Source organism: Prinia subflava, chromosome 2 (assembly GCF_021018805.1).
Source record: "Prinia subflava isolate CZ2003 ecotype Zambia chromosome 2, Cam_Psub_1.2, whole genome shotgun sequence".
Taxonomy (NCBI): Eukaryota; Metazoa; Chordata; class Aves; order Passeriformes; family Cisticolidae; genus Prinia; species Prinia subflava.
The window spans coordinates 87439627-87716490 of NC_086248.1; the positions used below are offsets into that span (position 1 = coordinate 87439627).

Sequence of the window (276864 nt, forward strand, 5' to 3'; positions counted from 1 at the left end):
TGCCTGAGGGATGATCGCCCTCCAGGAACAGCGCTGGTTTTATCTCAAATATATGAATATCACACAAAAAGAGCAACGCAGAAGGGCAAAGAGGGGGGGAAAGGTGGTATGAGTTTGAGTTTGCATTTAATAGCCCATGGTATCTTTTTCTCCAAGGAATTTGTCCATTCACTTTTGAATTTGTTTTGATTTTGGACTCGTAGATGCTTCACGGATTCTGTGGCAAGGAGTTTCGCAGCACACCCACAGACTCAAGGAGCCTCCTTTGATGTGCCCATTCTGGGCTTTTTATCCACTAGGACTAACCCTTGGGAAGCAGGCTGCTGCCACCCTTATGGAGCTACCCATAATTTATCTTCCACTGGTGGAGTCGGTGGCTACTGGTGAGCCAGAGGTAGTTTTTTGTGTCAGGTATCTTTGATACTGGTCTTGGCAGCATATCTTGGAGACAACATTGTCAAGCACATCACCAGCTGTGCTATTTTTGAGATGAGGTGGCACAAAAGAGGTTGTGTGCCCTGCTTTGTCTGAAGTGAAGTTGTGTAAGTTCTCAGCCACTTTCTGAGGAAAACAGGCACGTGGCAGATTTCGACCCTCAGGAAGGAACCCCAAGGCATAATGTGTAACAAAGGGCACAGGACTCCCAGGAATGGGAGAAATAAGACTATATGATGTTTTGGTCTTTCGGAAACTAAAGCAAGATGGACAGCATCCAAGATTGTGGTCTGTGTTATTATCAGAGGGAGAACCCAGAAGTTGTAATTATAACACACTGCCTGATCCAGTCAACCCTCCTTCTCTCGGGGACAAGAGACAAAAATATGTGAGATTTCCCTCCAGTTATTCCTGTAGGTTTCAGGGTGGTCTACTGAAAAATCATGGTGGAGAGCAGGACATTTCCAGGATGGAGGCCATTCTGGTGTGACAAAATGGTTAAAAGAAACAAGGAGGCTTTTAAGAAGACACAGCAACTGAAGTAGAGGTGGTGCCCTTACCATTAGGTTTGTTCTCCAGAAACCCTGTATCTGCCACCCTGCTGAGACATTCATATCTGTTCCAAGCAAGCATAAAGCATGACATCATATTAGCAGGATTCGTTCACTTTCCATAATGCATCAAACCGCAAAAGGTCTCACTCTTCTGTCTCCAGTAGTTACAGAAAATAGCCTTTTAGTTCCTGCTTAAATGTGTTATTAGCTCTTACCCATGCAGCAAATATGCGTTCAATTTCTAGAAAAAATTTTGACGGAGGCTGCATTTTCAACCAGATGGCCATAGATAACCTATCCTCGTGCTGTTATTTGCAGCCTAAATATAAAAATGGATTTTACAGCATCGTGTAGAAATACATATTATTGTGTTTGGCCTTATTTTTTTCCAATAGATCGAGTGTGATCAAAACTCAGTCTTTTGTTCCAAAGCAATCAATGATTCCTAGCGGTGTGCTGCTTTTTGTCACTTAGGAAGATGTGTGGCAGAGAATCCCCTCGTGTTAGGATGCAGGATTTTCTATGCTCAGAAATTAATGCCTATTCAATTTAGAAATTTCAAGGATACTTTGTGCTGGCTGCCTGAGCCTTCCAGGATGTGTCACTCCAATTAAATTGCTCCTTATTAATGCAACAAGGGGAATGTGGGTGAAAGAATGCACCTCTTGCTCCAGTTAAACAACATCCCTTTGCCACTGCTGGTCGGTGGTTTTGACTGTCTGAGTGCCATCTACCTCTGTAAGCTTTGTCCTCAAGGAAATATGTGCCATTAGTTATGTTTTCATCTGCTACGCTCAGACTTCATGTCTGCTGGGAGGAGATCCAGGTGTGCCTTTTTTATTGTGAGCAGGAAACCCCTGGGGGTCATTAACTTGTGACTGAGGAGCTCATTTCTGTTTAGCGTCACCAACAGGGGTACACGACTGCAGTCCCCAAACACTCAAAATCTTAAACCTCACGAAGTAGGTGGGTTTGTAGCTGCTGCTTTGGGGCACATTTCACTGAATAGAATTGCTGTCATTGAAAAGTCTTTGATCCCCGCTCTGATCCTTTCTTTTCCAACAGGCTGCCTGTATACAGTTTGTTTGTTTTCCATCCAGCCTCATGAGAGTCTATTTTGTCATCATCACAGCTTTTGTGAGGCTCCACAGAGGTTTCTGGGTCAGGTTAAATCACTTTCCTCTCTGCAGTAGCCCAGCAGGACACCCAGAGCCGTCCCTCACATGCCCCCTAGAAATGAAAAGCAGATTCAGCACTGCCCAGATGCTGTTTGACAGTCTTCAGGACATTTTGCCTAATATAACTCCAGAGCAGCGGCAACTACCCCAAATGCCTGCAAACTGAGCCAGATCCTCCCTTGCTAAATCCTTTGTTCTCACTTAAATTTTTGGCCCATCATCCCCAGAAAGGAATAAACCATGGAAACCAATGGCTCAAGAATTTAGTCTATCTCTAGGTATGGTCCCAGGAGTAACCTCCCTAAAAGCAGAAAATAAGTTTCGGTTGCAGTTTGCCTTCCCCACACTGAAGGGTTGGAGCTGACATACCCGGATCTGGAGAGGCATCCCTGCCCCACCAAGCTCTCCCCATGGACCTGGCAGGCAGGGAAGTCGCTGTTCTAGGGAAGGGGCCAAAATGCACTGCATGCTTAGGGGTCATTGTACAGGCCAGGTCTGTCAGTCTGGCCAAGGTGCTGGGGAATGGCTGCAATCCTACTTTCTGTGTGCCCCAGCACCTGGGCAACGCAGACTTGGTCATCACTTCTTCATGGTGTCAGAACTGCTCTGTCCAATGGGATGGCCACCTGCTGCTGCTCAGCACCTGAATATTTCAAACAGCTCGCTCACCCCCACCTCTTCTCCCTGCCACCCTGCTCATTCCTCTCTCCCAGCCCCTGCTTGGACTCCTCACTTGTTTTCAGTGGTGTGGCTCCACCAGGCCTGTTCCCAACTCACTCTGATGCAAGTGTGGAGAGACACAAGCCCTAATTCATTCTGGCAGCCGGGAGGTTTAACTCTCCTGAGAGCAGAGCTGAGCTTGCAGGAGTAATACCTAGCCACTTGGAGCACTGCTAGGAGACAAGGACTGGGCTAGTGGGGGTGCAAGGCTGCGGTGAGGGGCTGAGGTGACGCAGAAAGCAACTCGAGCAGAATCAACTCAAAAATGAAAGTTAACCCATCCTCCCTTCTACCAGCCATCAGGTCCAGCATGGCAATGCTGAAGCCCAGGAGCAGCACTGGCAGCATCTGTCCTGTGCTCTTGGGCAAGGTGAGCTGAGGGATGCTTGGGTGGGTTGAGCTTTTTGTTTTCTCTTGAGTAGTTTCTGCCAGATGAACTGTACTTAGAGAGTCATGAATAAATGATAGCCTGGCGATGGAGCACTGTCTTCCACAGCTATTCCATGGGGAGGGAGGAGCGTTCTTCATTATAGTGATGTGGCCAGACAGGGGTTATCAGAGCCACCCTCTGAAGTGAGTCTGTCTCATCACTAGCTATAAAGAGAGCCCCAGGTGACAACATTTCTCACCTAGGGCACAGTTTCACCATCTATTTAAGCACGGTTTTATTATCAGTGCTCCAAGACCATCTGCCACTCCCTCCCCATTCATCATCACATCTGCCATCTCCTTTGGGAGGGCTCCGAGCACACACACATAAATACATAGCAAGGCCTATCAGCCATGCATTTGCCCGGATGCAAGCAGAGAGCATTGCTGCTGCAGCCACCAGCCTGACAGGAATTATACAAGAGGGATATAATTTAGGATGAAGTTTTGTCAATATATCTAGGGCTTTTGTTCATTCACTTTGTAAGCTCGAGGATTTTTACTGCATCTTTATACCGATCACTTTCTGTTTGTGAAAGTGAATGCCGGCCGAGAGCAGAGTGAGTTAGGTGTGATCCCCATTCAAGGAATTAACTAATCCTCTTGTCCAACTTCCTACACATCATACACATACACATACACAGTGAATGATAGAAGGAGCTAGAAACTTCCCTGTTCACTGTGGGACTCTAAGCAACAGTGGGAATCTTCTCAGGAAGGGCGTTAGCTGGGCAACTTGCCGACCACCTACCACACATCGACAAACCTGATCTGCTCTGGGTTGTGTCACTACAATGGCACGATAGCTCCCATGCATTACAGGAGTGCACAATGGAAGTATGAGAGGCATCCAACACAGACTGCAAGGAGAAGAATTCTGGCTGGAAATAATCCTTTACTGAAAAAGCAAGCAGATGCCCAGAGCAGCATCCCTGGAGAGATTCAAAGTGACCCTGTGACTTCAGCCAGACTTACCAGGAGAGGGCAGCCAATGCTTTCTGGGCTGACTACCCCAGAAAATGGGTACCCGAGGAGGACCTGCTTTGCATTACTCTATTGGAAAGCTTGGCCTTGCTTCTGGGCATAGAATCTTGAAAAGTCATGTTCCTCCTTTCCTTTGTTGGGGCAGAAAGTGAAGTGACCCAGTTTGGTGCGCTACAGAGCTGATTTGCTGTCAGATATATGGGATCACAGTCAGAGCAGAGAGTTTGTTGTCTTTGCTGCAACTTTCATCAGACCTCCAGGGCTTCTGCTTCCCTTGAATGCTCAGCTCACAGGCTGAGCTCTTTTAGCTGGAGCTGAAGCTCCAGACAGAGGTCCAGGTTGTTGCTTGGGCGGCCAGCAACATCTCTGGTGGGTAGAATACAGAAGGAGCTTCCTCAAATGGGGATCTAGCACCTTTCTTATGGACTCAGCATTTCTGATTCTGGGAATGGGGGAAAAGGGGTGCATCTCCAGGGAATGGGGCAGCTCAGTGCTCATGTGGGATGAAAGCTGTGCAGTAGACAGTCTGTATGGTGGGAAGGTAGCACCAGTCACATTTCCTGGTGTGAATTATTGTGGCAATAACTGCTTATCACAATTTCAGGTAACCCATGTTGCTTATAAATGACAGGACCACAGCTGGTAATTAAAGGACCATTATTTTTTCTCAGATCAGACATAGACTGGGTATAATTTCCCTTTCTCCATCTCAGCTGCATTTCACTTATTTTACCCAGGTAACAGCTCAAGGAACAGAGAAGATGCTGGTGCCAGGCCAGGTCTTCGTTTCATTTAGTCAATCAGAGGGCTGTGCTTGGGGACAGGACATTATCAGGGACAATACGCGGCGTCTGGGTAACCCAGGGATTCCCTCCCATGTCCATGCTCTGACCTGATGCTCCTCGCAGCGCAGTGTGATGGGAGAGCGCTGGTGCCTTGAGCAGCGTGTGCTGACACTGACCTCTAGTGGGAATAGATCCCTTCCTCTTTAGATTTCCCCTGCAGTTTTAACCATTTTAAGTGACACATATTAAAGGGGACTGGAGAGAGCAAAAAATCAGAGCTCCGTTTTTAAAACCTTCAAAACTAAATCAGAACATCAAGATTTGCCTCATATTATACTTAGTTATTTTTAATCCCTCTACCATTGTCTTCAATACATTATATATAGATATTTATGCATATGTATATCTCTGTATTTAAAGCCTCTGAAAATATTGGAAGTCCAAAACTTGCACAGCCAGGCAGAAAAGTTCTCTTTTAGGAAGACAGCATAAAAGGGACCCCAAACCTTGCAGAATGAGTAACAGAAGGCAAATAATGGGGCAAAGTGGCCAAGTTCCTCTTTCAGACTTTCCAGTAAAATTGTTTGAAAGGCTAATAGAAGCACACCCAGTCAGAAGAAGGGTGGCAGGAGGTCGTGCCTGAGCTGGGTGTTAGTGGGTGTAGTTAAGAGCTCAGAGCAGAGAGTGGCTGGTCATGGATGCTGGGGGCCATAGCTGATGTTCATGGGCCGTGCCTGGTCTCCCCACTCAGCAGCAGCAGACCACGGCAACACAGCCCTGGCACAGCACTGGCCAGCTCAAAAGAGTTCAAGGCTCACCTTAAGGAAGCTGCAAGATCACACACTCCAGCTGAATTGGCATCAGCAGCAAAGGAAAGCCACTGCCAGGGGTGTAGACAGCTTGCAATGGACTGGACTATAGAGCTCCCGGTGGAGGGTCTTGAGTTGCCTCTTTGCTAGAGCTGGTCCAGGGCTTGCTACTCCAGGTTCTGTGCTTTGGCTGAACTGTTCCTGGACATGTGCTAGTCCTGGAATCAGGATCCACACCTATTACCCAACTGGAACAGCACATGGCAATATAATCAAGGTGTGACTGAGGCTTGATACAAAGATAAGCTGCAACCATTTCACAGAAAAATTAAATCTTTGTGTATCACCACACAAGTTTGTGTTGATTTGACCATTCTATCCGTAGGAAAGTGTACAAGAACCATTCCACGATGGAGATGCATCTAGGATGTTACTAGGGAAAATGGCAAAGGCATTTAGGAAGGCAATTGATGGATAACCTAGTAGTAGTTGAGTATGGAAAGCTGACAGAATAGAAATTCCGTGTGGGAATCAGGAATAACAGCTACAGGTGGAGCTAGGATGCAGCCACCACCAGGGTGAGAGGGGGAGTGACATGGATATATGGCCCAGATCCCCATACTGCACAGGACAGAGCTGAGAGATGTGGGAGAAGCTCCTTTCTCGTAGTAATTGTAATTTTCCAGTGTCACAGTGCCAGAGACAGAACTGGAGACACTGAAACGGATCCTGAGCATGGGAGGAAAACTGGTGACTGGAAGTCATGGATGCTGAAAGAGACTTATCTGTCTCCCTGCTGCTGCCCTCACACCCCCAAACCTTCCTTCCTACAAACCCAAAGCAACAGCTGCAGTGTGGGATAGGGAAATATTTGTCACTCTGCATGTGGTTCCTGTGAGTCCTTCCAGTATCCATGACCAAGCTCTTCCCAGGTAAGCTTCCTTGCAGGAGATTGTTCCCCTCCTGCTCAGATGAACTGGAAGAACGGGCACCCTGTGAAGACAGAAACTCGATCTCATGTAATAAAAGCAAAAAAGTGAAACTGATTTTAGTGTCAGCTGTGTTCAGAGCTATCTAGTTTGTCTTTTGAGGATAGCCACTGATTGGGACACTGGAAAGTAACTCCATGATGTCCATGCAGATCCACAGGAGTTTTGGCATTGGGAGGAGAGCACTGAAGTGCAGTCTGGTCAATCATTCACAGGCAGTGAGCTGGGCCTTTGTTCAATCTTCTATTTTCAGCTTTGATCTCTGTGCCTTGGCTGCTCTTGTGTGAGCCCTGGTAGCCGCTCTGGGCTTTGAAACGATTTCTATTTGCAACACAGCAAGGAAGCGGCTGGACCAAGGGGCCTGTGCAGCCAGCTACAGTGACCTCCTGGATTTTCCCGTGAAGCAGAAGGGACGAGAAGGTGTCTCAGTGGAGCAGTTTAATGTACGCACACGGGAAAAGCAAAGGCCTTGTTTGCATCTCTGCCACCAGCGACAGCCACCATATTGTTTCCCACAGCGCCTGTGTCTTCAGTCAGCACCTGCACACGCAACAGCATCCGCACCCACACACCGCCTGGTTGGGCAAGGTCCCGGTCCCTCTCCTGGCAGACCTGCCTGCTATTTAAAGAACCCAAACCAACCGGGCAGGGCGGGAGGCAGGCCCAGGCCAGACCGGCATTCGCCGCCCGGCCTAGGGAAGTGCAGCGCTGCCGCCTCCCTCCCCTGAGCACCCCCGGTGCCAGCCCTCGCCCACGCTGTCGTGGCCACCGTAACTTCCCTCCCTCCCCCTCGGTGCTTCCGCGCTACCCGGACGAGGAGGGCGGGCAGAGGCAGCCCCTGGCCGTGCCGGGGCGGGGCGGCTGCGGGGGAATCCCGGGCGGGCGGGCCGGGCGCGGCTGACTCAGTGCGGGCAGGGGCAGGAGGAGGAGGCGGCGGAGGCGGGGCCGTGGCGCTTAGACTGTGCGCCGGCCGCCGCTCGGTGGCTTTCCGGCCATGAGCCCCCCGGCAGCGGGGCCGGGAGCGGGACCCGGGCCCGGGCGGGCGGACGGCGGGCGCTGAGCCATGTCGCGGGCGGCGGGCGGCGAGTGCCGCAAGGAAGCGGCGGGCTGGGAGGGCGAGGACGGGCAGTGCGACTCGGGCATCGAGTCGCTGCGCTCGCTGCCGGGCGGCAGGGAGACCCCCGCCGCGGCCGAGGGCCCCCCTGCCGCCCCCGAGGCCCTCGGGGAGACCCTCGCCGAGGCCGCCGCCGCCGAGGAGCGCCTGGATTCCAGCTACGGCTCCGGCGCCCTGCCCGAGGCTCTGCCCGGGCTGCCGGGGGCTCCGGGGAACCGCACCGAGGAGCCGCGGCCCGGGCCCGAGCCCCAGGGGCTCAGCCAGCAGCAGCTGCAGGCCCTCACCTACCTTTCGGAGGACGGAGACACGTGAGTGACCCCCGGGGAGCTGCGAGCGATTCCCCCCAGCCCCGGGCCGCTCCCCTTGCAGCCGGGCCGCCGGTGCCTAGAGATAAGGCAGGCTGTGCTTGCCGTGCCCGCAGCGCTCTGCCGAGCGCATCCGTTCAGCCATGTTGTTAAGGGCTCCCCGGGCCCGGCCTGGGAGCCTGCCGCCTTGCCGCGGTGCGAGTGGGTGCCTGGCATCCAGGCTTGGGGGGTTCACCCGCATGAGGGAACCCGAGCCAGTCCAGCGGAGTGAGCAGCAGGAGATGCACCCCAGGCTACATGGCACAGAGTGGACCCTCTAGGAAGCCAGCGTCCGCTTGCCATGGGGCTGCTAGCAACTAGGAGAAAGGGGGAGCAAATCAAGCCCACCCTCCTGTCTATGCCCCAGAGAATGCAACGTTTCCTCCGCAATGGGAAAGGCCTGGCTGTGTGAGATGGCACATAAGCAAGTCCTGAAACAAGATTGGCCATGCAGGGCAAGACCTTGCAATGGTTGTGTTAGATGCTGCTCAGCCGAGCAACCCAAGAACTATTTGTGCTCAGGTGGCAATCGCCTTGCTTTGCCAACTTGCCCACAGAGCCGCGGCTTTTGGCAGAGTTGTGACGCGCACCCCGATGTGGGGCTGCCCTCCTGAGCTTCTGTGACGGAGATAAGTGTTTGTCTTTATGAAGGGGGCTTCCCACAACCCTAATGCCCTCTTAAGGGCAGAGGCATCACACTGGAGTTATTTGGTTTGGTTTCTGGTAATTACCTTCAGCTAATCACAGCATTTTTTCCTGTTGTACGTTCCCTCGGTGGAAGGTTTTCATCATGAGTGTACACACAGAGCATGAGCAAAGCGTTCTTGCAGCTGAGGGCAAAGCTTTGCCCCAAAACCAGGCTAGAGTTTAATACTGAGTAATGGTGCAAGAGGAAGAGAAACTTAGAGGCACTGACATGATCAAGCAAATGTCTTCAGTAGCAAGAGCAGCAACAAAGCTCTGTCCTTGCCTGGCAGAGCTCCTCTGGATTGAAGCTGAAGATGAGCTGGGAGACAGCCTGAGTGTTTACTTCCCTGTTAGGAAGGAGTCTGTACATCTGCTAATTAGTTCATTAATGCTGACTGTGGGATCTGTTCTGAGGGTTGGCTGGAAGTCTCATAGCAAGCAAAGTTAGAGTAAACCCAGCCTCCCACACTCCCTAGACAGGCTTTCTAGTCCTGTCCTATCAGGCTGATTCTGTGGCTCCTCAGAATGGAAGAGCTTTGCCAGTTTTCCCAGCTGTAATGCTAGAGCCAAGGTGCCCATGGAGAGAGACAGGCGTCTTTTAATCAGAGCTGTGGAACTAACTCTTCCCCGCCAGGTTTGTGTGTCATGGTGTGCCCAGGGCTCCTGGCTTACTGTTTTATTCGTGAACCCCATAGATGCAGCTGCTTGGAGATGCTTTTAGTGCTTGAGGCTGTCTTGTTTGGTGGTTAAAGCCCTTTGCTTGTCAGACTTGCTTGGAGAGACCTAACGCAAACATCTTATTAACTAGGAAAACATTAATCAGTGGTGCCTTGGTTACTGTAGGCAGGAGAGGCTCTCAGAGAGCTCCCCAAACAGTTGCCTTTGCTCTTCTGTTCTCTCTCACTCGGAACAGGAAATCTGTAAAGAGTGAGGGAGGGAGCAATAGGTCTGCTGGTTGTACAGCTCAGGGTTCACCACGTCCACGCAGGAGACAGGCTTTCCTGGGATCTACTCCCACTGCTGGGAAAAAAAACTATTCTTGTGGTTAGAGTGGTGAGGCTGTGGATTTGTGCCTCCGCTATTCTTGTCTCTCCTCCTGACCCTGCGGCAGAGGTAGGTGGCATTTATATTTAGAAGTGCTGAACATCCACCACGCAGATCGATGCAGATGGGGACTGTGAGCACCCAGCGACTCATTGAACTGCCACCGGTTTTGTGTGTGAAACAAGTCAGGGCTGATAGTAATGCTAAAGTCTACGGTGCAATTGCTCATCCAGTGACAGAAGGTCCCCAGAGAGAAGGGATCAGATGGCCACAGGCTACATCCCTTTCATCCGGCCAGACAAACCCTTCTTCTCATCTCTGTCAGCAGCACATTTCCTTGTGTGCCTTTTTTAAATGTCTGCCACAAAACAGCTCCAGGCAGAGAATTAAAATCATGCTATCATTATATTTCAGAAAACTTGGGCAACTACACTTTCCTGTAATTGTAATTTTGAAAATACAAAAAGTTCACGGATTTTGGCCAAGTAGTTCTTGTTTCCCCAGATGCCCTGGCTGGTACTGAGCTGAGAGGACCACTGGGCTTGCACAAAGGGAGCTGGCAAAAGTCTTGGCTCTACATCTGACAAAAATCTTCACTGTCCATAGCTCCCTCAGGCTCACTCACCTGTGGCATCTCGAGGTGTGCCTGTGTTTGTCAGCCTGGCAGTTGTGGTGTAAGAACAGGAGGTGGAGGCAGAGGTGAAGAGCACATGCTTGGGTGGTTGGAGTGTCAGCAGGATCCTGCTTGGATACCTCCCTGCCTGCCTCCGCAGGACAGGAGCGTCAGAGCAGGCAGGATGAAGCAATGGGACTAAAACTGTCTCTCCCCGTGCCCCAAGTTAGAAGGAGTCTCGCTTTGGCAGGAAGGAAATTGGCTAACAGGAAGGATGGGGGTATGATGGCCAGTGAAATGCGTGGGTGCTGTCTTCCAAGAATTATTTGCCCAGATGTCATCCTCTCCATGGATGCCACTGGCAGCCCCTCTGCCTCAGGGAAGTCAGAGTCACAGTAATCTGGCACATTAGTCCCCCAAGAGAGTGTGGCCTCTTTCCTGTGAGGGCGGGAGAAGTTAAGCATGAGGAGTGGAGTGGGGTGGCAAGCAGAAGATGGTGGGTGCACTTTGGGCAGCGATCTAAATCCGTCTTATTGTGTGGGCAGGTAGAGAACAAACTCTGCACTCAAGCTCAAACAGTCTCCTCCTCCAAGCATCCGTCTTTTCCTTGTGACCCAAGACTCCAAATATCTGCCTCTTCCATGTAAACAAGCTCCTTTGCTGCCTACTTGGGTCCTGATGGGGCTGCCTTGTTTGGAAGTGGAGAGAGGGGCTTTCAGCTGTAGGACTCCCTGCCTCTGAGCAGACTGCAGGCAGGTTTATTGTTGTGCCCCAGCCTCCAGACCACCTCAAGCTTTGTGAGGATTCACTGAGGAAACCCCATCCTTCCCAGCCTCACCTGGCAGATGCGCAATTCCAACATTCTGGAAAAGGATGGGTGTGGGACGAGCTCTTCCAAGTGAACTAGGGTGTGAAGGGATCACCTGTTTTTGTTCCAGCACAAGAGAAGGCCTCCCCATTTCCTTGGGGTGATGTCAGCCTCTGCCAACTCTGGAGAGGCACAGTTGATTCATCTGTGTGTGAAGTTAGGCAGAGTTTCCTCTCTCTAGGACTGTATAGTCTATCTTAGACTTATAAACATGTTTTCCTTTCTGCCCATGCTGGTCCTTGGGCCGCACACCACTTTCTGCCATTGCACCTGATGCCGTGGTGAGGGAAAGGCTGCGGGCAGCACCTCTGCAGGAGTGTGACTGTCTTCTGCACGGGGCTCTGTAGGCAAAGCAGTGCAGCACCTCTGCAGGGGTGAAGGTCGAGGGACCCCAGTGCAATCACAGAAGGAAGACCTAGGCCTCCTTCAGATGGAAAAGGGGACTGTGTGGCTTTGGTTGGGTGCATGTTTCAGGGAGGGAGGGGAGCAGAGGAAGCCTGACTTCCTCCTTCCACCAGAGACAAGTGGTGCCCTATCTGCTGATAAGAAATCACGTGCCAGTGACTCGTGGGCTGAAATGCCTTAACAGGGGCTTGGGGACAGTTAACCGAGTAAAATCAGGGCCCCATGGGAGCTGATGTTCTGAACTGTTCACATCATGGTAGGGAAGGGGCCTCCCTTGCCTGCATGGGTTGTCGCTGAGCATGAAGGCTCATCTTGAAGGGACCAAGAGCCACTTCCAACCATTCATTGGCATGTGCCAGTCATAGCCCTCTCTAGTCACGTAGTCCTGTGCTGGAGATCTTCCCTGAGCAGAGGAATAGAGGTCTCCCCATTCAGGCTGTCTGCTCCAGTGTGGCAGCTTTCTCCCTGCTTGCCCTGCTTACAAGGGTATTGCTGAACCCCCCTGCGCCCTGTGTACCTTGGGGAATGCTCAGAGTGTGACAGCAAAAAATAAAGGAAAAGAAGGAAAAAGAAGCAGAGGACTGGAGAGACGCAGTTGTAGGTGAAGGATTAAAGGAGTCTGATGCAGAGAGCACACCTTGTTGCTGGTCAGGTTGGGAGCCCCCCTGCTTTGCTGGGCTGGGCTGTTGCCAGCTGCCCAGCAGTGGGATGGCCATAGTTACTGGGAACAGGGGATGCTCTTGGTTTTACCAGTGGGCCTTCAGAAACCTTGCTTGATTACCAGGATTCAAGTCCATCCCAAGTTATTCCCTAGTGTGCTGCCTGCTGCCAATTGTGGGGCATTAGAGAGAATGAGTCTTAACATGGGTCTGCCAGGAGGGAGATTTTCCTGTGTCTAGCTCCCTGTCCCTGAACTCTCAGCTCTTCCTCTGTGTGTGCTCAGGAGTTTGGTAAACAGGAGAGCTTGGTGTCTCTATGCAAGGCCAGGCAGCTCTGCACAAGTTGTTTTGGAATGCCCCAGAAGCTGCTGGCTGCTGCAGGGGTCACACACACAGAGCCTTGGCGTAAAGTGGGTAAGTCCTGGCAGCCTCCTGAGATCGTGCATGCAAGAGGGTTTTTTTTCTTGTTTGGATGATTTCAGCCTGGCTTGGAAGAAGTTTCTTCAAACTTTCCGCCTGCCTAGGTTTGCCTTGGAGTTGGGGCCAAACACAGGGAACTTCAGCACAGAGGAAGGGAAAGAATGGCTGGAAATTTCCGTGTCCTGGGGTGGAGAAGCCTTGCTGTAACAGATCAGCCAAGGTGCAGAGGGCTTCAGGTCCTTGCACTCTGCAGGCAGGCTTGACTGCTGCTGGGAAATGGTTGAGCTCAGCTAACTTAACACAAAAATTTTTATTTTTTCTTGGCTTGGGTTTGGGTTTTTTTTAGTATAGTGCGAAAAAATGAGGAGTCAGACATGACTGTGTAGGAAGAAGTTGTGGGATCTTTGCTGTGAGAGTGGTTACTGCATGCCTCTCAGTGAGCTGCGTGGGATGCTCTCTGTGTCAGAGTTGGGAAGCCCCTCTGACTGGGGCAGACCTACAGCTGAAGGGGGGCCCTGCGGTATCTTAGACCCACGGCTTGTGCCTCATTAAAAGAAAATCCTGAGACAGTGAAGGTACCTGTGGGGTTGTAAATGATTGCTAGAGTGTGTTGTACAGGCTCTGGCAAAGTCCAGGCACTTTCCTCTTGTAAGAGTCTCTTCTGACGTCAAGATATCTCGTTATGTACAGAAACTGTAGAATGTATTTGCCTCTCAGGGAGTCAGATGTGAGTTTGCTCTGTTTGAAATGGACTGTCCACAGTCAATGGACTTTTTGGGATGTTTGCTGCTTTTATTGAAATTGTTCATCATGCTTTTCTGACAGTGACTGGCCCCTGCTTGGGTGGGCTGACCTGTGTTCTGGCTTGGCCCATCTGTGCATGGATAGTGGTATGGGACAGGCCTGTTGTTTTGCAGGGAACAGCCCACATGCATCTGACGTTTCATGCTTCTGCGATTGCAGCCCCACCATCTGCTCAGAAATGGAGAAAAATTCTCACATGTGTGGGTGCAGATTCTAGAGGCTGTGAGGTCAGGGTACCCTCTCGTCCCCACCTCACTGAAAAATGAGGCACCCACAGCTGTTCTGCAGTGCCTCTCCTGCCACTCAGCCTCTAGCTCCCCTCATCCTCAAGCACTCAGACCATACGCTCTGCAGAGCACCCCAGGAAAGGCGAGACTGTCTCCTCTGCTCACCTATCAGTTCCCACCCCTCCCTCTGGCCCCAGCAGCAGCAGGCTGGGAAGCAGCTGCTGCCCAGACTGGAGATCAGGAATACTGAACCCAACCTGGCTGAAAGGGCTTTGCATCCCTCTAGCCACAACCTCCCTCCACTCCCATCCCAACCCCCTCTCCACTCAAATTCAAACTATGCCCTTCCCAAGGAAGTGGTGACAAAACCTGCAGGGCAGGAACACAGAACGTGGGACAAGGCAGCTGAGATCCACTGCTCCCTTGGAGCTGCCAGAGGGCAGCTGGAATAGCTTTATGGAGCGGGGCAGCATTGCACTGGTATGTGGGGAGGAAGCAAGGGAGCCAGGCTGGGCTGGTTCGGGGCTGCAGGGCAGGATGGAGCTGTGCTTGCTGGGCCCCCTGGCAGAGGTTCATGCTGGTGGCTGAGGAAGCGGTTAGCAGTGCAGGTTACAGGGCTGGAACAGGAGAGCAGAGCAAGCGCGGAATTCCCCTGCTGTTTTCCTCCTCCTTTGCTTTCTCTTTTCTATTGCTGCTGGGGCCATTTCCTCCCCTGAACAAGCTTCTCTTGTGTGAATTGTTTGTGTGATTTCCTACTGCTCCACTCAACCAAAACAAGGAGCTTAGAATGAACTGTTCCTGCTGCAGATAGGGACCTTATCTAGAGAGGGAGAAAAGCTTGTCAAAGCAAATTCAATTGAATGCTGGATCCCCTGATTAAGGTGCTTCTGGGGTGAGATGGTGAATGGAGAGCTGCTTTGTGGACAAGGTGTCTTGCTCTACAGATGGGGGGATCTGCATGGTCAGCTCCTTTTCTAGGGAGATGGAAAAGGATAGCCAGAGAACTGGGGGGACTTCAGTTCTGCTTGTGTGTCAGAGCTGGGCGTCACCCCTTACCATGTTCTCTCCTGCTGCCTCCAGTCCTCATGTGTGGAAACTTTTCCTACAGGACACTTGAGGTCATTCAGACAGCACAGTGGAAATGGATGCTCTCCTGTGCCTAAACTAGGACCACTTTGGGCATGGCATGTTCATTCGCAGGGATATCCCCAGGGATAGCCCCAACCTCTCTTCTCCAGGGTTGTTATCACTCTGATGATGGGTAGATCACTTTGTGCCAGGGATGTCCTGTGCCTTTGTGATTCAGAGTGTTGAGTCCCCTTATGCCAGGACAGAGCTGGTGAGCAAGTGGAAAAGCTGAGAATGAACCCAACAGTCTGTACTCCTGCTGTGTTTCCCTTGCTCACAGCTCCTCCATCCCTTGCCCTTTCCAAAACTCCCTGTTGCCCTTTCTGACAGTTCCTGCTGGACACCCACCCCTGTGGCTGCAGCCAGGAGCACTGCAGGCAAGAGCATGGGGAGCGGGGGAGCAGGCAAGTAGAGGAAAGCAGAAGAGAGATGTGCAGGTGGCCCAGGATGGGCAAGGATCTGAGCACGGCAGGGCAGAGGGCTTGTTCTGGCAAGGGCACACTGCTATGGCTGGGCAAGGAGAGGTTCTGGCAGCAAGCAGGTGTCTCTCCATCGCCATGCCCTGGCTCTGGCACACGACGTGCCAGCACGCAGCAGCCCATCAGAGCTGGACCATGCGGCTGCTGTGACACAGAGAGATGTCTGCTTGTAGCCTCGGTGGAAAAAGGTGGAGACTGGCACCTCAGCTCTCCTGGGTGTAAGAGGTTTGAGTTAGGAGACAATCCCAGTTCCTGTTTGGCAGCACTGCCGGTGGCACAGAATGCCTGAGTGCACATGTGCTCATGGTGGGCTCCTCCCAGCCCACTGGCCTTGTGATGATTCCCCCAAGTAGCTCAGGTTCTTGCAGCCATTTCAGGAAGTTGAGGGCTGGTATTGAGGAAAGGCGAGAACGAATGCAGAAATGAAAGCCCAGGAGTAGGCTGCACCCGGCTGGAGAAGGAAGGGGGAGGGGGAAAGCAATCCTTCAAAGCAGGCACATCCCAGCTGCAAGGTGAAAGCCTGAGCTCTGGCCAGGGGGATGGTCGTTCCCATTGCCTCTGCAGCATGGATGCCCAAACTAGCTCAGTGTCAGCCCAGCCCTGAGCTGCTTCACTGCCCTGTTGAGCTGCAAAGGCAGCCAAGCCAGGAAGAGTGAGGTGCTGGCAGTGGCAGAGGGCTGCTTGGGGGTTTCCGTCTCCCCCGGACGACGGCCCCACTCGTCCCCACATGACAGTGCAGTGTGGTGTGGGTAGTGACAGAGGGGCCCGGGGGATTCCTGGGGCAAGAGGGCTGTCTGCTATGGGACACAACCCTGAGCACTGCTCTCTCCCCTGGGAGCCCAGCGTGGCTCTGGAAAGTGAAAGCACCAGCGGTTTAATGTTGAAGCTGAATTTCCGTGGAAAGTCCCTTATTTGAGCAGTCTTAACTCTGCTGTACCTGAAAAAGGCAGATCCTGCAGCCTCTTCCTGCACGTGGTGCCTGGGGGCAGGTTTGGAGAAACAGGGGCTGTCCCTGTGAGTGTGCAAAGGACACCTCAGCAGAGGTGCTACCACAGGGACTGGGGGCCTGATGCAAAACCCAGCAGGGAATCTCCCTGCTCAGATCGTACCTAGGCTAGGGTTAGCAAAAGCCTGATGAGGGGAGGGCTATTCTTACAGCTGGTTGCCTTGTTCCTGGGCTGGGCCCCTTGGCTGTGCCTCTGGCCCATGGTCCCCAGAGGGTGGCCAGACCCTGCCCATGGGACTGCATGGCCCCTGCTTGCAGACCCCTCCCCTGCCCTGGGAGTGCTGGCAGTGAGGGGGTATCTCATGGCTGTGCAGAGGCAAACAAATGAGGGTGACCTCCCCTTCCAGTGGGGAATTCCCTGCTGTAACAACGTGGGGCTTCCCCGGGGACAAAGCCTCTTCCGCTGGGCACAGCCTCTCCTCTGGCAGCAGGGTGGAGAGGAGCTGGCCTTGTTTTGCCTTCAAAATCGGGTTTCAACTGAAGATGCCTGTAGTCCCAGATGCTGGCTTGATCTTCAAGCAGGACTTGGGAGGAGGTCAATAAAGGACATTCTTGGGAACTGTCCTCTGAGCTTCTCAGCACATTCATGTCCCAGTGCAACTGGCAAAAAGGCAGCCCCAGCCTCACTTCTTGTCTGTAATGGATTAGGGCCAGGTGTTGTTCTCCTGCCTGTGGAGGGATGCTCTCTATCCCCCACATTGCAGGTGGCATCCCAAAGCTGGGCTGTCTGGAGAGTGGGGCGTCTTGCCAGGACTGGCACAGCTCTCCCCCTCCATCTCTTGGCCCTGTCCGTCTCCATTGAAGCAGTGTGGGTGGCAGAGCCCAGCCTTCAGTTTGGAGCTGGTTCCTTCCAGAGACAGAGGCCACCCAGGGCCTGTAGTGCAGTGGTGAGGGGTCAGGAGGCTGAGCTCGTGCCTGCGTTGCTGCGCTGCCTGTTCCTCGCTGCTGACCACAGTGGCCAGGTTTGGCTAAGGTGGCTGCTCTGTAGTGGGAGGATGGGCCCTGCAGTGCAGGGACCCTGGGAAACAGGAGGCTGCCAGGGGAGACTGGAAATTCCCTCTCGGCTCTGCCTCTGTTGTGCTCTCGCTTCTCTTCTGACTGTGCAGAGGCTGTCTGGAAATTAAACCTGTCCTCGGGCTGGGGCACTCTGGGGTGCCTGGCCACCCCGTGGCTGTGGGGACCACAGTCCTGAGGACCAGAGCTCTCTGCTTTCCACCAAACTCTGACAGCTGCATCTCTGGTGTCTCAGATATCTGTGTGCCAGCCCTGCCATGACAGTGCTAAAAGGGAAGGATGTGGGGTAAAAAGAGGAAATCGGTGTGGGTCGGCAGATCAGCGGGCAAAGTCCCTGTGCCATGCAGGTGATCTTGGACCAGCCTGGGCTCCTGCCCAGCTTTGACTGTTTGCCTTCGTGGAGGGGAAAGCAGAAGTACAGTGTGCAGCTGGCAGTAAGGAACTGGAATTCCCCGGACAGCTGCCAGAGCCCAGACCTCTTTCCACAGCCGCCAAACCCAGCTCTTGGACTCTGGGAAAGACATCTCAGGCACTTTGGACTTACACAAGTTCGAGGCCTGGCTGTGGGCAGTGCCAGATTGAAGCCCTATTGCACATGCTGTGAGGTCTGAGGGAGGACCCTGTGTTCCTTAGCAGGGACAGAAGGGTCTGTTCCCCGTGGGGATCAGAGTAAAGGACTGCCCTGTGGAGCCTCAGACCATGTTCCTGCCTTGGCCTTCTGCTGAGCTTCCCCAGGGTGAGGGCAAGATGGAGAACCTCTAAGCTGGAGGGAAGGAGATTGGAAGAGGCAGGGAGATTGTTCCTTCATGCAGCAGGGAAGGATCTCTGCTCCTGAGCATGGCACTCAGAACTTACTTTTCTTTTTTTTCTCTCCTCCTAACCCACTAACTCGCTGTAGGTTGGTTCATCTGGCCATTATCCACTGTGTCCCAGCTGTAGCACTCTGCTGCATCGCTCAACTACCCAGGGAGGTGCTGGAGATCCAAAATGATCTTTTCCAGGTATGCTGTTGTGATAGGCAGAAGATGGGAGGAAGAGAAATGCCCCAGGCTGTTCCTGGATAGCTGTTCAGTCCATCTGCCCTTTCCCCAGGACCCCACACCTGCTTCCCCTAGAGTGTGGCAAAGGTCCCCTGTGTGCAGCCTCTTTGTAGGGAGGGGAAGAGGGGAGATGGAGATACCCTGAGGGAGAAGCGTGACAGCTCCCAGCACTGTGGGGTGAAGGGTTTCTTTGCAAGGCCCCAGGACGCTGCAGACAGCCATGGAAGAGGCGTGGCTTGAATGTGGCGGGGTAGATAACTTGGGAGTATGAGATCTGTCTCCATGGGTGACCCATGAGCTGAGGTGCAGGGGAACAGCAAGCCGTGTGACCCCACTAGTGTCAGCCACATGTAACATCACAACAGAGGTGTCCTGAGTGCAGTCAGCCTGTGCTGCCAGGCCAGCTCCTGGAGACTGGTGGGGCTCATCACACCTGGTGCCCTGCGGGGCATCCTCCCCTTTCCTAATTTCTCTCCAGACCCCGCTCCACCTCGCTGTGTACCTGGAGCAGCCCAGCGTGGTCCAGGCACTGATCCACAAGGGAGTGAACCCTGGGCTGCAGGACCGCAATGGCAACACCCCACTGCACTTGGCCTGTGAGCAGCAGCACCTGCAGTGTGCCCAGCAGCTGCTGGAGGGCCCGGCCACACCAGATGGCACCACTCAGCCCTGTGGGCACCACCAGGACCTGCAGCTCCAGAACTGGCAAGGTGAGACCTGGGGGCAGTGCAGCGGCAGAGCTGGTGGCCAGATTTGGGCAGACTATGAGATGTGTATGCAGGGACCCAGGAGCACAGTAGAATGGGAATGTGGCTGGGATTGGTGTGTCCCAGGGTTGTCTGCGCTGACTGTGGCTCTCTCTTCTGCCTCCCCATCACAGGTTTGGCCTGTCTGCACATCAGTACGTTGAAAGGGAACATCCCAATGATGTCTCTGCTGCTGGAGAGCGGCGCCAACATTGATGTTCAGGTAAGAATGGGCACGGTGTGATGTTCTGTAAAGGCTGGGTCAGTGGGATTCTCCTTTGGGCATTCCCTTCAGCCCTGGGGAAGGCACTGCTGTGAGGCTTGGGAGCACTGAATTTTGAGGGAGCAGAGAGTAAAGGTCCTTGAGAGGTTGTTGGGTGCTGTGACAGCGATCAGGATGGGGACTGCCCTCTGCACCCAGTCAAAGGGGTGTGGGTGGGTGCTGCAGGGCCCAGCTGAGGGGACCCCCCACCCACACCCTTGTGATCTGTGGGTTGCAGGAGGGCACGAGTGGGAAGACCCCACTGCACCTGGCTGTGGAGTGCCACAACCGTAGGGCTGTCCAGTTCCTGCTGCGCAATGGGGCATACGTGGATGCCCAGATGTACAACGGGTGCACTCCGCTCCACCTGGCCGTGGGCCGCAAGGATGCTGCCATTGCTGCCATCCTCTCACACTCTGGGGCTGACACCCTGCTGAGGAACATGGAGAATGAGACAGCTCAGGACCTGGCTGATGGCAACGACGATGTGAGTCTCTGTGGGGGAAGCCTGTGGCTCTGCAAGTGTGTCAGGGGGTGCAGGAGCTGGATGATTGGAGGGACCTTCCTAGGAAGAGCTTGTAGCTGTTCCTGTCCTTCCCTGTGTGGTGTACGCATTGGCTCTGTGGGTGGGGAATAACAGCTTTTTGCCTTTTGCCCTAGGAAAAGCCCAGATAGGGTTTCTTGGCATTTCCCTGGGGGGAAGGAGGACTGGGTGTGCTGGGGCGGAAGATTCGGGCCCCTACCCCAGCTTGGTGAAGACACAACCCTGGATGCTTACATGTCCATACCTTTGGTCTTTGCAGCTCCTTGCCTTGCTGCCTTTCGATGACCTGAAGATCTCAGGGAAGCCTGTTGTGTGCTCTGAATGAGCGGATGGACTCCTTTGGCCTTCCTTCCTCTGTGCTGCTGCCCTGCTGCCCACTAGGATCTTGCCTGCCTGCGGTTCAGTGGGAGCAGAGACACTTTGGGAGACTTATCCCACTGCCCCTCCCCTCTTTTGAAGTTTTGTTAGCCTCAGGCTGCCTTCCCAGATAAAGAAGGTGGCATTATGAGCACTACACAGGGGAGGCTTTTCTTTTAGAATCTGTGCACTGCAGCAGGACTGAATTTCCCCTCCCTGCCGTGGGTCTGACTTGTGGGGATCTCCAGCATACACAGGGAAGGAGCAGGAGAGGACTCATTTTCACACTGTAGGCCGGACAGAACATCGTCTGGCACCCCCTCCGAAAAAGTGTGGGATGAGGAGAGTCAATACTCACCCTAATAAATGTTTGTTGTTGCTGTGGGCACCAGAGGTCTCATGTGATCTAACCCACCCCGCAGCGTCAGGAGGCTGTGCATCACTGCGGGGGCTTGGAGACGTGAAGGCTGCAGGGGTTTCCCCAGGCTGCCCGCTGCCCTCCTCCACACCGCAGAAGGTGAGTGGGAGCACAGGGCCTTCCCCACTTGCAGAGCCTTTCTACTGCTCAGGGCCAAGGCTGGGGGATCACAGCAAGGTGCTCTATTCCCATGCTGTCTTGCCAAGCATCTGGCTGCAGGGCTGGAGAAAGCGCATAGGAGATGCAGAAGACTAGGTTGTGGATCCCTGCTTCTGCCATTGTGCCTGACACCTTGCTGCTTTACTGTGCTTTGGTTTCCTCTTTCACAGAGGACAGGAAGATCCTGTCCTCTCTCCTGGCTTGGAAGTAGATTTAAAAACTTAGGGTATGGGTTGTCCTGGGTTTTAGATTCTCCCAGGCTGAAAGTGGAAGAAGTGGCAGCATTATCTTCCCATCCCTTCTGTTGTTCAACTCGCCACCCTTCCCTGCCACTTACTTCTCCAGCCAGAGGAGCACATGCAATGCATTAGGAAATCAGCCAAAGGTGCTATGGGAATGGAGGCACAGAGCTGACTTACCCCATCTCAGCCAGGAAAATTCCCCACTTGTTGCCTGGGAGCAGCTGCTGTTGTTTGGGACAAATACTGGATGGTGCAATCAACCAGGATGCTCTGGAGCAAGCTCTTTTCTTCCTCCCTTCTTCTATGGGAATGCTGCCAGCAGCATAAGGACCCCCCAGGCCTCTGGACCTTGCCTGGTTTCCTCAGCAGTTCTGGGCTGGATTGCTCTGTTTCTTTTGAATCTTTGCCTCTTACCTTCTGGCAGGGCCTCAACCCTGCTGCAAACCCACGGGCTGTTTCAAGGACATCTTTCACAAGGGACAGGAGGCACTTCCAGGCTGCCCAAAGAAGCAATGACAGCTGCTGCGGGACAGTGTAGGATGGTGTGGCCAGGGCTGTAGCTGGGAGCAAGGGGGAAAGGCAGAAACAAGGGATCTGCACTTTTTTGTTTGTTCTATTATTTTAAAATAAAACTATTTGTTTTAAAAATATGTCTTGTAAAACATTACTGAGTGGCCATGTGCTGGCTCCAGCTGGCTCTGCAGCCGTGCTGGGGGCTGGGATAGGGAATTTGGGGCTGGGGTAAGTGCCATACTGACCTGCACCTGTCCCGGGGACAGGCTGTGGCAGTGCCCAGAGCAGGGCTGGCAGTTCAGAGGGGGCTACTCTGAGACGGGGCAGGGATGGGGGAATGCCAGGGGTCAGCTTGGAGGGCTTTTAGCTTGAATCAAGAATAGTGTGGCCAGCAGGACTAGGGAAGTCATCGTCCCTCTGCACTTGTGAGGCCTCCCATCGTGTCCTGTGTCCAGTTCTGGATCCCTCACTTCAAGAGAGTGCAGGAGCATTTCTAGAGAAGGGCAACAGAGCTGGTAAAGGCTTTGGAGCAAAAGCCCTATGCTGAGCTGCTGAGGGAGCTGGGGCTGTTCAGCCTGGAGAAAAGGAGGCCCAGAGGATACTTCATCACTCTCTACACCTCCATCATAGGTGAGTGTACTCAGGTGGGGATCAGCTTCTTTTTTTAGGCAACCAGCAACGTGACAAGAGTACATGTAGCTCTGCCCAGGGAGATTTAGGCTGGATGGCAGGAGGACTTTCTCTACACAAAGAGCGATTAGACATTGGAATAGACAGGCCAAGGAGGGTGGTGGAGTCACCTTCCCTGGAGGTGTTTAAGGAAAGACTGGTTGTGGCACTCAGTGCCATGGTCCAGTTGAGACGGTGGTGTTCGGTCCCAGGTTGGGCTCGATGATCTCAGGTCTCTTCCAACCTGATCGCTGCTGCGATGGCGGCCCCGCCCCGCCCGCCGCGGTCCCTCCGGAGCGGCAGGGGCGCTGTGGGGCGCGGAGCGCGCCCGCCGGGCGGGGGTTCCGCCGCCGCCGCCGCCGCCGCCGGGAGCGGAGCCGAGGGGAGCCGGCCGGGAGCGGGCCGGGGCCGGGCCGCAGGTGGGTAACGAGGCCGGGGCGGGCGCGGAGGGCGGGCCGGGCCGCGGGCGGCAGCTGCCCTGCTGGGCGAGGGCTGCGGCCGCGCTGCCGGCCTGCTCGCTGCGAACGTGGCCGCCGGGCAGGGAGGCGGCGCCGGGGCCACGCTCGCCCCGCACCCGGCCGGGCGCTGCCGCTCCCGCGGGGCCACCGGCAGAGAAGCCCCGGAGCGGCAAGCGCAGGGCTCTCCCCTCCCTGGAGGCCCGCGGCGGAGGGAGCCCCGCGGCCGGCGGGGAGCCGCAGCCCGGTGCCTCTGCTCGTGGCCGCCGGGCAGAGGCGGCGCTGGGCCCTGGGGGAACCATGGCAGGGACCCCCTGCGACCCGGCTGCGTGCAGGGACAGGGACAGGCAGCAGCGACGAGAGCCCGAAATGTTAGTATGGACTTGTCGGCTCCAAGCTTGTGTTTGACCTCAGCCCTTCCCAGCGCTGGAGGCGCGCTCAGGAGTATCAGGGCAGGATCTTCTTCAGAGCCGGGACCCAAAAGGTGCATCCCAGGCAGAGGGCTGGGTGCCAGCCCGGCTCCGAAGCGGCGCGTTTGAGATCTGCCCTCGCAGTGCCCAGCGGAGCCGCGGCCGCTGTGCTGTCCTGGGCTGCTCCGCACACTGAGGATCCTTTCACGCCTCAGCATGCTGCCTGCTCAGCCCCCCCGCCTTCTACCTGTAACACTGGCGCCCCTGTTCCTTCCCAGCCTCGGCAGAGAGGGCAGGGCCTGCTGCACCGAGTCAGCTCTGGGGGCCTGGGAATTGCTAGCTCAGGCATAGAGAGCCATTGTCCCTCCATAGCCTCCTCCTCACGGTCGCTGTGGGAGAGCGGAGCTGATTCTCCTCCCATGGCAGCGCTGCAGGAGCTGGCGGGGTAACAGCAGGCGCAATCGTGCTGAACGGAGCTTGCAATCCCTGGCAAGCTGCAAATGTGGCAACAGACCCTGTTATTTGTATCTGACTTCTGCAAAAGTGAACGGCGTTTCTGCACCCCACCATCAGCCAGAGTTACTTAATATGGACAAACCCAGGAGCGCATGGGCAGCTTCGGCCCCAGGTGCGATCACCGAGCCCTGTTATTGCATCCCACAGCACCTGAAGAGCCTGTGATGATGCCCCTGCATCAGGAGAGATGGAGTGGAGGTGTCAGACTGTCTTTTCTAGGGGAGCGGGGAGACTGAGGAGTAGGAAGCAGGCAAAGAAATCTACTCCTAGCCATTTGTTCCTCTCTCTGGGTTGGGAATTTCTATGTCCTTTAAGTCACAGAAGGGAGATTTCTGGGTGAAACACAGCCTCAGCTTTGGTGACGTTATTGAACTCCAAGGGCCTGGCCACAGTAGCTGAGGACGAGAAAAGTCCCTGAGGTCTTTCCCAAGGGAACAAGAGATTGGTGGGAGTGCTTGCTCGTGAAATGGCAGGGGACTTTCTTGCCTTTAAAGCCCTTAAGTTTGTAAATCTCTGAGTTTCCTGTGGGGGCTACTAGAGGTCACAGCTATACAATATTTGGGCCAGGTACACCCCTAAATAGGGCCTAAATTCCTCTGACTCTCTTGTTTCTGGAGGAGGGCGAATTAACATCTCTATCCCTTTCAGTCACAGGAGCTTTTCAGGTGTGTGTTCATGTAGCCAGCCCACAGCACTCTCATCTGGCCCCCAAGGCAACTGGGAGGCTTTTCCCACTGAGGAGACTGGGGCAGGGATGTAGCATGGACCAGGGAAACCTTCTACCCTGATGCAGGAAGCTGCAGCTTACTTTTTGTGAGGGGAGGATGCAGGCGGCCTTGGGTGTAGGGAGTTCTCTGCCTGGTGGCTCATTCTGTTGAGTACCAGGTGCCCCTGAATATTGCAGGATTGCCTCTGTGAGAGAGAGGACGATGAAGGGAAGAACTCCTTCAAGGACTAGTAAAGCTGTTTTAAAGCTGGCTAGATCACTTCCTACAGCTATAGCTGAAGAATATCAGCTATACCTCATTGCATAGTCCTGGTAAAATCCCAAGCAGACAGCTGATAGGAAAGTTCCTTTCCAGCCTTGCTTTGTGGCTGTGTTTTGCCAAGCGGGTGAACCGTGGTAAATTCCTCTGAGCCGTAAGGAGTGCCTTGGCACACTCCCAGGGCTGCACGGGGAGGTGGGGGAGGCTGGCAGCCCCAAACCCTGCCTCTCCTCCACTCACCTGGTATAGCTGGAGGCGAAAGCTCTGAACTGTTTGCTTCCAAAGGAAAGTTGCTCATTGCCACAGGCTTGAAACATGAGCTTCTAGGTAGGAGTCAATTTTTCCATTCAGTTACCTTTTCCTTTTCCACCCAAAAGCTGTGCTAAAGTCTAAATTATAAAAGAAAGGTGTGAGGTGCTCCTTGCATTTGGAATAAGAGTATAGTCAAAACCAGATGGTTACAGCAGTGTTCTCTCTAATCCTGGGAATCCAAGCTTTTAAGTCCACATGTTCCAGAGCAACTCCCTTTAACACAAGCAAACATAGATGTCTGGCCTGTGCTTTTCAGCTCCAGGGGACTTTTCAGGTGATGAGGATCAGGTTGGCTGGTGGGTGTTACAGGCATGTGGAGTGGAGCTGCCCAGGTACCAGTAGCCCAGCACCTGGCTCTTTCTCTCTCCGCAGTTTTGCCTTCCCCTCGTGCTGGCTTCCCTCCCTGCGATGGCTACAGGTGAAGAGATCGTGCCTGCCCTGCAGGACTCATGGGGGGACTTCTGGCTCTTCCGTTTCTTTGTTAATGCTGCTGGCTATGCGAGTATTGTGGTACCGGGCTTCCTCCTCATCCAGTACTTCAAGAGAAGGAACTACTTGGAGACAGGTAGGAGCGGGACCTTCCCTTCCACATCCTGCATCCCTTGGAGCTCTCTGCCCTGCCTCTGTCTGCCCCACTCGGGTTGTTTCCTCAACCTGCATTGTCAGGCTTGAGCCACTCACAGAGCTGTGTCCCACTGCTGTCCAGCTGCTATCCTGAAACAAATTTCTCTGAGCCCCCCGTGCCAGCAGATCTGGAGGCTCGTGAGGAGGGAGGCTTTACCTCTCAAGCTGGTGCAGCATGAGGTGCCCAGGCTTTGGTTAATTGTGTCTCCATCTTCTCTTACCCTGTCCAGGCCGAGGCATTTGCTTCCCTGTCATCAAGTCCTGTGTGTTTGGCTCTGAGGTGAAGTCTGTACATCAGGACGATGGCTCACTGCCACTGCGAGCAGAGCCCACAGAGTCCTCCACAGCCCGACAGGTCTTCAAGCTGCTCTTCTGTGCTGCTGGTCTACAGGTAGGAGTCCTGTGCATGTGTGGCTGTCCCATTCTGGAAGGAGGAGGTGGCCAGTGGGTTAGTGGCTGTCAGTTCCATGAAGGCCTAGGATGCAGTGCTGTCCTTGATCAAGGCAGGGTTGGAGGCTGGGACAGGATAGTCTGTCCTTAAGAGCTGTGGAGGTCCATTTAGCTTTTGTCATTTGGGTTGGAGCATCCTGTCTGTCTGATCGCAGTACTCGAGAGCCTCTGAAAATTCTGTGATTCAGCAGATTGTTAAGGCTGCTTTTGTTCTAGTGTCAGATCAGCAGATAGTTTGAGCCCTCTTTTCTCCCAGGCTCTCCCATGGGTCACTGTCTGGGACTGATGGATTCTGCCTTGATGGATTGAATTTGAGTACTGGAGAGAAAATACTTAATTCAACTACAGATAAATAGGAATTTAAAATGTTAGATTCCCCAGCCTGAGCATTTAGGAAGGGCAACTTTTTGGTCTGTGAGGACAAAAAATAGCAATGTGGGCACTGAGACAGAAAAACACAGGTGTCCTGCAGCCAGGAAATGACTCACTCTCTGGCCTGCTCCCCCAACCCATTCAGACTTGCTGAGGGCCACCAAATTCTTCCATCTCTCTGTGTCTTAGTTTCTTGGGAGATGTGTGATGAGAGGTAGTCTGCGTTACTTTTGTGAGGGGCTTGGTGCTGTTGCACCAAAAGTAGTGGAGATGACAACCAGGACAGTGACTGTCCCTTGTGGACAATTTCGTCCGCTGGTTTTGAAACTAGAACTGATTTGGATGTAAAAACCAGGCCTAGGGAGCTGGAAGTGAAAACCAATGCAGAGGCCACTGGGAAAACTGCCAGGACTGCCGCAGGGAGCTGGCACCAAAGCTGCGGCTGTGTATCAGTAACGTTCCCTGATTCGGTCAGTCTGGTTCCACAGGCTTAAAGCAGTTCACAGCCTAAGTGCTCGCTCTCACCAGGATGTTTGCACTGTGGGCTTTTCTCCCCTGATCACTGGGCAGGTGTGCTTTGGAACAGGATGTTCCTGGTTGTACCCACACGGGACAGCGGGTTCCCTCAGACAGGGGGAGTGGGGCGTGGTCCTGTCTGGGGTAAGCATTGCCATGCAGAGGATGAGGCAACACTGGGGAAAGCAAGGATCTCCTGGGATCTCTTCTTCCTGTTGTTGCTGACAACTGCTGTTGTGGGTCCTGACTCTCCCTGTGCTCCTGCTGCTTTGCAGGCTTCCTACCTCACATGGGGTGTCCTCCAGGAGCGTGTGATGACGAGAACCTATGGTGCCACTGAAACAGACCCTGGTGAGAAATTCAAGGACTCCCAATTCCTCGTGTTCATGAACCGCATCCTGGCCTTCACAGTGGCTGGTCTGTACTGCGCCCTGACCAAGCAGCCACGCCACGGGGCTCCTATGTACAAATACTCCTTTGCCTCCCTCTCCAACATCCTCAGCAGCTGGTGTCAGTATGAGGCACTCAAATACATCAGCTTCCCCACCCAAGTGCTGGCCAAGGCCTCCAAGGTGATCCCGGTGATGATGATGGGCAAACTGGTGTCACGCAAGAGTTACGAGTACTGGGAGTACCTGACTGCTGCCCTCATCTCCGTGGGGGTCAGCATGTTCCTGCTCTCCAGTGCTCCTAACAGGACGGTGTCCACTGTCACCACGTTCTCTGGCATAGTGCTCCTGGCTGGCTACATCATCTTCGACAGCTTCACCTCCAACTGGCAGGACGCTCTCTTCACCTACAAGATGTCTCCCGTGCAGATGATGTTTGGCGTCAATGTCTTCTCCTGCCTTTTCACCGTGGGCTCGCTCTTGGAGCAGGGTGCCTTGCTGGAGTCGCTGCGCTTCATGGCCCGCCACTCGGAGTTCACCGCCCACGCCGTGCTGCTCTCCGTGTGCTCTGCCTGTGGCCAGCTCTTCATCTTCTACACCATCAACCAGTTTGGGGCAGCTGTCTTCACCATCATCATGACGCTGCGACAGGCCTTTGCCATCCTCCTCTCCTGCCTCATCTATGGGCACACCGTCACTGTTGTGGGTGGGCTGGGCATCGCCGTTGTCTTCATGGCCCTCTTTCTCCGTGTCTACGCCCGCAGCCGCATGAAGAAGCGCAGTAAGAAGCTCCCACCAGGCGAGAGCCCTGTACAAAAGGTCTAAGGAAGCTGAGGCCATGGCATTTAAGCCATGCCCGCTGTCCTGCCTCTGCTCGAGGGTATTTGCTTGATTTCTCAGAACCCACTGAGGAGAAGAGTGGGGTATGGATAGGCAGGACCAGTGACTCAGTTTTCCACATGCTTTTCCTGGGAAAGGGGCTGGAACAAGCCCAGGAAATGCACTGGGCTGACGCAGCTCCAAACCTTTCCATTTGCCTTAATAGGTTAAAGACTTACAGCCAAGGCACAGGGCTGGGGGCACACCAGCATGGGGCTGCTGGTATTCCTGCCTTCCTGTCCTCTGTCTTGTGGCTTCTCCCCCAAAGTCACTGATGAACAAGGGAACTCTTCCCTGGCACTGTCTTGCCTCTGGCTAATGCTCCTCCATTTCTGTTGGTACTACAGAGCTTGGCAGGAGGAAAGGGCAAGTGAAACACTAGGTTTCTTTTTGAAACACCTCTGAGTGAGGCATCTCAAGCTGAGCCCATCAAAGGGTGGGGAATGCTCTTCCTCCATTCCAGGAGGGGCTCTGGGTAGTACAGGCACAGCCAAGGGAAGGACTCCCAGCCTGTCCTACTCCCAGCCTGGGATCTGTTCTGGGAGGGCACTGCAGTGAAAGGCAGTACCTCCCAGTTTGGTTTTATCAATTCTTTGCCCCTGCTCCAAGACACTTTTCTTTGCTCCCCTCAGCCCAGGCTGATTTTTATGCAGCACCTGAGCTGGACAGTTCCAAGGCTTGCCGAGTCCTTCGAGGTTGCTTTTTAGCTACATCTGCTGCTGTAACGGGCCGAAGGCTGCACTGCCCAGAAGCCCCAGAACCACCTCGGGGTCCCTCCGTGCCGCGCTGTCTGGGTTTTGTGGTTGCCATTCAGACAAGCACAAACAACCCCACTGTTTCCTGCTGCCTGGAGGCACTGGCCCTGGTTCTCCCAGGGGCTGGCCACAATCCGTGCCTGGAGGGTTGGGACATGGGGCAGAGCCCGCTTGCGGTGCCTTGTTCCTGCTCCACGGTCAGCAGGGGATGGAGCAGTGAAAGCTGTTCTTCCCCAGGAGCCTGGGTTTTACTGGTCGGTCCTTTTCCCGTCAACACAACCTGACTGACAAACCAGCAGGTTTTGGTACTTTTGAAAAGCAACTTTTTTCTCTTTTTATTTTATTAAATTAAAAATATGCTGCATATAGTGCCATGGGCGTAAACGTGGGGGTTTTGTGGTTGTTTTTTTTTCCCATGTATCTGGAGGGAGGGAAGAGATTTCCAAGTCTTCCTGTGTCCCTAGTCTCTCTGGGACAGCAAAGTTGTCTTTCCAAATACAGGTGCCTCTCTGTCTTTGCCAAGGCTGGTATCAACCAGGGTTACACTCAAAGCTGCAAGGCCCGACAGGAGATCCTTGTACACACAGCTAGGGAGCACAGCCAGGTTTGGAATGCTGCCTATGCTGGTGGGCAGGGGAGGGAGCCTTAGCCTCAGTCTAGTTTGGCTCCTTGGTCCCTAAGGGTGCACCTTAAGGAATTCCCAGTGGGTGTAGCTACCAAGAGGTGATACAGAAGCCTTCTGAGCACCTGCCAGCCAGGGCCCTGGTGCTGTAGCCCTGTGTGGGGTGTGCTGCAGCAGCCAGAGCCAGGAGAGGACTGAGGTGTGGATGGTCCATCCTCCGATATGTGTGTGGGAGGAGTGGTGAAAAACTCTGTAGGTGAGGGGGAGTCTGGCATCAGAGACAGGACAGGGGCCTAACAGAGCTAGGGAAAGAAAGGGGACACTCAGGTGAGGGTTACAAGAGAAACACAGGAAGAGACTAGGGACAGTGGTGACTTAGCTGAGCCTGGAGGGATACCAGAGCAGGTTTCAGAGCACTTGGCTCTCCAGCAGTTTTACCTGTGCTCCTTGTCTAGCTCTGAGCTTTTGGAGTTGCTTGTGCAACCTCACAGCTTTTCATCCTGCGCTACAAATGTGCCCAAATGCACCCACCATCTGCTGACAGACTGAAAATGGAATTGATTTCCTTTGATTCGAAACAAACAAAACAACAAAAACTCACATTGCCAGGTTAGGAATGGGATTCAGTGGGATAACCTTTCTAATTTAAATGTAGATTTAAACAAAACATTAGTGGAGAAAGAAAATCCAGGACATTAACTTTAAAAATTTGCTTTTTATTGGTTCAGTGTTTGGCAACACCTTCCTATCCAGAGAGAAATCCTGCTGCTAAACAATTTGTTAGCTCAGCTCCACCACTGCCCTGGCAGGCTGCACCCACACAGCTGCCACACTGGCAGCACAGTCAGTGTCCTGGTGTGCAGCAAGGGATTGCAGCAGGCTCTGCCTCCCTGTTGAAGGCGGATACTGGCTAAAGCCCATTCTATTTTGTGCCTTTGGCAGCTGGCATGTGGGCAGCGAGAGATCTCAGTGCTGGTGTCACTTTTCTGTGACAAACCCCAAGGGCCACTGTGGCTCAGGGTGACAGACCTCACAGAGTGTGAGCTCAGTGCAAGGGGCAGCTCATTTAGAGGGGATGTCCCAGGCTTTTCACACAGGACACAGATGGAAAGAAGCCAGATACTGCCCAACCCCCAGTGGCTGCTGAAGGCCAGAAAGGGCGGGCTGGCAGTGGGAGGAAAGGAATTGGGTCTTTGGCCCAACAGCTGAGGAGAGGCAGCTTCACTACAGCCCAGAGCTGTCACTGCACACCCTGCTCCACACTGCAGTGGGACAGGCAGATGGCTCCTGCCACTGTCCTGCCCAGAGGCGTTCAGGTCAAACCAGCCGGCAGCAGCCCGGGCTCAGGCCCTGGCACAGCTCATCCAGCTGATGACACAGACTGGAAGTCTGCTCCCAAGCTGGGGCATGCAGTGCTCCAGATGGAGAACTACTGCTCAGTGGAGATGACCCCACCTGCATAGCAGGTCATGTATTCCATCCACTTCATCTTGCCAGGGCATGGAGAAATCAACATCACCTAAAGCAGGGCTAGAAAAGCAGTCAGGGCACAGGGGAGACCAACACAGGAGAGTGCAATGCCTGCAGGCACAGGGTGAGACATTTTCCTCAGTAGAGCAGGCATGAAACACAAGGGACCCCACCATGTGAATCATCAATTCTTTAATTCCAGTAGAACAAAAAACCAGAAAAATAAACAAAACCAGCCAAAATACATTATGCTATCCTGGGGCATCAGGGAGGCCGCAGTTTGGAGGAAGGGCTCTCCCATCCCAATGGAATAAGGACAAAGTTTGATGTCTACTGGTAACATGGGACACTCCATGAGGAGGAGAGAGGAAGCCCGATGCCTTCTCACACCTCCACTCCCCATCAGCTGTTTCTACACAAGCAGAAAGACACAGAACAGACAGGCCTCAGGCTACCTGAACCACTACTCACAAACAGGGAATCATGCCCTCCTGCACCCTGCCAAAAACAACCCCAGCCAAACAGAGCCAAAAGAACAGACACCACCAAGAAGTCAGTAGCAGCTGGTGGGAGCACACCATCTTCTAAGCAGACATCATAGAGCAGAGGTCTGGCAGGTGAAGGAAGAGCCTTCCTTCTCTAGTCTACCTCCTCCATGCGGGAGGTATCTTCATCTCCCTCCAGAGGGGGGATTTCCTCAGGGACAGCTGCACTGGGCTCCTCTGCAGTCACCTCATCTTCATCAATGCCTGGGATTGGGGAGGAAAAGGAAGAGGTAAGGCCTCCAAATGACACCTGATCCCAGATGTACAGCCTGTCCCAGAGTAAACCTGGCTCCTGCCCCCAGCCTGAGGAAGGGGGCTATTAGCATGCAATAGTTCACAAAATCATAGCATATTCTGATTTGGAAGAGACCCACAAGGATCATTGAAGTCCAGCTCCTGCCTCTACACAGGACAGCCCAAAGAATCACACCGCGTGCCTCAGAGTGTTGTCCAAACACTTCTTGAATGCTGGCAGGCTTGGTGCTGTGACCACATCCCTGGGGAGTCTGTTCCTTGGCCAACCACTCTCTGGGTAAGAAACCTTTCCCTAATATCCAACCTAAACCTCCCCTGACAAAGCTTCATGAGCTTCCCTCAGGTCCTGTCACTGGTCACCAGAGAAAAGATATCAATGCAGGCCCCTCTGCTTCCCCTGGTGAGGAATCTGCACATTGCAATGAGGTCGCCCCTCAGTCCCCTTTCCTCCAGGCTGGAAACTAATAAATGCAAGTCAGCAGTGTTACAAGTTATTCTCAACTCCAGCGCTAATCCTGAACAGTAAGTAGAATCTTCCCAGTAACATCTACACTAGTATGGATACTCCCTATGCTATTAGAGTGCATTCCTTTATCCAGTAGAGATTTGTCACCCAGCACCACCAAACCTGGAGTTTAAGCCAGGAGAATGTGGTTTAAGCCATGAACGTTTCTCTAGAGAAAAATGCAGTAAATCCAGTCAAGTAACAACTAAAGCAGTTGCAAGACTCCAGAGTTCATCAGTTTCCAACACTGCACGTTGCTGTTTCAGTACACTCTGAACAGAAAATTGTACTACCATACAGTCCCCTTACCTGCAACTTGACTAAGAGGAGACCTTACTCCTACTGAGACTAGGCAGCACAGAGTTACTAACTTAGTTGTGCCAAGCCACAGCACCTTCTGATTTACATTTTTAGCTAAGTAGTGAATTTGGAGGAAAAGGCTATGTGCGAGCACAAGCTGTATCACCAGATGGGTCACATCACCCATGATGGACTTTTCACATTTACTCTGAAGGAATAAAAAGCCTCAGCTTGTCATCTGAACATCCTGGTGTTGTGGAGGACAGGGCAGCACACCCAGAGCCCCACGCCCTCCTGAAGTACCTTGTTCCAGGTTTACACTTTCTCCTAGCCACTTTATGTACAGAGCCACTTCAGCACATCACAGCAGCATGGCTCCCTTACGGCCTCCCCCTGCCCCAAGACACTAGCCTGACCAGCTAACCTGCTTTCAGGCCTGCTGCAGGCTTGAGGAGTTGCATGGATACCCACCAAGCCCAAGTTTGATCATCCTGTAGATGCGGTTGGAGTGGGTCTGGGGATCTTCCAGTGAGAAGCCAGAGGACAGCAGGGCAGTCTCAAAGAGTAGCACCACCAGATCTTTAACAGCTTTGTCGTTCTTGTCAGCATCAGCCTTCCGGCGCAGCGTTTCCACAATTGGGTGGTCAGGGTTGATCTCCAGGTGCTTCTTGGCCATCATATAGCCCATGGTGGAGTTGTCCCGCAGCGCCTGAGCCTTCATGATGCGCTCCATGTTGGCTGTCCAGCCGTAGGTGCTGGTGACGATGCAGCAGGGAGACGAGACCAGCCGGTTTGAGACAGTGACCTGCCAACACAGCCAAGGGTTAGCTGAGCAAGGCCCCCATGAGCCCTGGACTGGGCCCAGCCACAGCACACTACAGCCCAAGTCTGCCCCTGGTTCACCTAGGACACCCCAAAGCAACCAGAGATGCTCCAAACAGCTCCAGGACTGCTGCACAGACTAATTTGGACAGCTCAGCCAGCACTTAGAGCACCCGCTGCGTGTTTCCCACACTTACCCTCTCCCATCAATGCACGTATTTGGGTCAGTGCCCCTCGCCTGCAGCCTGGCTGCTTAGAGCAAGATGGTGCATGCTGGGACTCCAGTCTCCTTTAGCGGCTCCTCTGCAGGAGATGAGAGGCATGCATTGAGCGGCGGCCCTCACCTGCAGCACGGAGGACCCAGCCCTCCTCCCTCCAGCCCAGGGCTAAGCTCCCTGCCCATCTCACCTTCTCCACCTTCTTGTCCAGGATTTCCTTCATAAGTTTGCAGAGGTTCTCAAACTTGGCTTTGCTCTCCTCCATCTTTTTTTTCTCCTCCTCATCCTCAGGCAGCTCCAGCCCCTCTTTGGTGACTGATACCAGGGTCTTGCCATCAAACTCCTTGAGCTGCTGCACACAATACTCATCGATGGGCTCTGTCATGTACACCACCTCAAAGCCACGCTTCCGCACACGCTCCACAAAGGCTGAGTTAGCAACCTGCTCCTTGCTCTCCCCTGTGTTTGTGGAGGGTAGAAATGAAACACAGGAAGTGTTTTAAATTACGGTTCGTATGCAGGTTACCTGCCTCTACCTTGCTAGGCTCAGAGGAGCTCTGGCTCACCTGTGATGTAGTAGATGCTCTTCTGGTTCTCCTTCATACGGGACACGTACTCAGAAAGCGAAGTCACCTCATCGCCTGACTGGGATGTGTGGTACCGCAGCAGCTCCGAAAGGCGCTTTCGGTTGGTGGAGTCCTCATGGATGCCCAGCTGGGGGCAGAAGAGATGCATGAAGTCTCCAGGACAGGACTTGGATGCACTTGGCCAGCCTTGAGGCACAGCCATCTGCCCAGCTCCTGATCATTTGAGGGTTTGGCCCAGGGCAGCCAGAGGGGACAGATGCCTACAAAGGCACTCTGAGGCATTCGCAAGACCCTCTCCCCTTATCCTAATGTGCATGCAGACAAGGCACAGCATAGGAACAAGACTGTTCTTCAGGCAGATGGGTCAGGGGCCCTTCCCTCCTCCAGGTGTTGGGTACCCAACTCACCTTCAGATTCTTGGAAAAAGCCTCGTAAAATTTCTTGTAGTTCTCTTTGTCTTCCGCCAGCTCGGAAAAGAGCTCCAAGCATTTCTTCACAATGTTTTTGCGGATCACTTTGAGGATCTTGCTCTGCTGGAGCATCTCACGAGAAATGTTCAGAGGAAGGTCCTCTGAGTCCACAACACCCCGGATGAAGTCTGCACAGGAGAAATGTAAACAGGTGTCAGGTTAAGGATTCTGAGCTTCAACACAGAAAAGAGCTGGAACACTGACTGCTCTGCACCCACACCAGCTAGCACCTCATCCAGTCCCTTTGTACTGGAAGTGGTACCACAGGCTGTGGGGCTCCCAGCTCTGCACTGGGAGGCTGAGGCAGGGGGCTCTTACTTAGGTATTCAGGGATGAGCTCGTCACAGCTGTCCATGATGAAGACCCGCCTCACGTACAGCTTAATGTTGTTCTTCTTCTTCTTGTTCTCAAAGAGGTCAAAAGGGGCACGGCGTGGGATGAAAAGCAGGGCCCTGAACTCCAGCTGCCCTTCCACAGAGAAGTGCTGTGGAACCAGGAAGAAAAAAAAAGTTGCTGGGATGCTTCACTTCTCCTTTCTCCAGCTCTCACAGTAGGGAGGCTCCACTGCCACTCCTCAGCACTGGGGCTGGCAAGGGGGCACAGCATCATCCCTAGCATCCAAGCAGCCTGTGTTTCCTCCTGCTCAGGCCCACTATCCCCTATGTGCCAAGGTTCTCTGGCATACAGCAGGCTTAGACAGAAAAGTCAGTGTTCCTCTGGGACCCCACATCCTCCTGTCTTGCTCACAGACTGGCACTGCCAATCCTTCACCCGCATGGGAATCACAGTGCAGGTTGTTCCATCACCAAGTGGCCTGAGTGCTAAGCCCCACAGAGGCACAACCTTGTGGTGACTCTGGATAAGGGCAGGAAAGGGGCCCTCTGCCTCTCCCTGGAAGGCAGGGTAGCCCAGCACCCACCTTGACAGCCAAGTGATCCTCCCAGTCATTGGTAAGGCTCTTGTAGAACTCGCCATACTCCTCCTGGGTGATGTCATCAGGGTTGCGGGTCCAAATTGGTTTGGTCTTGTTCAGCTCCTCCTGGTCAATATATTTCTCCTTGATTTTCTTGGTCTTTTTCTTCTTGCCTTTGTCTCCCTCCTCCTCCTCATCAGAGCCCACATCTTCGATTTTGGGTTTCTCTTCATCTTTGGACACTGACTCTTCCTCCTTCTCATCTTTCTCCTCCTCTGCTTCATCATCACTGATCTCTTTCTCACGTTCTTTCTCCAGCTGTGGAGAAAGAAACACACAACAGTCAGGCTTAGCCCCAAGTTACCAAAAATCCTTTTGCTCCAGATGAAAAAAATGGCATCCTCCAAGGCCAAACAAATACATCATCTGGAGTCAAAGCCCTTAGAACCAGTCCTCAAAAGCCCATTGTCATGCAACCAAAAGCTGTATCTGAGAAGAGACAAATAAGAGAAAACCCTCCTTTTTCCACAGCTGATTTAAGATGATTTTCAGCTGCAGAGATCAAAGGCCTTTAATGTGGCTAGATACCCACCTCCTTCACCTCCAGTAAGCCCCCAGTCTCAAATCACCTTTGGCCACAGCTGAGAGCACCACTGCTCAGTACCCAGCAGCCAAGAACTACAGAAGGGACAGTACCCTGGGCCTTTTCTGTGCTCCTCTTTCTAACACTGCCCACCCCCGCCTCCAGCTTTCCAGTTGGTCCCCACAGTCCTTCCTCACGTACATAGAGCGTGATGGGGTAGCCAATGAACTGGGAGTGCTTCTTCACCACCTCCTTCACACGACGCTCCTCCAGGTACTCAGTCTGGTCCTCCTTCAAGTGCAGGATCACTTTAGTGCCACGGCCAATGGGCTCACCTGCAGCGTGGGGAGAGAAACTTCAGTATTTCAGGGCAGAGAGCAAGCGTGATCACCTCGAGCTTCAACACGATGTGATGCCCAGCGTTAACCAGTGTGACTGACAGGGCTCTAGGGCTTCTGGCAGGAAAACGAGCTTGGTTTTTTGCACAATACGCACCGTGGTCAGTTCGGACAGTGAAGGAGCCCCCCGCTGATGACTCCCAAGCATACTGCTCGTCATCGTTGTGCTTGGTAATGACAACCACCTTCTCAGCCACCAGATAGGCGGAGTAGAAACCCACACCGAACTGCCCGATCATGGAGATGTCTGCGCCAGCCTGTGAGAGCAGAGAGAGACCCCTAAGATCAGTGGGGAGATAGGAAATGTCTGTGACTGATTCACAGCAGCAAAGAACTGGGTCAAACACACAGGGAAAAACATGCAAGTGCCAACAGGCAACCAGCTCTACTCTCAGCTCCTCCCTGATGTTGGAAAGGTGGGGGAAGCACACTTGGGTAGGCCAACAGTTCCCACGGCAAACAAGGCAGCAGGGCCTTTTTATTATTTATTATTATTTGTACATTCAGTGCCAGCCTGTGACCCCCAGGAACCCATGCAGCCAAAGGCAACCCACCTGCAGGGCTTCCATGAAGGCTTTAGTCCCAGATTTGGCAATGGTGCCCAGGTTGTTGATGAGGTCTGCTTTTGTCATCCCAATGCCAGTGTCCACCAGGGTCAGTGTGCGGTCCCGGGGGTTGGGGATGATGTCAATTTTCAGCTCTTTCCCACTGTCCAGCTTTGAGGGGTCGGTCAGGCTCTCATAGCGGATCTTATCCAGGGCCTAGGGAAGAGAGGGATGCTCGACAAGGCCTCCCTGCCCGACAGCCTCCCCCGTCCCTGCCCTGCACAAGCCTTCCCGGAGAGCCAGGAATCGGCACCCCCGGAAGGACCCCAGCCCGACCCCGAGCCCCCGGCACAGGAAGGAGCCCACTCCCGCCCGGGCTCACGTCGGAGGCGTTGGAGATGAGCTCCCGCAGGAAGATCTCCTTATTGGAATAGAAGGTGTTGATAATGAGCGACATGAGCTGGGCGATCTCCGCCTGGAAGGCGAAGGTCTCCGCATCTTCCTCATCGTGCTGCACTTTCTCGGGCATCTACAAGGCAAACACACGCCTATTTTCAGCACATTTTCAGGGCACGAGAACCAGGGAGGGGGCGGTGGGGGCATTAGGCCCAGCCCCATCCCCCGTCTTGCCCCTACCGTCTCAGACGTGAGGGACCGGCGAAAGAACCACGGCGCCCACCGGCCGGCTTTTATAGGCACGGAACGGGAAGGGTACCTCTCGGCACTTTGTATCCTTCCGCCTTAAAGGGGTCTCGGTCTGCGAACCACAGATCGATGGTGTATGGGCGGCATCGGCGTTGCCGTTTAGCGGCGGCCATGCCGGGGGCGGGCGTGCAATGAATGCTCGGCTCCACGCCGCTGCTGTGCGGCCGCCAGCCGCGGCTCCCCGCCGCCCTTGGCCGCGACGCTCGGAGCGCCGCAGCACCGGGACCTCCGAGCGCCGCGGCGAGCGGCGGTGGGGAGCCCCGCAGAGGAACTCTTTTCCGCGCCCCATCGCGGAGGAATACAGCCACGGGTAGAGAGGCACTTCCAGAGTATTCCACAGAGGTTACGGCGGCGCCCCCTCGGCTCCATGGCTGGGGCAGGGAACCGGGAATCCACTCGGCCCCGGCTCCATCCTGCAGCTCCCCCGGGGCCGGCAGCCGCAGAGTTTTGCCCGCCTGAGGCTGCGTGCGAGGCGGCGCAGCGGGAGGGGGCGGGGACAGAAGGTGTCAGGCCGCAGGGGATGGCAGGCCCGTGTCGCTTTTGCAAAACAGTGTTTGGAGAGGTTGTCTTTTCAGCGTCCGAGGGAAACAAGAATATAAATCAATCTTAAGCCTTACCATTCTAGTATCTGCAGTACTCTGTTCACTTGTGAGCTCCTCAGTTCAAGAGAGACCTGGAACCCCTGGAGCCGGTCCAGAGGAGGGTAGAAAGGATGGTTAAGGGACAGGGACATCTCTCGTAAGAGGAAAGGATGAGGGACATGGGCCTATTCCGCCTCGAGATGACAGAGAAGGGAGTCTACAGACATCAATGTCTGTAAGCATCACAAGGGAGGGTGTTGAGGATAGAGCCAGGCTCTGCACGGTGCTGCCAAGGGATAGGACAAGAGGCAGAGGCCAGAAACTGATGCACAACAAATTCTCCCCGAATATGAGGAAGAACTTCTTTACTGTTTGGGTGACCCAGCACTGGAACAGGTTGCCCACAGAGATTGTGGAGATTCCATCACGGAAGATGCTCAAGAACTGTCTGGACACAGTCTTGTGCCATGTGCTCTAGGGTGACCCTGCTTGAGCAGAGATGTTCGACCAGGTGATCTACTGTGTTCCCTTCCAGTCTGATCCATTCTGTGATTCTGTATTGAAGCTGTGGGTACAAAAGCTCCTTCCTGAGCCAAGGAAGCTGGAAGTGGGAATAAGGGACCCGAGCTCCCACATGGGATTTGGTGCCTGGTGGTGCAAAGAGGCGATGGCTGTGAATGATGTGGGACAGAGGGAGGGGAATTCCCTCTGGCAGGCTGGTGTAATTCACCCCAGGAGCAGGAGGTGGCACTCTGGCTGTTCCCAGGCACAAGGAAAGCTCCCAGGTGCTGTGCTGCAGCTCAGGGCACCTCAAAATGCGAAGGTGCATCTGCTCTTTGTCCGAGCTCTTGGTGGTCCCTTGGTGTACCTCGAGGGCAGCATCCCTGGGGTGGTGGTGGATGAGAGGCTGGCTATGAGTTCACCATGTGCACTCACAGCTCGGAAACACAGTGGTGTCCTGGGCTGCATCCAAGGGAGTTTTCTGCCCCTCTGCTCTGGTGAGAGTCACCTGCAGTGCTGCATCCAGCTCTGGGGTCCCCAGCACAGGAAGGACGTGGAGATAGTCCATAGGAGGAACACCAACTTGCTCAAAGGGAAGTAGCACCTCTCCCACAAGGGAAGTCTGAGAGAATGGGGATTGTTCAGCCTGGAAAAGGCTTTAATGTGGCCTAATTGTGGCCTTCCAGTACCTGAAGGGGACCTACAATAAAGGTGGACAGGGACAAAGAGTATGTACTTACAGGACAAGGGGCAGTGGTTTCAGATGGAAGGTTTAGATATTTGGCAAGAAATTTATTACTTTGAGGATGGTGAGGCACTGGAATGAGTTGCCCAGAGAAGCTGTGGATGACCCATCCTTCAAAGTCTTCAAGGCCAGGCTAGATGGGGCCACAAGTAATGTGGTGTAGTGGAAGTTGTTGCGGCCTATGGCAGTGGGGCTGGAACTGGATGATCTTCAAGGCCCCTTGCAACCTGAACCATTCTGATTTTATGGTTCTGCAATCCCCTTCCCACACTGGCTGTGTCCTCATAGCTGGGCCTGACTGTGCAGGGAATGCAGGCACCATTTCCACATCTGATGCTGGTTGCAGGGGACCACAGGATGCCAAGGAAATGCCAGTGCCTTCTCACTTCAACCCCTGACCCTCCACAGCCCCTCTCCCCTGTGGCGACAGAGACAAAAACACACCCACAGGAGCATTTTGTTCTTTTTATAGAAAACGGCAACTGTATAGACACATTTACACAACAAGAGACAGGAGACCCAAGGGAGAGCTGAGGCCTTCCCTTGTAGCACAGGTGGGTAAGGAAGGCAGCTCTGTTGGGAAGGGAGTTGCTGCCTATCCTCTTGTAACCCACAGTAGAACCTCCTGTCACACAGCCAGGAGGCTGAAAAAACTCAATGTCAGAATCACCAAAAACAAAAGGGAACAGAGGCAAGGAGAGGGGGAGAAGGTGGGGTGTGGAGACCTTCTCCTCCCTCAGCCTAGCCACGGTGTTGGCTCTTTCTGTGGCTGGGACACAGATATCTACACTCTCGGGATACCACTGGGGAGGAGGATGTGCGTCTAGCAGAGAGCAGGGATGGCGAGGCTGGCTGTGGCTCTCCTCCCCATTCACAAGTCTTACCAGCAGGAGGAGGGGTGTGGGATATTTCCAGGGCTCCTGGAAGGAGAGGAGAGAATCTCCTAGGTGCATTGGAGACAAGGGCAAGAGAAGGAGTAACACTGGTTACCAGCCTTTCACTCTGTCAGAGAGAAAGAGGCTGAAAATGGCTTTTGGCCTTGAGCCAGGGAAGTTACGCTGCATGGGAGGCAGCTGGACCTCTCTGGAGATCCCGGGGGTCTTACAACACACACAGCACGAGGAAGGAGAAGGCACATAGGCCTGAAGGCATCACACAGCCAAGCATGGCAAGAACCAGGCCAACCCTGCAGGAGTGGAACTGTCCCTGGGTGTAATGTCTGCTGTGGCAGTGTGATTTGGCAGGGACAGGTGAGCTGTGATTTCTCCACAGTGCTGAGGTGTCCAGGGCCTCAGTGGAGGATGCGGAGCCATTTCTTGATGTCCCTGCACCCTCTGTGTGCCTCTGCTAGATGAGAATTCGGACCAGAAAGGAGACAGCAGCTCCTAGGGCCAAACCCAGTGACAGGAAAAACGCCATGACAGCTCCAGCTGTTTCTGCTTCGTGCGCGAGCACTTTCCTAGGGGAGAGACAGGTGTCAGATGCATCCTCAGTATGCGTGTTCCAGTGCCCTGCTGTTCAGTGGAGCTGGGAGGCTTGTCTGCAGCACAGGAACGGCAACAAGAAATCCCCCTTGGCTTCCAGAACTACAAGAACTCCAGGTCTCCACAGTGTGGGCTCATAAAGTGCATCAGGCAGGCCACCTTGAAGTTCCTAGCACCAGGGATATCCCTCTCTGAGCCCTGCAGGGCTCCTTGTGCTGCCTGTGCTGGGCAAGGCTGCTCACCCTGCTGTGGGTGCTGTGCCTGCTTTGCTCCCCTCCAGATCCCTGTTGCATCCATCCCCTTCCCCTGTGTGGCAGGTGGGGAAAATGGAGAGCCCAAATAGCCTCCTCATCCCTAGGATATGGAGGCACAACCCTGGGAGATGGGACACTGTGGGTATTGACAATTCCCTTCTGTGCCTGTGGCTTCTTCTGCAGATGCCACAGGCAGAGCCAGACTCCAGGAGTCATGCCAGGGCTGGCATCTGGGGACATAACCAACCCTTCCCTTGTCCCCAGCTCGCACTCACTTTGGCCCGAAGCACATGCAAAGGCTGGCCAGGTAGCCATTGGAGATGGAGAAGAAGATCATGAAGACGATGTACCAGGCGTCATGAAAGAACACAACAGGCAGGTAGGAACGGGGTTTCACATTGCACAGCATGAAAAGAGGGACAAAGATGACACGGAGGACCACCATCACTGGCAGGAGGCAGCTGTCCTTCCCGGGCTGGGAGAAAAACATAAATCGCTGAGCAGCTGAGAACTGGACATTCCCCATCCCATGGCATGCTGGCAGGGGCTCTACAGAGGCTGTCCCTACTGCACCAGGGCTGTGGAGGAGCCACAGAGATGGCAAAGCTGCTGAGAGACTTTCTCAGGCACAACAAATCTCAGCATCACCACCTGCAGTCGTAAGTAGGTTCTAGGTCTGGAAGCCCTGTTACAGATGACTTGAAGCAGCACTAGAGCCAAAATACTGAGCCAGGCTTGTGGGCAACTGTTAAGCCCTTGCTGGCAACAGGCAGGCAGGCAGGAGAGCTTTGTGCACGCTCATGCAGTGAGCCAGCGTGCAGAACAAGGGTGGCTGAGGTAAATCCCTTGTGGTACCTCAGCGCCTGCAAACTGGGCTTTAGCCAGCTCTTCAGCGTCCCACGCCATCCCCCAGCCAAGCAGGGCAAGATCCAGCAATCTGGGAAAGGGATTATACTAGGGCTGTTTTGGAATGTGCTGGGAAAGGCATGGACCGAGTTACAGTCTCCATGGATTCTACCAGAGTTCCCGAGCAACTAAGGCTGGGACCAAGAAGGAGGTACCATCCCCTCTGTTGTCCCTGCAGCTGAGACCAAGGCAGCCCCTTGAACAAGATGGGCCTTGTCCCCTCTGTGAGGTGCCAGGTTCACAGATGACATGGCTCACAGGTCTGAGGTGAGGAGAGATCCACAGCTGCCTTGGGAGCTGCTGGGCTGGTGTGGCCACAGGAAATTCCATGAACGCAGGGGGAAACTGAGGTAAGGCCAGCTGCTGTGTCTGTGGGGCAAACTGGAGACAGCAGCTGCCTCTCCTGCTTGAGAACAAAAAGAGCAAGCAGGGCCCCAACCAGGGAAATGTGGCCCAAACCGCATGCAGTCAGACTTTCCACACAGCCTTGTTTTGGAAATGTCTCCTGCTGGGTCATCCCACCATGGAGGCTGTGGCCTGGACACCAGGCAAGGCGGCTCATGGCCAAGACCAAAGGCAGCAAGCAGTGATGGCCAGGGGAGAAGCAGCTCCAGGCCACAGGGAAGGCAGGCCCAGGCAGACCCCATGTGGCACGTGGTCCTGAGGAGCTTCTCTAAACAAACAGCCTGAACAATACAGGGGGAAACAGCGCTTGGGGGTGGGTGCAGGGGCAGGAAGAGACCCAGACAAGACAGTCCCTTTCCGTGCCCATCCTGGGGAGATGAGAGCACAGGGATGTAGCACGGAACAGTTGTGACCCCCATGGCATGGCCTTGCCCTGCTCTCAGGATGAGGGTCTTTGAAGCAGCTGCGTCCTGTGCCGAGGCCAGAGCTTTTATTTTGGGCTGCCCTGTCTTTCACCCTCTTCCCCTGTCACCATCCTGTCTCATCGTCTGCATAGCTGGAGTGAAGGTTTGTTTACAGACAGGCTGAAATGGAGGGGGCAGCTTCCTCCAAGCCATGTTGAAAGAGAGGTGGGAGGACAGAACAACACTGTGGTTCTCGGCTCTGACCCATAAATTTCCGCTTAGAACTTAAAGGAGGAGTTGGCTCTGCACCTCCTTCCTGCTCCAAGCCATGGAAGGCAGCCTCAGTGAGAGCCGTGGCTGAGGGACCTAGGGATGGACACTGCCTGGCATTTGCTCCCTGCCCCATACTCACCCATGTGAAGAGGGCAGTGAGACTCCGACCTGTCCAGTCAAAGACGTTAAAGAGCAGGAAGCAGGAGACAGGAATGAAGTAGTCACCTGAAGAAGGGGATGGTCAGTGACAAGCCCAGTGTGCCCCAGCCCCTCATACCCATTGCATGGAGACTGACTGTCTTTCACATCTAGGTCCTACCAGTTTCCCACTAAGGTCTGGAATGGTCTCCCAGCCAGGCTGGTGTCTGCATCCAAACCATCATGCACAGTGGTTCCATCTTCCCTTCCAGCATTCTGTATTGGGCTTGTGTGGCAAGGTTTTGGTAGCACGGTGGGCTACAGGGGCTTCTGAGAGAAGTTGCTAGAAACACCCCCAAGTCTGACAGAGCCAATGTCAGATGGCTCCAAGACAGACCCACCACTGGCCAAGGCCATCAGTGACAGTGGTAGGGACTACGGGATGAAATATTAAAAAGCGGGAAAAAAATCTTAATGTGTGCAATTGCACCCAGAGAGGGAAATGAAAGTATGTGACAGAAACAGCTCTGCAGACACCAAGGCCAGTGGAAAAGAAGGGGAAGAAGGCATTCCAGATGTCAGAGCAAAAATTCCCCTGCAGTCTGTGGTGAAGACCATGGTGAGGCAGGCTGTCCCCTTGCAGCCCAAGGAGGTCCACAATGAGTCAATATCCACCTGCTGCCTGTGGAAGACCACCCTACTCTGAAGCAGGTTTGCTGGCAGGACTTGTGGCCCTGCAGAGGACCCACGCTGGAACAGTCTGCTCCTGAAGGACTGTGTCCCATGGAAGGGACCCAGGCTGAAGCAGTTCATGAAGAACTGCAGCCCATGGGAAGCACTCAGATTGGACTTCAAGGAGGACTGCCTCCCAGGGGAGGGTTCTCATGCAGGAAGAGGGGAAGAGTGGAATGTGTCCTCCCGCTGAGAAGGAAGCAGTGGCAGAGGAAATGTGTGATGAGCTGACTGCAATCCTCAATCCCTGTCCCCCTGCACTGCTGCAGAGGAAGGAGATAAGGAAATTGTAAGTAAACTTAAGCCTGGGAAGAAGGGAGGGGTTAGCACAAGGCGTTTCAAGATTCAGTTTTTATTTCTCATTATACTACTCTGATTTGATTGGTAAATAAATTAAATTAATTTTCCCCAAGTTGAATCTGTTTTTCCTGTGACAGTAATTGGTGAGTGATCTCTCACTGTCCTTACCTCAACACAAAAGCCTTTTAATCATATTTTCCCTCCCCTGTCCAGCTGGAGTGGCATTGGTGCACACCTGGCATCCAGACAGGGCTACCCCACCACATATACCTTCAAGCCCCACCTTCTTTTCTCTCATTGACCTTGTTCTCAGTTTTTTCCTACCTCACTGCCAGTCCTGGCACACTTACCCCATTTGTTTCCCTTTCCGAGGACAGTGGACACTTGAGCTGTGATGGCAGGAAAGACGCCGATGGTGACAGTGAAGACGAAGCAGACAGACAGAGCCAAGACCCAGAGCTAGGCAGATGAAAGAAAAATGCTGGTGCCAAACACAGGACAAGAGACCAGTGCAGGGCTGGTCTCCTCTCCCCATGCCCTCCTACACCTGTGCCCATCCCGAAAGGAAGGGCAGGACAAGGCTCGCTGGCAACTCACAGACCTTCTTAAAAATAGCAATGACAGAGGGCTGATCACCAGGGTTGTGGATAGGGATGACCTTTGAGTTATTCTGCTCCATCCCATTCTCATCTGCAGGGAAAGACACAAGCAGGGCATAGCAGACCCCAGAAAGCTGAGATCTAATTCAGTCCTTCTATCTCGTTCTTTCTTTAAGCTCTTTTCCTTTTCCTTCTCTCAGCCCCTCACCTTTCTTAATCAGGTCTCTCTTGGTCTCCAGCTCTGCATTGTACACGTGGTACTCTGTCTTGTCCTTCATGGAGTAGTATCGGAAGAAATCCTGCAGAGAGACAGCAGGGAGGACTCATTCGTGTGTGCAGAAAGAAGGCTGCCAGGGGCGGTGTGACAGCATCAGATATGGGCAATATGGGCAAAGTATTCCTTCCAGTTATGTCCGATACTGATGCTTTCCTGCTTCCTCAAGGACTCAGACACCCCAGGTGTGCTGGGGTATCTGCAGTGGGAAGTATCCCAGAGTGCTCCCTTGGGACACAGGAGAGCCTGCCCTGACACAAGAGGTGGAGGGTGGTAGGGGCCAAGGCTGGGCCACAGTTCTTGTGCTGGGATGTGCAGAGGTCCCGTGTCCCCAAGCCCTTCCCTACCAGGACATCAGTCTCACCATGTGAGGCAGAACTACGTAGGAGACGACTGCCAGCACGATCGTCACACAGGCCGTGGTGAAGTAACCGATGTAGCTCTCGGGTTTCTCAGCACCGACTGAGAGCACAGGAAGGGAGAGGAAAGGAAGATGATGACAGCTGAGAGGAGCAAGGCCCTGCTGCCATCTCCCACACAGCATGACCTCGGCAGGTGCTGTGACAGCAGGGTCTGGGAAGGCCCTGTCATCTGCAAGGCAGGGATTACTCACTGGCAATACTGAAGATCATTGCCAAAGCAGCGAAGGTGCCTGCCAAACCCTGCCCGCTCATGATGGGGGCTGTGTAGCTGGCAGGCAGGAGCCCTGCCAGCCCAAACAGGCTGCTCTGCAGAATGGCACCGAAGGCTGCGAAGGGGAGACATGAGCAGAAATGAGAAAACCAAAGGCAAGGACGGACTGCACCTGCGAAGGAAGGCAAGGCCCCCTCCCCCTTGGCTCTCCCACAGTCAGGCTCGTGCTTTTCTTCCAGAGGGATCAGCCCTAGACATGGGGCTGTGTCCCTCTCCTTCCCCCACAGCTTCACTCACAGTTGATGAAGACAATGCTGATCATGGTAAAGACGAAGAAGGGAAGAGGCTCCATGGGGACTTTCACCATGATTGCTGTGACTAAAAACACCAGTCCAATGGCCACCAGGCTGCCTGAGATGCGGATTTGCTGGGGAATCCTACAAAAGAGGGCCTCAGTGAGGAAAACCCAACCCCCTGTAAACCTGAGACCGAGCTCTAACTGTGGGAATCCCAGCCAAACCCTGAGAGAGGAGGTTGATGGTTTGCCTGTGACTTGACTTAACGGGCTGTAGCTTGGCTTAGTGCTGGGACGGGAGAACAGGCCAGGGCTGGGCAGCCCTCTAGGGGCTGGCAGGGGCAAGGACAGAGCAAGGCTCACCGCTGGTGGATGAAGGAGTTGAGGCAGGTGAAGATAAGGAGGGGCACCATGGCGCAGAGAGTCATGAAGTTGTCAAACACGGACTGCAGGTAGGAGGTGGTCTCACTGGTCTGGTTCTTGACGTGGCTTGTCTCCTCTGGGTCCTTAAGGCGATTGATGAAATACTGCAGAGGAAGGAGCCTGGTGGGACTGAGATTCTGTGAGGCCTTCCAAGGCCACCCTTATTCTTTGTCCAGACCCATGTCCATCCGTCCTGCTGCCTCAGTGCCACTCATCACACCCAGGTTACACACACTTGTGGCCCTCTGCACGCTGTGCCATGCTGCCATGTCTACACCATGGTCCCTAGACACAACAGGGGACAGTTATGGTCATGAACAAAAGCAGGAGGGAAGCTCTCACCTGCCTGGCGGTCATGAAGAAATTCCATGGCAGCAGCGTTCCCAGGCCAAGGATGAAGAAGATCAGCCAGACAGCCTTGTACCTGTGAAAAGGACAGAGTAGTTTGGAGGGGAAGCTGGATATTACTTCTAACTGTTCCTGACCCTGTGGTGGGAGGCACCAGACAATATTTATTGCCCTGCCCACAGCCCTTGCCAGCCTGGGCTGCCAGAGATGTGGCACTGCAGAGGGGCTGTGGGAGGCCTTCCTTAGGAGGCTATGCAGGCGGAGAGAGGCTGGCTACTCTTCAGCATGTGGCACTGAGTTACACAGCATCCACCACCAGATCTGGGAGGGTGTTAGGCTCCCTAGGCGTGTTTACAGGGGTCTGTTTACAGTTTATAGCCCATTTGCTATGGAAAAGCTAAGAAGGGACAGCTTGGTAGCCCAGTTAGCATGCAGGAGAGAGGGTCCCCTGGATGCTGTGTCCCCCTGTCCTCCCTCACCTCCTGGTATCCTGGATGTGCCCCCACAGCTACATCAGAACCCATCATTACCTATCTTGGGGCCCGTCTCTTGCTGTCATCTTGTGTGGCAAGAGTCAGCACAGGTCCCAGCAAGTCTTACGGCTTCTCTCCGTCTGGAAAGCAAACAGAGGATTTTATGGGAAAGTGAGAGACGCAAGCCAGGCAGGAGCAGCACTGGTTTTAACCCTAACCCATGCTGCCAGTGAGCGTTCCACAGTACTGAGAGTCAAACACCAACCCAGAAAATGACGAGAGGACAGTGCAGCAGCTTTGGAAACCTGCAGCTCCAAGTCCTGAAGCCAAGGGGTTGAGACACACAGCCTTATTCTTCTGGCTGGGCACAGCAAGCCTTCCCTTCGAAACGAAACTGCTTTCCCGAGATACCCAGGCTGCTCATGCTGGCGGCTCAGCTGCTTGCAGCAGGCTTTAAGGGATTTGTGAGCCTGCAGCTCTCTGTCCCCAATCCTGGGGCTGTGAGTGAAGCATGTGCGCAGTGGGCTGCGTCTGCCCCGCCTGCCCGCCCCGGCTCCCTCCAGCGCCCGGGGCTCGCTGGCACAAAAGACACATTTAATTCAGCAGCCTGTCCGGCCAGAACCAGCAAATCCCCCGTTTTCAATTCCGCTTCCCTGGGGCTCTCACAGCCCTTTCCTGGGTCACCTTGAAAAGTCAAGGGCGTCCCTGGCACTGCTGTCCGCTCCCGGGCACCCACCGCTCCTTTTCTCCCGTCTCCACCTGCCCAGGCGCTGCACCGCTCAGGCATCGCTCCGAGAGCCCCGGAGATGCGGCCCCCAGAGCCCCGAGAAGGGACTTTCCCTCCCTCCCCGGTCTCCCCCTGTTCCCGGGGCAGAGCGGGATTAGCCGCCAGGAGGAACCGCAGGCCTGCCTTGTCCTTTTCCAGTCCGGGCGGCGCAGCATGGGGTGCTCCGGCACTTCTCCCAGGGCTTCACCTGCAGCGGGGCTGCCGGCGCCGTGTCCCCGGGCCCCCAGGGACATGCCCCGCCGATGCCTGCTCCAATGCCGCCTGCAGCATCCCTGCCTGCCCCTGCCAGGTAGGGCGGAGGAGGAGGAGGAGGAAGAGGCAGGCAGCAGCATGCTGGGATCTGTAGTCCCTGCCAGCCCCGGCACGCTCTGAAGGCAGCGCAGCCCGTCCCTGGCGCCTGTGGGGTTCTGGGCACAGCTCGCCTCCTCCTCCGGTAGGATCCTGCAGGCTGGGGAGCCTGAGCTGCGATGGAGCCGAAACATCGCCGGTAGGATGTGGGGAGGGATTTTGGAAACCCCTTGGGCCGCTTGGGAAAGACAGAGCAGGACAAACAGTATGCCTGCAGAGGATCGAGGGCTCTGCCAACCCGGCAGGTGCCACCCTGTTGATGTCGGAGCCATCTGCAGCACCGCTCCCCTGCCTTTCCTTGTGAGCCATCCGGGCTTCCAGAGAAAACATCCCAAAATCCCCTCCTGGCAGCCCGCCAGTGCCTCTGCGAGGAGGAGACATCCTGCCCCGGGATTAGCAGAGGGATCTGCAAACACAACTGCTATGCCCTCGGACACAGAAAACCCCACTGGGGCGCTGCTTGTCTCCAAGCACGATCTCAGCCCAAAATAGGTAAGAGAACCTCAGCTTCCCCCGTGGGTCCCCAGCAAGCCCTCAACAGGCTTCCCCTTGCCAGCCAAGTCGCCGAGCCCCTTCCAGCCCCCACCAGGTCATATCGCTGTCCCTAGAAATAGAGGCAGGGACTGACCCCAGAGACATACCTGGGAGAGAGGCCAGAGCCAGGGTGAGCCCTGTGTTCAGAGTATTTGAAGGCAGTGTCCCCTTGCTTCCACACCCCCGCCCTCGGGGGTGAGGGGCAGGCCCTGGCTGAAGTCACGGGGGCCGGAGCCCTGTGGGTCTAGCGGCACCCGCGGAGGACGAGAAGGGGTATCGGGTACCAGAGCTGGCACACAGCCCAGGTCCTGCTGCCCAACCATCCAGGGAAGGGAGGGACAGAAGAGTGCTGAGGAGGAGATGGCAGGAGCCAGGGGTGCTGGGGAGGAGGCAGAGGGGGTCGGGAGCAGGACTCTGGGGGTGCTGGGGCAGGGCGCTTTCCCACTGCCTCCTGCTTCCGTCCGGAGAGTGCCCACATCCCTGTGTCAGGAGCCCAGCCTCCTTGGCAGGCACTGACGGCCACAGTCTCCTGCTTGCTCTGTTTGTTTTCTGTCTCACTTCGCTAAATGCCTCCTAATTTTTTCCACAAAGAGATAGTGCCTGCCAAGGGCAGCAGTCATTACAGCAGGAAACACTTCCAGCTGCTGGCTGTTACAAAGAACCCTACAACAAACAGAAAAGGTTACACGAACCAACACCAGCAAAAGGTGGCAACCCTGCTCGCACTCGGGGAGAGCTGCCCTACCCGATGAACACGGGAACAGATGAGGCTTTTCCAGCTGGCACAGCACAGCTCCAGCCGCCCCCCGCAGGAGTCTGCTGGGGTTAGCCCAGACACCAGCTTGGCTGCACATCCTGAGGGGCACAGAAAAGGAGGAGCCATGTGGGGCCTTGGCCTAAGGACATCCCTTTTGTTCCTGGGCATAGAGCAGTCTGTGTTAACCCCATGGAAGTGACGTGTAAGCAGAAGCAGCAAGATCACAAAGAGCGGGCTCAACAAACCATAAACTAGAACATTTGAGCAGGTACAAACAAGAGATGGCACAATTTTAATTGCCCATTCATGACACACAAAGGCTGTGACAGCTGCTAAGTGACACCCTCGGCGGCCATGTGCTACCCGACTGCCAGCCAAGCCCTGGGAGCTGACAGCAGCGCCAGCTGTCAGCAAAACTGCCTAACCTCTGCAGAAAAACCTGCACTGCAGGACAGCCACACCTGGAGGCAGCCGTTTGTCACCTGGCTTTGGACACTTCCTTACCTCTCCCTTTCCCCACATCACCTTTTCCTCTGCTCCTGCTGCCTTTGCCAAGGATGAGCACAGCACATGCTTAGTTTCCCACTCAAGCCATTCCCTGGTGCCATGTAGGCATGCTATGGCACCAGGGAATTATACCCAGAAACACCAGTTTTTTAAAGTTGGTTTACACCATACCAGCTGTAGAAGTGTCCTGGGAGTCCATAGCCAAAGGGTTGCCAGCAGATTCACTGGCAAGCACCTTGTGTCCTCCTGACACCACTTGTCACGGGATCACTTTGCAGGGATAATGTCAGTAGTTCCTCCAAGCATGGCCGAGATGGGACAGGACCAATTGCCTCACCAACCTTTCACGCCATCCCCTATGTCTGCCTGCCCACTGGGTGACACCAGAGTTCTGTCAGGAAGGCTGACCCAGGGGCCCCTCAAGGTTTATCTGCAGGCACAGAACAAGCCCAGCACAGGTATGCAAGTCACATGAAACCTTGGTGGCCATGACTCAGCTGGAAGATAGGACACACTTACAAGACTGCCTGTTTCATGAGACTTCATATACGTGCCTGAACTCTGACCATGCTGCTTGGGGATCCTCCTACCTTGGGCCAGGGTGCAGGGAATTCCATCTCCTTCCATCATCAGCTTGGGGACGCACGCTTGCATTTCACAAGGCAGATGAGTGTGCACGGTTGGGCACCACTGCTGTGGTGCTGAGACAAAAACCAGCCCTCCCAAAACAAGGGTATGCAGGTGCCTCGAGTCAAAGCAGAGGCTGGTCCAGCTCAAAGGCTGGTCTCCATCAGAGGGCAAAAGCAGATGCTAGGAAAGAATAAATGTGGCACGGGTATGGGCTAACTGCCCGACTGTTTCCCCGGCCTCCAAGCTGGAAGGGACAAGATGTTTATGTGTTTTGTAGCCGTGGTGGGTTTTACTTCTGTGAAATCCCGCTTCCTCCTCCAACTCAGGAGCTCCTGAGAGGCGGTGGCAGCTCTCCCCACATGCAGGGCCTCACCAGGGCTCCCTTGCCTTCAAACATCAAAGGGTGGATGAACATTGGAGTGGCTGCTTTACAGACCTGGATTGTATCCACCCAACAGCACATTTTCTAAACAGAAATTCTAGCTCACTTAGTCATTCAGGCATGTCTCCATGTCTTCAGTCCTCCTTGTTGCTTTTCTCCAAACCTTCCCTGGCTCCTCTCAATCCTTCCAGAGATGCAGGTGCTGTGGGCACACAGGGACTGTGAGGGGGTGAGACACCAATTTGAAGAGTGACACAAGGCTTTCCTGCTTTGTTTCTGCTTTGTAACTCGGAAACATGATTTCACGAACACTGAGCTATCTGAAATAGCCCCAAGCCTTGCTGTGAGTGGCCGGCTCATGGCTGGCTCAGTACATAATCTTGTTTGTGGATCTGGGGCTTCTTCCCTTCCCCCCTTGTCTATCACTTGATATTTATCTAAACGGAATTTCAGTTGCCTGGTGTTGTAATGGTTGTCAGTACTCCTCCTAGCTGGCACTTGTCCCCATGAACCTGAGTAATCCAATCACCTCAGGAAAGCCCTGTCATCTCATTGCTCATTCTCTTTTCCAGGTCACTCATGAATGTGTTAAAAAAAATGTGACCAACGCAAGGATCTCTTTTCACTGCAAAAACTGACTGCTGACTCCTACACTCTCCTTCCTGTTTTTATACTAATTATGGAGCCAAGTAAGGACTTTCCCTCTTAGCCAGCAAGTTCCCTTAAAAACTGGGCTGAAAGCTGACTGGAATTTTTGGGGGGAAGCAGTGTGAGCACTCTGAACCCAGACTCCCTAGGGAAGTGCTGCTCCAGTCCTGGGGCCCCTCCACCGGGGCCTGCCCATAGGGCCTGTCCCTGCACAGACACCCAGGACGTGCAGCAGATTCAGCAGTCAGCTTTTCCCTGAAGTTCCTTCAGCCCTTCTTAGAAAAGGTCAGATCTTTCCCTCCTCCCAGTCCCTGGGGGCTGGAGCAGTTGCAAATGAATGACTAGAGGCCACACTCACAACCAGCTGCTTCTCACCCTCCCTTTCCTTCTGGGGAACATTGCCTGGCCCAAGACACTTGTTGCTGTTTACCTTTGCTTTCTAACCTTTCCTCTGCAGATGCTCTGAGGAGCCCCTCAAAGGAAGGTGGAAGAAGCCGCTCATGCTCTTGTAGAGCTAACAGAGAGGTAAAAAAAGCTTCATCTGTCTTTTCTGCTATGGTCTCTCTTCCTGATCCCTGTCCCCCCAACATCCTGCAGCAAGTTTCCTAGTCCTGGAGTGCTTTGTGAGTGATTTCCATCTGCTGATAGCACTTCCTATTCTTCTCTTCTCTGCCTCTCAGTAAACAGCCTTGTGACGCCATCTTCTCTTCCAGCCCTACTCCATGCCCGAGTCCTGAGGAGAGAGCTTAGCAGGGGAGCAGGAGGGAGCAGGTATTGCTGCCTTCTCCCTTGACTTGCTGTCTGCAAAGTGCTCTGCTTTACCAGGGCTTGGCCAGCAGAAAAAAAACCTCTTACAAGGTGCTCTGTGCAACACCCTAACCCCACGGAATGAGGGTCCCTGGGCAATGTTTCTGACCCATTTCACCTCACTCCCTCCACTCCTCCATGGACGAGAGGCATCTCTAAACCCCCCCTGCCTTTGGGCTTGCTGCACTGGCAGCCACCACAAACTCCTCACAGAGCAGCAGCTGTGGGTACTGACCCTGCTCCCAGCACTTGCTGTTATCTCAGATGCCGGGTGGTGCAGGGGGAGCGTTCAGCCCTGGAGTGTTTTGAACTGCGTAGACCAGCGCGGCTGCAAAGTCCCTTATCTGGAGAGTTCAAGGAGCCCTGAGAGGCTCCCTGGGGGCCCTTGCCCCAGGCAGGTAAATCGATCTGGCTGGGCAGCAAATTCCCCTGGCGGGGGCCAGCCCCAGTGCTGTCCCTGAAGGGCTTCCCACCAGGTAGGGGGCAGAGGACAGTGGCAGGGCACAGCCAGCCCTGAAACTACCCCGGTGGCACAGCTGGGACCATCCCACCCATGACAGAGTCCCAGGAAGCCCTGGACATCCACCTCTTCAGCAGGGCAGCTGCGTGGGTTGCCAGCCCTGACTGTTACGGGTCAAATACCATCGATGGCAGCCCCACTATGAACCCACACGCCTCTCTGCTCAGCACACGGCGAGTGCCCAAGCCCAGGTACAATCTGGTCCCTGGCCAGAGAAAACCCCCCCAGGAGCAGAGATGGGTGCTCCTGCCCAGCATCCCATCCAACCTGCAGAGGCACATTGGAATGTCACAGCAACAAGCTTACCAGAAGGGTAGGGTGGTCCCAGCCCCTTGCTCCAGGTCACTTCAGGCAGGACTGATGCAGGGACACTGCAGGACGATGCAGGGACAGTGCAGCCTTGGGAGAGGTAGGAAAAGCCCCACAAATATTGGAGCCGGTGCCTGCTCCAGGGCTGGCAGTTTGGGGATGCAGGAGGAGACACAAGTGCCTGGGGGAGGGCAGGAGTAGGGGGGAACGTCATTTATGAGCAGGCGTCAGAGGAGGAGAGATAAGCTGATCTCAGGAGACTGTTTGCAGAGACAGGATTCTTCCAAGAAGCTGGTTTCTCTGATGGCACCCACTTAGGCTGCTCTCCCCAGGGAAAGGACCGCCCCTCCAAGCCACAACCTCAACCTGCTTCTTTGGGAGGCTGTGGAAGGAGACACGTTTTTCCAGGGCTAGCTTCAGTCTCCATTTGTTGGAAATTTAGAAAAATAAAGACCTGTTCTCCCAAGGGCAGAGGGAGGCCATTTGCTCAGGGCTTCACTCAGTGCAGCTGCAGAAGCCTCCAAGCCCAGGCAGAATCCACCTCCAGGACATGGATGGTGCTTCCAGGCAGCTTTCAGCACCTCCAGGAGCTGCAAGGAGGTGGAGAGAGGCAGAGGGTGATCCACTATGGGCATGCACGGCTCACACCAAGCTCATGACACCTGACTGTGGCTTCTTGAGGGACAACCATGGGTTTAGGGAGAGCTGGGGATGCCTCAATGCCTCACCCCAGACATTCATCCTCGTCCAGCAATCCTCTGCCGCCGGCAGACCCTCACAGCCCACGTCTGCAGGGCTGGTCCAAGTCCCCAAGGGTGCCATAATGGCCAGTGGAGGAGCTGCCCAGGGGCCATGGGGAGGGGAAGGGCTGCGGGAAGGGGTACTTCCCTGGAATCGATCTGGGGGCTGCAGCAGGAAGAAGCACAATGGCAGGAAACCACATTTCCGCTTCCAAATGGAGAAAACCTTACAGGACACCTGGGGAGAACAACCAGACATCATTAATGTAAAAGTCAGCTGGGAGCACAAGGAGCAGCCAGAGGCAGCGCCGAGCTGGAAGCAGGTCCTCCTTGCATGGAGGAGCCTGGGTCTGGATGCAGTAGTGGCACATGCCAGGACAACCATGCACAGAGGACAAAGGCAAGCCCAACCATGTACAACACGAGGCACAGTTGTGGCTCTTGCCTGCCCACAGCCTGGCTATCCTACAGGCAGGTCCTTGTTTCCACACAGTCAGGAGGGAAGAGGAATGCTCCCTGGTGGGTGGGACAGCACTTAGGTATATCCCCTCAGGATGTGGCTGTCAGATGCACCTCTTTTGCAGCTTTCCCCCTCCCTGCATTCATGCTTGCTCAAGAGGAATCCCTGTCTCTGTCTGCACCATGGTATCTTGGTTGGCCACACCTTGGGCAGCAGCTAAAGCAGGTCAGAGGGATGGGCTAAGCCTACAAGACCATGACACACTTCCCCCTGCTGTCTGCAGCTGAGGGGAGCAAAGGTGAGACACAGAAAAAGGAGCCCACAGCAAAACAGGATGGGAACAAAACAGCTCTTAGCCAGACAAGTCTGAAGATAAGGACTCACTGAATGCGTGGGAGGAAACCCAGGGGATAGGATCCCAGAGCTGAGGAATGAAGAGGGGCAAGATGATTTTTTCCACAGCCTGCCATATCCTGGGCTCCGTAGGGCCATGTCTACCAACAACAGATGGCTACCCCAAGGTCACTGCTTGGGGAGCAGTACCAGAGGGGAAGAGCAGGACTGCAGGAGGCCACCTGCCACTGGCACCCCCAGGCTGCTGGGATGTGGAGTAGAGATGATTCCCCCTTCATTGCTTCATGATCCTGGCTCCAGAGCTGAGCTCAGAGCTGGCAGACCCAGGAAGGAGTCAGGCCAGGAACAGCATAAAGGAGCTGAGCATGGAGAAACCTGCAGTGAGGGTCTGGAGGAGAAGGATAGGGACAGTTTACATTCCATTTGAGAGGTCCTCAAAATGGAATGTGGTTCTCAGGTCCACAGTCCTGCTGTGAGGGGCAAGGCAAGAAGGGGCCTGGAGAGCCCAGCTTAATCACTCTCCCACTCCAAATGCCACACTGCACTTTACAGGAACTCCTCTCCCCAAGGAAAGTCTGAGCCCTCACTCACCTGTCCCCAAAACAGGGATGCTTCTAGAAGAGCAGGCAAAGCCAGCAGCCAACCAGCAGTGAGAGCACCTGCCTGCAGCAACCCCCTGCCCACTGCCACCTCCTGCATCCCACAGCACTCCACCTCCCAGGAGAGGGTCTGCCCTCCTTCCTCTATGAAGCCAGATTCAAAGGTGCAGAGCTGGCAGGATCCTCAGCATGCAAGAGCTGCCCAAACCCAGTGGGAGCTGCTGAACTGCTGTCCCTCAAGAAGGTGGGAGAGCATCCCCAGGGCTGGACAAAGTGAGCCTTGCTTTGCACCTGGACAGCTCAGCAGAAGGCTGCAAGTCCTGTTTCGGATACTTGCCCAGGAGCAGAGATCATTTTGCTCCCCCTCAGCAGATTTTTGGAGGCTGGTCTGGGCTGCACAGCTGTTTCTAATTTAGTGGAGGACAGAGAAATGAAACCAGAGCCAGAACAACACAATCTTCCCTTGGTGTCACCATCTCCCCAGCTTCCAAAATTCGGAGAGGAAATTCCTCCCCAGTGAGCAGCAGCCCCCTTGGCAGAGGATGGGACAGACATGCAGGAGCCAACCACCACTGGCCTGTGGTGAGTCGAGGTTTACTCTGTCCTCTGCATGTCCCAGTGGCCAGGACAGAAATACATGGGCTATTTTGGGTCCCCACAGACCAAAGGGGCCTTTCACTTGTAGGCCAGCTCAGAATAGGGACTTGGCTGACCACTGATTTGGCATTAAATGTCTCAGCCCTACTGAGAAAGGGGATGGTGAGCACAGAAGCAGGTTTTGGAATCCTGTCAGGGTCCTGTGCGGTCTGTTTGTCAGCCACCTGTCCTGCCAAGGTCCTGCTCACTGCCTGGACAGCCACAGCATCTTGCAAATCCCAAACCAGTTTGAGATGCTAAATACAGCACATTTCACAGTGGCTCTACTCCAAGAGACAGAGAGTGTCTATCACCCCCTCACCTCAAAACCCCACTTTGTCCCAGCCAACGGGCAGCCCACAATGCCCAGAAACAAAAGGAAGGAGAAGGGATGGATGCCCTGCCTGAGTCTGCTAGTGCCAAATCCATTCACTTCCAAAGCTGCAGCCATTTCCAAAGAGTGGGGTAAAGCCATCTCCATGAGACCCAGGAGCTGAAGGGACTCGAGGAGCCTGCACATTTCCCAGCAGGGTAGATGCTGCCTGCCGAGACCTGGGTTTGCCACATCCCTGCTCTGTGGCAGACACAGAAGAGCTGTGTGGGCAGCACACAATCTGTGGATGCAGAAGTGGAAAGCCAAGGAGGCAGCGTGCTGTCAGCGATGTGGTGCAAGCAACGGAGCTGGAGCAAACACCCAGGGCAGAAGCACCCTCTTCCCTGAATAACTCAGCTTCCCCAAACAGCCTGGCGGGATTGAGGTCTTACATGAAGAGCCAAAGCAAGACTTGAGGCAGACACCTCCTTCGGAACAAGTAAGTCAGAACCCAAACCTCCCACTCTTGGCAATGGCCTTGGCTCAACAGCGGCAAACAGGAAAATCTTTATGCAAGTAGGATCAGGCAGGGAGACCAAACAGGAGGTGGGACCGCTGTGTCTGCCCAAATGCCATCAAAACAGAATCTCACATGCAACCAACAATAGTAATCCCAGCCACAAGTTGGGAAAGAGCAAGTCACATCCCCTCCAAATCCCAGCCTGTGCCGCTACATCCGTGCAAACAGCCACCGCCCAGTGTGCCACAGCCACGGTATTGCATCCTCAGGGAAGCACAGAAAACTCTGGATGAGAGCCATCGAGTACTCTGCTCCTGTGGAAATGGCACTTTGCAGCCACTGGCAGCCAATGGCACTCCAGCAGCCTCTCAGCCTCCCCAGATTAATGTGGGGAGCAGAGGAGATGAAGACGCCTCTAAACACCCTGCTGGGAGACCCAAGGTGACAGCAGCCTCCACCGAGGTGAGCTGGCCATCTGGCCAGGTGTCTGTCAGGGCTTGCCTGGGTGGATGCTGATGTACTTCCACAGTGATGCCAGGTGACAGGGAGCCCAGGGCCTGAGCCTTGCTGAAGCAGTCCCTTCTGGCACACTGTGTGCTCTCCCTTCACAGCCACAGGGAAGGAAGGGAGGGACAGCAGACTTGTGTGTTGAGTATCAAATGCCAGGCTATTTACTGATGCTGGGTTTTATTTCTGGTCAAAGGCTTCACTTTTGGAGCAAGTCCAGCTGCAGAGCCCAGGCAGAAGGAGCACAGTGCTCCTCAGCACCTTCCTCATCCCCCTGCAAGGCACGGATTCTGACCCCCATCACATGGGCACCCCACAGCCGCTGCCTCCAGCCCTATTCAGGAACACGCTGGCAGATCAGTGTCCTGATGTGGTTCACCAGGCACGCAGACACACCAGCCTTGTGTTGCCACGAGGAGTGGGTGTGAAGATGGGAAGGAGAAGCTGCAGGGTAGGGTGGATCACTTCATAACAGCTCGGCTGTGTTGCCGTTGGTCTCTCTCCTCCTGTGGTTAATGGATAACACTCCTGCTTTGCCAGGACGACATGAAGACCCACCCAGCCCTGCCATCTTCAGCCACAGCCCAACGCCTACAAACCCTGATGGGATGAAAGCACCATGCACTGTGTGCATCCTGCAGCACTGGGCTCCCTGTGGGGGCTGAAGTCCAGTCCAGAGCAAATACCATAAGGGAGCTGAGGGTACAGCACTGAGAGAGGACAGAAAAATGGAATTGCCTCCAACTTGGTCCTGAGGCCAGGAAATGACAACGCCTGTCATGGACAGAGCAGGCAAGGCAGATGAAGCTGGCATCTCCTTCAACTCTGAGCACTGGGCAGAACTGAGAAGCCAGATCTGTCACCAGGCCCTCCTGCCTCCCTGGCTTTTCTCCAGAGGTTATGCCCAGGCTTAAAACAGGGGAGTTTCTCTCCCAAGAGTTTACCATGACCACGAACAAAAGCTATAACAAAACTCCAAAGCCCTTGCAGGCTCGAGCCAGGTGAACAGGCCCTCAGCTGCAGGTGTAAACTGTGTCTGTGGTTGGATGTGCTGGCCAAAATGAACCAGGCAGCGATAAGGACCATCTTTGGAGCCACACCTTGGGCAGCAGAGGAGACACCAAGCATGGCAACCCAGGCAGGACGCCCTTCTCCCCATCAGTTTTGCAGGAGACTGGAGCCAGTTCAATGTCTGGAGACACAGAGACACATTCAGGTTGATAGCTTGCCCTTGGCACAGCACGACTGATGACACAGTCCTGCTGCCGTGACTGAGCCTCGATACAGGGCCAGAGCAGGCTGCTTGGCGGGGGGAAAGCTAATGGCATAACCCTCCAGTCCCACTGCTGCTGCCCACCCAGTCACAGCCCTTCCAGCCCTGCTCTTCACCTCCAGCCCCTGCCTGCCTCCTCCCTCTGCAGCTTCCTGCTCTGGTCACTCGAATTTCCAGCTGGAAATTTCACAGCGAGGTGCCTTCCTATCCAACTAGTCCTAAAGGAAATGAACTAAAGCAAGCCTGAGTGGCAGTCCTGTGGTGGGAAGAAGCAAGAAGGCTCTGTGGAAATCTGCCTGACTTCCTGCTGACAGCTTCTGCACGAGCCACCAGGCAGGCAATAGGTCTCTGCTCCCTTTTGACCCCAAGGAAAGTCGGTTTCCTGGAGATGAAGCCTGACTGTGCTCACCCACGGCTTAACCAAGAGGCTGAAAGACAGCCTTGAGCACTGCACCCAGACTGCCAGGGTCACCAATTTGTGTCACAGTTAGTGCATGACAGACACACACGCGGAGCTTTGAGCCTCCCTTTTCTCACGGACTGGCGTGACCAGGAAAAAGCCTGCTCCAAGCCAGAGCAGGACCAAAAGGTCACAACAGTGATGTTTTTCACACCATTGCCATTAGCAATTATTACAATTATTAAATATTAGCCTTATTCCTACACAACAGCTTCCCTTGTCTCATAGGAACAGCTATCCTCAGACACATTCCTCATGCAGCATCGCAGCTCCTCTCCCACATGGGGACCCCAGAGCCCATGTACAGCCCTCCCCAGCTAGGTCCACGGAATCTGGAGGGAGATGGGGTTCAGTACTGTGCTGCAGCCTCAGCTGGGGCACTGAGACCCTCCAGACCACACATCCTGACGTAACCAAACCCACCCAGATACTGCCCCGACTCTGCACATTCCTTTCCCCCTCCCTCATCTTGCACACTCTTCACCTAAGAAGCACTTAGTCTTTATAGCACTGGTCAGCCAAATCAAAATAGCTGTGTGGCTGGTGAAACCCTGCCTCCTGACCAGCTGCAAATACGTGTAGCTCATTTTGCGTAGTGCTTTGGGCCTCAGCTTGTTGGCAGCTGAGTGCGAGTTAGCGTGGAGATGAGACTCTGAGAGCTGGCAGTCCTGCAGCCCCAAGCAGCGCAGTGCTGGGCTGGCAGGGGTCTCAGGACAGAGCTTGGTGTTGGGAAGGCTCAGGAAGGCACAGGGAGGTAAGCAAGGTTACACTGCTTACTACAAGGGAGCTGGCAAGGACCACAAGCAAACAGAATTCCGTGGATAAGTGCGGGCATTGCAGCTTCCGTGACACTTGCCAAGGGCCTGGACGTTACACGGAACAACAACAACCAAGATCTACATGTGTCCCATGGAAACCTCCAGAAGTTGTTTGCTGGCTTCCTAAAGCCAGTGGCTGGTGCCTTCCCATTCGGACAAGGCACACAGGGGGACCTGGGCTCTCTCTATCCCAGTGGGCTGGTCCCTAAGCCCTGCCTCTGCCAGGAGAACTGGGAATGAAGCTGTGCAGCACGGGAGTGGGTGAACGGGTGCCTTGTCCTCCACACCCTGGCTTACCCCCATTGCACAGCAAGGAATAAGACAGGTCAGGCCAGGGCAACAACAAAGCCCATGGCTCATCTTCAAAGAGGAGGAGGCTCATTAACACCTCCCAGCCCAAGATAATGAGAGCAGGGATGCCATGCTGGGGAATTGATGCCAGTAGTTAATTATGCAGCTTGGCAAGGAATGGAGAAGAGGGACAACTGCAGGATGGAAGTGCCGTACTGTCGTGACCTGGTGACACACCTGCTGATTTAAGCTGAAGTGAATTTCTTCAGCCTTGTCACTCCAGGTATCTGGTACAGCCTCCACCTCTTGTCTGCACTAGATGTGGAGGGACGAGTCATCCTGCAAAGCATCCTCTGGGGTTGATGTTACAGCCCTTATTGCCAAAAAAAAGTGCCTTTGCTCTATGAAAATCTTTTTAGTGAGCCAAGAGCAAACCTACCTGTCTTTTCCAGGAGCAGAAAACAATGGCAGGAGCGCTTTGAAGGGCATATGTGTGGTGTCCGCACTGGACTGACACTGTCAATGACCCATGAGCCGCATGAAGACAATCAGTGAACCCAAGGGAAAAGCATCCCTGCACAGTCACATCCTGAGATAGCTTTGTGGAGAAGGCAGGCTCAAGGGAGCCTGAGGCTGTCCAGCAGCTTGCAGGTGCTGGTGAATGGGAACAACGCCACTGAGCTGGGATGCAGTGCAGAAGGAGAGTGGGATTTCCCATGTCGGCACTCACAGAAGTCCCTCAACTGTGTCTGCTCACAACAGGCAACTGAGGGGCCTGCTTTCTGTTTCAGAGCAGCCGGGAAGTGCATCCAGCTGTGGCCAACAGCTGCACAAATTCCCCCTGCAGCCCCTAGCCCTGGGATCAAGGGCACAGGCTTTACTTGTCTGTGATCCCACAGCTCAAGGGCTTAGCCACTGTTGCCTTCCCACACAGTCTGCAATTCCGCAGCCCATTCCCGAGAGGGAGATGCGAGCGCTGGTGAGTACAGGCAGGGACTGTGTTGGTCTGGCAGTATTAGCATCTAGCAGGGCTGTGAGGCTCAGGTTTAACTACAGGGGTGAGGAGGACAGCACAAAAGGGCTCTACAGGAGCTCTTGGCACTTCTGCGTGAACCAGGCTCTCCATTAACGCTGACGGTTTAGTCAGGAATGGAAAGAAACGCTCACTGAAATCATCCACAACATCCCACAGCCAACTGGGAGCACTTCCTTGAGCAGGACCTGGAGCAACCCCGAGCCAGCAGTTGTTCTGCCAGCCGAGGGGGCTGTGCCCCGCTTGTCGCAGAGCAGCTCACGGCACCCTGCCCACGCACCTGCCAGCACTCCCGGGCCGAGGCGTGCTGGCAGACACCGCCGCGCACACGTGCAGCGCCGGCAGGGATGCGCACCTCTGCAGCCGGAGCGCGGCACACGCCCCTCGGGGAACTCCTGCATCTCAGGCATCGGATCAGCGCTGCGCTTTGCATCCCCAGAGCGGCTCCGCTTCGCATCCCCGAAACCACATCCTCTCACCCCGGCAGTAACTACGAAAGGGGATTCGTGGTTGCAGTGCAAGGTAGCAAGGAAGACCCTGCCCCGAAAAGCAGCATTTATGCATCGCACAACCCCCGCCCGGTCCCGCAAGCCGCGACTCGCCCGCCGCCGCTCCCCACGCTGCGGCGCCGAATCCTGAGCTTGGGGTATCCCCCGGCTCGCTGCGAGGGCTCCCCACGCACCCGGCAGCTTCGGAACGCCGCGCCGAGCCTCGGCGGGAGCCGGGGCGCCCCAAAGCTCGGCGACTTTGAGCCAGTACCTCGAAGGCGAGCGCCCAACGCTGCCTGCCGGCTCCGGCTCGTTCTCTCCCCGGCGCGGATGGGAGCCCGCCGCCTCCGTCCCGCTCTCTAAACTCCGCCTCTTGCCGCCTTCAGTGCCACGCGGTTCCCGCGTGGGAGAGGCGGCGGGTTTTCCCGCTTCCCGCCCGCTCCCCGCTCCCCGTTCCCCCCTCGCCCCCGGGAGAAAAGGAGCCAGAGGAGCCGCGACCCCTCCGCGGGAGCCGTGCGCGCCTCGGGCTGAACCCACCTGCGCCGCGCTCTCCGCGCCGCCTGCGCTCCGCCGCCTCCCAGCCCTGCCCCGGGCCCGCCCCTGGCTCCCCCAGGCCGCGCCTACCGCATCTCCACGCCCCGCATCTGGCGGGAAAACCCGCCACCCCCGGCCCGCCTGCCCCTGTGCGGGAAGGAAAGGAAAGGAAAGCAAAGGGAGCCTCCTCTAGCTCCGGAGCCGCACCCGGCGCCGGCTTTCCGTTAATGTCCACGCATTAGGAGATGTTATAGCTCTAGAGGGAGCGATGCATTAAACTGTGGCTCTGAGTGGAGCGTGAACTGGCCCCTAGTTCCTGCCTTCCTCACTTGTCCCCCGTGCTGCCTTCTAATTCAGACAAAAACACTCTGCTGGCACTCACCACATCAGGGTATAATATATATACATGTTTACATGTATGCGGATGTGTATATATACATACACACAAATATACATGTGCATGTGTATACACACATATATAAATATATATCAAATATACATACGTATATATATTAATAAGTTTCTTGAGTTAGTGATCTAGTGGGTGTCACCCCTGCCCATCATCCTTAATGATCCTTAAACTCCCTTTCAATTCAAAACATTTACGATTTTATAAGTTAGAGAGGGTTAAAGACAGCTTTTTGCACTGTGTATTCGTGGTGGTGCTACCCAGGATGGCAGGCAATGTACAGAGCCCTGTGAACCGTAGCAATCCCCTTCTGTTTGGAGGATATAAATACCGTGTGTAGTCAGTATCCAAAGGGCAGGCAAAACCTCTAAGATTATTTTTTTCTGGCTGCCGCCTCCAGATTCCTATCTCTCCAGAACTGATATCTGCTCCGCTGTGATAAAAGCCTGTTGCTCAGCTGAAGTGCAAACGTGGAGGATTTCTCAGGTACTTTGTCCCTTAGCAAAGGGGAGTGCACCTGAATTTAACCTTATATTCGTGCGGTTAAACAGTCACAGAAATATTTTTTTTTTTATGTTGCTGGGTGTTTAAAGGAAAACAGGGCCCTCCCAGCTCTCCCCAAACACTCTGCTGGGCAGGAACAGGCAGTGGCACCAGAAAGTCCCTGCAGCAGCTTTGACCATTAAAACATTTGTTCCATTAATAAACAGCCTCAGAAAATTCTCTGCAGATGGTGATCAGTTTAGGTTAGAAATTAAAACCAGAAGTTAAAACACCCCCGAAAGCTCTGGCAGATTCTCATTCTCACGCTCTCCCAGCAAGATGATCTCTAACACACATCTTCCTGCAGAATCCAAGCACCAAGCTTGTATTTTAAGACAGACCTACAAAACATTGCCGCATAAGCAAAAAGTCCTCAAAGCCCAAGAAAAAGGCAGTGGTAACAGGGCTGAGACAGCTACCGGGGCTTTCTGATCTGCAGCAGCAACACTGCGGAGTGTCCTTTTTCCCTGAGGAAAAGACCCCTCCACTGATCTGCTCAGTAGCAGCCTCCGCAGCTGCATCTCCCTCTGTGCTGGCCATAGATATTTGTCATGGTTATGGGCTTCTGGGGGCAGATAGTAGGGTGCACTAACAACATCAGCAGAGCGGCAGACAATGCTGCCAGATAGTAAGACAGGAGGCTCTTTTCTTAAATTTAAGATCCATATCAGATCAAATTAAATTTAAAAGCTCTCATCTCCAATTAAAGCTCCCAAGGCTGTATCTCCCAGGCAATGACAGATCCAAGCCTTGGGCCTGCCTTTTCTCAGCCCCCTTTCTGTAAGCCATTCTGATCTGGAAGGTCTTCTGGTTAAGCTGCGACACAGACAAGACCTCTCCTCTCCCCACCTTGCCTTGTCTTTTCTCTCCTCTATCTCCTCTCTTTTTTGCAAAAGCCAAACAAAACAGAAAAGCAAGGTCATCTCCTCTCCAGCTTTGAGACGTGCCATTTTGTCACCCACAGAGCCCCACAAGCCTCCTTGGCAGTCCCTGGAACATGGATGCCACTGCAGCTTGGACACTGTGTTTCTCCTTTTGATATCAACACTTGCTGCTCAGCAGCATCAGCTAAAATTTGAGCATCTCTAATTTTATTCTTCTATATAAGCTCCAACTTTAGCACCAACTAAAAGCTGTGAGAACCAATTCCCCCTGGAACCCGAGCACAGGGTCCAGCCTGGCGCTGCCCAGCCAAACTGACACTAGTGCTTCCAGAAGCCAGGACAAGGCTCTCAGCCTCAACCTTTATAACCTCAGACCTCATCGGGAGGAGAAACACCACAAAATTTACCTTTGAGTGGATATTCCAGGAAGTTTCTCCTTCACGACAGGCCGGGTGTAGCCGCTGCCTCACCCCAGGCTTTCAGCAGCAGGGCGCGTAGCACTTACCATCACCAAAGTACAGGATTAAATGTTCTCTAATTTGCAGCTCTGATCCTGTCTGCACAGCCACTCCCCCAATCACTGCAATCAAGCATCTCTCAGTAGAGACGCCTCTCACTGGAGATGGGGCATTTGAAATCCATTAGCGTTGAACGTGTCCCAGCCGCTGGTGACCGCAGGCAGACCCGCGGGGCAGCACAGAGAGAGGCAGCTCGCAGCTCCTAAGCACAGCGGCGGCTGCTGCCTGCTCCCCTGCACAGACCTCTGCACCCATCACCAGCCTGCAGGACAGGGTCTAACAGCGTCTCCTCTGGTGCAGGCAGAAGACCTGGAGTGAGCAAGACACCACGGGGTGAAGAAGGCTAAGTCTGGGAGAGAGTGAGTGTCCTTTAAAATCCAGCCCAGGCTGCTGCAGGGCAGGAGACATTTCGCTCAAAATTCTCTTCCCCGTAGAGGCCCTCAGCCCCTCGGGGAGCACGGCTGCTCCCAAGAGTGGTGCAAGTCCTCGGGTTGTGTAATATCAATGGCAGCATGCAGTTTCAGAGGGGTGACACCTCCTCTACAGAGCACGGGAAGGTAACTAATTGCACAGCCAATAACAACTCATTTATTGCCCCACAAAACATGAGCCCTTGCTGCAGGGCCAAGCAGCCTTGCTTCATCTTGGCAAAGGTGTTGTGTTTTAAGAACCCTCTGCTCCCAAGTGACTCTCATGTTATCATCTTCACCTCTGCGTGTACAATAACAAACCTCTTAGAAAAAGCAAACAGCTACAAGAAGTCTCTGCTCCAAACTGGAAACAGCTGTGCTATGCCCAGCACGGGTACTGGGCCCACCAGTGTATGACCACAGAGCTAGATGTCTCTCCCCTGTGTATCTCGGGCAAGGCAAAAAGCCTCCAGTGGGGCCCGGGGACTTGCTGTGTTCCCACCCTCTCCATCCCCAGAGCAGCAGCACAGTGCCAAAACACGCTGCTGCTGTTGGCAGATTGCTGTGCTCCTCAGAGCGAAGGGAGAAGGCAAGGGAGGAAGGCAGCCAGCAAAGCCTCTCCCTTACATAAGGCTGGGAGTCCCATGGACATGCGTCCCAAAACATGGTGGGGCTGAAGCTGCCCAGCCCTTTGAGTTTTCTTTCTCAAAACTCGAACATGCACCGCGGGCATTGCAATGCCATCACCTGGAGCCCAGTTTGTATGCTCTGCTCAAAGCTAGTTTGTAACAGGCAGAACAAACAACCAAAGTGCTCTCCCTTCAGTGATGCTTGCTGCCAAACCTTTCACAAAAGCTGCCTTTTTTTTCTTTTTTTCCCTCCTGCCTTGTAGCAATTGCCTGCTTTAACTACGAAATCCAAAAGGGGAAAATAAACAAACAGCTGGTTTGGAAAGCAAGAGCAAAAAGGGAGATTTATTCCAGGCAATTGGATAATGCATCATAGGAGCTAAAGGAATATTTTTGGTGCCTCTTGGGCAATATGAGTTTTAGGGCCTGAGGAGCTAGGCAGCATTTGCAGGCACTTAATGTTTCCAGAATCCTTTACACTTGGCACCCACGTCCACCGTTTTCCTTGGAGATTTGCAAGCACTTTGCAACCATACATTAATTAACCCACCAGCCCTCCTCTGCAATGAGGTTTTCCTTTCCCTGTAGTGTGCCTGTGCTAGGGACAGGGTAAACTGAGGCATGGCAAGGCCATCAGCCTGCAGCACAGCTGAAGGCAGGGCGCTGCATGCCATCCAGCTCTCCTTTCCATTGCAAAACCACCCTTCCCTTTGCAAGCATGACCCACATTGACTGCATTTCCCTCCACTGGATGCTGCCTGCCCCATTCCAGAGGAAGGCATGGGCAGGTCAGCTCAGAGCCTCTGTGCTGGCCCTCAGTGCCACAGAGCAGAGAAACAGAGCCAGTATGTCTGAAAGGCAGAGCAGGCAGACAGGAGTGGAATGGCAAGCAGATCAGCAGCTGTATCCAATTGCCTGCATGTGTGACAAGGCAGCCGCGTGGGGAAAGGGGGAAAAGGGACATTTTAATCAGTCATGTGGAGGGAAACACAAGATGCTGAACCTCTGCCAAGTGCCAGCAGGTTATTAATCTATTAGCTAATAGGGGCAAAAAAACCTACTACAGGCTCCTGGGAATTCGGTTATAACAAGACTACAGTGATCATGGATGCTTTGATAATCAACAAAGCATCTCAGCCTGTTGCTGAGGTCAGCAAATGGCTCAGGGATTGATCGTTTTAGTTTTGCTACTCCCTTGCTGATGCCGGCTGACCCTGGAGCAGGGTCCTGGCTGAAGAGCTGCTGGCAGACTGTTTTTGGGGTGCGAGATCTCCAGTCATTGCTTGCAGGATTCCTGATGGTGATCCCTGGGCTCTTGGTGCCCTGCCCTGTATTTTGGGATGAGGTGGTAGGGCAGAGGTCATGCTCACCTGATGGCCTGAGCCTTGCTGGGACAAGGTGGGGAAGGGGAGGGCTGCGATACCCTCCTGCACTCTGCCTGTGGCACAGAGATCCAGCTGGCACATCACCGCTTGCAGGGAGCCACACAGATCTCCGGCATCCTGTCGTCCCTCTGCTTCCTTGCACGACTTGACCTGCAGGGATAAAGTCAGGCAGCTGCCTGTGACTTTTTCACTAGTGGGCTGAGGGCAGCAGGAGCTCGCTGCCAGCAGCAGAGCAGCCCTGGGTGAAACCCTGAAAGGAAAGGCAGGGGAGAGGGAGGCCCCTGCTGCCAATCAGCCCCACCACCTCCGCATGCTAAGCATCCCCCTTCGCTGGTAGCACCGAGGTGCAATGTGGTGACACCACTACCCCCGAAGCACTCACAGCCCTGGTGAGCAAAGGGTCTGGAGACATGACAAGGAAGGGCCTCCACGTGCCTCCAGCCCAGTGGCAGGGCCATGGGTGTTTTCCAGCTGGGCAAGCAGAAACAAATCCCATTGTCCGCTGATTGGTCACAGCTCAGCAAGGGGCCCGTGGTGCCCAAGGGCTCCTGGGACCTGGCATGGACAGTGGGGTCCAGTGAAACTCCAGCTCCCTCTCAGGCTGCTGGAGGTGGGGGCAGCCTGCCCCAGTGGAACGGCAGCATCTTTGGGACACAGGACATCTCCTTGCTTTCAGGCTGGGCGACACAAGCCCCTCTGCCCAAGCCTCTTCTGAGGGTCTCCCATCCTCACCATACCCTGGGCAGCAATCCCTCCCTCCCTCCTCCATCCCCATCCCGCTGCCTCCCTCCCTGCACTGCTGTTGCCTTCTCCAGAGCTCCAGCTGCCCGTTTGCTTTCTCCTACAAGCATTAAGGGAGTAAATACTGACTAATGGCACCAATTAGCAGCCGAGCCGCTGGGTGCTGGTTACTGAGTGACAGCTGTGCCGCCACCGGCCAAGGGTGAAATGTTGCCTCACTGCAGACAGTCTCCACCTGCCAGGGCCCAGGCTGAGGCTTGGATAAACTCAAGACACGCAGTTCAGCTCCCCCTTGTAGCAGAGGAGACAGGGTTAACCCCTGGCTCAGCGGCAGGCAGGAACACCCTGTGGCATTCAGAAAAGGCAGCCCTGGGGCACAGACCACTCCGAGCACCCCGTCATGGTGTCACTCCAGGTCTCCTTGGCGGAGGATGGAGCTGGTGCTGGCAGAGGGAGCCACACTATAGCCAAGGTCATCTGGCCCATTGAAGCAGTGCCGGGGGCACATCCTCCTCCTTAGCTGGCAGCACCGGGCTCCCACGATGGAGCACAGCCATTAAGGAAGAAGTTGGCTGGCACTCAGCCACACTCGTAAAACGCTGCAGGGCAGCTGTGGGCTGCTGGGAACCAGGGAACCTGGCACGAGGAAGAACGGTGCCAGCTGCTCTGCAGTCCCATTCCCCCCTTGACAAGGTCCATCCACACCACAGTGGAGCAAGGTGCCCAGCGACTCCCGGGAACCATCTAAAAGGCAGAAGGTGGCTTTCTATAGGATGGGTGGATGCCAGCTCTGGAGGATAGCCTGAAGCAATGGCTCCCCATCAGCCTTCCCGAGGCACCTTGGTGGCAGCAGACAGAGCCATGCTCCAGCTCTCCGGGAGTGCTGCTGCAGCCAGAGTCTGCCCATCCTGCATGGCAGGGCAGGGCCAAGGTGCCGACCTGTTCTCCCAGCCAGCCTGCTCCCTGGGCAGTCTCTGTGGTCACTGGCACCAGGGGACCATGGCACACGGCCACCTGCAGAGACAAGGGCTCCAAACACAGGTCCAGGAGCTCTCACAGCCATGCCAGCCCCGGTCTGTGCCTGGCCCAACATTTGCTGGCTGGTGTGGAGGAATTCCGCTCTGTGCAAATGTCTGGCAAGGCTGACTAAATCCTGTCTAGGAGACTAAGTCCATCCAGTCATGCTTTCCCTTTTGGGCAAATCAGCAGCGGAGCTGTGGCTGAATGCTCCTAAACATCCCCCGGGGAGGTTTCCAGGAGGGCCCTTTCCCACAGCTTCCAACAGTACCAGCCGTTCATAATTTCTTCTCCTTGCCAGTCATGCTTCCGCGGGTTCCCAAGCTGAAACGAGGCCCCGAGGCCACCCAGCGGAGCACAACCATGGGACATCAAAAGAAGGGCAGGCCAAACCCATGACCCAGCAGCCCAGCTGCCGGGGTACCACTGGGACTGCCTGCCCCGCTTCCTCAGCCCCTCTGCAAAGCTGGGTGTCCACCTGCGGGCAGAGGATGCTCTAACGCGGACCAGGGAGGAGGGAGCCCTCGGGGGGCCCTGCACCCCTCACACGAGGGGCTGGGGTACGCGGCTGGGAGCCTACAGCGCCCCGCGGCCACGCTGCCGGGGGAGCGCGGCAGAGTTTCCCTGTCCCCGGGGGCCTCTGGCCCCTGCGCACCCCCTCTGCGGAGCTGCCCGGCCCCGAGGGGCTCCGGGCTCCCGCCGGGCCCGCACCCTCAGCAGCGGGCGCGGGGCGGCGCTGCCCCCTGGCGGCAGCCGCGGGCCCGCCCGGCCTGAGCGGAGCACGGGGAGCGCACGGGGAAGGGATGAGCCGGGCCAGGGCTTAAGGGGCTCCGCCGAGAGGTGCGGGAGCAGCGGGGGGGGAGCGCAGCCGTGGCGAGCTGCTGGCTGCTGGGAGAGGGTCTGGCATTCCAGGGTGGGGAGGCGTCCCAAGCCGGCCGGGTTTTGGGAAGGGTAGGCACGGCCCTGAGCGCTGGGGTCACGGTGAGGATGAGGAGGCAGTGAGTGGCAGCGGGGAGATGGGGGAATGAGCGGCACGGAGTGCACAAAGCGGGACAGGGCGCCCCAAAGCGTGGGCTTATTGTGGGTGCTGCGCTAACCCGGGGAGGGACTGGGGACGAGTGGGAGCCGGGAAATGCGGGAGTAAGCAGGGAAGCGCAAGGGCAGAAGCAGGAGCTTTTTGTTTGAAGGTGGTTTAAAGAAACTGAGTTTGCCTACCGGTAGCACACTGTGCAGAAGGACAGGGATAGTGCTAGGACAGTGTTAGTGTCAGGATGGATCACACGAGGACATAAGAATGTGACAGTCACCCTGAACACGGTAACTGTCCTGCAGGGCTGTGCTTGCTGCTCAGCTGCAGGCCACAGAGGATGGAGTCCTTGCTGGTCCCCTGAGAACCCCAAGTTCCACAGGGACGGGATGGGAAAAAGCTTGAAGTGCACCTCCTCAGCATAGGGTACTTCTCAAAAGGCAGTTTGCCTGCTTCTCTCCTTGCTCTTGGGCTGAGGCATCCAGCAGCACCCTTGTGCCATGGACCCAGTGCCTCAGGAACAAGAGGGGCTCCTGGCACTACCCTCCCAGGGCCTCAGGCTTATTCTGTACGTCCATACTCAGCTTATAGGGACTCAGTCTCCAGGGAAACAGGCTGCTCTTCTAACAGTGCTGCCCAGACCCAGTAAATCTCTTTTCTGGCAAGCCAGATGACAAGTCAGCCTGGACAACAGTGGTGGCTGGCTTTCCACAAAGATCCCTCTTCTGGGGAGGAGCTGCAGACATCACCAACCCCCTGTTTTCTCCACTCTCCACACAGGATCTGCCATCTCCAGAGGATGCAAGCAGGTGGGAAAGTCTCACCTGACTTTTGCTAGTGCTATGTCCTGGGATGGCAGAGTTGGGAAGCTTCACAGCAAAGCTGAGCTGCTATGAAATGCCCAGCAGTGCTGCTGGCCCTGCTTTACATCTGCAGTTATGGGGGTGCTGGGTTCCCTACAAAAAATCAAGCTTCTCAAGAAGGAAAAGCTCCACAAAAACCTAGCTTTCTGGAGAGCCCTGGCGGGTCTTGTTGCTGGCAGTAGCTCAGGGCAGGGCTGCCTGCTCAGATGGAGGACAGGTTTCTCTGCCACTGCTGCCCAGTATCTCCCATCCTGCTGGTCCCAGTGACATCTAGCTTGCCTTCAGGGATGCTCTGGGCATTCCTGGCAGGAAATGGCAGGACTTCTTACATGTGCAGAAAACAGGGAAGCACAGCTGATGCTCCTCCACCACATCCTCCATCACCTTCCCTGCACAAGCCAGAGGACTAGGACAGATAAATTTCACTGTCTCCTACCATCCAGCTGTGCCAGCTTCCCTCACTCCCTACGTTTTCTGATCCATTTCAGCCTCTACAGCACCCGCTTCCTTCCCAGGACAGCACCAGGGCGCTGGAGGGATAAGGACAAAAAGCAGCATGGGGGACCCTGTTTTCTCACCTCTTGCATCGAGACCTTTACTGGGGCAGTAGAGCAGTGCCCTGACCTTGAGAGGCACCAGTGATTTGGACTGATTTGGGTCAAGGGCCACACCAGGAATCCTGCTCTGCCGGTACCTTTACCTCTCTTCTGCCTGCACGCGAGGTCAGGCTCCTGCAAACAGGGCTTGGGGCCATGCCTTGCACTCAGAATGCAGCCAGGACCTCTGTGCTGGGCCAGATCACACCGAGGGCAGCCAGGGAATGGTGCCTAGGGAGAAAGGACCTGCGTGGGGAATGGTGCAAGGGGGGAGGGCAAGCTCCCAGCGGTCAGCCTACAAATAGAAAGGGTCATGGGAGAGTGCCCAGCTCCTGGGACAAAGGGCCTGCAAGAGGCCAATGGGGTTGTAGAAGGAGTTCTGGCAGGGAGACCAGCGGTGGCACAGTCCCAGGAACCCCAAGAACGTGGAGGGCTCCCTGGAGGTGTTCCCTGTAGTGCAGGCACCCCAGTGGCCATACAGGAGCATGTGACTGACGGGACAGGGAGGGAGCCAGCACTCAGGGAAAGCTGGGACTCGCACAGGAAGGTGACAGAGCCAGTAAGCGGTGGCCGTGCCAGTGGTCGGGTGACATCCCCGGGGGCAGAGTAACCAAACACCGTCCCCAGCTGCCTGTTTCGGGGGATGGCGGAAGGGGAAGCGTTTCTTGCCCCGTGGTACTGTGCTCCCGGGACATGCTCCCTGGCCGGCCCCGCGGCGGTCCTGTAGAGGGAGGGGAGGGAAAGGCAGCAGCACCCAGCAGCGGCAGGAGCGGGGCCGAGCGTGCCGGGGTCGGAGCCCCAGTCGGGCAGCCGGCAGCCCCCGCAGCCCCGGGCGCTCGGCACGGCTGCCAGGGCTTTCCTGAGCGCCGCGGGGCCGCTCCGCCCCAGCACCCACCCGCACCCGAGGCAGCCGGGGCACCGCCGCGTCGCTTACACGTTTCCCCGGGGGCTGCCGGCTCCTTCCCGCGGCGCCGCCGCCTGCAGGGCACGGTCCGGTCCCGCAGCGCCCGGTGCCAGCAGTGCCGGCCGCGGCAGGCCGGGTCCTAGCGCTTCCCGCCGCGCCAAGGGCACCGCTGGGACAGCCGCGGCTCCGGGGCCGCCGGACTGCAGCCCGGTGCCCCTCGCCCGCTCTGAGCCGGCCCTCCTCCCCCCACAGCTGCATCGGCCGCACCTGGGAGCGGCAGGCTGCTGGGGTCGCCACCGCCGCTCCGGCACAGGAGTGTCCAGAGCTCCGGCTTTGCCCCAGTGTCTCCTCTCCTCCTGGAACAGGCGGCTGGCTCTACTGCCCTGGGAGGGGGGCACAGCCGTGCTGTCCTTTTGCCTAGGCAAGGAGGGCAGGGTGCCGGCAGCCAGCCCCTCCACTGCTGCTCCCCGCTTTCATTGTCCCCTGCGCCGGGGTCTGGCTCTGAACTCTCCTTGCAGCCCTGGGACTAGAAAGCTCGGGACCCTGGTTGGGGTCCCCCAGTGTGTGACGGTCCCGGAGCTCAGCACAGGCTCCCGGCTGCAGGGTGACCTTGCAGCAGGACTGCCGAGTCGCCGAAATTGGGGACAAGACATTGGCTCACTGGAGGAGGCTGGAACCAGACCCTCTCCTTAGTGCCCAGCAGAACAAGGCACACCAGGGACAGTGCTTCCTCTGGTCACCACCCTGCCTGCACCCTGCCCTTACCTTGATAGCTCAGCTCTTCTGGTGCCAGATGATGCTGCCTGCAGACTCCTCACTGCCTGCTACCAAGCAGGGTTGGGATTTCCCACAGCAGCAGGACCAGGGTGCAAAGGCTTTGCCACCCTAGACGCTCTGCAGCCGGAGTGGGTTGTAGAGCCCTGGCGCTGGCTGGGGCTGGCTGAGCACGGCTTCCGCTGGCTCAGCAGGTGGAGGCTGTATGCACGGGCAGATTAGTGCTGGAGGGGGAGGAATTGGCTTCTGCCATAGGAACTACAGGCAGGATTCTTCAGCGGGGCCAAGTGCCAGCACGGGAGGAGAGAGGGGAGGCTGTGGGGGGGCAGCCGCCTCGGGGGGACAATGAAGCTTGTACAAAGGGGGTACTAAAAGCGGTGCTGCAGGTGCCAGCATCGTCCCTGGGATGGTGTTAGCTGTCTAGTGGCATGTCACCGCATGCTCCTGTGCTGGACTGGGGCCATGGGGGGACCCTTGTTGAGCTCCCATCTCACCATGGGTCAGTATCGACCCCTGGGGGCAGCAGGGGGGTCCTTAGTAAAGCACCCTGCACCCACTGATCCCTCTGCGGGGCCCCGCAGCTGCTCAGGAATGAGCTGGCACCAGCCCACCAGCTGCTCTCCTGGTATGTGCAGCCGGAGCTGGAATGCTGCGCCTTGGCCTCTTCACTGGCCTGGACAGGCCTGGCCCCTGCCCAGGGCATCTCCCCTCCCAGCCTTACCGTCCTGCTCGTCTTTTCCCATTAAGGAAGTGCAGGCAGCTGAGCTTTGGTGCCGGAGGAAAACAGGTGTCAGAGCCAAGAGTGATGGAGCCAAGTGGAGGGAGGTAAGACACAGGGGAAACTCAGAAAGCACACCCACACCTCACACCGGCATTCCCTGTGCACCTTGCTGGGAACGTGGAGAAAGTCCCTCTGCTGGTGACCCTGGTGTGCCCACCTCCACCCACTGCCTGTCTCACAGCCCCAGGAGCACTGCAGGAGGGAGATGGGGTGGCTCTCCAAGCCTTTACTGCAGAGCTGGGCTGCAGCCAGCACTTCTATTTTAAGCCCCACAAAGTGTTTGAGGAGGCGAGTGGTGTGCACAGCTGAGCCTCACAGCCCAACAGGGAGAGGCCCTGCTACCCACGTTCCTGGAAACTTCCCCTTCTCCCTCTAGGGCTGGTACAGGCTCAGGGCAGGTACAGGCTGGCTGGACCAGCTGCTTTTTCCCCTTCCCATTACAGGCAGCAATTGGCTAGTTGAAATTACTGCAAAAATATCTGGGCTGCAGGAATGGGGGTCTAGCCACACACCCCTGCCCCTGTCTGTGTCATGCAGCATTCACCTGCTGTGACCTGGGCTGGCAGCCATCCTGTGAGAGAGCAAGGCTGGGCAGGCTTGGCAGGGCTGTGCAGGCAGGAGTATTTACTCTGTAGGTAGTGACTTCCCTGCTAAGCTCCCAGGGCAGGGAAAAGGGGCCCAGATAGCCTGTGGGATTAGCTGGGCTGAGTGCAGGCAGAGACGAAGCACGGGACAAAGCATCCTTGTGAAAGGCCCCAAACAGCTGAGGCCTCCCCCTCAAGCAGGAGTGAGCCTCACTGCAGGGCCTTCCTCATCTGCTGCTCCCCTGACTCCTCAGCAAGGACCACCCTGCAGAGAGCTCCTTTCCTCCTCTGCCGACGGGTGCTGCAGGACAAGAAAGCTCCCACACTACGCATCTCTTTATCTTTTAATAAAAACCATCACTCGCCCCCCTCTGCTTGTGCTGTGTGTCATTAGGATGCCTGGGAGCCAGCAGCACCCAGGGAGAGCACTGGGCAGGAGGGGTGCTCAGCGCCAGGCTGAGGCTGGGGGCTGCAGTGGCGGGAGCACAGGGCAGCCCTGGGGCTGGCAGAGCCACTTGGCACAGCCTCTTGCTCCTGGAGAGGCAGCCAGCCATGAAATGGTGCTGGCTGAGAGACCATGCCAGAATGGCCCAAGAGGAGGATAAGGGCAGGTTAGGGAGTTTTCTGCCTTTGTCTGGGGCTCACTCTTTCTTCCCGAAGAACTTCTTGAAGACAGATTTGTTCTTGGTGCGAGGGGGGCTGGTGGTTTTGTCCCCTCGTGTGTCCCGGGGGCTCCCTGTTCGGGCCACAAAGGAGTGACAGCGCGCCCGGGGCACGGCTGACCCCTGCTCCCCGATGTACAGCGTGACGGAGTAACTGCTCCCGGCCTCCACCGCCTCCCTGGGCATGGCCAGGGGCGTGATCTTCTGGTAGGTGGCTGCAAGAAGGAGCAGTCAGTGCAAGGGGCAGGGTGCCAGCAGGCCCTGGCAGCCCTCTAGAGCCCTCCCCAAACGGGGGCTGCAGCCAAGGGCACAGGTATGCAGGGCCAGGTGCGTGCTGGAGCAGCATGGCATCTGTCCTCGGCTGTCCGTGGGGACAGAGGCAGTGGTGCCACCTCCTGGCAGTGACAGCGAAATCAGGACTGTACCTGAGGTGAAGGAGTAGGACCTCCTCTTGTTGGCCACCAGCCCATAGTCATCTTCTGGGCAGATGTTGTCCCACAGTCCGGGGGATGTCCTGGGTGACCACTGCTGCTCCCTGTGCCCAGTCCCCTGAGCATTCTCTGAAGCAGGATGGAGACATGTCACAAGGCAAGGCCATCACAGGACACCCCTGTGTCAGCCCCAAAGAGAAGAGGGAAATGTATGACAATCTCAGTATCCCAGGAAGTGAAGTAAATGTTCCTTTCCCCAGGACCCAAGCCCTGGGACTCCTGGCCCAGATACCACCAAGTTCAAGACTGACTGACAGCCTTCAGCCTCCCCCAGCTGTCTCCCATGTACCTCTCTGGACTGGGGAGAGAAGCTGGGGGACAGTGGCAACCCAGCCAGACAGGAAAGTCACCTGCTGCCGCCACAGTCCCATCGACTGGGCCATCCTGGCTGCCCAGAGGCCGCTGCAGTAGTGTGCTTGTGCAGGGTAACACCACAATCTCCTGGCTCGTGGTGGTCGTGACCTGATGATGTCCCTGGAGGTGGGAGGTCCCAGGGCTGGAGACCTTGCCGAAACTGAAAGTAGCAGAGACTTAGCAAACCAGACTGGCCCACCAATGTCCTGCTGGAGCAGCACTCACTGGCAAATGTGGGAGAGAGTCATAAGCACACCCAGCTGGCCAGCTGCTGGCTACTCACCTGCCGGTACTACCAGTGCCCTCGACACGCTGTGCTGCCGCCTGGAAGTAATCCACTTCGGGGAAACCTGGGGCACAGCAAACATCCTGCTGGATGCTGGCAGTGCCCAGCACTCTCACACAGATCCAGCCCCTGAGCCGAGTGCCCAAGCCGCATGGCTGGCTCCTCCAACCTCCTGCTGCTCTTGGTCCTGACAACCAGCCTAGGATTTCATAGCAGGGCTTGAACTCCTCAGGTATGGGTACAGCAACAGGACAGCCTTGGTATTACCAGTCTCCTTGCCTCAAGGGCAAGCAAGGCATTGCCAGGCCCAGAGGATATGGAGGAAGACCAAGGCACAATTATAATTTTCCTGACACGAGGTTTTTGCTGAAGCACCACTGACGTCAGTTGTGCTATTCCTGATTTATAGCTGTGTATGTGGTGTGAAAACAAAGCCTCCAAATCCTGCCTGGCAGAGAACTGCTGTTCCCAAGGCAGGCTAGGAGGATGCATAAATCAGTAAAATGTTGTGCTGCTACTCTTCTGACCCCTCATGTATCAAAGGGCTCAGCGGGGGCTGAACAAACATGGTAACCACATAGAGCTGGGCCCCTGCTCTGCCTGCAAGGGCTGCTTACCTGAGTTTTGCTGCAGTTTGGAGACCCATTCATTCATGAGTGGCTGGGTGGGGGCCCTCAGGAGGTATTCAGAGCCATCCTGCAGCCTGCAGGGAGAGCGGAACAACAATGATGTAGGGTGCAGATATGACAGCCCCCACCAGACCAGAAAAGAGAAGCAGGTGAGGAAGAAGGAAGGAAATCCTCATCTGAGGACTGAGCTGGTCTTGCTGGGGGTGTTGGTATGTTCCTGCCCCAGCAGGCACACACTGGGGAGGGCTGTGGTTACTGCCCTGGACTGGGGACTCACTGAAGCCTGAAGCAGTTGGTCTTCTTGGTGTACTCGGCATCTGGGGTGCAGACGGCCCCGGAGAGGTTCAGGGGAAGGGCCACCACGGAGCTCTGCAGCACAAGGGAAAGAAAGAGCAATAGTGGGGTTTGGATGGCTCTGCCTTCCCTGGCCACGGGGCCCAGAGCCATCACGCTGCTGCCAGCCCCCTCCCCCGTCACCCCAATCTCCCCCGCCGCACCTTGAGGCTGTCCCTGCGGTCCTGGTAGAAGCACAGCGTCTGCCTCATCAGCACGGCGTGGAAGAGGCCCCACGCCCGGCAGCTGGCCTGTGGAACACAAGCAGGGGACAGCTGTGATGCCAACAGCTGTGGAAGAAGACAGATGGTCTCATGCCACTCAAAATGCAGACCAGCCCCTCTGAGGCTCTGCCCTTCCAGAATGGCCAGCAGTACTGCCGTGGTAGTTCCAGGAACATCCCTGACTTCCCTCCATCCCCTGCCATGTCCCAGCACTCCTGTCCCAAAGAAGCCCCACAGCCATGTCTGTACCTTTCTCCCTCCTGTCTGCAATACATGCTTCCTTTCCAGCGTCCCCTCCATCATCTGAAACTCCATTTTACCAGGAAGGACCTGCAAGGACACAGAGGGTGAGCAAAAACTTCTCTGGGGCTGGTGGTGCCGCCTCAGCCTCCACACACGAGGTCTATATGACCTGTCCCTGGTGAGCTAAAGTGGGAGTGGGATGACAATGAGGAACAACCCTCTCCCCTGGGCAGGGGCTCAGTGTCAGCCTTAGGGGTGAAGTGCCACCTTGCTGAGGCTATGTGTTGTGCTGCAGGGACCCCAAATACCACACCTAGCCCTTCCCCACCAGCTGAAGAAAAGGGGCTACTCGAGTAAGGAAGTCCCCCAAAATACAGGTTATGTTTGCTGGAGTGGGTAACCCAGCTGCTGTCCTGGGTATTCCCCAATCCCCTACCTGACCCTGAGGGAGAGTCTCTGGCCTGTGGATCTCACCTTGCTACTCTCTCTCTCCTCTTGCCTGTGCCTCTGCTGATCCCAGGCACTGGAGGCATCCAAGGGGGCTGCAGACACCAGCTCCTCCACGTGGGGGGAAACCCTGAGCCCACTGGGGCTGCCACAGTGCACCACCCCAGGGCTCTTTTCTCCTGACGGGCTCTGGAGCTGCTGGGCAGTGGTGGGAAGGGTGAATTTGGCCACTAGCACGTTGTTGGCTGATGAGAGGATGAGGGGCCCGCCAGCAGTGGTGCTGGGGCTGGGCAAGCTGCCTGCCCTGCTGCCTGGCTGGTGGCTGGCACAGCTGCCTCTGGGTGGGCTCCGTGCCCATCGCTCCTGTGCCCCATCCCAGATGGCCTGCAGCTCCTCCTCCTCTTCCTCAAACTGCCTGTGGGCAGGGTGGCAAACTTCCTTAGTGCCCACTGCAGGGCTCTGAGGCTGTGGAGACCCCAGCGCCCACTCAAAGACAGAGAGCTGGGTGGGGGCGGCAGGGGAAGCTGGGGACCCTCCAGGCTGGCTGCTGCTGGCTTGCTGCTGTGCACAGGCAGGGCTGGGGATGGCTCCAGCCCTGCCTGGGATGCTGGCAGGGGATGATCGAAGCTCCAGCCAAGCGGCTCTGTGATGCCTGGCCCTGCCAGTGGCAGTGGGGCTGTCGTCCTGGCCAAAGTGGGTGGTCAGCTCATCCCCCATACCGGCACGGGACGGCCGGCTCGGCCCCAAGTCCACAAGGTCTCTGCTGGTGCTGCTGGGGTGCTGCGGGTTCCAGTGCTCCTTCCCAGCACGGTGTGCCCTTTGCTGGCTGTAGCTGGGGTTGAAGCTCACCTCCTCGAACCACGTTCCTCGCTCGCTCTTGGGGGACATCCCCGGGCTCTTGCTGGGCTCCTGGGGACCATGCCCACCTTCCTGCCATCCAACTCCATCTGTGCCTGTGGGCTTCCAAGGCCTCACCCCTTGATCCTGCCTGTGCTCCTGCTGCCGTGCTGCAGCCCCTCTGTGGCACCCCAGCACCACCGCATCCCTCGGCAGCTCCAGGCTGAGCACAGAGCCCAGGGAAACACGGGGGCACGTGATTTTCGGGCTGGGGAGGCCGGGGTTCTGAGGGGCTGCCCCGCACTCGGCATCGATGTCCTGCACCAGCGGGTTCCTGACATAGAGGAGCAGCTCCCCCAGCTGGGGCCCAGCAGCAGCTGCCCCCGGCCCCCCCTTCCTCCAGGCACACTTCTGGGGCCACGTGTTGCTGGGGCCGTGGCACTCCTCAGGCGGGGGCCGCAGGGAGCTGTCGCCCATGATGCCCTGCAGGGTGAGCAGCCGGGCCTGCTCCGCCCGGGCCTGCTCCCGCCGCTGCAGGCTGTTGAAGAGACAGCCGGGCCCGGCCTTGGGCAGGGTGTGCGACACGGCCGGCAGCCCCGCGCCGCACGCTGCAGCGCGCCGCTTCGCCGTGCAGCTCTTCCTGGCCTCCACCTGCACCTGAGGAAACACAGGAGAGAGGGGTGATACCCACGGCTGCAGCTTCCACCACCCTGTGCCAACTGCCCCCTTTCCATGCTGCATCTGGGAAACCAGGGAGCTGCAAGGGCAGGCAGACAAAAATGCTCACCAGCAGCACATGCAGTCCTGGGAATGACAGAGCTTCACCTCAGTCCTCTGAGGGCTGCTCCCACATGGGTGCAGGTGGGGTAGTAGAGGCAGACAAGGGAACCTGCCCATGATGGAGTCCCCCAGGTGAGGTATAGCTGGGGTTGACTCTGCCATACAGCTCTTCCCTGGCACTGCTAACCTCCAAGCCATCACTTTTGGGTGGCTACTGAGACAGCAGTCACTGCTGTCCCTGCCCGCCAGCCCTGTATGCTCCAGGCAGTAAAGCAAGGAATGCAAGCGCAGGGACTGAGTGCAGACCCTTCCCCTCCCGTTCCTTGCAGACCCTCTCCTGGGCTTCCACAGCTGGAGCAGGGTGCCCCTGTATCCGTTGGGCTGGATGGCACCCATTACCAAAACCCTCCTGGCAGCCCAGCAGCTCCTCGCCCTGCCTCAGTGCCCTCCAGCCTCTCGGTCCTCCTGCCCTCCCCCTTGGGCTACTGAGCCTGGCTGCCCTTGGGGCTACACACACACAGATCTTTTTGCACAGGCTCTGGAGCAACAAACAGATGTGTGCCCCGACAAATTCCCAGACTCTCAGCCCCAGGGTTACAAGCCAAGCAACCTGGAGTGAGACCCCCACCCCTGCAAGATGTGCACCTCACACAGCCCCAGCTGCCCTTGTCCCCTGCAGCTGGCTACACAAGGAACTGCTGCTGCCCCCCAGCAATGGCGTGGGGAGCCTCTCCCACTGGCCACCAGCTAGCCATACCTCCCACAGCCACCAAAATGATTCGAATGGGGGGCCAAACTGCAGCAAGCCCTGTCTGAGCCCCTCCTCACGTGTCCCAGCCCCCACACTCTGGACCCCACAGCACGCGAAGGGTTTTCCCTCTCCCAGTGGACCACTGCCAACAGGGCACAGTGGCACGGCCAGGAGGGTTGGTGGCAGGCAGGTTCATGCCATGCAGCCACTCTGCCCAGCATGCAGCCTTCCCCGGGACGTTACCTCTTCCACCAGCTGGCGAGGTGGCTTTCTTTTTCGCTTTAAGCTACCCCAAGTGTTTCCTAAAAGCCCCTGGCAACGCTTCCAAAAGGTTTTACAGCCTGAGTGTTTAGCAGCGGGGAGCTGAGCAAGGGGAGAGAAAGAGACACACAGAGAGGACAGAGTGGGCAAGGAGCTGCAGCAGGAGAGCACAGGCAAAGTGGGTGGCGCAAGCCGGCCTCAGCCCTAAGGCATCACGCAGCATCAGCATAGCCAGAGGCCCTCTCCTGAGACTGACAGCCCCAGCAGCTCACCTAGAAATGGCCCAGAGGGGTCTCAGCTTGGGGGTTACCCCGCAGCCCTCACAGCCTCCCAGTCTGCATGGGGCACGGCTCCAGAGAGCTGCCCTGGCTGTGTGGCTGCTCGCCCATGGTGCTGCCAAAGCCACCCACCATCCCCCCGTACCGCTGGCAGTGCCTCCTCGCCCGGCCGCTCGCTGCTGGCCAGCAGCTGGGCCTTCTTCTTCTCGCCCTTCTTGCCGATGCTGAGGATGAGGTTGACCGTCCCCCCAAGACCACAGGGGCCCCGCGGTGGCAGCAGCAGCGTGGAGGTCTCGGCAGGATCCCGGGTGGCAGCCTCCTTGGGGGGTTCTGCATCATGGGGTGTTTTGCTGCTGGGCTCCTCCCAGCTCTGCTCCACTCCTGATGGGGCATCTGAGAGGGGTGATGCGGGTGGGGTGATGGCTGTTTTCTCTGGAAACTTTGGCTCTAATCTTTGCACAGGCTCGAGGAAGGAGCAGGGCACAAACTTCACTGGGCTGTGGATGCTTTCCAGGTGGGGTGGAGAATGTGAGGCATGTTGGTCCTAGGGAAAAGGCAAGAGAAGGAACATGAAGGAAGGGCTGCTGAAGCCAGACATTCCCTTAGGACAGCCTTCCCTTTGCCCTGCCCAAGCCCCAGAGGTATTGGCACACATCCTTCCCCTACTTCTGTACCACTCACTCCATCCAGTGCCTCTGCTACCCTCAGCCTTAAGGCTGGTCATTCTCCCTGACAATCTCAGCATGGCTGGGTACTCACTTGACCGGTGGGGGATGTTCTTGAGAGGCTCTCCGGGTCCCTGCTGACCTCCTGTCTGCTCCCCAGATCCTGCTGATGCCTCTGTGCTCGCCAGCGCACCAGCACCCAGCCCAGCATGCTCTGCAGCTCTTCCAAGCGCTCCTTTATCTGAGGGGAGGAGAGATGCTGGGCAGCCTGCAAGGACACCTGGCCAGGGACACTGACCCTTCCCGGATATCTCACAACAGAGCAGTTAGGAGGTTTTTGGGAGTGGGATACAGTCACAGTGACACCAGCTCAGATCTCACGATCCAAGGGATGCAATTTCTTCCTGCCCTGAGCAGGCCCAGGGGTGCACGGCTGTCCCCATCCCACTTACTGGGGCTCTGCACCCACACCTTGCTCTTTCTTTCATGGTCTGTCCCTAGAAGACTTCGGGGAGTGCTGAGAATTTCCCCCCAACCCTATTTCCCCTGTCCTTACTGTTGCACTGAGGTAGTGCTCCTCAGACACCAGCTGTTGCCCTGCTGCTGCTAGTGCCTCAAACTCCTTGAGTTTCTCTTCGATTCTCCTCTCCAGTTCCTCACACGGAGTCTCTGGGAGACTGGAGTTGCTTGGACTTTCAGAGAAGATCTGAGCCCGCGTGTCCTCCGTCCAGGAGCTGTGAGCACGTGAAAGACAGGCTGAGGAATGACCCAACCCTTTTTCAGCCCTGCAGGCCCCAGGGAAGCCATTCCCATGGTCAAGGATAGCTGGAAGCAGCTCAGTGGGATTGTGGCAAGGCTGTTGGGGCAGGACAAGATGCTGCAGGGCTGCCTCACAACAGACAGCTGTGGTGCAACCCCGCATTCCAGGCTCCCCACTGTCACGCCTGGCTGCAGCTCCAGCACTGCCCACATCCTTGCCAATGCCATGCTCTCACCAGCTCCCCCTCAACCACCACAGAAGCAACCCCAACACTCACTGCCACTTACATCATGGCTAAATAATCCTTGAAGAAGTGCCGGAGCTGGCTGGCCTGCCGCACGCGGAGCCGGGTCTCCCGCAGTTGCTCCTGCAGCCCTGCCCAGGCCCGCAGAGTCTCCTGCAGCTCCCGGCTGACGGGGCACTGCCGAGCGGGGCACAGCTCCTGCAAGCGGGCAGCTGCCCTCTCCAGCTCCTCCAGCTGCCCTTGCAGGGTCTGGGACACTGTATGCTAGAGCACAAGGCAGGAAAGGTTCGAGATGCATCCAACCCCTCTGAACCCAGGCTGGACTCCCCTGCGTTGTGGCATGCAGGGACAGAGGGGAGGATGCTGGTACAAGGCAGCAGAGGTGGGCAAAGCTAGCCTCTGTGGGGAGCACAGGAAGAGCACAGAATTGCCTGGCTTCCCTGCCCTGTGTGCATGAGTTGCTTCCCACCAGTGGGAAGACGAGTGAGGTGCTGGCAGCTGGATGTTGGCACATCCAGCTCTGCCCCTTGCCTGGCCTATGCTATCAGAGGGGAGCAGAACAGGCAGGTCTCAGCTCCACTGGAAATTTCCAGCCCGCCTTGCCAGTGTGCCAAGGCTTACAACACCTGGGCCCCTGGAGGGGGGCCAGTGCCTCACTGGGACAGTCCCAGCCAGCTGGGACACCTCCCAGGCAGTGCTGCTCTGACTCACCTCCATCTCCTGCTGGCAGCTCAGCAAGCCCTGCAGCCCTTGCAGGTCCTTCTCACTCTTCACCATGGTGAAGCTGTTCTCTGCTAAGGCAATGTCTTCAGACAGCGCCTTGGCTCTGCACTGAAGGGCTTCCAGCTGTGGGGATACCTTCGCCACCTGGGTGGGCAGGAGGGGACACAGAGGGAGATTAGCCCCAGGGTGGAAGCCCCTGTGCCACCACACAGCCCCAGCCCACTCCAGCCTGGGGACACCCTGCCATGCAGCTGCAAAAGGGCAGGCACCAGCCATGGGAGAGGCAAGGATACCAGCCTTGCACAGAGCGGTCCCCATGAATCCCAGTGCCCTTGTGTCCCACTGAGGACAGCTGAAGTGCATGCCCTGTCCCAATTAGCTGGCATGTGAATTGAAAATGAACCATCTGGTTCCATGCCCAGGCCCCCCCCCGCTTCCATTCCCTACCAGACGCTCCAGGTTCTCCGTCTCTGCTGCCACCTCCATGACCCGCTCCCGCTCCTTCGCCGCGTCATTCAGCATCTCCACGGCCTCCTGCAGCTCTCCCAAGGGGTGGCTCATGTCCTCACTGCTTGGGGATGTCTCAGCCTGGGCTGAGAGCAGGGGAAAGCACCCCTGCGAGCCACAACGCCCACTCCTTGGCTGAAGGCAGTAGAAACACCAGACATAAGAGATGGAGAGTGACACCCCAGAAAGTTGGGCTGGAGGGGAGCACCCAACAGGGCCCCTTGCCAGCCACAGATCAACCCTTGGTCCAGTCCTAGGTGCTGTGTGATCCCAAGGGATTCCTGGCCACACTGCTCACCGCTGCAAATCCCTGCTGGCTCCGTGCCTCCTCCTCCTGCAGGTCCTGCAGGAACTCAGACAGCACCAGGGAGTCCCGCAGATCTGCTGCCCGGTGCCGCAGGGCTGCCTGCACGTGCGCCAACCTGTGGGGAGAGATGCTCGTCAGAGGTGAGCTTCTGCACCTCCTCAGGGACAGCATCCTCCTCCCCACCCAACCTGGGGACCAGAGAAGAGGCACCTTCCTCCAGGACTCACTTCTCTTCCACCATCTCCACTTTCCTCTGCATCTTCCTTGCCCCCTCATGCTCAGTGGGCGACTCGCCTGCTGCTCCTTCCCGCAGTGCCTGCAGCTTGAGGCCGCACAGCAGGAGCTGCTTCTCCAGCCGGCTCATTTCTTCCAGGTCCTGGCGCAGCTCCACCGGGCTTCTCATGGCAGCTGGTTCCAAGAGCGACCCAGCCACGGCTTGCAGCCACCGCTCAGCCTGGTCCAGCTCCCCCACCAGCCTCAGCGCCTTCAGGGAGAGCAGGGAACCGTCAGCCTGGCTCTGAGCCACCCAGAGGAGGCAGGAGCCATGCTGGCATCCCACTGGGGGTACCCTGGGGGTACCTGGGGCACAGGCGGTGCAGTGGCAGAAGTGTGCCATCTGCAAGGCCAGCCAGAGGCGTCAGTGCTGGCGTTGCAGCTGCAGGCCCCACAGGTGCCCCCAGCCTCACTTGGTGATCCCCAGCCAGCTGCTACAGCTGGAGCATGCCCTGTGCCCAGCCCAGCCCTGACTCCATGTACCTTATCGATTTCTTGCAGCACCACACCATTCTCCTGGTGCTTCCTCTGCAGGTCCTCCCACAACTCCCCCAGTTCCCGCAGCATGGCCTCCACCTGCGGGCTCCCGGGAGGCCTCCCTCGCGCTGGCCCCTCCTGGCAGGGAGGGAGGGCAGTTAGGACGGGCCCCACCTGATGTCCTCCCCCACCTCACATCCAAGCAGGCTCACCAGGAGCGCAGCCCTGGCACTGGGGGCCAGGGGCTCTTGCTGCATCTGTGCTGCCTCCAGGCTCGCCACTGGACACGGGGGGATGCCCATATCCACACTCTCCTTGTATGGGGACAGAGCCTGCCGAGGAGCAGGAGACGTGCTGGGTTAGTGTCCAGACCAGGTGTGTGTGCACAAGCATGCATGCCCCACAAAAAGGGACTCTTGGGGAGACATTACCGCATTCACCACCTGGCAGACGTCCTGCACTTGGGTCTCCAGCTGCTGCATCCCCCACTCAGCCTCTGCCTCTCTCCTCCTCCAGCAGAGAGCAGAGGGACAGTCAGGACTGCAAGGTTCCTCCTTGCACAGGGGAACCCCATCCCTGTCCCCTCTGACTCTGTCCCTCTCCCACAGCCACCTCCACAAAGCTGGTACCTTTTGTTGGCCCCTCCATGAGGGGGCTGTCCTGCTGCTGGCGAGCCAGCGTTGCTCTGATCTCCTTTCTTGTGCTCTGCCATCTTCTCCAGCACATCTTTTGGTACCTGTGGCACAAAGGTTCCCATTCCTCCTTGGCCAGCACAAAGCATACACCTGCTTTGCCCCGGGCCTAGCACTTAGCACCTCCCATAACTGGTGGGACCAGATCCAGGAGTGTTCAGCTTGGAACCTGCCCAACACCTGAACCCCTTTCCCACAGGCTCCCTTGTCTTCTCAAAGCAGAGGAGCTGAAGACACCTGAAGGAAGAGAGTGCTTACCATGCTGCCGAGTCCTCTTGTCCACTTGGCTGCTGCTTCCTTACCCACAGCCCCATGGCTGCCATCGTCTCCTCGAGGCTCAACATTTGGAGCTGCAGCTTTGCCCCCTGGGGAACTGCTTGCCTGTGCTGGAGCCTTACCAGGAGCCTTCCCTGTCCTAGGAAAGGATGGCAAGGGAAACCCAGGGGAGAAGAAGGGTGAAAAGAGACCTTGAGTGGAGCTGGTGCCCCAGAGACAGCCTGCTAGGGGCTTTCCCCAGCCTCTGGCTCCAGTGCTGGGAGGTCAGAGTTGGGACCCTGGTGCTCCTGCCTTGCCATGCTCTACCTCAGCGCCTGCTGCAGCTGCGCCCAGCTTTCCTTGACGTCTCGGTGCTTTGAGGTGACTCGGGCTGCCAGGCTGGGCTGCAAGTTTAGGAGCTGGGACACTGTCACATCCAGCATCTGGAGAAGAGAGAGCAGCTGGGAAGTGGTGGAGACAGGGCTCACGAGGGGTGAACCACCATGGCCATGGGGAGGGTGTGTGATGACAACCAGCCCTCTGGGGGCAGAATAGGCAGTGAGTGCCTATCCCAAGTCCTTGCCTGCACCCAGGGAGACTCCCCCATCCTTCACACAGCCTCAGCCACCCCTGCAGCGCTGGTGGTGGCAGAGCTGACCTGGGAAGGCTCACATTCCCTCTCTGTCAGGATGCTCCCCAGGGCTCAGAGCACGAGGCAGGGTCTTGCACTCACCATCACCTGGCTTGCTATGTCCCTGACATCCCGATCCTGGCATGGCTCGCCCTCTCCTGGCTTCCCTGTACTGCACATGCTGCTCTGCTGTAAGAAGAGGCCACGGTCAGCAGTGGGAGGAGAATAGGGCCCTGCTCCCAGCTCCAGCAGATAGAAACAGTGCAAAGTTGCACTTGCCAACCTGGCTCCCTTTCTCCATCCCCTGGTTCTCTCCCCAAACCCCAGGCAGAGAGTGCTGGGAGCACAGAAGCCTCCAGGCAGGGGACAAGAGTAAGGTGCTGCCCACCAAGTTTCATTCAGGCCATGCAACAGCCCCACATACCAGGGTGAACCTGGCTCCAGTGCAGATACCTTTGCATGGATGGCTCCGAGCAGGATATCTGCTTGCTGGAGGAAGGAGGCCACCTCCAGGGCCAGCTGCAGAGCCTCGTGGTGCTCCTTCAGGGTCCCCTGCAGCCGCAGCCACCTGAGCAGGTGGAAAGGGAGAGGTGAATGGCAGTCTGTGCCTGTCTGGGGAGCTGTGCAGAGCTGGGAGCTGGGAAGCTGGGGAGTCCTGCTTCCCAGTGGGCCAGCTCCTGGTGCCCTGCTCAGCCCTGCTCAGCCCACGTGTCCTCCACTCACGTTTTGTTCAGGTGTTTGCGCCGTGCTGAGACGTTTCTGCTCTCACTTTTGCTTTGTTTCTCCAGCTTCTGGGCGAGGCTGTTCAGCTCCTTGTGCAGACTCTGGAACTGCTGCTCCTCCTAGCATGAGCAGAGAGGAAAGACATCAGCATCCCTCCTCAGGGACCTGTGCCATGCCCCAGCCTCAAGGTATTTGGGGACCCTGACAGGCTGGCAGCCCCCAGCAGCCTCTCACCTGCTTCAAGTCAAGGATGCGGCGGGTGAGCTGGATCTTGTCCGGGCTTTCCTGCAGGAGGGCTGCCAGAGAGGGCTTCTCCTCCTGGGCCAGGCAAGGGTGTGAGAAGGTGGGGGCACAGCCACAAGCCACACTGTCCCCTTCCCTACACCATGCTTCCCATCCCCCAAACCTTGTGCTTGATCCACGCCTCCAGCCGCTCAGCTTTCCTGTTAAAGTCCTGCAGACTCCGCAGCCCCCCCAGGGCTTTGCTCTGGCTGGCAGCTGTCTGCTTCAGGAGCTGCCACTGGTCCTGCAGGGCCAGCAGCTGCCTCCGCACAGCCTCAGCACTGGGGCTTGCCCTCCACATCAGCTGCTCGCCCATCTGTGGGGCCAAGGGACCCACTCAGCATCAGAGCTTCCCAGGGACCCTCTGCTGCAGAGAGCCCAGGTGTGCTGTGGGTAATGGGAAAATGCCACACCATGCCCTGCCTGGCCTCACCTGATTGAGCTTTATCAGCGTGTTCTCAAAATCCTTCATGTCCCGCTGCAAGGTCTGAGCCACCTCCTCCCAGTCCTGGAGGTCACAGCCGTCCTTCAGGTCCCGCAGCTTGCCTCGCACCCAGCTCTCTGCCTGCAACACAGAAAGAGCCACGTGGCTGTGAGCCTCCACCAGAGCCTCAAGGACATGGCTTTGGGCACCCAAGCCCAAACCTTCCCAAAGCTGTGACAGGGACTGGAGTGCACCCTTTCAGCTGACAACCCATTCAACAGGCCAGCTCTGGCACTCAGGACAGCACCTGTGGCAATGGGGGTGTGAAGGTGTGCAGCACCTCATCTCCTCCCAGCATCTGCCTCAGCCCTGCAGGAGAGGCTGGGCTTGCCCAAGCAGGCCAGTCTGCACAGAACAGAACATCCCTGCACAAAGCATCTCTCCTCACCGCTCCCCAGTGCAAGCATCCATGCACTCTTCCCACCATGGCATGGAAGCAGCCCTCCCACCATCTCGGTTCCCACGCTGCTGGGGAGGGACAGGGCCTGCGAGGAGGAGGACGGGGACGGGAGGAGCATGCGCACACGGAGAGGAAGCAGGGCCCTGGTGTGGGCTGACCCCCTCTCCCTGGGGCTCATAGCCAGGGAGAGGCAGCCAAACATGATCTCATGCCACAACCATGGCTTCGCTTGGGCTGGGAGTTCAACCCTCCCTGCTGCGCACCCCACCCCACCCCAGCACTCACATGAGAGGCTGCCACTGGCCCTGCCTCCCGCCTCCCGTGCAGCCCCTTGGGCGAGGGCCCCAGCTGGCCTTACCTGCAGCATCTCCCGGTTGAACTGGGCTATCAGAGGACTCAGGTCAAGGAGAGGGGCTGCTCCCACGTCGCTTCGCCCACTGCATCTTGGTGCTGCAGCAGACTCCTTGCCCCTGGGGCTCTCTTTCTGGGGTGATGACACCGGGGATCCCGCCAGCTGCAGGGAGCAGAGGAGGGGTGGGGGGTGTCAGTGTGCTGCCCCAGGGATCCCTCCCCACCACCTCCCTGGAGCATTTCAGAAACCCAAGTGAAATAGGCCAGCATGCCTTATTCTTGATTTCACTCCTCCACTGACATATTTGGGGTTCTCCTTCAGGGCACTGAGGTACCACTTCCCTCTACCAAGGTCACACTGGTGGCCTTTGCAACCCCAGCAGGGGATTGCTGGGCTGTCCCTCAAGTGGGTCACTCCCTGGGTCATTCCAGGCTGTTGGGATGGCACCCAGCACCTGGACTGGTCCCAGCACCCACACTGGAGATGGATACAGCGCCTGCTGCCCCTCTAGCCGGAGGCAGTGCATCCCTGAAAGGAGCATTCATGTCTGTAGCACCCATTTGGTGTCATGCAGGGGGATGCAGCCAGGGGATGGGATGCAGGGACCATGGGGCAGGGTCCTGGTAAGCCCCACCACTCCTTTGGCAGCACCCAAGACCCCCATCCCTGGTGAGTGGATGGGGGCAGAGTGCACAGCATCTCCCTTGGGATTTGGCCTTGCGGGCAGTCAATGCTGACGAAACCCTCTGTCAGGGTTCCAGCTCTGCCAGGGGTGACAGCAAAGGTCAGCCAATGAAAGTGCTGGCTTTTCTCCAAACTCAGCCCTGGGCCCAGCTGCACATAGCCCTGGGGACAGCACCATCACCCGGGCACTTACTTCCCACCCTTCTGCCCAGGGAAGGGGATCTGACTGCACACTAACTGGTGGCAAACAGGAAACTGAGCATTTTCAGGAGGAACCCAAGGGTGCAGGGCTTGCTGCCTCCTCTCAGCAGGCAGAAATTGCTCCTGGGGACAGCCCTTTCTCCTTGAGAGGGCTGGGTGTGATCTGTCCCACTGGGTCTTAGCTGCCCCCATGCCCACCAGGGAGCAATCTTCCAGGAGCCTTTGGAGCAGTGGGGTTCGGGCAACTGTTTCAGGCTCTCTAAGCACTCTGGCATCTGCTCTGCTGACAGCATGGGACTCACTTTCCAATGCCTGTTCTACTTAACCACAAGAACTACAGAAATCCTCTGTATTTTTCTTTTTTTTTAAATAGCAACACAGATTCTCAGGCCCTCCTGTCACTCTGTGACCTTTAGTTGCTTGACTCAGCCAGGGCTGGAGGAGCCCATAATCTGGCTCCCTTGGAAGCAATAAAACCCCTGGGTGCTGCCTGGGAGGCTGATTCCTTGCCCCTTCATGCCCACCTTGTTCCCACACTCACTGAAAGAGGCAAGGCTCCATCCACAGCTGGGCACACCAGCAGCCTCATTGCTCAGCTCCAGGCTGCACGTCATGCCCCGCTAATGCTGAGGGCAGGGGGACATACCGCATAGAAGGGAGAGCATCTGTCCACTGGAGAGCAGAACACACTGGCCTGAATGCTCCCGGGCTCCTGCTGCTTGTCCTCCACATCCACATCCTTCCTGAGGAAGACCTAGAGGCAGGAAGGCACAGCTGTGAGCCTGGTAGTGCTTAACTGTGCCGGCAGCCAAGGGGACAGAGGAGCATCCCCCACCTCCCCCTGCCCTGGGCCGGAGGCACTGCTGGCAGTACCCAGGCGCTGCTGGGCTGCGCTCCTGCCCATCCCTCCCCACGCATCTAGGCCAGGCTCCTCCAAACAGCACCCACGGCTCCCACCACGTGTTCAGCAAGTGGCAAGAGCTCCTAAGCCTGCTTTGCTCAGTGCCTTCTCCGTTTTAGCTCCCAGTACCCCAAACGCCCTTTTCTCTCCTTGAATTGACTCCAAAACCAGCAGAAACCCATTTAGTGATCACCACTGGTCCCTGGTCATCTCAAGATGTTCAGAGTGAGCCTCCCCTGCCCTCTTCCAGAACAGTAGGGCAGGGGCATGAGGGCACAGGATGATGTTAACTTCAACATCATGAACTTGAATCCTCTCAGCTGCTGATCCCTGATCTCAGCTAGCTGGGAGATGAGTTAAGTGGGCAGCCGGCTTGCAGGGAAGGGCTTCCAAAGGACAGGGGTGAGGGTGGAAGCAGGAGAGGCAGGAGGAAGGAAGTCCAGGAACTGCAGCCAGGCACAGAGAGGATGTCCAGGATGAACTCCACATTACCTTATCCTTGATGCAGCACAGCCCCAGGAGGAGGGGTGCGTGGGATTGTTTGGATCATGCCCAAGGGCATTAAGCCTCATCCTCTACAGATGGATCTTTTCTTGGGCTGTTGGATATAACAGGCTAATTTAGAGACCTCCTTCCACTCCCTTCCTGGGGCCACCTTGCTACCTTGGATGGTAACAGCTATCCAAGCAGGCACAGGGCAACAGAAACAGGGTGGTGGACAGCGTGTGCTGCCCTGAGAACCCCTCCTCTGAGATCGCTGCAAACTGGGTGCTGGATCAGCCAGAGCCAGCCTACCACTGCTCAGGCCACTCCAAACTGAGGACATTGTCCAACGGAAATGAACTTAGACAAATCAGAACTCCCTCCCTGCACAGAACATGGCTTCCCACCATTTTTCCAGGACTGCAGAGGAGTCCTGACACGAACAACAGCCCCCAGCATAGAGCTGCTGCCACCAAAAAGGCCGAGAGCCCTACAAACAGCCCAACACCTCTATAACCCCTAGGAGAACAGCACCACTGGACCTTTCCAAGGGCCTGCAAAGCTTGGCCCGTGGCTGCAAAGGTCAGACCACTGCCACATGCCACAGCATCCCATCCCAAGTAGGAAAAACAGCCAGGGTACAAGGTTGAATCACAGCCCAGCAGGCACAGTGAGAACTCAGCAGGATGGTATCAGAAGGGGAAGGCAACTCCTTGCCTGACTACGGGGCTGAGAAGTTTGGATGCATATTTAGGGAATGATAGGGAGCTAAATGTGAAGTGCCTGTGAGGCATAAGACCCTAGAAGGTCCTATGCAGTAACATCTCACGCTGGCCCCCAGGGCTCAGCTGTGGGAGACAAGCCTGCAGGTGACACGGGAGCTTTATTTAAAGTCCCTGTCTCACGATCCGTCAGCCGCAGGAAAACAGAGCTGCCAGCACAACGATGACTTCATCCTTCCCGCAGAGCTGCTCCGCCGGGACTACCCCCCCTCCTCGGTCCCTCTGGCTGGAGCTGGGTCCTCGATCCGGCAAAACAACAAACTCTCTCAGCAGCTGAAGTCTGGGAGAAGGAGCTGTGCCTGCCCCAGCATCCATGAGGTGCTGTGCTAAACGCTGCCTAGCAGGACCCCAGGCTCCTGACATGAGCAGAGCCACACGTGAAACGAGTGCAGCAGCCTCAGCTGCCGCCTCTGCAAACACTTCTTTCCCCCTCTAAAGGCAAAATTAACACGGCACATATGCTTGCCGCATTCCCATAGCACAGGCGTCGGTAACTTCCCACGATCAGGACGAGCGAGGCCAGACCCTCCTGGGCAGCATTGTGCTCATCCCGGAGGAGCCCCACATTCTACGGGGCAGGAGTGAAGGGCAAACCCAAGGCTGCGGGGCACTCTTGGGAAAGCACTACCTTGCTCTGTATGGGACATAATGTCCCTCCTCTCCTCCAGCTGCCATCCCACATGTTTTCCCCTGCCCCCCAGCTCCCTCTTTCCCTCTCAAAGCTCCATCTTGCAGCTTGCCCACCTCTTTCAGCCCCACACGCTCATGCTGGGCAGGGAGGAGGGGCCGATGCTGGCAGCTTCCCGAGAGTCCCACACCACCGTGCCCAGCCCGTGTCCCTACCTTATATGAAAGAGGGGAGCCCTCCCGCCGATGCCCTTTGGGCTGCGCAGGCTCCGGCCGCCCAGCGAGGAGCTGCCTGCGTGCCGGAGGAAGCGGCACCTCTTACGAGGCTGTGCCTGGCCTTTATTGGCAATGAAGATGAGGGTTTTGGCAGTGGGCTGCGCGGCTCTCCCTAGCACTATCCTGCCGGGAAAGCAGCTGTTGCAGGTCGGGGTTAAATCCCAAGGAGTTCCTGCCTGCTCTTGCCAGAAACTGCGACGTCTCCGGGATGCCTTCCGCCCCATCCCACCCTCACAGGGGGTCTCCCGGGCTCTGGCACTGTTGAATTCGTACCTCGGCGCCTGCTAGCGCTCAGACTTGGAGGGCGGGGTGCCGAGAGCCCTGGGTCCTGCTCTAGCCTTGTCCCAGCTTTGCCTGGCTGTGTGGCCCTTCATGAGTCACTTCCCTTCTCCCAGCCTCCGTTTCCCCTCTGGTAAACGAGAGAGTGAGTTCGCAGCTCCCCGCACTCAGCTGCACCATCACAGGCATCTCGAAAGCGGAGCCCCCATAGCCGGGCTCTAGGGCAGGGCTTTTCTGGCTCATCTCAGCCCCGGGGAAAGATCATCTCCGCTCGCCCGCCAAGACTTCCTGCCCTCCAGCCTGATGGGACAGAGAAGTGCGTGGGGGGCACATGGGAGGAAAAACTACTGCCCCAGGAGCCCTGCAACGACTGCTACCTGGACGGATGGGGATAAGGCAACAGGGATGGGCGCAGCCTCCCCGGGACCTGTCCATCCCTTGGCGGCGAGGAACGGGGAACTGCAGGGAAGACGGGGCGAGAGCAGGGCACAGGCTACCGGGATCGCTTACCTTGAACTGAGCTTTCCCTGTCCTGCTGTTGTTGTTGTTGTGGTTCCTCTCGCCGCCGGCGCGGGCAGGATCCCCGCGTCCCCCTGTGTCTCCCGTGCCAGCGTCCCCGTACCAGTTGGACAGCGTGATCTTCTTAATGGAGCGGGCTAGGGAGCTGCGGTTCAGCCGGTCCTCGTCGGTGCCCCCGTCCTCCCCGGGGCTGGGGCTGCGGGGCTGCCCCGCGGGGGCGGCGGGGCCGGCCCGGGCGTGGGCCAGGTAGAGGGAGATGCGCTCGTTGATGCTGCGGCGGAGGCCGCGGTGGCTGTCCAGCGCGGAGGCGAGGGCGATGCCGGGACAGGCTTCTCCGGGGAAGTCCGCGGCACACTTGGGCAGCGAGAGCCTGGTGCTGATGGTGAAGGGCTGCACCTTCCTCGCCGTGCTGCCCGACATGCTCGCTGCGGGCAGTGGGGGTCCCGGCCCGGGCACCGTGGGGAGAAGCGGCAGCGTGGGGCCCCCGCCGCCCGGGAGAGCGGGCGATGGAGACCGCCCGGGCAGCGCCGGCTCCTTCCCCGGGGCGGGCGGGGGCGTTCAGCGGCGGGGCGGCCCCGCGGCGGGGCGCAGCGGGGCGGGGGGCGGCCCGGCAACCATGGCCGCAGCGGCGACACTCGGGCAGCCGTCCGGCCTCGGCTGCCTGGGCGGGCCCTCCGCCCCCGCCGGGGCGCGTCCCCTCCCCTGCCCGGTCCCTCCTCCCGCGGCGGGCCGGGCAGGCGGGAGGAGCGGCCGCGCCTTGCCGGGTCCCTCCCGTCCCGTCCGTGCCCGTGGCCGGCCGGGTTCAGTCGTCCGCCTTCTTGCGCAGGTTGAGGAGGCAGAGCAGGCAGGTGAGCAGGGCCTGGCGGCTCTCCCGGGAGCGCAGCCGGCGCCCCAGGCGGCGGAGCGGCGGCAGCAGGCGCCGGCGGGCCAGCGGCAGCAGGCGGGCGAGCAGGGCGCGCAGCAGCGGGGCGGCCAGCGGCGGGGCGGGCATGCTGCCCCCGAGCCTGCGGGCACAGCCTCACACCCCCGGGCGGCCTGCAGTAGCCGGGGTGCTCGGCAGCTCCTCACGTTTTGGAACGTCTGAGCTGAGCGGGATGTTGGGGGGTCCGCACCCCCTGAGAGCGGTGCCCCCTCCCTGGGGCAGGCTCGAGGGAGAAGCACTGGAGGGGGCTCCTTCCCGCCTCTTGCCCGGGTCACTCTTACCCTCTTTGGGATCCTTCCTGCTCCGGGACGCCACTCAGCTCTTTCTCCCGGAGCAGCCTGGATTGCTCAGCTTCCCCGGCGTGAACCTGCCACCGGCCCAAATGGCAGGAGCAGCTCCAGAGCAAGGGACAACAAAAGCCCCCAGCTGTTCATTTAAATGCCCCCTCCTCCCAGGCCCGACACACGCTCCCTGAAAGTGATACTGCTTCGCAGCCCCATTTGTCAGGGTGTAGGGAGAGAAGGGGGGCGAGGGAGCATCAGCATCTGCCCACCACAGAAATGTGGGCTGGCAGGGTGGGGTTCTGTTTCGCTACAAGGCTTTGCCATAGCCCTTGAGCAGGCAGCTGAGTCCAAAATATGCTTGCCTGTCATTCCCTGCCAGTGCAAACAATTGTCACCCTGCTCCCATAAGGGCCAGGAATGCAGACCAGGTGAGCCAACAAGGAGAGTGGGCACGGGATGGCCCAAGGTGTAATACACTGAGGAGCAGTTGGGTATTCCCCTGAGAAAGAGCTTTGACTTGGCTCCATGAGTGGCTCAAGAGCAGGATGTTAAGGAGTGTCCTGCACTTTCCAGCTGTCTTCCAGTGTTCCCAAGCTGAGTTAGCTTGGGGCAAGCAGCCTGGGGAGGACAAGCTAGCCAGAGTGAGGGTGCAGGCAGGAAGGTCCATGGTCATGTCTGTGCCCTTCTGCTTCCCTTCTGTGCCGAACCTTTGTTTTGTTCCTGCTGGATATCTGTCTTCATTTCCTCCACTTGTTCCCTTCCAAAACTCTGCCAAGGCCCTACTTAAGAAGAATTTGGGAGAATGAACAGATATGAGGGACCAAAATCTGCTGCTCCATTTCCCTGCCTTGCCCAGTAAGTCCCATACAAGGGTGGTTAGTTCAGCCAGGGTGACCTTTTCCAGCCCCACGGATTCTTCCAGGGAGCCAGCCATGGATGAGGAAAGCAGGCTGGCAATGCCTCAGCGCAGGGACGCCATGTGCTGAAAGCAGGAGCAGCTCCCTGATGGCCCCAGAGCTTCCAGGGCCGGGGTTGACGTCAGCCCCTCGGGACTGGCCTCCCGGAGGCTCCCGGGCTCTGGCTGTGCTGGGCCAGAGGCCGCTGCAGGCGCGGGGCTCTGCTGTAGCTGCCGCCAGCTCCGTGCTGGCCGCCCCGCGGGGAGCGGGGAGAGCTCAGGAGAAGAAAGCGGTACCAAAGCTTTTGGGCAGCTGTGTTAGTGTTTCCCCAGGAGGGAGCATCTCCCCTTCAATCAGGGAGGCAGCGAGTGCAGTGCTTGGCCTGCTTTTAAGACTTCCAGGTTCTCTGTGCTGCAGCTGATCCCGGATAAGCCTTGCTTGGTGCCTTGATTTCTCCAGCAGTACAGCTCCACTGGGAATATCCTCTACTTGTGCAGAGGGCACTTGTAGCATCTTACCTCTGAGCAGGCTGGGGACCACTAGGATGAAAATGCAGCATCCCACGTCAGTGTTTGTGATGACAGTAATGGAGGAGAGTGGACATCTTATTCCTTAGGGAGCCTTTTCCTAGGAAAAGTCCTACCTGAGCTGGGGAGACTGATCATCCTGCCATCCCTACTGGGGGCATCCTGTCCTCCAGTCCCATGAAGAAAGGAGGTACTGACCAGGTGCAGAGATGCTGCAGCACATTCCTGGGAGCATTGCCTCTGAGTGTTGAGTTGTATCTGAGTGTAGCGTTGCCGAGATACACAAGGGAGTGGATGGAAAATTCTTTGGGAACAAAGGGGCTGTAGTGTGTGGCCTCTGCAGAAACCTGCTCCTTCCCGGGGAGGGAGTGCAGGAGGTTCTCACCCTGCTTTGAGAGCCAGATGCTTGCAACATCCGAGCACTGGGAAGAAGGTGGGGCAGGGCTTAATTGCCAAGCTCTTGGGACTCATCGAAAGGCAGATTTTTGTCTCTTGCCAAAAATGCAGAGATCTTGCCGAGTCGCTTTCCCCATCTGGAAGGTCAGGGTCTTTAGCCTCCAACTGGGCAAAAGTACAGCCCAGGGAGATGAAGGGATTTAAACTTGCTTCTCTGTCAAGTAATGCCCAGAGCTGGGAAGAGAATGCAACCATGAAAGAAAACAAAATCACACCATTATCTACTTCGAAACTCAAGATTTAGGGCAGCAGAGTCCTGCCCGTGTGTTTCCTAGGCCAAGGGACGCAAAGCCTGGCTTCAGCTTCTCTGATCCATGGAGGACTTCCTGGTCCTGCAGTCACTGCTCTGTCTCTCAACACTTTTTACTTGTCTATGTTTCATCCCTCTCCCCCAAGAGACTCAAAATTCCTCACCAGATGGTTGGCTTACGTTTTGCTGGGTATGTGTCAAGACCGCTTCCTTCCAGGCATCCGTTTTCTTTATTATATCAATTGCACAACCACATATCACCTATTAATTGATGGGAAGGGCTGAGATCCACTTCCCAAGCCTAAATAGGACTGTATACCCCTCCTTAGTACCTATTTCTCTCAGATGATCAGTTAGCAGCTGGAAAACAGCAAACAAGGAGCAGGAGATGCCCTTGGGAGATGCACGAGGATGATGTGGGCTTCTGGTAAGCTTGTGGGTGGAGCAGTGCTGGTGAGATAGCAGGGCTGGAAGCAGCCCACACAGGGATCTATCCTTAGGATGGTGGCAAGACTGTGCAGAGCTGTCCTCTTGTCTTCTTCTCCCTGCCATCCCAAAGCCCTGAGAATTCAGCTTGTGCAAAGCCCAGCCCCTTCCTTCTAGCTGCTGAGCACGGGTGAGATCACATCCCACACATCCTCTGGGCAGATCCTGGGGCTGGAGCCAGCTGGCACCTGCAGCTCCTCTGGGAGAGGATGGACCCATTGGGAAGCTGCCTCAGAGGAGGCACAGCCTGAGGCTCAGGGGTGTGTGACATGCCAGCATCAGGCAGGAGATGTCTGTGCTGCCTCCTGGTACAACTCCTCTTGGTTGCTGCTGCCCTTCTGTGGAGGGAATGTCTTCTGAACAGTCCTGTGCCCCATCACACAACGGGCAAGTGTGGCACAGGCCACCCCAGGAGTGAGCTGCCAGCACTCAGCCTGCTCCCAGAACAGCACCTCTGCTCCGTGGGAGGGCAAGAGCCTCATGCCATCTCAGAGGCAGGCACACGGGACAGAATAACCATCGGCACCTGCCGATGCCTAAATAGGCTGTTGTATGATAAAACCTCCATAATATCCTGCAGGGATCCTGGGAAGAAGGGCATCTTCACAAGATGTATGAGATTTGCTGCAAGTCTTGCTCTGGGTAGCACTGGGAGCTCTCAGAAAGGGCAGGGGAGGAAGATGAGAGTCAGGATGGCCAAGAGTATTTTGTTTTAGGAAACCGCACCCTTCTGGCAGGGATCCCAGTGGGTGCTGGTGGTGGGGACAGTGGTGGCACCCAAGCACCCAGCCCCATGCAGGAGGAGCAGAGGCCATTCCTACTGAGGAGGGACGCAAGTGCTATAAATAGGTTGTTTAATGCACTGTGGCCAGGCCTTGGAAAGCCCCAGCCCGTGCACATTCCCTGCTGCTGGCGCTGAGACGGCAGCTGTTGAAAAAGGCTGAATCCAGCAGCTGCTGGCTGGTGCTCCTGGCCCCTGCCCCAAGCCCCAGCTCCCCTGCTCCCCTCGTGGGGTGGCCGAGCCCTCAGCATCCTTTGGTGCAGGTGCTGAGGCTTACAGTGCGATGCCAGCTCTGTACTGGTGTTGGTGCTGCTTCCTGAGCCAGCAGCGACTGCAGGGTGCTGCTGTTGCCGGAGGGACAAGGAGGATGAGGAGAGGGCTTTCCTCCCTGATATCCCTTGCAGTAGTGGGGGGACCACCATGCCTGGGTGGGAACTGTGGGGCCAAGCCTGTGTCAGCTGCTGCCCACCCACGAGCCCTCAGCTGTGGCTCTCCCCAGCCTCAGCTTGAGATGCTGGGCTGGGCCCCCACAGCCCGGCTCTGCTCACACAAAGGCCCCTTGTGCCCACAGGAATGACATTCCTGCAGCCGTGGGCCTGGGGCAGAGTGAAGCGGAGCCAAGGGGGAGATGCCAGAGCCCAGCTGCTGGGGCAGCTGCTGGGGCCAGGTGGGGATGGGCTCGGTCCTGGCCCCTCCTGTGCCCAGGGGATGGACGTGAGCAGCTGGTGGGAGAGGGGAGCCCCCGGGAAGGGCAGGCAGCTCTGGGCTGTGAGAGGCAGGGCCATATGAGGTGCAGAAATTCAGGATGTTGGGAGCAGGAGCAGCAGTGCTGTGCATCCACAGGTGCTACTGGCCCAGCCAAGACAGACCTGTGGGATAGGTGTGGGAAAGGCAGAAGTGGGCTGGGCTGGCTTTTGCTGGCCACTGCCTGTCCCAAGACCAGCGCAAAGCTCAGAGCAGGTTTGGTCACATCTGGCCCCCTTGCTACTCACCTCACCTCAGCATTTAAGGTGTCTGCTTGTCCCCTTTGCAATGAGGGGGATGAGCCAGGCTACTTGTAGTGGCATTAGCTGGCAGCCGGGGAAGCCCCCACCTGCCGAGCCCCTGCTGGAACTGGCCTGCCAGTTGCCAGGGCTGCCGAGGGAAGGGATCTGCCAGCTGGCACCCAGAGGGAGGGCGGGAGGGGCTCCTGGTAAGGCTGCGCCAGGGGCACCTGTCATCCCAAAGCCAGGGTGTCACCGTGCCCTATAACTGGGCCTGTGTGTGCGTGATGAGGCCCTGCAGCTGGGACAGCTCTGCCTGCCTGCCCCCTGTTCTGCCCCACCTGAGCCTTGTTTTGCAGGGGATTTGGGATTGCATGGAGGAGCAGGAAGCCTGGGCTGGCAAGCCCTAAGGTACACCCACCCCACAGGGAAGCAGCTCAGTTCACAGGTAGTCAAGACACAAGCACAAGCAGCCCACCTCCATCCAGCCCTGGGGAGCCTCTGTAGGAGAGGGCAGCCTTGTGAGCAGCTGGGGAGCTGTTTCCTTCTGCTGGCACACCTCAGCTCCTGTCTGTGCTCTGAGCCAGGTTGGCTAGCCCCAGAACTGGGTGCTGCCCCACTGTGGGGACACTGGTCCCAGAGAGCTGGGCTGGTCCACAGGGCACCCATATAAGGGACATGGAGATGCTGGGATGGATAAGGTATCCCAGATCACTCCTCTTAAAAATGCTGGGCATCCCTGGGCCATCCAGGCTGCAGCGTCCTTCTGGAGTGTGAGCAAGGAGCAGGATGCACTGACAGCAAGTCCTGCTCTGAGCCACGCTGTGGGAACATTTTTGTGGAACTCTTCTGCTTCTAGTTATACCTTCCATCACCTCAAAGGAAGCAAGGGAAAACATTCACTTCCCACAGGCTCTACTCAGGGAAGAAATATCCCTCTTTTGGTCCCCTTCCAGGGTCCAGAGTTCCAGGCTGCTCTCCATTTCCACCAGCCCCATAGTTAACTACATTCTGTCCAGGTAGATTCTCTTTCCCCTTCTCAGCCTCTACAAGACACCTTTCTTTAAGAGCAGTGCTCCCTTCCCTCTCTTCTACCTAGTGCTGCCCCATGTGTCAGCGTTAAGACATCTGTACAAAGAAAGAGGCGAGTTTTATAAAGTCCTAGGGAATGTGGACATCTCCAGCCCCACAGCAAGACCTGCCCTGATGGTGCTGCTCCACCTGTGGCCCAGGTTGGGCAAGCAGGTGACCTGGGCTTGGCTCTGCACCAGACTTGGTGGGCAGAGGGAGGATGCAAACCCCAAGACACCTCCCAGACCACACGTGTATCAGATCTCTTTATTCCTGGAGGGCACAGTGAGCAGGGTGAGGAAGCAGAGCTGCCGGGCAGGCAGCAGTGGTTATTGCTGCAGGTGCATCCTCCAGTGACAACAGGGGTCTGGGGGAAGCAAACTGCCTGCCTGCCTCTACAGGGCAGGGGACGGGCCCTCGCCCACTGCCAGGCTGGAGCCACCCCATTACCCCAGAAGAAGGTGAGGGCAATGGAGTAGCACAGAGAAGTGCAAATATGTTGGCACTGGAGTCCATCCGCACTGGGCAAAGGAGCCCAAGATGAGAGGAGAGTGTTACAGTGTAGGAGGATGAGGGATTGGGAGAAAAAGCCCAACTTTGTGCTGAAGACCCCCCTAAACCACCACCCCCTGCTCTCTGGAGGAAGGCATTGCCTCTTGGGTGCTGTACCCCCTAGCCCTGCTGTGGGCCATGACCAAGGGCAGCAGATATCCAGGAGCTCCCAGGGATGGGAGGGGAGGCCAGGCTGCTGTGACAGTGATGGCATAGCTGTGCCTACGTGGACAAGAGAAGCTTCAGCTGCTGCACTACAGGGTCACATGTGTCCACATGGCAGAGGAGCCCCGAAACATTCAGTGCTTGAGTTGTAGGGCTTGACCCAGTGGTGGGCATAAGCAGGGGCATGGAGGTGGAGGGCATGTGTTGAAGGCCACGCAGAAAAGAGCCAGCAGGCTCCAAGCTTTGGTCGTGCCTAGTGGTGGTAAGCATGGTGCAAGGGCTTCATGATACTGAGTACGGCCATTCCTCCTCCCAGAAGGCCACTCTGGCTCCCTCAGGAACCTGCTGCGTGAGCAAGGCAATACGTGCTGGTGCTCCCAGGTGTGGGGGCAGAGATAGGCAATGTGTGCCCGAGGGATTTGGGCCAGCACTAGAGCGAGCGATACGAGTGTGCTCCCCCTCTTGCAGCTGCCTCTCCCTGCTCTGCAGCCGGCCCCCAGCCTGCCACCGTGCAGGGATTCACAGGTACCCCATGCTGCTGCCCTCCTCCTGTTCTGGGGTGAGAGCGAGGAAGGGGGAGTGGAAAGGAGCCCAGCCCAGAAGAGGAGAAGGGAATCCCCCGCCTGCCTTGACCCCTGGTCCACTGGAGAAGATGGTGTGAGGCTTGCTGGGAGGCAGGGCTGGTGGCTCAGCGTGGGATGGAGCAAGGGAGGAAGAGTATCCTGTATCCATGGATCCAAGGGGAGGCACTTGGAGTGGGCCCGGCCCATTGGGGTGTCCCAGCTGCAGTGGATTTGTTGTAACTCCTAGCCACACATCGTCAGCAGCAGCCACTGGGAAGGAGAGGGAGAAGGGATGAGCAGGGTGCATTTTTGGCATGTCCTCATGAGTCAACTTTAACAGCCCTCCAAGAACACAGAGACTGCAGCAGTCCTGTTTACTCATCTTGATCTTCTATGGGTTCTTTCCCTACCTAGGGGGCTGGAAGGCTTTCTAGCACCCATTCCAGGTGCCCCATTCACCCTAATGCCGTGTCCCCTTCTTTCCCACCCCAACTTTCACTGGGCTGAACTCTCACCTCAGAAAGGTTCATCACAGCAGTGCCAGTGCCTTCAGAGTCCATGCTATGGAAGAACCCTGCAGGGACACAAGCAAAGTGAGGAACGCATCTCTTTGTTCCTGCCCTCCCTGCCCCAGGGCCAGCACTCACTGAACATGGTCTCCAGCTTCAGGAGGCAGCAGACAAAGTTGTCAAAGTCCACGCCCATGTCATCGTCTGCATAGCGGGCTACCACCACCTGATGCAGCTTGTTGTTCAGCTTGAAACCTGCAAGGCAGAGAGCAGTCAGCCCCCAGGGAGGCAGAGAGCAGGGTGTAGTTGGGAAAGTCCATGCACCCACACAGAACGTCCACCAACGCACCCAAGGAAGGGCACCATGTCCAGCCTCAACAGGAAGAGGGGATGCTCTCCCTGCAGCCATATGTGACTAGTTAGCTCACTGATCCACCCCAGGCCTCTGTTTGCCAGAGGATGGGATTCTGCAGGTCAGAGGAGGACAGAGGCTGGGACCATCTCTAACTCAGGCTCCAACACTTGGCACAGCTGTGATGCAGAAGGCCTGGTGCATACATGGGCCACATCTCACTACAACAGGTTGGCTTCAAGCATGCAATTCAAGCTGGTTACCCTCTTCTTCTGCTATTTGGGACAGGACTGTGACAGCAGGAGCCCCTGCCCAGCCTCCAGCCCAGTCCCATCCTTCTCCAGACCTACCGGCTGACTCTAGAGCCATGCGCATCTCGTAGGAGCTCATGGTGCCCGACTTATCCAGGTCGTACTGGCGAAAGATCGTCTGCAAAAACATCACAGAGGACATGAAGGGAAGGCTCTCCTGTGGCCTCCAGGCTGGCTGTCCCCCCTCCTTGCTGTCCCAGGAGGGATGCTACCCCTGTGCAGTGCACCATGCCCCCTCTCCTCCTCACCAGCCAGCTCCGGATCTTGTTCCACAGGATCTGGAACTCCACCAGCCCAAGGCGGGCACTGCCATCTTTCTGGGGAGCAGAGGGTCAAGGAGGTCAAAGCAGCCAGGAACAGGGGGAGTACCAAGGCAAAGCTACCAGATCCCAGCCACAGGAGGCAAGAAAAACCTGGACACGCTTGGCCTGCCTAATTTTTCCCCCAACCTTCCTCTCTGTACTGCAGCATTGGCAAAATAAGAGCCTGCAACCCAGCAAGGAAAGAGTAACACTTGGAACTAGCAGCCATGCCACTTCCTGGGAGCAGCTGTGCTGTTGCTGTAGGAAACTCATTGCTGTGCTGTCCTTGCACCAAAGCTGGGCTGGCCTGCAGCAAAAAGGAATGTTGTAGGGCCAGGCTGGAGAAGGGCTCAGAGATGCTCCTGGCCTGACCCCCCAGCTGCATGTCCTTGTACAAGCAGGACACTGGCCATGGCTCCTGTCACTTGACTCATACACAACAGCTGGACAGGATGGTCCGGAGGAAAGAAGCCCAGTAGTTCTTGTTCCCTTTGAGGAGTGCCTCAAAGGCTGGGTGGCACAACAGCAAATCAGGCTAGGGAGCCCAGGGGAAGTGAAACACTGGAACTTCCTCCTGGAGGTGAAAGTAGAAGGCATGGGGTGGGACCGTGCTGGGCTTTTGGTGGCAGAGCCAGGGCCCAAGCAAGCAGCAGAAGTGATGGTCCTTGCCAAAAAACCTACTGCTAAAGTCGAAGAGTATAGGGCAAGTGGACCTGAAGCCATAAGGACCCCTTCCTTTCTTCCCCCACTTAAACAGTTGTGGCACTGCTGAAGAGCCAAGCCCCGGCTCCAAGAGACAAGCCTTGTTTCTTGCAGGCTGAGAACCATGAAAACTGGCCCTGGCCCACAGCACCAAGAGGATACATCCATCAGGTTGACCATGTTGCGGCAGGAGTCCAGGCTGAACCCATCCGTTTTCAGATCTTTGTCTAAAGGAGAAAGGAGGAAGTTGAGCACATGCATCAAAACCCAACCTGCTGAGCAAGCCTGGGCTGCAGGGGCAAGGGGTAGGAAGAGTAGTGCTTACGTCTAGCGATGACTCTGTTCAGAATGGTCCGAAGCTCAAAGACGCTGATTTCCATGTCCTGGAGCAGAAGCAGAGTTAGCATCATCCCTTGCCTGCTCTCCAGCCCACTTGTGGCCATTGTCCCCCTCCTGCCTAAACATCTCTGCCTTAGTCACAAAACATGAGGATGCTATTACACTTCTTGTACACTCAGAAGAGTTTTGGTCACAGCTGGATGCTCTTCCCCAGATCTGCCCCTGTCACACCATCCCTGTGGGCATCTGGGCTGAGCCGCAGCAAAGGTGGACTTGTCTGCAGGATGGGACTGAGTGAGTGTGGGGTGGGCTGGAACTCCCACGGCAAGGGGTTCGCTCCTGTCCCCTCCCCTCCCCAGAGGCCCTTCCAGAGCCTGGTGCAGCCGTACCCACCTCCCCTGCCAGCTGCTGGAACATGTTCTTGAAGCTGTCCTCTATGTCATCCTCAGTTATTTCCTCCTGGGGTGATGCAAACCAGAAAGAAGAGGTTAGCAGTCAAACCCAGGCCAAACAACAGGCTCAGTAAACGCCAACTGGAAAGGAAGCTCTTCTTTGTTCTTCCCATCTTTGTTAATTCCCACATCCCCAACCTTGCCAGCCCCTCTCCAGCCACAGTGACATCCCAGACTCAGACAGCCACTGTCTGTAGCTCCCCCTCCCAAGTGCTGGAGCCCCAGCACTAGCCAATCCAAAGTGCAGCTCCTACCTCATCTGCCAGATCTGCCGAGATCTCCTCATCCAGCTCCCTGGGGCAGAAAGGGGAATACGAAGTGATGAGCAGGGTCCCCAGGCAGCAGGCTGCCTGCAGGGGGGAACATCCCCCTGCTCACGGGCACGGGTGTCCCTGCCAGGCCAGGACTCACGCTGTGTCCGACTGCTTCTCGGTGAAGACCCGCAGGACAAAGTCGGCCTCCTTGTGCGGCTCGAAGGTGGAGGGCACAATGATGTACTCGCCGGGGGGCAGCCGGATCTGGTTGCTCACCTCCCGCAGGTTGATGAAGGTCTCAGACCGTGCCCGGGACTGGTTTCGCAGGAAGAAGTCCTTCTTCAAGTGCACATTCTGCATGCCCTGGGCCTGGGGGAAGGAATGTGCTTGTGGACAATGGGAAGCAACCACAGGGAGTGGTGGGACCCCATCAGGTAGGACAGCCCCATCAGAGCCAGCCCTATCAGGTAGGACAGCCCTGCCCTGCCCATCCAGCCATCCCTCCCTCCCACGTGGAGGTGCCCAGCACCCACTAGCACCCTAGCCATGGCTAGTGCTGTGGGAGCTCCCGTGCCACTGGATACATCAACCCATTTGTGCCCAGTCTTGTGCTTCCCTCCAAGATGGGGTAGGCTGTGGCAGCTCAGGACATACCTCCTCAGGAACCTGCAGATAGGAGGGAAAAAGGGAAAAAATCAGAATCCCAGTACCTGCCCCATCCCTTACAGCTGCAGGGAGCACAGGATGGGGAGCATTAGCCCACAGCTGGCCAAAGCTAGTGGAAAAGGCTTCCTTGAGGACTGGGGTGGGGGTGGGACTGGCAGTGCTGAGCCTGTCCCAAGGGAGAAGCCCTGGGGCAGGCAGGGGTTACCTCGTAGACAGCAAAGCCGATGGTGTGCATGTCACCTCCCACCCGCCGCTCCCGCCGCCGGTGCTTCTGCATCAGAGCCACCAGGAAGCTGCAGGCCACCTCATCGTCCCCAGGGTCGTCATCTTCTTCCAGCAACTTGATCTTAAACTGGGGGTTGATCCAGAACGTGGCTGGGAGGAAGGGCATGTGTGGATGAGACACCAGGTTTCGTCAAGCTGCCACGAGCACAGATGTGGAGGCCAGAGGTACCTGGGTGATTTCTGCAGCCCCCGGCAGTGCTCCCCCGGCGCCACGTGCCCTCGAACACCTGTGTGTGCCATCTGCTGAGCTCGTCCTTGGTGAGGGCATCCGGGGTCAAGTTGCAGATCTCGAGCCTGGAGAACTCCCTCATGAAGTCCCGGAAAGACATCCTGTGGAAGGCAAGTAGGGGCTGAGGCCAGGGCACTGCTGTTGGGAGGGAGGAGAGTGCAAGCAGCTCTGGACCCAGCTATCATTTTATGAGAATTAAGTGACAGTAAAATCTTTTACCCTAAACAGTTATAGCTTATTTAAAGCTTCATGCTGGGTAAGAAGGGTTATTTACTCTTCCTAGATGTTTATTTTGCATTTAGTTGGCCTGAATTTCCTTCAAGGCAGGAAAATTATTAACTAGATCAGATGAGAAAATGCTGGCAAGCTCTCCAGTGCTGGAAAGCCAGCTCATAAAGGTAGGTCATGTGCTTCAGGTGAAGCATTACTGCAGGATCTCTCCCTGGCTTCCCTGCTCCTTCCTGGCTGGACTGGCTGCTGAAGCAGAGCAGCACTTTGCTCCAGAACTCCAGCACTTACCAGAACTCTCCATCCTCCATTTTCAGCTGCAGCTCTTCCCTCTCGTCAGGGTCAATGCTGTTCCACTCAGAGGAACTGGAATAGCAGGAGAAAGACAATTAGATAGGGACTCCTGAGAGCAATTCAGAGCTGGCCCTCAACTCCCCTGTTTTCTGATGAGAAGGGCTCTGCACACCGTGAGCTTCCCCTCAGCATTGCCCTGGGCAGTGCCTGCTGGCCTGGCAGAGCAAGGCTGCCATCCCTTCTGTCCTGCTCACCCATCACTCCAGGCTCCAGTCCACTCCACCTGGCCCCAGGGGTTCCTGATGCGGATGAGTTGCTCCTGCTGACCCCGGTAGTTCACCTGCCAGACACAGACACTGGAGGTGGAGCCCATGCCACTGGCCAGGCTGCAATTGCTGTTAAAGTCTAATCTAGGTGACTCACATCTCTGAAGGCTGTGACAGAATAGGCATGGCCCTTCACCAGCTTCTTGAAGGTCACTGCTTCCATATCAAAGGCGCTTGTGATCTGAGGAGAATGTGTAATGCTTAAGTCAATAGGACAGAATTACTGTAGTCTTATCCCTACTCCTTCCCTCCACTGTGTGGAGAATTCTCCTTGCTCTGCACTGCTCCAAGCCAAGACAAGTAGCAGGTAGCAGCTCCCTGTGCGCAAAGAGTGCTGGTTGTAGACAATTTAAAGACAGTTTCCTTAGCAGAGGACCCTGAAGATCCATCAAGGAACCACCCAAACTTCAGAATTTAAAAACCCTGCTCCAGGTAATTTGCTGATGCAAAACATGGCCAGCGTTGTAAGCAGTCCCTTGCCCTGCACTTGAGATGAACAATCCCGCTCCACCCAAAGAAGCCCATTCACAGCACATCACTCACGTCGATGGAGCAGCCCAGCAGGGAGCCCCTCTCCAGCGCCTTGCGGATGATGTGGCCCATGTTGCGCGGCGGCCGCTTCAGGTCGTACATCTCCGCCACGCCGCCCGTGAAGTCCTCAAAGCCCTCGGTGGTGCTGCCCCCCGAGAGCGACTCGTAGCAGCCGTTCAGCCTGAGGGGCGCGAGGAGACGCGGGGGTAGCACCCGGCAGCTGCCCAGCCACAAGCACACGCAGGGCAGCGGCACAGGAGACTCCCTTCCCTCCACCCCGCTCAGTGAGGTGCCCTACCCCACACATGCCCACATGCCCACCACAGGGATACCCACTTGGCATAGGCCTTCTCCAGCAGAGCACTCCAGAACTCGGTGCACTCCGCCGAGTGGACAAACAGAAGTTCCCCATCCTTGGTGGGCAGCTGGTCATCCACCACCACGTCCACCCACTCACCGAACTGCCAGATCTGGGGGGTGAGGAGACAGCAGGGTGAGCTCAGAGCATCACATGGCTTGCTCATCCCTACCAGAGAGGGATGGCCTCAACCCACCACGCTCGCTTCCACTGCAGCCCACCAGCTGTGGAGGGCCAAAAGGTCCCAGCCCACCTGGAAGTGGAAGATGCCAGCATAGTCCTCTTGGAAGCTCTGTCCATGGGGCACCACGCGGTGCAGGAGCTCCTCGTTGAGCGTGAGGGAGCCAATGGCAGCCAGCAGCCAGCAGTCGCCTGCAGAAGGAGAGGAAGCTGCTAGGAGTACCCATCACCTCCCTAGCTGAGTAGGGAGGTGATGGATGTTTAGGAGCCCATGGTATGCTCTCCTTGCAAATGTTTGGGGCAACTCAGCTCAAAACATCCATGGGAAAAAACAGAGGTCCAGCAAGCAGAACTCAGGGATCCAGCCTTGCTCAGCCTGCCCACAGAGAGAAGTGTTAGCTCAAGGCAACAGAGAATGTTCCTCCCTCACCAGGAGCCTGTGTCCAGACCACCACACACAGTCAGCACTAACAGCCCCCTCCTGCAGCCATCTGGACCCTCCTGGAACTCATTCATATGACTGCCCTCCATATCTCAGACAGCAAGTTCTGCAGCAGAATTACACTTTGCATGTCAAAAGCCATTTTAGCAAGCAAGCGGTTTCATGCTGCTGCCCAGCTTCTCAAATTGCAATCAACACCACCGCACTTTTCCTTCTGAGTGATCTTAACCACAAGTGCTGCTCCAGGCCAGAACTGTGCTTTAAATTCTTTGCCTTGATTGTCTTTTCTCTTCTGCCTTTGAAGCCTTTCACACCTTAGCCTTGAGCCTGGATAACCTGAAACTGGGCTGTGGTTTGACAAAACGCTATTTCCGAGTTTTTAATGACTAAGTGAACACTACCACAGTGCTTTGGGCTGTTATGCACTCCAGTTGCCACCTCAAGTTTGTCCTAATTACTGGATATATTAAATGTAGTCAGCCCTGAAAAAACAGCATGCTGAATGTGCTAAAGTATACAGTACTCCCAGTCAAGTACCCTACTTGCTCCCAGTCAGGACAACACTGTCTGTGGTACCAAGATCTGTTTCTGATGACCACAAAATTTCAGTTGTGGTTCAGCTCTCCTGGCCTACCCAGCCCATTAGTACTTCTCTCCTTGCCTCAGTGCCTTTGCCTTGGGAGCCACTGCTGGAGAAAAGACAAATCGTCACTTGTACACCTCTCAATTCCCTTCTGCCACACCACATTGCTTCGCAAGCAGTTTGTCACCACCACCACCACTTCACTTTGTTACTGTCATGCAGCTGCCATTCCTCACCATTTACCAAAGCAGGGAGCTCTTTGGAGCAGCTCCTGGTGTTGTTGTCAGCATGTATCAGGCATGGATGCACCCAGAATCTCCACTGATCTCAGCATGGTCAAGCTGTGCACACATCAACTCATTTTTGTGGAGCTTTAACCTAGAGCTACCAGGAGGCACAGGATGCCCCCTGACTTCCAGATTCCACCTCACCGAATGGAAAGGGCCACCCAACCCTCCCCAGTTACGACTGTCTGGAGCAAGGGACAAAGCTTCAACACTCACCCAGAGCCCCCTGGCAGATGTCCGTCCGAGTGGCACCACCAACAATGAACTGCGGGTCATCCACTAATTCCTGCAGAAGGACAGAATCAGATGCTGCTGCTGGGTCTTGGCAGGGCCTGGGCTTTTGAAGGGCTGGCACCCACTGCAGCTCTGACTCGAGAGAAATGGTGTATGGTCCCTGTGAGATGTACCCCACCTGCCCTCTGCTAAGGAAGGCTGCTTGACTGCAACCCCAAGGCCATCATGGTAAGGCAAAGCAAGATCTGCTGTATCCATGGGAGGACAAGGCTGGACAACATTCCCCTTGCCCTCATGGCACTGGGGGATATGCACTCTCAAAAGCCCCAGCTACTGAGGGTGACACATCCATGCCATGACACCTAGAAGCAACAATACAACCCACCTGTTCTGAAGCCCACAGCCTGCTGCCCAGAGGAAGCAGTGCCTGCTAGACACAATGCTTTTCTGAGCAGACACTCATGGGGAATGGCCCTGGGCCCTTGGGAAAGTGGCTCTGCAGCACTCCTGGGACTTTGAGCCCTGAGGGGTGCCAGTCTGCAGCTCAGCACACCACGTCAGTGCAGACGTGCAGGGTAGGGATGCCAGCCCAGCCTGAGAAGAAGCAAGCCCAGCACTTACCGACGGACGCTTCCACTCCACTCCCCGCGTCTTGCTGGAGTGCGGCCCCAGCTCCTTGAATCCAAGGGCAGATGGGCCAGCTGGGAATTGGGGATCCCTGAAGAGGGTGCCACTCTCAATGCACTGCTGCTTGAGGGCCTCATAGTCCTGGTTGAGGTACTTGATGGCGTTGTTGTGCTGGCCGAGCCCCTCGGCTCTCAGGCGGTCTCTCTGCAGACGAGCAGCCATCCCGCCAAAGGGCATCATAGCTGGGCACCAGCGCCGCTACCTTCCGCTCCACTCCCTGCAACAGAGCAGGCACAGCCACGCTGAGGCAGGGCCCGCTACCTTGCTCTCCCCTGGGGATATCAGCCATCACACAGAGCCAGGCTTGCAGGCTGAAGCCCCAGTTCCCCACCACTCCCACAGCAGGGACATTCTCCAGCAGCACTGGCCGGGCGCAGTGAGCCCAGTGACACACAGAGCGCCCTGGGGTGGGCACACAGAGCACCGCAAGGTGGGCACACAGAGCACCCCGGCGTGGGCACACAGAGCACCCCGGGGTGGGCACACAGACCACCGCAGGGTGGGCACACAGAGCACCCTGGCATGGGCACACAGAGCGCCCTGGGGTGGGCACACAGAGCACCCCGGGGTGGGCACACACACCAGGAGAACCTCCCAGAGCCCATCGCCAGCAGCAGCCCCCTTCTGAGCCCTGTCCTCCAACCTGGCCACTGCAGCCCTGCTGTCTTTGGGGACACCAAAGGGGCAAAGCTGCACTGAGGGCAGGCTGGTAGGAGGCAGTCTCCCAGCACCTAGCTCATGGCTCCTGTCCTTTCCTGTCCCCGCTACGCCGAAAGGCTGTGCCCGGAGGAATTTCAGACGCTTTCCAACCTCGTCAGCCGCTCCTCCCGAGGGAGCTTTCCGGGTTCTTCCCTCGTCCCGGCTCCTCCTCACCCGCCTCGGCCGGGAGGGCGTCAGCGGCCGCCCACTGCTTCTCCCACCCCCAGGGGCCTCTCCCTCTCCTTTTCCCCCTTCTCCGAAAGCCGGCCCGGCTGCCTGAGCACTGAGTCAATGGGGCCGGGCAGGGAGGAGCCCAGCGGGCGCAGATAGCTCCAGCTATGGGGCCAGAGAAGGACAGGGAAGGAAGAGGCGGGACGGCACACACACACAGGGAGGATGACTCAAGGCTCCTCGACCGCCAGTGCAGCAGCCTGCTGGGAGATACCGGCAAGGGATTAGGGAGTTCAGCGGGGCACCCCGGCACCGGGAGAGGCAGGACAGACACCGCAGAGCCCCCACGCCGCACCTCTCCCTGCCCAGGCCATCCTCCCGGGGCTCTGACCAGCAGCTCACGGCCAGGAGCTGCGAACCAGCTTGACACAGCTGCCAGGCATGTCTGGCCCCGCAGCCCTGCGGTGGGCAAGTCCAGCTGCCCTCACCCCTGCGCAGGCACCGCGGCAGCAGCCAGCGCTCACACCCACCGCACCGCCCGGGCTGGAAGGGGCCTCGGGACTGTCTGTCCAAGCCTCCTTGCAAGCAGTGTCACCTGCAGCAGGGCCATGGGGAAGGTGCCACCACCACCAGCCCACTGGCATCTGCGGCTCATCCTGCCCCACTCTCCAGCCATCTCAGCTCCTGCTTGGCTGGGCTGGTGCTGAATACTTGAGAGGTTTCTCCATGTGAGAAAGTGGTGTAGTCCTTGGGTAAATAAACCAGGAGCCAGCAACCCACTCAGCGCAGCAAACTTGAATGCCAGTGCTGCCCCACTCCCTCCCCAGTACCCGATCCCAGGGGAGCAGGGTACAGCCTGGCTCCAAAGAGGCGGCTTTCCTTGTCCTAAAGTGCTGTGACAGCTAAAGGGAAGGCAGGCAACAGTGAATAGGGTGCAAGCTCCTGGCACATGCATAGGGCATAAACTTGGCTGCTAACCCATGTGGCTGTCCTAGCCAGAAGCTTTTCAGAAGAAAAAAAAATCTACTCTTTCCCATCATTCTGCCTGCTCTGGGATGCTCTAAACCCACTACCCTTCTCCAGGGCAGCGCCAGCCCTTCTCTCCTCTACGATGGTCCCAAATCTACAGAGCTCCTCCTACGACTCCTGCCCCGCAGCCAGCACACTGTCATTCTCTCCCCGTGGCAAGGCACTCGGTGCCTGCAGAGCTGGCAGGATGGCTTCTCCAGTCCGAGACACTGCTCAGAACACAGAGGGGAGGAGGGATCCCAAGTACAGCTGCCCATGCTGCCTCCAGATCCCACCTCACCACCTCCCTGGCACTCACACCACAACCTACCAGTGGCCAGGGAACTTCCCCTCCCTACAGCCCCTGACAGGTCCCCCGCACCCTTTCCCACCCTACCTACCAGCACGGGACATGGCTGCGGCCATGGGGAGCTCTGTGCAGACACGGGCACCGTACGAGTTATTCTTAGCTCTGTGGCTCAAAATACTCGGGAAGGCTGTGCTCAGTGGCAGACGGAGGTCACGCAAGCGCAGAGCAAAAGCATTTCAGACCCCAGAATGGGAGAGGAACCACATGGGTCTTTAAAGCAATGGGGTCAGCTGCTGACACCTCCCCAGGCTTATGCTGACAGACAGTGCAGGTCCTCCAGAGAGGAGGAAGGGGTGTGATCAGACAAACCAAGCCCCAGGGCAGTTTTCCACCACAGGTGACATCAAACTACAATATGATGCTTTCCAGTACTTGCAGCACTTCTGATCCCTCCCAGAGGAGAGCAAAAAGATACAGGGCTCCTGCAGAGTTCCTGACACCTTGTGCACTTTAGCGCATACTGCAAAACCCTTGGGCAGCATCACTGTTGAAGTCCAGCCAAAAATCTTTGCAGACCTCTGGTTTGCCAGCTGCTCTTGCAGATCAACGGAAGTGGGGAGTTCCCTTCCTCAAAACCAGCCCTGACACACGGTATCCTGCCGCATACTCAGCTCGGGGCAAGGCATCACAGCCGCCCATGGCATCCCATAGTGCTCAAGCAGCTCTCAGGCCTTTTCCAGCCCTCCGGATGACAAAGTTCCTCCTTTCCCACAGGCTCTCCTTTATGTTACCGCATCCCTTTGACAGGATGCGGGCTTGGCTTTGGGGTCGGCAGCGCATCCCGGGAGGCTGCGGTATTCAGTTTACTCGCCTCCCCGGTTGGGAAGCCTCTGGGTCTCTGCAGATGCGTTATCTAATGGAAAAATCCCCGCAGACAGAGAGGGGATGGGAGGGGTAGGCATGCCTAGATAAGCTTAGGAAACAGAGCAAGCAGGCGGGAAGGGGGACATGGACGGACCCGCAGCCCTGCCCGCCCGGCGGCGGATTCCCCCCCGGTGCTTAACCCCACGCTGGGGGTCGGGTGAGGGTGAGGATGGGGGGATGGACTTACGGAAGCTGCTGCCGCCACCGCCCTGCTCGCTCCGGCTGGGCCGGCCCAGCCCAGCCCGGCTCAGTACAGCCCCGCGGAAGGTGGAGTTTCGGCGGGCAGGACGTACGAGCAAAGCCGGGAGGGCAGTGGGAGGGGGAATTAAAGGAGCAGTGACAGCTTGCAGACACTGGCAGGGGTTTATTGATCGAGGGTGGTGGTGAGGTTCTGTCTGCTGTCACCCTCTCCCAGCGATGGAGGAGTATCGCCGGGATGGGCGTGCTCCTTCCACCATTGTTCTGCGGAAAGGGTTGGGTGGGCACGAAAACCGGGGCTGGAAGCGAAAGAGGAAGGAACTTTCCCAAGGAATGGATTTGCAGGTGACTGCTGCACACCGCAGGTGCCCAAGCGTAGCTGGGTGAAACTCTGCGCCTTGTCCCCAGGACTTGTTGACCTGCTAGTGCCACGGCTGAGTACGGTGGTCTCACCGGCTATCCCAGACTGTTGTGTCCTTTCTTCCTTCCCTCATGCCTGGGGGTACTGTGCCCACACCACCTCAATCGTTAAAGCCCAGGTGGTCACGGTCAACAACGCCACCAGCAGCTGTCCCGGCCTCCCTGCGTGCCCGGCTGGCACCTTCCCAGCAGCAGCAGCTGCCCCTCGCCCTTGGTGCCCGCAGGGCCCTCTCCGGGCAGGTCCCACTGCCCTGGGCATTTCCACAGCCGGGGCTGCCCCTGCGTGCCCTCCGTGACTCACGGTGCAGCTATGCTGGGTGGTGTTGTTACCAGCGGGCATGGCAACGCAGGGCTTGGCATCCTACCGTGGAGCCGACATGGCTTTGCCTGGCATAGTGTGGCTCAGCATGGATGGGCACAGCTTGGCCTGGTGTGGCTTAGCCCAGCATGTCTGATGGCCTGGCCTGGCCTGAGCAGCTCAGCCCAGCCCAGCCCCTCCCCAGGAAAGACGCTCTTTCTTTGTATTGCCGTTCTTTTGGTGCCTGAGCGGAACAGGGTAATCCAAATGGGTGTCACCAACCCTGGAGCTCCCTCTTTCCCTGGTGCCTGTTTGCATCTGGGGAGGCTGTGCCCATACAGACTCTGCAGCAGCTGGCACTGAGCCTGCGGGAGCCCAGGCCTCACAGGGCACCTGCCTTCTGCCTCACCCCACCTTGCCCCAGGGGGTAAATCCTTCCGAAGCAGGGAGCAGGTTGCACATGGGGCCAGGAGCCTTGTCCCTTGCCTGAAGGAAGGGCAACCCAAGCATTTGAAACCAGCTGTAGCGTGCTGCTGCTGCTGCACGCACAAGGGACCAGTCTGGTCCTGGCCAGCACTCACTAGAGCTGTCCTATCCCTATACAGGGACTCTGTTACAGGCGGCTTGTTCTGCCCACTCTAGTGCAGAGGTAGCCTTGGGTTGCCCTGCTCCATCTTTTTCCCAGCCAGGCTTGCCAAAGGCCGTAAGCATAGGGGAGTCCCTACCGGCTACATTGTTTAGCTCTGCACCAAACTTCAGGCAGCACCCTGCTTTCAAAGAGCAAGAGGCCTGTAGTGCCAGGGCTTGTCCCTGCTTTGAGTTTGTGGCCATCCTTGTGACCCTGTTGTCCTGTTCAGCTCCTGCCTTATTACCCTTCAGTAGCCTCCAAAGCTGCTTTCACAGATTCCTCTCCTGGGGCAGGAGACAGCTCCTCAGTAATCCTGTCACAAAGGCTGTTCATGTCCTGCCCCCTATGCTTGGAAGCCATTTCCCTAAAACACCTGCAAAATCCCTGTGCACTTTCCTTGTTTTCTTCCCTCAAGCTTTCCTTTGCAGTGCTGGCTGCAGGGACTTGGCAGCAGGCACTGTTCGTCTTTCTGTCTTCAGTTCTTTGTTCTCTGGCATTGCCTCTTCCCTGGTCCTTTAGCTGTGGAAAGAGGGTCTTTTGTCCCCTGCCGGTGCTGCACTACTGGCACACGAAGCCACGAGGCCTGATCACAGTGAGGTGGGGACAGAGCTGGGGTCACTTGTCCATCTCCCCCTTGTGCCATTCTCTAAGCAATGGCCACTGTGCACAGCGTAAGGAGCATAGCATGCAGCAGGCTCCTGGGAAGCACGCCAGATCCAGCACAGAGAGCAGCAGGGAGCACCCTGAGGGCTGGCTGCTTGCTGTCTGCCCCAGTACTCAGGGGATGGCTGACACATGAGCAGCACTGTGTTTCAGGAAAGTGCTCCCCTGTGCTCCAGGGGTCTAGCACTCCTCACGCTTTCCCAAAGGCTTTAGCTCTCCACCCAAACCAGGTATCCAGGTTTTGAACAGATTTGGCAGGAGTGGCTATGTAATTTGCTATTGGAACAGTACAAGTGGGCTGACATGAGGTGTGAGGGTACCAGTGAAACGCCTTACCACATCATTCCCAAACCATCTTCTTCTCTCCCAGCCTCGGTGCACACAGCTCCCTATCTACCTGCTTTTAGCAGCAAAGTCTCTGATGCCTCTGCAAGTCAGAGGGAAAGCCATTCATGCTGCAAGAGCCTGTGTGCCATAGCTGAGTTCCTGGCAGCAGGGCAGGGCTTGTGCTCACACTACTCCCCACTCCTCCTTTTGCACCACGCATGCTCCTGCAGCCCTGCAGCAGCTGGGGTCCTCTCCTCCCAGGCCCCAGCCCCCAACCCACTCCACAAACAAAAGACTGCACAAACAATAGCTCCTTTTTTTCCTTTTTTCTTTTGTACACAAATATATACAGGGTATTATACACATCTCTACACCGACAGTGCCACTCAGAACACGCAGCTCTCTGTGGGCAGGGCCCCAACAGCCACAGAGGCAGCCCCAGAGCATGGCTGTACCTACAGCGACCGTAGTGTCCCAGCCCACCTGCTGGACCAGGAGCAAGGGCAGTAGGTGAGTGCAAGAATAGGGAAGCAGGATCAACATCCCCCCAGCCTGCGAGTGGACTGGGAACTCTCAGCTCTCATGCTCATTTCATTCTGGCCACTACCTGGAGGGGATGGGTGACTCTCACCATGTCCCTTCACACCCATGTGTGATCCAGCCCCAGCCGAGCCCTGGAAGCTGGTGTGGCCTGCCCTCCCCATGCACAGAAGATCCACATCTCTTCTGTTCCATCCACCCTTTTCTCCAGGCCTGGAATTCCTACAGAGGTCTTGTACAGGAAAGGCAGCTATGTCCTCCCTGAAGCAGCCCCCCACCTGCTCTCTGTGGGTCTGGCTCCCTTCCTGTAGTGGGAGGCACAGGGTAGAAAAGCCATAAGATGTGACTGCTGTTCTGGGCAGCTGAGGTGGGCAGGGCTGGCACTTCACTTGTTCTGGTTGATTAAAGTGCTTGGAGCTCCAGGGCCAGCACGGGTGATTGAAAAGGTAAATGACTGTCCCCTTCCACCCGGCCCCTCAAGCCCTGGCGGGCACAGCCCCAGGGAGCTGGTGCAGCACCCACAGATGACAGGCAAAGGGGGTTGATAGTGTCTGCAATGAGCACCAAACAGCATGGTGGCAGGGTTTGAGGGAAATAAATATAGCTAAATAGCAGAGGGATTTATTATTTTCCTTTACATTTTACACAGGGGGAGGGGGGAAGGAATTGAGGGCAACTGATACTGACCAGAAACCTCCTCACAAAGTGTCTTTAAACAGGGTCAGTCCTTCTTCCATGTGCCAGGGGCTCCAGTCCACTTCTCTCACTCATCCTGTTTCCTGCCTGCCTCTGGGACACAGCTATCAACAGGGAAGGGGCAAGGGTAAGAGGTAGGAGAGGAATAACCTCCCTCTCAGGCTGGGTGGTGGCAGGGGAGCCTACACCAGTCAGGGCAGGTGAAGAAAGTCAGCATAGCCCCTTGAGGCTTTTGTGCTCCTGAAGATGGTGGCCTTGGTTGGAGATGGCTCCTAGGAGCTGCTCTCCCAGGGCTCCCTCCCTCTCTGACCACCTCAGCTGGGGGAAGACCCTGCAGCAGCTCAGGGAAGGAAGCCCATGGGGCCTCATTGCAACCAGACAGTGCTGATCTTGCAGGGTGTTGAGGGCCTGTAGCCTGAGACCCTTTCTCCCCTCTCCCTAGCACCCAGGAGACCCCCACACAGCTCCCCCACCCCCAAGCCTGACCCTGCTGTGCAGACACAGGGCAGCAAAAGGGGAGCTGCAGTACCTCATGGGGGTCAGGTTGATTTGTTTGAAAGGGGAGTAAAATGTGCAAAGAAAAATGCCACTTTAAATGATGCTGCAAACCCCTGCCTGTGCCCCTGGGGGAGGAGGGAACAGGACCTGGGGGAGAGGCTGCCTGCGCCTCCTCCTGCTCATGAGAAATGCCCTCAGCACCCCTCACCCTGCGAGGGCCTGTCTAGCGCATGCCAACCCAGTACCCCTTCCCCGGCGTGATGCCATCCTTGACCACAAAGCCAGGCTGTCACCATCACCATCCCTGTGGTGAGGGGGCAGCCTGTCACCACCCCTGGGCCCGGACCAGCTCCTGGGATGCCCCACCAACTGGATGCTGGAAGCAGGTGAGAAAGGGCACACGCAGGCACAGCGACAAGGTGCAACTAGGGCCAACCCCACCCTGGGTGGGGTTTCCAACAGACTGACTGAAGTTTTTCACTTATCACCTTCCTGTAAATCTAATAAATTATTAGTGTTTCTCACCAGCAAGACAGGGAATACAGTTGCCTGCTCAGAAGACCCCAAATGTTCCCCTTATGCCCCTTCCCACAAAGCACCCAGCTTTCCTGCTCCCTGCAGGTCCAGGGCAGCACCACAGGGGTTACGGTCCCCTCCTCCCCAGCCTCAGGGAGTCTGGGGTCCAGGGATGCGTTGAAGAAGGTAGCTAGTAAAGAGCATGCCTGCCGAGCAGCCGGGCTGGCGCAGGGGTGTAGAGGCAGGGAGATGGAGAGCTTGCGGCAGGGCCTCTGCCCTCACAGAAGGCAGCGGCCCTGGGGGCGGGAGGGCGAGGGCAGTAGCCAGCACCCTCAGATGCCTCTTCCCAGGTCTCCTTGCGCACAGCCTGCCCTGCTCCTGGGCCTGCTTCCCCTCCCACCCTCTGAGGTCCCTACTGGTGGATCTCATTCTCTATCAGGCTGTCCTCACACGACTGGAAATCTGTGTCATTCATGCCATCTGCGTTGATGAGCTCCTCATCCTGCGATCCCTGCTCCTCCGACTCTGTTGCTTCACCCTCCGGCGAGGAGTCCTGCAGCACTTGGGCGATGTACTTCTGTCAGGGCCAGGCACGGGGCAGGCGAGGGCCGGGAGAGAGCAGAAACACATGTGAGTCTAGGGAACTCCTCCAGGAAGCAGAGCACAGCACACTAAGCACCATGCATGAGGCTGAGCGTGGGGATACGCTGGGAGGGCAACGGAGTGTCCAGACTCCATGGAATATACCAGCAAAGGTGTAAGAGTGGGGCTTGGCCTTGAAACACTGGATGTGTTTCAAACCCCAGCATTCTGGGACAGGGCACCTGGGCTGGGAAAGAATGTGGCTTTCAGGCTCTTTGGAGCCTATGTGAACTGGAAGACTGCACTCCCTTTTTTCCTAGTAGATGGGTCCTTGAAGCTCTGCCTACCTCCAATAGGGATTTTCCTTTTGGCGAAATGTTGCTGCTCTTAGGTGTCTGGAGACTAGGAAGGAGCCTGGATTACATGTGCTCACCCCAGCCCTGCTCTCCTGAGGAAGCAGGAGGCTCTGCTTTACCCCATTCCCTGCAGCCCTATGTAGATCCCCACTACAACCTTGTGGAAGGAAGCAGCTGGAGTGAGCCAGTTGAGCCAAGGTGAAGTTTCAAAAACCGACTCTGCGAGTCTCAGAATCTAGGACAGGGGAGAGAAGAGTCCCCAAAGCACTTCTATTGCCTTCAAGGCAATGTCCACAGAGATCCCTTTGTGCTGGCACTAGGACAAGCCCGGTGGGTGACAGCCTCTGCTGGCGTGCAAGCGTGCAAAGATGCAGAATGAGAAGGGAGACTGACCCGGCTGGATTCACTGTCCCAGCCGAAAGAGAGACGGAAAATAAATGCACAGCATCTGAGGAGCAGCGGGCAAGAGGTGTGTGTATGGGGGTTACACGTCATCACCCAGAGCAGGTGACGGGCGCAGTGCCCAACAGTTGCCTCCCACCCTCACTGGGAGGATCCAGGTGCTGACTCAGAAAAATGAGAAGTGAGGAGTGAGGTACTCAGACAGGGAGTTACCTCCCCCTTTCCAAAGTCAAGTAAGGAGTGCCAGGGCACAGAGGTGGGGATAGTGACTCACAGCTGATTTGGGAGCCGGCAGATTGGTAGCAGGTCTCCCATTCTGCCTGTTGTCCATGGCATCCACTTCTGTGTGGTCAATCTGGAGAGAAAAGGAGTAATTGAAACTGCCATAAGGGCAACATACTTGCTGTCCCACCTCAGTAGCAGTATACAGGCAGCAGAGACAGCCTCAGGACTATCCCCTCTGTGAAATCAGAGTTGACAAGCTCTGCTGAAGAGCAGGTTGGGACCCCCCAGAGCCCCTGCTGTTTTGTGGTTGAGCTGTGCTACAAAGGAGAAAGGTCCTGCACCCAACCATTTTGCCTCACCTTGTAGTTGTGAGCGCTGAGGTATTTGAAGTGCCCAAAGCAGACGTGACACAGGCAAATCACAATGGTGATCACAAGGACCACAAAGGTGAACATGGATGTAGGGGCCACAAACCCTGGGGCAAAGGAAAAACAAAGTGGCAGTGTCAAAAGGACTGTGACCATACTCTGGCTGGAGGCTGCCAGGATCAGGGCCTGGCCAGGGAAGTGGCTCAGCAGGAGGCTAAGGGCTGGCATATCAGCCCAGTCCTCACCTGCACGCACTGTGGAGAAGAAGAGAAGCCAGAAGAGGCAGAGGATGGGGGCTGCCACCACCTGATTCACAGCCCCTGAATGGATCTTCTTGTCCAGCTTGGCAGGCAGGTAAGCATAATACAGGTTGTATCGGTCCACCAGGTGCTTAAGCAGCATGTACATGAGCCCTGGGAGAAGGGGAAGAAAGCCAGACAAATAGGGCATCAGCCTCTTTTCTAGACTGAGAGGGAATATCTGCCCCCATCAGCCTTCTTGCCTCCCCTCCATCCCTGACACAAGGAGGCAGAGGGGTATCGCCTACCAAAAGGGACGATGATGGGGCAGGTGATGCTGTATGTCATGACTACAGTGAAGACGCACATCATCCAGGCATAAGCAGCCCCAAACTGGAACTCATAGGCCTGGTGCTGCAGGAGGGAATGGAGACCCATCAGCAGGAGGACCACGACAGCAGAGCGGGCATGCGCAACACACCCGGCTCTCCACACAGTGTCGGGCGAGCCCCCGGCAGCGCTCCCCCGGGGCAGGCTGTGACCCGCCCCTCAGCCCTGCTACATACTCGTTTGACGTTCCTCCGCTCGGCCGCCGAGCGGGCCAGGCAGAGGCGTATCATGTACATGAGCAAACCAGGGATGCGCAGCAGGTCCATGGCATTCCCGATGAAGGCCGAGGCAATAACGTAGTTGACAAAGAAAGCACCGTTGTCCGGCAGGAACACACACCTGGGGAGATGCAGCAAGAGCAGGCTGCAAAAAGTGCTCTCTCCTCGCAGGGCAGCAGCTGGGAGCCCCTATAACCTTCGGATGCCAACAAGAACCACCTCCCACTGTAAACAAAGCCTTTCTGCTCAACTCCACTTACTCAAATCGCACGGCAGCCTCAGCAAGGAATTTTTTGTCAAACAACCAGCGGAAAAATACATCCAAGCTGTGGGGGAAGAAGGCAAGAAACAAAGATGAACCATCAGAAGCAGTGACAGACAGAAATGCACATGGCAAATATGTAGAAGCTGCTCTAGAAGGATCCAAAACTGACCACAGATTGTTCTGTTCCCATAGGCTGCTGGAGAGTGTCACCAGCAATTATGTAAACTGGACATTGGAGAAAAAAATAGAACAGAACAATGCAACACTCAAAAAGGGATGTAAAGCTTCCCATTCATGTATGTTCTTATCCCTTTATACTGATCTTATCAATATTTTTCCTCTGTCCTCTGTTTGGACACAATATCCATGTAAGGAACAGATGACTGACTCTACAGAGGAAATTGGTTAGGTACAAGGTATCCTCCAACGAGAGATTTAAAAAATTCCCTTAAAAGAAACAAATCACATATTCCTCAGTTTTGATTTTTTAATATGAAACTATCCAATCCTCTGGCACTGGTGGAGTACAGAACTCAACAGCCAACAGCAGAGGGATCAACTCCTCAGAAGGAAGCACAGCCTGTTTTGTGGTCAAAATGCAAACTTTCTGAGAGGATTCACCTGCCCAAAATGCACGTTTACATGCAACAAGGCTTTTTAAAATCTGTGTTGCAAACATATAGTCACCCAGTGGGATGAAGGACTGTTCTTCTGCCACTATCAGAGAGTTTGTCTATTCTCAGGAGCTGCCTGACATCACCACTGAGGGGCTGTATCTCAAATATGGAATCTAGATGGGATCTTAAAGATCTCTGACCCCAATATGTAAAGAATGAACTAGCACAGATACAGTTCCCTGTCCCCTACTCACTCCCTCGTTTTTTCTTCCTCACGCTATTCCCCTGCTTGGCCCCTGGTTCAGTGCTAGAGCCCACACCAAAGGCTGGCAGGTGATGCATCAGTGCTTCCCACAGGGCAATTCTATAAACTCTGCAGCAAGATTTGAGGCATACACTCAAGCAGATGAGCACTTCTGTACCCACACTATCCCATCCAGCCAAGCAGCGCAACCTATTCAAATTCTGGCTTAAAGGGGGAATTCACTAGTTTTGTGCAAAATTGACTGCACACTGAGCAGAGGTGGAGAATGCCTCCTTCACCAGCAGACGTCGAGCAGACTTTTCACATGTACTCATCTACTGTGCCAACTTTTGCTGCATTATTTGTAATACTGTGGCACATGTCAATGCGTCTGCAGATTGAGTCAGTAAAGTCCTAGACACTCAGTCATGTATGGCCTGTTCTCCCTCAACAAAAATTAAACACTAGTGTCTCGAGGGGATGGTGGCCAGGGCACCAGTGCAGTGAGGAAAGGATGTTGGAAAAAGGAGAGAACAATCAGTGTGCACCTCAACCCTCTCTGTGCTCCACATCTCTGAACTTGCCTTCCCTTCCCACAACCCCTACCTGCTCAGGCCCAGCGATGGCAGCAGCAAGACCATGAAGATGAGAAAGGTGTAACATTTGTGCATTGTTGTCCTATTCTCTCCAGACCTGAGGACAAGAGGCCGTTAATCTTTCACTCCAGCAACCTCACAAGCTGTGCTCCCAATGGCTTTCCATCAGTAAGCACTTCCCAATATCTAATCTAAATCCCACCCCGTCTGTTCCTAGTATATGAATACATCCCCTCTCCTTCCAGCATATTTGAAACGCATTATCAAGTCTCTGTTTCTTTCCTCTTGTCTCACGGGCTCTGCAATCATCTTTCCTGACCTGCAATCCCTAGAGCTGGTGACACCCTCCCCACCAGTCCCTTGAACACAGACCAGAAAACAAAGTTTACATTGTGTGTCCTGTGGGGAACGTGCCTCACAAGCAGCATGCTTCTAGTGCTCTGCACTTCAAGTGCCTTCCCTGTGACCAGAAGCCAGAGCAGCTAAAATTATTTTCCCTTGGAACTGCTACATCTTACACATGTATAGGCACACCACTCCTGCCTGCTCACCTGAGCCAAGACTTCCCTCACTACTAGCATTTCTCATAGTGCCCAGCCCCAACTCCTTCCAGCTTTCTTCCTCTTGTAGACCTGTCAAGCTCTGCTCAGACAACCAGGCTGAACAACAACAGCTAAAGACTGGCAGAACAGCTGCCCACAGCAGTCCCCAGGTGCCCAAGAGGTGCCCACAGGTGCCCAAGAGGTGCAACAACACCATGCTTGGAGTGGAAGACAAAAATTCAAGCAGAAAGATCCAGCCTGTAGCTTTGTATCAGTGAGAAGTGCCTAACAGCCAATCAGCTCACTGAGAAGGTAAGAATAGGTGCTGGCTGTCCTTACCTGGTCCAGTGTGCTTCGAAGAAGGCAGAATAGTATACAATGGTGGGCAGAAGAGCAGAGAAGCACCACAGCAGCAGGGTGGGGAAGAACTGGGTGATGATTGGGTTCTGCAACAAGGCAGAGAAGAAACCACGTTACACAGTGCACCAGCTCTTGTGCCAGTCACAGGTACAGTTGCCTTGCTGATACCAAGGCCCCAGCACCGTGACTGTCACTGCACCCTGTCCAGGCTCAGCACCTCCCTCACAGTCAGGCTGGCAGGACCTGGGGAACAATGACAATCTCTCTGGCTATCCCCAGCCTTGCAGGGGGTGTTGTGCCTTGGGGTGGTTCCTGTGTTACCCACCCTGCACCTGTCTCCAAAGTCCTTACATTGAGGTACTCCACGGGCTTGGTGACATTGAACTTGTCCATAGTGGTGATGATGATAGCAGGAGTGGTGAGAAAGAAGAGAAGGATGAAGAGGACCACATTAATCACAAAGCAGCGGATCCACCATACAAAGCCCCGGATGGAGAGGTGTTCCCTGGGAGGGAGAAAGAGGGCATCAGGATGGCTGCACAGGGTAGAATAGCAGGTGTTGGGCTTTGCATGCACACCCAATCCAGCCTGGTGAACAGCACCTGGGGTGCCTGGCCAAGGCTTTCCACCCTCTCAAGTCAGATCAGACCTCTAGCTCAGCCAGGCAGGGCTTCAGCAAGATCAACTCACTCGATTACCAGAGGAGCAGATAAAAAGGGAGATAGGGAGGGTGCACCCCTTTCCCACTGGCAGGGACACTGAAACCTACAGAGCTGCTCACCAGTAGATGTTCTGTGGGTCAGGAGCATAACTGACAGTCCAGCTGGGGACATGGAGGGACTCGCTGCAGGAGGAGGCTCTGGGCTCCCCACGGCATGCACAGCCCTGGCACTTACAAGCGTTGAAATCTTTGAGGATTCTGGACAAGAGAAAGAGGGATATGCTGACACAAAAGGCTGGCAGGCACAAGCTGAGGGGATGCCTTAGTGCTGCTGTTCTTCCGATTTAAGGCAAAGGCTGGGACAAGTCACCTTCTTGCGGAGGGCAGGACCACCTGCACTCACATGGCTGTGATGGTCTCATTGTGGAAGGTGACAAAGGCCATCCCCAGAGGCTTTTCATTAACCTTCTCCTTCTCCCGCTTGTAGTCATCTTTGAGTTTCTCCTCCAGCTTGGTATAATACTCAATGGCCTCCACCTGAGCAGAAGGACAGAGGTCAGAGGAGAGATGATCTGGGGACCCAAGGCACGGGACACCCAACTGCTGCCCAACACTTCCAGCTCTCCCCTACCTCTTCACAGCCCTTGATGACACAGCAGCACAGGTGCCCACAGGGCTTGGGGTTGATCATGGATGGGGTGTTGTCCTTGCTCTGCAGGTTGGTGAAGTAGATTCGTCCACGCTCAGCTTTCTTCCTGAAACACGAGAGTGGAAGAGAAGGAAGAAAGGAAAGAAAGAGGTTGACTCATAAAAGCTCTGTGGCACCAGACTTGAGGGGGTATCAGCAACATCAGCCCACTCTGCCTTTCCTCCCAAAACAGAGGTTACCTCTCCGCATCAAGGAACATCAGCCGGGCAACGTCATAGCAGGGACGGGCCTCCAGGACGGTGCAATTGGCATAGGCCTCCCTGTGGATGAGAAGCATCAGTTCATCACAACTGGCACCAAAGGTACCCCTCAAGCAAACTCCAAGTGTTCAGGACTTCTCTCTGGCTCTGAGAAGAGTGTCCTGAGCTGTGATGCATACCAAGAGCTTGCAGGGGAGCTTGTAGACTCTGTCCCTTACAGTGGACACAAAATACAGGGCAAATGCTACGTCCTTTAGGCTTTGGCACAAGGAGCCTTTCTGGACTTCTGCCCTATAGCAGCTAGGAGCCTTTCTGATTGCACACTCCCCTCTCTGCCTTCACAGACTTGTGATCAGAAAGAGGCAGAAGGGTTCCCAAAGGGTACAAAGCATTTATTTTCTACCCATGGTGCTTCTAAACACAGTCCTGACAGTGAGGTGCTGACAGAGGAAGAACTTAATTTTCTTGTTAAACAGATATACCTTCTACAAGGACTGTGATCAGGGCAGCAGCACAACATCCCACAGTCAGTGCTTGAGCACCTCCTGCCTGTATCTCATCTGTGAACTACAACTCAAGACATGCCCTGTCTGTTGCTCACCACACTGACCCCCTATGGCTCTGCAAGAGATAGCTGGGCACATCCCAAGGCACAGAACAAAGCATACTTCAAATTCAGATAAATAGCAGAAAAATAAGAGTGAGAGGCCCAAAATAAAGGTATTCACCAATTTTGCCTAGCTCTCTGCTCTCAACATATTACTGCCATTCCAGATAACACTAGTACTACCATAATAAAAACTTCCCTGTTACAGAGCAGTCTTTAGGGAGACAGCGAGACTTACTCAAAATGCTTCTTGATCTTCTCTGGCTCAGCATATTTTGAGATCCCATTGATGAATAGAGTTCGCTTAACCTGGAAAGAAGAGAGAAAGGAGAGGACAGGTAGGTGTGGATGGTGTAAAAGACCTGGTTGTAGCAAGACCCAAGACCTGCATCAGTGATGAAAAAGGGTGGCCCCATCAATTCTAGCTACCAGGGCTCTCCTTCTCCTGTGTTTCTGCTAGTTGTTGTCATTCTGCACCCGGGTGCACTGCAGACTGACAGGCCAGGGACTTACACTGCAGGTGCCTGGACAGAAACATCGCTACCCTTCAGAAATGAAGAAGGCAAAAACAGCTGGAACAACCCCTAAGGAAGAATGGGGTCCTTCCACATGTTTACCCAGTGCAGAGCTCTCCTGTTTGCCCACAGGCTGCTGCTCTGGAGGTGAACTGCTTTTGGCCAGGCAGAATAAAAACAGCCAAATCATTGCAGCGCTAAATTGCTGTGGAAATTGAGGTGCTCAGCATTGTCTCCAAGGCTACCTGACTTGACCACAGGGCATGGGAAAATGTGCCTGGGAGAGCGGCCAGATCCTGCTCACCAAGTCATCCTCTTTGTAGCGCATCTTGGAAGTGTGCCGGCGCATGCTGTACACTGTCAGCAGCAGGTACAGGAAAGCAAAGGTGGTGTGCAGCCACAGCAGGTTATTCCTGTCACAAGGGAGACCACAAAGGTCAATGCAAGGTTGCTACTACAAGTCTGTGTATGGCTGGTCAGGCCCTGAAGGCACTGGGGGCATGAGTGCATTCAGCATAGCACACAGATGCCCTACAACCAAATTCCAGGAGCTCAGCCTGGAAATTGGAGCAAGGTAAGTAGCCTCACAGCAAGGGTAGAAATACAGCCTAAAGGAGATGAGGCTCTTCAGCAAGTGAACATTTACAAAACACCCCTTGAGGGCCTCAATTACCCATCCCACCCCTGCCCACACATACTCAGACTTCAGGTTAGCGATAGTTGTCCTCCCAAAGCTGTAGGCGTTGTTTTCTAGAGAGAAAGAGGAAGACACAAACATGTTATACTGAGTGGGACACAGCACCACTAGAGTGAGCTACAGCAAGAGTATCACCTGCAGAATACCTAAAAACCCAAGCCACACAGGATCACCCTGAGGACGCACCACACTCAGAGTGAGACAGCAGTTAGGGTTCATTTGTGTTAGTGCTGTCCTACTCTTCACTGCTACCCAGTGGTCTGGAACATGGTGTTGAAAGCAGATGCCCCAGCCCAGCCAAAGGCTCCCTGTTCTCACCTAGCAGGTCCCCTGAGAAGTTGACAGGTAACACGATGCCCACGGAAAGTACACCCACAACCACGAGCAGCCCAATGATGTGCCTCTGGAAGGACAGGTAGTGCACCGCATCAACGCCGCATTTGTCCCGGATCTCATCATCCCTGCCAGGGAGAGAAAAGCTGTCAGGCAATTTTCTGCATTTCTTCAAGTGCTGGGGAAAAGTACAGCTCACAGCTGCCCTCCTGATCTGAGCACACACAGCACCCCTTGTTCTGCCCTACAGAGCTGTAGCCAGAGTCAGGATTTCAGAGCCCAGCACTCTTGAAGCAGCCTGGGCAGAAAGCTGCCTGTGCAATGATTACACAGCCCTGCTCCCAGGAGAGGCAACTGGACACCTTATACCCTTCAGGTGGGCCTTGCCTTCCCTGCTAAGATACAGACAGTGATGCTATCCCACAGCATTCTGAATACAAGGGCTTGGGAGACTGCTCCTGTGCATCATCAAGCTGAGGGTGTCTCCCTGCATCCTCCAGTGCCCTTGTCATAGCCATCCCTGAGACCGCAGCGCCCCTAGCAAGAGTGCCAGGGAGATGAGTATTTTGCAGAGCAGTGGGGACTGAGGTGAGGCAGCCACAGGCCTGGGCTCTCTCCTCTCTCACACACTCTGTGAGTCACTTATTTTGTCACTCACTTATTTTGGCTTTAGGACCCCTCAGGTAGTCCTGTCTTTGCTTGTCCTCTCCAGAGGACAACTGCACTTGTGCTCTTCAGAGAAGGGGCTGCAGCAAGGGCAGTGACTTCATGAAGCTGTACTACACTGGGTGTCCCAACAACCCTGTACTGCCCCTCCTTCCTCATGTGGAAGGACCCCCATACAGGTCCTGGGGCACTTACTTTATCCTGAAGATGGCTGTCAGCCAGGAGCAGAAACCCTGTGCAAAAAGAAAACAGGACAGTTTCACAACTCTCTGTATTCCTTTATCCCAGCTCCCTCTTTCAAAGTTTTCAGGGACCAGGCTGGTGTCCTTGCACCTCCACATACTTGGCTTGGGGGAAGACCACAAGCACCCAGATGTGCAGAGCCACAGATGGGCCAAGGTGAAGGAGGTGACAATGCTACTCCATGGAGCACAACACAGGTTGGACTCTGCTGTGTGGCTGTCCCCTACCAACTGGCAGCTCAACCTTCCAGGTAACCTATGGGCTCCTGGCTAACATGGAAGCTCTCCAAAGCCATGACAGACCCAGAAAATTCAGCATACAGGTACTTCAGCCATCATGTTGGACAAGAGAAGCTATATAAGGACTGGGAAGGTAGTCTGGGCCAAGGCAATACTCCTCAAAGGACACCTGGGGGAGCTTCACCCTCCCATCCATCACACCCATTAGTTTCGCCTTCAAGTGACGAAAAACCCAGTAGAGGTAGACCGCAGTGTGAGAAGAGCTGGCAGGTAAGTATTGTTTGTAATGCTGAGATTATAGGCTGGACAGAAGTCTGTTAAGCCACAGTGACGCAGAGCCTATTTATTTAAGCACATGTCTAAGAGCTGCATAGCTCCTTGAGCTCTACACCGCACTGACACACTGCAAATGTGGGATTTAAGGCTTAGGAACAGGCAAAAGTGTTTCTTCTGAAGAGCCCTCGGTTCAGCCAAGTTGTGGGTTCCTGGCCCCACAGGGGCAAAGTGTTTGACTCTCGTGGCTACTCACGTTGTCCCTCTGGTCGAAGTCCACAGAGCTGGAGACGGAGGTGAGGCGCTCGTAGCGGTCATGGTTGTCAGAATGCAGGGCGGAGGCTACGCTAAAATGACAAGTGGGAGGTGAGGGAGAAGTTAGAAGATATGAAGAGGCAGCCTGGCCAGGAACCAAGAGCACCCAGGAGACGAGAGGTTAATTCAGGTCAGTTTGCACCCGGTGAGATAGAGAGAGGTAAGATCAGAGGTAGCAGTAAAGAGAGAACCCTCCTCAGATGGCGTGCTGAGCCTGGAAAAGCCCATGGGCTTAGCCCAGGGGTGCTACTTGTTCGGCACCTTCTGAAAGGCACCCAATACTATGTGGCAGTCCCTGCTAAGAGAGTCTGGCAGAAGCTATCACAGAGGAGAGGTGAGGTCTGTTTAGCACAGGGTTTAGACAGCAGAAAGGAGGCGAGAACTGGAGGCTGCCACAGCCCCTCTGGCTCTGGCATAGCTGGAGAGGCACCGGGAGCAGCTCCTGTCCTGGAGGACCTTGCTCATCTTCAGGAAGAGGCAGGAAGCAGTCTGGTGGACTGCATCCTGCTACACCAGCCCTCCCCACCCTTAGGTCTTCAGTGAAGGAGGAAGAATGCAGCTGCCTGGAGCCAGGCTCAGTGCAACCTGCTTCTCAGCCTCAGCTGAGCCTCCAGCCTGGAAATCCCTTGAGCAGGAGCAGGGCAGACAGCTAGAAGTGAATGTCTCCACGGTAAAGGACAGGAAAGCAAAAGGGGTGAATATCATGAAACCACTTTACTCCAGTCAGAGGTGGGGACCTAGATGAAGAACCTGCAGCTGAAGCATCTAAGGCTGACAGTTGCCCCTACCTTAAATAGAGGCAAAGGGCAGCTGGAAAAGGAAGTAAGAAAATGGTCCAGAGACATAAATTAAATAGCACTTGCAAGATGACAACAGCAGGCTGGGATCTGCAAGGTGCAAGAAGAGATATGACTGATCTGAAGGCTAGAAACAAAGGAAAAAAAACCAAATGAAAATATGGCCTCCCTGTAGTCAGTACAGGCTCAAGGAGGGTAAGATAGGCAAGAACACAGAGAAGCAGCTGCTGAGACACAAGTGCTAGAGAGGAGGCGGATGACGCTACAGGAAGGAGAGTAAGCAGAGATCCTCATGGGCATTCTGAAGGAAAGAGGATGAGACACATGGCCTCTCTCAGAGCAGAGCAGCACCTGCTGAGTCCCCAGTTCCTAGCTGGAAGAAACAGAGATAGGGGAAAGAAGATTAGCTGAAGGTCAGGGGACTACAGCAGTGCAGATTAGACAGTGGTGTGCAGCCTTGCCTCTGTGCAGCCCAACACTCTGCTCTGCTGGAGGGACAGAGACAGCTTCAACCCAGCTCTCAGACCTTCAGCTCTTTATAATCATAGAGGCCTTGCAGATGGGCACAGGGAGCGAGGGTGGATTTCTGCTGAAGAGAAATTTCTGCCCTGACGAAATGCCAGCAGGATGACAGCACAAGCTTTTAGATAACCAGGGTAACCCAGCTCTGTGCAGGGGGATGCAGTGACAATAATCAGGATGACCTGAAGTGTTTAGAAGATAGAGGATGCAAAACCTTGCCAAAGACGGAAAGTTGAATAGGAAGCTCCAACAGCACCTGCACCTGGATGGAGACTTTTTAAAGCAAAGCACTGATAGTGCAAGTGGGTGAAAGCAAGATTGCCCCAAATCACAAGAGTAAGGTGGGACCCTGCATGATGCAGGTTTGGTGCAGAGCCTGCCAGGGAAGGAGAGAGACAGGGTCTGAGGCACAGCTAGCATCAGGCTGAAGGAATCACGGCTCCAAGTGGGCAGGCCAGGCATGCCGTGGAAAGGGCTTGCTGGGGTGTGAAGCTCGAGGCAACTGCACAGGTGGCAAGCCCCACAGGGCTCTGTGATCACTTCCCTCATATGCAGAGGTGCAAGTGGGTTGCTATGATCTCCCAGTGCAGACCGAGTTGCCAGCTGAGACTGTTGGTGGCTGCTGCAAGCTCTGACAAGAGCAGGACAAGAGCACTTGCTGGTTCCCAGGGAAAGGGAACACATCAGAAGAGGACGCCCTCTCCCGCAAAGAACAATGTTGCACATTCAGGGGCTGGGAGTACCAGGTGACATACACATGTTCCTAACCCACCACCTGTCACTGCACTCCTCAGCAGAGAACAGTTGGGATGGGAATGTGCCATTAGCCTTGAAGGAGCACAGACAGAATGAGACTTCCTCACTAAATTCTGCAGGTTTTTGGAGGCTCCTGGCTGCTAAGTGTCCCAGCTCATGCAGTTGTTTAAGGGGTGGTATGTGTGGTGTGCGTGGAGCAGATGGCTCCAGCAAGCTCAAATGAAAAACAGGAGCAGGAAGAAGTGGCCCTCTGGAGAGAGACAAGCACTAGTAAGGATAAATGAAGTGGCCCCCGAAAAAATCCTCAGAGCATGATGGCTCTACTACCTCTGCCTTACTCCCCCCACAAGATGTTAGCAGTGAAAAGTTGCCAGACACACCTGAAGCAGGGCCAACCACTAGTGAAGCAGTCAAGCACGAGCGAGATGTCCCCTCTGTGCCATGTACCACAGTGACCACCAGTTCTGTTTTATCAACTTCAGCTGCTCTGCTCCTGAGGGCAAGGATCAGCTGCAAAACCAGGCACATTCTTGTACCCCCCTTTAAAGGAGTAGCAGGCTTTGCAAGTGGGAAAAGGAGGCTGCGGCTTGTTGCCCTGGCCTCAGACACAAATCAGTGTGGCTGGAGTGACCATGGCAGGCTATGCGCTGCCAGCTGATCATCCCCTCTGCAGCACATACCCCCCAGCCAGTCAGCAAGGCACAGGCAATGGTCTTTTCTCAGGCACAAAAGCAGCAAGAAAGAGGTAAGAATAAGGAAGACAGTCTATGGCAGGATTTAATGGGCACCACCAGGCCAACGTGACGAAAGATGCTTTCAGCAGCAGCACTGAGGCAACAGGTTTCTTCCACAGGGGAAGAGAAAAAAATATCAAGGGTGCTGCCTTGCTGGGTGTGGGTTTAGGTGGCAAGGGACAAGGGCCAAAGGTTGCCCTGGTCCCAGCAGTCTTATGGGATAAAAAGGAAAGACAGTACTCTTACTAGATCCTCTGTGCATCTGCCTACCCTTACAGATGGTGAGGGAACAGCTCTTGTGGCAACCTGACACAAGAAGGACCAGGCAAAGTAGCCTCCCCTGCGCTTGAGTGACCTGAGTGTACTGTGGGCTCAGGCAAGCAGGTTATCATAAGGCAGGATAGCTGGACACAAGCTGATAGAGCAGGACACGTGATACAGCACCCTCTGCCTTGGTCAGGACTGAGAGCTCCCTGGCACTGCTGCTCCCAAGGAGCATTTAAGGGCTACTTGGGGAAAAACAGGGTGCATTCAGCTGTGGTAGTGGATGACACAAAGGGGAGGGAAAGAAGAGCACAAATCCACCGAGAGACAAAAATTCATGCCCAAACTTCCAGCCATTTAGATTAGTTCAGAAGCAAGACAGCTGCAAGAAAAAAGGAGAGAGAGGTTGTGAGCAAGAAAGAGAGAAGAAATGAGACCCTGAAAAAACAACATACTATTCCCGCTCCTCTCTTTCCGTCTCCCAGCGTCGGCGCCTGGGGGCACAGAAACAGAAAGGGAGAGGTTACAACCACGGGAGTAGGTGCTGAGTTCTCCTCTTTTGCAGGGAACTATGCACCCAACATGGCTCCCCATCATCCTGAAGAAGAGAAACCTGCCAGTGGTCAGGCTGGAGAAGACCTTCCTTCCTGAGCCCAGCAACGCCTGAAGTCCCAGCAATCTGGAATACCCACTGGTCCAGGGACAGAATGCTTTGCTGCCAGCTGAAAGCTTCACTGTGAAGGTGACCTGGCTCCATACCATGGACATTGCAGGGAGCGCCTGAGTGACAGGGTCAGGTAGGAGAGACTGCAGTGACTGCCTGGCTGCCATCTGAGCTCCCCTTCCATATATCTCCTTTCCACAAAGGCAACAAACATACATGCACCCCCCTCCTGAAAATCTCATCCTACCCCATAGATGAGCCAAGCAGCAGGGGCTCCTCCCTGCAACTGCAGTTCTGTTCATCCACAGCCACCCTGTCCCTCTCCTTCTCCAAACAGCTGGCACCTCTCTGCCTTTCTGTCTACAGCCACTGCTTGCACTCCCTTGCACTCAAGGTGCAATGGTGCTCAAGCATTGCCTCAAAGAAAATCCAGCCCTCTCTCCTCATCAGAGGCCAGAGCTGTGTAGCCCCTGTAGCTTCCTGCCAGTACCTGGATCCAGACTGCTTAACCCTGCTGCCCTCTCCCCACTGAGGTTTCCTATGATTATTCCTTTCTCCTTGTTTCCCTTCCAATATCTCTGTATAGCTGATTTCCCCAGCCAGACCAGGAAAGAACGGGCAGAGGAGCCACAGGGACACAGCTGCTTATCTAACTCTATTCAGGACCACTTATTTAAACCAGGAGAATTCCTGGTTCAGTGCTGGGAAAAAACAACTCTTTCTACTGCTGCACAGGGGATGCTCCCTCTGCAATGGAGCTTCCATCCCCAATGGGCCTCGGCTTTTGCTGACAGACACTGCAGCCCACAAATGCATTGGGCAGGAAGGATCCACACCCAGACCAATTCATCAGCACTTGGGATGTGAGCTAAGCTCGCATCTGCACAGCAGTACCACACCTGGAAAAGCAGCATACTACTGTCAAGTGCTCTTAACCAGAACTGCGTCCAGGAGAGTCACAAAGACACCTCCAGAGGCTTAATAAAGCCTTCACTGTGGCAGCCCTCACCCTTCCTGTGACCTCTTGTTCCTCTCCTCCCTCCATCTGCTGTTCCTCTGTAAAGACCCCTGAACATCTCTGTCACTGAAGGGACCATAAGCAACATGGAGCCAGAGAGGACCACTCCATGTTTTGGGAGAAGGATGCTGTAACAAAAAATCCAGTAAGTGGGGATTTCTTCCTATTCCTGGAGCTCAGGGGATGCAACCGGCACATTTGCCTCTCCTCTCCAGCTGCTCAGGCACACAAAATAGGATTTATCCCTTCTGCCTCACAGCAAAGAAGGGCACTACTCGTATCTTATTCCTATGCCACTCTCCCGTGCTTACCTGTCAGCATCAGTCACCAGGGCCAGGCGTCCATAGTCCCAGGCAACTTTACGCAAAATTGAAAAGACAAACAACAGTGCCTGAAAGAGACCAAAAGAGAAGCTGTGAGAAAAGGCATTGTCCAACTCTGTCCTTGCCTTCTGCATGCAGAGACACAGGAACAAAGAGGGTAGGAGGGGACACAGTCCTCAGTTAAGAGCACCCTGAGACCACAGAAGAGCACAAATTCCCCAGGACTGTTAAATCAGACTATCTGGATAGCTGTGGGAGGCAGAGATCCAGGATGCAATACACCCTATTACCTATAGGGTAACCCTACAGGATCAAAAAGCCCTAAGGTTCCTAGAAGTCAAAATTATGGCTATATCATTTGTGGTCCCACAAGCTTCTAAGAAGGAACGGGCAAAGTCCTTAGGTGGATAAAGCTGCAGGGACTTGGCAACATAACTGGGAGTTTTGGGATACAGGACTGATTCAACATCATTCCCATCCTTATGGTGGCAACACCCTTCCATGGGGCTCTGTGGTGGTATTGAAGCTAAGTCAATAGTGGCTAAGCCCACAGTGTCTAGGAGACATGACCAGGGCAGAATGTCAAGCAGCAGCAAAGTCAGGGATGGCATTTGGGGCCTTCAACCCTAATAATCTGATCACCATCCTCGTTTCATGGTTAATTAGGGGAGAAGGTGTAGAAGCAGCATCAGGTACACTTACAAGAAAGCACATAAAGTCAAGGGCTAGGACGGTGGGCACCCCGCCGAAGGGCAGCCCCTGCAGCACCGTGCTGCGGATGCGTGCGCTGTAGCAGTAATCCTTGGTAGTGCTGTTGTTGTTGTTGCATGAGGGAGTTTTGCAGGGGGACCCTACTGAGCCCAGGGTGGCGATGACGTAGGGAAGCATCTCTACAGCTTCATCGTCTTCCCTGTGGAAAGGAGAGAAAGAGCTGATTAGACACGCGCCAGTTTGATGACAAAGTAGCCCTGCTGGAGTTGGGGGCCAACCTTGCCTGTCAGCTCGGGCTTATCTGTGCTACAGGATATTCCTGGGACCTTGTCCAGGGACAAGGTCATCTGAGAAGCCGGCTGAGTTCGGTGGTGCCAGAAGAACCCGTATGCTTCAGCAGCTATGGTCCCACCATGGAGTCCAGAACTCCCTTCCTTGTTTGTCCACTCTCACACCATTTAGGTGCAGCTGTCTCACAGACTACTTTTCTGCCTGAGAACACAGTGTCTCAGCTCCCCCTCCTCAGCAGGGAAAGCATTTAGGTACAGGAAAGAGTGAAAGGGTGGGGTGGATGGGGCATGAAGTCACGTCTGGATGATGGAAACAAACTGCTATAGGACAGTTGCTGCATCATGATCCCACAATTTCCTCTGCCTGGCTGCAAAAAGCCATTAGCTTTATTAGGCTGAATCATCACCCTCTCTTCACTGCGGGCCTCAGCCTCCAGCTCCCAGGGCACCCATCAAGGGCTGGTCCCACCCCCTGCTTGTTTTCTCTCCTTCCTGTGACTTGGAGGCCATTTAGATGCAAGCACAAAGGGTAGAAAGGAGGTTTAGGCTCTACTATTTAGCTGGTCAAATATTTTATTTATTTCAGGGCCTTCCTCGAACTGTTACAAGACCCACAGTGGCATGCAGGTCAGCATCACTGCTTGGACATGGGGAGGTCTTACTCCTGTGCAGAGCAGCTCCATAAGAAACACAGAGATGATTACGGTAGCAATGGATAAATGTGAACTGAATAACTCAGAGAAGGACACTCTGACAGCAGAAATACAACCACTTTTCGGAACAGGGCTGAGAAAATCCCATCAGTTGCAGAAGGAACAGTGATAACAGGAAGATAACAGGCTTTGATCCCTAAAACATTTCTCTTAATCCAGCATTCACAAATCACCCCAAATCCTTCACTACTACCATGAACCACACAGAAAGGCTGGATAGCACAGTATCACTTCTGGTTTATTTTTTCCCCAGAAATGCCATCCCTCAGGGCTGGGCAAAAGATCCATTGCCTGCCCAAAGGATAAGAAAGCTGCCACCACCACTGCCCTTCAAGCTCTGCATTGTTTGGTGACATTAGCAGAGGGGGTGCAGGGCTCTTACCTCCAGCTCATGGGTATAATCCTGGCCATCTCCTGCCTGGCTGCAGAGATTTATCAGCATGGCAGCACACTAGCTGGATAATGACCACAAAATGATTTGCTGCGGTGACCTAGAGAGCTCCGCTTCAAAGTGATCCCTCCCTGCTCAGCTCCAACGGGAGCACTGCTGCAAACCAGATGAGGCACCAAGGACAAAGGGCAGCCCGAGAAGCAAAAGCCCAGCTGGGTACAGGCATTGAGGTGGTCAGCCAAATTGGAAAGGCCACAAAGCAGCCTGTTAAGACATAATTCACAGGTACAGAGGTGGAGCAGGGCTGCCTAGAGCAGAACAAGGGAGCAGAAAAGCAGGAGAAAAACAAGGCAAGACATGAGATCACAGTTGGGAATAAATCGGGAAGACGGGATAACTCACCCTGGCTGAATTAACTAGAGACTCAGAAGCTCTAGGGGAGCGATGGGAAAAAATGATGGGATGAGACTCAAAGGAATATCACACACTTTGGAGCATGAATGGTTACACCCTTCTGTAAGCACAATCTAGATGAACTGAATGAAAAAATAAATATCTTTCAATCCTGCTTTTGGGAACCTTGTAATCTTTTAGCAATGAGTTCCAGATTTTGAGTAAAGACTACAATCCTACTGCAACACCACAGCCTTGAGCTCTCCTTGCACAGTGAAAAAAGGCAAAGAAGAAAAGCATTTGCGTTTTCTAGGCCTGCTAAGTTCACTACCCTAAGTGCTCTCCCCTTCCCAGGACACAAGATGTCGTCTTCTAGCTCTAAGCACTCACCCACATGTCCCCTAACACATTCTCTCTTCTGACCCCGTGGAAAGGTGACCACAACCACATACAACATCTGGGTAGGGAAATGATCTTGGCTGCCAGAACAGCACCCTGATGCTCTCAGCATCTCTCTTTACACTACTCCTCACATGGCTGAGCACGACTTACTTCTCTGACAGCATCTTCACATATTGAGGAAAAGCATCTCTGTCATCAGCCTGCAATCCCACCGCCCTGAGTAGCCAAAGGGAATTAGAAGCCAGCCATGTCCCAGAGCAAATCACTCCTTCCAATACACCTGGCTGTGCACTTCTCACACCACTTCACTCACATGGTGTCACTTAGGAGTCACTTCCTCTTGACAAATCTGAATAACCCCAGGGTATTGGCAGATTTTAGGTACCTTGCTGCACATTACCTTTTCTGGGTCATTAATAGCAAAGGACCTCATCCCTCTGCTATTGTCACATTAAAATTGCTAGTTCACTCCTTGACTTTGTGGAACCTCAGCCAATTTTTGTGCCAGAACTCTACATCTCCTCCAGTACACAGTTTTCTTAGCAGTTTTCTGTGAGAAATTTCAGGAGTTTTCTGAACATCCAAGCAAGTTACACAGGTCTGCCAGATGCTGTTATTTTACCACAGTATTGAAAGACTTGCAACAGATCAGGGAACCATGATTTTTCTCTGTAGACACCAAACTATTTAGCTCATTCTTGCATGTTTTATAGCCCCATTTTTTCCAGCTGTCTTTCTTTAAAAAAAGAGGCTCATATGCTCAAATTGCCCACAATCATATCTAAACATTATTTATACAAACCATTACATGCTGAAGACAAATTCTGCAAGCCTATAGGTCATTTAAGATACATTTCAGAGAGACAGGTCCCAGAGATACTTTTCCCCTGAAGCCTAGAGGATGGACTAGATATAAACTTTCCTAACCTCTTCAGTAACCCAGTCAGAACACCCAGCAATGGAAAAGATGTGGCATATACCCAAGGCTTACACTGCCATTTCATGAGCTGAGTCAGGAGGCACAGAAGCAGTCCACACCATCTTAGTTATGCAACCTCCCATCCAGCTGGCATGCACAAGGAGCTCCCCATGGAGACAAAGGTGCTTCAGGTGTGTGGGAAGCTGGGAAAAGCTCACAGGAATGTTCAGAGCACTTGTGCCCTTCAAGTTCTCCTAGCTGCAAGAATATCTGGCAGCAGGCTAGAGGTGACCTGCCATTGTATCACGTTAGGTCAGACTCACCAGGGTTCTTCTGTGAGGTTCATACAATACGAATTAGGCAACTAAGAAAAACGCTTTGGCAACCAACTCTGCAGTCTTCAGCAATAGTGCCTACCTAGTATCCTACCCCAAAGCCTTTCCCAGGACTCTTTCAGCTGAGCAGGAGACTGGCTGGTTTTCCCAGGCACAGTGCAACCCCTGGGCCTGGTAACACCTCTTTCCTTGCATTTGGTTTGCACCTTGGTCTCAGATGCTCACTCCAGGGGACTCTGCCCCCACCCTCAGCCAGGCAGGGCACACTCCAATGTGTCCTGTGCTGCAAGATGCAGGGCTGCCCCTGGAGGCAACTGGTGTTGGGTACAGTGTTTCAGTCAAAGCACAGGCAGGGAGGAGAGGTGGAGCTTGCAGCACGCACAGTCTTGTGGTACAGAAGCACAGTTCCCAATTATGAAAGGAAATCCCTTCCAGCAGTGTGGGAGGGATAAGGGGATTTTTCTAGCAACAGCTGTTCTCCCCAACTCAAACACACATTGAAGGCAGAGGTGGTTTTCCAAAGCTTTCTGGTTTGATCCCAGTGTCTCCCTCTAGGGAAGGTCCCTGCACATTTTCCTACACCTTATGCTGCCACCACAGGTTAAAAGAGCATCTCTGACCACACAAACAAACTGTGCTGCACCAGAACATGGTTAAAGATGTCTTTCTTGGTTCCTCCTTCCCCTTAAAAGCTATAGGTCAGGGCAAGCTTTGTTCAGCCTGGGCTGAGATGCTAATATCAGCATGAGCTCCTGAGCATCAAGAGACAAGGCCCAGGGAGTTTGTGGGAAGCTACTGTGAAGCTGGAGTGGTGGGAACCAGCTCAAGGTATCCAAGCCCTTTCCTGAGCACAAGCATCGCTTGCCACCACAGAATACAGTGGAGCCACAGACACAGTAAGAGCAGGACATCAAACCTGGTTCCATGCAAGCCCCAGAGGCTTCACCTCCTGTACTCTGCATAATTAATGCTGACTTCCTCGAAACAGCAAAGACAGGCTTGCCAAAAGGCATTTTTCACTCTTATTCAGCAATACTGGACTCCATCCCCTTCTCTATTAACAGCAGGAAGGAGGGAGAGAGGAAGCTTCTCCCAATCCACAGAGAAGCCTGCTCCCTGCCCCACAGCACAGCCCCTGCATTCCCCCACAGGACCAGCATGTCCATAGTGTCCCATGTTTTCACCAACACGTGTCAAGAGCTGAGGCATACAGCTTCCTACCCGAAGTCCCTAAAGCACATCCCACGTGATGCTGCAGCCCCAGGTTCTGCCTGTTAAGCCCTGTGCAAACACAGCCCTGAGAACTGCTGTTCTTGAGTTTGGTGGCCTCAGCAAGGGAGGGCAGGACTTCTTCTCCTCCTCATCTTTGTCCCTGGCCTGCAGGTGGGCACCCAAATGAGGACCCAAACAGCAGCCAAGCAAGCCTCCACACTCCCATCCACCCATTGCAAAAAGAAAAAAAAGGCAGAATGAGGCTGGGAAGGCCAAGATTACATGCCTTGGTCCTTCACTGCTAGGACTCTGGCTGCGAAGTGAGCATCAGGACGCTCACAGAGTCATCTCACAATCTGGCAGGGGGTGACATGCAGCAGAGGTCTGAGGGGCTCTTGCAGGCAGGGGATTGGGAAGTGCCTGCTGAGGAGGCTGCCTGTCCCACGCTGAACTCTGCTGCAGCACTTTAAGGCCAGGGCAGACAACAGAAACAGCACTGCAGGTCTTCCCAAACAGAGCATTTCCCATTCTCACCAGCTCACCCTGAAGTCTCTGCCCCTCACACTCAGCATTCACGTCCTCTGCCAAACCCCTGGCACCAAGGGAAAAGAAAAAAGCGGAAGCACTGTGCCGGGACTCAGGCAGGAGTGACGCAGGAGCTGGACAGCCGGCTGACAGTGAGACAGATGCACTGACACGGGCAAGTGTCTGTGTTCTTCCAGCCACACCACTGATGTCAGCCAGACATGAGGAGGTGACCTGAGAAATGCCTGCAGAAAAATATAAATCAATAAAGCGGATACTTGAGCTCACAGACGGAACGACGTAAGCACACAAGCACGTTCATTTGTTTTCTCACCAGTAAATGTTAATAACTCCATCTGTAATTAGAACAGCGAGATTGTGCTCTAGTACAGACACATTTGTTTATGGAAATGTGACAGTTTCACAGCAAGCTGGAGGTGCAGAGACAGGCAACCGGAAACCAGCAGATCTGGGGCTAGAATACCAAATTTCCAGACCAAAAATAAAGCAATCCAAACCTTGCTAAATCTCTGGGGAATGGCATTCAGGGAGGTGAGGTGTGCTTTGGTTCTCAGACATGGAGGGTGCTGTGGACATGGCCTGTACTTTTTGGACCTGCTCCTCTGAGGTCCTCTTGGTCTCCAAAGTACCACAGGTAACCCACACTGTGACCCCAGGGACCTGAGCCCAGAGGATGTGCCACCCTGAGCCTCTGCCTGCCAGGGCAGCACAGACCTGCCTGCATTGGGCATTTGGGGACCCTCACGCAGCAGCTGGCACCCAAGGCTGAGGGAGCCTTCTCACCCTCTCAAACAGACACCTAGGTTAGCTGCCCCTAAGTGGCACAGTCCAGCAGAGCTCTGAGCAAACTGCTTGCAGCCACCACCAGACCACAGGAAGAGCAGTCTGACTGTGGTAAGCAAGCAGGGAATAGCCTCAGGACAGATGGGGAGAAAGGGACTTACAAGTTAGCTCAATGCCTTTCCCAGAGTACAACAGTTAAACAGGGAAAATACCACTTTTGGCGCAGACACAGCAGTGGGAAAGGTGTCCTGCACCATGCATCAGACCTGGCACAAAGCATTCAGGCAGCTGAGGGTTGGAGAAGTGCTGATGCGCTGGATGCAATGAGGAGGAACGTGATCTGCAGGCCAAGGCAAAAAGCATCAAGAAGCAAATGTGCTACCGGTGCATTTCCAACAAGCCTGGGCAAAGCACTAACAAGCATACAACAGTCCTGTATCAGCAGAAAGGAGGAGAGCCTGCCAAAGTCCTACATCGTTTGGTCTCCTTTCCATCTCCTCCAGTCAATACAAAGCTCCCTGCACACTTCACCTCTATGAACTAGCCAACTAGACACCAGACCTACAAAGCTTTGGTCTAGCAGGCTTGTCTTCTTCAAAGCAAAAACCTAAGTGCACCCTTGCCCTGGGTCCAAAGTCCTCCCAACTGGCTTTGCACCAGGCCTCAAATATCTACCACTGAAGGGCATCACACCTTTCTTTAGTGTGCATCAGCTCCCAGTGCTGCTGCTGGCAGGTACTGTCACTGTAACAGCCAGCCCCAACGCTGCTTGGAGCACCATTTTGTGGTGGCTGGCACACTGCTGACTACGTACATCCCAATGGTCAGGAATCCCTGGTCCTGCTCCCAGCACAGGTAAGCACTGTGAACCACACAAGTAACCCTGAGCTGGGACGGTGCCTGGCACGGATGGGAGTAGACTGTAACAATGTGGAACACTTGGATCCATGTAAAACCTAGGTCTGAGTTTCATGAAGGTCAGGAACCTGTCCACTTCACAACTCCCTTTAAAAATGACCCAGGATAATCACAAAAGCCTTGCCTTTGAACATCAGCAAAACACTTCATGCTGCCTTCACCTACTGGACACTCTCTCTCTCTTGCCAAGTGATATGGACTTAGCTCCAAATAGCTAGGTCTTTTTTATGCCTTCTTCTTACAGGTACTCCCTCCCATCTGATGGTAGTGCTTTTGAGTCATATGGTACCCTGAACATAACATACCATGCCAAGAAGGGCTGTACCAGAGCTTGAGACCCAGCATGCTGTGGTTCATGCTCTTCACATTAGAGCTGGCTAATCTGTCCTCAGCCTAAGGGCAATTTGGTCTCTCTGGCTCTGCATTTTGCTCCCATGCTGCATGTCCCACACTGCTGTCTTACTGCCTCAATTTTCACATCCCTTTGGACTGGGTGCTCCTGGGTAAGGGGTGTCTGTTCCTGCCTGGCCATCAGGGAAGGGCTGATGATGGCCTCTTCCCCTTCAAACAGGTTTGGTGGAACAGTGACACCCACACAACACCATGATGCAGTTCTGCTGCCAAGGCAGCTCGACTCCTCCACCTGGCTTCAAGGGAAAACACAGCCATGGTACCTGGCATTTCTGCACCGTGAGGGAGAGGTCCCCAGTTCCATCTTGTTTGCTTACTGACAAAAACTATGAAGACTCAATGCCACACAGACACCCTCAGTGGTGTCTCATAGGGACCTAGCCATGTCTCCCAGTCCACGGCAAGGGACTCATCCTCCACCATCAAGAGAAAGCCCAATCTATCAAACAGTTCTCCACATCAATCAGCTCTCTGCATGGCAGAATCACAGTCACCCTGATTTACAGTAAATTTTAGTGTTTTATTAGTTACCAAATCAAACACTTAAGTTACAAATATCTCTACCTGTCACTTTCCCCTCGAGTTCCTGGGCTATAAATTTCAGAAAGATATCAAGTTTGTCTGCCAGCTTGTACTTTATAAAGGAATACCGCTTACTGTTTGGCTTCCCTTGTTTCCTTTAGGCATACACTGATAGTGATCCAGTAAACACAATAAACTGCTAGAGTGGCAAGTCTGACAAGGTGCTGGACCTCTTGTGGTATATTCTGCAGAGCAGTGGCCAGATGGCAACCAAGTCATATGGTTGGGAGTAAGTCCCAGATAACAGGGCTTCCTCATCTATCACTCAACACCCCAGCAGTAGCAACTTCACCAATTCCCATTAGACTTTTAGCAAAGACAAGGACGGAGACTTCATTGTATTCCTCACAATACCAGTAGTTTTCAGCTTCTAGTTTATGAATTCCAGTGGCACAATGGCTGTTCTTCATGGGTTGCCTACTTGATTACCTCCTGCATGTCTATTATCATCATTTATACTACCTGCATATGGCCTGCACTTCCCTTACAACCCATCTGTGGGCCTGCCCCAGGCTAGCTCTCCCAGACTTCATTTTTTAAGTGAGAGTGACTATTCATACAAGATCTTTACTGCACAAATACCACTTTGGTTTTCAAGCACTGTTAAGGAGAGCTGTTCAGGTGCAAGACATCCGGCTTAGCATAAACACAAACCAATCTCCCTGGTGATTTCATATTTACTCTGAATTTTTCCATGACTCCCCCATTTCTCAAGTGACTAAATACCATCTTGTCCCTTTTGCACAGGGGCATGTTTTTAGCAGGAGCTCTGCACTCTTGCAGCTCTCATTCCTTTTTCCTGTGTTTATTAGTAACCTCACCTCATTCTAAAGCTTCTGATCTTAATCCCCTTGTGTATAGGGGAGTGTCACATATTTATCTTTCCTCAGGCCTTGTATCTGTTTCCTGCCAGTCACAGACTGGGTATTCTCATCTACACCCAGCTTTTCCTCTTGAGTGAAACATGTGTCTCTCATAAAACCAGGTTTTTATCTAGTCTCTCAAGGTCACATTGACTGTTTCCTCCTCCTCACTTCTGCATGACAGAAGTCTTCACCTCCTTGCAGCACAGTATTCAAAGACAGAAGAATTTTGTTCACTGGGCACAATTACAATCACTTGCCTATTAAGTATGATCAGTACTTCCCACCAATGAAAATCCTTGGTGATGCAAGTCACCAAGTGGTGGCAAGGAGCATCTCTCTGAGGAGTCCAAGGCACTTCTCAGGGCTTCACAGCTGGTTCCTCACCAGAATATCCTATAGCATCAGCCCTGAGAGCATCCCTATCCCTTACTCTGCAGACGACAGCTGCTTGAGCAGCCAGAGGTTATTTGGGGTAAGCTTCTCTCTTGCCCAGTCCTCCTGCCCTAAGCACTGACACCACCAAACTTGGCATGCACAGGATTGAGGCGTTACCTTTCCTGGATGTCCCTTCAGGAAAGCTTCATGCCCCTTTCTACTGGGTGTACATGGCCAAGTTTGGTAGGAAGGGGGGTGGCAGGGCAGGGAAGGGCTGCTACAGGAGTGGCTTCTGTGAGAAGCTGCCATAAGCTTCCTCAAAGTCCAGCAGAGCAAAGATCTGGCAGCTCCAAAGCTGATCAATTAGAAATGTTGGTAACTCCTCCGTGATAACATATGTAAGAAGAAAGAAGGAAAAAAAAGTTACTGTGCAGTTCTAATTGCAGCCAGAGAAGAGTGGGGTAAGAACACACGAGAAAAAAAAGTATGCAGACACCAAGGTAAATGGAAAAGGATAAGAGATGCTCCAGGCACCAGGGCTAGGATTCCTCCGTAGCCTGTGGTGAAGACCATGGTGAAGCAACTGTGCCCCTGCAGTCCATGGAGGACCATGGGGATGCAGAGATCCCCTTCCAGTCCATGGAGGTGGCCCATGCTGGAGCAGGTGAATGCCTAAGAGGAGGCTGTGAACCTGCAGGAGGTCTGTGGAAAGAGGAACCATGCTGGAGCAGCCTATTGTTGAAGGACTGCACACCTGTGGAAGAGTGACCCATGCTGCAGCAGCTTGAGGGGTGTTGTTGGCCATAGGATGGACTCATATTGCAGCAGTTTGCAAAGAGCTGCTGCTCATGAGATGGACTCACATTGGAGAAGTTCACAGAGAACTCTCTCCTGTGGGAGGGACTCTCACAGTGGAGCAGCAGAATGACTCCTCTCCCTAAGCACCAGGAGAAACAACAACAGGTGATGAACTGACCATAAATCCCCATTCCCAGTCTCTCTGCATTACTGGGATAGGAAGGAGAGCTGGGGGGAAGGCGTTTTTAAGGTTTTATTTTACTTCTCATTATCCTGCTCCAATTCTGTTAGCAAGAAAATCAAGTAATATGTCTGATTTGAGAATCTGTTTTGTCTGTGATGGTACCTGATGAGTGCTCTCTCTCCATCCTCAACTCAGGAACCCTTTGTTATAATCTCCCTCCCCTGTCCAGCTGTGGCAGGGAGTGAGAGAGTGGCTTTGGTGGGTGCCTGGTATTCAGCCAGTGTCAACCCCCTACACCCTTCTTGAGCAATTGCTCCACAGGGACACGTGAGAATTGAAACCACACATCAGTTCAAGAACAGTGGCAAAATGGGTCCATGTGCTTAGAGCAGCATCCCAGGAGATGGTGCTTAGTGGCACATAGAGAAATCTCCTTCACATACTGCTGAAGTTCACATCCAGCATTAGCCGGGAAGGGCCCACCAGCCTGGCTCTCTCACCCAGCAGCAAACACCCAGAATGCAAACCAGGAAGCCTAGAGGAAACCCCCTTCCCTCGTGGGCACTGAGGGACAAGCTGCCAGGGTACTGCATGAGCTTCCACAGGAGCAGCCTCAGTGTGTTCCTGAAACAGGAATGTCTACTTCAAATCCTGGCACCCTTCCTGTAACAGATAAAGGCTGATTCTTTTCCAAGGTCCTTAAGCAGACTGCAGCTTCAAGTGTTTACAATTTGCAGGCTGGGGATGTTCTCACCTTTTCCCACCTTTCTTGAATCATTCCTAAGATAGTGCTTGCCTTGCAGAGTTGGTCTACAAAGGACCCACAGCACAGCCGAACACCAAAGGTCAATGTAATCATAGCCCTGCAGCAAGCAAAATTGAGCTCCCTTTACGACTTCATGCTGAGTTGTAAAGAGATTTGGCAGCAACAGCAGAAGGAGGAAAGTCTTCAATTGCTCCTCAACAACAGCAGATATCAGCAGAGAGCTCTCACAGCAAGAGGTCTGGATGTGGCCAGCAAACCAGGACAGTTATAGGAGACCATCTAGGAATTTGCTTTCTGCATCTGCTGGGGAAATCTCAGCAGAGTCAGAGTTCCAGCAACAGCTGCACAGCCCAACCCATGGTACCAGCGCACTACACACAGGGTTGGCATGGCACCCAGTACAACCAAGCAGGGCAACCTTGGCCACAAACACGTCCAAACCAGGACAACTGTGCCACTGGAAAAACCTTGAGGCCTTACAGCACACGGTTCCCCTTGTGCACTCTGCCCCAGCAGCTACTGAACTTCAGTAAGAGGGACAGATGTTATGAGAGACCAATTTTGAGCTCCTGCTGGGCTCTGAATAAATAACAAGGGTCACAGCAGAGGTAGATGGACTTTAAACAGAGCATTGAGACTGTCCTTGCTCCAAAGCCTGAGAGATCTGCTGGACCTCGCTTAGCACATCAGGACCCAGAGATGTCCCAATTTCTCTTCTACGTGATATTTGCTCTGATGCTGCCAGAGAGATCTAACCTGGAGAAAGCTGCCCAATAACCTCTACCTGCTGGGAAAAATGAGCATTGTACACCTTTCTTTTCTTGAGTTTTCAGGGCAGTTCTGCCTGCTTTTGACTGCTGGGGCTGGGGTCTGCAGGCAGGAGTCACTGGCATGCACCAGGCTGGGCTCTCAGCCAGCCACTAGCACTTGAGAGATGCTGATTGGGCTCTTCAATGGTTTTGCTCCACCCCATTGGGCTTGGCAAGAGGAGCTGGGCCTGGCTTGGGAACACAGGGAGCAAAGCGCCAATTGGGTGTGGGGCACTGAGGTCCAGCAGAGACCAAGGAACACTGAAGTGGTACTTCAAGGAAAGCAGCCCCGCTCCCAGACCCGCTGATAAAGGTGTGCCAGATGAAGTGGTTGTTTGGGCTTGGAGGAGGGCACTGAATTTTTGGTAAGACGCGGCAGTGTGAGCCTCATGTCACTTAGGCTCTATCTCAATGTTAGGGCAAACAAAGAAATAGTACTTACTGGATGAAGCTGCTCTGAGTCACTGTTTATCCATGGAGCACAGCTCCACACAAGCAAATATCAAGCTATGAGAGTTCACTAGAGACTGCAGTTTAGTAACCTGGGTTCCTCTTGCCCGCAGCCCCAGCTCAAGCCAGCTCACATCTACTAAAACCACCAAAATTCTAACTTGATATGGAGGAAATAGATTTGAGGTCACCTCAAAAAAACAATGTGGAACACAGCAAACACTGGACTAAGGCATTCCTGCCTTCACCTCTCTGCTGGAGATGAAGGCAGGAATGGCCCCCCAGCCCAGACAGACCAGTACTACACAGAAGAACTAAGACCAGACACTTGACAGCCTCCTCAGGCATACCAGCCAGGTGGTCACAGACTTTCCTGGGCTCTGCTGCTCCAGGCTGTGGCACTGAAAGGAAAACAGACATGGGTGCGTTTCATGGGCTTGAGTTTGGAGAACACCCAGGAGCAGCTAAGCATCATAGCCTGGGGCTGCTGTAAAGCAGCTTGCACACCTGGAGGCTGCTTTCCATAGAAAGCACTGTCCTAAAAAGAGTGCAAATCAGTGATGAACAGCCTGATGGGAGTTGTAGCAGTTAGCTCTGATACAGACATGCTCAGAAGAGCTGTGCTATTCCCATCCCACCACGTCTGCTGCCCTGCTAAGCCCGCCCACCTCAATCCTTTTTCTGCCCATATTTCCTGAGACCACCTCTCCTTCCTAAAGCCTTTTAATCTCTGTGCTTCCACAGATAACTTCTAATGTCAAACGAAAACAGAGTGGTGGGTCCAGGCCCCAAACCTGAGGTGACACTTATCCCTGACCTCATGTCTCCATCCTTGTGTGAAGTCTTGAAGTTTGATGGTCACCCCATACAACCCTAACCCTCTGCTGGACACAGCTACCAGCACACAGCATAACACTGCCTGGCTGCACTAAAACACACCGTGGGCTTCTACCAAGAAATCACTTTCCTGACTGTTCACCTTCTATGGAAGAGACATCTGTCTGGCTGGACTGATGTGAAGTGCAGCATCACAGAAGGAGGCAGGAGGAGCCGTCATCCAAATAAAAAGGATCGAGTGTACTCCAAAGAATCAGGGTACCTGGAGACAAAAACCTTGTTCTTTGCTGGTTCACAGGGGTGAACATGCTGCTCCATACCTCATTTCTGAACGGGGACAACACATCACATGTATTGCATCAAAAGAAACCATCAAAAGCAATGGCTGAGGCATTTTCTTTATAGGCATGAAGTTTGCTTGGCCTTCCCAAACACATCACAAGAGCAGGAGAAAAAAAAGAGAAAAAAATTAGTGGACTATGGCATTCTGAACTAAATTACTAATTAATAACCCAGATGAGATTACTGCTTTGTGTTTCTACTAATGCAAACCTTTGGCAACTGGATAGGATAATGCTCATTAAGATATTTCTTCAATGATATTCCTGCAAAAGAAATGACCCCTGCTCAGGAAAGCTCCCAAGTACATACTTATCTTGAAAGACTTTTACTGAAGTCATCATAAGTACATGGCTAAATTGAAGTGTTTACCCAAAAAGGGACAGACTTGAGTGCTGTGCTCTGCTTCAAGGACCAAATGTTCTCCAAGATCATTCTCTGGACTCTGGCTATGTGCAGCAGTTACCAGCCTAGCCCAGTTGGGTGCCTCAGGGTAGGGGCGGCAAAGACCAAGAAGCTTAAGTAGAATTTTTCTTTAATCATGACAAATAAGTTCCTGCAGTACACTTCATAGCAACCCGTTAAATAAATGATCCTAGACCAGAAAGCTTTCTTCTCTTCTTGGGGAAATGGTTTTGGCAGGCTTGAAAGGCATGCCATTTCTCCCGATTCTGCTTCCAAATTTCATTACTTCTGCTTCTCACTGCTTCTTCAAAAATACTGCCCTCCCTTCTCTGCAAGGGGAATGAAGATCCCTTGCTGACAGAAGACATCTCTTACCTGCCTCCACTCTCCTCAAGCTAAAGTCTGTATACCTGTCATTTTTCCAAGCACACCTTCCAATGTGACTGTTTCCACAGCTGATGTCTCTCTGTGTGGTCAGCACCTTTCTAAATGTATTGTGCCAAAACTCCCCAAGCATAGATATGGCTAGAGCCAGAGGGAGAGTGGCACTGTGGCCTCCTTGCTCTGCAGCACAGCTCCTTTGCATTCTTAGCCTGAGAGGCCACAGGGTTCTCTTTCAGTCACATTGTAGCCAAATATACACATACCCCAGTACTCTGTCATCCTACCTTGTCCTCTCACTTCCCGTTTCCTTCCGGCACAGCTGCCTCCCACAGTGCCCAAACTGTCCACAGAGGGATGGAAAAGTAAGGTTTGTTTTGTTTGTTGTTATCTTTTAATTTTTTTTTAAAAAATAAATAAACACAGTATTTTGATAAGTGCCAACTGTTACAAGGAGAACGTCAGTTTTCCCATTTACATCAATAAACATGAAAACATCCTAGTTGTGCCATTTTTACATGGTGGGAAACACCCAAACCCTGTTACAGACTTGCTGTGGATCATCAGCATCAGGGCTTGCCAATCAGCTCTTGGCAAATGCAAACACACAATCAACACAACCTTTGTTACCTCCACGCATGTTACAGGGCATTTTGAAAAGGTCTCCTGCACTGAAACACTCAAACTCCCTGAGAGTAATCCCAAGCAGATGTATGATCTACAATTTCCTGCATTCTTACTGGGGCAGGCAACCTACAGATACCAAGGGCAGAGACAAACTCCATTAATGCATAATGGTGCAGGGGCTTTCTAACATTTGTTTTTTAGATTATGGCATGGAAAGACATATGCTCCACAGTACAGCTGAGGCAGGAGCCTCTTACAAGCACATTTTGCTTTTTATCAATGGATAAAGTGTAGCCACACTGCCGCATTTCACATACCGATCAGGCTGCTCTGGGATGCCTCTTCCAACACACCCCAGTCAGCTCTGAGGAGCAAGCCCAGGAAAGCCCTAGGCAGCACTAGGTTTACACGGCTTAAAACACAACCTGGACCAGACAACACTGCTTACTGGAGCAGCAGAACAAGCAAAGCCTCCTTCCCCCAAGCTGGAGAGCTTTCAGATTCAGGTCTGCACTTTGCAATCCACCACCACCACCCTCCCTGGAGCTCCCAGGGAAGCCTGCTTCTCCTTCCCCCAGTCACCCTCACATTTGGTACGGGGGAAGGCTGCAAAGTCAGCTGTCCCCTGCCTAAGACCATCCAGGCAAGCCAACTTACAGCTTCTTCTTGAATCACAGCCTGCTGAGGAAGGTACACCACATCTCCTCCCCACACTGCCGGTGCTGGGAACATACACCCCATGCCAGCCTCAAGAGCGGACAGTGCCCAGCTGCCCTCAGAACAAACCTGACAGCCACACTTAGTCCTCCAGAGCCTGAAATGGGAAAGCACAGGAGTGCAGGAGAGCAGCAGCTCCTCCAGCCTCCAGTTCTGGATGGTTAGCCCCATTGGTGTTGCTGCCCTGCCCACCTGTTTATACCCAAGACTTGCCACAGTAATCCTACCACAGCTCTGAGTGAGGAGGCTGGAATTTCACAACTGGCACCCTGCCCTCTGCTTATTCCACTGGACCGGCACCCCAGTCAAAGTCTTCAAGAATCCCCACATACAGAAATCCAGTCTCTACTGAGGCTGTGGTGCCAGTCCCCTCTGCTGGGGACTGACTGCCAGGCCTGGGTGGCAGGGACAGGGTCCTGTCAGAATCAGCACTGGCAGCTCTGGAATCAACTCTGCCACATGAATCTCTGCTGGGCTCCAGCTCAGGCACTCACACTGGGCGTGTGCCTGTGACTCACTGCAAATCCACAGCCCCAGCAGCGTTTTAGGGTCAACACTTGCTCTCCAAGTGGCACAGGGATATGGGACTCCTCAGCAATCCAAGAGAGATCCCTTGCTTGTTGCCTTCTACTTGGCAACCCAGTGGGCACTGCAAAGCATCCCCAGTAGTTACCTGCTCATCTTAGAGAGTCACATAGATGCTGGCTATGCACCTCCTGACTCAGGGACCATTTCAATAGGAGGAAGTTGACAGCTACCAAGCTCCAAGTTTTACCCCACTGCTGCCAGCCAGCATTATAGTCTTTGCATGAAACACCTGCAGACCTTCAGGGCTAAGCATAGCCCAACATAACCACTTGCATCTCTCTCCTTCCTCCTGAATCCTACCTGCTTTCAAGTCTCCTATCTAATACCAGTCTACAATCACAAATTCACTGAATCGTTAATGTTAGGAAAGACCTCTGAGATCAAGTCCAACTATTAACCCAGCACTGCTGCATCCACCACTAAGCCATGTACCCAGGTGGCACATCCACGTGGTTTTTGAACGCTTCCAAGGATGGGGATTCCACCATACCTCTGGACATCTTGTTCCAATACCTGAGCACTCCTTCAGTGAAGAAATTCTTCCTAATATATGACTTAAACTTCCTCTGGTGAAACTTAAAGGCATGTCCCTAAGTCCTATCACTTGTTAGGTGGGAGAAGACACAGTCCCCCATCTGGCTACAACCTCCTTCCAGGTAGGTGAGTCCCCCCTTAGCCTCCTTTTCTCCAGGTTAAACATCCCCAGCTCCCTCAGCCACCCTTCACTAGATTTCTGCTGTGTAGATTGGATCCTTCACCAATTCCACTGCCCTTCTCTAGACATGCTCCAGCAGCTCAACATCCTTGTAATGAGAAGCCCAGCAGGGCTGGTAGGGATGGGAGGCGCTGGATAGCTTCTCAGGGCCAGGTAAACAAAGCAGGAGCTCAGGAGGCATCCCCTCAGCCACACCCACAACTGCCCCTTGATGAGGGGTCACCAGTGCCCCTGCATGCCTGAGCTGCAGTCAGCTCCCAGGCCCACATTCCACGAAGCCTATGCTCACCAGAGAAAGCTCCTCCCAATATAGCATCAGTTGCCTATTTATAACATGATGTTTACTAACACCAAACACTCTTGTTGGAAGTGGAGGACGAGATGAGTCAAGGGAGCATGAGCAAGGGAACTTTCCTCTGTCGTACGTGGGAAGATGAGGGGATCGTGGGAGGGTTACTTAGGGATGGGTGCTGCAGCATCGGCTGATCACCTGCAGTTCCCTCACCAACACAAGGAGACTGAAGGGCACACTTATTTTTCCACATCAGACCCTTAAGCTCTGGGAACATTTTCCTGTAAAAGTGTGAGATCAGATCCAGCACAAAGGAGTGTGCCAGTATCCCTCTGCAGCCTGCTCCAGGCTTGAGAAGCACCAAGTGCCAGCAGGTGTTGAAGCACCAATTTAAAATGAAGGCTCTGAAAACTTCCTGACAGTTCCTGGGACGCTCTTGCAGCAGCTCAATAAAGCACTGCTGGTTGCTACAGTGCTTTGCCAGGGCCTCTTAAGGCAGTGCCCATCTCCAGGGGAACCACAACCCCTGCAGCCAGTGGGTGGGGAAGCCGCCCCCACTGCTCACCCTTGCCCAACCTGCTCTGGATGGTGACTCTGTTATTCCATTTGCTCAATGCCCCTGGGAAGATTTGCACGGACATCTGACTGCTGAGGCACTAGTGACACCAGCCCTCAGCTGTGGGCAGAGATGAGCATGACAAGGTTGGGTAGGGGAAGGAACGGGATTACAACCCCAACTCCCCAAGGCACCATCTCACACCTGGAATACTGTCCAAGAATATGCTCCTGAGCAAGAGAAAGCAAGAAATGAGTGCCTTCTAGGGCTCCTTGAATTTTGCAGCCTTTCTCCTGTGCCAAGCTATATCCTATTCTGGGTGGCTGGAAACAGACCCCATGTGATGTTATTGAACTGCACACCCATATGGTGGCAGATCAGATTCTTGAAGCCCCTCCAGGCAGAACAATCAGTACCAGTCTCTGACTCTAGAGTTACCACCGCATTTTCCATTTTTCCCTCCCAGCTGCATCCAGCCATCTCCTGATGTCAGACTAATTTTCAGAGCCTCACATTTTCCTCTCCATCTTTGAAAAAGTTATTGCTTTCCTACCCTCAAATAGCCAACACCTCTTCCACCCTACCAAACTCATAATGGACCTCCTGGCTCCCTTCCCCAGATTTGTCTTCTATGCCACTGCATTTACCAGCCCCAAATGGGCTGATCAGAATGCATATTTATGTTAAGGGGCTGGATCGATTTCTGAGTTTTTAACCTTTCCTAACAGGCAAACGAGGGTTGGTGTTAGGGGCTTTACCAGAAAGCCTCAGCTGACTTCTTGCATGTTCAGCCAAGGCCTGGAGTCCAGAGGCATGACTGGAGCATGGAACATTTGTCACACTTAGGACTCAGGAACTGCTGGACAACTGCATAACAAGTTTTGGCTATAAGCCATCCACTCAGCTCACCCTGGTGTAGTATCCCTTCAGCACAGCTCAACAGGAGTGCAGGCTTCTGCACTCCATGCACTGCCAGAGGTGAAGGCACCAGCAATTTCGCCCATGCCTAGGATAATCTGTTGCTCCCTTCATCCTCCTGGTTCACCCCTGTATCCACTGCTGGGTCCCCACTCTATGCCAGCTTCCCACATGTCCAAGTAGCAGCTCTCCCGCTCCTCCCAGTGCCCGCCCCCAGCACTGACGCACTCCCTGCTGCTCCCAGCCATGCATCCAGCCTGCCTCTGGCATCCCCACCACACTGAGACAGGGTGAGGTGCCAACACTCTGCTTTGGAGAGCAGCACTGAAGCAGCATGGACCTACAGCACAGAAGAACCCAGCCGTGCTCTGCATCCCACCCTGGACAGCTGCGTGACTACAGGTACGCTGCTGATGTGCCTCATGCCTCTGCTCATCAGAATCACACACAGCTCCTCCCAGGGAGAAAACACAGCTAACTTCCAGCCACTGGAAAGACAATCCACTTTCCGCATTCTAGCAGAGTACAAATACTTGTTGCTGCAGCATTCTCACCTACAGTCAGCTGAAATCCCTGTTGAGTTACTAGGAGTGAAGGGTATGCCTTGCAGTGATGGACCTCTGCTCCCATTGTTAAGGTTCAGGAAAGCAGCTGGGAGCTATCACTGCCCTGCTGTGGCGTGTGAATTTACCCCACTCCTGGATGAGCAACAACTGTCTTGGAACTAGCCACAGGATTAAAACCAAAGATGTTTTTGGATGGTTTCCTAGCTGCTTGACAGGGTAACTGCAAGAGCAAAAGCTTCACACTGCCCCTGGCAGCTTGGTCAGCTCCAAGCAGATGGGGAGATGGCCAGGCTGGCAGCAGTGCATCGTATGAAGTTTTGCCACTGCTAGTTTAATTTTCCATCCAAGGTTAGTGCTTAGGGTCTCCAGGACCAGGTATGCTCCCTGCCCTCCAGGGAGGATGCAGTGGCACCAAGCTGCAAGTTTAACACAAAAAATGAGAAAGAAGAAATAAAACATTCCCCATCCATCTCTAGCCTGAGTCATGAGACCCCATGCCAGCCCCTGCACAGCCTCTCCTGTCTTCAGGCAGCATCCACCTTTAGGTGGAGCGAGGCTGCTCTGCTCAGTGCCCCCAGCTGCCACTCCCCTTCCATGGGCTCTTCATTCTACACACCATGCAGCTATTAAATGTCTCCTCCTGTTGTCACCCGTCTCCACTGTCACACTTTCTCCTTTAGTTCTCTCCTACCTGGAGAGGTAGGACTCAGGTTTATGTTAGAGCAAGGCCAATCCCCAGCCCTGTGGAGGACGTCAACAGAGATAGCACATATGCCTGACCACTTTTCTTTTCCCCTGGCATTTACAGTCACCAGATTAGGAGAGTGGAAACCACAATCTTGACTATTCTCTCTGGTATTTGCTTTGGTGCCACAGCATGGGAAGGAATGGGAGGTTCCTGCCCCAGCACTGCAGGCAGCAACATGTACCAGCAGGTCTTTCCTCCTGGACCTTCTTTTGCCTACTCACTTCCCAAGCGATGGGACAGCTGTTCATGTCCTGCCATCTCCAACACACACACTTTAAGAAGTACAGGCAGATCAAAAAACCCAACAAAACAACCCAAGAAATAAAATTCCCAACACCAAACCCCCGCTCTCCAGCCATATTTGAGTTTCAAACCCTCCTTGATCCTGAAATCCACCTGCCATGACACTTCTGCAGGCAAAAAGGGTATGAAAATGTACACCTATCTAAGTGGGAAGGAAGAGCAGGAATAACAAGGCAGCCAAGCCCTGGCGCTGGGATGGCAGGAGAGGGTGTTGGCCCAGAGCTCTGCAGTCTCCAGATCAGGCTCAGAAAGGAGGAGTTGGTAGAAAGGGCAGGTTTCGCATTCAGAAATGTTCCTTGCAAGTCAAAGGATGCTCTGAAATGCTGGAGTGGGGTTGGAGGCAATTAGAGGAGGATCAAGATGACTGACAGGATGGAAACAGCCAGAGAAAAGAGAAGGGAACAAAGGGAAGAGCAGGTGGGCATCTTTGCCCCAGGCCAGACAGGCTCAGCACCCCGCAGTAGTTTTTCAGGACTAGGCTGGGAGTTTCCAGCCCACACACCTATTCAGCCACAACACACAGCCCTACCTGTACCACTGCTTGTAAGGGTTGGAGTCTGCTTTCCCTGAACGTGTTGAAAATTTCCTTTTCTTGCTCCAAGAAATACAGTGCAAACAACACAAGACAGAATATACGTGCTGCCATTCAAACAGTAAAGCCATCTCTGCCTACACTGTCCAAAACCTGCATTGTTCTCCATTTACCAGATAGACACTTCCACTCATTCCCATGTATTCTGTCTGAAAAGAGGCTCAACTGCCCACCTCCTCTACTGAGATTGCCCCGTCTCTTCTCTTCTCCAGATCTGCAATCTCCATCTTAAGATTCTATTTGATCTTTCACATCCAGCCACCCCCAGAGACATCTGCAAGCATAGCTGTGTCAGGCACAGAGGCAAAGACCCAAGCAATCAACATGTCTCCACAGGCATGTCTGCTGATGGTGGTGCAGTTATACTGGCAAAACTTCTTCTCAGTGTTTTAAGGTGGTGGAATAAAACCAGAATTTAGAAGCAGGAGCATTTTTTGCTAAAATAATGTATCACAGAGCAATCAAAACAGGCAGCCCTATGCATCAAGCAGGCCAGAAGCTGCAGGAATTTTGGAGGAGACACCTAATGCGCCCTAGAGACATGGCCCAGACCATGCTCCAAGGCTGCAACCATACCATGGTTTTAAACCTTTGATTTGCAAAGGGTTTGCATCCCTCACTCCATTTCCACCAGAGGAAAGCTGAGCTATGGCTCCTACTCCACAAGACTCTCTTGGAGCAACTTCAGCTGTTCCATCCTGTAGCACTCAACTCCCCAGATGAAAACACAAAGGCTTACTGGCATTATTCCCTACAAACCAGAGTTCTGTTCTCATCAAATGGAACAAAGCTTTAAAGAAAACAAAGTAAAGAAGTGAAATGCTGGGGGTTTTCCCCCCTTTTTGCTTAAAGCACATCAAAGCATTTGCCTTCCCTGACTTGAAACCATAGTCAGGAGCTATCTACTAGCTTTGAAATTCCCCTCCTACCCCAGGCGGTAATAAAACATGAAGACAGAGAGCATGAGATTCCAGGAGCACTATGCAGCAGGGATTTACAAGGGATATATCCTGTCAGGCACACTGGATCATTTTTATTTTTAACAGCATTACAGCGTTAGTGGGTAAAAGGGAAATTGTGGATGTAGCAAGATTTTAGTGAGCCATCTGCTGCGGTATCTCACCTTTCTCCCTTTCGAGGTTTGTGCACTGGACTACGGAAGAAACATCATCTCACAGACTAAAAACAGGCATAATGACCCTGAATAAACCAGCACCTCAAAGTGACAAAGCACTGCATTACAGACTGGCAGGAACCAGAGGCAAGGGTGAACTTTGGTTTCATTAATCATTCTCACCGGCTAGGGTGCTGAGTTTAGAGAGGTGTTAGGTGCTGGCTGCTCTCAAGTACCTGTTTGGCAAAGTAGTTGGGCACCACAGGAGAACGGATGCTATGAATCAGTCAGAGGCAGATGACAGGATGGGACAGGAGAGGCAGGGAACAATTCCAGAGGCACATGGACAGAGAATGGGCGTAGGTTTGTCAGGGCCAGGTGAGTGCTTTGTTTTACTGGAGCTGTCTCCTCATAAGGTAGAGGAGTCTCAACAAAAGGCTTTAGATACTAAGGAGCAACAAGAAAACTCAGAACAGAAAACTGAAAAAGTAACAGGCAAAGATGTCCACATGTACAAGAGGAGAAGGCAGAGCTGGCTGCACGGCTCTGAAAGTGACTGCAGTCCCAGAATCTCACCACATGTTTTTTTGCCACACTTCGTAGCCTGGCATTTCTACTCTACCAAGCTAACAATGCACAGTCGTAAGATATGTTACGCTTATGCAGGATAACAAAGCCTCACCTTCATCTTTTCCTTGATTAGATAAGCAGATTTATCTCCTCATGTTTCTCACCACAAATTTATCTCTCCAATCCTCAGACTAATACTGTAACTTTTCTGCATTCTCTTCAATTTTCCAGCAGCCCTTTCTGAGCACCAACACTGGATTTAGACAGCTTATTTTACTATCAATCTCCCCAGCATCATCATCTACAGCAGTAGAGTCTCATTCTTAGGGCTACTCATTACTGTCTTTCCAGATGTAAAATGATTCATACAAGTGCCAGGCTTGAAGGGGCCTTAACATTCATCTGTCAAGATTCTTTACTTGAGGCACAGCCAGTTGCAAGTCATCCAGACCTACAGACTTTTAGCTGATTTCTCTCAAAACCAACATATACACCCCAACTCCCCAAAAAGCCCTTCAAGATAGCCTCCATTTCTGCTTCACTATCCCAGCTGATATTACAGAGAACCATGAAGTCCGAACTCCCTAATTACAGGTAAAGTGACCTCCTGCCCTTGTCTTCATCACAACTACAATCTTCTAAAAACATACATTGCTGTACATTCTTAAAGACCATGAAGTTCCCTCCTCCACCTTTTCTTACTCAGGCTACACAGCCCTTCGCACAGTTCTTCTCATCCTTCCTCCCACACCATATTTCTAAAGACCTTAATTTCTATTCCTTGCTGGATAGTTTCTTGTTTGCGCACATCCTTCTCCGGGAGTTGCATCTATATCTCAGCCCAGCCCTTCAGCAACACCTCATCTCTGTTCAGGAGAGCACTAATTGCTTCCTGCCCCTTAGAGGTGTCACTCCTCACACAGCCTGGCACAAGGCTTTGGAGAGCACTAATTGCTTCCTGCACCTTAGAGGTGTCATTCCTTACGCAGCCTAGCACAAGGCCTTCCTTGTGTTTTTCTGCTCCCAAGAAGAGCACTAATCCTCAACCCCCAAATTCTGCAATACCACTATCTTCCCCTGCCTGCCTAGCTAGGGTCTCTATCACATAGAAACTCTTTTGAATACAGCTTTGCCATTAGTTGAGGCGCCACACGGGGCACACTTCCCATCTCCTAGCCCTTCCTCATCTGTTTACAAGGCCTACACTTGGGTCACTGACACAGGCTGACTGAAGATCTATTCCAGCCATCGCCCTGCTCAGCTGAGAGGCAGGCCATCCTCTAAGGCAGGGCTGTTGACCAACTTGATGCACGACGTTCCAGACAAATGGATGCTGGTGATTTTTAACTGGCATATGCTCCCACCTCCCTAACAGAATAAACACTAGCTGTTTATTCTAGCTTATTAAGACAGGACGGATGTAGTCCCACTCTTTTCCTCTGTATTGCAAGGGATCAAACCTTGGACTGTCCCTTCACCAGATGTTTTCTCTGGTGGCTGCTCACTGTGCAAAAGTTGCCTTAGTCTGGAAGTACTTTCACGAAATTTCACAAGGCTTTGCCCATATTGCCACATCTAATTTACCAAAATAGTCTTGTCACCTGCTCTGATTTGTGCTTGGATTTGCTTTTTAAAATTAACTCATCAGCCCTGATCTTCTTTGCAAGGTGAAGACAAAGCTCTTACTGTCACATTTTATTTGTTCCTCTTTTCTACGCCTGCAGGAGCTAAGTCCTTCTGTCCAAGAGCTGCATCAGCTCCTTCTGCCCTAGCTGGGAGTTCACACCAAGTTTCTCATCCACCGCAAACCCAGTTCCTTCCTCTCAGATTTATACCTTTGTGACTAATGCCAACTCAAGCTGCCTTTTCTGTATTGTGAGTAATAGCGAGTCCTTGGGCAGCAACCGCAGCTCAGCGGACACACAACAATAATTCATTTCCAGGTCTATGCCTCAAGCATGGAGTTAGAGCCCAGGAAAACCAAACCACCCACTTGTGTATGCAGACATCCTGGAGATATCAGCTTTACCAGATCACCTGAGAGCCTCCAAAACTCAGCTTCACATAGATCGAGTGTAGGCCCTAAGCACAGGGAGATGATAAATTAATCCCTTTTAAGATCTTCCTTGGGACCCAAAGGCAGCACATTTTTGCCTCAAGAACACAAGTATCCTTTGGCCATCTTCAGAGACCCTCCCCAGCCTGTGTCATTGCCAGGTGCTCTCTGCCCTCCAGCGGAAAACATCAGATGTGATAATTACTTCAAGCAGAAGACAAGGCCTGCTGCCCCATCTGAGTTTACTCTAAGTACAAGATCATGCCAAGATCGTCTCTGACTTTGAAGGGACCTGAAACGAAGTCTGCTAAAGGGCACTGTTTATCCGGCAAAAGCAGGGCCAGGCTAGCACACAACTCTCCCACCAAATGCACTCTTGTGCAAAACTGCACTTGTAAGAAGAGCACTCTCCTCCTGAGCCACGTCAGCAACACATCAAGAGGCAGGTGGATGGTTTGAGGGTGCCCATCAGAACAGTTCTTCGAGGCAGGTCAATAGGAGAAAGCACACCACTGCCCCACAGGCAACGGCACGTGGCGACAGAGCCAGAGGTCACATCACTGGTGGCAGCTAGCTGTCTGCAGAGTGATGCTCTGCACTAAGCTGGGAACAGAGACTTGCACAGAAACCTGAGAGAGCATTGCTTGGGAAGGGGGTGTCAAAGGAAGCAACTTCTCTGCACAAAAATTTACAAGGGTGCTGAGGCGATGAGCGCACCCAGGGAAGGGACACGGGTAGCTCTGGGGACATACAGTCCCTCCAGGGAGTGAGAGGGAACAGACACACAGGAAAGGTCTGCAGTAGTCACTCTCCAGACAGAGAAAGACAAGAAGGTTTTTCAGCTTGCTGCTTAGAGGTAGCATGGCTGTGGTGGTTCAGAAAAGCAACAGCAGAACACACTGAGAACAGGCAGCATAAATCCTGCCTTGTGACTGCTTTCTCCTGTGCTCATACAATGTGTCGCCTTTCTAATACACAGTTCTTTAAGAGATCCAGCCACTGCTTCAATGCAACAACACAAACAGCCAAAAGAACTGGGAATCTTCAAAACCTTGCTTTAAGCCAGACCTGTACTACCAACAGCCAATTTTGCTGGGGAAAAACAGCAGGCATAAAAGAAGAGCTCTCTCCTCCCAGCACAATAACCATGTGGGCAGAGGCTGCTGGCACCAACAGTTAGACCAAAGCACATCAAGAACAGGAGACCTTGCTCAGATGCAGAGGGCAATGCCAGCAGGATGCCTATCTTGCCTATATAAACTGTGTAGCCACTCCAAGAGTTTGGCCTGACGAGAACATTGGGATGCCGGGAGACTGTTTCCATTCCCAACCTGTTTTTAAGAAGGAATAAAGGCAGGGAGGAGAAAACAGAAGAGGGAGAATGACAGGCAGGCAATTTCAACATGCAAGAGCCAGGAGGAGAACAGAAGCCTTTCCAGGACTGCTTAGCAATCATGTGCAAGGAATAGGTAGCATGCAAACATAACCCTGTAAAAAGGGCATTGAGCGCTGTGCAGAGAAACACGGAGGAAAGGGTTCTGCATCTCTCATAGCAAGCCAGCCTGCAGCTAATCTGTATTTGGAGCAGAGGGCAGACACCCAGCTCCATGCTGGAAGGATGTGAAGTGAGAAGGCAGTGCCAACCACAGGCCTCCAGGCTCAGAGAAAAGCCATTTTATACCACAAGCCTTTGCTCTACAAGCTTGGCAGTGACTTCATGAATCTCACCCTCTCTCTGTCACAGAATGCATACATACATATGCATTTCTTTCTCATTCCTTGACTTTTATTTTTCTTCTTTTAACCAACTTTCTAGGCAATGCATCAGGCCTGCCCCCCAACTCACTACCCTGGACAGACCAGAAGGTTTCTGACAGATAAAGGCTACAGGCAGAGAGGTGCCTCCTGAAAAGGCCATGCTCAAGGCAAGTCCTGCACACATCAACTTGCCCTGTGGATAGGAGGGTGAGAAGTCCTTCCCAGCAAGAGCCTGAGCTGTACAGGGCACAGGAAAGAGGATGAGGACTGCAGTTCCAGGCAGCAGGCACTCCCACAATGAACACAGAGCTACCTTCAGACAGGCCACCTGTCCCACAGTGCAGTCCTTTGGAGCTAGAGCATCAGGACCAGCAAGACACTTGCTAAGATCAAAGTAGCAGAGGGACACAGGGACTCCCGCCTCTCTCCCTTCCTGGGAACCTGCATTTCAGTTTCCAGCTCAGCCTGCAAGAAAGCTTGAAGCTCCCCAGGCTCATTTCCAGAGCCAGGAGGAAGAACAGACAGCTGTATTGAGATCAGACATAGCCAAACCTTCCTCTGATTCATTCAGTATCTCAGAGGCCATGGCCCATTCCAATCTCTGCCATTCCCTGAGCCCCCTCCCCAACACCTCCTGAGCCATCAGGAAAGACCTGAGACCCTGCAGAGCCAATTCAGGCAGTAGGAAATCTGCCCCTTTGCTTTGAGGCTCCAGGCAGGGCCTTGTTATCTGAGAGGCAGTGTGGAGAACAGGCAGCAGGCTGGCACGCTGGCCATTTGCTGCAGGAGCTGCCGGATGACGGGGGGTGGGGGTGTGCATCTGCAGGGCTCAACACTGTGGGCTACCCAGCAAGCTCTCCGTGGCAGGAGGAGGCAGAGAAGGAGCAGCCTAAGGGACTGTCACCAAGAATTCCTTGGTTCTCACCCTCTCAAAAGCAGCTAGATTAAAAAAACCTTCATGGTCCTGTCATTCAAGGACACGGAGACAAACTCCATTTTCCAAACATTCCCATCATCTTGGCTCATCTGTGCACCAAAAAAAGCTCCGGGGAAGATCCGGTCCCAGCCTTCAGCAAGCCTTATCATCCTTGCCCATCCCTACCCACGGCAGAGCTCTCAGATGCTTTGATATGCAAATCAGCCACAGGATCCATAAGCAGCGCTGTCTGCAATTACCAGCGCACACGGAGTATCCTACAGCCGGGCCCTCCTCCCTCCCCGAGCACCACACGGCTGCGCAGGCTTCACGTCAGATGACAAAGGTCCCGACTGTCTTCGGTGGGAGCGGGAGGTGCTGCCTGCAGTCCTCGGATCTCCAGCACACAGCCTCGCCCTGGCCGCCAGGATGGAGATGGGGCGCTTACAGGAAGGATGCAGGCTGGGGCTGCCCCTCGGTGTGGATGGGAAGGCGGCAGAAGAGCTGCCGGCAGGATGCTGCGGGCTCCCAGTGAATGGAGGCTCATGCAACGTGTGATTAGCAGGAGACAAAAAGCAGGGCCTGGGCACTGCCAGCTTCTGGGCTTTTACTGCAAACCTGAAGCTACCTGGCATTTCTGGAAGTTGTAGTACCCAGAATGAAGAGATTTTGTGATTTCTTTTTTTTTCCCACATAAACAGTATAAAAACCCCTCCAAGCAAGTTCCTAGCCTGCTTTATTACTGCAGAAAGCTGAAAAATATAACCAAGGATATTTTAAGGCCAGAAAGAAAAAAAATAAACCCCCACATAAACTAGAAGCACAGCACACTCAGGATTTTTCTTTTCTTGGCTCAACTCATGGCTTCAGAACAATTCAGGATAGTTGCACTGGGCTCCGGTCAAAGCGCAAGAAAATCGAGCATTGCAAAGCCCCGTGGCGATGCCTTCTTGACATGAAAGCTGACACCCTCAGAAAATACAGTAGCTTCAGTTCTTCCAAGGTTACCAAAAACAGGAACAGACAAAAATAGAGTAAACTTAGTGCAACAAAACATACTTATGAGTCAAACCAGAGCCTCTTCCCAACCCCCTCAAAGGCATCTTCTTTGATGTTTATTTTGCTCTCATGGTATCCAGGTGAAGACTGCAGAATGGACTTCTCTCCCCATAAAAACAGCGTATTCCTGCTACTAAAAAGCTCAAGAGGAGAAAGGCCTTCCTCAGTAGATACCAGCTAATTGCAGTCATCATTAGAAGTAATGCTTTGCTATTTCTGGTTGAATGGAGTCCTCCTGGAGTCAGTTACGAGCTGAGTGCTCAGCTCTGCACTCTCTCAGAAGCACTAAGAGTAATAAAAGCTATTAGGGACTGCAGAGTGCGATTGTTTGGAAGGGAGGGGTACTGGTCCCTGGCATGCATTTGCAAAGGCTCTGTCCCATACTCAGGTGGGGCATCGGCAGCACCACCCAAAAGGCACCTGAGCCACACAACCCTTCAGCAGCTTTGTGAGGCCTGCTGATCGGATGCTCCTGCCCCACAGCCCACGGCCTTGTGTGTGCGCTTCCTCCAGAGAATGACTCCACGGAGCAGGACGCTTTCACAGTAACAGACAAATCCAGGAGAGAGGGGACTCCTCTAGGACCATGCACAGCTAAATTAGCCACCCTGAGCACACACTGATAGGCTTTTTGTTTTTAACTTCCAATATCGAGAGGAGCAAGGGAAGGAGGTAGCCAGAACCTCAAATTGCCAAAACACCTGCTCTCCATCCAGCTGAGATCTACCAAACCTGCTGAGAACACCGGGCTGACTGCAGCCACATTGCAGATTTTTGGCGTGATGCCCCCTCCAGCAGGTAGCTACATAAAAGGTGCACTCTACGGCAGAAGGAAAAAACACGGTCTGCTGATGTGGAGGGGCTGGCGACCGAGACAAGACCAAAAAGAGACTGCTTGGCTATCTGGCCACGGACATGAGCCATATCCGATATCCGATAGCCCTTTGTCAAGTATTCCACGGGAGGAGAAGCAGGGTAATATCAGAAACCTGCTCGCTACTCTCACCACCCTTGGAACATCTCTCTTGTCTCCCTGCTGCTCTCCTTCACAGCGGTGCCTTGCAGGAGCGGCGGGGGGCGGGCAGGCAGCTCTCCGCGCCGAACACGCACAAAAGCGTCGACTGCAGAAGAGAGGGGCGCGCCGCGGGCAGGGGACCCCCGAGGTGCACAAACCCCGTTACCCAACAGCAGCCGAGGCGAGGGACGGCAAAGGACGGGCGCCCGGGGGGACAGCGGCAAACCCCGGGCGGCCTTGGGGCGGCGGGCGGCCCACGCCGCTCCTCGGGCGCCGCGCCGGGCGCGCCCCCCGCCCCGCTCCGCCCCAAGATGGCAGCGGCGCCCCCGGCCCCGGCCGCCCCCTCCGCGGGCTCGGCGCAACGGCCGGGCCCGGCCCGCCCTGCCCTCAGCACGGCCTGAGGCGCCACCGCGGACCCCTCCACCCCATCCCCGCCTGCAAAAACCCTCCGGGCCCAGAGGAGCCGCGGCCGCCGCGCCCCGCCGTGCCCCGGCTCCCGCCCGCTTGCCGGCGGCTCCTTACCCCGTGTCAAGCGCGGACGGGCTCCCCCCGGGCCAGGCCCGGCGCTGCGGTACCGCGCTGCTCTCCGCTGCCCTCAGCAGCCAGCGGCGACCGCTGGGCTCGGCTGAGTTCGGCTCGGTTCGGCTGCGCTCGGCGGGGGGCGGGGCCCCGGCGGTGGGCGGGGCGCGCAGCCGCCGGCTCTGCACAGCGTCGGGGGGCGGGGCCGCGGCGCCGCGCATGCGCGCGGGGGCTGCGCTGGGCGGTAGGGCGCGCGCGCTCCACGCGGAGGTGCGCGGTGGGGCCTGGGGAGCGACGGGACGGGGACGGGGACGGGGACGGGGACGGGGACGGGGACGGGGACGGGGACGGGGACGGGGACGGGGACGGGGCGGACGGTGGGAGCGCAGCGTAGCTCGGTACCGCAGCGCCCAGTAGAGCCGATAGACGGCCTTGCCCCGCCGCTGGGCCAGCCTGCTGCCGGCTGGTGGCTTTTTCCCGGGGCCGGCGCCAGGCCCTCACAAGGCCCTGTGGCCGAGCGGCTCGGGGCGCGGACGGCCCCTCTCAGCCGCCGGGCGCTGGGGCTGTGGCGCTGCCGTGCTCGCCTATAGGCTCCGGGGCTGGCCGGGCTCTCCCTGCCCCCGGGTCGCGGCCCTGCCGCCCGTGCCGTGGAGGGAGCCCCTTGCAGGTGCCCCTGGTGATCTGTGCACAGGGCTTGGAATTTGTCCGCCCTGAGCGCGAACTGCTGCTCTAGAGGGACGGAGAAAGGCTGTCCCCCAATATGCACGAGTCTGAGTGGCACTGGAGTGGGACTGACATCCCGCTGACATCGCGGGAAAGCAGCTGGGAGCTGGAGCCCGTGTGTTACTTGCACACTGTGCTCCCACCGGACTGCAGTCCGGGCCTCCGCAGCGTGGCCTGGGAGAGAGGAAGAACACTCTTCGGAAGTTCCTGCATGCTCAGAGAGTTTCTTTGCCCAGAATTTGTATGGGGCGGCGATGCTGGGGTTAGGCTTTTGTGGGTATGAGTTGTCATGTGGCAAAGTTAGACCGAAATTCCTGTGCCCTGACAAGTGTGGCATTTACTCGCGTGTCATGGGAACTCCGGAAGTGTGGGTGCTAGTCTGTGCTCTCCTGGTTATTCTCCGGAAACCTCTTTTGGAGGTCCAGTGAGTAAGGGGAGGCAATTGGGGGAAAAGACAGTATGACATATTTCTTAAAAGCATGAATAACCTAATCTTTGTAGTAAAAACAGATGGACAAGCCAGCCTTTTTAACAGCAGGACACAGATGCTCATCTGAGCTCTGCTGGCTTCTCTGGTTCTAGAACTCTCCACGCTTGCCTGAAAGGGTCGTGTTTGGAACGAGAGACACTGACTTAAGGGAAGTTTCTGAGCGAGAAATGAGGCTCATGCCACCAAAGCTGCAGGTAGCTCTGTACTGCCTTGCGATGTGAGCGTGCCTTTGTCACCAGCTCATGTTTCTCTTAAGCCTGAATTCTGACAGTATTAGGCATCTTTTTCTGGTCCAGCTTTATCAGAAAGACCTAGAACCACTATCATTTTTTGTACTGTGAGCAGCTAGCCTGGCTTAGTTGTTCTTTTTTTTCGTGGTTGAGACATAGCTATAGACCACCTCTTCCTGCTTGTTTGTGTTATTCTCCTTGCCACAGCTCCCCCCAGCGTGGTTACTGCTGTCTGGGTTGTCATTGCACCTTACTGGTTGAGGCCTGGCCACCTGGGAACCAAATCTGGTCTTGTGGCTTTCCACCGTTGTCCTGCTTGAGACCTCAATACTTCTAAAACCAGTAAAGAGACATTTAAGAGGTGATAGCATTGTACAATTACAATAGTGTGGGCAATTCTCTGAATTCACATGTAATTCCCAAAAGGCAGAGAGAGGGGAAGGACCTTTCTTGGCTTCACCTCAAACTCCACAGGCCCACCAGAGAGAACTTCAGGGTCTAATCTAGTATCTGCTCTGCTGCTCATTTCATTTTACTTCACACAGATTGTTGTCCTCCCTGTAGCTTAATTTTCTGCTGGTGCACTGGGAATAACCCCTCTCTATCTTAGTACAGTGCTGTGAATATGAATATATACGATGATGTATAATATCCAAACATTTTAGGTGTTTGGATATTAGAACAAGAAGTACTGTAAGTCCTTTAGAGTTCTTACTTCTGGATACTTAAAATGTCAAAAGTAAGTTTTATTTTAAAGGTATGCAGATCTTTTGTTATCTGCCATTCCTGATCGTGGTCTGGAAAATGAGGTTAGTGTGTTTTCCTTCAAAATTGTTAACAGATGTACCTGTAATGAGTTTCTGTTGGTAGCTTGGGTCTGTAAATATCCTGTTTAATAGCTAATCCTATTCATAAACAGATTTAAAAAAGACTTAATTCCTCTTTGTGGATGCTGACCTTGTTGTCTGTCATTAATGTAAAACCAATTATGTCTTGGTAATGAATATCTTGTGTATTTTTAACACACACAGCCCTTAATCACATTGTTTCCTTTATGAGCAGAGCTGTGAATGGATTGAGTCCCGTAGTTCACAGCTGGCTCCTGCAGCTCACTGTGGCAGACCTATAAATAGACCTGCAGTGGCAGAGTAGGGCTTTAGGCATTTGCGTTTGTGTACCATCTTGGGTTTATTTCCTGTGTTTTAATGATGGATGACAGATGCAGTTCAAATCTTTATGGTGCCTGGAGTGTGTCTGTTTTGATCTTTTAAAAGAATAAAGGTGATGCTGGTCCCCAGTGTTTGACTGTGCAGATCAGGTCACTGCTATAAAAGTGAAGAATATTTTTACCTGGTTTTTTTTTTTTGGCTTTGACAGCAGGCTTTGATAGTTGGCCTCAGCATTTCCTTTGCTACATCCTTTAGTTTTCCATGGGGCTGTCTGCGTGAATGAGTTGCCAACAGAAAGAAGGAAAAGGAATAGCTGAATGATTATGGAATTACAGATCTTTGGGATATAGGGAGGAGGGGTTAGTTCCAAAACATGTGATTAAAAAGGAAAGTAGTACTGGATTGCCTGGTAACAGCATTCTTTAAAATTAGATTTACTCTAGGATGCAGGCAAGGTAAGAATGGTGCCTTGAATGCTTTCTAGGGTATACACACTGATAAGAACCTGGTCAGAGCTGTTGCACTGGCTTCTGGAATGTTCAGGTGCCGACCTTTTCAGTGCTCTCATGGCTGTTTTAGTAGAGCAGATTCATGCAGACTATTCTTAGAAAGCACACCAGTGTTTTTGCTGAAATGAAAAGAGAGCACTTTCTTGTCCAAATCTCCTGGTGTTTCTTTGGAGATGCTGTCACCACATAAGTCTGGGTTAGCAGTGGAAGAAGTCCCAGCCTTGTGCTGTGCCACATTCCATTGCAGCAGTGTTCATGTGCCTTCAGGTTGAGCTGGATCAAGAAACTGAGCTAGCTGAAAACTGTGACTGATTTACAGGAGTGCTAAAGCCAGCATAAGGGAGGTGATGGAAGTGTGTGTTGGGGGACACAGGGCTTCCCTTCTTGGTGCTGTGTGCCCTGATGTTCGTTCAAAGTGAGTATGTAATCCTGTCTTCCTTGTCTGGCACATGTCTGGCTCTGTATCAGTTCCCTGAGGTGGTCTCCTCATATGTTTGCATGCATTTGATGAAAATACTGTACATGTGTTTTTTGTATTTTCCAATTTTATTAGCTGGGATGCAACTTTCCAGAATTTCTCCATTCAAAAGCCACTCAAGACTGCAGTAAATATAAGTTAGTTCTTTAATATCAAGGAAAACCACTGAAGGTGATAGCTAGAGCACTTGAAAGTAGTGCAGTGGGTAAATAACTTCCAGACGTTTATAACTGGTGAAGAGTTTCTTTGTTGAGCAGTGTTGGAATTTTATGTCGGTCTTTTGCTTTGAATGGGGTAGGTCTGAAGAGCCCTTGAGAAGAGTATTTGCAGTAGCAGGTTATTGCATGCTCAAAAGTAATTCAGTGAAGTAGAAATAGGGTCATTTTAGTGAATATTGGATTAACAAATTCTTCACTCTTTTGTGAATGTTACTTTGAGCTCTTGTCTGAGGTCTGTGGTAACTTTTAACAGATATGTGGAGAGGGGCAAAATATCTCTGTGACTGTGGTTTTCATGAGATGGAGCCTCTACTAGAAATTAGGGGCAGCAGGGTAGGAACAGCAAGAGATTAATCTTGCATGGTTCTTTATTGCTGCTTTGGTGCAGCTATGAGTGGTCAATGTTGTATCAACAGTTGCCTTTGTGTTAGGCCTCTCATTTTAGGATAGTGTTTAAATACTCCTGTTGCCTAGCATGAAAAACTTGGAAATTAATCCTGCTTAAGCAGGAGATTGGAGTAGATGACCTCCAAAAGTCCCTTCTAAGATAAATACTTGGTCAGGAGTGTATTAGTGACTAAGTACTAAGCAAATGGTTGTCTTTTGCTTGTCTAGGGTATTTTGGAGAGCACTCCTGCCTCTATCAGTTGGGCAGTATTGATGGCAGACTTTTGGGAATTCCTACAAATTTTCCTGTGCTTGAAGGTTATGGGGTTACTCTTCCCATACACTTGTGAGCACTGAAACCTGGTGACCTGGGGAGAGCCAGAAGCAAACTTGGATCATATGCATTCCTGTGCCTAAGTGCAGCTTCCTCTGAGCCTTTTTAAGCTGGTGTGCTGGGAAGAAGTGCTGGGGACACTGGGGCTGATGGCTGTCATTGATTTATAGCAGCTCTTCAATTTTGGTACCACCTGGAGTGTTCATGTGGCAGCTCCAAGTGTGGCAGAGTGATTGGCTTCTGTGCCCTTCGAAGTTTAGTTGTTTAGTAGTTAGCAACTCCACAGGGCGAAACTGAGGGCAGGAGAGACAGCAGGGATCAGATTGGGACTGGGTCTGGTTGAGGAGCACCTGGAGACAGACCCAGACTATTGGCTGTTCCTTTCTAGAAAGGAAACTGGCATGTTACAATAGTTGTGATTCACTCTGTGAACACACTTGCACCCTTGAATGCTGTTCTTCATTCCATGGGTACATTCTTCTTTTCCCTCCACCCTGAACCCTCCTGCTAATTGGAAGCACCCCCCCTGTTTATTCAGTTGCTAACAGGATGCTTCATACCAAATAATCAATCATGCAAAATTTCTTAGCTTGTGACACCTCCTAATGTGCGGAGGAATAATTCTTAGCTAAGAAGGGGGTACTGAGTCATCTGGAAAAATAAACAGTCCTTGGACACTTAATGCTGTTGATGCTTCCGCTGGTAGTTTTGTAACTTCAAACCTTCACTGCTGCCATGGGGTAGAAACAAACAGTGACTTCTCCCAGGAGCGATGAGTGAGTTCAGAGTTTAGGCAGCACTTTAGCACATCTGGCTGTGCTGGTCCTGACGCTGCTGTCCCTTTGGCAGCAGGCAGAGCCTGCACCTGTGCCTGCCATATCATGAGCCTGCAGACCTCTCCTATTGGCCTTATGGCACGGTGAGGATGAGCAGACACACCTTCTCCAGCCACCAAGGCTACCACGCCTGCTAGGAGATGGAGACAGGGGTCACAGTGGTATCTGAACTCCCCAAGAAGTGTCCATGAAAGACTACAGTGATACCAACTTGCTGCTGCCTGTTTGGGTTTTGTAGAGGGATCCAGAGGCTCCTTGTGATTCTGGAGGAAGTAGGAGCATTATTACCCACTGAGTCTGAATTTCGCATGGGGAGACAGCACCCCCCTGTGCAGAACAGGACACAGGCAGATGGTGGGCTTAAAGCAAGTCAGCACAGTTGAACTTGCTTAGAAACCTGAGCAGCAGCAAGGCCAGGTATTGGACCTTGATTGCCAGCAGCACTGTAAATGCAACAGGGCCCTACCATCATTAGGATCACCCAGCTAGGTAAGGACATGTGGCATAAACACAACTGTTTTGGAGTCTCATTTCAGAGAGGAGACAGTGCAGGCAAACCCTCAACTCATTTGATGATCGTCTATGCCACACAAAAGTGGCTTTGGTTTTTTTTAGTAAATAAATATAAGCTTTGGCTCCTGCTGTTCTTTTCCAAACTTGCCTGTATGAGAGTTGGTTTTCTACCTGTGCTTTGCTCAGGTAGCACTGCTCAAAATTGCTGTGGCGCACACATCCTGTGCTTCTCATTGTGCTCTCAGGTAACACTGTGTAGAGCAACTGCAAACCCTAAAACTTACTTATGTCCCCAAGTAAGCAAACACGTTGGAGAAAAGAAAGTAATAAAAGAGGGAGTAAAGATTTAGGCTGGACTTTACTGGGTTGTAATAAGAGCTGTGACACTGTCTGTCGGAGGACTCTGTGAATATTGTTTTCTCCCTTGAAAAGTTAATTTAGCTTTGTTTTTAAAATAAAAGTTTAAAAAATGGCTTTAAAAAAAATGGCCCAAAACTCATCAGAACTGTCAGAGAGAGAGAGATGAGGTCAATCGATTTTTAGGGTTTGCTTTAGAAAGGAGAGAAGCAGAGCACGTGTTGGTTACACTGCCAGGGTCACAGCAAGCAGAGTCACATGGTAGTAGTTGCAGTCGGGTGGAAAGTCTTAGCTGTACCTGAGCTGGCCTGAAAGAGGACTGGCTCTAGGTCTGCGTTGTTTCCTCCCTTCACTTGGATCTGCCGGCATAACCACCTGGGTCATCGCTCCCTAATGGTGTTTGAGAAAGTGATCAGGATTCAGATAAGCCTTTGTGACTGCGCATGCAAGCTGGTCCCCATCAGTCTGACAGAATGAGGTTAGGGAGCTGCCACAGATGTAGGCAGGGAAGAGGGTGTGGTTCTCAGTGGAGGTTACCCCTGTAACCCAGCTCTGCTGCAGTCTGGGTGGTGTACAGTGTACAGCAGCATTAAGCCAGCACTGCAAAGTTACGGGGAACTCTTTTCTCTGGGCAGCCTGAACAGGGCAAGACTGGCAGTGGCGTAACTGTGGTCTTTAAACAGGCTGCTTAACACCTTTGTATGCTAAGAGAGAGCGTGCCCTCACCAGTGGAGCTCTGATGTGTTTCTTGTCTGGAAAATGGTTTCCTGAAGCTGTGGTACAGCTGCCAGTCTGTAGGTTATTTGGCCTTTTGCTTGGTTTCGTAGGTAACCTTGGTAGCTTTTACAAGTAACCCTAATGGTTTTTACTGGGCACTGCAGCCTCTAAACCAGTTCACATCTGGAATTCTCAAACCTGCTTCTTGTTACATGATTCCCAGTGCACACAGAAGGGCCCTTACCTCTGTGTGTAAGAAACTGCAATGCAGTGATACTGAATCCAGCTTTGTCGTATATTGGTCTGAATTACATTGCCTCCTGAATTCAGGCAGGGCCTGTAGATCTGCTTGTAGCGTGCTGCAGATGCTGCTACCACTGTGTCCTGTGGATTGCAGCATCTAAATAGTTGCTGAGGCCCTAGTGTGTGGTTCATGTAAAGAAAAGAAAGCAAACCAAATTTAGTCTATTTTCCAGAGTTAATAATTCTTTTGTTTCTTATGCAGGGTTGGTTACCAAATGGCTCTCTTGAATAGAAGAGTTGGTTTATCTTTATCCCATCTAACCAGTGCTGTGATCCAACGACAGTTCAGGTAACTTTCAAATCTTGCTTTTGCTTTCTTCAGAACATTTCATGATTGAAAGAGGTGCTGGTAAGTAGATCAAGAATAAGATACAGAATTTGTAATTCAAAAGGGTAATTTAAAAAGAAATTAAAAAAGAAAAAAAAAGAAAAGAAAGAAAAAATTTAAAAAAGAAAAATTAAAAAAGAAATCTCACAGTCATCCTTTCATAGGTTGAAAAGTGAGCCCAGACACTCCATTTGCAGGTTCCTAACAGTCTGAACTCTGCATTTTCATATGTGTGTAAGGAGGCTTTTAGGCCTTTGACAGTGATACCTGAGCCTGCCAGTAGAAGTTGAAAGTGTCTCTGTTTCTCATGCAAGTGCAAAATAAAAACAACAACAACAGCGAGCCCCTGCTGATGCAGAGCCAATTACAATGCTTAAAATTATTCACGAGTTTAAGTTATTTAGAATAAAAATAATCTGAAAAAATACTTTCTCATACTTTACAGTGTCTATTTGGATATGTTTCTTCTGCTTCTTGTTCCAGGCTCTAGACATTTAAAGTTTTAAATTTATAGACTTCACATTTTACAATGCCTTGCACAATGTTTAGAACTTAATCCCACAGCGCACTCTGCCAATTTGGGGAAACTCTATAACTCTTTGAAGGGTCAGGGCTTCAGTTCAAAGGATGAGAATAGTCATTCCCAGGACCGTGGTCTAGAGAGGGGATTAAGACAATGCTCAGAGCCAGGTTTTGTGATAGTCCAGGGTGCTATCCAGAGGAGGTGTCCAGATCTGCCTCGCTTTCTCTGTAAGTGGGCTGCCTGAGAGCTTTGGCCAATATACATTTAAAGCATGTATAATTGACAATGAGATGGAGGTGACATCTAGTCCATAAAGGTGAGCAGGACTTCAGGAATCTTAATGAGAGACCTTTTCTTTGTGGGGTACTGCTCCAAGACTGTGGCAGAAATGAAGAAAAAAGGGAAAGAAAAATTTCTCCCAGTGCAGTTATTCTTGTGTAATGGTTCCTGGACAGTTAGATTTATATCTGTTTGCTACTGCTGTGTTGTACACTTGGTCCTACTGAGGTTCTCTCTGCTCCTTCCTGTGTCAACACTTACCATTTTCAGCCCTTCTGCCTTCCCTGTTGTGTGGCCACAGATGGTGGGCAGAGGAGAGAGGGTGGTGTACTGCAGTCCCTGCTGGAGGATGGGGTGGGAGAGGGTGGCTGCTTGCAGAGATTAGTGACTTCTGAGAGAGAGAGGACAACTAAAGTGGGCCTCTACTGTGGGAAACAGATCTTGAAAGGCAGTGCTTGACCTCTGGAGCAGTTGGACTAATGCATACTGACTGTGCCAGCCTCCCTTCACCATGTATAAAAATACCTGCTTCAGCTGATGTCCATCCACATCACATTTGGTGTGCATGCTCGTGTTTCAGGTAGCTTTGCAAATACAGGCCCTTCCTCTTCAAGAAGGGACGATGGTCCCTATTTATTTTACACACTTCTGAAAAACAAGATGAATGGTTAGATTGCTTCCATATGCTGTCACTGAGTACTTCAGCTGGCAGCAGGTTGGCATTCCTGCAGCTCTGGCCAGAATGTTTCTAGTACCTCACTGCAAAGCCGTTGTTTAGCAGCAGAAAGGATCTTCCTGCTTTTCCAGTGGTCTGTGTTTGGGTGTCCTTTAAAGATAAGCAACAAATCACTTGAGTTTGAGCTCACTGAATAAAAGAATAATGGTTTCTGTAAGGAAGTATGTTGCTGCTGTTCCCAAGTATATCCAGAGTCAAACCTAACAAGTTAGTATTGTGCAGTTTTTTTATGTTTCTTACTCCCACAAAGCAAGCATTCAGAGGAGATTGTGTCTCTATGGATTCCTTCCACATGGGGAAGGTGGTGATCTCTTAGATTCTAGTTGGGAACAGCTTAGCACAGCCACAGCAGGACCTCAGAGGTCTTACTGAGAGCAAAAAAACTGTGAGAATTCACAGACTTCACTAAAAGGAAGTTTGGTCATGAAAGTCCTTAGTGCTGGGGACTGTGTGCAAGATTGAAAGAGCCTGACTTGAGTCTCAGCTTCTGCAGGCTGTTTGAAACAGAAAGGAGCACTTCTTTTTTGCTTGTAGATTGAAGCTGGATCATCTGCAGTTGCTAAAAAGCCCATGATATGCAAGCCACTCTTCACACTGTTTTTTAGTTGTGTTTTGGAGTAGAAAGGTCATCTTACATTTGACATTTAGTAAAGAGTGTGCAAAGCCCAAAGCAGCATCTGGCTTTCAAAGAGCACATCGAATGCACTCAGTGTGTCACCCATATGGTATATATTTGTTGCTGGTGCCTTCCAAGTGGCTTGTGTAATGACAAGATTCTGTGCTGGGTTTGCCTTTGCTCCCCAAGGATTATTGAGGATCTATGTCTCATCCTCTCCTGTCTTTTGGTAGCGTCACTGGAGCATGCCGAGCAATACAGAAACTAACGCGCGTGCGAGTGGTGGACAACAGCGCCTTGGGGAACACGCCGTACCACCGGCCACCAAAGTGTATCCACGTGTATAACAAGACTGGAGTGGGCAAAGTCGGAGATAAGATCCTTCTGGCTATCAAGGGAGAAAAGAGGAAGGCTTTAATTGTAGGGCACAAGATGCCTGGCCCCACCATGACGCCTAGATTTGATTCGAACAATGTGGTGCTCATAGAAGATAATGGCAATCCCATAGGGACTAGAATAAAAACACCAATTCCCTATACACTGCGAAGAAGAGAAGGCGAGTTCTCCAAAGTATTGGCCATTGCCCGCAACTTTGTATGAATGCTGACAAGTCCTCAGCAATCCTTTTACATCCTTTCTTACAGTAGCTGTTCCTCGGTCCCGTTCCAGAAACTGGTGAAACACGAATAAGCTGATGTTCATCAAGAATCTCTCCTCCCTTTTAAGAATTTCAAGCAACTAATTTAAATATTGAATAGTTTGTTTTTCTCCAAAATAAAGTTGATTTATTTCACAGAACACCTGCAGTATGTTTGAGAAATGGTCCTTCATCCTTACTCCTCCTATGGTGTTAATCTGGTTTGTCATCATTAAAATGAGAACATGAAAATCTTTGTCCTGTATTGTTTATTCTCTCTTTTCCCTATTTCTGCCTTTCCCAGATCCCCAGGAACAAGACTCAATCCCTGGCCCACTGATACTGGAGGGTGTACATAATGGATTCACAAGTAATAGAGTAGGAGAGATACATAATGAACTATGGGGTGCTTCAGGCACATTCAATAAAAAGACTGTTTTCTGTCTTTGCCTAAGAGAAGTATTTAGGAACAATTAGAATAAGGAGGACATGGTGGCCTGCAGTGTCAGTGGTGTGTGCCTGAACAGGGCATACCAGAGACTGGGAAGCAGAAGTAGAAAAGGGAGCTGAAGGGGGAGCCAAAGAGTGAGCTGAGATGCAGCTGGTGCTTTCCACCTGACGAGCCCCTGAAAATTGTGTTCTCAGATTAATGCAAGGGCTGGGTTCAGATTGAAAAGTCCACAGAAAGAAGCTTCCTTTTGGATTGCCTCTTGGGACCGTTGTTGGACATGATCTTTGGCTGTTCTCCAGTTTCCTAAGCTTAGGCACAGCAATGGGCAAATGCTACTCTCTTGCTTTCAGGACTGGTTGGGATCCGGGAGCCAAAGAGCTGCTTTTCTGTGGAGCTGAGCAGAGAAACTTTGTGCTCATGGCCAGTGAAGGGACATCAGTGCAGAGCACTCCTAGACATAGCAGTGCTGGGGGAGAAGGTGCAGGGCTTAGGCCAATTTGTTGCAGGTTGGGTAACAGTCATGGCTGGTTGCTCCTTGCCCTTCTGTCTCCTCTTCATGTTTGCTGGGAAAGTTCTTACTTTGGCTCTGCATTGCCTCAGTATGAACATCTAAAGAATGCAGTGCTGAGCTATCGCACATTCCAGTTACTCCTTGCAGAAGTATCTGCCCCATGGTCCCCACTGTGAAATCCACATGGTCCCCAGAAAAACTGAGCCCTGGATCCCATGAAACTCCATTACTCCAGGTCACACACAAAAGATTATACTATAGGTTTAATTTCAATATTAACCTTCAGGTAATAGCACTGTCCCACTAAAAAAACTTCCTGTGAACTCAGTTCTGTGGGAAAGCAGAATCATCTGCTGCTGGCAGCATGTTGCTTGTTGCTGTTGTCCATGGGCTGGGGAATGTTTGGTCTGCTGCTCTGTGTCCCATGGGCATTGCCTTTAAGCTCTGGGCTTGCTTCCTCCGAAGGTGTCTGCCCAATGGCACAGCAGCAGAGCAGATGCTCGCCTGGTTGAAGTCAGTGTTTCCAGTCAATCTGAGTGCAGTCAACTTTCAGGAGGAACTCTGCGTGCTGGGAGATGTTTATGCTGTTTTTCTAAGTGGCACAGTGAGCAAACTGCGTGGCAGTCGCAGCGATGTGTGACTGGCCTCCCTCCCTTGGGTGGGGTTTGCCTCTGTGCCACAAGGGCGTGGCACAGCCTGACATCTCAGACCTTTTCCATTGCCTTTTTTCATGGTTAGATTTGTTTCTAGATCATATTTGGAGTAAAAGAAGTTGCTTTTTAATGCATTTTTAGGGAAAGTGTTTATGCCACTCAGTTGTTCTGTGATCTTGGTTTAGAAAACCTTCTGCAACTTTTGAAACTTCTCCAATGCTGATAAACACATAAATACTTCTATAATGTTTTAATAAATCGTAAGCCAGTTGAAAGGTCCCAGCCTTCCTGCAGACAGAAGGAGCTCAGCCTTCCTTAATGTGAATGCTTTTGAGAACAGAAGAGGAAGATGCCTTCCACTAACACACAGTGCTGGAGAATAGAATTTCAAATAGCACTTATATGGGGTAGTTTGTTTCTGTGCACAGTCTGTGGGTAGAGCCGAAGTTGGGTTCACCCCAGCTGAATACTTCATTCCTGCCTAGCCTGGTTTATAACTTGTCTGAAGGGACACTTCACTGTGAGATTTTTGCTTGACAACAACTCCAGCCTCAAAGCATCCACCAGCAGGACCTGGGCGCCTGCAAACAATCCTTGTTTTTCTTGTCCTGACCATAGGGGCTATGAATCTCTCACGGGATGCCAGACCCTGCTGTTTGGATATTAAACATTTCACAGAATATTTGCTAATAACTTTCCAGCATTTTGCTGAGGAAGAGGTCATGGGGAGAGGGCACAAGAGGAAGCGGGCAAGACAATGCAGCATACTTGAGATTAAAATGTGAAGTAATGCTTTAGTTCTAAGTAAACGGATACATGTGGAACTAAATCCTTAATCTCAGAGCTTAATAAGCAGACATGCAGACAGCTAAGCTAAGCATATCCCGTAGAGCATCTCCTGCAGTTTTTACCTGTCTTCCCTGATGAGGAATATAGTCTCAGCAGAAATCCCTTGCCTATGTTGACAGCTCTGTGCTTGGCAAATTCCAGGTGCTGCCTGTAGCAGTATCTCTCCGAGGGGAAAGGGTCAGGCCTGTGGATGAGCCCACAGCCCGCTGCCACCCGTCCCACTGATGTGGGCCCTGCCGTGGCTGCAGGATGGCCAGCCCCTGCTACTCCAGCTGCAGAGCCTGTGCAGGCAGGGGCAGATGGAAGGGACCTTGCCCAGGCTGATGTGGGTTCTCCAGGCTCTCCATCTTTTCCTTTAAGCAGACCCTACTCAAGGATCCTCATTTGCAGGTCCCCTCTTTTGTTTCTGCTTTCAACTTCCAGGCTGCGCTCTACTCTGTTTCAGAGCCTCCTGAACAGCAAGCCAGTGCTGTCTTGGGAGCAGCTACTGGGTGTCCTGGGTCCTGGCTTGGTGCATTCTTTGGAATCCACTGAGGCTTAACTCTCTATAAATGTGAGGCTTTTGCTTTTGCATCCATCCTATTAGGAAAGCAGATGTGATTTCCTTGCTGTGTGGCAGTTCTTCCTGCAGGTCCTTTTCTTAAAGAATGGCTACAGGCAGGTGGAATGACGCCCTCAGAGGAGGGAAGAAAAACCAAAATGCCTTCTATCTTGGCTGCTGCCAGAAAAATCATTCTCTTCTCTGGTCCTTGTTTATTATTCTCCCATTAACATGGTTCTATATCATAAATGGAAAAAAATTCCAGCATGACACATGCTTAGGAAGAGTTCTCTCATCTCCTGTGCAGCTTCTGGGGGAGCTGCCACCTGCTGCAAAGGCAAGGGGAAGCCAAAGGCAGAGTCCTGGGGTCTTCTTGCCTCATTACAAATGAACATTCCCATGCATTTGGATACAGGATTTGCATCAGCTGAAGCTCCCAAGAGGGTGCCTGTTTGCTGGTGATGGTGGGGACTTTGTGCCCAGACATTCTTCCATGGGAGCTGGGGAAGAGGCGTCCTTTTTTTAGGGCATCCGGCATGGTTAGGGAGAAATGGCCTTTGGGAAGATGCTTGCCCATGAAGGACATGTGATGAAGCTGGGGTCTGGAAAAAGACAGGCAAGCACTGGGGATTTACTGGCCGTGAGAAGAGGTGTCCCTGAAAGGAAGCGGGCGAGACAGATTATCGTGGAGGGATGCAGCAGGGAGCTGATGTCTTCCATCTGCTTGGAGGCTGAGGCTGGGAGGCAGCGGCCCCGCCTCGTGGCCCTGCGCCAGCAGGGTGGATGGACCCCAGAGCTGGGGGAGGCAGCTGGTGACTGTGGGGCTGGGAGCAGGGGGAGAGAGCTGAAACCTCGGCCGAACTGGGGGTGATGCAGCCGGAGACGGGGCGCCTGTCTCGGCGGGCAGGGCTGCGGGCGGAGCTGCACATCCCCGAGCGGGAGGCTAGGTGGCAATGTGGGCGCGGTGCTGCCCCGAGCCGGGCTGGCGACACGAAGCCGGCGCAGCGAAACCTGCCCTGCTCAGCACCCTCCGCAGCCGCGGCCCGCAGCAGGGCAGGGCAGCGCAGCTCCGGCCACCGCGGGAAGCTCTGCGGGGACGAGCCTGAGCCGCTCCCTCGGGAAAAGCCCCGGGACAGCCGGGGAACTCTGACCGCGTTGGAGCCCTGTCTCCACGGAAGGCTGCTGGGCAACCAGGGGCGTCAGGGTCTAGGAAGATCACTGGGAAGATCGGTCTGCAAAGCAGCGTTCTGACTCCGTGGGGCTGGTAGCTGGTTGGGAAGAGGAGGGACAGCAGCAGGATGCTGCTCATGGATTGCAGGGGGCTGCTAAACACAAGCAGGGAGGCACAGCCTGGCTCTCTTGCCAAGCCCGGAGCTGGGCCACTCTCCTGATGCAAAACAACCCCTCAGAATGCATTGTCACTCCTTGGAAGGGTCTTTCATCTAAAGGCAGGTGCCAGATCTCCTTCCCTGAGGGAAAGGCATGCCGAGCCTCAGGTTTGCAGACTGAGCAGCATTTTCTACCCAGCCGCACACAGAAGCAGTGGAGGACCCTGCTGAGTCTTCTCAGACAAGGGGGGGCTGTCCTTTTTTGAAGTGTCTGCATCTCATCTGAATGTGGCTGTGCTGTTTAGGACTGACATGACCCAGGAAGAGCAAAGAGGACAGGGAAACAGCTGGACACTTGTTTATATCCTGCAGCTACTGTCCAAGATAGGCAAGGGCAGGGGAAAGGTGTCCATCAGGGAAACTCTGTGGGCTGGATACTTGTACTGGGAAACGCAGAGGGGCTAGATGGGGCAAAGAGCTGGGAGTGAGGGAAGGGGGATGGGGTTGGCACTGCTGCCAGGGCAGAGGCCCAAGATTAAAGCTGGTGTGGTCACTGCCCAAAGGGCTCTCCCCCGAGCTCCTTAGGACCAACTGCAGCCTTGCTGAGTTGGTCCTTACTCATTTTCTGAGTAGATTCTCCTGTTCTACAGCATTAGAAATGAATGACACTGAATCTAGTCTGAATGCTGTTGCAGCGGTGGGGCCTCAAGTGAGCATGCCAGGCTGGTCAGCTTATCTCAGAACTTGTCAGGGATAGAGGATGGAAATTTTCCTAGGCCTGTCACAGATGCACCCTCTAACAAGAAAATAGAATTGGAAGGCTCAGGATTGTCTAGCCTGGAAAGAAGAAAGATTAATGGGGGCTCATGACGGAAGGATAAAAAGAAGGATGTGGAGAAAATACTTCAGGCACATCCATTCACCCTCTCTGAGAGTGCAGTAGAGGCAGTGTTCAATCAAACAGGCTGTCAGAAGAAATAAAATTACCTTTTTTTCCTTTTTCTTTTTACCCAAAACACAAGGTACCTCATGAAATTCATTGCTCCAGGGCTTCACTGCTTAACAGAGCCCAAAATGAACCTGGATGTTCACCCCCATGCTGGCTACAGTGAGTGTGCTCAGTGTCAATAGTACACACACCCTCCCAGAATACTGGGAAGTGATGTGCCCAGTTATTGTGGCACAGACACCAAAGACAGGCTGTCCCTTGGGCCTTGGAAATATGAGCTCACTTTGCAAGTGTCTGAAGGCTGTAAACTCCATGAACCAAATGCAGCTCCTTAAACATAAACATGCAAGCCCCGAGGTACGACATGGCCTAAGGCAGAGGCTGTGAAGGACATTCAAGGTCTTTTGGTACAAGGCTGAACCCCATATCCTGCTCACTCTCTAGCTCAAATGAGCTGCTCTCCATAGCTATGGCCATGGGTGTGGTGTGTGAGGGGCACTGGAGAGTATTCCCGGGGCCAAGGGCAGGACATGGACAAAAATGTCTTCTTCTGATGGCCCTAGTTGTGACTGTGGCACTCCAGTGTGGTTTCCCATATTAGATACATCTCTTGGGATTAAAGGATTTGTTGCTCCAGCTTGTTAGACTGGATGCTGACTCTGGATGAGGTAAATCTTCCTCACATTTCTGGGGCAATATGATGCAGTGATTGGAAGTCATGGTGGTCCCTTCTTGGCTCCAAACTGAGTAATGTTTTGTGGATTGGGAGAGCAGCAGTCAAGCATTCGGGGTGGCATGTACTCCATGTTTCACCCACTGTGTTCAGGGGATAGGAAGAGCTCAGGTGTTCCCTGATGTCCTGGTCCTGCCAAGGCTTCTCCTGCTCACTCCAACAGGCCCCACAAGTTGGGATGGGGCAGAGAGAGGTACAGTGGGGTGAGTGATGCCCAGTCCACTCTGATGGCCCAGCAGCAGTTTTCTGGAGGCACTGACAACAGCAGACCATTCTAGGTTCACCAGGGATGGCAAAAGCTGAACAGATCCGAATGTGTTTTTTACTCTTGTGCTTCAGGCCATCCCAAAGGGAGCCCTGCTGAGGGCCCTCAGGTGATGTTTTGTCCTGACTTTTCACACTTTGCCCCGGGCATCTACCTGGGATGCACAGGAGGCTTGGGAAGGTGGTACCCATCTCCAGTGCAGGAGGGCCTATTACTTCTGCAGGACAAGCTTTTGGGGTTTTGTGTTTGTGCTTGACTGGAACAAAGACAATGGTTGTGTGCTGCACAGTCACCTGAGCTTTACTGGTAATCATGTTTAAGTTCCTTTTCAGAACAAGGCTCAAGATTCCCTGTGGGTGTCTGGAGGAGGGTGGAAAAGACTACAGTTCAGTGGTGGCAGAAAAGTCTGCTTGGAGAAGTAGAAAGTGAGGAGAGGAGGTGGTAGGATGGTAGATGTTATCTTTGCCCTTGTTTCCTGAGCCTGCTGCTTAGCTCTTGGACATTCCTCCAGAGGCTCTAGACAGCTCCAGGATGCCTCCAATCTGTGTTTCACAATGCTCACATCTGCAAATAGCTGGTTTAACTGGCTTCACAAGTCTGACACTTTGCCTTGGCTCTGCCTTGTGCAGGAGAGGAATAGGTTCCCAGCAGTGGGGTGCCGGCTGAGGACATGGGGACCTCCAGGGCATCAAATGCACCCCTGCAGAGGCAGTTCCCTCATGCAGGCTTGACAGCTCAGGCAGTGAACCTGGGGGAGAGGGAAGCCGGGCTGCCTTCCTGCCTGCAGGGGAGGATCTCCAAACACCCGTCAGGCTCTGTGGGGCGGGACCCGCCCTTCCCCTGCTCTCTGTGCTCCCTTCACTGCTGGTGTCTCCACTTTGCCAGCCTGCCTTGCTTGCAGGAGAACTCAAGGGCAAAACATTGCCAATGCGGAGTGATGGCTGGCAGGCAGTACCTTGTGTTTCTGTGGGAAGCTGAACAAACCTTAACACTTTTAAGAATGGGGAATGCAGCATTAATGTGCTGTCCTATGCAAATTTTGGGCTACCTGAGGCTGAGCTAAACTACCTTCTACAACCTCCAGCTACTCCTTTGTGGGTGGTTGAAGGATGGGGAAGAGCCCTGAGAAATCCTTGACAGATGGCACCACAGGGCAGGGAGAGGAACCATAGGGAGAGGGTTCAAGTTCAGAGCAAAGAGGCTGCATAACCTGGGAAGCATATGCTGAGGTTTTAGGGCAAGTATTCTATGCTGCTCCGATGCTGTGCAAAGGCTGAGTGCTGCTGAGATATAAAGGGACTACCAGCCCAAGGGACTCCAGAGATGGTGCACAAGCTCTGTGCTTCCTGCACTTCAGCAGCCAGGCTTTCACTGACTGTGGGGACAAAAGATCGGTCCCACATGAATTCTGCTTTTTCCTGCATGGACTGGGGGGGGGGGGTGGATGGGGGCTCTTCGTCATGTCTAGAGAGTATAGTTACCTTGTTTATAGTAGGGATGCTATTGTAACCCTTTAAACGATGCTATGCAGAACTAGACCAACAATTTGTGTGGTCCTTGGGGAATGTCTCAAGTATAGGCATGCTAAGAGAGGTGCAGACCAAACCCAGGCTGCATTCATAGCTCCAAAATCTGCCACTTTGTTATGGGGTGGTCAGTGGATTTTAGCATGCAAGTGAGGCTGGTGTTTGCCTTTCTTTCCATCTCTCAGCCCACCCCTTACCCTGGTTGCTGTCTCGTGCCCATCCCATTCAGCAATGAATACACTCAAACCAGGCCCACACACTGGTGGGACAAGCCCACATGATTACCCAGTCCTTCTGTACATGCCTCTCACCTCTGATTTCGCCAGGCTGTGCCTCAAGCCCACCCTATTCTTTCTCCCCTCCAAATCACCAGTATTTAAGGGGCCATTCAGGCAATAAGCCAAGCCTGATGGTTCCTTTGCCCTTCTCTTGAGGTGCCCCAGATTTCAAGACCATCTGAGGAAGGGGTTACACTGCAGAGAATATACTAATGCATATACTTTAGCCGTGGGCTCTCTGGTCCCAGGGAAGGCAGGAGGAGTGCTGTGCTGCAGTTGTGTCTCCATCAGTGTTGCTGACCCACAGCAGGGCTCTCAGGTCTCGGCTGACTCAGTTTCAGACACCTGGCACTGAACGTGAGGGGTGGATAACTTAGCTTGGGCTGACAATCTCCTCAGCCTGGAGGCTGAGTTTACTGACCCACTACCTGTTAGGTCAGGTGCTTACCTGGTGGTGTAATTTAGCAGCACCTCACTGGCAACACAGCTGCCCAGCCCTGTCTGAGCACTATTCACTGGCCCACCTTTTTAATTAAGAGAATCCAGGAGTTAGAATGGCCTTTGGGTTGACTTTTTATGGAGTCTCAGCTTGGCTGGGGTGCTGGCTTCATAGACGCTGAGCTCTGTTGGGGCTGTGGCAGCCTGTGGCTCAGCTGCATTGAGACATCAAACCTGAGCCGAAAGCCCCTGGTGCCAAGCAGAAGGGTTAACAGTCTGCTTGCTCCCTCTGTGCTTCAGAGAGCTTTGTTCATTGGAGTATTAAATTCCACAGCTGTAAATAATCTGCAGCAGGAGAGATTATCAAGGCCTTGGGAAGAAGCAGCTTTTATTAATAAGATCAGTTCTCCCTGCGAAGCATCACGTAGTCGCTCTCCACCCTTTCCTTGCTGTCTCACCAGGCATTGCCAAGGTCCAGTGGCAAAATTTCCCCACCTCCATCCTATGCCACCCATCCTCCTGCCCCCTGTTGCTGATCAGTAAATATGGCTCTTCACAGCAACCAGCAGGGCAGACTAGAAATGCTTCTCACACTACCTGAGATGTAATTGTGGTTTGACATGGCCAGGCTGCTGCTAGCCAAGGTGGGAAGGTGGTGGGACACATCCTTGCTGGGACAAGAGCGTGGTGCTTCTCACCATCATGGCACCTGCCTCTGTGCCAGGCTGGAGGCTGCTCCACCTCTGACTCCTCCAGGGGTATGGCTGTGGGCAGGTGCAGCACGCAGGGCCTGGATGTGGTTTTACATGGCTGTCTCAGAGCAGAAAACAGACCTAGGGGGTGTTTGAATGGAAAAACATTCCTGGTAATTTAGAATCGTGTGGTTCAGTGTCTGGGAGCTTTTCCCAGAGCATCCTTTGTGAAGGCAGGAAGATGCCCAGGGTGGACTAGCCTCTAGCTAGAAAGCCAATGTAAGAGAGGCTTTTTAGGATGGACACCAGGGCTTGGCCCTCTTTCAACCCTCCCTGTCCCAGGAGATTCCTCACTTCTGTGTGAGGAAGAATCCTCTTGCCTAATTCATCCTCAAACGCTACTCCCCCTCACAAGTAATTTCTGATCTTAACATTCCCAGCAGTGAGGGATCCCCTCTGGCACCAGAGCTGAGAGCACAGCAGCTGGGTTTGAGAGGGACATCAGGCCTAGTGGTGATTCCCACCTACAGGAGGTGGCTGTGGCTGCGCTGGCTCCCCACTACCCTGCACTGATCCACCTGGGGCAGGGCCCTGCTGAGCTTTTCAACTCCTGGCAGAGCTAGAGAGTTAACGTGAGGTCCCTGTACCCCTAAACATCTGTAAGCAGTGCACGGACATCCTCCTTCTCTGCTGGGAAAGGGATTGGTATTCAGGGAGCAGCGAATGCGTTGAGTTTGGGGGAGAGCACACCCCAGTTTGCACCAGGCTTTCAGGACACTGTTAAGCATTGCCAAGAGCACCAGCCCCATGGTAAGGCCTCAGAGAACTGAACACATCCTGCCACTTCCCACTTTCCTGGCAAAGCTGCTGGGCTCAGAGCTAACCCTGACAAGGCACATCTTCCCCCCACCCCCATCACACCCTGCTCACTTCTCCTCCCTATATTCCCAAAGAAGTCTGTACCCCGCTGACCAAAGCATCACTTTTAATTAAAATGGTTCCCCTGCGATGCATCATCTGAATGTCTCCAGTTATTCCCGCTGGGCTCCAGCCAGAGGGATGTGCGGGGGCAGAGTATCAGGTCAAAATCTCTCCAAACTGCAGCCAGAGACAGTCAGAGCAGAGAAGGCAGCTGATGGCTTCACTGCCCCGCTGCCAATGAGCTCTCAGCAAGGGGAGCTCTGCCCTAGGAAGGCCTGGGAAGGAGACACGGCCTTTCTCCCTGCGGAGGCGTGTGGGACTGTGGATGCCCAGGGGCGGCCGGGAATGAATGCTGTGAGCAGGGATCAGAGCTCCCTGGGCATGGCTGATGTTCCTGCAGGAGAATCAAGCCGGCAGCCATGTGCCATGCTTGGTGGGGTTTGGAGGGCTCTCTCCAAGGCCCTGAGAGGGGTAAGGGCGGCACCTCCACTGAGGTTTGTAAAGTGTAGAAGGGAGGCAGGTCAGTAAGAGTATACAAAGGATTCCCTCATAAACTGAGGCATTTCTTTCAGTCAAGGTTGCAGGGCTTCATTTGGGTTACCTAGGAGATCATCTGGAGCAAGGGCTTCCTGCTCCGAGGTTGCTTAGCTCTCACGAAAAACACCTTCACCTCCCTCTGCCCCAGTGTACTGGCAGCTTTTCCAAGGATGAGAAAAGAGGAGGCTGCTTAGGCTCAGTAACTCCCCTGGAGCACCAAATGGAGCCATTCCACTTCCCTCAGAAGGGTGAGTGCCAGCTCCACCCACAGCTGCTGCAGCAGTCTCCCTGGGCTGGGGTCCTGCGGTGGCACAGCTGCTGCTGGTGCCTCAGAGTGCTGCAGGCTCAGCGCTGAGCAATGGGATTGCAGGGTGTGGCACTCTGGCACAAGCGTGTCCCCCATCCCGACCTGGGTGGGACACGCTGTCACTGTGACCCTCACACCTCACATGTGAATGCAAAAAGTGAGCACCCTGTGGGGTTGGTGGTGTGCAAGTAGCGATGTTTTACTCCAGCCCCTGCGGAGACCCCAACCCTTGTGCTTTGGAAAGCAGAAATTCATCCTTCTGGCAGGAGGTGAGTAAAGCCAGGGAGGAGCAGGGAAAAGGCCTTGCTGTGCTGTAGGGAGAACTCTCTGAGGGGCTTGAAACCCATATGGATGTTCTTAGGAGCCTCCCATCTGTCGGGGCATTATTGTAGCAGCCCCCGCTGTCACGTGCTGCCATAGAGCAAGAGGAGCTCTTGTGCACTCACAGGAGCTTGTGGCATCAGCTAGCAGTAAATTGAAATTCTTTTCCTTCTGGGCATGCTGGGCTGAATCCATGGGCACTTGGGGAAACTGCTGGGACATGTGTGTGCTGCTTTATTAAAGTATGTAGCATTTCATCCCCGCATGGCGGGTGGCAGGAGTCAGGCATGTGCCCAGTCTGTGGTTCCTCCCTGCCCCTCTCAGCTTTGCTCTGCTGAGAGACCCGGTGTGCCCCTCACACGCAGCATCCCCATCGCCATTCCCGTCCCGCTCCAGGCCGCTCCGCGTCCCTGCAAGGCCGGAGGCGGCCACAGGGTGTCAGGCGGGTGCCGAGTGCCTTCCCACGGAACCGGGCTGCGGGACCGCCGCCTGCCGCCGTGGGACCGGCCATCCCGGCTGGCCGGGGCAGCACGCCTCGGAAAACCGCGAACCAGGGGCAGGGTTCGCTGTCACCCACACCCCTGAGCGCGCCCCTCCGCAGGGAAAGGAGGGCTTCTCTTCCTTTTCCCGCCTAGGGAGGGAGATAGATTTTCCAGGTGCTGTGTGAGTTTTGCCTGGTCCTTCAGAGGAGGGAGGGGAAAGCTGGTGGTCTCCGGTCAGGAGCACCCCAGGTGAGATGAGCTGTGTTGGGCCTCAGCGTGTGGCTGCGGAAAGCAAAGGAAGGCTGCCCGATGAGAGGAACAAAGGGCCTTGGATAGCAGCACTAGCGAGCAGGGAGGGTTGGCAAACACGGCTGCCGTTGCTCAGGGAAGAAAGCAGCTGAGCAGGGGTGTGGGGAGACACTGAGCTCAAGGGGCTGTGGGTTCCCAGCGGGAAAAAGGGATCAGGAGGTTCGTGGTGCTCAGTCTCCCTTGGCAGGCACCTGCTGGACCTTGAATCAAGTTCAGTTGTGCTTCTCCCAGCTCTCTGCTTTGTGGCTGCACTGAGCGTGGGGGGAACCCATTTTTCACACTGCATTTTTGCGGTGGAGGCGGGGGAGCTGGTGCAGAGAGAGAACAGGCTGGGGAGGATGCATCAGTGAGTGACGTGTGATGCTGGAGCGAGCAGTGGCCCAGCCTCGCTCAGGTGCAGTTCTCCGTGCTGCGCCTCACGTACAGAGACGCTGTCTATCCTCCAGCTATTTACCACCAGCTCATTTTGCAAACTCGGCACTCACAAGGGGTTTTTTTTCCCTCTCTCCCTCCCTCCCTCTCTCTGTTCCCTGTAGAGATGCTCAGTGTTCCCCATTCAGCTTCAAGCGCAAGGTCTTCCACCTGCACATGCTGACCTGCATGCAGGTTCTGTGGGGCCTGTCCAAGTTCACCCCCTTCCCTTTCTCCCACTCCATCGAGGCTTTTGTCCTGGTGGGGGGAACTGTGGTGAACAAAGTGGGAGGCTGGTGGGGGCTGAAATGCTGCCACGGGGGACACGTGGCCAGAGAGCCTGCTGCTCCTGTTCATACACCCATGAGCCTAGAGGTCTGGCCCCTGCTGCCCTGCAGGGCTGCTCACTTCCCATTGGGGTGTGGGATTGCCATCTTTACCGACTGGGGATAACTATCCTTTGTTAGGGGAGAGGAAAGGGAGGGAGGGAAGGGAGGAAAAGAAAGTCATGGAGGACTGGGGAGAGTCCCCTGATGTGGGAAGGCACAGAAGCTTATTCCTGTGGGTGCTGGTAATGGATGTGGAGTAAGACCCAACCAGGGATTGCCCCATTGTGTGCTGAGGAGGGAGAGTAGAACGCTACAGGGAGAGGGCGGTGGGAGTCTCGGCCCTCCCCAGTGGGGAACTGGAAAGGCATTGCCGAGGAAAAGGGGCTGCCCCTCAGTGTCTCTTCCTGGAGGGGGTTGCCTGGCCCTGGGAGGGTTTCTTCCTGAGCAGAGACTATGGCTGACGGCTTAACTCACCCTTCTCCTGGCGGGTATGTGCTACTGTAATCTCTTTTTTTGAAACCTAAGGCCCATGACTTGTCTCAGGCTTTTATCTCCTCTATCTCCCCCGTGCCGAGGAGAGCTTTGTGGTTTTAAGGAGGTGCTTGAAAACACGAGCTGGGGGTTTCCCTAAGGGTGGGGAACCAGACAGCCTAGGTAGGAGACTGCTGTCTCTGTCTCCTGATTTGCAGCAGGCTAGGCGGCGGTGGGCTGACCGCTCCGCTCCTGGCGGTGCTCACCCCGACGGTGGCGAGGAGACCACCCCAAATAAGCTGGGGCACACCTGAGGCTGGGGTGAGGGGCTGCACGGGGGCACCCCAACTTGGTTTTAAGGGCAAGGACGGGACTGCCGTTCTGCCCCGTGGGCAGTCTCGTGTGGGCTTTGGGGACGCTGCTGGGACGGGGGCTGGCGTGGGGCGGGGGCCCGCGGGCCGAGCGGAGCGGCGGGCCGGCCGCCGCACGCTACGGTAGGTGGCAGTGCCGCCCGGATTTTATGAATGGAGGAGGAGGAGGGGAGGCAGATGGATGCGGGGAGGTGGTGATGGAGAAGCGGGGGGCGGAGAGGGAGGGGGAGTTTTCTGGCTGTGCTCCGGCCTCCACCTCCGTCCCCCTCGCCCCTGCGCCAGGCACCCTCCCCCCGCCATTAGCATAGGCCTGCCCGGTTTACATGTCGGGCTGCACGTTGCCGCGGCCGGATCCAGCAGCCAGCAGCGCTGGCAGCCGCCCCGAGTCAGCTGCTTCCCCGCGAGGAGCGGCGGGAGCCGAGCGGGGCGGGCGGCGGGAGGCGCCCGCGGGCACCGCCGTTAAGGTGTCCTGAGGAGATGGGACCGGCACCGCCGCCCCCCGCCCGGCACCGCAGACCCTCGGCACCGCCGCCCCTCGGTACCGCCGCCCCCCGCCCGGCTCCCCCCGCCCGGCACCGCAGGTCCCGCCCGGCTCTCCTCGCCTCGGGGCGAGCGGGACCGCACAGGTTTTACTCCGGACTGCCACCGTGACTTCGGGCCCCAGCGTGGCCCCTCACTGCTCTCCACCAGCCCCTTGGTGCCCTATTGGCAGTGCCAGGGTGAGGGTGCTGGGAGCAGGCTGGGCTTTGGTGAGCACACCCTTCTCAGAAAACTCCCTGCTGCCCCTTTTCATGCCCGGCATCGCAGGGCAGTGCCGGGGCATCCTTTTCTGCAGCTTCTTTGTGCCCCGGGGCATGTTCACAGCCCCACGTCCTGCTCTCCAATGACCCACTATTGCATCAGAATTCCCCGTTGGTGGGAAAAGGAGAAGAAGCTGAGTAAACTCCCTGATATTTGCTGGCAGAGGCAGGAAGTTAGGTCTGCTGGGTGCTTTGATATAAGGAGAGGAAAAGCCCCGTTTTTTGTTTGTTTGTTTCTGGGGCCTCCGAGGCTCACCTGAGACTATATGTGTTGGTCGTTTCCAGCTGGATCTGGGATTTCCCACTGTAGGGACCAGGACAATAGCTTCGCTGGCACAGCTGTGGGACGGGTGACTGAGCGGAAGAAATGACTGTGCACAGCTCCACAGCTTCCCTCTCCCCCGGGGCGGGTGTGGATCGTGCCTGCTGTGCACCATGAACCAGCCCTTGCTGTTCCCGGGAGGCAATGAGCTGGGGCAATCCCTGCTTTCCCATCCACCCTGCCCATTCTGTCACAGGGGAAATAAAATTTCAGAGGCAGCTTTGTCTGCCCACATTGGTGAGGTTTCCTTCTGGGGAGCGTTGGAGGTGCAGAGCTACTCAGGGGGAGCTCTGGATGAGATCCTGAGAGAGGCGCTTCTCCAGGAGAGAAGGTCTAACACAGCTTTTCCAAATAGCACATTGACCCAGATCCTGCAGGGGGTACCTACATGTGTGCCACCCCCATGCCACTATGCAGGAACAGGGCTGCCCTGCAGTGTGGGCCACGGACCCTGCAGAAAGTGCCAGCACAGTGCTTGACATGGCTGGGCCCCATTTTTCAGCAGCACCCACGTTACTTAGGGGATCTTTAGGGACAAGGATGGTGCTGCAGCACTGACCCCTTCAGCAAGGACAGCTGTGCCCCAGGAGAGGCGTCATGCAGATCTGGTGGTGCCTTTGGAACTGTTTGGGCACCGGTTCATGCACATTGGTCCTGCTCCAGCCTGGATAATTCCACCTGCCTGACCTAAATCCCACAGTGGTTTCAGCAGGACACAGGGTTTTTCATCACCCCTTGCCTGAGCCAGTTAGGTAGGGTTGCTGTGTGCTGGGAGGTGTTTACTCTAAAGGAGTCCGTGCTTCAGCGGCATCCTGGATCCTGCACGGTCCTTCATCCAGAGGGCAGGCAAGAGGAGAACTCTCCATCCAGTGGAGAGAGGTGCCCCTGGGGCCCCGAAGGGATGCAGGAGGAGGAGAGGAGAGCCTGAGGAGACATAGATGCTTCCACATTGTGATGGGCAGGAGGTCCCTGCCTGGTTCTGCACTTTTCATCACCTCCAAGCCACTGGCATCACAGGCCTTGATGGGGCTCAAGCCCAGGGAGCACAAGGGCGCACCTTGCCACCCCATGTTAGCCTGGCTCGAGGGAAGAAGAGCATCTAAACTCCAGATGAAGCATGGAGCAGAGCCCAGCTGCTCAGCTGGGCCCGCAGTTTCTCACCTCCACCCTGTGACCAGCATTAGTTCTCACTGCTTGGCTGCCAGGAACTCAAACGGTGCCTTGCTTGGACAAGCTGTCAATCCAGGGATTTTTGTTTTCATATTAAACCAGCTAAGTATTCAGAATCTGTTCCAGCTACCACCATGGGGTAAGCTACTCCAAGATACATAAATCCCTGCCAAACCTGCCTGTGCTACCTCTGAGGCAGCAGTGCCGCTGCTGTGCGGTGTCTGTGCGAGTGGGTGTGTGGCAGGGCTCTGATCCACACACTGTCCAAGCTCGTGGGGAGAGGATCTCTCTGCAGACCTGCCAGCCAGCACACAGGGAGCTTGCCCTGATGCCACTTTGCTCAGGGACGTCCAAGTGCGTGCTCAGATGTCTGTCCTCAGGAAGTGTTTGGAAAGGAGGGGATAATGCCTGCCTGCAGGCTCAGGTGGAGGAGAGCAGGATGGGGGAGCTGGTGTGCAACCCACCATCCTGTGCTCAGTTCCCTGTGGCTGTGGGAGAGACCCACTCAGCACCCGTGCATGGGCAGGATGAGACCTTACCCTGCAGGACAGCCACACTCAGGCCATTCCCTATGTGCCTGGCGCTTTGTCTCGCTGGGTTTTCCCCGTGTGGTTTGCGGGACCTGGAGCTTGTTGGCCTGCTGGGCACACCACACAGCATGTCCCTTTTCCAGGGTGAGCTCGTCTGGCTCTCCCAGTCCTGTTTTGGGAAGCAGGGATCAGGGGAGTACGCCCTGCCGGGCACGTAGGCCGTCCTTGGGTAATGACTCTGAGTGTCTGGCCGTCTGATGTAATGAACTAATTAGGAATTTGCTGTCACCACAGCTGGACTCACCTGGCTTGTACGCTACAGCCGGGTGATTCTCACTCCGTGTGACAGTCCTCCAGCCTCACGGGGCACCAGGAATAGCAGCGAGGGGATCACATGGCCGCTCTGGCTGTCCTCCCCTGCACTATGACAGCCTTCTGGCAGCCACGCGTGCTAGCGTCATGAGGTGGCTTCAGGGGCTGTGGAGGAACGTGCTCCTCCTTGCCAGCCCCCGGGGGACAGGCAGGTGACATGTCTCCTGATGTGCTGGCAGCACACGTGGCTGGGGTGCAGCCCTGCCACCAGTGGTCATGGACCTCTCCTCTCAACAGGGATTCAACACAGATAGCCAAGGGCAGTGAGGTGACCAAATACCTCTGGAAATTTCCCCCTGGTGCTTTGCAAGGATCCTCGTGCCAGGCAAAGAGCTGAGCAGGGCAGACGTGTGCTCCTTGCAGCAGGGAAGTGTCTTGCTGCCTGTCCAGGCATGGCACGCTGCTTGTACTGCCCCTGTGGTGCCTGCAGCTGTGAGGTGCAGGAGGCACCACATGCAAGGACTCCACTTGCCAAGTAACACACAAAACAGAGAATCCTTCAATGCCGATGAATGATTTTCATACCTCTCCAGGTGCACAGGTTGCATACTGAGCCTGATGCTAGCTCAGGGCATGGCAGCATCCCTGGATTTTCCCCCAGAGAACCCCTGTAAAAGAACCCACTCCCAGCATGTGCCAAGGGCCGGTGTTTGTGAGTGGACATGCTGAGAACCTCCGTGGTGACCATGGAGGTGGGGGTTCCTGGGGAAGGCATGCTGGGCATAAGCAGAAATCAGCCACAGCTGCTGGAAGAGCCTCGGAGAGGAAAAGTATTCAGCCCACGGAAAATGAATTAGTGTTGACATTCACCGAACATTTGTTTAGATTAAGCAATATGGCTCCAAGTATCTCAGCTGTGGGGAGCCAGTCACCACAGCACTTACTGGATGTTTTTCGGTGTTGCTGTTCACGGCACTGGCCAAGGGACTGAGTGGTGGTGGGGAGAGCTGGCCCCACCCTCGGAAGCCTCCTCCTCTGCACCACACCTTCTCTCCCTGGTTTCTCCTCAGCCAGAATGCTGAGGCAATGGTGGTTTTCCATTGCAGAAGTGGATGCTCTGGGTGATGCCCTGTCCCAAAAAGCCCATGCAGCATTTGCAAGGAGGCCGTGGTGGGATATCTGAAGCAGGGACAACCCGAACATTCCTGTGGGTGCTGGAGATACGGAGGTGACAGGCAGCCTTGCTCCAGCTTGGTTCCAGCCCTGCTGGGATGGTGACTCTGGGGTCCCTGCAGTCATCAGGGCAGTGACTGTTCCACCAACTTCCAAATGCACAGTTTAGGAAAGGCTGTGGCTGGGGACTGTGAACTGCTCTCCACTGGCACCAACACCTCACAGCAGTTGTATGTGTGGCTCTGCCAGCTGGGCATGCAAAAATACCTCACAGGCATGGAATAAAATGTATCTTTTTCTTAGAAATCTGTATAAATTGGAACCATCTCCCAACAAGAAGTGCTGAGTTTGGTTTCCCGATGTAAAGTGGCAGCTACAATGAAGAAAAAGACAAAAAGAGGCTGGACCACCCACTGTCAGGGGAGAGAGTGCCCTGGGCCCCCGGGGTGTTTGGAGGGGGAACTGTCTGGGCCCTAGGGTCTCTGCAGGTGGGATGCTTGCTGCCTGCAAATGTGGGGAAGCCTTCCCGCAATCCTCCACAAACCCAAGAGAGCCACCTTAAGAGCTCTCCCTCCATAGGACCAAACGGGATCCGCCAGGCGTTTCATATACCATATTCTATAGCCAAGGAAGCCTTAACAAAGAGCCGTACGCTCTCACGTTTCGCTTCAGGCTTCTCCCTGCTGCAGCTGGAGCTGAGTTTTTAAAAATCTTTGTGTCATTATTTCGTTCCTCTTTTGATTCAGCCATCGAGGGACAAGGAGATGCCAAACGAAAAGAATGGGCATTTAAACAGAACTAGATTGAAGAGGCAGTGTGTGCACTGAACAACAAGTCTTTTTACGTTTCATATGATCTTATACATGGGCTCCATTCAGTATATTTCCCCTCTGTTTCATTTGAATGTACAGAATTAGCCATTCACATCCTCTGGAATTACGGCTCTTTAACATTTCCATTCTGAGCTGCCTCCATATTTTGGGGGTTGGGAGTGCTATTAGCTCAGCTGGGGAAGCACAAGCTGAGGTCAGAGTTGGTCTTGCAGGCTGGAAATGAGCTTTTTCTTTTTTTTTTGGAAAGTGCAAGACTTGGTGCATGATGACTCTGGTCAGAAAAATATATGGCTATACACAATAATGTGCATCTGCTAGAACATGCATGGATCTGGTTTCAGTGGAGGGGGTCTTTTTCACATTAATCCCAGTGGAGTTATTTCTTTAGACAGAAAAGGGATGCGGGGTGAGCTCCACGATCGCCTGAGGTCACACACGTGGCCGTGTCCTCGTGCATGGCTGCTGCCTCATTGTCTTTTTGAAAGACAAATATCAAAAACAAATATTTACTGTGCTATTTACTAAAGCTCCCTGGATACCGATACAAATTTAGAAGAGCTGGCCCAGAAAACTCATTCAAACTGAGTTAGAGTCACAGGAGGAAAAGCATGAGGGATGTGTGCGTGCAGCTAATTCTGCTGAAAAGCTCTGGAGCTGGCACTGCTTCCCTGACTAAGGATGGTGCTGTGCAGTGGCATTGGTGCGTCTTGCAGCCTATGCTGCCTTCCCTGAGAGTCCTGCAGCATTCCTGTGGTGTTGCTTACATACATCATCAGAAGGAAGAAGGCTGGATTGGAAATGTTTCCTTTGTGAATCTACCTTTTTTCTAGTTCTACTTGTCTGCACACTGGCACACCTAAGCCAGTGTCCTGTTTGGGGGTGTTCCCTCTTTCCCCAGCATTTACATACAGGAAGGTTTCTTGCCAGACAGCTGGGATGTCCAAGTGGGAACAGTCTGCAGAGAGGAGAGAGCAGAACCTGCCGTGTCTCTGGCCGGTTTGCGATGCCTGCCGGCTGCAGAGAGGTGCTTCTCTTGGGGGACCCACAGGCTGTGGACTGAGTGGTCTGCAAGAACCAACACCCCAGAAGAAAGTCTCTGCCTCCTCTGCCACTCTTTCATTGCTATATATTTAACCATGTCTGTCTACGGCTCCTGTATCATCATTTCCTCAGGCCACTTCATCTGGTTGTTGTGGAAATGAGGACAAGGTGGCAAACAACAAACATGGGCCCCCAACAGGGCAAATAAACCCACCAAGGTCGAGTGTGACTCAGAAGGTAGCAAGGCTCCCATTTTCCTCCTCACCTGGCTCTCTGTAAGACAAGGTTTAGCTGCTCCTCAAGGGCAGGAGCACAAGTCTGGGGGCTGGAACATCATGCTCTATAAGGGGTTGTTGCCAGCTGACTTCACTTTAATACACAGCATCTGCTAGAGAGGGTTCACCTGAGCCAGGCACAAATCCCAAGTCCCCGGTCGACCACCCCTGAACCAGTCAGACACAACCAGGTTGCAGGCTTTCCCGGAGATCCCTTCAATCACAGCCCTCTGCCTTAATTTAACCTGGTTATTTATACCTTTTCCTGTGTGTGTTTAATTATAGCCAAACCTGGCAATACCGCTGTGCTTAACGGTCTGTTGGCATTTCCATTATGAGCCCAGACTGGAAGGGATTATATAGCCTGAGTGTTTGAACTGAGCCTCAGACAGAGACTTGGCATAGACTTGCAACCCAAATACAGAGATTTTCAATTGGCTAATGGCAGTTTTGAAAAGAGAACATTTTTCACATGCTTAGCCCTTCCTTCCATTTGCTTAAGCTGCCTTCCTCTGTTTTAAACTCAGCAAGTAAGGAGTCGTAATTCAGCCTGTTACAGCAGTGACTCATGTTCATTGCACAGTGATGCCATAACCAGCCAAGGCAAGGCCTTCTGCCTTAAGAGGAATTACACACAGAGAGAGATGACTGGGGAAAGTCAGCTCTTTCACTCACCAGAGTCACACCATCTGTGCATCCTAACTACAGCTGCCACGGCCAGCGTGAGTTGTCTGATCATGTCTCAGGCTCTGCAGTGGAGACACCTAATGTCACCAAGATGTCCTGGACTTCATGAGCAGCCAGTAGCACTTACAGGCCATCGGTTGTTTCATCAAGTAGATGAATCAAACAGGATAGCTTGATCAAGTCCTAAAAATGCTTTTTCTTCCCATCAGCTCTGTGGGGAGTCAGGGGAAATAGGCTCAGGTAGCAGTGTCCACAGTGGGGATAGTCTGGTGGGACCAGTCACACTTGCTGGGAATCTAGAGGAGCTCCCATGGTGGGATGTGGTCCATCCATCTATCTCCACAAGACTTTTCTCTAACAGCATGGAAGGCAGAGCAAGAGCAGACAAAATCCTATATCTTCTTTTAATGCTTTTCTTTAAGTCTTTGACACAGAAGGTTTAAGTGATTTACCCATGGCCTCCCAGTACCTCAAAGAGAGCTTTCCCTGGGAGCAAACCTAGATCTGCACTGTACACTGATGCCTCTGCATGGCCTCTCTTCCTTCTGAATGTCTTAAGTAAGCAAGTTAAAATAACAAGCAAGAGAATATCATGTTTTGGGAAGAGTTATAAGTCAAGTTGGCCAGACACCAGCAAAGAAAACTGGCTAGTGAATGAAGAGAAGCTTATAGCAAAGACCATGTGTTGCAAGCAGCCCTTCTCTGCGGAAAGCTTGCTTTTGACCTTTGGTGGAAGGTGTTCTGTGCCTGTGTCCAGTGGAGAGATGATCCATCCATTGCTGTCTCCAGTCTTTTGCCTGTTGGAGCCTGAGTGGAGGGAGGTGAATACCAAACCCTGTACTCAGCTGGAGGAGAAGCATCAGGGCCCAAAGCCACTGCATTTGCAGCTCATACCTAGAGGGATGCTATGCAAGGTGCCCTGGCTGCTGCTTCCCTGGAGCTGGGGCTGCACCTCATTCCCCATCTCAGGGGTACCCAAGCTGGGTGAGCTCACCCAGGCTGTGCTAGGCAGCAGCACCCCCTGACCTGGAAGGGCTGGTGGAGACTGGACAGAGGAGACAGCTCTGTTCCCACCAGGGCTGTCACCATGGGAACTTTAGGGGCCGAGGCCATTTATGGCTGGTTGTAAAGCCTGACTCTGACAGCAAAGCCTTTCTTCGCCTTTTCCTCTGGACTTGGCCCTGGCTGTCTCAGAGAAAGCAGGCTCAAATTCTACCTCCGGCTGGCTCTGCACACACATCCCCTGGCACTGAGCGCTGGCCCGCTGCGTGGGAGCTGCTCGAGCTCAGCTAAGTGTCCTGGCTGTCTCTCCCAGAGAAAGTGGAGCAGACGCCTGAGGTTGCTGAGCATCACAGGTCTGACAGGTCTGCAGACACCTGCGGATATGCAGGGGGGAGAAATGGTGGGTTAGCAGTGCCATTGCCCCTTGGAGGAGCTCTCAGATCAATTTGTGAGGCAAACGATCTCTGCTAAAGTCTAGCTCCCCTCGGCAGATTCCCAGATTTGAGGCTGGAAAGGCTCATCTTTCAGCTTGCCCAAAACTGAAAGTGCTGTGGTAAAAAGATGGAGAAACAGCTGACAGAAGCCAGCCTGTGGAGGAAAAGTTGAGGGCAGAAGGACTTCAGCAGCCAAATCTCATCTGGTCCTTCTTCTGATGCCAAATGCTCCTGTGAAAGCCACTTGGGTTGTGCAGTTCCTGAGGATTACCCCGGTTTGGATGCCTGCCCAGCCTTCCTCTACAGAGACAGAGGTTAAAACAGACCTGGTATTGATGCTGCTCTGTCTCCTGGGAGCTGCAGTCTGGGTATCTCGTGACTGTCTTGTCCTTTAGCAGGCTCAGCACCCTAGCTGTACCACTGATCCCACTGTGTGCCACAATGCCTTGCTAACAAAATGTGGTGGCATGACCATGGTGCTGAATGGGAGTCTCCATGGCAGGGTAGTGTCTGGCAGGGCAGGACTTGAGGACCAGGAGGCAGCCCTTGTTCCTCATGGAGAAGGCCTGGAGGAGGTAGAGCATTTTGCCAGACTGACCGGTTTTCAGGAGTTCAGGTTTGTGTTAAAAAGTAAAAGCTCCCTGCTTTTATACAGAATACAGAACCCGCTGTTAGAGCAGAATAAAAAATTCAGTACTCAATACTTAGTTGTAATCTGGACTCGATGATCCTTGTGGGGTCCCTTCTGACTCAGGATATTCTAATAAAAAGAGAAAGCTCCAAGAGATACTTTCCAGCCACTCTTTACAGAAAGCCTTTCAGGGGAGAGCTGCCCACAGATGCTCCCTTTCCCAATGGCCCTCACATGCAGAAATACTCTCCACCTCAGTTTTCCCCACAGCTTGAGGTCCAGCTCTGCCCATTGGCCCTGCCAGGACCTGTGACCCCCTCTGCATAGGAAGACATCTCCTGGCAAAGTGACACACTTGGAATAACATGGACCACTGCTTTCTCCATTCTTCTGCTTCATGCACCCTGATTTCCATGGTGGATGAGTCACTGGCTGGCACCTTGGCTGGAAGACGGACGAGCCACCCTCAGGCTAACACAGCCTGAACACAGACTTTCTGCTCTTACCTAGGTATGAGACCAGGGAGAGGAGATGTGCTTCCCAAGAAAAAGTGACTGGATTTGTTCTGGGCTTCCTGTGGGATTCTGGGGGGAAAATGAAAAGACTTGGCTGCTTTATCAGGGTAAGCACCGCTTTTTTTTAATGTGTGTTGCTTTTGCTTTTTTTTTTTTTTTAAGAAAGTTGTAGGAAATCTTTCCTCCTTAATGGAAAAAACAAAGTGAAAGCAGAGACTGGTAGTGTTGACTGCTCATCCATGGAGAACAGTGGTTCCATGAAAGGCTAAAGTCTGTTTGCACTGGTTCCTAGAGCTAATGAAGTATGACTGTGAAGGGGGCTCCTAATGCTCGTGCAAAGCAAGGCTCACAAGCGTCAAATGTTTTCTTGGATGGTCTCCAAACCTTCTGCCCTCCTTTGGGCCACAGCTGAGGTTGGAGACCTCAGAGCTGTGAGGACTTCAGTGCAGCTGCTCCCAAGCAAAACCAGAGCCATCACAATGAAAAAAAATAAACAAATAGTGCTATTCTGAGCCTCAGACACATTGGAGTGTTTCATTTACACCACAGCATGCAGGATGTGTCCCTCCCTGTTTGGAAGCAGTGTCCTGATTTACAGTCTATTACTTTCTGGTGAGTTCCCTCCTCTGTCTTCTGAGAGGGGAGCCTGCACACCTCTAGTACACTCTCAGCTCATGCTTAAAGGGTTCTGTTGGTTTCCACTAGCAGGGCATATGTTGGAGTCCAGAGGATCCCTCTGACAGCCCTGGAGTACAGGGGGGCTGTACAGGGGGGTCTGGGATCTGTACAAGGGGGTCAGCCAGCCTCCCACAGAGCCCAGAAGGACTCTGATTCTAGCTTCTATCCATGGAAGTGAATGCTCACATGAAGAAAGAATCACAGATCCTAAGAATTTTGAAGTAGACAGTAGTTTGTTATAGAGATTAGGATTCATAGTATACGGGGCTGAGAGGACAAGATGGAGGAATTGGGGAGTGGCCCCTAGTTTCCTTGTTCTTGTTCTCATCCCCCATCTTTTGCTGATTTGGACTTTAGAGATTGGTTTAGAATAGAACTGACATGTTAGCGTAGCAAGTTAGTATTGGTAATGTTCTGTAAACAATAAATACGTCTTGGACTGTAGTTGGGTCGGGAGTACAGTACATAAGGTACGGGGCTCTCCGATCCGCCCCAGTCCAGGGCAGCCCAACGCCAGTCCAACGGCGTGTCTTGCTTTGCTGGGGACGCCTTGCAAAGCCGAACAAGAACTGTTAGATAATATGAAATAAACAACCTTAATAACTTGAGCTGCTAGACTCACAGTGTCGTCTCTGCCTTTGGTGTGAAACGCTCAGGGCAAAGAGAAGACAGAAAACCTTATTATCCTGGGGAACAGCAACCCCAGGAAAATACCCAGGGAACAGCAGCCCTGAGAGAAGATTTCACCTCCTCGGGGAACGGCCGCCCCGAGGAGAATCTCGGGGAACATCAAACCCCGAGAGGCATACATGAGCACTCGGAGTGTATTTCCCCGACTTTCAGCTAGCCTTCCATATCTCGTGTTCAAGAAACCTTTCTGCAGATGTGGTTTTGTCCTCACACACCCAGAGTCAGCTCTTATGCTCCCTGCACACCTTTTGGCTGTCACCTCTGTCTGCAATGCCGTCCAAGACCTCTTGGTCTTCAACTGAGTGCTTGGCTCATTTATTGCTGGTAATACTCAGCAGCAGGCTGTCCCCTCTTCTGCCCCTCTCCCTGTTTCTTCTGGTTCTTGGGATGCCCCAGCTTTCGCCACGGCTGCAGCCTTGCAGAATCCTCTGCATGATTGTGCTGTGCTCTCAGTTGGTTGCTTTTCTTCATGCTGAGTCCTCACAGAGGTTCACCTTCCTTTTCCCTCCTAGATTCACTCAAGTTTCCTTTCAGTCAAATTCCCATCCCAAATCCTCCCTCCTCCCAGCAGTTCCTGGTTTTGTCTCTTGGTCCAGTCAGCCCCTTTCCCCACCTGCCTGTGCATGCATTGCTCATTCTGCCTGAGCCAGGATGAGGCGTGTGAGGTGGCAGGAGCTGCCTGGCCTCAGGGATGGACTGGGCTTGTGATTTGGATTGCAGCGATCCACAGCTTTGCTTATCTGGAAATCCTGCTCAGCCCCTGGCCGGAGCGCATCCTGAAAGGGGAAAAGTTTCAGGGAATTCGGCTGGTATGCTCTGTAAGACTGCCTTAAGGGAGCACATGTGAAACGGAATATTTCAAAGACTTGGCTAAGTTTGGCGGCAGCAAAGGGTGCATCTGGACTAAACCAAAGGCCTTCCCTGCTTCTCCTTTTGCCAAACTTCAAGTCTGCATGCCAAAAACATGCAGCTTGAAGAGCTCTTCAGAGAAAAGGTCATCAGATTTCTCTAACAAAAGCAAGAGAAACCAAAGCATTTCCTTTTACAATGTTCTTGGAAGTAGATGAATCATTTTGGCTGAAATTATATGTTTTATAACTATATTTGCTTAGATAGTTCAGCATTAGGCAGCTAACCAGCAAGACGAAGTTCAACCCAAACATTTTAGCATGGCCTAGTTAAAACCAGCTGAATAACAGCGCTTGGCATGGGAAGAGTGACTGCAGGTCCACAGCACTGGGAAGGAGCAGGCTTACCTGGAATGCCTGTCCCTTGTCTCATTGCTTTCATGGGTCTGTAGGAATGGTGATAATGCTTGGTCAGGGTGAAGGAAACGAAGACTTTCATCCTTTATTGCCTTCACTTTCTTTTTCCTCCAAGCCAGAATGACAGTGCCCCATCTTTAACTTGTGAGTGGTTTGGTGATGGCACTTGGAGTGGAGATAGTATGATTTCTTAGGCACAGCTTATACCTGTGCTTTCCAGCTACCTCAAACTTCCACCTCATGGCAGCTCTGAATGGTGGTGTGTCCTGCAAAACATCCTGCATCAGCAGGAGACCGTGTGATCCTTACCCCAGGGTGAGGAGGGGAGGGAAGAGCGGAGCCAGGCATCACAGACCAGCATCTGCTGGGAAGAGCAGATGTGCAAGAGGACATGGCTGAAGATGGGGGCTCTGGGGGCAGGCAGGGCTGCATGAGGCTGTACCATCCCCCAGGGCTGTACAGTATCCTCTCCCATTTTTCTGCAGTGCAATGAAATGGTGCTTTACCAGCTTCTCTTCTGGTGGTCTGTGGTGTGTCTGTGTTCTGTCAAGCCAGGGAGTCAGCATCCCAAACAGAAGTGATGCTGCCAAGGACAGGGAGGAACTTGTACTGCAAGGAGACCAGCACTGGGATGTACAGCTGAGCAATTGCAAATGGCAGAGGGCTGCACTGCAGCAGTGCAGGTGTTGCAGAAGATGGTAGAAGCCTTAAGTCCTTGTTTAGCTGCTGACACACTGTGCACTGAGAGGTGGGTGCAGAAGCTGCATCAGCTCAGGGCCCTTTTCCCTTCTCTCTCTCCTGCACCACTGCTGTGCCCTGGCACAGGCCCCTGCTGTCAGAGAAGACAAGGAAGGCAAGAAGCTGACCCTGCTGTGGTGGTGCTGCAGTGGGTGCAGGCAGGGCTGGGAAGCCCTTTGCAAAGGTGTGTCCTCAGAGGTGCTGGTTTTGCTCTGCTGAATTTCCTATGAGCATTCTTTTTCCTCTCTGGGAGACTAAATAGCCTCTGAGAAAGGAGACTATGGCAGTCATCCCAGGCCCTGCTGTGTCACCGGGGTGTTTGGGGAGGGAAGAGAATAGCCCAAGAAGTGGAGAGCAGGAACTCATGGTGCAGCTGCAAGTTTCATAACAGCCTCCTTACTCTCCACCTCTGCCATGGGAAGGGCTCTCCACATCTCCTGGCTCCCCAATGAGGAGCAAACCACACTTTCCTCTCTGCCCATCTGCTGAGTCTGTGGCATCTCTCTCCCATTTAAGTATTTCTTGCCACTGGTGATATGGATGCTTTTGACAAACGAACAAGAAAGGAGGGACATGTCAGGGCCTGGACAAGGAAATAAATATTTAGACTTGGATCCACAGAAGATAACGTGGTGCTTTGCATCTGGCTGCCACCAAGCTGTGATGAGCAGCCTCCGAGGTCAGGAGAATTTGCCCATCCTTTGCTTGGGTGGCTTGTGGGTACTCAGCATGGCTCCAGCATTGTGGTATCTCCTGCCAGCCTTGGTCATCTACTGGTGTTCCTCGGTTTGAAGCTGATGGAGGTCAGGGATGTGAGTCACCGGCCTCTGCTGGCCTTCTTCCACGTGCTCCATTTGGTGCTGCTTTGTGTGTGTGAGAGCGTGCTCCCCTCTCCCAGCTGTGCGTGCCTGCCTGCCAGCACGCCGCTGATCCAATCTGCAGCTGTGCTGGTTTTCTCCTCTCTTCTAGCTCTGAGAGTCTTATTCATGGATTAGGGGGAAAGAAGGAGGAGGAAGAAGGGGAGGGAGAGAAAATGAAAAATAAATTAATAAACCAACAAGGGAGAGATGCCTAGTAGAAGTGGGTGTTCTGCCCATGGGCAGCATGGTGTGGCATCACCCCCACAGTGCCTTCACCACCAGCAAGCAGAGGATGTTGCCTCCCTACACCTTCCTGGAAGATGAACTGGGGTCCCTGTCGGAAGTCCCTGTGCTTTGCTGGGGGACTGCTAGCTCCTGTGGGCACCATGTTGATTCCCAAGAAAAACCAAGCCACTGTCTCATAGCTTTGCACCCCTTTACGCTGGGGCTGCTCCCAAGCTCTGCATGTGGTGAGGGGGTCACCCACCCTGCAGGCAGACAGGACCTTCCTCAGTGTGGCACCATCAGCTCTTCACCATGCTGTACACTTGATAAAGCACAGTGGTGAGTACAGAGCTGGACAGCCCCTCCAGCAGGGGCTGGCTGGCAGCTGCAGAGCTAGGACACTGCCTCACGACCTGACAGCCTTCCTCATTGCAGAAGGTGCCCAGGACATCTCCAGTTTGCAGGGGAACGATGAGACATCCCAATGGGGAGAATCCCACATGTCAGGAGGTGTTTGGAGGTAAGTTCTGCTCTTTGCAAAAGGTTGGGGAGGCTTTGGGGTGGACTGCCCAGGATCTTGATTCCTGTGGTATCCTACAGACACCATAATGGCCAGAAGGTCTTGTGGATCAGGAGGTGAACTGAGCGACATTTTTGAGAACTCCAGTGGCATTCTCCTCTCTCCAGCAGGGTGCTGGAGGCTTGCGTGTGTCAGTCTGAAGCTTTCCTCTGCATATCACAGAAGGCTTGAAGGCTTTGCCAAATGATCTGTACCCCAGTGTGCCCCACAAAAATCTGCAATGGGTGTTGGCACTGATCACATTGGGTCCTCTGAGGATGAGCAGGACTATGGGAAAAGAGATGGACCAGCCAAAAAGGTATGGGTTGTGCTACACACTGTCTTACTTGCCTGTGTTTTATGGTTGATGAATTTGAAAAAGACTCCACAGCCATGAAAATATTGTCTTCCCCTTCAGAACCCTTTTTGTGGCAGTTTCTAAAATGAGCCATTTGGATTTTTCATTACTTGGCCCTGTTAATCCTGTCTTTTCCCAGGAAACAGCAATGGCCTAAAGGTTGATTGTGCTTTACCTGGCATGGATGCAGCTCTGTGGATTACAAGGGTTCCCCACCTGTGTAAAAGAGATTAGGCAAGGCCCCAGTGACATGGGTCAAACTGGGACAGAGAGGGTTCCCGGAGAGGGGCCGGGAGGGCTGTAAGTTCCTTAGCAGCTGTGATCCTGCAGATACGATGGGGAAGGCACTCAGGGGGTCTGGGCTGGTGTTCAGGCAGCCTGGAGCGGAACCAGGCTGACTTTACAGTTCACAGCTGAGGTGTTCACTGCAGGCAGCAGAAGGTGTTTTCCCAGCCTTTCTGGCGGTCTCTTTTCCCAGCTGGAGAAACGCTCTGGACGTGAGTCTCCCAATGTCAAGCCCATGTGCTCTGTTGCTCTGGCAGACAGCAGCTTGGATATGAGAGCAGTGAGGCCACAGCAAACACCTCTTTGCTTTTCACTGAGGTGCCCAGGGCAGAGTGGGAAGAGCTTCTTGTACCCTGGTCCCCAGGCTGAGCCCCTGCCCTCAACCTGACCTTGCTCATCTTGCACACCATGGACTTTCCCTGGCTTGCAAAGGTGTGATTGTGGCAGGCCTCTGATCAGGGACTTTGCCTCCTGATCCATGTGGATGAGGTAATGTGGTGCTACCCCTCAGCCCAAGGCTCCCCCTGCCCCGGTGAGGCTAGCACAAGGAGAGTGCCCCACGCTGGTGCTGGGGGTGGGCAAGGAGGGGTGGCTTTTGCAGCCTGTCTAGCCGTGCTGTGGGACAGGGTGAGGAGCATGGGCCTTGGGGCACCAGCCCAGAAACAAGTCTGTGGATGAAGAGGGGGTAGCTGGTGTTGGTGGCGATGGTGGAAGTGAGGAAGGAGTGGCTGGAGAGAAGGGACCCCCCATCCTCTGAGGTGCTCAGCAAGCATTTTGAGGGATAAGCCCTCAAAATTCCAGGGGGACTTCAGCTGCCCTCAGGTGCTGCATCCTCTGCCATCATCCAGCAAGCAGCAATCTGGGTGTGCCTGAGATAGGGGCCTTGGGCAGGAACATCCTTCCTCCTCTCCTGCCCCAGCAGAAATGGCTGCCAGCTGGGATGAAGGATGGGGACAGCAGCTCCCAGAGGCGGCTGGGCTGGGCAGGAGGCCCAGGGAGGGGACAGGGCACAGCAACAGGCAGCTGCTGTGGCAGGCTGGCAGCACCCTGGTGGGTGCAGGGGCCAGAGGGGCAGTCACAAGGGAGTGGGGAGGACATTGTCAGCTTCGTCCCACCCACCACACTGTTCAGAGGGACGCAGTGGGGCTGGGAAATTTGTTCTCAGCTCCCCTGGCCCCTATTTTGAGCGGTGGGAAAATGCACATGGTGCCACACGGGGAGGGGGGCAGAGCTGGCGCCCCAGCTCCAGCAGCAAGACCGGGTGATGGATAAGGAGCCGCTGGGAGTGTGAGTGGGCCGGGATCCCCGGGCGGCCTTCCCGAGCGGAGCAGCGCTGGAGCACCCCGCCCTGGGCAGGGGGGCCCCGGAGCCCCGGCCCGGCGCCCCTGCCGAGGTGTCCCTGTAGCACCGCCACCGCCGGCACGGCCCCGCCACCTGCGGCCGGCCCCGCCGCCCCGTCCCGCGTGGGAGTGGGAGGCACCTTCCTCCGGCTGCCGCTCCTCCGCAGCCCCTCCTCCCCACCTGGGAAACAGGCTCCTTCTCTTCCCGGCCGCTGTGCAGACACCCGGCTCTGCACGTAGCAAATGGAGGCGATTTCCTCCTTAGCGGCACCACATGGAAAGTATTGAGCTGTCTGTGGTTTAGGGGGTTTTTTCTTTCTTTTTTTTTTTTTTTTTTTTTTTTTTTTGTTTTTCTTTTTTTTTTTTTTTCCTCTCCTCTCCTCTCCTCTCCTCTCCTCTCCTCTCCTCTCCTCTCCTCTCCTCTCCTCTCCTCTCCTCTCCTCTCCTCTCCTCTCCTCTCCTCTCCTCTCCTCTCCTCTCCTCTCCTCTCCTCTCCTCTCCTCTCCTCTCCTCTCCTCTCCTCTCCTCTCCTCTCCTCTCCTCTCCTCTCCTCTCCTCTCCTCTTTTTTCCCCCCTTTTCCCCCCTTGCCTGACGTGCTCTCCGTGTGCTGTTGGTTGCGGTATTAGGTCTCCCACTCTCCTCTGATTGCTCATATACATCTGCTCCTGGTCACCCTGCGCGGTGCTGAGTGTCAGGAAATTACTGAATCCCACGGTGAGCACAGCTGTGGGCTGACCTGGCAGAGGCAGCAAGTAAGGGAGCTGGAAGAAAAGGATCTGGGGCAGTGGTAGGGGGTTGAGAAGCAGGCAGGGAAGAAGAAGGTTTTTGGGAGCCACAGCATGGCTCAGATCTCTTGTGTTGAGAGACCTGTGGGGGTCCCCTGGTGTCTTGCAGTCAGTCTGGTTGGGGTCTTTGGGTTGGTTTGTTCACAGAGGGGACACAGAGGACACTTATTTTTTCTCTTTCCTAAGAGAAAAAATTGGGGTTTTATTTCCCAGTGACCAAGGAGGGTGAAACCACCAGAGAGACCCAGGAGAAGAGCCCTTTGCTCATCCTGCTCAGGACTTGGGGCTGGCCACGAATACGCTGTGTTTTGATTGTGTGTGATGCCCATCAGCCAGCGGGACTGGGATGGCCAAGGAAACCTGGTACTGACTGGGAGTAAGTCTCTTTAAATAACCAAAGCTTGTCACAGTCTGCCCTGGCAGTGAAAACAAAATGCTGGGAACCTAGAAAGGAGAGGTGTTGTAGGTGTGCAGCTGAGGGCAGCAACCAGCATCAGTGCTGGCACATACTGCATTACGAGGATTTCTGCTGTCATTGTTCCCACAGACTGCGATCCTGTGATTCTGTGACTGGCTGCAGCACCAGGGAGGGGAGAACTGAGGCAACCACAGCACCAACCAAGCTGCCCGCCAGTCAAGGCAGGGGGACGCAGCACAGGGCAGGAACTGTGCAGGACAGCATTGGTGGAAGAGCCCAAGGGCTCTTTTTTGAGTGAGGGATGACTTTTCTGAAGGAAAGGACAGCAGCTGGGCAGGTATAGAATATATATAGACACCTCTGAGCTAGTGATGCCAATAGTTAGTCACCACAAGGACATGGGCCAGGCTCCATGCTGGGGGTAAATGACTCATATTGAAGTCTGTGGGACCAGAGCTTTGTTGCTCTTGGCACTCAAGCCAGCTGGATTTAATGCTAGATTGGGTTCATCCTTCAGGACTGATAGAGAGCTCTTTGCAGCATGCTATGCCATTTGCAAGGACAGCACATATGCTCTCTGGGACAAATATCCTATGAGCCCAAGAGCCATCCTCAACATCAGTACCCTGCTGTGTGTTTGGGGGAGATGCCAAAGGAGCCAAGAAATTTGCAGTAGATTCTTACAGGGAATTTTTGCACTGGGCAGCTCACCAGCTCGCTGCAGTCCCTGTGCTGGTCTCTGTGCCTCACACTGCAAACCATCAGGGCTGCCTGCTGCGGCTGTGCTGAGTACACAGACAGATGTCACTGGAGGCCCAGGGACGTGTGGTGGGCAGGGTGTTTTAGAACAGGTTCTCAAGCTGAGTACCTGGGCTGCTGCTGTATTTTATTAGCCAGCGTGTCAAGGAGCTCCCCCATTTCCGTTCATCTGAGCTGGGCAGTTGGAACGAATCCCTTCCCCTAGGAGATGCTGCTGGCTCCTCTTGCAGAAGCCCCTGGTACATGAGGGCCAGAGCAGTGTTTCAGGAGAGGAGGTGGTGGCCCTTTTCTCCACTTACCTGGCTGGTGTTTGTCTTCTACAGCATTTCCTTCCTGTAAGTGAGAGGCCACCTGACTGGTGTTTGAACCCCTTTGCTGCTGCTGCTCCAAGTGCTCACTGCATACAGGAATTGCTGTGTCTGTGCAGACCTTGTACCAGGACATACCTTGGAGCACACTCCCTGTCCTCCCACAAGTTTCCTTCTCTGAGCTGGTTACAAACTTTCTCTCTTCCTTGGATTAGTTTACACCCAAACCTGGTCTTTTGTCTCCCCAAATTTTAACACTGTCCAAGTTCTCCTTAAAATCTGAGCTGTCTTCTTCTGCAAGCTGCAGTCCCAGTGCGGGCAGTGCTTGCAGACGTTTGTAGGGCATGCAGAGCAGGGCTTTCAGAAAGCTGTGGGGCTCTTTAGACACTGGGGACATACTGCATTCTCCTTGTTTTGGTACTGGCCTAGCCCCTTGGTGAGATGCAAGGAGGGAGAACACAGGGTGCCATCTGCTGAACAAGCTTACAAGCTTGTCTGCATCTTCCTTACAAGCCAAAGGGATTTTGCTCTTGAAGCATATGGGGAATCCTTGGGCAGGGGTACAGAGTTTTCTTTGTTGCCAGCCCCTCACTAACATCCCTGGGCGGATCGGCCTTAGACTGGCTGATGCAAACAACGCCGATAGACTCAGCTCTTGGTGGCCAATGGTGGAGGAGGAGACAGTGGGGTGACAGGAGATGCAGCCCATCAGGAGCCAAGGGAGGGCCCAGGAGATGGGGCTGCCTGGGGGAGGAACCCTGCAGTGCGGTAGGACTGGATTGTCTCACCCTTCACCACTTCCATTTTTGGAGGAGTACAGTCCTGTTAGTTCGGGCAGCCAGTTCTGCTGTGAGCTCAGGGATGTACTGAAGTGGGACTAAAGGCTTTGGAAGGAGAAAGCTTCCCGCAGTGTGGCCCTGGCAGTCAGAGCAGAGCAAACACGTCCCTGTTCCCATGCATCCCGGTGCCTCACCATGCAACCGCAGGCCTTTCCCAATGCCTGACACGTAATGACAAACCTTGGTCTTTGGGGTCTCTCCTTGCTTTACTCTTCATCTGAGAAGGGCTGATCTGGGTCCTCTCACCCCCACGTCAGCTGCCAAGACCCCGCCATCACCTAGGCCCTCCACACACACCATCCCTCCCTGGAAGCCACACAGCACTGCCCCAGCACCGCAGCATCCCCCAGCTGTGCTCGGCCCCGTTAGCCAGTGAGCTGCATCCCAGAGGGTCACCTGCAAGGAGCTGGCACCACTGGGAGCCAGGCCCATGGGAGCAGGTGAAAGGCTGCTGCCAGTCTCCTGCCTGGCTTGCCCCACAGCCCTGCCCTGCCTGCCAGGCTCAGGAGGGAGAGCCAGGGTGTGGAGATGGAGCATGCTGCCTGGGATTCTTAGGCAAGCCTTAGCCAGAGCCCTGCTCCTGGATGTGCAGCCTGGCACTGAGACAGGAAGTGAGCCTCCCCGAGAGGCAGGGATAAAAGAGAGATGGTGATAAATGAGCCTGGGTAATTAATTCACACTCCTGATACATGTTTGCTTTCCCAAATGTGTGAGTTGGCATGATCCGGGCATCCCCCTCTATCTTGATTACTGCATGAAACCTGTTAATTGTATCTGTCTTGAGCCCTGAACTCAGGATGGAGATTCACATCAAACAGCAGCACTTATAAAGTGGATCTGAGCAGGGCACTGAGCTCGACTTCGAGGCTGCAAGGAGGAATAAGAGACCTCCCAGACTGTGATTTCATCCCAGGCTCTTTACAAACACCCTCCTCGCCCAGCTGGGGCAGGCAGGGTCTGCAGAAGGTCGTCAAACTCAGTGTTCAGCAGGCTAGGCAGAGAAGGTTTCCCGCTCTGATGATCTCTGCTAAAGGATGTCTCAGCCTTGCCTGCAGCAGTTGGGAAAAAGCGGCCACCTGAAGCTTGGAAACATGTTACATCTGCAGTGGTTTGAAACCAAGAGCAAGTAATCTCTGCAAAATCCTTATCTGGAAATCAGGCTGATCCCAAAATATTTATGCTGCCAAAGCTGTGTGTGTAGCACGGACACGAGGGTGTTACATAGGGTGTTGCTCTTGTGGGAGCTGGCCGCCCTGCCCCAGGAGTGTCCCAGGGCTTCCTGCCTGTCCTGCACACGCGCTCCAGACAACTCATTAATTGCCATTCCACAGCCCAATCTCTTCTTTCTCTGAAGGAATTACTTAAAAGTTTCTTTGCAGCCCTCCAGGCGTCCCACCCTCTTGCTGGCTCCCATTTCCATAGCTCTCTCCAGCTTGTCTCCACAGGACTTTGCCACTAGCCTCCCTTCAGAGGAGCTTCATAGCTGGGGCCCACAGCGGGGATATATGGAAAGACCAGGGGGAGGTTTCTTGCCTTATACACGAGACCTACACCTTCAAAAATGAGAGAAGCTCCTAAAAGGAGCATGGGAGAAAATCTGGGCAGTGCCTTGTTCCCAGGGGAATACAGGGCTGTTCTTAGAAAGAGCAACATCCTAGAGATCCCCTTGGGGCTGCTTTTGCAGGAGGGGCTTCAAAGCAACAAGCCAGGTCAGCAGGGACATCCTTGCTTCTCTTCTGGTGTGATCCTCTCATGGTGACAGGTAATAATAAAAGGGTTTTTTGCCTTTGGTATCCTGGGGGCCATACTTTGTGTCTGGAGTGCAGCAGGTGATTTTTGACCAAATACTCCTTGTGCAAACAGAGCCCCTGGGGTGCTGCTGGGTCCTGCTGAGACACAAAACTATAAAAGATGGCTCCTTCCAAGGACGTACTTCTCCCAGAGCAGGCAGCCAAGCAACAGCCCTGGCACCAGCCACCAGCGATATGGGGAAGACCAGGAAATTCAGTGAGGCAGGTTCACAGCTGGGATAAAGCAAGTGGCTGATCTCTGTCTACGCTCCCCAGCACAACAGTGGAAAAAGAGACCTGGAGAAGTGTGGGAAGCTTCTCCCGGACACAAGCAGGTGAGAAGGGAAGGAGCACACAAACAAACAAATGCTTGTTGGGAAAGCAGGCCAGCAGGCAGAATTGATCACCTGGTAGGGCTGGCAGAGTGGAGGCAGGACCTATGCCCTCCCAAGACCTTAAGAAAGTGGGGAGGGACCATGCAGTTGTTGGAAGTGGAGGTGCTATGTGTGGTGGGTGGGAAGGGAGACTGGTGTCCAGCAAAGCTATAACTAGTCACTATCATGAGATGTCCCACAGGACATCTATCTCTGTCCTATAAACTCACACATCACTTCTCAGCTTGAATCTGCAGCAGCACAGCAATATTCTGCACAGCTTTGTCTCTTCCCTACCTAAACGTGGGCCGCCCCCTTCCCCCGGCTGCCCTTCCCACACTCACCGAAGGCAAACCCAGCCCTTGAATTCCAGTCACAAATTCTGGAAATGATTAGTGGGCTGTCATCACTCAGCCCCAGCGGATATTGGGCACGGGGCATTTCCGTCCCCTGTAATTGATGGTGTGCAGGGCTGCCCGGCTCTGCGGCGGGCAGGGGAGAAGGGAGTGGGAGCTGGGTGTAGTGTTTCCCTCCGCCTACCTCGCTCACGGCTCGGCTGGGAAAACTGCTGGACCAAGAAGAGGGCAAAGAATAAATTCATTCATGACTAAAGGTAAGGGGACAAGGCAGAAAGGTTCCCCAAAGACTTGGATCTATCCTGTCTAGGAAGAGAAATGAAAAACAGTGTGGCTGGGACAGGGGGGCAGCGCTGGGGCAGCCCCTTCACTGATGCGCAGAACTGCACTTTGTGAAACTGGTGCTGCATCCCTCAAGGGGCCTGGGAACTCAGTGGCCCGCTCATCCAGGGTGCCCAGAGGCAGCTGCCAGCTCCGGCCTGATGGAGAGGATGCTGATCAGCGTTGCACCCGCAGCCACTCGGCAGCCTTTGTTCCCTGCTCTGCCTGCCCCTTTCCCAGGGCGCTCTCTGGCTCCTGGGAGCTGCCCGTTTGCCAGCTGCCTAGCGAGAGCCGCTATCTGCCCCGTGTGAATGTCTTGCATCCATCCAGCAGACTCCCAGCCTTCCGCTGAAACGTCTCATTGTGCAGCTGGCTGGACTACGTGAGCCTGGCTACGTGGAGCTTTGAAGTTAACTCTTCCTTTTGAGCCAACAGAGCTGTGTGGTGTAATTGTAAAATTTCCCTTCACTGGCTAACCTCCTGATGTTAACAAAAGCTCCCTGCTATGTAAACAGGCCAGATGCTGCAGGATGCTGTCTGCAGGCTCACGTACACTCCTTGTGCCACAGGAGGTGCTGGACTTGCACCTGCAGGCTCTCTTAACCAGGCAGAGAGGCTGGAGCCACGTGCCCCACAGATGGGGCAGAGTCACTGGTTCCCTCATCCTTTCCTCAGTGACCTCAGATGTGTCTCCCTTCCTTTCAGATTACTTGGCCCTGAAGAAATCTTGGCTGAAATGGTTTTAAATGTGGTAGTAATTATCTTAAGAAGAAGGGGTGAGGTTCCAGACGACTTGGGAATAAAGGCAGAAGGACGGTACCTGTTTTTAAAGGAGTAAAGGAAATGGAGTCATGGGACTTCAGAAGTTTTAGGCTGCCTTCAGCAACAGCAAAGACCCTGGAGCCCTCTATTTGTAAGGCTGAACAAGAAAGCAAGGTGAGAAGGAAAAGTCAACATGGGTTTGGCCATAACCTAATTTCCTTCTGCAGCAGGGTTGGAAGAGATGAGCAAGATGTGTCCTGGCTCTAATGATGAGAGCTATTTGCATGATCAACCTGATTGCTGGTTTCAAAGATGTATATTACATTCCACAGAATCATAGAATGTTAAAGGGTTAAAGTGGATTAAAGATCATTTAGTCCCAACACCCCCTGCCACGGGCAGGGGCACCTCCCACCAGACCAGGTTGCTCAAGGCCTTACCCAGCCTGGCTTTGGACACTGCCAGGCTTGGGGCATCCACAGCCTCCCTGGGCAACTTGTTCCAGTGTCTCACCACCCTCACAGTAACAAATTCCTTCCTAATACCTAACTTAAATCCCCTCTCTTTCAGTTTGTAGCCATTACTTATTGTCCTATCACTATAGTTCCTGGTGAAGAGTCCCTGCTTAGCTTTCCTGTAGGTCTCCTTCAGATACTGGAAGGCTCCTGTAAGGTCTCCATGCAACCTTCTCTTCACCAAGCTGAACAGCCCCAAGTTCCTCCTCCTGTCTTTGTTGGGAAGGTGCTCTGGTCCTGTTACCAATTTTATGGCATTCATCTGGACTTATTCCAGCAGATCCATGTCCTTCCTTGTTCTGGGGGACAGCTCTGGGGACCCCAGAGCTGGATGCAGCAGTTCAGGTGGGGCCTCACCAGAGCAGACCAGCAGGGCAGAATCCCCTCCCTTGCCCTGCTGGCCACTGTGCTTTTGATGCAGCCCAGGATTCCACGAGCCTTCTGGGCTGTGAGCACACAGTGCTGGCTCATGTTGGGTTTTTTGCTGACATTGATTTGCCATGTGCTGGTTTCAGGCCCTTTGGAGCTCAGGATGGGAGTTCAGGCAGAGTGTGACATTGGTGAAATGGATATAAACAGGATGCAATTCATAAGGGCAAATGCAAGCCACACACAGCAGGATAATTTGCTGTATGCATATACAAGTAGGCAACAAGGCCTTCAGAAAAGGGCATGGATATCTTTGAGGTGATGGGTGTCATTACTGAGTGACTTGATGACACACAGATGTGAAGAAAAACAAAGGTTGCTGCTAGGCTATATAAACAAAAGTGCACAAGCATCAGGCATGCTGCAATCATTCCACCTCTTGAAGTATTAGGAAAGCTTCATACTTTCTGGATATATTCAGTTTAGGCAATATAGTTCAAGAAAAGCTTACATCTATCAGAGTGCGTGAAAGATGATCAGCAGCCTAGTAACCATGACCTATGAGTGAAGTTTCAAAGAACTTAATTTGTTTAGTCTGCTTATGAGAGGAGGAAAGGGAAAACGTGACAACCTTCAGGTTCATAAAAAATGTCTAAAAAAAACCCCAAACAAATTGTTCTCCATCTTCAGGAGGTTAGACAAGGTTAGACATCCAGAAAAACTTTCCAGCTCCTTAAAGACTCCTGTTCTCTTAAGACAGGGTGCGTTGTGGAGACTGCACAATCACAGACTCACAGAATGGGTCAGGTTGGAAAGGACCACAGTGGTTACCTGGCCCAACCCCGCTGCTCACACAGGGTCATCCCAGAGCACATGGCACAGGATCGTGTCCAGACAGTTCTTCAATATCTCCAGTGAGGGAGACTCCACAACCTCTCTGTTGTGGCAACCTGTTCCAGTGCTGGGTCACCCACACATTAAAGAAGTTCTTCCTCGTATTCAGGTGGAACTTCCTGTGCATCAGTTTCTGCCTGTTGCATCTTGTCCTATTGCTTAACACCACTGAGCAGAGCCTGGAAATATCCTCTTGGAACCCCCTCTCCAAATACATACAGACATTAATGAGGCCCCCTCTCAGTTGTCTTTTCCTGAGACTGAGCAGGCCCAGCTCCCCAGTCTTTCCTTGTAAGAGAGGTGCTCCAGTGCTCAGTCATCTTTGTTACCCTCCACTGGAGCCACTCCAGAAGCTCCACATCTCTCTTGTCCTGAGGAGCCCAGAACTGGACACAGCACTGCAGGTGTGCCTCACCAGGGCTGGGCAGAGGGGCAGGATCACCTCCCCTGACCTGCTGGCAATCCTTTTCCTAAGGCACCCCAGGATTCCATTGGCCTTCTTGGCCACAGGGACACACTGGTGGCTCCTGGACTGTTTGCTGTCCACCAGGACCCCCAGGACCAGGTCCTTCTCCACAGAGCTGCTCCTCAGCAGGTCAGGCCCCTGCCTGTGCTGGTGCCTGGGGTTATTCTTCCCCAGGTGCAGGACCCTGCATTTGCCCTTGTTGAATTTCAGACAGTTCCATCTGCCTGTCTCTCCAAGCTGTCAAGGTCCTTCTGCAGGGCTGCACAGCTCACTGGGGCATCGGCCGCTCCTCCCAGCTTTGTGTCATGGGAACTCACTGAGGAGGCATCTGCCCCTTCATGCAAGGAGAAATTAAACAATACTGGGCCCAGTATTGAACCTTGGGGGACACCACTAGTGACAGGCCTCCAACCATATGCTCCAACTCCAATGACCCAATCTCCTTCTTGAGAAATTTCCAAAACCAAGATGCTACAAATACTCTTCAGGCCTGCTTGGATAGTGGTGTGTGTACTTGGAAGAGATACAGCGAGATGCTGTCTTAGGTGCTGTTTTAGACCATGCACCATTACATGGTAAGGCACACCTGGGTTTTGCAGGGTGACAAGGGCCTAACAGTGATTCTCCCCACATTGCCATGTTTTCTAGACACCACACTATATTCCCTGTTTCAAAAAGTGAATCCTGCCTTGCAGGATACATGGCACAACACCAGGAAGCCTAAATGAAGCTTAACCTGCTGCTCAGACAGACCCGCCCTTGAGCTGACAGGAGGATGGCAGGCTGCTATCTCTTCTTCATGGGAAATGCAGTGGTTTAGTTGCACTGTGGAGGCTCCTAAATTTGCAATCAACCAGAAAGGCTTGTTACATCATTCCTGTGTACAAGAATCAGATGGGAAGACTTCTTGAATATGTCCTTCGTTCGGTGCTGGGTAGATAACCAGTGAAGCTCTGGAGAGGAGGTGGATGAAGCCTACTCTTTGTGGTGACAGAACTTAAGTTAAACCACTGATGGAAGGTAAGCTGCAAATGTGGAGTAAACAACAGCCTTGAATGTGGTTTCATGACAGCAAGAGAAGGGGGGCTCAGTCTCCACTAGACCTCACAGCAGCCCTTCGGGAGGAGAGCACAATGAAGCTGCTGGGTCCTCCAGGGATTCAGTGTGAAGGCGAACCCACAGAAGTCCTTCAGAGTCATGCCAGCCTTCTGCAAAAGGCTGTCCAGAACAAATCTGAGCTACCTTCCTTTTCACATAGACTTGTTGCCATTGTCTGTGTGGGGAATCCTCTTCTGTCTGTGCTGGTTCACCCTGGTGTTGAAGTGTGCAAAACACTCCTTCAGACTGAAATGCTCTGTAAAAGCTGGCTCAAGCAGTGGATGCCTCTGCTAGAGGGTGGGCATGTTCACAGAGGCTGGTGGAGTCTGCATGGAAAAGCTAGACCCTAAAACCTGCTGACACGGGAAAGCCAACGCAGCACACATTGGTGTAATGGAGGCACATTTGCAATGATCGAGCTGACCGTTGTCCGGATTACAGCTCCGAGATAAGAGAGGCCACTGTGGTATAAACATCTGTCAAGAGCAGATGAGCTCTGCAGCAGAGACATTCCCCACAGGTTTATATGATTTTCAAGGACCTGAGGCCAATGATCTGTTTTCTGCTCCTCAGTAATTTCACAGAAAAGCGACGTCAGTGATCTCATGACCCATTAATAAATAATTCCTCCAAACTCCTTGGCTGAATCACCCTTGTGTAATGTGCAGGATGAAATCAAGGGGAATAGTGTCCTCCAAGATGTTATACTGCAGATCAAGAGTATTTGATAAGGCCATCCTGCAGAGATTACAAAATGTGTGCTTGGAAGGGAGGAGAAGGGGGTCACAGTGCAGAGTACAAATTAGATCTTGGAAAGTACCTTCTCTGGATGTCCTGCTTAGCCAAGATGAAAATTCCCCAGCAGTTGGTTCAGTTCTGCTGGACAAAGAGATAGACATCCATTCAACCTTCAGAAGTCACAAATGGCCCTCCAGACATTCCTGGCTTTCATTGGAAACCAAGTAGATTGTGTCTACACTGTTGATTTCTACCAGCCAGCACAGCTTTGCTGCTTGGGGCATGAAGCAGGGAAACAGTCACACTAGCCAAACATCTCATAACATCTCATTTTTGTATCTGGCAAATTTGTTCCAGGGGCTGAGCTTGGAGAAGTACCACAACTTCCTCCCCTCCCTGTCTGACTGTGGTGCTCAGGAGACTCAGTTATCCATTTTTCATGTGAAGCTCCTCGTCGTTCCAAGGAAAAGACCGTGCTTCCGGCATCCCTTGGCGTGTGGGTTTCCATTCATCTGTGGATGTCCAGGCAACATGCCATCCCCATGACAAAATGGCCGCTGCTTAGTTCCTCTACTATTAGTTAATCCCTAAGAATTTTGCTAAATTTCTCCAAGTCTTTTGGCCAGTCTGAGTAGAGAGCACTCAGCGTCTGGAGGTTTTGCACTGTGTTCAAGGCAGAAAGGCTGCCTGTCCTTTTCCCTTGATTCCTAGAAGTCCTGCACAGGGCAGGACCAAATCAGATGTTTTGCTGCTCCGTATTTTCAGGCAGCAGAGGTGTATCTGTTCCCATGACTTGTCAATGGGCTCTGTTAGCAGGAGTAAAAGGTTAAGGAACACAGTATCCCCTCTTGCCTCCTGGTTGGGAGAATTTTAGATGAATAAATATCCCAAGGCAGGCCAGCCAAATCAGGGCCTTCTTATTTGGAGAAGTCAACCAAAGCACACTGGGTGGTCATCAAGTGCTCCCCTTGCTCTGGGGGAGCACATAACACATCACTTCGTGGTGGGATCTGCTGATTTTCTCCTTGGTGTGGACAAAACTCCCATTTCTCAGAAGGTGGTGAACAAGCCCTGGACCTCATCCCTTGGCTCCAGGGCATACAGTTCCAAAGCTCCTCTGATCAGTGTGGGAGGAAGGCCTCCACCCTCCCTATGGCTGCCCAGTAATGATCCCCAGCTGTAAGCCTCTCCCTTCCATGCCTGGAAACTCAGGCTGGCCTCAAGGGCGGGGCACAGGCTGTTTAACCCATTCCCTGGACAAATGGACGGACGGACAGACGGACGGACGGACGGATGGATGGATGGATGGATGGATGGATGGATGGATGGATGGGTGGATGGATGGATGGATGGATGGATGGATGGATGGATGGGTGCTCCCCAGCTGCTGCTGATGCACTGGGAAACTCTCTCTGCTGGACTGACTGGCTGGCTGGGTTGCCAGAAAGGTGCTGAAAGGCTGGGGGTGCAGAGGTGTATGAGGTGTATGTGCCAGGGCAAATAATGATGGTTTTGCTTGCTCCCTGCTCAAATATGCCCCAGGGAGCGACATCTTCCCTGGACGGATGGCTCTGCAGGCACGGGAGCGTGACTGAGAGGTGTGCTGCTTGGCAGGAGGATGGGTTCTCCCCAACACCTTTTTCACAGGGCTGTTCCCAGTGGCTCCTGCCAGCACCATGGGGCTGGCAGTGTCCATCTGGCAGACGTGCAGGTCTGTGGGCTGCTGCAGGGTGCTCTCTTCTTCCACAGCCTGGCATTCCAGCAGCACCTGGGGCTGGCTCCGTTTCTGAAGCAGCTTTTGTCCCTTGGAGAAAGTCGGCAGCAAGGAGCCATCTCTGGCTGGCTCTTCTGTGCAGACGCAGGCGAGTGGCCAGCCACTGGTGTGATGCCTACGTAGCACCGGACCACGGAGATGGGGCACGGGATTCCTGAGGTGACAGGGCTGAAGCGCGAGAGTGGAGCTGGATGGTGAGAGGCTTTCTCTGCTCGTACAGCTAATAGACTAATTAGCAAGGAGCTCGAAGCTTGGCTGTGTTTGTTGTCAAATGCAGGCCCCTTTCCAAGTGGTGTTAACAGCCTTCCCTTTTCACTCTGCGAACATTGTACAGCCAGGGCTTTTCTGCTGCTTTACAGAGGATTCTTCTTTTAGTAATGGATATAGGCTGAATAGCTGTGGCAGCTATAGGTGACACCAGGGTCAGGAGCGAGGGGTGGCAGGGAGGGTGCAGGAAGGGGGCAGGATCCTGGGGCTGCGAGAGCAGTGGGAGGCTGGGAGAGGGGACGGAGGGGGCGCTGACCCAGCCGTGCGTGTTGTAACATGCAGCTGGGCTGGGGGCAGCGTGGAGCTGAGGGGACACTGCAGGCTGCCAGCGTGGATCGAGGTACTTAGCCATCTGAGCTTCCCAGGGACCTGTGATGGAAGGGAGGGATGTCTACAGGTGAGAGAGGAGTGCACGGGCAAAGGTGTGCTTCCAAGCTAAAGGTATTGCTCCTTGTATGGCTCCTTGTACCATTTGCCCACTTCTAATTAAGATGCATTTAAATTGGTTAAACGATTCCTTTGATAACACTCCCCTTTCACACACGAGACAAAAAGTTCACAGAGGCGAAAGGCTGCGGGCACTGGCAGGACGCTGGCAGCGTGCGGGCGAGGGGCGGGCGAGCTTCCCTCCACCCTGCTGCCAATGCAAATCTCCCAGCGCAGCTGAGCCGGGACCAGGGGAAACCGGGAGGCTTTCCGCCGGGTTCCCACAAGCACGGGAGCCGAGGCTGTGCCTGCAATCACGTCTGCCCGCAGGCAGCGGCCTTTGTAGGCGCCCCGGCTCATGGTTATTCACTGCCGGCCGGAGCAGGGACGCCCGCCACGCTTCCGTCCGGACACCTGGCATTTCAGCTCACTCCAGTGTCCCAAATGATGTGCGTCTGACTCTCCTAATCCAGCTCCTCCTTAGGAGTGCTGTCCTTGGTTCTCCCTGGTGTGCCTGAGACCGAAGTGGCTGGGGGCTCCCGCGGCTGCCCTGTCCCCCCCGACCAGTGCTTTTGCAGGGAAGGCAAGGGAGGGAGGTGAGGGCTTTGCAGGAGTTTCTTTGCAACCCCAGCCGGAGGCAGGGTAGATGCCCACACCCCTGGCTGTCCCTCAGTGCTCCACAGTGCCTGAAACAGGGTATAATTCACACCTTCACCACACACTCAAATACTGCCCCAGCCAAAGCGAGGTGAGCACCTGCCAGCCACATACAAATATTATCTGGGTGTCACGGCAAATGTTAGGCACAGGGCCTGGACTGTGCCCAGCCTCCCCCTGAGCTCCACGAAGACTGCTTGCCTGTGGCAGGCCTGGCTTTCCCACAGACATTTGCACTGGCATGGCACCGCTGCTGCTGTTTTCTTTGGATTGAGGCCAACTTCCTATGGCAAAGCAGCTGAGGCAGCACAGACAGCAGGTAGCACAGAGCTGGGCTGGGAGGATTGCCCTGCCAATGGCTTACTTCCCTGGCATGGCATGGTGCAAGTTGCCCAAAACCTCAGATGTAGGATGGTGCTTTGGCAGAGTCATGACTTCATGACAAAAGCCATGACTGAAAGAGCCAGACATATCCACTCTCATTCATGTGATGCTTGGAGCCAGAAAAGGCTTCTAAAACCGTCTCCTTCTGCTGCCAGAGATGCAGAAGAAATTAAGTCCCTTTAATAGCAGCTAGAGGACCTAATACCAAACCAGGTATTTGAGTCTTCTTGCACCTTTGCCACTTACTGCCAGGCTTTTGCCTCTGTAAAATCTCTTTGAAGATCGCGCCATGAGTACTCCATGCCAACCCAAATTTAGCCAGCACATGGCCGCCTGGGAGCTGGTGACAGTGTGTGGAGTGTGACTTGCCACCACATCATGCTGGCTGTTCTCATCTTCTCCAGCTGAGCCACTGACCTAGCTGCAACGTGGCCAGAGTCACTTGTGAGATGGCTGTGCAGACTGCCGGGGTGCTGAGCACTGGCACCGACAAGCTCAGGATCTCTCTTTGGGCCTCAGGGCCAAAGTTTTCCATGAGCATCAGCTTCTAGCCTGGAAAATAAGTTTGGCAACAGGGTCAGGTTTCCAGCTGAGAAGAATGAATGATCTCACCACCAACTAGACTATTTCCAGAGTGATATTTCACTAACAGAGTGCTTCAGTGCTAAGCTCCTCTGAAGCAGTGCTGGTGGCACATAGTGGGGCCAGGCTGTTTTCCCATGTGCCAGCTCACCTTCATCATTTCCTTTGCTTGTTCCCTGTGTGTTAGGGATTTCAGTGCAGGCACCTGGCTGTATTTGCATTTCCAGCTTCTTTCTATATCTGCATTTCTGGGTCTGGATGTCTCCACCAGTTTTCTGAATTGGTAATTCTCACCCTTTCATCTCCCTTCTAAGATATGTTTTAAATTCTCACATCTGTTAACTTGTTTCTCTTTTGGGATCCAGGCTTAGGGCAGCCGTGGAGGCAGTCTCTGTTCTGGATAGTTGTCAGTTTAAACAACCCCTGTAATTCCCTTTGAAAAACCTTTTCCCTTCTGGTCCTTTCAATTTATCCCTTAATTTGTCTTTTCCTTTCTGCCCCTTCCCTTATCTGACCACACGACTTCCTACACTTTTCATACCTGCTTTCTACTCATCCCAGCTTCCCACCTGCTACTTCTTGCCCCCTCTTCTTCCTCTTCCCCAGTGGCCTGTTTGCTTCCCTTGTGGCAGAGAGGTTGCCATGTCAGCCCAGCACTGTGCTCAGTGGTCTGAAATGAAGTCCAACATGCTTATGTTGGACCTTGCCAACCCTTGGCCAACAGACCAAAATGCCTTTCCACTGGAAGAACAGAGCTGAAAGCCCACACATTTGGAGAGCTCTCTAGAGCTGGTTTGGATCTGGGAGCTTGGACCTTGTTTGCACGTCTGTCCATCTTAGCTGCTCTGTTTGGGCTGCCTGGATCAAAGGCTCTCTCTTCCTCACTGAGCACTGCCAAGGCAGTTTGCAGGATGCAGTGAATGAAGGATGTGATTAGATCTGCCCCATTTGCCTCCATTGAAGGGAATGTGGTGGCAGCTCATCGCCAATTTAGCTTTTTCCAGTTTTCCAGACACATAATTACTCAATGGCTTCAAGAAACCTGGGTTATTATTTGGCACCAATGCTTTGCCATGACCAGAAGTATTAACTGTAAATCTGCTGTGTACATGACGTGTTAGGTGGCAGTCAGGCCTGCTTCAGGACAGGGGCAGGGGCAGAGCCAGGGCCTCGGGGCTGGGCTAGGAAGCCGTAGTGAGGACGTGAAGTTGAGAAGTGCTGCCTTCATGCAGCAGTTGTTATGTGTCAGGCCTGCTTATACACTTAATGTTCTTAAATGCTTTTGCTCTCTGATAGCCAGAGGCTGAATAGTAACCTTCCACAGTGAGTAAGTGAGAAATGAATAAAATGTTTACAAGCACGATTGATGTGAGCTCAGAAGCTGGTGCTCCTGCCTACCCATTTGCCTCTCCTTGCCCACAGACTTTTTGTGTTTCCCCTGCAAAGAGCCAGGGCTCTGTGACAATGCCCACTGGGCTGGTCTGCAAGTGACACTCAGCAAGGGAGGTCACTTGCTGCCCAGGAGCATCTCAGTACCCTGAAAAGGCACCAGTCGCACCCAAGATCCATATGCTACCTCGTCCCCTTGGGTTTGTCTGCTGCAGGATGAATATCTTTCTCAGAGGATCTCAGTTGCTGAAACCTGTCCCGTCTGAGGAGCAGCTGTTTGGGTTGGATATCCCAAAAGTGTGCAGATGGAGATGTGAATGTCAGAGGAACAGAGCTGACAGACTCTGGCAGTAGAATCCCGGCCCACAGGAGCAGCTGAAGGCTCTATCCTTGTGTAGCTACACTGTTGCCACCTCCCCGGGGAGCAGAAGTGCTACGTGCTCTCCAGGACGTAGGGACACCTTGATTGTGGTGTTGGTATATTCTTAGTCGTGCTGAGGGTGGATTTGAGTAATCAAGTCACTACGTGCCTGTTGCTCGGTGCGTGATATTCCAGGGACTTTCCTACCCTAGCGGTGTCACCCATGTGTGTGGAGCTGTTACTGACAGCTGCTGACTCATGATTGTCTCCAAAATATCTGGAAACCTCATTCATTTTCAGGAAATGAGGAAAAGAAGGACACTAAGACTTAACTCCCAGTTGGCCTGTGACATAATGCAGAGAGGTGCACACGAAGAAACCATGTCTTCTGAAATGCTCCTGTGTCCTTCCCCTTCCCTTCCCTTCCCTTCCCTTCCCTTCCCTTCCCTTCCCTTCCCTTCCCTTCCCTTCCCTTCCCTTCCCTTCCCTTCCCTTCCCTTCCCTTCCCTTCCCTTCCCTTCCCTTCCCTTCCCTTCCCTTCCCTTCCCTTCCCTTCCCTTCCCTTCCCTTCCCTTCCCTTCCCTTCCCTTCCCTTCCCTTCCCTTCCCTTCCCTTCCCTTCCCTTCCCTTCCCTTCCCTTCCCTTCCCTTCCCTTCCCTTCCCTTCCCTTCCCTTCCCTTCCCTTCCCTTCCCTTCCCTTCCCTTCCCTTCCCTTCCCTTCCCTTCCCTTCCCTTCCCTTCCCTTCCCTTCCCTTCCCTTCCCTTCCCTTCCCTTCCCTTCCCTTCCCTTCCCTTCCCTTCCCTTCCCTATGAATAAAGGGGAAGTTGTGTGTGAGTGTGGATTATGAATGTTGAGTGATTTGGGGAGGCATTTTTGTGGGGGGGGGTACAAGTGAGACTTCCTTTTGCTCCCGAATTGGTGGGCAGGAAGTGGGCACAGGGCAGGATGCTCCCAAAGAGGGGTGCAGGAGGTGGCCAGGATGCAGGGGGTTGAGCGGAGGGAGGGAGCCTTGGTGCTCCATGGGAGCTGTGCCAGGCTGGGCAGCGCTCTGAAAGTGCTGACACAAGCAGAAGGGAGCAGCAGCAGCAGCGTGATCCCCGGCACGGCAGCGCACACGGGCCAGCGGGAGGAGGCATGTGGCCTTGGGACAGCGGAGGGCACAATTTCTCCCTCTTAGTGCAAAGCTGGCAAGGTGGCCAGTGAGACAGAACCACGCAGCTGCCCGCTCGGGGACTGTGAGCACCGGGATGGCAGCGGCCGGGAATGTGTGTGGTGGCACGCGTTGTCCTTGGGGCTGGCCGGGGACGGGCAGCCTGTCCCCCACCAGCGGCCCTGCTGCCCGCCGGCGACGGGGCCGGTGCCGGGAGCCCCGGGCCCGGCCGAGGGCAGGCGGCTGCCGGCGCAGCCCGGGCGCCGGGCAGAGCCGCGCACGCCGCTGGCCGCACGTACATGCCCGCAGCCCAGAAGGCCCTGGCAGAGGCCGCGTGTCCCGGGCTCCCGGCCGCCCCTGCCGCGCTCCTTGTCTGCCTGCCAGCCAGTGCCCCATCGGCTTCCTCCCTCCCTCGCTCCGGCTTTCTTTCTGCTTCTTTTTTTCCCACTCGCCCTGTTGCATAAGGAGAGGCGGAGGGCACAGAAAGAGGCCGTGCCGGCAGTGAATGGGAGGCAATAGGGGATGGGAGAAGGGCCGGGGCATCACTGCTTGGTCTGTTTGGAAAGAGATGGGTGCTCATCCCACCACCACAATCGCTTCCAGAGAAGTCACTTCCTTCCCTCCTTCTGCTCTTTGTTTCACGCCACAAAGGAGGAGCGGACGGTCTCTGTGCCAGGCAGGGAGCATGTCCCCCATGGGGGGGCAGCGTGCTCCAGGCAGCTGCTGTGCCTACCACTGCGTCTTTGTCCCGGCTCCTGCTGCCCAAAGCAGGAGAGTTCTGCTGCCAGGTGCGGCTGGGACCCCTGGGCCTCTGCCAACATGGACTAAGTCATCGCTTCCCCTCCTTCCCTGTGTCACTTCAGGGTCTTGCTGTGACACATAGGGCTGGGTGGCCTGGCCCAGATTTTGGGATAGGTGGCTGACCCGTCAGGACACTGTACAAAGCACAGTGTTGGCTGCTGATGAGGAGCTCTGTGACAGAAACATGGTCAGATGAAGGGGCCTATATGCTGAGCCTATTTGTTGTCAACTCAAATGATGGATGGAGGATTAAAAGGGACACACCAGGACCCTTCTGGACATTAGTAGTGTGCAGGAGTTGCTTGCATTTCTGTTTGTTAGTGTGCCTGGTGATGTCCAGGATGATGTCACTCTCCCCACTGTTCCATCAAATCCCTGTCTCTTTTCTACCTTGCACCAAGTTCTTTTCCCCAGCTTTTCCAGCTTGAGTTCTTTGCACTTTTGATATCAGGGAAATCTCCTCCTGTATCATGGTGGCCCCAGAAAGGTAAAGGTACTGTGGCAGACTCTTGACCACAGTACTGTGCAAAGCTCTCTGATGCATTTTTCTCCATTTCTCTTTTGTAGGTGGCCCAAGGCAGAAGGCAGCCAAGTGGACTCTGACTCAAGGTTTGAGGGGTGAGTTTTCTTTCATTAACCTGTGAATCCTACTTACAACAACACCACACTGATACTTTTTCTTTGTTTCATTTTTGCCTTCCATTTATTTCCTTTCTAGAAACTCTGTCCTCTTGAGTTCTCTGATGGAAACAGTGAACTCATCCCTCATCCAGGAAGGCTCAGGTTCTCATGGTCCCTGCCCTAGACTTCCTAGTCACCCTACTGTTCCCAGTGAGTCTCCCCTGTTACTAAGAAAAGGTCAAGGGTATGATTTTTTTCTTTGCACTCTCTCATGGTGAATGTGTCTTTCTGTCTGTACCCCATGGCATCACCTTCACTCACCACAGGAATGTCTGCTCACATCCAACATGCCCACAGATGTCAGGGAGCAACTTGCCTCAGTGAGACCTCATGCCAGCAATACATGTTGTGCCAGCAGCCTCAGTGCACCAGTGGGACTCGCTCCATGAGCATGTGCTCCCTGTGAAGCTTGCCCTGGCCACGCTTACAGTGCTGGCCCCCACAGCCAGCCACATGCTGCTGCCACCTCCCCTGGTGCGTGTCTGAAGGCGCTGCTTAGTGACCTTGCCCATTTTATTCCTGACTTGCTTGGAAATCAGAGTGCCTGTTTTCCCAGCCATACTGCCTTGTGCTGGCACAGCAGTCTTACACACACTCCAGCACTTGTGGGTGCTGTAGGATATAGTTCTGTGTCCTCTGCGTGGAGGTGCATCTCCCTTCCCTCACCCATGTGTCTCCCTTGGCCTTTGTCCCTTGATTCTTTACTCCAAGGATGTTTCCCCTGAGCTCCTTGCTGTTGCTCTGGCAGCAATCCAGTCCCCTCTGACTGTCTTGCCCATGCAGATGGTGACCGGTGAGGCCACAGGGCTGGCTGGCTGGTGGATGTCACAGATCACAATGGGCTCCACCTCATTTCCTCCTAAGCCTGAGCCAGTCTCTCATTTCAGAGAAGTCTGTCCATTAACTCTCAGGCCTGGAGAGTACGATTATGTGTGCTTGTATAGCTTGAAGCTTTCTAACCAGCCCAAGTAAGTGGTTTTCACCTTTTCATCCAGTCAATTCCTGTGAGAAAAGACACATCCGTTCACTCTGAGTAGAGATCTCACAAATGAGTACAAATCTCACACATGCCAGCACTGGTTTTCTTCTGTCCTCATTGCTGGAGGAGAATCTCCTGGCCTGCACGTACCTTTGGCTCTCCAAAATCATATCTGAATGAAGAAAATCTTCCTTCAGCAGAAGGTCTGTGCTTTGCTAACAAAAGGAAATCCCTGAATTTGTTGATGTTCTTGGGAAACTTGTCCAAGTCCTTTTCTCTGGTGCTGTGGGGGCAGTGTGGACAGTGCTGATTTCTTTATGTGAGCCCAGCGTGTCTCAAGCCATGCTTGAGGCTGCGGGTCGGTAATGAGGCCAGTCATTTGTTTGGGCTCCTGTGGATAATTCTGTCAGGGCCAAGCACTCTGCCAGTGAGCTTCTTAAAAGGACTGATTTTCTTTTGCACAGTCAAGACTCAGACAGCCTATTATTAACCTCAGAGCCTCAGAGCCTGATGGCTTGCTTTGCATTCCCATTCCAGACTGTGTTTTCACTGATTCCAACACCCAGCTACTGCACTTCCACGCACCCCTGTTGTCTCCCTGCACTTGCATTGAGCCCTGCCTCGCCAGACCACCCTTGCCAGTGGTGCACCTCAGTGAAACTTGTCATGTCCTTCACCCATCCATAGAGAAGAGGCCCTGTGAGGACAGTGTTGAGTTTTCAGTCATCCTGTCCCAATTACTTGTCCCAGCAATCCTGTGGAGTAGGGAAACATGGCCTTGCTCTTCTAGATGGACAAAGAGACTCAGCAGCAGCAAGTGGAAAGACAGTGGTAGAGAAGAAACCTGAATGAAAAGCTCCAGGGCACCAGGCTTAGGTCAGGACAAATTCCACCAGTCCTGAAGGAGAACAGTAGGTGCAAGGGTCTACTTTGCCCGTACCCAAGCAGTGATGTCACCACTGAGAGCAGCAAAGGATGAGGGCTTTGCTAACAAGGACCCACAATGAGGCTGTGCCTGAGCTCAGACCTCCTGCTTGAAAAGTCCCTTGACGTGTGAGGAAGCAAAAAGCAGTGACCATACCAGGGCAAGCCTCAGAGACCACGGGAGGCCTGAGGGTGCCAGGCAAAAGAAGGGCAAGCCTTTGCCAGCATATCTCCGTGGAGAGGTGAAGCAGGCATCCAAAAATAGCCCAGCCTGCTGCCAAGAGCAGTGAGCCTTTGATAAACAGTTTAAAAATAACCTCGGTGGGAAAGACATTGCAGCTCCCTCCATCAGAACTGAATTTGTGTCCTGTTTGCATTTCCATGCCCCTGCCAGCTTGCCATGGAGCATGTGGCTCATGTGATGCCTGCAGATACTGGCCCTGGCTGGGATGTGGGCAACCATGGGGGACTGGGAATATGCTTGGCTATATTTTGCTGCAGCAGCAAGTGTTTGTCCTGGCTGGACGCAAGAGCAGGGAGGCAGTCTGATGGGGACGTGCCTGGTCAGAGCCACAAGGTGCTTTTTGTGTTGCTGCTTCCCATCCTCCTGTTGACACGAGGGGAAGGCTTGTGTGGGTGTCAGGTGGAGAGGGGAAAGTGCAAGGTGGTCTGCCACAGGAAACTGGAGCCAGAGAAGCCAAGGGCCAGCCGGTCCTGGAGAACCTCCTTAGGGAAGGGGCATTTTGACGACCCTCTGCTTTGTGTGCCCTCACCCAGCACTGGGATGTGGAGTAGGGACAGAGAGGAGCCCTCCCTACCGCCTCTGCACATCTCCAAGAAAACAGTGCAGGCCACAGCCAGGAGATCACATTGGGATGCAGCCCCTTTCCCACCTGGCTGCCCTGGGATAGCAGCACCTCTCTCTAGGGAAATTGGGATTTTGTGGGCTGAATCCCACAAAATATATGCTGGTTCTGCAGTGGGGAACCTCAAAGCTGTGCTCACCTGCAGAGGAAGCCCTGGCAGACAGCAGAGCAGCAGGGCTCACTGCACTGACACGTGCTCTTGGACACCGTGGCCGCAGTGCTGTATGAAGGGACAGTGCTTATATCCCCTTAGCCCAAGGCCACCACACATCCCCTCCTCTGCGTTTGGGACACAGACCCTGCCCCACTGCCCCAGGTCCCTGGCAAGGCCCCCTCCAGAGCAGGGCCTGGAAGGAAAAAGATACATACTGACAGAAAAATCTGGTACTTGGAAAGGTTATTGTATTGCTCTGGTGGGTGGGGGAGAGTGTGATGGAGGTGGGGCAAGGCAGGGGCCGAAAATCGCCCTCCAAGCGTTGTCACCCCTGTGCAGTGATCCTTGGAGAGCCCTTGCCGTTCTGCTGCCAGCAGGCAGGAGCCAATTAAGGGCAATTAGGGTGGAAGCGGAGAAGGCGCCCCTTCAGCTGCCGCCAGAGCGGCCACTGGGAGCGCTGGCACAGCTCCACACTGTAAGGTTATTAGAGTTCTCCCCCATATTGTCCTTGGAAGAGATGCTGCGGAGCGTCTGCTCGGAGCAGCGAGATGAAAGGGAGACACCCTTTGATGTGTTTGCCCGTTCACACAGTGCCTGGTGGGGAATCAAGCCGAGCACTTCTGCAGCACCTTCCACCACTGTTAATCACCCAGGCGGGTTACCCTGGGATCTGAGGTCTCCCAGGCAGAGCATGATCGCCCAGGGCACACATGTGGCCTCTGCCCACATAGTGAATATTCTTCCATGAAACAAAATGCAGCAGGCAAGAGCAGAGAGCAGCAATGAGGGCAGAGGACCTGGGGCAGAGGGCTAGCCCATCTCCATGAGGAGGGGAAGAGAGGCTGACAATGAGTGGCCTGACTGCTGCCATACCAGCCATGGCTTGGTCCCAGGGCTCTTCCCGAGTGCCTGCATGCTCCACAGCTGCATGCTGGTAATCTCAAAGCTTCCCTCCTATCTGCATGTACTGCCATAGCACATCAAACCATATGGAATGACAGTGGCTGAGCTTCTGATAGCCTTATTGCCTATTTTGTCCCAACATTTGCAAAATTCTCTTCCTTGGCCATCCCTTCCTCCCCTGCAGCTCAGGCAATTCAGGAACGGCAGAGGCAGAGGATGGGGCAGCTCTGTGATGTGTCATGAAGACGTTTACTAGGCTTGCAGGAGAGATGGTCCTTCCAGTCCCTGCTCTGCAGGCCTGAGTACTCAGTGCTTCTGAGTCCTGCCAACACAGAGATCCCACCACAGCACAGAGTTTCCTAATATGTTGCCCACAGCCCCTTTATTCCTTTCCTCCTCTCCATTCTGCTTCTTGGACAGTCCCTCTCCCTCTCTAGGGGCCACACCTCCCCATCCTTTTTTTCCCACACTTTACTGTTCCCAGTGTCACTGTGCTCATCCTGTGTTGCCCCCTGCATTATTTTCACTGCCAGAGGACTGCAGCGGGGTGAAGCTGGAAGAAGAAATAGGTGCAGCTTTTACCACTGGGCATGGGCTGTGGTGGGATGGTAGGAAGGTCCATGGAAACTCACCATTTTCATGGAATCTATATTTTTCCTGTATCTAGGAGCTGTTGCCATATGGACTTCAACTTTGTCTTGATGTGGAGGAGAGCAGGAATACTGTCAATGCCAGGCATCAGTCTTTCTATTGCAGACTCCAGGCATGATTGGGCCCAGTTCCCCAAAGTTCTTTGCTAACTAAGTGGCTCTGCTGAGTGGCCCTTTGGGCAGGTGCCTTGCTCTGCCCCCCTCCCTCTTTGGCTCTCCCAGCCAGCCAAGCCTGCTGTGCAAAGCTGCCGTCTCCAGTGCTGTGCACAGAGCACCGTGTGAGCAACAGGCTCTGAGCATGCTGCCTCACAGCCTCCAGAGCAAAGGTGGCCCCAGGGCACTTCCCATGGATGGATTTTCCACCCACAGGTGCCACCACCCTTCTGGAAGGAAGCAGTTGGCCTTCTTTTGAGCCGCTGCCTTGCAAATGCATCCTCTCTAGCACACACCTGCCTGACCCAGGACAAAGCAACCTGTGGCCTCAAGAGTGAAACACAGCCTTGAAAACTGGAAGTGCTGCACACAGACAGAGCAAGTGATGCCCTCCACCAGCTCCTGTGACAACCACCTTTCTGCTTTTCAGTCTTTGTCAGGAACAGAAATGATCTCTGTAGTTTCTTTTCCTGCCTTTGCATCTGCTGCAGAGCAGAAATTCAAGGAGATGGATGCAGACCTTGGTCTGCTTTGTGGAAATACTTCCAAGTGTTTTCAGGTTAGGTAAAGGTCTTTCATTAACAAATTCTACCTGCTGATGCCAAAGCATGTGAGATCCTTTCAGATTTTTTTGCCAGCATTCCTCATACTTTTGTGTTGCTTCAAACAGGAAACAATGCTCTTGGAAAAGCTTCTAGCAGCTCCAGAACGGGTCTCTGGAAACTTGGTGAGCTGGTTACAATGCAGAGCTCTGTGGAAGCGCTCTTTCCACATGTGCTACCTCTTGGAAGCCAAGGAGGGATTCCTAGGGCCAGGAAGAGAGAGTGTATGCCACCATGTGGCAGCAGATTCCCAAGTGTGGAGCTCAGGAGAGCTTCAGGCAGGCCCAGCTGGTTGCTCAGGCTGGAGGACAGCCAGGCCCTCACAGGCAGAACTTCAGCGAGGAGTTTATGACCTTCTGTGCATGGACAGGGAGGTGCTGTATGGGCACCCTGTCCCATCCTCAAAGGCACCAGCCAGGCCCTCCATGAAGGTAAGATTATTCTGCAACTGAGCAGCCCTGGGATTTACCATGGAAGACAATATTCATCTGAGAATTGTGTTCCAGCACCAAAGACCCATAATTCACAGTGACAGCCGGCAGAGCTGAAAATAAACAAAGAACAAAGTCAAATCAAGTAGCTTTGGACAGAAACCACCCTGCCTCAAGGCAGAAGACAACTTCTAAGCAAGAGAGACAACTTCTGAGGAAGAAACTCTTTTGGAAGCACGTTATCCCACTGAAGCAAAGTTTCTTGCCTTTCTCTCAGAAGCAACCAAAAACTGTCCTGCCAGAAAACTTTGGGTGAGATGGAGGCTTAATTAATCCAGGCAGTTCTTATCTTCTACATTTTCACTGGAAAAAAAAAAGTTTCTCATCTTTCTGGCAATGAAGAGAGCCCTAAATATCTGAAGTTAATATAAAAAGCCATTGCATTGTTTGTAGTCTGAATTATCCTGCAATGAGGACTCTGAGCTGTCACTCCTATCAACAGGCTCTTAAATTTAAACTCAGCAATGACCACTCAAGCCTTAGCTTCCCTCACTATTGCATGCTGCTCGAGGATGTGTTTATCCCCTAGGCTCTGTACTGCCCTCCTAGACAGCAAAATGCTTATTTCTGCCTCCTCAACAGCTCTTCCAGGGGGTTGCACAGTAACTGCTATCCTGTATTCTATAAATACAGCACTGTCAGCTTAAAACACATCTGAATATACAGAGGAGTAGCATGGGGACAACTACCTAGTTGGGTTACTTGGGTATTTCATTCTCATAAGTGCTACATTGTGATTTGAAGGTGGGAATGAAGCTATTGGCAAGTCTGAGGTCTTTTCCCCTGGAGATCCAGGTAGTCCAAAGGGCCCTGTTCCCAGAAAACTTGGAGTAATCTTGTCCTGAGCATCTGGATCCATGCAAGCTGCTGGTATATATTTACCTGACTTTGGTTGCTGGGCCCTGATCACCCCAGGTGTTTTCCAAACTCTTGTATTCTTTGCTTTTCAGAGGAAATGTGTCTAAGAGGCTAGACCACACTGGCAGAGCTCCAAGGCCATGTGCTGATTTGCCCTGGTGGAGACTCCAACCTGTTGTTGCTGTCTGGGAAAATCAGATCCGTGTGTCCTTGAGAAGAGCACGTAGAAGATCAGAGTGCAGACCGGGGAAAAATGGACCAGATCTATCCCTTCTGCTTCCCTCTCTGCTTGTGCAGGGTAGAGCAAAACATCAATTCAGGAGGCAGTGTGAGCCTATGGAAACCAGACAGAACAAAGGAGGACGAGGAGGAAGAGGAGGAGGAGGAAGGAAGGACATGGAGTCTTCAGTATCAGGATGGAAATGTGGGACTCCAACTTTCAAAGGTCATCCAGTTGGGCTCACACTGGCTGGAGAAACAGTCTTCAAATACAGCAACTAACACTCAAAACAAATAAATAAGCATTTAAAAATATTGTCCTGCCTGGCTGCTCCAGATGAGTTTTGTAGTGAATCTGGAGGTGCCTTTTTCCTGGAGTGCTGTGCTCCCATTTTGTTGCCCATGAGCTGCATGGGATCAGTGCTTGGCACCATGGGTCACCAGAGACAGTCACCTTAATGAGCTTAAACCACAGCTTGACTCAGGCCTCAAACTGTGCCACCCATCCCAAGGGAAGGTCTCTAAAACAGAGAGTGACCGCCCTGAAAATTCCTCCTGTGGTCACTTTTGTAAAGTCCGCTCAGCTCGGAGAGGGATGGGGAAAGAGGTTAGTGGCATTCAGTCTCTAAAAAGCAGAGTGTTTCAGCAGAATGATTAATTTTTTCTGGGGATTTGGTCTGTTTTGCTAATCTGTGGGAAGCCAACTCAGCAGAACTGGTAGCCAGTTGTTTGCTGATGCCGCCTTTGGGATGGAAGGTTGTCGCCTTCCACCTGGGAGATGTTGGGGATACTGTTACCAACACAGACTGGGGCACAGCGTCATTGCCTTCATAGTGTCCTTGCAGATGTGCAGAGATGGGCCTCTTGTGTCTGTGGGGCTAGTCTGGCCGATTTTTTCTTTCTTTCTTTGAAAGAGCAATAAACACCTTTGGACCGCCCCATGGAGGACTGGGTTGTAACACACTGTCCTCAATTTGCCTTCTGCTCCCGCTGCCTGTTGTCTTTGCTCCTTTGTGGCATGTGTGAGGATGGATATGTCTGTCCCAAGAAATTGTCTGCAGTCGTTTTGCAGTCCCTTTAACATCTGACAGACCGCTCGTGGCACACAGACCACAGGCTGAGAAACACTGTGTGGAGTGGTGCCTACTGAGCTGCCTCCCAGAACTCAGGTTCTTTGAAGCACATAAAAAGGAGCAGTTTCTGTCCTGGAAAAGACATTGCCTTGGGCAGAGAAGCATGGAGGAGGCAAGGACAGGGGCACCCCAGCCACCCAGCTGGACTGTCCTGCAGCCCAGGGAGCTGACTCTCCCAGAGTTACTGGCTGAGCAGCCCAGGTGAAGATTTGGGGGGTCCCACTTGCAGCTGTGCTGTGACATGAGATGGGGATGCTGGCAAAGGGCAGGCAGGTAGGCAGGCACAGTGTGGGTCTGTGGTGGGAGGGAGCAGAGGGGGAGGAGGGAGCTCTTACCAGCCCCACCACACTCCAGCAATCAAAGGCCAGCCTCTGTAATTAATACTATTTAGCCCAGGTTAGTGGCAGAGGAAAATGTCTCTTGTCAGCCTGGCTTTGCCCACTGGCCCTGATTTAGCAACATGAAAGCATTTTTTCTGATTAACTGTTCACTGAAGGAGATAAAAGAGATGACCATGAAATGTTTTCTTTAATGTGATGAATGTAAAGGGACTGGTAGAGCTGGAAAGGGTGAGAGGAGAGAAGAGAGAATGCTCCGACAGCAGATGGGGCTGGGCTGGGAAAAGGGTGTAGGGCAGAGCTGGGGGGCTGGGATGGAGGGGGCTGTGAGGCAGGGGCAGAACTGGGGGGCGTCCAGGACCAGGCTGGCAGGGGCCCCAGGATGGGAACGAGTGGATAACCAGAATGGAGGCAGTAGTAACTGAAACACTTCTGAAAAGGGAACTATGGTAGCAACTGTAATTGTTACAGATGTATGTATAGATAGATATGTATATATGCATGAGGTTTTTTAAGGCTTTTATGAAGTTGCACTCTGAATGCCAAATTTCACTGCTCATCTCTACTACTAAGCTAAAAAAAATGTTGGTAGCTAGGAAACAAAGTGAAGTAGTAAAGCTTGATTTCTAACATGATGTGGTTAGGATATTTTGGGGAACAGTGATGCTGCTCCTACTTTGTAAAACCATAGCAGGGGGTTGAAAAGCTATATTTAAAAGCTAAACACGGTTTCCTACCATTCCTTAAAAGAGGTTTCACTGTCGTGTAATCCGAACTGGCCTTCAATGGCTTTCAGTGTGCTTTGTAACTATGTGTTGCTGACAGCTCACATTTTAAACTTTTCTCAAGATGGACTATGAAGTTGGTCTGACCCACTTAAGATTAGTTTCTGGTTTCTGTGTGTTGGGTGGGAATAGGGTGGGTACTTACCAGAATGCAAAAAAAATTAGGAATTTGGAAGAGAGAGGGAGAAAATTCAAAGAGCATCCCCAGTCAAGTTAGTGTTTGCAGAAAAATATCTTGCCCTGATGGTTTCATGTGTTTCAGGATAAAAAGGGAGAGTGTGTAAAATAAGATGATTTCAATTGAGAGGTTCTTATTGAAAAGTAATTATGCACAAGGTAGAGGATGAAAGTCCTTATAGATAAGTACCAAGTCACAAAAACTTATGTCTCGTACAAGCTGACCGTGCTAAAGGGGATGTGATTTTACAGGCAAGTCAGCAATTGTTATCTTCCCAGGATGTGCAGTGAGAAGCTCAGACATGCACAAAGGCATCGTCCGTGTTCAACATTCGGCTGGCTGGTCCGTAAGCAGATCGGATGTCCTCACACCAAGCTCCCCTTTTGAGTCAGCTCAGCTCCTCTCCCAGAGGTCAGTGGAGACACAGGAAAGGTCCCTGAGCAGGCAATGGAAACACTGAAAGGCATGTGAGGCTTGAATGCAGATAAGAGGAGTGAAAACTAATTGATCTGAAAAAGCACTGTCATTGTGGGGTATAAAATAATGCCTGGGAAGTCCCTTTTATTTACTGAGAGGCAATAATAGCAGAGGGCAGATGATAACACTGAAAGGGTGACATTATAGAGCTCTTTAATCTAGGAGAGAGAGGCATAACAAGCAACAGGGGTTGCAGTTTCAAGCCTGGCAGATGTAAGTAAGAAATGAGGCGTGTTGCACAGGGGGTGCTGGCACACATTGAAACAGAGGATGTGTGGAGGTTGTGTGGGGCTCACCATCTCCTAATGGCTTGGTGTCCAGACAGGCTGATTTTCTGGGAGATAAAAATGAGTTACTGAGCTCAACTGCAGTGATGGCTGAAATTCAGTGGTGGAGCATTACTCAAGCTAAGAATTCCTGCCTTTTCTTCATTCAGGCAGAGACTTGACTGAAAAATACCATAGTCACCCAAGCACCTAACCCACTGGGACTGTCCCAGGGTGGTGGTGAGTACAGTCACCTTCTTAAGGGGCTGTGATGTGTGCATGGCCCAGAAGAGTGTGCATCCCTTCCTTGCCTGGGAGAAGGCAGGATTAGTCTGTGTGGAAGCAGCTGCAGGCAATGGTCTTTGAGTGGAGGCTGAGGCCAGGAGGAGTCATTGTGGTGTCTGCAGGAACATGCCCACTGCCACACACATCGACCTGGGACAGCCACTCTGAGAGCCCTGCTGGGTGATGCCTCCTGTCCCTGGCAACCTGCCCTCATGGGAATACAAAATGTTTGAGCCTCTGCACCCCGTGTGTGCTTCCACCAACTTGTGCCTGGTGTGCTCAGAGCCACCATCCCCACTCCCTGGGAAGCCTTTCTGTGAAGGATCTGTAGACATTTCAGGACAATGCTCTGCATCCTTTCTTTCCCCCACTCAGAAACGTTTCCAAGGCTCATCCATAGCATCAGTGCATGTTTCCCTCGGACCTTTCAGGATCCCCTTGTGTTGTGTGCCCCTAGGGCAGAGCCCTCCACGTGCTCCCCTGTCTAACCATGCCTCCTGTTCCCAAAATTTCCATTTCTGTGAAACATCCTAAACCCCCTGTAGGCTCAGTTAATGTGCTGTGACCCATCCTGCTAATCTGCAAGCATCTGCCCAGGCTGTCAGCACATCCCAAGGTTTTGGGCTAAAGGAAGTCCATGCCAAAAGCCCTACTTTATCTGTGGTATGCAGAGTGGGTCAAGTATACAGGCAAACTGGGTCAAGCACAGGAGGCAAAAAAATACCTGTCAGTGATGACTAAGGAATAATATTTTCCCAGAAAGTGGCAAATCTCTTAGTCTAGACTCCATCATTGTAAATAATTTTTGTTTTAAAAGCAAAAAGTCAAACTGGTGGAAGTCTCTCAGCAGCAGGTACTGGTTCCATGTGAAACCAAGCTTCACAGCCCATGGTTTGTAGTTGTCTGTTTATTCTATCTGCTATTTATAGCTGGTCAAATCTTTCCATCCTGCCTCCTGTTTCTTACTTGCTCTATCTTCATAATTAACGTATTTACTGTTAGTATTTCAATCAAACAAACAAAAACTTGAATGAAAAATATTGCCTGTGGCCAGGGTGCTGCTGGCTTTAGGTGTTTGGGAGTACACAGGCCAGCTGGGGAAGCCTGTGCTTGATGGATGTTGGAGAAAGGCTGAGATGGGAAAAGAGGTGGTGTACCTGTAAAGCATGGGTCAGAGCTCAAGTATGACAGGACTGCATCTGTCTTCCTGGTGTGAACTGCACTATTTTCACTGGCTTTGTCTGAACCACTCTCATTTTGTGCCAGCTGTGGCTGTTCCTGGCCCCTACTAGGGCAGCCCCTGTTCCAGCTGTGGCAAGTGGGCCCCTGGCTGGAAGGCATGACAGACATGGGAAAATGATCATTGTGTTGGTCCAAGGGGAAGCTGTTCAACAGAGACTGGCTGGCCGTGGCTGTGGAGAAGTCTGGCTGGGACACAGATGCTGCAGGTGGTTGCAGGCTGGTGGCTGCAGCTGCTTGGTGAGGATAGACAGAGATTCCACCGCTGAAACCACTCTGTAAACCTGTGACAGAGGAGCTTTTGGATAGGTGACACCTATCCTGAAAGCTTTGGGATAGGTGACACCAGCCTACATGGAATAAATGAATTGAACAAGCAGTGTCCAAAAAGCATCCACGTTCCACTGAGCCTCACTTCATCATCCACTCTTCTGCAGATGTCCTTTGTACTGCTGCTCCACGAGCCATGACTGCAGCCACCTCGCTGTGTCAGCTTCACGTTTTTCCTCTTTAGGCTTGTGTGTCCTTACTTATGTGGAAGTTTAAGCACTGCTTTATAACCTCAAGCAGACACCAACCATATGCCTCTCCCTTATTTAAACTCATTTCACTTGCCAACACAGTACAAGCTTCTGTAAAGTATGGCTATGACTGAGCTCCTGCTTTGTGAGTTGGTGTTTTGGTCTGCGTCATGAACTTGGTAGGCCTCATTGGCCTTAAAATCCCCAAAATTTTCACCCATGCTGATACTGCCTTTCTGAAAAGGGCAGTTTCTTTCATTTCATATTGGGTCATTTAGGCAGTAAGCTCTAAACCTGACACTTGCTTCTCATTCTTGAGTAGTTCATGATAAACACTTCTGGATTTTTGAACAAGTGGGATTTGCACACCTCTGTGGAGAGAGTGTAACCCGCCTGGTTGTGGCATGAGCTGATATTTTCTCATTTAGAGAGGATGATGTTGCAATTTACTGCTTAGCAGAAGACAGGTCTACAGCCTAAAATATCTCAGGTCCCCAAAGATATTTCTGTTCTCCATAGGAATCTCCATGTCTGGAGAGTGGAGAGAGCCTTGCCGTGAAACTATGAAAGTGGTGCATATCTCTGGTCCCAGAAAAAATCCTAGGCAGCTAAGTGGATCAGGTATAAAATGTACATAGAGAAAGCCCCGTGAAATTTCCTTTTTTAAGTAGTTGTCTACCTAGGGTGTGAATTCTGAACCCTCTAAAAAGGCCAGTTGTGATCACAGATGTTTATAAAAATAAGTTCAGGGTGTGTTTTATTAATCTTAGGAGGTCTGCACTAAATTAATTTATTACATATTTTCACACTGGATAATTTTCAGGTTGTTATTTTTAACAGGGCTGCTAATGGGATGGGACTGAACTGTTAGCAGTCTCAGGCACTATCCAATGATTCACCAAAGCATTTCACTTGTACCACAGCTGATATTTGTGTGACATTCAGCATGCCAGACTGGAACATTCAATATTTGGGACTCAGATTCCTCTCAGACAGAAAGGCGCTTAGGAGAGGCTTCAGCCTATCTCTGGGCTCCTTCCTTTAACAAAAATCTGATTAAGTTAATTATGTTTTGTACAGAAAAAAAGAATAGAAAAAACAACATATGAGATGTCGGTGAAAAGAAATAGAAAAAGCTTTCTGAGCAAATGGCTTGAAACAATGGATTCCTGCCATCTTAGCTGTTTCACCTTTCCTACTGGCTCAGCTATGATTTACATTTCTATTGATGAAACAGTGATCCTGATGTGAAACAGCTCTGCAAATAACCAGAGCAAAATCCATGCATCCCTTCTCAATATTCCAGCTCAATATTTTAGTGGAATGAAAAACTGAAGAAAAAGTTTTTTTTTTTTAAATTGATATTTTCTTTGGAAACTGGGCAATGGGACTATTTCTTCAGAATTGCCTTGGCAGATATAGTAGAGCATGGACTGGATGCTCCAGAAGGGCGGGCTCTTTCTGCAGAACATCACCCCACATTCCAGCTTTCTCACCTAAGCAATTTTTTTTAATGCCAAATACCTTTTCTGACAAGATTTACAGGGGTCTTAAAGAATCTTATCAAAAATCAAATTGGATAGAGGTCTAATAGCCCTTCCTCCATCTGGTACAGAGGGGAGTTGACAGCATAATGATGCGAGAATGTTTAACAGTTCCTGCGATTGCACAAATGTTTCTTTTATTCCTAGAAATGAGAATCAAAAAGGGTTTTATGAGTTTAACAGATTGCCCCATTCTACCCTGTCAGTTGCTCGTTTCACTTGCAATGATACACAGCTGCAACATGTTTGATGTGCCTGTGAACCCAAATCAAAGCAGTGAACATCTTCCTAAATATTTCTGTAACAAAACCTGCTCAACAGACTAAATTATCTACAGGAGTCCTACAGGAAGCACCTGCACTTTGGTATTTAGTGCAGCATTGTGTTACCTAATGCTGCTGACCTGTTCTGTGATCTTGAAAAAAAAAGCTTTTTTATTTGATTCCTCTCAGATCCCATCACTCTTTTGTCTCCTTTTATGCCAAGTGCTCCATAGCGTAATCTGTCTCATGCCCTTTGTTTGTGCCAGGCTCTGTGTGGCTCAGCCAAAGCCCGTAGAGAGGGATGTCATATGAACAGTGCTTGTCATCTGGGCAGGACAGTGGAGAGGCCTGTCTGACTTGCCCCCTTGTCTGTTGTGGCACAGGACCATTTTATGGTGTTGTGAAAGTTGGTGATGTGAACGAAGAGATCGGACCTCACCTTGGGATGCTGCTGCAGTTCCTGGTTGCCGGCACAATAATGCAGAAAAGGTGAAGAATTTCCTGCTGATGCCTGGACTAGATGCAATATAAAGCAGCTTGAGGGAAGATTTGTTCCATTCCAGCTTCAAAGAAGCAGGAGGTATTTTTGTTGAAAGAGGAGCACCAGCATGGCCCCCTGTAAAGGTGCAGGTACTGCTCTGAGGCATGAGCTCCAGTAAGTGAAGATAAATCTATGGGGAGCAGCAGAGTTAAGTAAGGCTAGTTTCTAATGGCTGCACTGCAGTGCTGGAACCCCCTGTGCTTCCCATACTTACAGTACTCTCCAGTCCACTTCAGATCCTCTACTGGGCTGTGTAGCAGACAGCAAAGCTGGACATGGTGCCTGGACACCAGACTCACCAGGGACCCTTTGATGCCTGATGGGGAGCCTGTCAGGGTTGCCACCCCCCTGTGTGTGCCTGCAGCACGTCAGCAAGAGCACTGTCCAACCACAAGGACTACGCTGAAGAGACAATGTCTTGGGCTGACACAATGTGCACTGAAGGCAAGCAGTTCATCAGAAGAGAGAGGAGGGAGTTTCATACCACGATGTTCAGGGCTGTAAATGAAAGAAGAGCATATGAAAAAGGAAGACAGTTTTCTGTAGCTTGGATCAGTCTGAGGTGTTAAGACTCTGGTTTGTACAACCCTTCAGTCCTGGAGTATTTAGGCTTTTTGTGTAACCAAGCTACCTGGCTTTGGGCTGTTCTTTGCATGGAGCTTCTTACAGTTGCTGGACCAAGAACTTGGTGGCATGTAGTATTTCTTTGAAAGTTTAATGGGGATAAAAGCCATATGAAGGTAATGAGATAAAAATCTCATGACATCTGTTTGCACTTTTAAAAATTGCATGAAAACTGAAAGCATGCAAATAAGCTCAGCATTTGATGAGTGGTGAGCAGTCTTCTCTCTGCTTGTGTGTCAGCCTGGAGCTGCCAATGACTAGACAGGCTGTAACTGCAGCTAAGAGAAAGCCACAAGAAAACAAGACTAGATTAATAAAGCAAAATGCCAGCTTTCAGTAGTGCTGGAATCCCCAGGCAGGTGGGGTATGACAGTCTTGAGCAGTCCTGAGAACTGCTGATTCCACCAAGCTGGCTCAACACAAAGCCCATAGTGACTCTGGAGCAGACAATCTTTTTCAAATCACTCTGGCACTATCTAACCCTCTTCCTACACCCTGAAGGTCACTTCAGGTGTTATTCCAGACTGTCACCATGACAGCCAGGTCATCCCCAGACTTGCAGCTGGTGGAATCAGGCAATCAAATGTAGGATGCTCAAGATTTCTCTACAGGTGCTGCAGACATTTAAGCATGGGAGGTCATGGCAGGTGTATGAGCCAAAGCCTGAAACTGTGCTTGAAGTACCAGAGAATAGAAGAAAGGGGATCAATGGAAATACACATGTGGAATGAATCCCTCTTTCTGTCCTATGCCCACCAGTGGCCAGCACCAGGTTTCCTAGAAAAGATGTCAGGGCTTGGAGGGCTCAAGTGTGGAGTAAGCATCTCTCTGCTTGTCATCCTCTGTCATGGGTATACCTGCCAGCTAAGCAGCTCATAGAGCAAAGACAGGTCCTGGAGCAGGAAAACTCATACTTCTTCTGACAAGTGGTCATTATTTGCACTGTTTCTGAGCCTTGCTGACTGCATTCAAAATTTCAGAAGTTGGCCTGATGGCACAGGGATAACTGAAGTCAGACAATACCCCTCCCTGAGAGGGAAACTCCCTAGGCCAAGTCTCAGAAGCCAGCAACAAGAATGAGAAGGAAAATTGCATAACTTACTGTTACTTGCAATGGCCCTGTGCCTTCTAGCTGTCCAGGCCCTTTCTGCGTACTGCTGAGTTTATGGCTGGTGTTAAAATATGTGTATTCCACTGGAATTCCCCATTCTTTAACTTTTTTCTTCCATCACTTCTGTGCTTACAGGGGAAAAAGGCAGGTGTTTCCAAGTGTCCCTTTGAAGACCACTGGCACACTCATGCTGATGACTCCCTCTCTCCTTCCTGAGGCAATGTTCATCCTGGAATGCTCAGGGTCTTGCCACTATCACCGCATTATCCCCCGTGGGGGTGGGTGATCACACCTCTAGCTCATAGCATCTGATACAAAGGTGTTGGCACCTCAGCAGTGGTCCCACCATGAGTGCAAGTGCCAGCCTCCTCCCTGAGCATTGCTACATATAACCCAGAGCCCCACAAAGTCTGTGAGTCAGAGAAGGGCTCCAGGATGCCTTTACTTGTTTTCATCACTCTGACTTTCTCTTATAAAGGGGATCCCTCTTCACTGAGCCACTGAGGAGTGACTCCCCAAGCTTTGTCAAGTCTTTTCTTATCCAGGAGGCATTTCCATCACTTTTATCTCATTCTACATCTTCCTTACCTCATTAAACATCCTTCTGGTATCATTTCACATCTTCCTTTCTAGATCATTAAAGCAATCAGCACGTGGCAGTGAAGAAGGGCTGCTGACCAGTGAGGGGGCCTTGCCAGGGAGGAATGTGGAATGGAGGATAAGTATTATCAGGTTTGGGTGCAAGCACGTTGAGCTCTGGGATCAGGGAAATTCAGGAATATTGTATAATGCAAGGGAGCTCAAAATGCTAAAAATACAGACTTGCCAATAAATGCAACAGAGCAGATTTGTAGAAGAGCCTGGATGATGAGTGGACAGAAATCCCAACAACCCCAGACAGTTCCACTTGATAGATCTACCAGCCTCTGCCTTTGACTTCAGGGCTTTACTAAGGGAATTTGAAAAACACACAATATCCCATTAATTCTTGCTGTAAACCTCTTCTTGAGTTAGCTGAATCTTCTCCTTAGGTCAGTCTAGCAAAGAAAAGCTCCTCCTGCCTTGAGGACCTAAGACAGCAGCTCTTGGATTCTGTGTCAGGAGAGTATCCATGGGAAGGGAGAGCCTAAGAGAGGTTCTGTTAGAGCCCAGTACTAAGAAAATGCATGATAGAATGAGGAGACAGCCATCACATGGATAGAGAGCTGATGGAGCCTCACCCCAAGATATCTGTTAAAGTCAGCTGCATGGAAGCACTTTCTTTGAAGTAAGTGCAAGCAGTTTTCTGAGCAAGAACTCAGAAGCAAAATGGGGCAAGGCTTAAGTGGCACAAATGTGACTGCAGTCAGAAAATACTCTCTCTTTTCCTTGAAATACAAACTCACTAACCTCTGTGGGATGGGGTGGGGGGACACAACGCTGGAAATGAGAGCAAGAATTGCACAACACACTGTGACAGAAACCAGGCTTGACTCCCAGCCAGTGTAAATTTAAAGTAAGTGCTGTAGTGGATCAGATCAAAAGTCCACCTAGTTCATTTTCCTAGCTTTGACAGCAACTGAAGTATAAAAACTGGGCACTGACGGAGGGATCTTTTCCTTTCTTTTCCCTTTTAGCACCTGACAGCGTGCACTGAAGACACATCCAGAGATGGAGGTTTGGCTATACCACTGTATTTGACCATGAGAGGCTTCTTATCATCTGTTGTGCTGTTTGAGCCACTGAGATTGTTGTTTTCCACAATGTCCTGCAGCAATGAGTTCCATGGGGTGGTCATGTCCCATGTGAAAGGGGATAACTGAGTGAGTAGGAGGCCAAATGAATGTTTGCTGCATTATCCCCCCCGCCCCAAGCCCTTTCTTAACATACACAGAATTAAAAACTATGAACCTTTCAATCACTGCTTATGAAGAAATCCCACAGCTGTGCCACACAGAAAAAATGGGAAAGTCCGAGTTCGAAATGGGTTGTTGGTCATTCCACATGAGTAACATCTTTGTGGGAATTTTGCTAACTAAATTTAATTGTGATGCTGCAAAAATGTTGTGCAAATAATGTTGCTGTGATACATGTGTTGCAAGTTATTACCAAGTCATAAAGGAGCTGGGAAAGAAGAAACTGAAACACAAAATGCTCTGTGACGCCAGAACACCTTCTGGTGAGTATCAGTTTGCAAACCGCAATGTAAGTTTATGCCCACAATTTAATTGACCTCCTGAAAGCAAAGGTAAACAGGAATAGAAGGGCAGGCGTCTGCGGTTCTCTCTTTCCTCCAGAGGAATTGATTCTCCATCAAGCTCTGCCCTATTTCACTGGCATTTTCTCAGCCCCTGAGCGATAGAAAACAGTACCTAAAAAACAACTCTTAACTTAGGTGTGCAGGGAAGGGGGCCTGTAAGACATGTCAGCAGTTTTGAGGACAGACACAACTCCCAAATCTGACAAGGAAACCTGAGACCCACCACAAAACCCACACAGCCCAAAACAAAAAGATGGCTTAAGAAAGCAGTGTGCTCTGAAAGACTGCACTGCCGTGGTGGAAAGTGTGTCAACCAAACTCTAAGTGGTCATGGCTGAGAAAGAAAAACATTTTATCTCTCTTCCCAAAACTTGCAATCAAATGTCAACCCCTTTGGTTTGGCAGCATTAATTCTTTTCTTTAAATACAGTCTCGCAGTAGAAGAGCGTCAAAACAAACTGAGGAAGCACGAGGTGTATCCCTGCCCCAGTAAGGCAAATTGCTGTGCTGACGCAGGAGAGCTAAGTGGGTTGCTTGCACCTCATGGTAGGACCCGTGGGACTAAGGATGCGTAGTTGTCCCCTCATTACAGAGGCTGGTGGTGTAAAATGTCGCTCTTCTAGGGAGAAATCTCCTCTGGGAGCCATTTCCCACTGCCTTTTTGGCACACACCGATTACCTGCTGTGTAAGCTGTGACATATATTGGTATCACAATTATACACCCCTGCTCCTTCATCTTGTTTAATCTGTTAGCACCTGGGTGCATAGAGCCGGAGCAATGGCATTTAATGTGGGAAGAAAGGCAAGTGCTAGGATTCAGCTGCCCTCCAGCAGTAGATACTAAATAAAGAAAAGCAATCACCAAGAGGGCTGTCTCAGCCCCAGTGCCTGTTCCATCTCGTGTACACAGACCCTGTTTCTGCCACAGTGCACATTTGAGTCCAAGGAATGAGTCTATGGAAAGGGGCATAGGGCTGCACACATATACAAAGGGCTGTCTGGAGAGCTGCAGACCTTCCTGCTGCCTCCTTCCTGGGGCATGGACTCCATGAAGGCCACTGGACATTACCCTCTAACTGAGGCTCTTGCAGGCAGGAATGCTGTTCATGCTTCTCTGCTATACTTTCTAGGCAGCAGCATGAGGGGAAAAGGGCAAGTGGAGAAGGGGAACTTGGGGCTACATGAGTCCCATGGTAGCAGAGACATTTTGTGACCCCAAATAGACTATGCCATGGGGAGTGAAGGGGATGTGTTTCAAGCTCAGTCAAACCAACAGGCAGGCACAGTGTGTAGAGAGCCACCATCAGCTTCCTAAATTAAAACTGTCAACAGGCTTGGGCCACCCAGAATAACAAGGGAGATGTGCTCAACACAAGTACCTCCCTGCCATTTTGAACTCACTGTGTGCTGCAACATCAAGGCCACCACACAGCTGGGCTTTGGTACAGGACAACATAGCCCAGCTCTCCGGGAGCTGCAGTCCCAAACCTCACATCTGCTTTGGGAGAGGAAGTGAGCCTGGCCATGGAAATTAGGCAGGGAGAAGAAATACAAGAAGCCTGAAGAGAGAGAGGAGTGGGGCTGGTGTGAGCCAGGGCTTCACCAGAGCCCATTTTCCCTCCTGGAATAAGGATTGGGATAAGGTGGGGAGGGGATGTGCTGAATCCCCTGGCCCTGCAGTTTCGCATTTTGCATTCCCAGCCAGCATTAAGGATGGCAGAATGGGCTGTGTCTGCTTATCAGTGGGGTCACATCAGTCTCTGGCACAGCGGAGACAGTGGCAAGTGTGAGGGAAGCCAGATGGTTGTAGAGGTGTCAGTCTGGCTGTGCTGTGTTTGTACACGTATCACATCCACATTTACATACATCTCCAGCCACACAGAACTGAACTGGAACCAAGACAATTTGGAATAACAAAGTGGGATTTCTCTATGACAATTCCAATCTTGGGATTCACCCTGTGAATGATCCTTGTATAAGCCTCCCACCCTTTCAATTACCCTGTCCCCATCCCACTGCAGCCTTGTAACTCCTCTGAGTGCCAGCACTGAGGTGGCTCAGTAGAGCATCCTGTTCTCCCACACAGGAATACCGGACCAGTTTGGTACTCCCAGGAGGCACAGCCTGCAGCAGGTGCTACTCAGAGGCTGGTGAATAAGAGCCTGGGAGAGCCTAGGAGGAGCTGCCAGCTGCAGCCTCACTCCATTAGCATGAGATGTGCCAAGAGCTTCAGAGCCGATCAGCGCCAGAAGGCAACTTCCTGATGCAATTAAGATAGAGGTAAATTCAGACACATCTTGCCATCCTTCTGGGCCATGTGTTGCTAATTAAAATCAGCCTGTGTGTTTAGGATCAAGGAGAGCAACACATACTTTGGTGGTAGAGAACATTTCTACGTGTCCTTGTGACATTGGTGGTTGGACCTACAGAACATGGTTGTGGCTACCAGTGACCGAGAGGTTTCCCTTGGACTCTTTTAGCTTATGCTGCACACCTGGTTCCATTTAAAAGCTTATTAAATTCAGAGAGGCAGGACTGTCCCACAGGTCAGGAGCTGTAATGGAGCTCAGGAGTTTTCAGTTTTGCACTTGAATCAGCTGGATTCAAAGCATGATGTTGGGAAAGCCACCTGACTTGTGGTTCCATTCACATCATACAGGCCAGTGGGAGCTGAGCCTCCAGTGGGACCCTGCCTGAGCAATAAATCTTTGAGTTGGGGACTGGCTGCAGTTTCAAGTACAGAGCACAGCAAGTCTCCAGTCTCTCTTCCCCTTAAGACAGCTGTGATACAAATGGTCAGTCTTTAGAGGATTTTTTTCTCATCTGTGAATTAAATTTTAACTGGGCATCATTTTCTCTGCAGCCGATGGGCATTTCTGTAGGAAGTTTTGTGATCCCAGCAAGTGAATCGAGTTCATGATCTGACAGTAATTAAATGATAAATCCACTTTTGGGTTGAGGAGACAACATGTATTCTAGGGTGGTCCATCAAATACAGAAACAGCACCATGCAAATGAAAAGACAACTCAAACAAAGGATTTCACAATGAGACTCTTACAGCTAAGGCATTTGGGATCATTGGATCTGGATCTAGTTCCCAGCCACAGCTTTGCAGCATGAACTGAGGCTCTCAGCTTCCTCTTCTCTATGAAGGGAACAGTATTCTATCTGTTTTAAATGGGAAGGCTGCACACAAATGTGAAGCTATCTAACAGGCTGGACAAGCCTCCAGCAGAAGGAGCCACAGTTGACTATCCTGATGGTTGCCTGCATGATCTCAAGAGACTAAAATCCCTCCTCCAAATCCTGTGAAATCTCAAGAAAGCAGAAAACCCAAAGGCAAATAATCTGTTTGAAAATGTACCATGAGTTAATCAAGAGTTCTACTCTGTAGAGCGAATATTTGGTGTATTCGGTATTTCTTTGTATTTCCCTCCCACCTTCCTCTTTTATAACTTAAATAAATTCAGAAAAATGCTAAAGGTATGTTTCAACACCAGCTCCCTCAGGTTAGTGATCAAGTAACTTTTTCCCTCCTTCAGCTGTGACAGGAAGCTGATCGCTGAGAATTGCTAAAAGAGCAGATTAGCGCCTGCTGAACGTTGCCAGTTCCTAGGGCTGATCAAAAGGCAGGCGGTGCCCCTGACAGCTCCCCCCAGCCCTCTCTGGTGGCCACCCAGATGTTTTCCCATTCCAGACCTCAGATTTACAATCTGTCATGGCTCACAGCTGTGAGCTGGACTCAAAGAGGGCTGGTGCTCTCTGGCTGGAAAGACTAGACCTTGTTTCTGTGGGCTGCACCTTGCTTTCCAAAAAACACGAGTGTTCAGAAGAGCGAACAAACCCTTGCAGCAATGATATCAAGTGGATGGGTCCCAAAACAGTGGATTTACCCTAAGCATGCAAACAGCAAGGGCACCAAGAGTCTCTTAGATATTTCAGAGAATTCTCACTATCGTTTGGAAGGTCAGCATGGCCAGTTGTTTTGCAGCTGCTCTAAACATATGAGTTTCTTCTCTACTACCAGTGAAGTTTTGCTACATCACCCTTCGGCCATTGGGAGGAACAATCCTTCGTCAGCTCACTCCTCAGCCCTGGGACCATTCTCCAGAGTCCTCTTTTAATGCTGGTTCTTCAACACTGAAAGGTCAGACTACTGCCTGCCAATGGCTGCCAGTTTACAGGACTGATCTGAGACCTGCAGTAGTGCTCCACTGATTTGATGGCATGTTGATGGCTCTTAAAATGCTAGAAAATGGATGCAAACACTGTTCCATATATATATATATTTATGCTTCCGAGATGGTTAAATTCAAGCATGGCATATCAGCTTCCCCAAGGAATCTCTAGAAAACCAGGAGACCCCTAAACACCATGCTCATGTGGCTTTTCAAAGCACAGCTGGTGTATTCTTGCTCTTGTTGCCCAAGTCTCTCCCTGTTTAGCTCCTGAAGGCTGGGAGATGTGCTGCCAGGCACTCAGCCTGGGACAGCAGCATGGGAGTGCAATACAGCCCTGCTTCAGGATCATGCCAAGTTCTAGAGTCACTGCCTGGGGAAAGGATGATCTTCTGTAGTTATTCTCTTCCCCTCCACAAAAACGCTGGGAGATGCTTTAGCTCCTTCTGTGCTTTTATCCCTCACACCAAGAAAATGAACCACTAATGAGAACCACTTGACTTGAGAGTTCTCATTGCTCTTTGATACCAAGGTCCCTAAAACTACTCCACTAGCTCAGAGACATAGAAAGTGCTGGTTGTATAGCTTCTGCTCCTGAGGTCCAGAGGCTTTGGACTTCACAGCCATTGCAGATTTCTGCTTTCCTTCTGGTCCAACCACAGAGGCTGTTGATCACTTCTGTCTGGAGGTGCTCCTGGGACTCTCTGGAACAGTTTTGCATACCAGAAGTCTTTGCCAACTCCTAAATTCATCAAGTTTTTCTTCCACAACCTGGAGCTACAGAGTATCTCTCCAGAGCATCTCTCATTTCTAATCTTTCTCTCCTAAGCAGAGGTTCCTAAAATTCCTTAAATTAAGATGTCAGTTCAGAAATTGCAACAATCAAATTACCTTCTCCATGTTTGTAGTACTGGTGGTTCCTCAAGTAGGTGAATGCTGAGGCCACTTGTTCTGAGCTGAAAAATTTTGTGATGTGATGGGATGATTTGGACACTACAGTGCCAAAACAGGAACCCTGCATGAAGTCAGACGTTTGCAGTGAGTAAGAACATGAGAACTGGGTGTGTTGCACAAACCATGGATAGCTCCAGGTCCAAGGAGCTGGGGAAGCTTGGAAGAGCTTGAAGCCCTGCCTAATGGGGATGAGGGAGGCTTTGTGAGCAGCATCAAACACTGTTCTCAAAGAAGGAGCTGCATGAACACACTTCCTGGCACTTGGTCAATGAACAAAGAAATTTCTTTTTCTTCCCAAGAATGTGTTCAGAGTGGGATCTTGGAACCTGATCTTTGAATAACGCTGGTGGGGAAGGCCATGCTGAATTCCTTCTCTGCTTTGCAGGGCCAAGGCTGGGCAGGGTCCCCTCTGTGCGGGGCTGCAGTGCCTGAGGATGATCTTCCAGTTGCTTTTATCGGGAGGCAACACAAAGGTGTGGCAACATTCAGGATAAAAATCCTTTGCTCCTGTCATTCCCAGGAGTTACTGGGAAGAGCATCAGGCCTGACAGGTGCTCTGTCAGGGGCCTGAGACCACTCTTCACAATCTTACCAAAGGTCTTCAGAGAAGGAAGCAGGCTCAAATGACTCCTTCAATGTGCCTGGAAATACTGCACACACTGCAGGAAGGCCTCTCTGGGCAGCAGGTAGACCATTTTGGTTGTGGATACTGGCAAGATGAGAACTTCTAAGATCTTGTGCTGCCCTAGCAAAGCCCTGCTTTCCAAGAGTTCAGAGCATTCTCTTTTCTGGTAGCCTTCCTGCAGCCAAAACATTTGGTACCATTGACAACCAGGGTTTTTACTTAATAAGTAACAACTGTCTTACCTCCCACGGGCCCTGTGAAGATTACTGAGTTAACTGCTTTGGAAATGTACAACAAGTGATTAATAATAATAGGAGTGGCATAAATATTTCACAATAAGCATCCTGTCAGATTCAGTCTTCTCATTCTTTTCCTTGAACAGCACACACTATGAAGTTGCATTCTTCTTGCATTCTTGCATTTGTTTGTTGATTTAATCAATGAAAACATCTGGTCATCTCTTTTCCTGTGACTTGACAGCAAATATTTGAAATGCAGTGTGTGTTAGAGGGGGTGGCTCCTCACATGGAGAGGGTGTTGCTGATCCCTGAGCAGTTGAGCAAGTATATTCTCTGAGAGGCAAACTACTGCAAAAATAATTCTATTTTGCCTATTTTGTGCAGGGAACTGAAATGTGATGGCTAGAAGTATCTTGAGCAGTAAAATACAGTTTCTCATGGAAGCGAAATAGTACCATATTCCCAAAAGTAATCCAAAGGATTTGAATCCAAGTACTATGAGCAGCAAACAACAAATCTTGACTTCTGCCCAGTCACCTGTGTTCTCCAAGGGACTGGGCAGTGCTACAAGTATATTCCTTTCCAGGATCTTTATTTTCACCTGTTGCTCAACTTGAATTGTTCCTAGTGCATGGTGCTATACGAGGGCTGACTTTTATGAGATAATCCTGAGCATCCTGGTAGTAACAATAGCTGCATCTCTGAGGAAGCTGGGATCAGCACTGCATAGCTGTGTCCAGCTGGAGCAGTACCTTGCCTGGCTTCCCTGATGTGAAGCCATATGTGGCTGTGGTGATGCTGGGATGTCATTGTTGTTTGAACAGCAATGCACTCAAAGTCATAAGGAGAGCATTAGGATGACTTTGTGGCCAGATCAGGCAGAGCACTGCTGTCTTCAATTTTACCAGCAGAGAACAGAGCACATTCATGGGTATGTGGTCATTGTTTTCTTTGGAAAAGCCCTTCCCATTCTTGCTCGTCTCCCCATGCCAATGCTACCTGTGCCCTGGCAAGAGGCCCTGTCCCAGAGCAAAGGCCAGCAGGTGACACCCGTTCTCTTGTTGACCTGGCAGGAGAGCAGCAGACCGAGCCCTGCCAGTAGCAGGGGGAGGCAGGGAGTCGGTACTGGTACCAATTAGCAGCCTGGACGGGGTTATTACAGGACAAGCTGTGTTTAACTTAACTGCTAACAGGCTGGCTCTGTCATTTGGAAGAAATCACAGGCAAACAGACTTAATGGGGGCCCAAAGGAGTGGGGGCAGGGAGCACCGTGCCTTCCCCTCCTCTTATGAGCAGTGTATTTTGTAAAATACAAATGTAATTGTCGTTCGAAACACACGAACAGCTGGATGGGGAGGAGGGCAGAAGGTTCACTGATCAGCTCAAATCTACAGAGCAATATTCATCCTGAAGAGCATGGCTTTGCACATCTGTTTCACAGGTTCTTTTTGTCACCAGAGGATAATAGGAAGGCTTTCCTGCACTCCTGCTGGCTCAGAGTGCTCAAACCAGCCAGACCTCCACCCAGGGGAAAGTCTCTGTAGTTCTCCCTCTCCTGCAAGCCTGGCACTGCCATGGGCCGTGCCCAGCACGTCCTGCTCCTCAGGCGACCCCCTGGCCTGCCTCTGAGCCCCCAGTGCAGTGCTGGCAGCTTGAAGCAGCCAAGCCTTACTCCTGCTCTGATCTGAGGCATGGCATGGTCTGCGACTTGCAGTTATCATTCAGAAGCTGCATGAGAAGAAAGCTGCATTTTCTGAGAAGAAAATGGATTGAAAACCCTACATGCAGCTGGAGGCACTGTCTGAAGATTTCACCAGCCGAGATGAATCTCTCCCAAATGACAGAGGGAAAGAGCAGACAGAGCACTATATTTTCCTTAAGCACAGGACTCTGGCTCATTCAAAGCACAGTCCAGTGGCTGCAGAGGTCCATGGAGATTCCTGCAGAGGTTCTGGTGGGGTTCTTGAGTCCACACATCTTTTCTGGATTGGAAACACTGGTCATGTCTGGTTTAATGAGGAATAGAATACCACTGGTATGTGAAATGGATGGTTGGGTGAGGTTCTGGAAAACTGACGTCTGTTAATTCAGTAGGATTGCTCACTGTGTCAGGATTGTCCTGGCTTAGATCAAAGAACTTTTTAAGGATGAAGCACAGCCTCTGCTTTCCTGAATTGTGTTTTGACCTCTGGGAAGCTGCGCATGAGGGAAGAAAGCAAGTTACATAGTGCATTGTGTAACATGCAGACACTACCTATGAGTCCTAAATCACAGCAAAATTTTGCCAGTCCCTCCTGCCCAAACTGGAGCAGCTTTTCAATCCATGGCATCTCATGACAGCATCAGGTGTGGGGGGAAAAAAGTGAGAGGTGGGTAAGCAAGAAAGCCCTTTCCTGATGGGAGGCAGCAGGGGCAACCTGGCACTGGGCAGTCAAACGCTGTAAGCAGCAAACTTTGCCTGCTACATTCTGAACTTGTATCCCTGAGAGATCAGGGCTCCTGGCTTCTCCTGATTTCAACATTTAACAGGAGCAAGGCACCTGCTGCTTCCCACAGAGGGCAAGATGCCACTGATAAACTGCATGCTCTCAGTAACTCAGTATGGGAACCACAGTGCAGTATGTGGCCCTTCAAAGATTACTAACTCCCTCCTTATGCTGCTGGGTTTCTATTTGTAAGCAGATACTTGACATGAGTATTTTTTTTTTCATCATCAGACAGGAATTTCTTGTGGAAGATGCTGCAAGAGAGAAGGGTTAATGTGATGCGTTAATTTAGGAAAGATTAGGAATTTGAAACTGAATAACATTATAGCAATGGAGAGAAAAGGGATTTGGCAGAGTTGGAGGAAGGGCCTGGCAGGGACTGTGGGGAAGGAGCAAGGAGGGTAGAGCTGTGGGGCCAGGCCTAGGCTAGTGGGGAGGCAGCAAGGCAGGTCCAGAGGCAACAGTAAAGCTGTGCAGTTCTTGATGGTACCGGTATTGCAAAACGATGGCTCACAGTGCTACACCAAACACATCTCCAGACAAAGCACTGGCTGTGTTAACAGAGCACACATGGCCTTCTCCTGAGCAGCATCCCTTTGCATGGTGTGGCCTTTAAAAATGTGCCAAACAGATTGAGTACAAGCAGCACGCACATAATAAATGTGACACAACAATAAAAAAAGAGCAACAATACTGCATTCCACAGAATTCACTGAAGATGCCCCAACTCCCCCTTAACCTCTATGCCAGGAACTATTGTTTCTAATGTTAATAATGCCGGGTAATAAACAGTGGCATAACTCCAGGTCCCTGTAGGTCAGGGATAATGGGATCAGACTGAAGCAATGTAATCAGTAGCAGAGCTCAGCTTGGATTGCCAGGCTCTCTCTTTTTGACAGCACATGCCACTGCTGCAAAATAGAAGCCACCAAAGACAGACACATAGCAGGTAGGTGCTTCCTCCTGCAGCCATTCCTCATGTTGCTGGAGTTCAGAGCATCCTGGAAGAAATGAGGTAGCAAAAGACCCTGAGGAGTTTCAGAGGCTTTGGCCCTGCACCAGGAGTAGCACTGCCTCGTAGAGGTTGGGTCAGTGAAGTTCACTTGGCTAAGCAAACGCTGGCAGACCATGCTAAGGTGGAGGGGGAGAGCTTGTCCCTGGCAATCTGTGTGAATAATGGCCATGAGGTAAAGCACATGGAGCCACTGGAAGGGAGGCACTTCTTTTTTCCATCCCTCTGTGATGTGCTGACATCCCACATCCCTCTCAGATACATCTCCCCTGTCCTGATGTGGGAGCCTGGAAGAACTGCTGAATGAAGTGGGATTGGAACGAATACCTCACTCAGCACAGATACCATTTTTTAAACAAGCAAACAATATAACACTCTGATATTGATATGATACACAGTGGCTCTCCGTGCCAACAGCCTGTGCTCCTCACCATGGCAAAACTAGCCCTTGCACCTGGGCTTCCTTGCTTTGTGTGTGCCTCTACACATCCCTCTGGGAGTGGGCTGGGAGGGGGAGGAAGGAGTTAAAAAAGCCAGTGCGGCCCTAACGACCCATCTGCCACCTCATCTCGTGTGACACGAATGGTGCAATGGCAGGGGTTGGGAGGGCAGCGAGCAGCTCCCTTTCTCTCCTGTTAGCTGAACCTCTGATTATCATTTCTGTGCCGCCGAGGAGGTGGCAAACCATTGTGCGTCAGCTGGGAGAGCTGCTGAAAGGGGGCTTCTCCCCGCCTTAAAGGAGAAAGCCCTTCCTAAAACCTCCCCTCACAAAGAAGGAATTGCCCTCCTCCCAAGGAGCCCAGCCAACAGGAAAGGGCCCTCAAAAAGCTCCAGCCTACCCAACCATTGGAGCTCCAGCCCTGAGGGCACTGGGCTGATGTCTTTGACAGGGATGCCCCCCAGCAGGGAGCAGCGAGCCAGGGTCCCCTGCCTTCCCGGAGAGGCTGGTGACCAGCAGGGCAAATTAGCACCAAACTCAGTGTCAGGTTTTGTGTGATAGAGGCACTTGGCCATGAGGAACTGGTCGAAGCTCCTCACCTCATTTCACACAGCCAACAGCAATCAGATGGTAATAACCATGGGTCACTAGAAGGTGACCTCGAGGTGAAAGGCTCCATATCCCATTACTGGCTTACTTAGCTATCAGCCTAGCATGTCTTTCTAGTGCTTTGAATCAGAGAATGGTATTCAAACTCTTTGAGAAAGTTCCTGCTGGATGGTGTTTAGCATTGTGCATTTCCCAGCAGACATGCAGGAATGGTAATTAAAATCCTCCATGACTACCATGTGCTGGGACCTTGCCATTAGCATTGTGTGACTAGGTAGGAATGTATTGATTTCTTCTCTGAGCTGTGCATGCTTACAGCAGACACCAGCTCTGATTTTTGTCCTGCTTTATTATATATGTGTGTGTGTGCTCATCTCATTTTAGCCATTAAACTTCCCATTAGTATCTGCTGGTATTCCATGCATGCAGAGAGGCCCTGAATGGTGAGTAGCATCCCTGCTCTGATCTCTGTCAGATCTAAACAGATTGCATCCCACAGCACCAACAATTTAGTCAGATCATTTATCCCACTCAGGGATCATTTAATTCTTTCTGGCCATTTGTGTCATCTTCATTTTCCATCATAATCTGTTTAGCTGGGGGAGGGGTGGATGAAAATGGCTAAGGGCCCTTGTTTCTGAAGCAATTCCCATCACAGGATACATTTCCCCAAGTCGTGTGATATGCTGGCAGCTCCTTTGCCCTAGTTGCCTGCTCCCTCCTCACTGTGTGTCTGCATCTCTGCCTGACTTACAGTTTTGGCCTGATCAGGAAATTAAGGTTTTCTTCAGTCATCTGCCTTCCTTGCCTGAGTCACACTCTCTCTTCTGGTAAGCACAGCCTCTCCATGGCACTAGCAATAACTCTGGTGCAACCACCATGCTCTACCAGCCATGAATCAGATAGGCTTGTAGGGAGAACCAATTTCTTTTGATACAGTGACATGTTTTGGAAAAAAACTGGGGAAACTTACAGGCACAGAAGCCTCCTTTTCAATTTCAAACAACAAACAGCAAACTCCTGGAAAGGACTGGCTGAGAACAAATGTTTTGAATTTACTTTGGGTTTGGTAATCAACTGGGCAGTTTGAAAAAAAAGGTGGTTACCACCTGTAAAAAGTTGAGGGATGAGAAGTAGTGAGAAATGAGAAATATTGTGTAATAAAATAGCGCATTTACAGAGTTGATGAGCTTTGCCATCCAGAAGTGCTCAGCTTCTTCTTTCAAGGTACTTTATGAATCTCCCTGAGGATCAAATTGAGAAGTCAGTGGCTAAAAGGCAATTCCTGTGGAGAAGGCGAGTTAGGTGCTTATGTACCTGTACCAGTTGCCATCAATAATCTATCTGGGGCTATGCTGCTTGCTCAGCAGCACCCACAGTTCCCAGGAAGATGTCTGTTGCAGTGGGAAAACATACTACACGCTGCTGGCTGGGAAATGGGGTGCACACATAAATGCACATATGTGTGTTCATCTGCATCCGTGCCCTAACCCCAAACTGTAGCTGCTTTCCATACACAAAGAACCTTTCAAGCATCTAATATTCCCCACTTTTCCTGGCTCTTCCACAGCTGCTCCTGGAGACAAATGCTGTGGAGACACTGAGGAGAGGGCAGCAATATTTTTTTTTACTACAGCATGGCAACCTAAGCAAAATGTGGTACTAAGGGTTTCCAAAATCAAGGTACATTGCGATGTAGTACATCATAACTCCCTGGGTGATCTGGCTCCTTTTTGAAGAGTAAGAGTAAGAGTAAGAGTAAGAGTAAGAGTAAGAGTAAGAGTAAGAGTAAGAGTAAGAGTAAGAGTAAGAGTAAGAGTAAGAGTAAGAGTAAGAGTAAGAGTAAGAGTAAGAGTAAGAGTAAGAGTAAGAAAGGGGAGTAGATTTAGGCAAGAGTAAAGAGCAACCCTGGAGGAATTTTTTACATGGCCACTTATGGAGCTCTTAGCCTTTGTCTTTCACCTCTCCTTTTTGTCTGTCAGGGAGTGTGCCTCCATAATAATCCTGAGAGTGAAGTTCTGAGACCCGGTGCCCCATGTGTTAAATATTTCTTTCCTGTGAAGAGGAGCCTCTAAATATGTCTAAAACACTACAGTGTCACAGGGGTTCACCAGGAAAGGATGCAGGCCACTGGTCCCTTCATTTGAAGAGATGTGAATGGGCAGCATGACCCACACAGTTCTTCTGTGCAGGATGTGCTGTCAATCCAGACTCCATTATTCCCTGCTCTGGCTTCCTCAGATGGTTTGAGGGTGTGCAGTGAGAACTGTCAGAGCAGTCTCTTAAGTTTCTGCTTTACTGGGAGTCACCTGAGCTTCTTTAATAAGGGTCTCCTAGCGATTCAAAGCTGAGACATCATGAACTGGCAGAGAAGATTTTGAAGTTGCTGCAGGGTACTGTGTAGGGTACTGTGACAAAGGGAAGCACAGCTTGGTCCCACAATTACAGATTCATGACTCATATAATAATTTAGGTTACAAGGCACTTCTAGAGTCATCTGGTCCAAGTCTTTGCTCAAAGCATGGCAAATCTTTATGTTAGATCCACCTTCAGAGCTAGATCTAGTTGTTCAGGGCTTTGTCCAGTTGAAGATCTCTAGGGCTGGACATTACACAATCTCTGGACAGCATGTTCTAGTGTTTGACCACCCTCATTGTGCAAAAAATATTTCCTAATATGCAATTATATTTTCTCTTGCTACAACTTGTTCTGTTGCTTCTTGTTCTTCTGCTGTACACCTTCAGAAAAGTCTCAATTTTCTAATTATATTTCTAAATTATATTATTTCTAATTAGGTATTTGAAGAGATAATGCCTAGGGAACAGAAAGGCACTTTTGGCCTTTTTCAATGTGAAGAGGAGTCCAGAAGAAGCAGTATCAGTTTCCAACCGTGAAATCCTTTCATGCTGCTCAGAGATGCACCTGCCACTGAGATCAGAACAAGCCAAATGATTATGTTACAAATGAGTAAAAATTATTCTCAGAAAGCAGGTATGATCTGATCTATCCTGGAGGGCTGAGTTACAGAATTAACTCTTGGACAGTCCAATCCCTTTTCCTGGTCTGTGCATAAGAGAAGGCAAGGTAGAGAGGAATGGCAGCTCTGGGGAAGACAGTGATACAGGATGGGAGGAGGTGATAAAGAAAAGGATCAGAAATCAGTGTCTTTTAAACACTGCTCTTCTGAACAGGTATTCCTGTGCTGGATGTGCAGCCTATCCATGCTTTTGGGGGTGCCACCATACACAAGCCGAATGGTTTTTCTCCTGCAGGACACAATGGCCTTTTTTGCCCAGCAATGACTGAATATTTTATGTTACTGTTTACCCAGGGGTTCTGCAGATGCCCAGGGTAGCTCTGAAAAAGCTGAGACAGGGGGCCAAAGTGTCTTGTCATGTCTGGGAGCTTGTTTGAGCAGCATAGGAGGGGACAAAGCTAGAAAGATTATTGTGTGGTAGTGTGTGTCTTTTCATAGAGGTAACTTTTCTTCCAGCCATAAGAGTTTCACAAGGAATCAGAAGTGAAGGAGGCAGCCCAAGGGGGACTGTGATCCTTCCAAGCAGCCCAGGTGATCTGTGTTATGTAGTCAAGGGCTGGCTTTACATTGAGAGGGTCTCACTTCTTGACTGATGTAAATCAGCACAGCCTCTCTGGAGGCTCTGGAACTGTGCTGGTTTTTCCTGACTGAGAAAGGGACCCATGAAATCCAGGCTCAGACTGCATGATGTAGGTTTGTCCTCTGTACATGCAAGAGGTATCCTAGGAGTCCAGGACAATATAGATTACGCTAAGGAATTTCTAGCTGCTGAGTGGAGGAGGCCACCTAAATTAAATACAAGTTCTGTATGTCCTGCCTAAAAATCAGTAGTGCTATAGCTGGGCACTGCCACACTCACTGCCCTGGGAAAGCAGTAGCTACCTGAACTCTGGCTAGGCTAGGGAGCCAAGCAACAGCATTTGATGGGAAGAAAAGGTATCTCATTCCTTGGGAGGCTTCTCTTACGGGATGGTGGCCTGCTAGGAGGAAGAAAAACTATTATGGAAAAATAACAATAGTGTCTGAAAAATCTTGAATTCAGCTAACTTTACACAAAATGAGGGGCTCATACACCCTTGGCTTTACTTTATGGTCAATGAAGAGAGATGAACATCCAGAGAAATACTTAGGTCAACTAAAGTCTGTCTTGCTTTTTGTAGAGGTGTGTGTTTGTCCCTGTGACTACAGGGAGGGCAGAAGGTGCTTACTAGAACTCTGTACCCCAGGCATAGTATTCCAGTAAAATCCCATGGGAGGAGCAGAACTCCCTAATAAAGGTCAGCTGGCATGACAATAACTGAGTTTTGCAGGAAGGCCAGAGGTCCAGCCTCCATGTCAGACTGAAGGAGACCAGACAGTAATGAAAAGATCATGACTAAAAAATTAGCATGAAGTGGATGCTCCTGACAGAGTGTGTTGGAATGTTGGCAAAATCTCAAGGAAAAATTAGAATGGAAAAAAAGTTAGAGAAAAGGACCATGAGAATAAGCAGAAGGCTAGAGTGAGCACTGGTAAACATTTGGACTAGAACAATGGCTGGAACATGGGTGGACTATAGAAGGGTTTAGGCCAAGCTCTGACTTGCAAACAAAATTCATGTTTCGATTTGACCCTGCTGATTGTCATGGGTGCTGCTGAGTTTACAGTTTTCCTCACTGAGGAAGGAACATGTAGGGATGAGAGCAGTGGGGTCAGGGGTACCATTGCACTTCTGGTTTGGCAGATTTTCCTCTCTGTGGACTTTTCTCAGCCTCTGGGGAAGTCCATTGTTGCTACAGGCTCATTTACAGTAGTTTTCCTCCTAATTTTCATTCATGCTCAGAAGGGTGCAAAATTTGCAGTCAGTCAGAGGGACTTTGACAGTGGAATTTGTCAAAGATAATTAAAGCCTGGAATCGCCTACGTGTTTATTTTTATTTTTTCAAAATATGCTGGGATGAGTCCAGATTGTATATCAGGAATAGTTTCTATTGCTTTTCTTCACTTTAATGGCACCAGTTCTTTTTTGCCCTCAGATTCTTCCATTTGCTGCAAAATATACTAGGAGAGAGAATTCCTTTCTTTTCCTTTCCGTGCCATTTGCTCTCTTAGGGTTGCCAGAGCATAAGCCTTATTGATACCAATCTTTCTTCTCCTTAGCCCAGCTACCTTTCAAAAATGTTGCTTTATGATAACACCTTTGCATTAAGTAGGAATGTTCAAAGCCAGTTCTCAGGTGTTGTAAACGCACTCCTGCTTTGGGGCAGTCAGCAGTTTCAGCAGCACATTTCCAAGCAGCTCCTGATGTTCACACTGAGCTCTCTTGCACAGCTGTGGTGCAAAAGCCCACCACAGATGCACTACAGTAGCATGTGGCAAGCCACAGCACTTGACACTAGCAGAGTGGCCCGAGGCTTTACACTGTGACTGCAAACTCACCTCTGGAAAAACGTGGTGGGGCGAAACAGAGACCGGTCAGGGCAGAGAAGTTCAGTAGCGATGGCAGTAGGGTTAACTCAGGGGAGGGGAGACTGTGGAAGAGGTGAAGACTTATGGAGTACTTAAAGGGAGGTAAGAGAACATGTGACAACCTGATATGGCAACTATATAACAAATATTATAAAGGGGGAGGGACCAGAGTGACAAACAGGTCAGGAGATGTGGGAGATCCTTCACTGGTTTCAAGGAGAAGGAATGTCTTGGTCAAAGTGAAAGAGAAGAAAAGACATGAAAAAAAGTGAAAGAAGAAGGAAAAGGAGGATGAAAGAAAGATTTTGTTCAGCATTGCAAAGGCCCGGGGCAGATCCACTGGAAGAGAAGAGGGAGATTGATGAATATAAGCTGTTTTCCACAGTGCAGTCATAGCTATGGTGCATCCAGGGCAGTGTTAAATTGCTGGTACTGCTGTGTAAGTAGTACCACACCATGAATAATGGTATGGCTGTGGCAGCAAGGGGTGCCAGCAGTCCTGGAGACAGGCAAATTAGGTTTGTAAACTGAAGAAATAATTTTGGGAAGAGAACCAGAGCTGCTCAGGGAGGCAGTAACAGCACACAACCTCAGCAGAGATTTTTTTTCTGCTCAGAGTGGATGAAATACAGGTCTTTGTTCCCCTCTTTTGTCTTCCATGGGTGCTGTCCTCTCTAACCAGCAGCTACTTTTTGCCAGTGCAGGACCAGTATCTTTTTGCCAGCACCACCAGTATCCACCTGGGGCACCATTGCCTTCAAGGCTTTCAGGTGGGCCATGAATAACAGCTCTTTCCCTACAGTGACCAGAGCCTTCAGCACTTGTGGAGCAAAGGGGTTGGAATAACTTCTCCCTCCTTAATGAAAATTAAATGCAAGAGCCCTCCATTCCCTCCCTATAAGCAAGGTCCTGGCCTATTAACCGGGAAGAAGGGATGGGGGGCTATAAAGCAGGGGAGAAACATATCTTTGTGTCTGCTTGCAACTTTGTAAGAGGCAATGTTACCATGGTAATGGGTGGTCTTTGCTGAGAAGGGGAGTGAGCTACCGTCTTAGTGTGAGGAGAAGGGGGGAGCGATGCTAAAGGGAGGCAGCCTGAAAATCCCCTGGGAAGGGAGAGAAGGGACTGTAGTGCAGGGCAGGGAGGTGGTGTTCAAAGAACCACCTTTGGCAAAGTGGCTGTGACAGCAAGCCTGACATCTGGCATGGCTGCCCCATAGTGCAAGCTCGCCATTGAGCTGCTACAAGATGGGCACCTTTAGACTGAGCCCACGTATTTCCATTGAAGTCAACACCCCTGTCAAAAGAGAAGGCACCGCAATTAGCCCCTGAGGCCTCTTGCTTGACGGAAAGCCCTCACCTGGATGTGCTCGTTCTGCTCTCCCCGTCCCCACCCCTAAGAGCTCTGGTGTCTCAGCAGTAGAGCTGTTGTCCAGCCCAGGATGAGCACACTGCGGGGCCATCGGAGCCCGGGCAGCCGGCAGTGAAGGCTGCTGCCTGGTCCGGAGCCAGGGAGCTGCTCCAGCCCCGCAGAGCCACCACTGGCAGCCCCGCACGGCATGGGAAAGGTCTCCTCCCCATTTCTCACACCATGCGGATGGGAAAGGAGTTTCCTTGGTCTCCTGTTTTTTGCAAGGGGAGGGGCGGAGTAGCCAGAGCTGTGCGCGCCTGAAACAGGCAGACGATTGTGCGGGAGGTGGGGAGGAGAGGGAACAAAGAGCCGGGGCTGACAGCGCGGCACCACCAGCCATGGCAGAGCAACTCTCAGCCTCCTCCCCACCGCTGCCCTGCAGCCCGGGCGCGCCATGTCCCCTCCATTCCAGGCCGCCGCTCGCCCCAGCGCCTCTGCCCTCGGCAGCAGCGCGGCCCCGCAGGCTGGACAGACACGGGCAGGGTCACACAGGGCGCCGGGGCCCGCAGCGCTGACCCAGGCCCAGGCGGAGGGCGCGGAGCCCTCCCCGAGGGGCAGCGCCGAGGCCGGCGCCGGCCGCGGCCCGGCTGCAGGCCGGGGCGGGGGCCGTGCCCGGGCCGCACGGAGCCGCTGCAGCCGGCAGGTGGCAGGGCAGCCCCGCGCCTCGCCCGGCCCGGCCCGGCCCGCGGCGGCGCTTCCCGGGCGGGGAAAAGCCTTTGTGTTCCGCAGCCCGGCGGAGCGCAGCGCCTGCCCCCGGCAGCCCGAGCGGCGGCGGAGAGGGGGCTCCCGCTCCCGGGGGACGCCGCTTTCCCACGGGGGAGCGGGCTGCGGCTGCTGCTCGGCCCTATCCGCAGCTGCCGTAGGGTGTGATGGGCGTTTTTATTATTATTATTAATGGCAGCTCGTTCGCGCTGAGGTTATATTACAGCCCCATTGTGCGAGGCTCCGCACAAGGCGGTCAGAGACAGTCTGTACCCGGGAACAGGCAGTCAGAACAGAGAAAGGCGGCAGAGAGGGCGGGCAGGAGGAAACGCCACGCAGGGAGGGGAAGCATTTTTTACCCTGGTTCATCCAACAAGCCAGGGGCAGAAAATGGGGTTTGTAGGCTGCCACGGGCCCTCTCATCCTTTGGACCTCACAGTCCTCTTGTGCAAGTGGAATAAATAACCTGTGGCTGGCTGGTTTTTGGTGGTTCAGCATTTGTAAGCGCTGACCGTTTACCCCTTGGTTAAAGCTAAACCTGCCTTCCCCTTCCCTAGCTCTTGAACGGAGCCACGGGCAGCTGGGAGCCCATGTCAGCGTGCCGGGTGCTGTGAGGGTAATTATTAACCCCGGGGGCTGCTGGCCGGCCCCGCTCCCTGCTCTGCTGGCATCGGGGCACCGCTGCCCACCGGCCTGCCGGGGCTCGCCCTGCCGGGGCCGGGCTCTGCTCGGGCCAGGGCAGGCAGCCCCGCAGGCGGCGGCTCAGCAGCTTCCCTGCCAGGGGGAGAGGAGGATCACTCCGAGCAGCTGAACTTTTCACTCTGGTTTGCAGACAGATTTCCAGAGATGCTTGAGAGAGGGGAGGGGATAGGAAGCAAGATTTGTAGGGGGACCAGCCTGGCCTTTCTCAATTCAGCTGCAGAGTTAGTTAACAAAGTTGCAGGTTCTCAGTCTCTTTTTCTTGCCAGCTTTTTTTTTTTTTTTTTTTTTTTTTTTTTTTTCTCCTTCCTCAATATAAATACCCTGGGGCGGTTTCTTTTCTTTTTGGTATGAATGTGATGATCTTTCAGGGCTGTGATTGGCTCCGCGGCTTGTCATCGGGGACACACCTCCTGGCGTGGGGCCACCGCCTCCCCCTCTTGTGAAAGCTTCTCCTTGTAACAAGTGAGCGTAATTACATCAGTTACTCACTAGAGCACAGACCTGCTTTAAATTTTGGCCTCTTGGAGCCAGCGAGAAGCTGAAGGACTAGAAAATGCAGTTTCAAAGGCCTGTAACACTATGGACCATACGAGTCACGCTGTGCTCTTCCCTTTCCAGGAATTAAGGCTCTCAGCCACACGTGAGGAGGCATGAATATCTGTACTAGTCATGGAAATAGCTACCTGTTAGGAGAACAGAGCTGCAGCACCTGAGGATTTCTGCTTTGCCAAAGCCCGGCCCACTAAAAAAGATCACATCAGGTCTCTTTTGTATTGAGATTTGGTGTAAATTAATCAGAAAATGCCACACTTTCAGGGGCACCAAAAAGGAAGAGAGCTCAGGGTAAGAGCTGCATGGGCTGTGGGTGATCCCTTAAAAAGAGCAGAGCCAGCCAAACAAAGGCAGCTGTGTGCCAAAAGAAAATGTGTTTCACCCAGCAGCAAGATCATACAAGACAGGGCCAGACCTGGTAGGGGGTGAAAGTGACCCTAAAGAGCCACATTTCTGTCCAGGTGGATGTTGCAGCAAGAGGTTGATGCATTTCTGACAGATCAGGAGAGAAGCATGCAGTGCTCTTGAGAGCTTGTTCCAGAAAGGACTGAGTGCTGTGGTGGGAACATCTTTGCTGTGCTCCAGGGGCCCAGATCCTCTGTGGGGATAAGTAGGTGTATCATGAAAGAAGCCAGTGCTCTCGCAGCCAAAAACCTATTCCATGCTGGCGTGGCAGAGGTTGGTTGATAAGGAGAAAAGTTTTGGCACAGGACAGAAAGGAAGCAGTGCTCTGAGCGAAGGAGAGGACTCGTGTCTTATCCCCTCCTTCCCTGACACGCGGCACTGATGCTGCTGCAGCTTGGTGAGTTGGAAGGATTCAGATGAGGTGTAGGAGAATGTAAACCATCCATCTGGCCGGGAGGGCCGAATCCTCAGGTACAGATGTTTGCAGGGTGTCAGAACTGCTGTTCTGACATGGGACAGACCCAGGCCTTTTCAAATGTATCTTGCAAAAATTGTGCAAGGGGAGACATTTACCCACCCTGTCCCCTCCAGCTATTCTTTAGCATGCAGGTGTTTGCTCAGAGCAGGCAGAGCAAAACTTGTACTGACTCTCTCATTGTTTGTCCAGTGGACTGAATATGATTGTAGCCTTTTATCCCTGTCTGTCTCTTTCAACTCTCTGCCCTCCATGAAAATAAAAATAACCTTCTGCTTTCTATCCTGCCTTAGAGAAACTTCTTCCTGAAAATGTCATGAAAACTGATGTGCCCCTATGAAAAAATGTGGATTTTGATGATTCAGCATTTTCCCATGGAAGATAAAGCTCCTTTGTTCCTCTGACCAGCTCCCAGCAAATGGCTCAAAGGCACGTGTTTCATGTTTCCTCCCAGGAACCTGTTCCTGAAGCTGCTAAGAAGCTTCCTAGGTCATGGCCCACTCAGTAGGTGTCATTGGATCAGACAGTCTAAAAACTAGGAAAGAGCTCCCCTTTGTTCTTACAGACCTGAAAACACGAAAAATAGTACTCCTGTTTTCTATGGTAGCAAGTGTTCTCTGATCATATGAGCTTCAGTGGGACCTGGGTGCTGCCTAATTTGGGAAGAGCTCTCAGTACAAGTGGCTCTGCCCCGTCACTGAGCTGAAGTTGCAGAAAGGAAGGGGCAATGTACCAAAGGAGCCAAAGAGGAGGCATGAAAAGGGGCAGCAGGCTTCCACTTCTGAAGGATAAATACTTCCAATTTGGGTACCTGAAGCGGAAAATACCCTTACCGAGATGTGAGAGATGCAGGGTACGTAACATCTTTGCAAGAGGTGCCTGTCTACACCAAGGACCAGGGGCACAGAGGACAGTGTTTAAGGTGTGAAGCTGGATTTTGGGCACAGGAGGAGCAGGCAGAACAGCAGGAGATTGATACTGGGACAGATGCGTCAGCAGGCCACAGGCACTTCCATGTTCCCAGATGTCATATCTGACTTCGTGCTGACCTCCAGCCCAGAGTGGGCATGTCAGGATCCCAAAGGACATTTGATCATTTCCCTTGCCTGTATGCAACTGCCAAGCCACCTTTCTTTTCAGGTGTATCAAGCCTTTATCCTTACCTCTATTATGATGTCTAACATTCCCTGCAAGAAAGCATTGTGGTGAAATTCCTTACATAGAGATTGAAATGAAGAGATGGCAGGACCAAAATAATAATGCTAGCCATAATAATAAATAACAGCCCCATTTGCTTTAATCTGCAGCTCACAAAACAACAGCCCAGTCCAGATTCTCATATGCTGTGGAGATAAAGAGTGTGATTTACTCTGTCAGCTATGGAGAACAGACACACCACAAGACAGTTATCTCCGGCTGTAAACAAACTGGAATGGCTTTGCCTTTTGACAGGCTCCCTTCTCCTCTCCTGTAGAGTGCTACTTTCTGCCTTATATAACCCTCTGGGCAACTCCACTGACCTATTTTGTTTTAATAAACTTGAGCAGTTTGAGCTATGGACCCTCCACTTTTCTGATGCTGTTGCCACTTCACAGGGCTCCCTTTCTTGCCCTGCTGTACAAGGTTCCGTAGGTAGTATCTTGGGAAAAGCTAAATAAACAGCTTCCAAGTTCCGACACAACCCATATGTGTCAAACTTCCTTTTGAATGTTAGCCTTGGAGGTGAGAAGGAAAAACTGAGTTGACTAGGAAAATGCATAACCTTTCAGAAACAGTTTTTTATTACCTTCCTTATCACCCCTTTAAGGTCATAAAGATTATGCCAAAGAAGCTATTAAGTTTTCCAGGATTGCAAAATATTTTATCAATGATAGAGATGAAGCATGCCGTTCCACTTTTCAGTTTTTTGCTTTATATTTCCTTTTATGTTTGGGGATTTGATCTTAATCTTCTCTTCGTACCTTGCTGTTTCCGTCCTGATTGAGGCATGGTTAATTGTTTCTTGTAGCCAGAAGCCTGCACTGAATTGCAAACAGAAGACCTCTCAAGCAAAAAAAAAAAAAAAAAAAAAAAAAGGAGACTGAATCTGGAAACTAAAAATGTGAGCACCATGATTCCTTGACAGACTAAGCTTCAGGTTTTCTCTCTGTCATGGCTCCTGAGATGTATATAAAATTTCTGAACAGCAATGACTGACAGCAGTGTTCCAGCAATGACAGCAAACTGCCTTCTCTACTCAAGTTAATTAGGAGCTAGATATATTCTTCCACCTAAAATCCTCTGTGAAGACTTGACACCAGAACATCTCTAGGAGTTAAATACTGGAGTCTGGGCTGAAAGAGCTGCGCACTGGTTACACTAGGGACGAAATAGGGATGAAATGCCATATGATGCTGTCTGAGATTCCGTTCCTCACACGCCACAGTGAGGAGCAGATTAGTGTCCTGCTCGTAATGCATCCCCTCCAAATCCCTCACTGGAGAAGGATATCCAGAGCTTTGGAGAAATGCTGAAAAGAGGCTCAGGAGAGGCCCAATTCTTCCCACTGAACTGGAAAATGTTACAAGTGGATTGCAAAGCTCTACTGAATATCAAGTTAATCCAAGATTTACGTGCCATAAGCCTCCAGAAACTGGGCTGTGGTGGGCTTTAGTTAATGCAGTGTTAGCTAACCTTTTAAGAAACCCTGTTTTTCCTCCCTGTGCAGCTTTTCTGATAGGCCTTGTTTTCCTGAAGGAACAGATCTTCAGCTGGCATAACACAGATTCATCTTGCTGAAGCCAGTGAAGCTGGAGGTTAGGAGCATCTGACCCTGAAACAATTCCTCTTAATGGTGACATGTTTGTTGCCACCGGGCAAGATGACAGACTGTGTGCTGGTGATGGAAGAACAGCAGACACGCTACTGGCTCAAAGAGTGTCCATTTGGATCTCCCATGGCATTTAGTACACAGAGAGGCAGAAGCAGGAAGATGAGACACTTCAGTGAAGTCAGCTTGTAGAAGAGGCAAGTCTTGCTAAAGTTGAGTCAGAGTGGAGAAACCTTTATCAGAGAAGTGCCAAGTGTAAGTCATGAACAGATACTGCGTGGTTGAGACAATTCTGAAAGAAGACAGTACCCAATTAATTAATGCCAACTGGCAATAAAACAGAAGAGTGTTACAACCTTTTAGGATAACATGTGTCAGCCTTTTGCACAGTGTCCCACAGGGAGGGGCTGCCCCTTTCCCACATGATTTGACTGCTCCTAGGGTGGACAGAGAGGCCAGGGGGGCAGGATCTTGAATGTGGTATTTCAGGTGCCTTTCCAATCCAAGCAGGCATATCAGCATCGATTTTACGCTCTGTTCATGTTGTCTAGTGTCTTCCTCCAGTCTCGCAACCAGTATAGAAAGACTTCCTTTGTGATTGTAACAGGAAAAACAGGCTGGGTGGAAGAGGATAAAAAAACCAAATGGACATGACAGCTCTGACAGCTCTGTCCAGCTCTGTTGGGGGATACTTGTAATTCCCAGGTGGAAACTTTGGGAGAGTGATTTGTGGTTCTAAAGCCACCCACAGTCTCCTAGTGGTAGCTTAAGGTAGACTGGTCACTATGTAGGAAAAGCAAATTCCATCATATTCATAACATCCATTGCAGATGACTTATGATAACAGTGGCAGACTTTTAATAATTTTAGGAATTATAAGTTTAATATATTTTCTCTTCTTTTGAAATAGAGCTATTTATATGTGGAACAATGGCCATCTGTATTTGGATGCTTAGTGTATTTGATAAAAAGTATCTCTTTGTCTTGATTATTTTTTTAAATATCGAGTTACACATGCTTTCTGCCAAAATGTTTCAGGAAGTTGAACCAAAACACTGCCTAAGCACCTGGAACCAAAGCTTGATAAGTGATAAATCCACTTTTGAGACCAACTGCTCTTCCATGAGTAGATGACTAATTATTCCGTTTCAGTTTATTCAACAACTTAAATTCAGTGACTTGCGTATTCAAACTTAATGAAGTTTGAAAAAAAACTAGCAATCTTGTTTTTCTTCTCTGACCTATGATTAAAATGAGGATGAGCAAACAAGATCCAGCAGATCTACAGTGTTAGGGTGTATCGTATCCTGGAACAACCTGTTTACCCACTAGCCACTGATACAACTCCTTTTTTTAAATATTAATTTTTATTTTGTGTTTTGCAATTAAGGTGGCTTATGTAAATAATAAACAAAGAGCTTAATATAAATGTTTTTAGAGATTTTTAGTGGTTTCAAGTTCATTCCAATTGCAGCCTGATATTAATCAATTCTAAAGATAAACAGTCATAACAAATTAAAAATACATAATGCACTCTTTCCCAGCATAGAAAATTGTAATAATCAAAATCTAATAAAAACATGTAAAGCTGTGAATAAATATGTGTAGATAAAACTGTCTGCTGGTAACAGTAATTTAGTAGATAGACTGTATGTGGTTTTAAGACAACAAAGTCTTTCTGGTTACAGCCTGATGACTATCAACCTTTCTTTATGGAAATTAATTGAAAGGATAAATGGAAAAGAAGGTTTTATTTAATATTTCAAAATAAGCTCTCCTGTTTACTAATTTAAATGGGTGATTTAATCTGTTCACTGAAGCTCAGATTTATCCGTTTTAGTCCAGTTTCCTTGTAGGTACTGAATGGGTGCGGTTTTATGCACCCAATGTTTCAATTTCAGGCTGTTCCCTGTGAAGTTGAAGCCAAGCCTCCCTGAACTCCATCAGATTTCCCCCATCAGTTTTCCAGGAGTTTGGGACCAGCTTTCAGTGGTCTGGATCTGTGACTACTCAGTTGCAAAAAAATCAACCTCTTGTGCAATTCCTTATGGGTAGCTTCTGTTGCTGCCTGACATGTTCCACTAGCAGCAGAGGAGTGAAGGAAAAAGATGCATGATGATAACACATCCTAACAGTTTGTATTGTCCCTGCCTATGCTGCTCCTCTATTTCAACCTCCTGCCTGTTTACCAGACCTTTCCCATCTCAAAAGGGACTTCAGACTGCCGTCAAAGCCTTTGTCAGTACCTGTGATGAGACAAAAAGCAACAGCCATGAAGCAGGTGAACCCAAACAGAAGTCACGATTTGAAAAGTAAAGGCAGAGTGAGCACATCTTGTCTGAGGCTGGAGGATAATGTTGTGAAACTGTGAAAACAGTGAAATCATTTCACTGAAGAATAAGAAGAAAGAAAAAAGAATTTATTGCAATACAACTAGAGGTGTCAGTCATTTGCTAGGAGCTTTTCTTCTGCTTCCCCATCCCATCCCATCCCATCCCATCCCATCCCATCCCATCCCATCCCATCCCATCCCATCCCATCCCATCCCATCCCATCCCATCCCATCCCATCCCATCCCATCCCATCCCATCCCATCCCATCCCATCCCATCCCATCCCATCCCATCCCATCCCATCCCATCCCATCCCATCCCATCCTTTCTTTTGGGTACCACAGGAACTTAAATCTCTCCCTGCCTCCAGAGCCCAGCACAGAGCAGTGCTGTGCAGGGATTGCTGAGCCATCTCTGCACACAGCTGCAGAGCCTCTCTCTCAACCCCCAGTGTGCATCACAGAGCACTGTGCCACCCAGGCATCTGCTAGGAGTGAGGCACAAGGTGAGTGGTAGCGTCAGACTCATGAGGTAAAGGCTGGCAGAGAGCAGAGCAGTTTAGTGCTGTATCACATCCATTCTCAGCTGTTTCCATGTACAGACAGCTCCCTTGGTGCAAGGTACACATTGCATATTTGCATCTCCTAACTATCTGCTGATCAGCCCATCTGTGTCATGAATCAGCTCCTCCATGAGGTAGAGGCCTCTGGAGAAACATGTGTGAGCTATTTAATGCATTTATTGCTGTGTGTTTAGTCTGTTTGTTAAATTAGTAATGGCAGAGTTCATGTTCACTCCATCAGGGAAAACACCCTCCCAGGTCCCTGGCAAACATGTGCAACCAAATGTCCAGCTGGGATCCAAAATGACCCATACCTGTCATCCCTGAACCAGTTTCTGTTTTCCAGCCCTCCCCACCAGTTACAGTTCCTGTTCTTGAGCTCCTTCCTCTGACTATAGATGCCTATCAGCATAACTGGAATTCATGGCATGACCTTTGATTCCTTCTGTCCTCATGCCAGACTCCAGCAGGGCTCTGTTATCAGATACTAAAGTCTATTACAACATGAAGAGCATGCACAAATTTACCCAGGCGGGTATGCTGGCATCCTTGCCTGATAGTTCCACCTTCACAGGGGAGCACAGGCATCTCTCAGCCTCCTTAGGGCCGCCAGAGCCTCTCTTTACATGAGGAAAATATGTTGGCACGGAAGGCAAACGATTACACATGCTTCTGCTATTTTCTGTTTCTGAGGGTAAATGCTTGTTCCACATGCCATGATGTCATCTTTGACACCACACACTGGTGGTGTGTCGGGCAAAGATGGTGTTCTCATCTGCTTACAGCCTGAACCTGCAGGAAGCCTTCAGCCCTGGGGCCTGAAGATCTGTGCTCATCCTCCTTCCAACTCAAGGCAGCAACATTTTCCCAGGTGGAGGCACAGATAAGGGATATGACTAGCCCAGCATCACCCTGTGAAGGCTATGGCAAAGCTGGGGACAGAAGCCAGGCCTCAAGAGTGGCAGTGTTATTCTGATGTACCACAGGTGGTTTCATGATACAAGTTCTTCCAAACAATCCTGTTTTCTGTGCAGACACCACAGTCATTGGCAGGGCTGCTGCCTGAGCCCTTTTACACCTCAAGGTATGGCCCTTCTTGGCTTGACCTGTAGAAGAGCTCCAAAATTGGCAGTACGGGAAGGTGAGGGCCTGGTTGTCCTCCTTCTGTTCTGGGTAGATTGTCAATGTTTGGGTCTCATTCCAGGCCCAGTGTCTGCAGAGAGTCCCTGCACAGTCTGTAACCAGAGCAAATGTGGCAGAGGCAGCAGGACTCCTGCAGCACACTGTGGTTGTGTGAATACAGTAAGATGTCACTTCACTAACAGTCAATGGGACACAGACACTGCTCCCAGTCTGAATACTTCCTGAGATGTCTCCTGTGACCACCTGAGCCATAAAATGAATTCTCATTTCCTCTGAAACCCTTGCTCAGTGCTCCTGGCTGGTTCCTCATGCTGCGCTCCCCTTGCATGAGGGCTGAGCTCACCATCAGCCACCTTGGCTGCCATAATGTCACTCATTTCTCTGAGTGAAAACTGTCCCGTCTGGTTCTTCAGGATACACCGTGCAAAGTGTCCCTGCTCTGCCTGGTCCCGCACATGCTGGCTGGTGGCACGTATTTTGGATTTGGGCACTCTAGCTGCAGGCAAACTCTGTTCTCCTTCGGCAGCATGCTGGGTTTGTCAGAGGGTGTTTGGAAATGTTCTGTGGTGGGTGGAAGCACCTAGTGCATCTGAGGTGGTTGCTGTGGCTGTAGGAGGCAGCTCTGACCTGGCTCGTGCAGCCTCTCCTGCCTGGGGCATTCTCTGTGCTGCTTGCAGCAGTGCTGCTGCAACTCACCCACTCACCCACACTGACTCTGCAACTACCACGCCAGCTGCCAACCTGGAGTGTCTCAGCTGATCCAAGGGAATTTTAACTGAACTACCTTTGCCCACTTCGAGCAGCTGCCAGTTTGTCAAGCCTTGGTGATGTTAGCTGGCATCAGGGAGTTCAGTGTATTCACATGCTCTGTGGGACTGCAGGAATGCTTCCTGCTAAATGACTACACATGTGCCCTTGCAATCCTTAAATGTAGGAAGTGCCTTTTTGTTGTGCATAACACACCATTGAAGTCATCGTAGAAGCTGCTTCTCCCTTGCCCCAGTGTCTCTCAGCTCATCACACAGTAGAAGTTTTCATGTGAGAGGAATGGGATGTGGCCAACAGCAGGCTTAGCAAATTGAGCTTTGGAGAGGCAAGTTTTGATGCCAGGTCTACAGATGTAGGGAGCTTGCTGTTAAATCTCCTCTGAGACAGACACCAGACAGTGTGGCATGGGGCAAGAGATAGATTTGGTATTACTCAGATTTTAGGCATCTTGGAGCAGTGCAGATTAAAACCAAACACCTAGAAGGGATGAGTCTTCAGTTTTTCTGTGGTGTGCTTTGGCCTTGGAACAGGCAGGCAGCTGCATTTGGAGCTAGCTTCAACCTGAGGTCTCCAGACACAGTCCTGCAAAAAGTACATCAAACAATGCTCTGCAGCAGCACAATGTGCTTGCTGTTGTTCTCACTCTGGTAGTGTGTGCTGTTCTCACACGCAGCTTCACACTCCCTGGTTATACATTAGCGACAACACATTCTTTAGCTGAAGTTTGAGTTGGACGTAGATTGAAGTCTGATACTACAAAGTACGGTTGGGGAGAAAGAAAACATCACTCAGGGTCAAATATTTTCTGGTCTGGGGTTAGTAGGCAGAACATGTGACAAAGCACTAAGTACTCTTATTGATGAGTATTTCTTTGGGACCAGGAAAAGAGACAGGCATAGGTGGAACAGGAAGCGGCTGCTTTGGTGTGGGCTCAGCAGAGGTGATAAATTGGGGGCTGAATAAGCAAGGTCCTTCACTTTCAAATTCTATCCACACCCTTCCAATCTGTGCTGTACCCAGAAAGCCCCGGTCATTCAGAAAGGCGGCACTTCTCTCCCGTGGTCACCAGGGCCGACCCACTGGGGCGTGCAGCACTCTTGACAGGAGACGGGGAAGCTGGGACATTGCCTACAACAGCCAGCTGTTCATACCAGCCATTCCTGCTCCAAAAGGAGAGTGCCACAACTGCATGTTTGAGGGCTGGCCTTTTGTCCAGCCCCTCTCTTTCCCTGCGTAATCCACCGGAGTGGTACACATTGCAGAGTATTATGCTGCTTGAAGAAAAGGTTTTAGCATGTGCCAGCTGTGGACAGCCTTCCACAACTCCCGTGCCATCTTTACTCATGACCTAGCCCTTACATGCATCCCGATAAAAATCATGTGTTTAATTCAGCTGGACCTGGGTTGAATGTCATGCCTGAAAAAATGATTCCCCATCCATGTGCAAAACCATCTTATCTCTAAGGAAAAGAAGAAACTAAGAGTAATATCAATGCAAACATATCCTGAGATTAATGCAATCCCATCACCAAGGAAATTTGATTTTTAATAATTCAAAATTACATATGGGAAATGCAAGGTCGGAAGAGAGGAGGAGCAAATAAAGCCAAAATAGATCCAGGCAGAGAGCTATGTCTCCGTCACTAGCTGTGTTTGGTCACTGACAGTTCAATCTAAGTCTTACTGCAGGAGGGGCGCAGGGTGGAAGGTGGCAGATCACTCTGTCTTCCTTATTACCTTGCAAGAAAACAGTACCAGTTTTACTAAAGCATGAGAGGACAGGTTGTTGAAGAGTATTAGCTGTTTCCCTCCCTTCCCCTTTTACTTTCCTTCTTTGTGGAGTAGCCATGCTGTGATCTTAGGCCTGATATCTGTAGTCTGCTTGCAGCCCTCTTTTATGAGGATGCTTGACCTGGGGAGAAAGGTGAAGGCAGAACTGGCCACTGAAAGGGTTTTGCTGACAAATGCCTTTAGGCATTCACCAGAGGTCTCTTTTTCTTTCATTTACTTGTTGTTTCATAGAATGCTTTTACTCTTCTCGAATCAGTTGCATGTGGAGGGAGGGACAGAAGGCGAGACAGAGACAGAAGGCTATATCAGCCTCCTGAACCTTGCAGACTAGAAATGAGGTATGGATCCCTTCTTGGTCCATGCCTTTTTGATGGCCTGGGGACCACAAAGGCCATGGCACTTTCAGCACACTGATTTGGTTTGCTGCCATCTCAGAGAGGGCTGCTCAAGAGACAGCAGTTGGTGGACTTTGTCCAAGGAGACTTGTGAAGCTTCATATGAGCCCCAGCCTGTTTAAGATAGTGAAGCTGAATTTGTCTCAGATGCAGCAGAAATTAAGAGATTTCCTAAAGGTCATAGAAAAAGTAGGACCATATGTAGGACCTTCACTGCAGGGAGAGATAATGGTTGGGCAATCATTTCTAGGGAGGAGATGTCAAACACTGATACATAAATGTCCCCTGTGGGACATCCCCTTACAGATTCTCTTGGCCAGCCCTGGAAAATTAGGGCAGCACAAGAACACAGTTATTGTCTTATTTATCACACCAGCCAGAGACTGCACAGGCCAAATCTTGTCCTGCCTTGCTCAGGTAAGTTGGTGCAAATGTTGCTTGGGTGAAATCAGTGCTTCAGCTACCAGAATTTAATGTCTTGGCCTAGCAGACTGGCAGGGAAAAGGATGCACATTTGGACAAACCTAATAACTGTGCCGTGGTGACAGTTCATTTAGATTGTCTTATAGGTACAAGTGGTTCATGTTCAGGGTTAAGCACAAGTCTTTCTGAAATCCACTACTTCCAAATCTTTAGTGCTAGCTCCCCTGTACAAAACTCAGTGTAAAATTACTCAACCACAGCAGCTGACATGCACAGTTTTGCTGATGAAACAACAACAGTTTTTCCCAGTGCTTCCATACATTTTGTCAGTGGGAGGTATGATTTTAGTAACATTAACATGAACAAACAATGCCCTATGTCATCTGCATTTACTGGGCCTGCTTCCCTCCAAATTTTTGACATGACCTTTGATAAGAGAATGGCTTGCTGGAATGACCATAGATTGCTAGGAGCTCCTGTGAGACAAACCCTTATCAAAGGCTGAGCACAGCCGTGACCAGCATGGAGTGCCAGTCCAAATTTACCCAAGCTGCTATGTTGGCATGAGTCCCTAAATTCTCAGCTTCATGGACTTTTATCTTCCCCTGTGAAATGAAGGCATCACGGACTCTCCTCTTAGCTGCCACTAGCCTGCTTGACACCATAGAAATATGCCCGAGTGTGAACACGCTCACCTTCCCAACCCATGCATCAAGCTCCCCTCCCCAAAAACCTCAGGGAAGATATGTTTAAAATATGTGTTTCCCAAGTGCAGCTCTGTTTACTTGTCAGTGATTATTCAAGGAGGTGTTTTTGGCCTCTCGTCTCCCATTCCTCAGTTCTCAACCTAACAAGGACTGTATTCTTGTCACAGTGTTTGTCAGGCAAGGAAGGAGAAGCAGCAATGGCTTCCCAGTGCCAGCTGGCACTGTGCCAGGTGATTGTTGTAAAATGGGAATGTAATAATCGTAATAATATGATTCTTGTTCAGTTTGAACCTCTCCTGAGACAGTCTTTTTATTTGAGGGGTGGAGAGAGAAGGATCTCTGTCTGGCTGTTTTCTCAGTCTGCCATTCCAGCTGTGTCTCTTTATCCTCCCAACCTTGCCTGTGGCAAGCCAGGTGCCTTTGCAAAGGCTGCACCCTGATGCTCACTGCAGCTGCAGGGAGAAGGCCCCCAAAATGTTCTCTGAGCACCAGAGGGGCTTCTGAATGCCTGATCTGCCTTTCTCAACTCTCAGTGCTATCTGGTGTCTGCACTGTGGACGGTTTAGTGTCTGCAAGAAGGCGCTGGAGCACCAGGACAGTGCGTATGAGTGGAGAGTAGTGGCTCAGCCCCAAGTGTTCCCCTCTAGCTTTCCCGCATGTCTGGTTGTTAGGAAGTAGAAGGGAACTCAGTCATTAATAACCCTTGCAGTTTTTTGGCCTCCGTGCTGAGCCTGTCCATGAGAGACCAATTATAATTGTGCTGCAGCCAGAAGCTTCAGCTAAATGGCCAACATTCTGGGATTCTAAGAAATTCAGTGGAAGAATTCCTTTGTGGAGAGGGAGAGGATGAGAAAAAAGAGAATTTTCTTGGACACATGGTAGTCTGTGAGCAGGGCCAGGATTTCATATAAAGGAGCCCGCTGTGGCTGGCGCTCTGTGCAGAGAGCCAGGAGAAGCCTGCGTGTCTCTTCAGCCCTAACGGGTCCAGCTTTCCCCACTGGGGATGAAGGTCACCCTCCAGCCATCTCCACAGGACCCCACTGCCCTGCTCCTTCCACCACACGCCTCTAGGGAATGGATCCCCTGGGAGAAGCTGGGAAGAGCCTGGAGTGATGCCAAGACTCAGGGCAGGGCAACTTCTTGCCTCTTTTTTTGTTGCCTGAGTCATTGGGTCGCCAGGAGAGAGGAATCCTGTCCTGTCCTAGGCAAATCTGCACTGCATATTTGTACCCATTTAACCTATAGCATAAATTATTGCATTTCATGAATGCGTGAGTGTTCTCACCAATCCAAGATCTAAAATCTGCATTTCTAAAGAAAAAATGCTGACTAAAATGATTATAAAATATATTAAAATAATGTGAAGAAGAAAAAATAGTAAGTCTCTTCATCAAGGGATTTATCCCCGAGCACATGACAGGTTTGGAGAACAATCCAGGGAGGGAGTGTGTGAACAAGGCTTTATGACAGCCGAAGGTTTTAAGTGTGTAACTGTTTTCCAGGAGTTAATCCCAGGTCCAGGAGCACTTCATAGAAGCACATTAGGAGTTTGTCTTCATTCAGGTCCCTATGCAGAAGGGGACTTCTCTCACACTACATGTCACACTTCTTTTTGCTGTGGGGTGATAGGTCAGGAGAAAATGTCCTGCATATTTAGTGAATCAGAGAAGGGGTAGGGGTCTGTTCTGTTCTCTGCCTGGGCACTGCAGTACTGACAGCATTTCCTTACCCAGCAGTTGGATATATAAATGTGGAGGGTTTGGCAGGTGTTAAAACTTCTCTTTTCTTACCCGTGGTTGGGCACTGGAACAGGCCCCAGGGAAATGGTCACATCCTGACAGAGTTTGAGAAGCATTTGGACAATGCTCCCAGGCACATGGTGTGACTCTTGGGGACGGTCCTGTGCAGGCCCAGAGTTGGACTTCAGTGAGCCTTATGGGTACATTCCAACTGAGCATACCCTGTCATTCTGTGATCCCGTGTGATTCAGTGATGTATGTACATACCATCAAAAGCTGGGAATGGCCAGAAGGCACACATCTGGGCTGGTGCTGGCCATGTGAGT

At 52.9% G+C, this 276864-nt stretch overlaps 9 protein-coding genes and 2 long non-coding RNA genes across 35 annotated transcripts; 6 read left to right on the top strand and 5 right to left on the bottom strand.

Annotated features, from left to right (window-relative positions):
* Positions 1–7784: 7784 nt before the first annotated feature.
* NFKBIE (NFKB inhibitor epsilon) lies at positions 7785–22113 on the top strand. The gene is made up of 6 exons (XM_063390891.1): positions 7785–8305; positions 18594–18696; positions 19214–19445; positions 19616–19704; positions 19982–20230; positions 20547–22113. Exons 1-6 carry the CDS (start codon positions 7947–7949, stop codon positions 20610–20612), a joined length of 1098 nt encoding a protein of 365 aa, XP_063246961.1. The 5' UTR covers positions 7785–7946; the 3' UTR covers positions 20613–22113.
* An 804-nt stretch (positions 22114–22917) lies between these two features.
* SLC35B2 (solute carrier family 35 member B2) lies at positions 22918–29693 on the top strand. Of its 2 annotated transcripts, XM_063390888.1 has the most exons (4): positions 22918–23064; positions 25697–25889; positions 26179–26339; positions 27562–29693. In XM_063390888.1, exons 2-4 carry the CDS (start codon positions 25733–25735, stop codon positions 28498–28500), a joined length of 1257 nt encoding a protein of 418 aa, XP_063246958.1. In that variant the 5' UTR covers positions 22918–23064; positions 25697–25732; the 3' UTR covers positions 28501–29693. The 2 variants fall into 2 exon arrangements, with proteins under 2 accessions (XP_063246958.1, XP_063246959.1); XM_063390889.1 differs by lacking the exons at positions 22918–23064; positions 26179–26339 and having other exon boundaries at positions 25809–25889.
* A 1883-nt stretch (positions 29694–31576) lies between these two features.
* Positions 31577–38337, bottom strand: HSP90AB1 (heat shock protein 90 alpha family class B member 1). 2 transcript variants are annotated; one of them, XM_063390887.1, is made up of 12 exons: positions 38179–38336; positions 37925–38071; positions 37552–37758; positions 37095–37254; positions 36801–36934; positions 36023–36334; positions 35422–35587; positions 35041–35231; positions 34613–34760; positions 34237–34505; positions 33478–33811; positions 31577–32150 (listed from the first exon to the last, which is right to left on the bottom strand). In XM_063390887.1, the coding sequence occupies exons 2-12, from the start codon at positions 38069–38071 to the stop codon at positions 32041–32043; spliced, it is 2178 nt and encodes a 725-aa protein (XP_063246957.1). In that variant the 5' UTR covers positions 38179–38336; the 3' UTR covers positions 31577–32040. The 2 variants fall into 2 exon arrangements, 1 of the variants encoding a protein (XP_063246957.1); XR_010079418.1 differs by lacking the exon at positions 31577–32150 and adding an exon at positions 34026–34131 and having other exon boundaries at positions 33673–33811; positions 38179–38337.
* Positions 38338–40525: 2188 nt separating this feature from the next.
* On the bottom strand, positions 40526–74157 carry SLC29A1 (solute carrier family 29 member 1 (Augustine blood group)). Of its 9 annotated transcripts, XM_063390894.1 has the most exons (15): positions 73962–74157; positions 68034–68198; positions 54242–55222; positions 48073–48155; positions 47537–47618; positions 47135–47298; positions 46774–46913; positions 46457–46591; positions 46208–46305; positions 45778–45868; positions 45572–45660; positions 45321–45429; positions 43940–44025; positions 42088–42287; positions 40526–41533 (listed from the first exon to the last, which is right to left on the bottom strand). In XM_063390894.1, exons 4-15 carry the CDS (start codon positions 48099–48101, stop codon positions 41422–41424), a joined length of 1335 nt encoding a protein of 444 aa, XP_063246964.1. In that variant the 5' UTR covers positions 48102–48155; positions 54242–55222; positions 68034–68198; positions 73962–74157; the 3' UTR covers positions 40526–41421. The 9 variants fall into 9 exon arrangements, with proteins under 9 accessions (XP_063246964.1, XP_063246962.1, XP_063246963.1 ...); XM_063390892.1 differs by lacking the exon at positions 54242–55222 and having other exon boundaries at positions 73962–74156; XM_063390893.1 differs by lacking the exons at positions 54242–55222; positions 73962–74157 and adding an exon at positions 73227–73442.
* LOC134547217 (uncharacterized) lies at positions 49503–62998 on the top strand. 4 transcript variants are annotated; one of them, XR_010079419.1, is made up of 4 exons: positions 49508–49642; positions 52533–52649; positions 53066–53133; positions 56351–62998. It is a non-coding gene; the product is annotated as an uncharacterized LOC134547217 (long non-coding RNA). The 4 variants fall into 4 exon arrangements; XR_010079421.1 differs by having other exon boundaries at positions 56405–62998; XR_010079420.1 differs by lacking the exon at positions 52533–52649 and having other exon boundaries at positions 49503–49642.
* A 1510-nt stretch (positions 74158–75667) lies between the features above and the next one.
* On the bottom strand, positions 75668–94993 carry LOC134547218 (spectrin beta chain, non-erythrocytic 2-like). Of its 6 annotated transcripts, none has more exons than XM_063390903.1 (32): positions 94430–94993; positions 91218–91325; positions 89693–89848; positions 88884–89015; positions 88575–88766; positions 88403–88486; positions 88169–88287; positions 87899–88013; positions 87548–87631; positions 87142–87257; positions 86818–86974; positions 86496–86603; positions 86299–86379; positions 86080–86199; positions 85874–86005; positions 85345–85601; positions 85109–85232; positions 84751–84945; positions 84292–84447; positions 83624–83844; positions 83133–83310; positions 82671–82817; positions 82057–82455; positions 79032–80498; positions 78564–78644; positions 78255–78341; positions 78035–78126; positions 77746–77831; positions 77126–77192; positions 76839–77002; positions 76423–76557; positions 75668–76212 (listed from the first exon to the last, which is right to left on the bottom strand). In XM_063390903.1, the coding sequence occupies exons 1-32, from the start codon at positions 94856–94858 to the stop codon at positions 75977–75979; spliced, it is 6225 nt and encodes a 2074-aa protein (XP_063246973.1). In that variant the 5' UTR covers positions 94859–94993; the 3' UTR covers positions 75668–75976. The 6 variants fall into 6 exon arrangements, with proteins under 6 accessions (XP_063246973.1, XP_063246976.1, XP_063246974.1 ...); XM_063390906.1 differs by having other exon boundaries at positions 86311–86374; positions 86497–86603; positions 87548–87634; XM_063390904.1 differs by having other exon boundaries at positions 86299–86374; positions 86497–86603; positions 87548–87634.
* A 6354-nt stretch (positions 94994–101347) lies between these two features.
* Positions 101348–114448, bottom strand: CAPN11 (calpain 11). 4 transcript variants are annotated; one of them, XM_063390909.1, is made up of 22 exons: positions 114225–114448; positions 110860–111142; positions 110221–110290; positions 108766–108884; positions 108491–108624; positions 108167–108335; positions 107721–107804; positions 107552–107637; positions 107295–107369; positions 106716–106876; positions 106467–106636; positions 106250–106261; positions 105753–105964; positions 105596–105635; positions 105283–105348; positions 104876–104933; positions 104713–104777; positions 103795–103863; positions 103586–103664; positions 103022–103138; positions 102890–102948; positions 101348–102644 (listed from the first exon to the last, which is right to left on the bottom strand). In XM_063390909.1, the coding sequence occupies exons 2-22, from the start codon at positions 111103–111105 to the stop codon at positions 102618–102620; spliced, it is 2118 nt and encodes a 705-aa protein (XP_063246979.1). In that variant the 5' UTR covers positions 111106–111142; positions 114225–114448; the 3' UTR covers positions 101348–102617. The 4 variants fall into 4 exon arrangements, with proteins under 4 accessions (XP_063246979.1, XP_063246982.1, XP_063246981.1 ...); XM_063390912.1 differs by lacking the exon at positions 114225–114448 and adding an exon at positions 113205–113304; XM_063390911.1 differs by lacking the exon at positions 114225–114448 and adding an exon at positions 111736–111869.
* Positions 114449–117716: 3268 nt separating this feature from the next.
* Positions 117717–165369, bottom strand: TMEM63B (transmembrane protein 63B). Of its 2 annotated transcripts, XM_063390913.1 has the most exons (24): positions 165210–165369; positions 135464–135671; positions 134750–134829; positions 133212–133250; positions 129625–129715; positions 128809–128846; positions 127933–128075; positions 127616–127667; positions 127222–127330; positions 126641–126711; positions 125775–125855; positions 125518–125641; positions 125290–125423; positions 125007–125144; positions 124577–124730; positions 124205–124311; positions 123334–123420; positions 121862–121927; positions 121560–121722; positions 121302–121407; positions 121000–121167; positions 120746–120861; positions 120436–120516; positions 117717–119398 (listed from the first exon to the last, which is right to left on the bottom strand). In XM_063390913.1, exons 2-24 carry the CDS (start codon positions 135647–135649, stop codon positions 119234–119236), a joined length of 2499 nt encoding a protein of 832 aa, XP_063246983.1. In that variant the 5' UTR covers positions 135650–135671; positions 165210–165369; the 3' UTR covers positions 117717–119233. The 2 variants fall into 2 exon arrangements, with proteins under 2 accessions (XP_063246983.1, XP_063246984.1); XM_063390914.1 differs by lacking the exon at positions 133212–133250.
* Positions 165370–165380: 11 nt separating this feature from the next.
* On the top strand, positions 165381–175841 carry MRPL14 (mitochondrial ribosomal protein L14). 3 transcript variants are annotated; one of them, XM_063390916.1, is made up of 3 exons: positions 165381–165476; positions 172673–172759; positions 175186–175841. In XM_063390916.1, exons 2-3 carry the CDS (start codon positions 172686–172688, stop codon positions 175550–175552), a joined length of 441 nt encoding a protein of 146 aa, XP_063246986.1. In that variant the 5' UTR covers positions 165381–165476; positions 172673–172685; the 3' UTR covers positions 175553–175841. The 3 variants fall into 3 exon arrangements, with proteins under 3 accessions (XP_063246986.1, XP_063246988.1, XP_063246985.1); XM_063390918.1 differs by having other exon boundaries at positions 165429–165450; XM_063390915.1 differs by lacking the exon at positions 165381–165476 and adding an exon at positions 171879–171928.
* Positions 175842–199015: 23174 nt separating this feature from the next.
* Positions 199016–225186, top strand: LOC134547784 (uncharacterized). The gene is made up of 4 exons (XR_010079604.1): positions 199016–199094; positions 203879–203963; positions 204131–204321; positions 225138–225186. It is a non-coding gene; the product is annotated as an uncharacterized LOC134547784 (long non-coding RNA).
* Positions 225187–261427: 36241 nt separating this feature from the next.
* LOC134547628 (putative insulin-like growth factor 2 antisense gene protein) lies at positions 261428–262349 on the top strand. Its single transcript, XM_063391773.1, has 2 exons — positions 261428–261892; positions 262293–262349. Exons 1-2 carry the CDS (start codon positions 261428–261430, stop codon positions 262347–262349), a joined length of 522 nt encoding a protein of 173 aa, XP_063247843.1.
* Positions 262350–276864: the final 14515 nt, after the last annotated feature.

Coding starts and splice junctions, on each gene's coding strand:
- HSP90AB1 (XM_063390887.1), bottom strand. CDS start 38,071: ATGCCCGAGAAAGTGCAGCACGATGAGGAAGATGCGGAGACCTTCGCC. Junction 36,335..36,800: donor GCTACCCCATCACGCTCTAT/GTACGTGAGGAA, acceptor CTTTCTCCACAG/CTGGAGAAAGAACGTGAGAA. Junction 33,812..34,236: donor TGGACAAGAAGGTGGAGAAG/GTGAGATGGGCA, acceptor CTGTGTTGGCAG/GTCACTGTCTCAAACCGGCT.
- NFKBIE (XM_063390891.1), top strand. CDS start 7,947: ATGTCGCGGGCGGCGGGCGGCGAGTGCCGCAAGGAAGCGGCGGGCTGG. Junction 18,697..19,213: donor TCCAAAATGATCTTTTCCAG/GTATGCTGTTGT, acceptor ATTTCTCTCCAG/ACCCCGCTCCACCTCGCTGT. Junction 20,231..20,546: donor TGGCTGATGGCAACGACGAT/GTGAGTCTCTGT, acceptor TGGTCTTTGCAG/CTCCTTGCCTTGCTGCCTTT.
- LOC134547218 (XM_063390903.1), bottom strand. CDS start 94,858: ATGTCGGGCAGCACGGCGAGGAAGGTGCAGCCCTTCACCATCAGCACC. Junction 87,258..87,547: donor ACATAGCAAGCCAGGTGATG/GTGAGTGCAAGA, acceptor TCTCTTCTCCAG/ATGCTGGATGTGACAGTGTC. Junction 86,380..86,495: donor ATGGAGGGGCCAACAAAAGG/TACCAGCTTTGT, acceptor GCTCTCTGCTGG/AGGAGGAGAGAGGCAGAGGC.
- LOC134547628 (XM_063391773.1), top strand. CDS start 261,428: ATGTCCCCTCCATTCCAGGCCGCCGCTCGCCCCAGCGCCTCTGCCCTC. Junction 261,893..262,292: donor CGGCCCTATCCGCAGCTGCC/GTAGGGTGTGAT, acceptor CCCCTTCCCTAG/CTCTTGAACGGAGCCACGGG.
- MRPL14 (XM_063390915.1), top strand. CDS start 171,894: ATGCAAGCTGGTCCCCATCAGTCTGACAGAATGAG. Junction 171,929..172,672: donor CATCAGTCTGACAGAATGAG/GTTAGGGAGCTG, acceptor TTTCTTATGCAG/GGTTGGTTACCAAATGGCTC. Junction 172,760..175,185: donor GTGATCCAACGACAGTTCAG/GTAACTTTCAAA, acceptor GTCTTTTGGTAG/CGTCACTGGAGCATGCCGAG.
- CAPN11 (XM_063390909.1), bottom strand. CDS start 111,105: ATGATGCCCTTTGGCGGGATGGCTGCTCGTCTGCAGAGAGACCGCCTG. Junction 106,637..106,715: donor GGGCTGCAGAAATCACCCAG/GTACCTCTGGCC, acceptor CCTTCCTCCCAG/CCACGTTCTGGATCAACCCC. Junction 105,636..105,752: donor GAGAAGCAGTCGGACACAGC/GTGAGTCCTGGC, acceptor TTTCTGCCCCAG/GGAGCTGGATGAGGAGATCT.
- SLC35B2 (XM_063390888.1), top strand. CDS start 25,733: ATGGCTACAGGTGAAGAGATCGTGCCTGCCCTGCAGGACTCATGGGGG. Junction 25,890..26,178: donor AAGGAACTACTTGGAGACAG/GTAGGAGCGGGA, acceptor TACCCTGTCCAG/GCCGAGGCATTTGCTTCCCT. Junction 26,340..27,561: donor TCTGTGCTGCTGGTCTACAG/GTAGGAGTCCTG, acceptor GCTGCTTTGCAG/GCTTCCTACCTCACATGGGG.
- SLC29A1 (XM_063390894.1), bottom strand. CDS start 48,101: ATGACAGCAAGAGACGGGCCCCAAGATAG. Junction 47,619..48,072: donor AGAGACGGGCCCCAAGATAG/GTAATGATGGGT, acceptor TCCTTTTCACAG/GTACAAGGCTGTCTGGCTGA. Junction 47,299..47,536: donor TCTTCATGACCGCCAGGCAG/GTGAGAGCTTCC, acceptor CTTCCTCTGCAG/TATTTCATCAATCGCCTTAA.
- TMEM63B (XM_063390913.1), bottom strand. CDS start 135,649: ATGCTTCCCTACGTCATCGCCACCCTGGGCTCAGTAGGGTCCCCCTGC. Junction 134,830..135,463: donor TTGACTTTATGTGCTTTCTT/GTAAGTGTACCT, acceptor GGTCTCTTTCAG/GCACTGTTGTTTGTCTTTTC. Junction 121,168..121,301: donor CCCCATCATCGTCCCTTTTG/GTAGGCGATACC, acceptor CCCTTCTCCCAG/GGCTCATGTACATGCTGCTT.